This window comes from Myodes glareolus, chromosome 20 (assembly GCF_982192425.1).
Source record: "Myodes glareolus chromosome 20, mMyoGla1.1, whole genome shotgun sequence".
NCBI lineage: Eukaryota > Metazoa > Chordata > Mammalia > Rodentia > Cricetidae > Myodes > Myodes glareolus.
Window position 1 is genome coordinate 13,955,213 of NC_142045.1, and position 288,358 is coordinate 14,243,570.

Here is a 288,358-nt window from a genome sequence, read left to right on the forward strand (position 1 = left end):
AAAATGACCAGAAGGAGAATTATAAAATAATAGCAATGTTTTATGTAAAGTAAGTCCAAAAATAAGAATTCTAGAAAATCTTATTACAAGAACATTAATCTATGACTATCATAATTTTAAATTAGAATGAGACTGCAAATTCATTTTGGCATGCTTTGGAAATCATCATCTCCCCGAAAATCTAAAATATACAGTTTACTTTTTACCAGTTTAATTTCTTGGTTTATTTGTTTTAAGTTTAGCTAAGCCACTTTTGCTGTGTGCAATTATTTATAATTGATGTAGCTTTAGGGAAAAGCTAATTTTAAGAAGGGAAAGGCTGGTATTTCAGTGGAAAAGTCATTCATTTCTGGTCCTTGCCAAGTTTTAATAAGTGTATCATCCTGTCTTCTGGAGATTTATGCACTGCTAGCTATACTTCATTTGAAAAATTTGCATTTTTTTCTTATGCATTCAAGCTGGGAGGCAAAAAACAAGAGCTACAAGCCTTCTTTGACATAAGATGTCTGACAGTAATTTTCTTTCATCAGTTTTATTGTTCTAAAGTTCTAGTCCCCAAAGGTACATTTTTCATTAGATTCTTGAGAAACATTTTATAACAATAGCCTTAGCTTCACAGTTTCTCCGCAAAATGTTTCAGAGGAGTTGTCCTGACTCACTCCACTTGAGAATACACTGATATATCAGCTCTTACACTAGCAGGGCGCCCTGCCCAGATATGGGGCCATTTTCATGTTAATTCAGAAAAACCATAAAGCACCTCTCTTAGCTTCTTTTTCTATTACCGTGAAAAAATATCCTGAAAAAATCAACTTCAGTGGAGAAATGGTTTCATTTGCATACAATCCCAGTCCACCATTGTAGGGAAATCAAGGCAAGACACATGAAGTAGTTAGATGTATTCAGAGTCAACAGAGAATGATGTAAATCCATTATTCTACCCACTTTCTCCTTTCCATGCAATTCAGAACACAAACTCCATTCCTATGCAATCCGGGACACAAACAACAAGTTTATCATCCCAAACCAAACTAATGAAATCAATACAATTCACCAAAGAAAGGCACACAGGTCATCTTGATCTAGACAAGTCTTCATCTGAGACTCTCTTTTCAGGAGATTCTAGATTATGCCAAGGAAATTATTAGAGTTAACCATCATAGCATTCAACTTAGATGATTTGGGTAGATGAGAGTTTTATTCAGACATTCCTCAAACGCTCATTGAAATCCAACTCTGTTCCCAGTATTCTGTCAGATAATGTTTTTGATAATTATATTCGGTACAGGAAGAACACATGGTCTTGCTAAGTGATCCAAATAAGTGTTCAGAATAATTATTACTAAAAACTGTGAGAACATAGAGTGAGAAAGAATACTGATTCCAGTGTTGGGGGTTAAGAAATAGTCTTAGTTTCAAAGAAATCCTACCTATCTTTGACCCAGATGGTTAAGAAGAAGAATCAGAATGGCTTAATGTTGTGTGAATAGTGAATATTCTGTGTGTAGAAAATATGCAAACAATTCTACAATAAATTAGAAAATAATACATTTAGATTCCAGCGTAATTAAGTGTATATATATATATATATATATATATATATATATATATGGAGAGAGAGAGAGTCTTTCTATGTGATTGGCACTTAATTCAATGTCACATCCAACATGCCTAAAACTTAGAAGAAGCAGACAAGAAAAAAAAACTTAAAGAATTTGTTATCCAGACCAGCAGGTTCCAGAGAAGTGACAGGTTCCACAGAAAAAGATGACCAGGGGGAAAAGGCAGAGAGAGAGAGAGAGAGAGAGAGAGAGAGAGAGAGAGAGAGAGAGAGAGAACAGAAAAGCTTGGGATCAGGGGATCCTTTCTGTGTTATGTCTTATGTCAAACAAGTTTACTAACAAGTATAGCATCACATACAGACAGCATCAGTAGAAATGAAACAAGTAGGCAGCTCATCAAGCACTGTTGCACAAAGGGAACACAGGATATTTCAAGGGTGTTACAGACAGAACATGCAGTGCCTTGGGGCTGATAAAGATAGCCACTTAGGTGACAAAAGTTGGGTTCTCAATATCTGCTGCTGTAACTCCCCCAAGGCCATGGTGGCAGGTGGAGCTACTGTCTCTGTCAAGTATATTTCTGGGGATAGAAAAGGAATTGTATTCCTTTTCCATATATAAGAACCTCAGGGGAAACCTACGAAGGCCCTGAAGTCAGACATTTACTGGATGCTCCTGGTTTAGAGAAAGAGCCATGTTCTTTCTCTATACATCACGTTATCAGGAAACACCTTGGATTAGCCGAGCAATCAACAAATCCTCCCCTTGAAAAAAGCAAAAGAAGTCACTGTTGAAAAATATCAACTACTCCCCCCCCCAGGTCCAAATGAGGAGCAGAAGGAGGGAGAACATGAAAAAGGAAATCAGGACCGCGAGGGGTGCGATCACCCACTGATACAAGGGAACTGATATAATGAGAGCTCACCAAGGCCAGTTGGACTGGGACTGAACGAGCACGTGATCCAATCAGATTTTCTGAATGTGGCCGGATTCTCTGAATGTGGCTGGCACGGGGTCTTTCTGAAAAGTCATTGACAATGACACTGGGACTTGTTTCCTCTGCATATACTGGATTTTTGGGATCCAGTCTGTTTGGATGCTCACCTTCCTGGACCTGGAGGGAAGGGGGAGGACCTTGAACTTCCCACAGGACAGGAAACCCTGACTGCTCTTAGGGATGGAGAGGGAGGAGGAGAGGGAGTGGGGGGAGTGGGAGGGTGTTGGGAGGAGGGGCAGAAATGGAAACTTTTATAAATTAATAAAATTTGAAAAAAAAGAATTAAAAGAAATAGGGGAAATGTAAAAAAAAATACCAACTACCTGGCCTAGGGTGAAGACAGCAAGGCTGACAGAAAGTAAATCATGTTACTAGTTATATACTAAAATTATTCACTAAGCATAGAATTAATTAGGTGAGAGAGTATTGAAGAATGATCCTCAAAAATTATAAGACTAACGATAGCACAAAATTATGCAAATGGCATGGACCTCCAGGGAACATCTGTTTATTTAACACGGAGTGTCTACTCCAGCACAGGTATTTTTGTAGGAGAGAGAACATTCACAAATCAGCTGACTTTCTGCTTTCATTGACTTCTTTTCCTTAATTTGAAAGAAAGTCATGAAACACCGATGTCAATATGAGAACCTCTCTTAGGAAATTGTGGTTCCAGTGAACCCATGGCAAACTGGGAAGGAGCATCACTCCCCTTAGTTGGAAAGAATGAGTGTGAGTGTGGCAGATAAAGAAAAGTGAGTGAGCTATGATAACACTACAGATGGAGGGTAAGCAGATCTAGATGTCTGATCCCTTCAAACACGGGCATAGGTAAGGATGTACGTAAAAAACTGGACAGCATAGGAAAGAACCTGGAAAATTGGCCAATAGTACCACATAAAATGAAAAAGCTTCTGCCAAACAAAGGAAACCACAATCTTGTTGAATAGACAAGAGAGGCAAAATCTTTGTAAGAGACACACCTATACTGGATAGTCTTAACGATCAATTTGACCGGATTTAAGATCATCTAGAAAACCCATCTCTAGGAAGACCTGTGGGTATTTCCACATAGTTTGAACTATTTTTCTATCAACAAGTGGATGGATAAAGAAAATGGGTACATTTATACCTTGTAATCTTATTCAACTACAAAGAATGAAATTATGCTATTTTCAAAAAATGAAGGAATGCAATATTATTATATTAAGTCATATAAACCAGATTGAGTCCAATATTACATGTTTTCTTTTATGGTTTTGAGTCTACATTTATTTTATTTTGCTTTTTATTTTTCAGTGATAAGAGCCTCACACATGCTAAGCAAACACTCTACCATTGAGCTATATCCCCAGCTAGATTTATAATGAAACACACAAAGTTCAAGACGATGAGAAAGGGGAGAAAGAGAATGTAAAGTGTCGACAAAGGGATGTGAGGCAGAGACACAAGAGAAAATTATGGGCGATATGTGGCCTGACAGTAAAAGGAGACAGCTTGTGAGTTTAGAGAAATGGACACAGTAGGATGGAGAACAAGGCAAGAATGAATAAAAGAGTGTACAGTAATGTAAGTGTATAAAACTCATTTCTTAGAATGATAACTTATAGTTTATTAAAAAATTAAAAAGAAATATATACTTGTACAGTATATTGGTTAATCATGAAGGTCATAAACAAGTTTTAAAAAGGGAAGTAATAAATAATTTATATATTCATGAGTACAATAATGACCAGCGGATATAGGAAATCAAGGGTCAACAGGAGTACAGCCAAACCTGAGAGAGAGCTAATGCAATCATGCAGCAAGATAATCACAAACTGATTACATTAAGGACTTAATCATGGTATTAAGATACAGGATGGCTATATAACAAGATCCAAAGTAGCAGTAGATGAACAAGATTATCATTGACTTCTCTCTTAAGTGTAAGCAATCCAAACTAAATTGTGTTCAGAATACCAGGAGCCGAAAATTTTTGTATGGTGTTGTCTACTGGAGAATACTTGACTTTCATTTGATGGTCTAAGCAAATTTACCCAACTCTTCTCATGAAGTTACCCTTCAAGGGCAACTAATTCAAAAAAGTATAGAATAAAAAATGAATATGTGTCTATTTTGGTTTTGTTTGTTTTTAATTAATTAATTAATTTTTTTAAAAAATGATCTTTTCTCATTTTACATACTAATCCCAGTTCCCACTCTCTCCCTTCCTCACACCCCTTCTACCTCCCCTCCTCAATCTATTCCTCAGACAGGGTAAGGCTTCCTATGAGAAGTCAAAAAAGTCTAACACATTGCTTTGAGGCAGGACCAACACCTTTCCCCCTCTCCACTATATCTAGGCTGAGCAAGGTATCGCTCCAAAAAGAATGGGCTCCAAATTTCCAGTTTAAGCACTATGAATAAATCCTAGTCCCACTACCAGTGGTCCTACCGTCTGTCCAAGTCTTGCAACTGTCACCCACATTCAGTGGGCCTAGTTTGATTCTATGCTGGTTCCCCTGTTCTGAGTCAGTGAGCTCCCATAAACTTGGGGGGGGTGGTTAAGATGGGGGGAGGGCAGAGATGGAGAGGAAGGAGATATCTTGATTGAGGCAACCATTATGGAACTAGTAAGAAACCTGGCACTCGGAAAATTCCCTGGAATCCACAAGGATGACCCCAACTAGACTCCTAGCAATAGTGGAGAAGGTACCCAAACTGACTTTCCCCTATAATCAGACTGATGGCTACCTTAATTGTCATCATAGAACCTTCATCCAACAACTGATGGAAGCAGATGCAGAGATTCACAGTAAAGCACTAGGTTGAGCTCCCAAAGTCCAGTTAAAAAGAGAGAAGAGCGACAATATGTGCAAAGGGATCAAGAACGTGATGGGAATACCCACTGAAACAACTTACCTGTTTGGGTTGTGTGTGTGTGTGTGTGTGTGTGTGTGTGTGTGTGTGTGTGTGTGTGTGAAAGAGAAAGAGAGAGAGAGAGAGAGAGAGAGAGAGAGAGAGAGAGAGAGAGAGAGAAATGCATGTGTGTCTGTTCAACTGGGTGTCTGCAAAATGTATACGGAGGTCAGATTTTTTTTGAATTGTATTTCACTTTTTTTAAAGACAGTCTCTAGCAGAGCCTGGAACTAGCTCACCAACTGGGCTGGCTGACTAGTGAACTCTTGGAAGTCACCTGCATCTTACATACATACAACCAGTAGGAACTTTTTGCATGAATGCCTAGGACTTGAACTAAGACTCTCATGTTTTGTTTATTTGACAAGCATGTTTATTTGCTGACTGAGCCATGTCCCCAGACTCCTTGTTTTATTTTTAAACTGATTTCATGTGAAAATTATGTCCTAAAATTTGCATTTCTGACAATGAACTAGATTTTTCCTAATAGGCATCCTCTCCATTTCTATCTCACTCCCCAAAGAAAAAGAGGAAGAGCAAGAAGGAGGTGAAGGAGAGCAGGTAGTAGAGGAGGAGGAAGAAGAAGAAGAGAAAGAGGAGGAGGGTATAGACCAGTTTCAGTCCATCATGGAAGGAAAGAAGTGATACAATAGAGCAGTCAAAGTCATAACAACCAGGAAAAAGAGCCGAGCAGTTTTAGCAAATGGCCCAAGTAACATAAATTTCTCAGGAACATACTTTTGTAAACCAATGCTATTGAGTAGACACTACTTTACACAGTTCACTGACTAACAAAATTATATTCAAATTTAGAATATATATATATATATATTAAACTATTTATTGTATCTGATCTTTTTATGATCCAATCATTTTTGGAATAACTGTCAGAAATAGGGGAGTGAAGTGTGATTGTTTTAATCCCTAGACATTCTTTCCAATCCAATTAAATTAATAAAATTAATCACCAAGAATCTACTCCGTGTCAATTTAACACTCTAATGCGTTTTCTTAAACCGTAGCATTCCAATCCTGCTCTTTAAAGGACTCATGTACATTTTACAATCTAAAATGAATACAGGCAGTCTCAAAAATTCCTCATAATATTAATATTTTCAACATTATGAAACCTCAAATTCAAAGTGAAAAGTATAAGGGAACCTCTTCTTATGTAAACCCCCTTATATAAAAGAGAGATTGCCACACTTCTAAGGCATAATGGCACAGTTTAAGATTTCCATTTCAATAAGAAGTAAGAAAATATCAAGGAGCAATATGGCAAAATGCATAACTGTTTCCTCCAAACTGCAACATTAACTCCTGGTGGGCTCATTAGATTACAGAGTAAGAAGCTCAATACAAAATCTTAAATTCACAGATGTGTAGATATGTGCCTAGGTCAGGGCTTTCTAGAAAGGACACTCACAGCATAGACAAACAAATAAATAAGACAAATAAAAATGGGATTTTGTGTAGTTGTGTTCTTGGCCATAACACAGGAAACTGTCAACTAAGTAAAGAAGTAGCTAAACAGTATTGGATAAAGTATTGACTATTTATACTATACATGTAGCAGGGAATTAATAGCCAGAATACACAAAAAACTTGAAAAACAAAGCATGAAATTTTTTAAAAATAAGAGATAGTTATATTAGTGTCATATTAAAGAAATTTTTTTCAAATGACTTAAAGTTCTATCCTTTGTGCCTATGATAGATGAAGTCAGACAAATTCTTAGACCACTGCCAGATGCAAGCATGCAAACACGAAAACCTAAATTCTGATCATTAATATTCACATAAAAATCCAGGGATGGCGCATGCAGGCTTCTCCGTGCCCAGGACCCAGCAGGCATCACCTTTCAGAGAAAGAAAGAGGGATGTGACTCAGGAGGACATTAAGGTGTGGGTGAGTGGGATCACCCCTTTCCATCTTCCCAACTGAAGAGTCACAGTCACTACCCTTGAGGAAGGTTAGAGAAGAGTGGGTTACCTTGTAACCATCAACAGCCTAACATGTTCATCTAAATCCAGTCTTCCTGGTTCGTTTTAGAAGCCACTGACCTGTAAAATTCCTCCTGACAACCTCTAAAGCACACACTTATTAAGATGGTCTGATTCTAGGCCTGACTGCTGGTCACTCATACATTTCTTCTAGTCAATCTCTTTCCTCTGAATGTGTGAAAACGACAGGTTCCCCAGGATGTATGAGGCTTTAGGGTCACGGCATCTACCTGCTCTGCTTATCACAGGACATGGCCAGAGTGCTTGGAATTCTATGCCAACAGTTATCAGCCTGGTCAGTGTGCAGGACATGTACATATTCTAAGTAATGCACACTGTTTATCTATATGGGGATATAACAGAATACATGCTCTTGGTACTATTTTAAATTTTTTCTATTAAATGTACTTTTTGTGTGTTTTTGACTGTGCTCTAGCACACATATGGAGGTGAGAAGACACCCTGCAGGAGTTGATTCTTTCCTACCACCATGTGGGTCCCAAGGATCAACCTCAGGTCATTAGATGTTGGCAGCAAGCACCCTTGATGTGGGATTCTCCTCTCTATGCTATGAATGTGATATATATATATATATATATATATATATATATATATATATATATATATATATTAGATTTTAAAAAATACCAATCCAAATTCCCACTCCCTCCCCTTCTCCCATTCCCTCCACACACCCTCCAAGTATGAAGTACAACAGAATCTCAATCTTTTTCTCATCTCTAGAGAGGAAGAGATCCTCAAAGAAATAGCAGCATATCAGTCAACATGCTGACAGGCAGCAGTAATTGGATCCAGTGAGTAATTAAGAACAACGGTAAAAATGACAGGAGATGAAAGGGGAGGAGACATGTTAAGAATGTCTAGGAGGGAGGAGGGAAGAGGAGTTGAGCTTTGTACAATCAAGATACATGATTTACACACATGAGAGTGTTCAAAATAAATAAAAGATATTCGTTTTTTTGTTTTTTAAATCCAGGGATGGCAGCATGTGCCTGTAATCCCATTATTGGGGAGGCAGAAACAGGTGGAGCCATGGAGCTCACTGGTCAGTCAGCCTAGTCAAATCAATGCGCTCCTGGTTTACTAAAAATCTGTCTTGAAAAATAAAGTGGAGAAAAAAACGAAGAAGACACACAAGACACAATATTGACCCCTGACTTTTAAGGCAGTTACACGTATGACCCTCATGCACACCTACATGCATAAAAAGCATCGTGCAGCAAAACCAAAATTTGGATTATTGCTGCTGGTTATGCCAGAGGAGCAGCAGGAAGTTCCAGGTGTCAGCCCACCAGAAGGGAATCTTCTGATGGGCCAAGAGCGGTTAGGCAAGCCTCGGGGACTGCAGACCTCAGAGTGTCTTTTGCTTCTGCTGTGCCTTTACATGTTTGCTGTGGCTCTTTTTCTCTGGTGTCTGGCATGGTGTGAATGGATGTAGAAAGATCACCACTGCCTGTAATATAGTGTGTTGCTTTCTTAGAAACATCTACTGAACATTTTTATCTGCAGATTGCATTGATGACCCCTTCCTAAGCCTTACTGTCTAATTTGATAATAAAACTGATAGCTTATACAGAGTTTTAATGAATAAAACTAAATGCAAGGATATGTTTCACAGTTAGCATCTGCGAGTCTCATCTAAGGAGCTGCTGTATGGATTGTAACTCAAGTTAATGACTAACAGTTGAGTCCCAATAGGCCAGATAGTATAAATTCTTTTAACTTAATGTTGGGAGATGTGTTCACAGATCTTGGAGTGCATCTGAGGTGAAACAAAGCTTTGAAAATAACAAAATTAGACTAATATGCTTTTGTTAAATAACTTGGTGGTGAAAAATCCAAAAAGATGAACTAAAGTTTCAGAAAGGCATATAGTTGAATGTGGATGTCTTTTCCTATCTACTAACAAATTTAGCTATATTGTTGGTCTTATTTCTGAGTGACTTATCTTTAGGATAAGAACCAATGACTGGTTTGAAACTAAAGTGTTGAGGTACATGTCTTTATTAATGACATAACCATTCTAGCAATTTGAAAGTTTTTATGCGAGTTTCAAATCTTCATCAGTTTCAGCACCTGTATGCTGAGGACACTTTTGTGCACATTGCAAACACTCATCATTTTCTTACTAACTAGACCTATGTTTTATTTCTATTACTCCCCATTCATATCACAAAATTTAGTTGCTTCAAGTTGAATTCATTCCCCTTCCTCAACGGGCTGGCCCACTGTAGTGTCCTTGTCCATTCTACCGTGGTCCTTGGATTGGTTGTCAGTGCTGTCTCCTCAGTTAAGCCAGATATTAAATCTGGACACCATCAGTTTCGCTTGCAGTTCCTGGCCAGTCACATTTCTTTGATCTTCAAAATTTGTTGAGAGTTTACAGTCTAATCATGTGACCTCTGCTTTCTGCATTGCTTTACTTTGGACTTAGACCATTTTTTCTGGGACTAATATAACTATTGTTTAAGTCTGCGTGTCACTCTATACTTTTGTTTCTATGTATCATGGCCAAACTCATCTTATATGCTTCCACAAGGATGCTTAGACTGTTATCTTCCTGATTTTAATGACTGGAAATTTCCATTATGGAAAATGTGCTTTTGAATTTGATCTCATCACAGATTGTTATTCCTATCTATCTGACATATAAACTAATTTTGACTCTGCAAAAATTCCACTGAATGATACTAATCCTTTCACATAATCATATAATGCTTCTGTGTCTCACAATCATGCACGGCAGAGTAGATGTTTGTAAATTCTCATTTGAGTTCCTTCATGGTATAAACGATGTCCTTTTCTCTCTCTCATTTTTTAATTAATTTATAAAAATTTCCACTTCCTCCCCTCCTCCCAATATCCTTTCACTCCCCCCACTCCCCACCTACCTCTCCAGTCCTAAGAGCAGTCATAGTTTCCTGCCCTGTGGGAAGTTCAAGTTCCTCCCCTCTCCCTCCAAGTCTAGGAAGGTGAGCATACAAACAGACTAGGAACACAAAAAGCCAGTACATGCAGACTAAACAAGTCTCAGTGCCATTATCAATGGCTTCTCAGACAACCCCCATGTCAGCCACATTCAGAGACTCCGGTTTGATCACATGCTTGTTCAGTCCCAGTCCAGCTGGCCTTGGTGAACTCTCATTAGATCAGTCCCCTTGTATCAGTGGGTGAACGTGCCCCTTGCGGTCCTGACTTCCTTGTTCATGTTCTCCCTCCTTCTGCTCCTCATTTGGACCTTGGGGGCTCAGTCCACCGTCGGATGAAGGTTCCCTCTGATCCTGACTTCCTTGCTCACGTTCTCCCTCCTTCTGCTTCTCATTTGGACCTAGGGAGTTAAGTCCAGTGTTCCAATGTGTGTCTCTGTCTCTATCTCCATCCATCGCCAAATGAAGGTTCTATGGTGATATGCAAAATATTCATCAGTATGGTTATGGGACAAGGCCAGTTCAGGCACCCTCTCCTCTGCTGCCCAGGGAACAATCTGGGGACCTCTCCTTGACCTGGGAACCCCTCTAGAATCAAGACTCTTGCAAACCCTAAAATGGCTCCCTTAGTTGAGATATATACTTCCCTGCTCCAATATCCATCCTTCCTCCCTCCCCCACATTCCATTCCCCCAAGCTATCCCCCATCCTCCCCTTCTCCCTTCTCTCTAACCAACTTCCCTTACTTCCACCCCCCACCCCCCCCGCACCCAAGTTTGCCTGGCAATCTAGTCTACTTCCAATATCCAGGGGGATAACTATATGATTTTCTTCAGGTTCACCTTCTTATTTAGATTCTCTAGGATCACGAATTATAGGCTCAAAGACCTTTAATTATGGCTAGAATCTACTTATGAGTGAGTACATACAATATTCCTCTTTTTGGACTGGCTTACCTCACTCAGTAAAGCGTTTTCTATTTCCATCCATTTGCATGCAAAATTCAAAATGTCAATGTTTTTTTACCGCTGAGTAAAACTCTTATGTGTATATGTTCCACACCTTTTTTAACCATTCTTCTATTGAGGGGCACCTAGGTTGTTTCCAGGTTCTGGCTATTACAAATAGTGCTGCTATGAACATAGTTGACCAAATGCTTTTGTAGTATGATTGGGCATCTCTTGGGTATATTCCCAAGAGTGGTATTGCTGGGTCCTGAGGTGGTTACTAATATTTTTTTGTATCTGTGGAAGTTTGCTTTGTTACCAAGTATGTGGTCAATTTTTGAGAAGATTCCATGAGCTGCAGAGAAGAAGGTATATTCTTTCCTATTTGGGTGGAATGTTCTATAGATATCTGTTAAGTCCATTTGATTAATTAATTCTCTTATTTCTCTGTTAGGTTTCTGTCTGATTGACCTGTCCATTGGTGAGAGAGGTGTGTTGAAGTCTCCTACTATTAGTATGTGTGGTTTGATGACTGCCTTGAGTTCTAGACGTGTTTCTTTTACATAAGTGGGTGTTTTTATATTAGGGGCATAGATATTCAGGATTGAGACTTTCTCCTGATGAATTGTTCCTGTTATGTGTATAAAATGTCCTTCTTCATATTGTCTGATTGATTTTAGTTTGAAGTCAATTTTGTTGGAAATTAGAATGGCCACACCCGCTTGTTTCTTAGGTCCATTTGCTTGAAAAACCTTTTCCCAGTCCTTTACTCTGAGTAGATGTCTGTCTTTGTGGTTGAGATGTGTTTCTTGTAAACAGTAGAATGTTGGATCCTGTTTTCATATCCAATCTCTAAGTCTGTGCCTCTTTATAGGTGAGTTGAGTCCATTGATATTAAGTGATATTAATGACCAGTGGTTGTTGACTCCGGTTATTTTTTTTATTTTTTTGTGTGTAGTAGAGTTTGTGTGTTTTCCTTCTTTGAGTTGTGCTTGTGAAGGGTCGCTAGATGTTTGAGTTATTGTAGGCAGTGTTGGCAATGTTAGATTCCTTGGGTTGCGATTTTCCTTCTATTACTTTCTGTAAGCCTGGATTTGTGGCTACGTATTGTTTAAATTTGTTTTTATCCTGGAATATTTTGTTTTCTCCATTGATAGTGAACAATAGCTTGACTGCGTATAGTTGTCTGGGCTTGCATCCATGGTCTCTTAGTTTCTGCAGTACCTCTATCCAGGACCTTCTGGCTTTCATGGTTTTCATAGAGAAGTCTGGTGTATGTCTGATAAGTTTACCTTTATAAGTTACTTGACCTTTTTCCTTTGCAGCTCTTAATATTCTTTCTTTATTATGTACATTTTGTATTTGATTATTATATGGTGAGGGGATTTTCTTTTTGATCCAGTCTATTCGGTGTTCTGTATGCTTCTTGAACCTTCATAGGAATATCGTTCTTTAGGTTGGGAAAGTTTTCTTCTATGATTTTGTTGAATATATTTTCTGGGCCTTTCATCCACAATTCTTCTCCTTCTTCTACTCCTATTATTCTTAGGTTTGGTCTTTTTTATTATATCCCAGATTTCTTGAATGTTTTGTGATGAGAATTTGTTGGATTTGCTGTTTTCTTGGATCAGAGCATTATTTTGTCTATGGCGTCTTCAGAATCTGGGATTCGTTCTTCTATCTTTTGTATTGTCTCTGTTCGTTTACCTAGATTTTCCATATCCAGCTGGCCCTCGGTTTGTGTTTTCTTCATTTCAGTTTTCAATTCTTGAACTGTTTCCATTACCTGTTTGATTGTTTTTTCTTGGTTTCCCAGGGTGTCATTTACAGATTTTTCTCATTTCTTCAAACTTTTTGTTTGTTCATACTTCTCTTCCATTTCTTTACTCATTTTTTTCAAACTTTTTGTTATACTTCTCATCCGTTTCTTTAAGGGAGTTATTCATATCCTGTTTAAGGGACTCTATTGCTTTCGTAATGGCACTTTTTCCCACTTCTTCTGGATTAGGGTGTTCAAGTCCTTCTGTTGTAGGGTAACTGGTATCTGGTGTTTTCATGTTGTTTTTCAGATTGTTGGAGGAATTCCTGCCTTGGCGTCTGCCCATCTTTTCCTTCAAATGTTTTCTAATGGATCTTCTGGTACCAGGTCAGGTTCCCCCCTCCCTCACCCCATGAATCTTCTGCTAGAGGATCAGTACCCCTTGCTGGCCAGGAATCTCGCTGAGCTGACACAGGGCATACCTTTCTACAGGCAGGCTATTGAAACACAGGAACTCCCTCCTGCAGGGTTGCCCTTACAGCCCAGTCCCAGTGTGCAAGCTGGGCCCCGAGGAGGAAGGGAGGAATAAAGGAAGGGGTTCCTGGGTGAAAGCTGGGATGGGATAGGAGGTGAGAGGGCTTAGCCCCTGCAGAGTGACCAGGGAATCAAGGGGGTCGGGGAATGTTTGAGCTCCTCCTTGCTGGGCTTCTGCCACGAGTCAGGAGCAAACTCACTTCTCTGATCCCTTTTCTCTCTTTTCATCCATCTTATCAAATACGTGGAATAGAACAAGTATTGACTATTACTGATTTAAAAAGCAGTAATGTTCAAAAGATCCTGTATTTATTATTCAATTTGTGTGCACTTCAGAATATGAACATATGGTCTAATGTTCCTCCTCCACTTGTAGAACATCAGTAATAATTTCTTTGTATTACAAAAATTTATTTGATGAAGAATTCTATGCCATGGGTGACAGTTAAAATTTATAATTTTGAGAACAATTTTTAACTAAAATCAATCATAAATTTTCTTTTTATGTTTTTATCTATTTTGAAATTGTAATGTAATTAAATAAATTCTCCCTTCCCTTTCTTCCCTCCAAACCCTTTCATATACCATTCCTTGCTCTCCTTCAAGATTTTGTTTTCTTTCCTTTTATCAAAGATAGATTTATTAAAATAAAATATATTATAATTGTAGTTTCCCATGCCCAAACTTCTTCTAGGTGATCTCTAAATCTATATCCTCTCTTCCTTTCTTTTCTTTATCTTTCCTCCTTTCCTTTCTTCCCTTCTTTCTTTTCTTTCTTTCTTTCTTTCTTTCTTTCTTTCTTTCTTTCTTTCTTTCTTTCTTCCATTCTTCTGTTCCTCATCTTCTTAGGAAAAAGACAGAACTCCAAGCCCTAAGTGGTATGTCTCCATTAAATCCATCCCTTTAGGGCTAGGAAAACCAGGAAAGAAGATGTAGTAAGAGTATAAATTCAAGAAGGGATGGAGGGCACTACGAAAATATCATTGAATCTGCAATGGCAGCTACCAATGCCATACCACCATTTTTGCCATTTACAAGTATTTTCTATGGGTCTATTAAGGGTTAGAGACTTAATAGGTTTTGTGCTGCTTGTATTATTTAATACACTACAGGATGTATGGCATAGGTGTACTGGTATATTATCTGACCAGTCACATCAGTTAGCCTTTACTTTATATTATGGTGACATAACAAATTTTATAGTATTATACCACAATTTGAAGTATGTCTGACTCCAAAACCCAGACTAACACCTTCTCTTAGTCAGAATAATTGTACTTTTACCCAATTTGCAAAGGGAAAACAGTGACCTCTTTCTCAAGTGGAGGTTGGTGGGCACAAGAGACCAACGGTGCAGAGGTTACCATAGTAACTTTAATGGGTAAGAATACCTATTGAGTACTATGATGGATGCATTGTGACTAAGCGTTCAAGGTTATAGGGGAACCAACTACAGAATCAATCACATTTTCTACCTGTAGTCTATAAATGCAGAAATTTAATGATAAAAAACCACTATTTAGAAGCCAAAAATAGAATGAAATCACTACAGCAACCTCTCTGCTGAGAACAAAAATGTTTGAGTAGTATGGAGACTTTGGAAAGTAGCCCAGAATTTCTCTAAAACAAACAAAACCAGAAATAGAATCATCATATGACTGAGTCCATCACTCCAGGGGAATTCCCAAAGTCCCTGAAGTCCTACTGCAGAGATGCTTGTACATTTGTGTTTACTGCTGCTCCAGTCACAATAGTTGGACAAGAGAAGCAGCCTAGATTTAACTCAGCTAATGGATGGAGAATCAAATTGTAGCCCATTCTCATAGCAGGATTTTACTCAATTATAAAAATATGATGGATGGGACTTGAGAAACATTATACTCCGTTAGTTAACCCAGGTCCAGACAGACAAAGGCCATATTCTCTCTCATATCTGACTGCTAGCTTCAATCTTTAGTTTCAAGTTTTTAACTTGGAGTGCCTCTGGGAGCCAGGAAAAATGGAAATTGAAAAGTTTAAGTAGGAAGAGGGTAGAGACAGGCTGATGGAGACAAGAAAACTTGGGAAAGGGTTAATCAAAAATAAAAGATATATGAAAATCAATATGGAAACCTATTACCTTATAATCTGAAAAATACAGTTTAAGTGATTATAAAAGACCATGCTTGTCTGGATAATACTGCTTCAATCCATGAGTTACTAAACATAAACCCTAGTGCCAGGTGCAGGCTCTGTTCTTAGGAGTATTGACAATCAGGGAAGCCCCAGTTGCCCTCACATCCACATACTCTTTTGTTTTTCTTCTTGGATGATAAGATCCTTGTATTCATTTGGGTTTCTATTGTGAAAAGACACCGTGACCCCAGAAACCCTTATAAAGGATAACATTTAATTGGGGCTGTCTTACAGTTCAGAGGTTTAATGCAGTATCCTCATTGGGGGAAGCATGGTGGCATGCAGGCAGACATGGTGCTGGAGAAGGAGCTGAGAGCTCTGCATCTGGATCGGCAGGCATCAGGGAGAGGGGAGAGACACTGGATCATGTCTGAGCATCTGAAACCTCAAAGTCCACCCCTAGTACCACACTTCTTTCGTAAGGCCATATGCACTCCACCAAGCTCATATCTCTTAACAGTGCCCCTCCCTAGAAGCCTATGGGAAATATTTTCATTCAGTTCAACACAATCTCATGGCTACAGACATGACACATTTTGGTTGCATCATATAGATATATAGGGAAGTGAAACTAAGTCGAAAACTTCCTACCTGTTGACTAGATTCCAGAGTCCTGTAAAGTACAATGACGTTTTGTGGGAAGAAAAAGCAAGGCCCATCATACTCAGCTCTGCAATCGACATTACCATCCTGCTCATCAAGGTACACCCAGCTGTGTGACAGTGGTGTGCCTGTTACAGGGATAACCAACAACCTCAGATTAAATTTGAGGCCAGTGTAAAAGGAGACAAACCCTGCCTGGTACTGTAACCCCAATAAAACACATGACTTGGTACCTCTACCTCACAGGCATTAGGGAGAACTTAATGATGTTTAGTTAAATTGATGTAGTGCCAAGCTACCAGAAAAATACCTGTTTATACCCACAGATAAATGCTACTCTCAGCCTTAATCTCTTTCCATTGAACAACAGTGGATTCCAAGACTCACAGCTTCTCAGCATGCTACAGTAAGTGACGAATGAGTGCTCAGATCTAAACAAGAAATTTGTATGGCCTCCTATAAGGCTCAGATAATGTGGAGGAAGAAAGGACTAGAAGGGTGGAAGACCACCTTCTGGGCCTAACGCAGCCCTCCCCTGTAATCATGTATGTACAACAACTGTCATTATCTGACTACAGGGTTGTACAAAACTGGCCCTGTCAACAGTCAGTCATGGCAAGAGAAGAGTTCAAGGGTCTTACCTCTCCTGTCTCATTTATAGTCTACGGAGACTGCAAAAAGGGCAGTCCTTGTCTTTAGTTTTTGTGCTCACTGATGACCCCACCAACCACCGGGGGGCGGTATATCAACCCCACAGATACACAGATACTCCTGTTAAACTCATTTAGTCAAAAACCAAAAAGACCTGAATGTGGGTTAAAAGGGGTTTTGTAGGGGGTATTGGTTTTGGGAAAAAGGGAGAAAATTAGAATGTGTTATACATAATATATGAAATTGTCAAAGAACAACTTCATGTAAGAACATTTAAATGCATGATTTATCTGTATTTTATGTGTATGCATGTGTTATCTTTATAGATATGTCTAAAATACACATCCTTCTGGATAAATTATCTGTTATCAGGTGAGTTCTAAACTTGACATTAGAACTAGATTCTTGTCCTAATTTCTTGGCAGTCTTTGGAAAGCAGTACAACATTATAGATGAGTGAAGGGCTTACTGAAGTTAAACAGCTAGAGTTAATTTGTGGGCTTGTCATGTGCTAGCTTTGTAATTTGGTGTAAATTATTTGGATTCTCTGCGCCTTAATTTTCGCACATAAATTGGGTTGTTAGGAGGGTGAACTGAGCGGTACATGTAGGAATCTTTGATCCGTACTTGCAATGCTGTAGCGGATCAGTAAATGTAGATCAATCCAGGCCAACCAAATGATCTCCCCAACACATCAACCTGTTGAATTTCATTGCAGTTTCCTTCCCAGGATCAGACTCTCTTCCTCCCTCTGGAGGCGGACAACCGCACTACTGAGCCCAGCATTCTGGTTGCTATGGGTACCGATGTAACGCGGTAACCAAGGGGACGAAGGCGGAAGCTTCAGGCGGCGGTGGCAGCAGCTACTGCAACAAGGGTCGCAGGTGAGTAAAGGATTCAGGAGGTACACAGCCAGTGAAGGATTTTGGCGTTGAGAGCTGGGCGAGAAGCTGCATCTGGGTGGGACAGACCGTGCAGCAAAACGGGGGTGGGAGAAGGGCATCAGTCAGTCTAGGAAGTCTTTGCTGGACCCTTGCCGTAGCAGACTCCTGGGCGTCCAGACATACATAGCTCTGGCTCAGGAGTTAAACGTTTCTAAATAAAAGTCTTTGATCAACGATGTCATTACATACAAGAACTAAGCATGGCGCTCAGAGAAAACCCAGCCTCCCTCAGTTACAGCATCCCCAAATCCGTTCTTTTCAAATGTTAGTCTCTTTCGTCCTTTGAAGCCATTGGTGCCCCGTGAAACAGGTAGCTACTGCGGAAACCACCTCACAGAATCCCTTTGCATCTTTCTTTCTGCCTGTCTGTTCTCATGTAGCCACTCCTCTCTTGAAGTTCACTTCTCTCAAGTAAAGGCTGGTAGGGCAGGAGTGCCTGGTTCCAGAAATACCCGAGGCAGTGGATGTTTAAGTCTCTTTATCTTTTTCATTCCTTTTTGATTGTTTTGTTTTGAAACCAAAATGGACATGAACAGAGACTTTGGCAAGCCGTGTCAAAAAAATACTTTGTGGAAGTAAATCTGGATTAAACTGGGAATTGTTTGCCCTTGGTAATCTCACCTCTTCCCCTGATCCAGTTGTTTAACCTGGCAGGCTGCACAGAAGCTGGCCCTGATTTCCATAACAATGCCAGGTGTCTTATAAAGGAATTTCCTAAAATTAGTTCCCGCTTTCCTTCTTCCAGGATGCTTAACATTTCCTGCAGTTATTTTGTTTGCTGTTTTCGTGTTTTTATTTCCTTCATCAGAACAAACATTCAGAGACGATTGGTGTAACACTCACCTTGTTCTTTTGTACTTCATACTACATCTAGAGATATTTGATATACATTTGTTGATTGCTAATTCATATCTTGTAGCAGATATGTAAAAACACAAACATTTGGTGTGGGCAAAAGAGTTAATATTTTTTCCTAGATATGATTGTGCAATAAGTTAGAAGTAGTGGAGAAATAAACTTTTTACAACTTAGTATGTGATTTTCCACACTGTCAGACATGCAGAAAGTGTGACAGCTCATGGAGATTCGAAGATCAATGAAAAGCTGCATCACAAATACCGGGTCTACCTAGAAAACAGCATCTATTCAAGCAATTACGCAAAAATAGAGTCAAATATAGTAAATGAACACATACACAGTTTCTAAGGGAAGATTTCCCCTTTTCTTTTGATAGAGGAAACAGTAAGAAAGCCAATCTTCCAACAACTTAATGAATAGAATAAAGGAAAAATAGAACAAGAGACTAGGAGGAAGGTTTCCTCATTCCACCATGTGGATTCCTTGGCTTGGATTCAGCCTTTTAGTCCAATTGTCAAGAGCTTCTAACTGGCGAGTCATCTTGCTGGTCCTAGAAAACTAGAGAAGCAATTGGACACCAGAAAGGTATTAAATATGTCACTTTAAAATTTTAAAGTACATAATCTTCTAACGTATAAAAGGTGATGGGAAAGAGGAATTAATATTTACCAATAAATCCTTGAGTGCGTTTAGATGTTTAGATTGTTATGAATTTGACTTAATGATGTTGAGAGTATCGAACTGTAACTAGGTTGAAAGTCTTAAGAGCAGCTGCCAGGACCAGAACAAGTAATGGAGAGTAGTTCTCATTCTTTTACTATCTTCACAGACTTGATGGTTGAATACCTAAAACATCCATGGGAAAACAGAGTAACTGCAGGTCATATGAGAACAGATGTTGCTGATAAAATATTAAAAAGTCTGGTTTCCAAAAATTGTAATAATTTTCATCTTATATTACATCTGCAAAAATGTAATAATTTCATTGTGGTTTGAAATCATCTAACTTTTTAATTGATCTTAAATTAATAATTGCTTCTTTCCCATTGTGTTTTCCATAGATTTTAAAGGCAGCTAGAGAAGTGTTGTGTCTACAGAGTCCTCATTACGTAAAGGGGTCTTTTGACTTGAATCAGGTCTAACATAAGATGTAAGTGTCTTAAATTCAGTATTCTGTCTCATAATATTTAGCATTTGAAAGTGTCCTAAAAGACTATCTTACTTTGATCTCTAAATACAAACCTTCCCAGTTGTTTAGGAAAGCATTGATTGGTGTAGAGCATAAAATATTGGGCTGTGTGTGTACCGTTCAGTACCACTAGGCTGTGCCCTCCGGAGATCCTGAGTGGATAAAAAAGGCTTGAAATCAGACTGCCTGACTGATGTCAGGGCCTGTCACGGGCAAACACGACATGTGCCGCTCACACCCAGCATCTTAGGCTGAAGATCATGTATGATTTCTTCATCCCTTACACTTTTTAAAGATTTGACACACAGATATTAAGTAAGTGTTAATATCAGATATATTGAAATTTAGAGTTAACATTACTTTAGTACTTTGAAGCATGTGTTTTCTAATAAGCTTAATTTTTATTTAACATTTCTTTCATAAATCTCAGATTTCCTTGAACTATATTCCCAATGAGGTAAAAGCGTTTAACTCTCCCCTCAAAGAATCTAATCATTAGAATGTTTAAAAATATGTTTTACAGTAAAAGAAAAATAAACATTTTAGTGGTAAGCTCTTAAATTTTAGTATATAAGGTAATTGGAGGCACTAGAAGATTCAAGTAACCCACAAAGGAGTCTCGATTCTGGCAGGGTACGTTCATTCACGATCTACTTACCATATACAGCCAAGGATGACTAGGAGCTCAATCCCGAGTCGTAAGGTCACTTACACCATCATGAGGTTTTGAATTTCTGATGTAGCTTAACAACACAATTCTAGAGTGTTAACCTTGTGGATTATATTATCATTTCTCAAGTTCAAAAGCCTGCACAATTCTGCAGAGATAATGTTCCTCAAAGTTTTCATTCTGCCAGTGGAAGAGGGCTAAGTTCTTTAGAAACTTGGGGCACATCTTAGCATCGTTTTTTCCTGTTTCATAGGTCATTGTACATTCTTTTCTTCCATTGTAGTTACAAATACTCTCCATTCTGCTGGTCCCCTGGACTGGTTTCTCTCTACTCTCTAAGTCCTGTAGGCCACTTAAGAAATAAACACTTTAAGACTTAATATTAATTATATACTCTTTGGCCTATTACCTCAAGCTTCTTTTTAACTAACTCTTACATCTTAAATGAACACATTTCTATTATTTTATATTTTACCACGAGGCTCGTGGTTTGTTACCTCTTGCTTTTTGGGTGGTTACATGGCATCTGCCTGACTCTGCCTCTTGTCTCCCTGAATTCAGTTTAATTTTTCTCTTAGCTATATTCTGCCCTGCCATAGGCCAAAGCAGCTTCTTTATTAACCAATGGTAATAAAACATACTCACAGCATACAGATCGGTATCCCATATCATTCCATTCTGAAGCAATATAGAGAATGGATTTCTTTCCTAAAATGAGAACATGTGTAGAAACATTATCAAACTGTAATAGTAAATCTGGTATCCAGTTAGATGTATATATGTTAGTGAACATTAATCTAGATGACAATAAATTATGCAGGCAATCTAACCAGGTAAAGGAAATACATGTGAGGTGACTTCCTGTCACCTGTAACTTCAGTTCTGGGATATCTGATGACCTCTTCTGACTTTTGTGAGTACTTCACACATGCTGTGCACATACCATACATACATACACTCAGACATACACGTGTAAAATAAATACATAAATAAACAAATTTTTAGAGAAAAAAGTAATTTGCATTCTGTAATTTTATGTTGTGCCTCCAGCTTTATGTTTTGCTATTTATGATTCAGACATTGTTATAGCTTTGCCATCTTGAGGAAGATGACTAATCATTTGTTGACTTTACCCAAAGAAACAGAGGGAATAGCATGACTCACCATAATAATCTTTCATTTTTATGCATGCCATAAATTGGCTTCTGTGCACGACTTGATAAACATTTAATTGAAAAGAAGCCTCACTAACTGCATTCAGTGAAGTGAAGTGCCCTCTGAATAAGACTGTTTATTAGTTAAATCACATTATCATCAGAGCTGTAAATCTGAATCATCTCATTCTAATGAGATTTACAGGCCTTTCTTTCATCCTTTGTATGGCTAGAATCGATGCTTGTGTAGAAGTTAAACTTCCTGCATATGCACATGCCTAGAGAGCCACATCGCACAAAGGTCCTAATGTGCAAAGGAAATTAGGACAACAGATTATTTTGATGAATCAGAAGCATTAACTCCAGGCATCTTCTCCTGTTCTCCTTTGGATGGTACTTACGTAAGTTTAGGCTTTTATGAAGTCATCCAGTTAGGAAAGAAGGCTAGCAGTTTGATTTCCTGATTAATATCAGGAGGTGAGATGGACTGGGTGGACGCTATCTTACTGTCTGGTAGTATTTCTGAAAGAACTGCTTGTTTTATTCCTCTCTCTCTCTCTCTCTCTCTCTCTCTCTCTCTCTCTCTCTCTCTCCCTCCCTCCCTCCCTCCCTCCCTCCCTCCCCCCCCCCCCTCTCTCTCTCTCTTTCTCTCGTGTGTGTGTGTATATGTGTCTGTGTGTGTGTGTGTGTGATATGAATGTGTATGTACACTCATTCATGTTGTGTATCTTCCTCCATCACTCCCCATCCTATTCTGAAGAAACATCTCTCAGTGAACTTGTAGCTTAGCCAGCTGGCCAGGCATACTCCAGCATTCTCCTGCCTCAGCTCCACCCTGAGCCCCAGCATTGGCATTTCAGACACACACCTGTTCCTGTCTTTTATGTAAGTACTTGAGAGATGAAAGAAGATTCTCATACTTACTCAGAGAATACATTATGGATGGAGTCATCTCCCCAGTACTCCTGTAGATGTTTAAAAGATACTTTTTGTAGCCCCTGCTTGATATAAATACACAAAGCTACTTCCTACAGGGATAATTCTTAAAGGTGGGAGAGTAGATGAGCATTCCTTTTGCAAATATTGCATTCCCCCCACCCCCAAAAAAAGCAAACCAGGTATTTGTTTTTTATTCCCTAGATGCCTTTAGATATCATGACAGTTGCTTTAGCCTTGAGAGACAAGACTTGGTGCCTGAATAGGGAGTCAGATGCCCTTCCTAGAAGTTTTCTTAGATCAGAACATGCATCAGTCCCTCCCACAACATTGTAACTATTCTGTGGACTTTCCCTGGACAGAGTCTCTAGGGGGTAGACAAAATACTTTTTTTGTTGTTGTTGTTTTGTCCAGTATAAGGGACATTCAGAATAGCAAAATTTCATGTGATGGGACCTTGAAAAACAGCTAGAATTATTTTTGTGCATTGAAATTATAAATATATTTCATGGCACAACCAGTATATTGCATGACATGCAGCAATTCTATGATTTTGCTTTTGTACTGAAGCATTCAAATTATTTCCTTTGTCGCATTTAGTGACTTTTTCTTATATTATTGTTGGTTATTTGTATGTCTTATTTTCAGAATGTCTATTCAGACTTTTTTTTCATTTTTAAACTGGATATAAATATTAGCTTTTGTGTGGTTGGATTTCCTTGTGTTTCTTGAACATTGATTCTTAATCAGATAGTTTACAAATGCTCTCTTCCATTATTTTTATTAATTAAATTTATTCATTCATTTTACACCCTTACCACAGTTTTACCTCCCTCCTCTTCTCCCCTTCCCTTTCCCTACCTCCCTCTTGTTCCTCCTAATCCACTTCTCCTCTTTTTTGTTCAGAATGTGGTTTGTTTCTTGTGGGTGTCAACAAAGCATGGCCTATCACAGTGAGGTAGGACTAAGCTTTTCCCTTTGTATTAAGACTCCTAGCAATAGTAGATAGGTAGCCTGAACTGACCATCTCTTACAATCAGATTGGTAACTACTCCACCTGTCTTCAGGGAGCCTTCATCCAACGACTGATGGAAATAGATGCAGAGATCCACAGCCAAACCCTGGGCTGAGCTCAGAGAATAACGTTGAAGAGAGGTAGGAAGGATGGTCTAAGCCTGGGGTGATGGTGGTGGTCATGGTCATCACCAGGGAAGCCACAGAAACCATTAACATGGGCTGGTAGGAGTTCACTGACTCAGGAACATATTTTATTTTTAAGAGATAGAATCAATTAGACCTATGAACTTGTTGTGTATGTGACTGGCTCGGTAGACAGTTTTAAGAGAGGCATTCCCAAATCATTGTGAAGAATGCTCATATTATTGAGATCCCATGGCAATTCTGTAGAGGAAGAACCTGATTTGATTATGTGGATTTCCATGTCTTCTGTGTTTTTCTAAAAAAATTTCATCAATTCTCCCTTGCTGAGGATTAAATTTTCCATGCTTGAACTGTGCATTGTATAGTACTGACTGGGCTGAGGCTCAGGTTCAGTGTTAAGCCTGGTTGTCTCACACTCCCAAGACCTTGCTTTTGGTTTCTGACACTGAAAAAACACAAACCAGTCCCTCATCTGCTTCATCCTCTCTCTGTTCCCAGGATACTATTCTCTAGACATGCTCTGCTCATCATCCAAACTGAATCTGTCATTACTCCTGTTCTGAACTACTTTTCTCTCCCTATAGTATGGAATCATTATCCAACTGATGTTCTGATCTACAAGCCCTTTGTTTCAAAACTTTATTTCAATGCTAGTCAGCCTGTATTCTTTCCTTTCACGTCTGTAAGTTTTATGTCCCTTATTATTTCTCCTTTGTTATATGGCTTTTATATGCAAGTTTATATGCTCTCTTTGACTTTAAGCCATTTGAGCTCAGAAACAAATTTTCTTAGGCCTTGACTCTTCTTACCTCCCAGTACAGTGCCATGAATATATCAGAGTCTTAGTATATATTTACTGAGGTCCTGGACACATAGCATTAAATAGTTTGGACAGTCAGGATATGGCCGCTTCAATATTTTTACAAGAGCTTTTGAGATTTTTTTTTGAAATAGGGTTTTATAACACAGCCCATCTTTAAACTCTAAACAACTGTATAGTTGTTGATGACTTTGAACTGCTGACTTTCATGCTTCTGCTTTCTGAGTGTGTGCACAGACACATCTGTTAACTGTCCTGTTTGGGCTCAAATCCAGAGCTTTGTGCATGACAGGCAAGCACCTTTTCAAAGAAATACATCTCCAATCCTGGTCATTAATAATTTTTATTGATATGAAATCCAGTAGTTATGCATATGAATCTGCAGTTCAGCATTGCAGAGAAAGTTGTTTTAAAATCCTGAGTATTTGAGACACTCAGAAACCGTGTGCTCCTAATAGTTTACTTTTATGGTTAACTCAGAGTTAACAAAAATATCTTTGTATTTATCTCACATAGGGAATGTTTTTTGAAATATTCTTATATCTTGTCTTAGACAAGAGTGTCATTAAAATTTCTTATATATATGAGAATATAAGAATTCCTTTAGGTAATTATTACACACCTTAATTTTTGAGCTACGTAATTCTTCTTGTAAAAAAGGGTTTTGAGTTGTATCTCAAAGGTTCTTTTCATTCTTCAGTATCTTAAACATGTTTATTATTTTAAAATAGGACTAAATAGCTGGTAAATAGTTATGCATTGTGAAAAATGCATTTCAAGAGATGCATATTTAAGTGACTGGTCATTGTGAAAACATCATTTACAAACTAATATAGTTTTGGCATTACTAAGTCATAGAATTTTAAGGGTCAAATATGGCTTCTGTTCTTGAACAAATGTTGTTATGGGATACATCACTCTGTCAATTTTTGTAGCCATTTAACCATGTAAAGAACCTGAATAATGCTTTATTTATTGAAAGTACAAGATTCTTTACTTTTAATGAAATATTTTCCAATTTTCTTTTTTTCAGATGCAGAGAATTTGTAGGTTGCCTAGACCTACTTTGAATTCTGCCATCTTGTTTGTCTTATTTAGTTGTGTCAAATTTATATTTATTTAACTTGAAGGATATATAAGCATACATTCTGCATATTTAATGTACATAATATTTGTGTTATTTATTCAGGCTTTGAAGCTTTCTCATCCTAAAGATTTTGATTTTGAAAAATTTTCCTGAAGATTGGCCTCGTGACTCAGTCAGCACATGCTTAACGCTTCTGAAGCCCTAGCATCCATCTCCAGCACTGCAGAAAGAAAGCAAAATAACAAAGACGTCCCTGAATTATGTGTTCGGTTTAGAATTTATAACTTCTTTTACTCTATGGTTTCTCTCGTTTGCTATTTTTCAGAGTTTTCTGAAGCTATGATAATATTAAGACAACATTAAGAAACAAATAATCATGAACACCAAAGATTTTGTAGTTATTCCCTGGGGAAAACCTGGAAATTCTGTAAAACTAAAATATAAGTAAGTACAGACATATTTTTAAATTAAAATAGTTGCTAAAGTTTCTACCTGCTGTAAATTAAACTATTATTTTTTAAACAGGAGAAAAAGTCAAATTTCATAAATTCTTACTTCCATTTTCCTTCATTGCTGTGTTTTGTAGTACAGACTTCAAATTTATAAACTATGTTCATATTATTGGCCATAAATGTATAAACTATTATATTACCAAAGTGAAAAAGTCATTTTTATCACTTTAATGATAGCATCAGTTTAGCAATATAGCTTGTAAATTTAAGGTTTATAATTGTTTTCAAAATTAAGACTAAAATTATTTTATTATTAATAATGGAAGTGTAAAGTTATATATAAAAGTTGGATTCATTTACTATTGAAGCAGTATAAGAGAAGGATATATTTTGTGACCTATACTCAGGGTTAAGAGTTCAAAAACAAGCTAAAATTAAGGGGTCAATTAGGGTCAGAAATCTTTGAGCATGGACACTGCTGGAGACAACATCCCAGGCACGGAATGGAATAGACTTAGAAATTTACTCTCCAGGTAAAGCCAAGTATTTCCAGTGTCATAGCCACTGAGAATTGAGCATCCCCAGTATTTCGTAACTTTTCCTGGGTACTAAAGGGATGCATTCACAGTTTTCCTTGGAGATCGCCTACTGTCATTGGAAGTTTTCTCAAATACTACTAAGAGCCCTCCAGGAAGGGTTGGGAACATGCTGCCCACTTAAAATTTTTGGTTTTGACTTTCCTAGATCAGCTCAATGGTCTTATAATTATTGAATGTCCTCAGAGCATTTCATAAACTACACTTTCTTCACCTGTAAGTCATCGAGTGTAAAAATATTATAGAAACTGGAAAATGTTAGGCAAACACATGATCTCACCATAATTAGATTTACAGTTGTTTGGCTGGTTATGGAAGCTGTCAAATTTTGAGTGTCACTCTTTTGACATGTAGAAACAAAGAAAGGGCTGTGATTATTCTATTGCATGTTTTGTGTCTGCGTCTACACCTGCAAACCATTCACTAACAAATGTCTGTCAGTGGTATATAGGAGCAAGTGATGGCTACAGAAAAAGAAACAAGAATCTTATTCTTTAAGTAGCCTGAAGTGGATGTGTTGTATAATTACACTGACAGTATAGTCTGGTATGTGGTAGAGCATGTAAGCCCAGGGGCTTGGGAGAACATCGTCTATGTGGGCTGAAGTGAGCAGAGGAGTCAAGTTCCATGAGAAGGATACAGATTCTTTGGTAGTTGTTGGATGAAAATGTTGTAGTGGCAAATACAGCATAAACTTTGTTTTCAAGACATTATCAACTTGCTGAAGTTTATAATAAAACATAGTCAGAGAGAAGGGATAAATTTATATAATAACTAATGGGAATGCAATGGTAAGATTGGGATCTATCTTTAAAGTGATGAGTAAAGACACTGCTTTCTGCTCCTATATCTCATACAACTACAACTCACAAGAGTGTTAAAGAAGGGACACACTATGCTTATGGCCCTGTAGTTCTCTATTAATTCTTTCCTTGTTCCAAGCTTCCTTTGTGTGGCACTCTTCATGGTGGTCCTTGTGTTTCCTGACCCTCTGCTTTCCCCCAACATTCCCCAGCATCCTCTTTTATCTTTGCTGTGTTCATATGGTCTTTTCATGGTATGCCATAGTGCCCCTTAGTGGGCACCTTCTAGCCTACCCTTCTAGCTCGGTGTTTAAGGTTTTTTCCTGAAAGGCCCCTTTCTTTTTCTTTTTATTTCTTTCTTCTTTCCTTCCTTACCTTCTCTCTATCTTCTTTCTTTCTTTTCATTCCTCTTTCTTTTTCTTTTTTCCTTTTTTTTGTAAGTCAAATAAAACCAAGCTCAACATATGTCCATCTCTCAAAAGCACTCTTTCCATTTTCAGTTTTTCTTCTTTATCTGCTACAGTGGGGTCTTTAGAAGCAGTGTGTCTTCTAGGAAAATTAAATGACAATAATGTTTGTCCCTTTCAATACTTCTTTTGGAAGCTGCAATTGAAGTACTGTAAGCTCTTGGATCATCAAGAATGTGGATCATGATGAGAATGTTTTGAATCTCAGCTCTGTTCTCCTGCTCAGAGTGTTCTAGTCAGGAAACGAGCAGCGTAATCCTGGGTGTTCAAGTCCCTGGTCTAGGGTTACTTTAAATTTGCCCTTTGTGCCCTCTTTGGTTGGTCATCTGCTTCTATCAGCCTATGAGTTTAGCTCATTCTATTTTCTTTCTTTTTATTTTTTATCAAATGGATATAATTTAAGTAACAAGCCACTCCCTCTATATTTAAGTTACTCTGGTAGTAACTTTTGCTAGTCACTTTGAGGTGTCACCATGGACTATATCCACCTGTGAATAAAAGCTTGGTACATTTGCTTTCCAGTGAAGGTTTGTCACCTCTGTACCTTAAGTCTCTTTTCTGTCTCCATTATTTCTTAGTTTGAGCCAGGCCATCATATTCACAATGATGTTAGGAAAGTTTTAAGTTCACATTAGATACTGAAATCTAGTCTCTTGGGTTGACTTCTAGCTGTAGAATAGTTAGGATCTAAGTCTAGTAGGAGGGTGGCGCTTCAGATACTAATACGAAAATCTCTTAGGGATATGGAGACGATTCAGCGCAAACATGAAGATTTGAGTTCAGTACCAAGAAGCCACCTAATAGAAACTAGATAAGGTTTTAACATGCTTAGAATCCCAGTGCTGGACAAAGCAGAGGTGGCAGATCTGTTTTTCTGGTTGGTTGGTTAAGCCTACTTAGTGAGTGCCAGCTCAGTGAGGGATACTGTTTCAAAAAAGGAAGAAAGACAATAAGTAAGTAAATAAATAAATAGGAACAAAGAAAGATGTGGGTGATATCTGAGGAGTGTAGCCAGTTTATCCTCTGGTCTCCATAGGCAGTCACATAAATGTACACGTACATACTTTTGCCTTCTCCTACAAACAAATATGCACATACACCCGTGCACATACATAAGCATACACACCCCACATGCACACACACACACACACACACACATACAATCTTTTGTAGATGATCTCCTACAACAAAGTATTAATAGGAGCTTTCTTCCAAAGAGACACAAATTGTTCTGATGCTCAGCTTTTTATATCCAGTTTAGACATTTACTGAAGGTTTCAAACTGCTGTTTCAACAGAATGAGCTGATGTAGAAGGAAAACAGTTGTTTTAGGTTGAGGGTATGACTAGATGATAAAATGCTCACCTAGCAAGTATGCAGCTCCAGGTTAAATCTCTATCCCTCATTAAATGGATAAGTAATGGCGGTTTATGTACTATGTTATGAACTATGTGATATAGTAAAGTCAATGGGAAAAATTATAATTTTCTTCTATTTGTCACAGATGCATGTCTGTATATAAAACATGGCTCCTGTACAAAAGCAAATAATGTTTTTTATGCTTTTAGATTTGAAAAGACACATGACTTAAAGAGAATATTAATAACAGGCAAATACTTTTTAAAAAGGGCATAGGAACAGATGAACTAAGTCATTCTGTAAGCCTTACTAATAGCTACAATTTAAGAGCAGAAGTCTCTATGAAATTTGCTTGCCTCCAGGCTTGTTTGTTTGCTCTAAATGGCTATTCGGATCATCTGTCTTTAGAAATGTTCGGGAACTGCAGATGGAGAAAATTCAGCTAGAACTCGAGAACCAAAAAATGGAAAAGAAATTCCAAGAATTTCAATCCACATGGAACAAAGGAAAGGAAGAAATGAAGTGAGTGAATGTTCAGAGAAGTTTTAGAAAAAACACAATACTCCCTAATGTTATACTGATTTAAACATGCTATTCATTTGATTGAATTATATAAAGCTGTTTTGTATAACTTTTGTTATGCTAGTAAAAACATTTGGTGGACTGATGACTTTTAACTGTTCCTGAGGAAGAAGGGGTATTAAATTCCCTTTACTTTTGATTTTTGTGTCGCTCACCTGAAGCATACTATTTTTTAAAATTACTAGGACTTTGATGTCCTTAAGATTATTAGCTTTTTTCTGTTCCTAATTGCCTAATATGTTAAGGTCTACAAGAACTTAAGGCCTGGAATGCACACGAAAGCAAGGAAAACTTGATTCTTCACTAGATTCTTCACTATGAAACAATTGCTCTCGAGACACCAGAAAACCAAGCTGATGTTAAGGGCATTGTTGTGTGGTGTAATTTTTCAGTGAGCAAATGTGTTTTTGCATGACATCAGAATTATGGAAAGCTGTAGGTATACTTAAAATATTTTAATATGTGATAATCTTATTTTGTTGATAAAATCTTCCTAACATTGTGCTTATATGTTGTACTGTGTTAATTTTCTTATTATAACACTAACAATTAAATCTGATGTGTTTCAAGATGAACTGATAGTTGCATGATAAAAATGTATTTTTAAGTCTAAGCTCACAGCCAGGCCATTTCCTTGCACCATTTAATGAATAAAATTCTTTTTCCTGCAAATGTCTCATCTTTGTATAAGTCTTTGTGGGAATACGTGGGTGTGTTTGGTGTCTTTATAAATGGACTAATCTATAAGTTATAAAAATAATTCACATCATAATATTTTGGTCTGTGCTCTAGCCATACACTGAATTATCCCATTTGTTAGTGGCTTACCTTAGCAATATTTTAAGAATATAAATGCCACCATTTACTTGTACGTTTCAACACGTACTTTTACTTTTATACAATGGCATCTTTGGATAAATTCCTCTCTCTGTCATGTTAGGTTCAGAAGCATGTTTATTGTATATTGTGCTTAACATGGGTAAAATGGGCTGCAGAAGTTTACAGTCTCCTATAAAGCAGAAGACTACACATTTTATATGTATTTGGTTATTTTAGGTATCACTATATTTGTAAATTGGAGCTCACGGAATCAGCTCCCAGAAGTGACTTTTATTTGGCTGTGGAGCCTTTAGTGGATGGTCTTTTTGAGCGTTCCTCAACTTGAATGGGTTTTAAAAGTAGTAGAACTATTTTCTCCTAAGGTGTCACAGACAAAATGAAGACTTTCCATCTGTTGCCTCCCAGGAAAAGGGAGACCCACAATTCCAATTTGGGGTTTATTATTTAATGTCTATGTGACATTGGGCAGTTTTCCAATGAAATAAGATTCTTTAGTCTTGGCATCCTCAAAAATGCCTTGTTTTTATCCCAGTGGGGCTCAATGAACTCCATTTTGAAATCTATGACATTAAAACTTGCTTTCTTTGTAATCTGTGTTTCTTCCAATGTAGAAGCTCATTTGTAATCTTTAGGAACCCATCACCTGGCAGACCTGCTGTATTTTAGGGGTAATCAATTTGTTCTTCTTTTCGTTTTCATTTGTAGATACCTGGTTTTATAAACTTTATGGTCATCTGTAAATTTTTCTCTAAGTTAGTAAAAGTCAGTCACTGTAAATGCCAAGAAGTAAAATGCATCTATGTTTAGATATCTCTCTTTCAGCCATTGCTACACAGATATCGCAAGTATAGAGGAGTGACCCTTAAAGTGATATGCTGGTGATAAACTAGGACATTACTGACATCCTATTCCCAATTTATAGCGGTTTATCAGGCTAACACCCAGATTTCTATTTCCTGAAGAAAGGGAAATGTATTTGTTTTCACTAAAAAGACAAATGTTTTCAATAATTACACCTTGTTTTATGTCCGTTGAAGGTCAAGTGGATCTTACTGGAATTCTGGAAGAGTGTGCAAATTAGGTAACAAGTCACATCTAATGTCACAAAGTAAAGTGAAAGCCAGTAAGGTAAGAAAGCAGCCATTTTCTGAGCAAGAAGACATGCAATATGTTTTCAGGTTTTCATTCTCTCTTATACTCAAGGATCATGCATTCTTGCTTTAGTAACTTCTGTTTAGATCCACCATCTTCAGGTTAATATTAACTTCGATTATTCAGATATGCTTAGTTTTCCTTGTAGAAGGGTTTTTTTTTCTTTAAATGAAACATTTCAGAAGGTTCTTGAAAATTACTTACAGGGGAAATTTTACATTCTGTCATCCTCTGAATTCCAAACACACATTCTCCATTCGTTTCATATTTAGACGATATAAAATACAATAACATAGTTCTATATTAAGGTGAACACTAATATTATATGATACAACAGATTATGAGCTTCAGTTCTGACTTGATATTACTTTTTATTTTCTTAAGATTGTTGCACTCTGCTTGCATAATAATTACTCATAATTACTCTTAGTCACATGAATAGAGATATCCAAGAAAAGATTTGCATGGCAATTCCCAAGCTACATATTTACTTTATCATTACTGTGTCTCCTGAGTGCAATTGTAAATTATATCATGGCATCACATTTATGACTGCAAGTAGGTAGGTGCTTTTATATAAGGAAAACTTTTCCTCTGGATTTCTTTAGTACGACATTCATGACTTCGTGAATTTTAACTTGCACAGCATTTTGTTTTTATATACCTATCATTAAACTTTCATTGGGTCATTTGGCACCAACAAATATCTTACTCGGCACTTCTGTACTTTTTGGCTTCAAAGAAAGCATTTCATTGCAAAGTGCCATCCCCTTGGTGAGTCAGGTTTCTTTTACTTTTGGGTTAAAAATTTATAAGCCATATATAACTTGTCATTATCTTTCCACGATGCTGTCCTGTGTTGTCTTTCCGATGTTACTGTAAATATGTTAAACATTTTGACTGTGAGCAATCTTGGTAGCATCCTCTTGTATTCCCAGAACTCACGAAGTTGAAGCAGCGGGATTGCCAGAAGGTTGAGGCTAGTCTGAGTGATGGTCTAGGATCTAGAGTCAAAAAGAAAAAATCAAAACAACACAAAAAATGTTGGTTGGCATTGATCACCAAATTTGTGATCACGAACTTGTATGTAAGGGCATTTGTACAGTGCCATTTTGGTTTTCTAGCGATTTATTCTTTGTTTTCAAGGAAGCTCTTGTCTAAAATAGAAAAAAAATGAGTCACATCAAATATTTTTAGTAAGAGTCAATATAAAACATTTGCAGTCAACATTTTGCATATGAATAATGTGTACTTGAGAAATAACAGTTTGGTTAATGAGTTTATGTAAGGAAATATTTGAAGAATAAGTCAAAATCTTCACTTCCACAAACATCATAGTTATAAAAGAGGGTAGAAGTAGAAAGTGTGGAAGGGACCTACTATACGAGAGACTGGAAAGGAGACTTTACAGAGACTGACCAGTAGAATTACAATGTTAGAAGAATGATTTGTGATAGTTTTTCTTTTCCAACTGACCATTTGTTTGCTACTAACAGTATCAAGCAGGTAGGGTGTACACAGAGTTGCTATGAAATAAAGCAGTATTGAATAGACTTTGAACATGAATTTCCTCTGTATATACTTCAGTTTATTCATGTGACTAACAACTTATCACCTGAACATTAGCATGGAAATTAAAGGGACAATAAACAAAAATACAAATAAACGTTTCTTTTCTACTTCCCGGTCACTTTGTGAGATGTTTTCACTATGTGTGCTTGCTTCTCTGGGGATCAGTGGGTACAGAGGTATAGACAGTTATAAGGTATAGAGACAGTAGATGGCTAGAGAAACACCATAGAAGTCACACGAAGTGAGTTTAAATTAAAATGGAAACAGGAGAAATGTAAAGAACAGCACTGCCCCAAAATACAGTGAGGAAAGAAAGAGGAAGTCAGATACACAGCAGATGATATAGGCTTCATAGAATAAGAGAGCTTAAATGAAGAAGGAAGAAAAGTTTGTGGTACAAGTTTAGGATTTTTTTTTTTTTAATTCTAATGTGGTAGATAAAGCCAAGTAAATTTATTCCTAAGAATTTACATAAATAAGAGATGTGAAGAATGAAATGCTAGGAAGGCCAGGGTGTGGTATATGGTAGCCCTCAAAATATAATATTTACTCAGTATATTTTATGCCAGCCAGGAGCCTTTCTTAGTTGACTTTTTATTTTACCAAGCACTTATATCTCTCCCAAGAGTCAGTTTCTAATTGTGGTTTCCCAGATGAAGTAATTTCCCATCAGAGAAGCAAACCGATTTGCTCAATGCCAAGCCCGACGACCCACAATTCTGAATGCACTCCGTTAGTCTTGCTGTAAAATAATATTCCCGTTTTCCAGTGAAGATTGACTGAAAGTAAAAGAAGGGCAGGCATGGGGCCAAAGTCTTAGGATTTCTTAGAAGATTAAAGCAAGGAAAAGCCTTTTTAGAACACATGGAGATGCTAATGCCGTCCAATATGTTGTATCATAAAGAAATTTTATAGTAGAGCAACAACTCTCAGCGAGGTAATTTTGTTTCCCTGGATATCTTTGGCAATGTCTGAAGACTTTTGCACTTGTTACTGTCAAGAGAAGTGTTCTGTTTGATTTTTGGCAAAGATGCATAATGGGCCAGGACCAAGGTTGCTGCTGAACTTCCTACAGTACACTGCAGGTACTCCTGGTGTTAGCAGTGCTGAGGCCTTATAAATTAAAATTCTCGTTCATTTAACTATCCCCACAGTCATAGGTAAGTGAACCACTTTGATCCTCTGATATGCATTCATAAGACGACAGTCATAACTTAGAGTTCTGAGCAAGACGAGAAATGTTATATGCAAACCTATTATTGAATTGTTACAATGTCTGTATATGCAAATGAGGATAGTAAAAGGCTGGAGCTTAGTTATTGAGCCACCACTAGATCACTGCAACCATATATTTCAAGTATTTTAAAAAATGAAAGAACTGGACACAATGCAGATAAATTACTGTAGTGAACATAAGAGCAGAACACATAAAGATTCAGTGGGGTCAAGGAAGAGTTAAGTAGTTGGGGGTTTGGTGGACTCAAATCAGTCCGTTAAAGGCTGAGCAATGGAAATACAAGTAGGGGAGAAATTAAAGATGCCAGTGACAGAAATACCAGTGGCTGGGGCTGTGGTCTGTGAGAAGGTGGTTCATTAAAGACACCTTCATTGGGGAAAGGAGAACACATTTCCTCTGGCAAGCAAAACAGAAAAAAATATGTGTAAATAAACACAAATGGTAAGGATTGGTTTGACAGATGATACAGTAATGTGCTATAGAAATCTGTAATAGACACCAGCATTCTCATGGAGGTGAATGTGATGGCATCTGCTCGAGTGACAGACAGGGAACAGGACAGCTATATGTACTTGAGAGTGGAGGTGTGGAGTCACCTCTGTGGGAATCATGACTCGGGTTCAGCAGTAAATGATTGAACTTACTGCTAAAAAGTCCTATGTGACCCCGGGGGTGAATTCAACATGGGCTTGCAGGAAAACAAATAGCATTATTTCATCACAATAGTAGGTAGAATGGGAGAGCTGAGAGTAGAAGGAAAGGGGATCTTACTTACCAATGAGAACCTCTGTGTTTGGAATTTTGTAGGTGTGGCCAGTTAGAATGATGTCTTGCTGCAGGTTTGGTCACAATGGCGGGAAACTAGAGGCATTGAGATGTTCCCAGCTGGCAGACTGCTGTAGGATCTTCAGTGCTGGATGTCAGATAAATGGGCATTGACGGGTTTAGCGTGACCAACGGGCAATGGGGTAAAGAGAAATATGGAGTAGATTTCTGAGGTGTAGGTGGAAGAAGAACCTGGACGTTGGTAAAGACAGTAAGTAGGAAGCGGAGATTTTCAGTGGATGGGAATTTGCTGAGTGATGATGGTGGAACAGCACCCTGGGTAAAAGATGCAGGTTTTTCCCTCTATGCCAATGAGTAACAGGGAGTGAAACAGTATCTAGCTGGTCTGGGTAAGTGGCTCATTTGGAGAATATGCAGTAAGTATTGGTAAATGGAGCAAGTAGATCAGAGTTCAGGGTCATCTTCAGCTACATAGTGAGCTGAAGATCAGTCTATCCAAACAAAACAAGAGCCGTAACAAGCCCAAACCCTCTGAAAGGAACTAGCTTCTATAGAAGTGAGTTTAGAGAAGTTTTGGCCCCCCAAATGGGCTTCAGTTAATATGAACTTTTGGGCTGAAATGCTTTTAGGAGAGCTTAGTTAAGTGGATTTTTATCCAACATTTTATGGAACCCTAAAAAACTTGTGTTATATAGATAGTAAGCAGAGATGAGATATTTCAGGAGATGGAAATTATTGAAAAAGTGTTCCTGGGGGCACTTTGGGCACAGAAAGGCATTAATGGAAGGTTGTAGGCATTTGTGCTGTTTGAGAGACCACTGACCATAGCTTGGTCCACACCAGTTGCTAAGATGTTAATGATTACAGAGCCAATTTAACCACATTGAGAAGCTCTTGTTCAAAACCTCAGGCACAGCAATAAGAGAGTGACTTTAGCATAATAAATTATTGTTTCAGATCCTTAGAATCATGTAAACATGAGTGTGTGTATTTGTATCCATCGGCTAACCCTACTTTATCACTCATTTATTTTTCAAACAGAAAAATCATATTTAATGACAAAATTCAATTAGCTCGAAGCTAGACGCTAGCAGTTTGTTCACTCAAATATTTTTATGCAATTTATATAATTTTAAGTAAATATGAGTACATTTATAGGACAGAAACATATTACTCAAAGCAATAAAAAGAAATTATGAGATTTCCCTAATAACTACTTTATTTTTCTGACATACCTATTCATAAGGAGCTTATAGCCAGGCTGATAACATTGTGATTCAGAATTCAGTTGTATCATTAAGGTAATCATACTGGATAATTCAGTGAGGTTAAATTAGCTATAACTGGTATAACATTGCCACCTTAAAAAAAAATAAAAGTGTGATTCATATAAAGTTTGATTATTTCAATTCTATTTTCTTTTCTGCTGTGTTTGGTACAGAAAACATCTGAACAGCTACTTCAAAGAATGTGAACAATAAGTGTATCTTTGGAGCAAAACCACAGAGAATAATTAGGCCGAAAATTTCAAAGATGACTGCAGTTGGTACAGCCATAGATATAGAGAGGGCCATTGTTCTCATATCTTCATGTACAAATTGGGCAATTGAGCATGCAAATTGCAAATTGAAAGCTGGGCATGAATTGACAGTGTCTATGTAAATGCATACCATCCTCTGGGCTCACTGTGTACTTTAAAATGCTGGTTTTAATAAGACCCAGGCGAATGTGTTCAATTGGCAGGTCTCTTTCTCTGCCTACAATGCTAAGATCCAAAGGCTTCAAAGGATTGTTTATATTGAAATTTTCACTATTGGCTCTTATGTTCTCAAGCATTTTTTAGCAGTCATGTAGGAAAGTAAGGAATCATAAATAATACATAGGATTGGTTAAGACCACAATGTTGAAATGTGGTTCTCTAAATTGTACAAATAAGATAACGCCACTGGCTTCTGTGGTTATGTGAACAGAGTGGTTCAGTTAGAATTCAGTGAGGATTCAGTATCTATACATGTCTTTAGAAGGAAGAAGAGGCTTCTAAATCTTCATAATATGTGAATTAGTGTTTTCTTAAAATAGATTCATGATGACATATAGAAGTTTTTGTTATGCTCCAATTACATTACATACTTGCATAGAAATGGGTTTTTTAAACTTTGTATAATAAAAAAGATTCCTGGTATGTTGTGTAAAAATTGGTCTATGACCTGTGTATGATGGTTCATGCTTTGAATATCAGTGTTTAGGAGGAATACCAGGATCATGAATTAGAGGTTAGTCTGATATACCTAGTGAGATCCTGTATCAACAACAGAACACAACTAAAAATGATTTATATACCCAATATTTACTAAATTTTTCTTTTAAGTGAAATTTAAAGTTTACATACTCAGTTAATTATTTTTTAGCTTCATAGTATTCTCAAATAATATGTTTTTATGCAAAATGTACCCAGAGGGTAAAGTTATTTAACATTTTGTTAATATTATGCTTTTTTTGGGTAAGAGAATGTGTACCTGAAAAATAACAACTATTTCTTTCATGCAGCTCTCTGCTGGAAATGTGAAATTAAAGTTACTGAAAGAACAGATTCAAGGTAATCGTGTATTATAGCCTAAAAGCAAAGCTCTTCATATATACATATACATGTATAAGTATATATTATAGACTGCAGGGTCTTCACATATATTGGGTGTAAATTTCAGTATTGTCTACTGATGAATGCTCAGGTCAAGGGTGTCTAGGCAAAGCAGGTAAAAGTGGATGCATGGTGTTGCCCTTACTTACGGAAGCTAGCAGACCTTGCTAGAGGTTCTACCATGAACTGACAGATCAGACCTTCCTCATCCAGTTAAGGAGCTAATGCATCAGTGCCGTGTGAACATGTAGAAACATTCATATTACATTGTTAATCTAAAATAACAACAACAACATCAACAAAACAGCGAAAAAATCCACTATACTTTAAACTGATTATTTTAATTCTTTGTTTCCCTTCTAGCACCAGCGAAACAGCAAATGAATTACAAAATGGCTCATTCTGTTGGAAATGAAAAGCCCAAGACGAAAAGGAAATTTTGTGGACAGTGTGAGAACAAAGCTGCTCTCCTTGTAAGTACACTACAACGCCAGCAGGACAGACCTATGAGGACCCTTAGACACCCTCTTCCCCGGGTCTGCTTCCACAGTCCTATTTCTATAACAGCTCCGACATCACAATCAGGAGACTCAGTATTAGCTGTGAGTGCTAGGCCTTATCGTATGCTCATTTCTTACTAGATCTTATAACTTATTTCTCTTCATCTATATTTTGCCTCTCTGACTTTTTAACTTTTCTTTTCTTCTGTTTTTTACTTTCATGATTTCTCACATCTGGATGGCTTGACTTCTTGCCAGGATGCGTCCCTCTCTTTCTCCCCGTTTTTCTTCTCCTTCTTCTCAAGCCTAGATTTCTCCTCCCACTTATTCACTCCACCCACCAACCCCATCTATTCCTTTTCCGCCTAAGTATTGACTACTCAGCTGTTTTAAACCAATCAGATGCCTTAGTCAGGCAAGGTGAAACAAATACAATGCATATTTACATGATTAAACAAATGCAGCATAACCAAATGTATCATATCTTTACATACTTAGCTATCCCACAACATGTGATACTCCTTTTCATTCCTGTTACTTTGTGTTCTGGCAGATATGTTTAACATCTCTACATAGTCACTGGACATTATTCCCTCACTCTTTCTTGATGGCCTCATTTAAATCAAGTCCGCCCTCTTTTCAATTATGCCTAGCAACACACACAAGCAATAATAGTTTCATAGCAAATGCAGCGTCCTCTCAGAATTTTAAAAGGATGGACACCTCTGACACCATTCCCCGTATGGTTCCTTTGAATAGTTTCGTACCCTACCTGCTGTATCAAGATAGGTGTAAGCGGTTTGCAATTTGGACATTTGCACATCAAGTTTCCCTGTGAAGGACATGACCTTAAGTAAATTACTGAGTGCTTCTGAAGATTATTTGTCACCTGTAGCCCGTGCCACAAAGCTAGCGATGGTTATAATTTGATGAAGTGCTTGATGTTAGATCTAACACATATAAGGAGAACAATACCTAAAAAGATTTTGTTGTTAGCTTGTCAACTTATGACTTTATGCATTTAAAAATATTAATAAAATCCAACATTTCCAATATTTTAAATGACATTTTAGAGGCTTCAGACAGTTTCTCTATGCTAAAAGTAGAAAAGTTACCTATTAATTTGGCACATGTGGATGATTTAATTAGAATGAAATGAATTCTAAAAACTAATACAGCTGATCTGGAATTTGCCAAATCAACCAGATAGTTCTTAAAATTGCACCCGGGAATTTTATCATTGAGGAAACTATGCAGCAAAATGGAATCCTTATCTATGGCTTAGTATGTTGCTGCCAGTTGCACAAACTGCCTAAAAAGATTTTCCAGTTGGCAGTCATTTTAACCCAATTTAAATCCAAATATGCTTGTATAACAAAATATGCGAGCTTACTTGGCAACTCTAGCTTTGATCTTCCAGTCTAGAAATATCTGTTTAGCCGCTTTCATTAAACATCTGTTAATAAATACATGTTTTTAAATTCCATGCTGAACCTGGTTTTTCAGCTCCCTGACTCATATTACATGGTAGAAACTGCCAAAGGTTTATGAAAAATTCAGAGAAATGTTAACAGGTATGATAAAGAAAATTGGGATTTTGAAATATTCATTACTGTAATAATACTATCAGATAGCTGTGTGAAATTATAACTTTAACATTTATTTGGCACTTAAAATTGTATAATTAAGGACTTTTTGTTATGACTTCTTTGAAAGACTTTATAGAGCTGTTGCTTTTTCTGCTTACATCAAAATTCCAGCTTTAAGTTTTCAATCATCTTTGAAAATGTATAGAATTGATAATGGGCCATGCAATCATCTGACATATTTGATTCATTAAGGATTTTGCTAGCTTTTAAAGAAAGATTGGTTTGTTACACCACACTTGAGGATCTGCCCGGATGTACAAGTTAGTGGAGAAGCCACAGTGACATCCACATGGTTCAACTTAGAGCTCAAGATTTTTACCGTGATAAACAATGATCACTGACCACTGAAAGCAGTACTGATCATTTCTTGACACAGCCCTTCTGACACACCCTCTCTTCTTCTGTATACTTCCTTGTTCATGTTTCCTGTCGTTTTCTCATCCTGGGCCAATCTGAAACACATCACACTGGGAAGGTGTTGAAGCAATGTTACAGCAACTTCGTAATAGCGATTTCAATCCTAGTAAAAGCTTTATTTCCAATTCTCCTTGCTTGCGCTGGTTCCTAACAGCATCATGGAACATGTATGTTGCATACCCAAACTTTCCACAGTTTAGTCAGTACATTTTCCTATTACCGGGAAGCCAGAAGATAAACTGACCCGTGACCATCTCAGTTGCCAGAAACACCACATCTTGTTTTTCTCTTTCCTTTGCACACACATCTGACAACATTCTCAAAACTGTATTTTAAGAATCACCAGGAAAGGAATGCATTCATGTACACATGTGGAAAGTGTTGGAAGGGACACTATGTATTGTTTTCAACTAGTGTTGATGTGCATAAAAATAAAGCATGTCATGAAATGAGAGTTTTAATGTATAACATTTTCACATTATTTCCACCAGGTCAAGGAGTTTGACTGGATGCTATTAGCTTTTCATCACTATTATAAAATGGCACAGGAATATATGTATATAATGTGTATCGAGAGCACAACCGCAGCTATTATTTGTTCTCAGAGTAAATAGTTTCTCAGTGTTGAATTTTAGCATTTCAGCACTTTTTCATTCCAATGACATCTGTGTAGTTGGAGGAATAAATTCAAAACATATTAACATCTTTGTGCAAACCTTTTCTGAGAGTTGTGCAGTCTTTGTGTCCTATCATATACACACACGTGCCTGCCTATTTTTAAAGGTGTGCCTGGAATGTGGCGAGGATTATTGCTCAGGATGCTTTGCTAAAATGCACCAGAAGGGGGCACTAAAGTTCCACAGAACGACTCTTCTACAGGTAGGCCTCTTCCGAAAACGTTCCATCACAAATGAATTTAAACATATTTTATTATCTACAATTCAGGAAATTTCATACTAACTTCTGCAAATCCTGTTATGTATAGTCATCCTTGACTTGTATCTTAAAATTATTTCACTGAATGATAATCCAGATTCTATTTTACTGTGTAAACTTTTTAAACATAGTCAGTCCCTCAAACACTTAGCTTGATTACAATCTTCAGATTACGCCTCTCTTGGTAAACATAAACTACTAAGATTAAACAATATTTTTATCTGTCAAAGTTTTAAATTAATGATTTTTTTAAAGTATCATGTCTAGCTAGTGTGTGAGCAGGAATTTGTTTTCTTGCTTGTTGTGTAAACGGTCATTAATCTTCATGAACTATCATTTAGATAAGCTCATCTCCCACTTAAGAACATCCCTACAATACTAAAATCAAACTTTTTGTTACCATTTTCTTGCTGACTAACACAATTTTAAACAACTTCTATTTTCTTTATGATTGGTTGATGTTTGGCAGTGACTGAAACATCTCAGGTTTCCATGCCCCTTCAAGCCCTGTTACACAATCATGTGCGGAGTAAAGTGTAAAGGAACAGGAACAACTGCAGACTATAAAAGTTATATGTTTTTAATTAGAAAAATTGTCAAGACTGAGACTGGAGGGTTTTCTTTCCATAAGAAAAATAAGGTCTTAATATATCAAGCATTCGTATTTTTTTTTAACAAAATACACTCAGACAGAGGAGAACGCTAATCAGAAGAATAGAAGGCTGTAGAAAACGCAGAAAAGGCATTCTACTGTGAAGTAAGGCATGCACAGGAGAGGTTGTATTAACTAAATCATTAATAGATAGATTATAGTAAGTATCTTTTCTTAATTGGAATGGAGATTCTCTTAACTGCAAAGTTGAAACCTCGGAAGTGGGAAGGTTATGGACAGAAAAAGAGGCCATCCAGGCAGGATTTCATACTGTCTTGTATGAGGCTGTTTATCTCCATGGGAAGGTGTGTTATGTAAGCATGGATGTAATTAGGAATATATGTTTCTATGAATAAACTTCCAGGGAATTAATTGCTGAGCAAATGAATCTCAGTAATAGAATACAATTTGTACTTGCTAACTTTATTATATTTTTTATATATTATATATATTATTTATATATTATATAATATATATTTTTATTATATATAATATAAATATTATATTTAAATTGACAATGCCCATAACCGTGTTTTAGACTCACATTATTACTGTCCGATTAATGTTTAAGATGATGTATTTTGACATCACAATTTAGTCATTTTGGAGAATGTTCTTACAAAGGCCATTTGCCATTCACATGTGTTATACGTATGCTGGACATGGCCCCCAGATTCTCTTATTTGTAGCTTAGGTGCTCTGTTTTCTGACTGCTGGAACGCAGCTGCAGATGGGGCGGGCATCACCGAGACCGCCTCCGGAGTTTTTTTCTTGTCTATAGCATCTACCACTTCTAACACTGCTTCTAAGGGATGGCCTGTTTGTGTGTACTCCGCTGACATCACAAGACCCCACAGACTGGATTAAACATTTGTTCAGATCACAGTTTTGGAGACTGGAAGGCCCAGACTGGGGGTGAGGCTGCATTTGAAAAGGAGGGCCTTGTGACATGCAAGCCATTGCAGTGGTTTCAGGTTGTCCAGACCATTGCATGGGTACAGGGACAGAAGCAGACTTCCAAGAGAAACTTGGATGCATGATTTAATTAGATATAATCACATGTAAAGATCTCATACCTCAATATCTCACAAATGGGGTTTATATTTCAATGAGTTCTGGAAAGAGACCTACAGATCATTGCATAACCCCCATCTGTAAAATGTTCAAACATCCTCCTTGTTTCAATTTAGTCCCACTCTGGAGGCCATCACACCTCCCTTCTGCCATTTATTTTTCTTGTACCAAATGCTCTTCCTAAGAATTAAGTGGGAGGTAAATTAGCACAGATTTATACAAGCGTGAAGGAGAGGCTCAGAGCCAGAAGAGGTTACAGCTCTCTTCATCCTTTCCCCAGTCTGTGTTATGTATTTTATTATATTATAATATATTATATTAGTAAATGTACTATTTTCTATGACACATTTTGTTCTCCCAGGCCGCTCCCGTTTTATAGCTGGCACTTAGTTTTTTCTTGCCCTGCTTTTCTTGCTTCTCTTGCTTAGAGCTGGTGTTTTCTGAGCAATCTAGTAAAACACTGGAAGACACATCTTACAATTATTTTTGAGGGGAACTTGATTTTCTGACAGTGTAGAATTCAGAGTAAACTCATAGCTCGTTATTGGCTTTGTTTTAGGGAATGAGAGAATTGTTAAAGGTCACTGCATAGAAAGAAGTTGGTATTCAAGTGTGAAGGTAGGAATAGGAGATGCAGCTATATTACAGACACAGTAAAATCTGCCATTATGTCAAGGATGTTAAGGCAAATTAACTTCTTGCTGTTTCCTGGAATTGCTGAGATTTCCCTTGGAGGGGAGAATTTGCTCAGAGGACTGATGGCTATCTAAATGGCAATGCAAACCCTGTACCTGAATTGGAACAGTTGGTTTGCTCAGAGTCTTATCCCTAAAGCAGTGGCTCTCAACCTTCATAATGCTGTGACCCTTTACTACAGCTCCTCACGGTGTGGTGACCCCAGCCTTACAATTCTTCCATTGCTGCTTCATAACTGTAATTTTGCTACTGATCTGAATTGTAATGTAAAGATCTGATATGTAGGATATCTGATAAGTGCCCCTAAAGTCTTTAGTAAGGTAGAACGATGCAGACACCAAGACATTACCCTTCAGAGGGGATTATCACATGTTCACTAGATCTTACAGTCAAACTGCAAAATTATCCTAGAAATAGTATAAATTGACTGCTTATAAATATTCATACTGTACTTCAGGGGAAAGTAAAGTACTTAAAATATATATAGCAACTGTATACTGCTTTTTTTTTCCTACTTCATGAGTGTGATTAATGTTTATCCCTAAACTACAGGGCCGAGTTCATTGCTCTTTAACCAAACAATTATCAGTCTTGCCAACTCAGTTAAGGGACTTCTCAAAATTACCTTACTACTAACTGCTCACTCTTCCGGGTCTTCCGATAAAATTCCAACTTCTGTTAGGAATGCGTCAGATTTGTTCAGAACTGTATCTGGTTCCAATAAATCAACTTTTAGGAGTATAAAAATGTGAACGAATCTGTAATGATATGATTAAATTCCAAAAATAACAAAACCAGACATTTTAGGTAGCAAAAGTTAATTTTTCTCCATATTTTGAAAGCCAAAGTATTCATTAACTAAAATTGAATGAAGAATATAACTTATCTTATTACGTATGGGTGAAAAATTAACGAAAGCGTTTCCTCTTAAGTTTTAAATTTGGCCTTTAGTTAAGTTTGTAGTCCTTTCTTGGAGAAGTAGAAAAATGTATCTGAAACATGTTTACTCTAAGGAAGACTTCTAATGGTCAAGCTGTAGTTTATCAGAAGTAACTGCAGACAGCAGGTAAACTTGAGCTCCCTACCTGCAGAGAGGTTTGTAACCAAATACATCCCCTGTGGGGTTTCAGAAGCCCTGGATTGCACATTGCCTCCATGGAAAATCAGAAGTGTAAGCCAGGCATATTATTCACATCCCAGAGTTGTGCTTCTGTCTGAACCCCTGCACAGGGCCCCCTCCCAGAACAAACACTGACGTTTTCCCGCTAGCAAACCAATATGCCTGTTCCTGAGCTGCCTGTTGGCCGGGGCAGCTTGCTGAAAGCATTGGAAGTCTGAGAGTTTAACTCAGGAAGAATGCTTGCTCAACATTTCATTTAAGTGTTTGATCACATACTCAGAATTTCAAAAATAGACTCAAGACCAAATTTTTTTTTTTCTGGGGACAATTGATAGGATTGTTTTACACAGAGAAGTTACAATTCATATGCCATAGATGTGTTCATGTAAGATGTATAGTGCAGTGAATTTCAACCCTCTTGCTAATATGTGTAGTTATTGGTCCAATTAATTTTGAACATGTTATCAGTTCAAAGTGAAACTGCTTATTTCTTCATTGCTACAGTCATACTCCTGGTAACCATACACATTCCCCACAATCTTCTACTTCTTACCTCTTATAGATTAGCCAGTTTTGCCACAATGTATAATTAGGGATCTGTTTACCTTATTTATGTGATGTTTAAAGCATTAATTGCTGTTGTGATTTAGTATTTCATTTATTTTTATGGATAAGTAGCAGCAGTCTGTAATATGACTGTAGACAATTTTATTTATCCATCCAACATTTGATGGGGCATATGTGTCATCTTCACATTAGGGCTGTTAGGAATAATAGTATGAAATTTTATATTTAAGGTTTTTTAAATTTTTTTGTTCTGCTTTACTTTTGTGTATATATATATCAGGGATGAAGAGTATCTCTACGTCACTAAGGGTGGCCTTGAGCTTACAATTCTCCTGCCTCAGTCTCCTGTTTACCAGAATCCATTTCCCCTTCCCAGAGGATCCATGTATGTGTGTCTTAGGGTTTTCCTTGTTTCATAGCTTCGCTGGGATCACAGACTATAACTTAGCTATCCTTTGCTTTGTGTCTAGTATCCACTTATGACTGAGTATATACTGTGTTTACTTTTCTAGGTCTCATTTACCTCACTCAGGATTATCTTTTCTTGTTCTATCCATTTGCCTGAAAATTTCATGATGTCACTGTTATTTATAACTTAGTAATACTTCATTGTGTAAATTTACCACAATTTCTTCATCCATTCTTCAGCTGAGGTGGATCTAGGTTGTTTCCAGTTTCTGGCTGTTATGAATAATGTTGCTATGAATATAATTTAGCAAATGTCCTTGTGGTATGAGTGTGCATCTCTGGTGTATACCAAAGAGTGGTATTTCTGGATCTTGAGGTAGATTGGTTCCCAATTTCCTGAGAAATGTCGATATAGATGTCCAAAGTGGCTGTACAAGTTTGCACTCTATAATGTCTGACTGTTTCATGAGGCAGAAATCACAAAGGTCCATCCTATCTTTTGGAAAGTTCAGCATTCACTTTTCTGTGTGTCCTGCATATCCAGTTCATATAGTACATCATTGAGCCATCCAGGGAAGAGCAGTTTCTTTCCAAAATGGCTAGCCTTGTCACATTGGAGACAGATTCCATGAGTTTCTACAATGTTCTCTCTGAAGTAATTGGTGCTGCCAGAATCAGACATGTCTCACTGCTGAGAAAAATCTAAATTCTTAAAACATTTTAAATGACATATTCCATAAGTCTTTGAAAGGTGTGAAGGATACCTATCCATCTGAAATATATCTCTGTTCATCCTGAAAGCTTAACTAATATGACTACAGTTTGACTATTACAGATGACTACCTACTAATCTGTATTTTTAAGGTATACATTACATTTTTAAATAAGCTATATAAACATAATACCTTAAATAATTCACCATTAAGCAACCAGTAGCACTCGGCTCACAAATCTCATTTAAATGCAAAACTTCCCAAAAGTGCCGGAGCTGTTGTCTCTTAATGAAGCCGTGCAGTTTTCTGCTGTTAATGGTGAGTCTGGAAGCCTCCTTTCAAAGGAGCTGTGGCTCTGCTCGCTACCAGCAAACAGATCCTATCTGGGAAAAAAAATGTGGCTACCAAAAAGCTGTGCTTTGTTCCCATTTTAGTGGATGTAGAATCTCACTCTCTTTCTCTTTACCTTATTTATTTCTTATGTAGATTCATGCCCCAAATGGTGGATGCCACTTTTGTAAATAGAGAATGCATGTTTGTTTCTCAGCCGCTGAAACTCTAATAATCAGATAGAAACTATATTATTTACAACACTGCTTGGTCAATGACTCAGGCAAATGTTAGATAGTTTTTATATCTTAAATTAACCCATTTATATTAATCTGTGTATCACCATGGAGCTGTGGCTTACCTGTGGTTCCAGTGTTGTTCTCCTTTGGCAGCTACATCGCATCTCTTTTACTCTGCCTACTCTTTTTCCATATCTCTGTTTAGATTTTCTTCCTGGCTTTACTCTGCTAAGTCATTGGTTAAAACAACTTTATTCATCAACTAATAAAAGCAACACATACTATACAGAAGGACATCCCGCACCATAAGGGTTCATCTATCTTGTTGATTTCCTCAAAGAATCAGTTGGTTGCTTCACTAATTCTTTGTATTGTTGTCTTTGTTTCTATCTTATTGATTTCAATCCTCAATTTGATTATTTCCTATTACTTACACCTTTTTGTTGAGTCTATTTCTTTTTCTGCTAAAACTTTCAGGTGTGCTGTGAGGTTGATAGTACAAGATTTCTCCATTTTCTTTATGTAAGCACTAGTCCTATGAACTTTCCTCTTAGCAATGCTTTCATAGTGTACCATAGGTTTCGGTATGCTGTGTATTAATTTTCATTGAGTTCAGCGAAGTTTTTATTTTCTTTCTTTATTTTTTCCTTGACCCAGAGGTGATTCACTTGAACATTGTTCAATTTCTATGAGTTGGGAAGCTTTCTGAAATTGATGTTGCTGTTGAATTCTTACTTTATTGCATGGTGATAAGATAAGATAAAGGGGGCTATTTCTTTTTTTTTCTCTTGAAGTTAGCTTTGTTACCTAGTATGTGGTCAATTTTTGAGAAGGTCCATGAAGTGCTGAGAAGATATATTATTTTATGGTTGGATGGAATGTTCTATAGATGTCAGTTAAGTCCATTTGAGTCATAATATGTTAGTATCCTTATTTCTCTATTTTCTGTCTGACAGACCTGTCCAGTGGTGAATGTGGAATCTCCTACTATTAGTATGTGGGATTTGATGGGAGATTTATGCTTTGGTAATGTTTTTTTTTCTTCATATGTGATTGCTCTTGTGTTTGGAGTATATTTATTCAAAATTAATACTTCATCTTGATAGATTTTTCCTGTGATGAGTATGAAGTGTTGTTCTCCATCTCTTTTGGTTGATTTTAGTTTGAAGTCTATTTTGTTAGATATTAGAATAGCTATACCCGCTTGTTTCTAAGGTCCATTTGATTGAAAAATCTTTTTCCAACACGTTGCTCTGAGACAGTGTTTATCTTTTTTTTTTTTTTGCCTCAGAACAGAGGACCTAGAGACTAGGCTGTCCAACTGGGTCGTTGGTCACTCACTTCTTGTTCTACTTTGTGCAGTAGCAGTCTGTGTCCTAGAGATTCACTCGTGGTCTGTTCTTTCCAGAAGAAATAGGCTTCAATGCCAATGAAGGTTTGGATACCCTAACAAGCTGAGGTCAAACAGGAAAAGAACAAAAGTTTCTTTCTTTTATTTCCTTATATAGGAAGGTATGGGATAGATTAAAGGTATATCTTGCTCCCTCAAAATTTGGATTAAAGGCATGTGTCTTCCTCAAGATCCTAGTGCAATGGAAACTCTCAGAAATCTACAAGTAGGACACTAGTGAAGACTAATAGTAATGAGGTACATGGAACCTTAACTTGCCAACTTAAGTTGGCAAGACTTGCAGTGGTGGGACTGGGACATCAACCCAGACGCAAAACCTTTGATGTACAATTTTTCTTTTCTGTAAGATGTGATAGGGTAATAGTGGCACAGAACTTGTGGGAGTGGCTAACCAATGACTGGTCCAACTGGAGGCCCATGCAGTGAGAAGGAGGTCACATGTAATACTTCCTGGATGGCCAGGAAGCAGAGGCTAGGTAGCCCAGAGTGTACGGATAGGACAAACCATGACTAATCTCACATAAATACACCAAAAATGTCAATAAACCAATTTCTACTGATATTCTGCTTTATTTATAGATTAGAGTCTAGCCCAGTTTTCATCAGAGAGGCTTTATCCTGCCACTTATGGGAGCAAATGCAGACTCACAGCCAAACATTAGGCAGAGCTCAGGGAACCCATGGAAGAGGAGAGGGAAGGTTTGTAGGAGTAGAAAGGCAGAAGACACCACAATAATATGGCCAGTAGAATCAAGTAACTCAGCGATATAGGGCTCATAGAGACTGGAGAGACAATTAGGGAGACTGTATGAGTTTGAGCTAGGTCCTCTGCATATGGTATAGTTGTGTAGCATCGTTTTCTTGCGGGACTCCTCTTAGTCAAAGCAGGTTGTCTCTGACTCCTTTGCCTGTTTCTGGGATCCCTTTCCTCCTAGGAGATTGTCATGCTTAGCCTTGATATGAAGGCATGTGTCTAGTCTTAATTGCAATTAGTTAGACCACATTCAGTTGATATTACTGGGAGATCTCTTTTTCTAAATTGGGGCCTGGGAGGAGTGGAGGGAGATGAAAATTACACACACACACACACACACACACACACACATATATGAATAAAAGATATGTACCCTCCAAAACTGAGTCTGAAATAAAGTCCTGTGTCATCCAGCTTTTTAAAATGTGGATCAAAGGTTTGTGTCCTCTTGCCTCAAAATCTAGATGGAAGTTGTGTGTCTTTCTACCTCAAAGGTCCAGATTATGAGTGGATCCACCCACTTCAAACAAAGCTGAAAATCTTTTTACAAGTATGCCCTCTATTTCTGGATTGTAGTTCATTTCAGATATAATCCAAGCTGATAACCAAGAGTTGCCGTCACAGAAGGCAAAATATATAATACAAAATATACAATTCTACTAATGGGTGATAAGCAAAGTAGCCAAACATACACAATAATGTTGCTAATGAGTAGAAGGAGAAGGAAATCAGAGATGGAGTTCAATGGAGTCCATAGATGACAGAGTCTTGACACTGGAGAGATGGCTCAGCCGTTAGGAATATTGACTACTCTTCCAGAGGACCAGTGTTTGATTCTCAGAACCTACATGACAGATTATAACTGATTGCAACTTCAGCTGCACATGCTATGACACCTCTCTGGCCCCTGATGGCAACAGAAACTCAAGTTGTTGCACAGATATATACACAGATAAAACACCCAAACACACAAAAGTATAATTAAAAATATTTTAAAAGCTGAGAAAGTCCTATGGTTTTGATGTTCACAAAAGAGCCCAGAGTAACAGTTGAATATTGTGTACTGAGGACTATTTTCATGAGTACATAAACATATTTTAGAAGACTTTTATAAAATAGTGAATGAAAGTTTCACATTTTGATTTATTATATATTTAACAATATACACTCCTCCTTATTCAAAATTTTGGATAATAAAATGTTATTTGGAGAATTTTCAATGATCAACCAAATATCTATGCATTTATTTGGTGACACGGTGCTGGATATTTCAGGATCCTTTATAAAATACATATACCAACTACATTGTCTCCTGATTTTTTTGCAAAGTTTGACAAACTTTATAGTTGTTTTGGTGGAATTAGTTTAGGTTCATCGCTTTTTATAGAATAAATTTTTTCATTGGTGATTCAAGAGTGATACTATATTTAAAACCCAAATGTGACAGATTTCTTGATCACTGTTTGCTGGTGAATTTATTCTGCTATGTCTGAAAATGTGTTATTCAAATAATTGAATATGAAATCATTTGTTCTTCATGTAGTTCAAATATGAGTAATTACTGAAAGCAGCTAACTCAGCTGAGTGCATTCATTATACATGTAATATTAGCGGAAAACAACAGTAAGTACTTGCTAAGATAATTATTATAGTGCATAATTATATGGCATCAAAACTGCAAATAGGTAACAAGAGTGCAGGTGTGAAGTTCCTGTGTTGCTTTCTTTGGTTATCCTGGCTCCCTTTAAAAATTGCTCCTTAAGAAAAATCTTGACGCAATAAAAATTGAAAAGTACAGTTATTTAGACACAAATCATGCCTTTTGCTTTCCTGAGACAGGATGCCTACAGGTTTTTTTGGAAATACATTATATCTGGAGCAATAACATTCACATGTCATCTTGTCTTTTGAAAAATATTTTGATTGAATGAGATATGTTTTATTTCATATGCACTGTTACTTTATGATAGTATCATTTATAAAATCTAGATTAAGTTTATTTGGCATCATTTGTCTGTTGTGCAGTGGATTACCAGACTCTTTATCATTTTGATTATTTCCTTAGGATACAGGAAAACTAATAATACCTAAATCAATAATTAATAAAAACTGATAGAAACCAGTCACTCCTTTATGGAAAAGGAACATCTAAAGGAACATGTTGCTGGAACTTGAGGCACGTACTTTTATACTTCCAGGATTTGATTCCTGTCGGGTTCACAGTTAGTTCAATAGGTTTTTCCATATTGGAATGCTGCACGCTTATGAAGTTATCATATGTTTTTAGGGATATAATGAGTAGAGAGCTTCCAAATGCATTCTTTTTCTGCTTTTCATTTGCTGAATTTCCAATGTGTGTGTGCGTGCACACGTGTGTGTGTGTGTGTGTGTGTGTGTGTGTTGCATGCACACAAGTGTATGTGCGATACTGATATCCAATCTCATATGCAGAGAACAGAGAAGGATGCTAATGATTCTGCTCTGTCATTATTTTGAGTCATTTTCAGGATATCTCACTGAACCCAGAATCAGGTCAGAGGGCAGTAACCTTCACCACTCTACCTGTTACTCTGTTCTTGAAGTGCAAGGTTTATAGCCATGCCAGTGAGGACACCTGCCTTTTCCCAGGGATGCTGGGGACTTGAATTTAAGGTTTTTATGCTTACACAACAAGCCTTCTTTCTCCAACGAGCTCTCCTTTTATCCCCCCAAAATGCTGTGGGTCCCTGCATTGCATTTTGTTTGAGTCTACACATTTGGCTTTCTCTGCATCAGTCAGTAAACATGTAGGGACTTTGATACAAATTCTGATTTTTTGTTTCTAATTTCCTGCTGCTTACAAAGTTTAACCGTTTCTTTCTAGCTTTAACTTGGCATTTTCTTTTAGTAAAAAGAGTAGAAGAGTAGATGAAACTTTTGACCAATCATTTATTGAACTCCTTCCTAAATTCATAAATAGAATTCAGTTAAGATAAAGCCTACATTTCAGGGAAATTTTTTTATAAATACATTAATTTGTAAAACCAAATTATTAAGAAAACAAATTAGTTTACTCTAAGAACAGAGGTATATTTTACTAATGGAAAATGGGAGATGACACTTATATTTTTCATACTTACTTAACTGTTTAGGATGTATAAAAGCTTGTATTTTTTTAAGAAACAATTTTAATTTTTAAAATATTTTAAGGTAAATTTTTAAATTTTTTTCAAGATATTGCTTTTAATCAATAGGCACACAGACTATTACAAGTTGTAGTATGCATTGATAGGTAATTTAGTATGCAACTTGTTCTTCTAAATATTATATAGTGAATGGTAATTCCAAATGATCAATACATATTATCTGTTGAAATGAATTCATAATATCCTTTGGGTCTATTTTTGTAAGACATTTTTTCTCTCTGTGTGTATTGCTTTGTCCCTTTATCTCTATGTACAGCAGAACGCTTCTGCCAAGTTTAGAGCGATCAATTTATAGTGAAGCCTGAGTTTACAAAAAATAATTTATAAAATTTCGCAAGTGGAAAACTAGAGAAAGCTAACACTGTAGAGGGAGAGTTGGTGTGGATGTGGTGATGTGTAACAATCAAGAGACTGGGGCACCAGAGTCACAAGTTCAAGACCAGTATCACATTGATTACTTAATGTCACTCTCACCACTAAATCAAACTGTACCGAAAATATAATGAATGGAGGAGAGGAATTCCCATTTCTGTTTTCAAAAAACGTGCAAATAAGATGGTGTGAGCAGTGTGCTAATTTTTTTGACGCTGGACTTAAAGAAAATATGGCCGTGTCAGTGTGACCACTGGTATTTATTACTGAACACTGGGAGATTTAGCTGACAGCGGGAGGTACAGTCCTGTAGCACCGAGGCTGCCATCAAGCATGCCATGTTTTTAAACTAAGACTTTTCCTCTTAGACCTTAACTTTCACAGGACGCCTGTCATCCACTCCAAAATGCTTCAAATTATCAGCTCTCTTCACGTTGATTAATGCTGGATTGTAAGAGTGATGAATTCTTCTTGAGTGTAATTCAAAAGATAATATCACTCTAAAGGAAGAAAAGTTGAGGTGAGAGTTTAGAACAGTTACAGGATGAAATCTGACCATCACACTGTGGGGTGAAAGACATGAGGGAACATAGAAATGCTGGCAGTAAATCATATTTTTTGGCTCCAGTGAAATATACAATTTACTATGTTCTTTCAAGGCTGTGTTTATTTGAATTTAAACATTCTTAACATAGAGTATATTTGCACAGGAAAATTTATGCAAACATAGTCTCCATATTTTCTTCATACCTTTTAGCACTGCTGTACTTAATTCTCATATTTAGAAGCTATAAAGAAAATTTTCTTTGAGTTGTTTCTCAGTTTGAAAACAATTCCTTAACATATGGTATTATGGTAAATAGACATACTAATCCATTATAAAACCAATCATCTTTATATTATTATTCATTGACAATTTAGTGTCTAAGATGATTGTTGTTGTATCACTAAATGAATGATGTATGTGACTTGTGTAACAAGTTTAAATGTGTACTTCTAAATAGACACAAAATTTTTCAGGGATGTGTTCACATACGTTAACTGTAGTTTTTTCTAGGAAGAATTTAAGTATTTTAAGACTTTAATATGATGGGATGTTAATTTTTATTTGCATGGTTTGTCAAATACAAAAGCAAAAAATAGATTAATATAAACTAAAAACAAAAAATGCTTTTTAGTTTTTTTTTCTGAGGTTAGATGACTTTCACTGAGAGGGATCTGCACAGAGGTCTGCGGTGAGAGGTCACCTTTGCCTCTCAGCATCCTTACCACCTTCTCAGACTAGATTACTTTTTAAATTTATTTATTTATTGTATTTTATATTCTAGCCTCTGTTCTTCCTCCCTTCTGTCCTCACATTCCCTCTCTTCTTCCCTATGCTCCATCCCCACCCCCAATCTGCTCCTCTGTTTCTGTTCAGAAGCAAGTAGGCCTCTCAGTGAATATAAACAAAAAACATGACATCAAGTTGTGATAAGAATAAGCCCCTCCTCTTGTATTAAGACTGGCCAAGGCCATTAAGTATGAGAAATAGGGTTCCAAGAGGCAGTCAAAACCTTAGAACAGCCTCTGCATCCCTTTTTAGGAGTCCTACATATAGACCAATTTACACAACTGTCACATATATGTTGAGGGCCCAGGTTAGTTCCAGGCAGGATCCTTGGTATTTGATTCAAACTCATTTAAGTTCTTATGAGCCCAGTTCGTTGTACTGGTGGGATTTCTTGGGATGTTTTCTGGAACTCCCTTGATTGTACAATCCTTCCTCTTCTCTTCACTAGGAAATCACTCATTCTAATGTTTGGCTATGGGTCTATGCATCTGTTTCTAACAGTTTCTGGATGAAGATTTTCTGATGGCAATTGGAATAGTCACAAATCTGATCACAGGAGATGATCAGATCAGGATACATATCCATTATCTCTAGGAATCTTAGCTGGGTTATCCTTGTAGGTTCATGGGCATTTCCCTTGCATCAGGGAAATCCCTGAAATCCCACCCCGTTGACTGTCAATCTGTAGATTGCTTTTGGTGAGATGGTCATTTGTACTATGTTGTTCCTACTGATTCATGAGCATGGGAGATTTTTCTACCTTCTGATATCTTCTCCATTTTTTTCCAAAAACTTGAAGTTTTTGTCATACATGTCTTCCATTTGGTTGGTTAGAGTCACCACAACTTATTTTTATATTGTTTATGTCTTTGGTGAAGGGTGTTGTTTAATTAATTTCTTTCTCAGCCATTTTATCATTTGTATATAAGAGGGATACTGATTTCTTTTTTAGTTAATCTTGTATCCAGCTACTTCTCTAAAGGTATTTATGAGCATTAGGAGTTCACTGGTAGAATTTTTGAGGCTACTATGTATACTATCATGTCATCTCTAAATAGCAACTTCTTGTTTTCATACTTGTATTCCCTTGATCTCCTTTTGTGCTTTCATATTCTCAAACTAGCACTTTGAGTATTATATTGAATAGCTATAGAGAGAGTTGGCAGTCTTATTTCCTATTTGATTTTAGTGGGATTGTTTTGAGTTTCTCTACATTTAATTTGATGTTGACTGTTTGCTTGCTGTATGTATACTGCTTTTTACTATATTTACATATATTCTTTGTATCCCTGGTCTCACTTCTTTCAGTTTGTTTATATGGTGGATTTCATTGACAGATTTTTGTTTGTTGAACCTTGCCTGCATGTCTTGAATGAAGCCCACCTGGTGGGGTTTATGATCTTTTTGACGTTTTTGGATTCAGTTTGTCAGTGTCTTATTGAGTATCTTTTCATCAATGTTCATAAATGAAATTTGTTTGATTCTCTGTTTTTATTGAGTCTTTGTGTGGTTTGCGAATCAGGGAAACTGTGACCTCATAAAATTATTTGGCAATGTTCTTTCTGTTTCTATTTTGTACAATAATTTGAAGAGTTCTGGTGTTATCTCTAATTTGGAATCTAAGAAGATTCTTGTTTGGAATTCTAAAAAGAATTCTGTGCTGAAACTATCTGGCCCTGAGTTTTGTTTTTTTGTTTTGTTTTGTTTTGTTTTGGTTGTCAGACTGCTTCTATTGATTTAATTATTGTAGATCTGTTTAAATTGTTGATCTAATCTTGTTTTAATTTTGGTATGTGGTGTCTATCAAAAATTTGTCCATTTCTTCTAGATTTTCCAATTTTGTGGAATATTCCAATATTTTTTCCGTCAGCTAAGACTCCTTTTATGACAGAATATATGGACAATTTTGGAGAAGGTTCTATGAGGTCCTGAAAATAAAGTATATTCTTTGGAGTTTGGGTGAAACATTCCGTAGATATCTGTTAAGTTCATTTGAATTATACCATCTGTTTAGTTATTTCTCTATTTAATTCCCCTCTGGACACCAGTCTATTGGTAAGAATGGGGATGTTGATGTCTCCCACTATTAATGTGTGTGGTGTGATATGTGATTTAAGCTTTAGTAATGTTTCTTTTCCAAATGTGGGAGCCCTTGTATTTGGGGTATAGATGTTCCAAATTGAGAGAAACTGCTGGTGAATTTGTCCTTTGACGAGTATGAAACATTCTTAGCCACAAAACAATTTTGACCATATTCCATTTACTTCCATTTCATTCCTCAATTTTTTTCCTCCTTCTCCTTTCTGTTAGAGCTTTCCTCTCCCTGTTTTTTCCCCCACCATTCGATGCTTATACATTCATATATCCAGAATTCTACATTTCACCCATGGTAGAATACATGATGCTTGTCTTTCTACATTAAATATGTTTCAACTAATATGCACCTGTGTCTATTTTCCATAAGATAACAATTTCATTTATGGACAAGAATTCATTTTGTATACATATACCTCATAATATTTATATGTTCGATTGTCATTGAAAATGTGACTGATTTTATAACTTGGCTATTGCGCATGGTATTGCATAAACATGGATGTGATGGTATCTCTGTTATATGCTGACTTAAAGTTCCTAGTGTATATACACCCAGAAGTGGTACCATTGGGTCATTGGTAATTTTTCTTTTTGATTTTTGTGTTGCCCCCATATTGATTTCAAAGATATTCAGACTGGTTAGTATTTCACAAGCTGGATACAACTGTTCCCTTTTTCTTTCACGCTTGATAGGATTTCTTAGGGAGTTTTAATTTTGAATGATCATTATTTTAACTGGGGTGAAGAATCTAAAGGTAGTTTTAAATATCATTCAAACTAAAGGATAAAAATACCAATCATATTTTTAAATGTTTATCAGTCAATTGTACTTCTGCTTCTGAGAGCAGTCTCACCATTTCATTAGACCAGTCATTGACTGGGTTTTATATTTTAGATGTCAGTCTTCTGTCATATATATATATATACACTATATAATATATGTAATATATTATATATATAATCTGTATATATAATCTGACAAAGATTCTTTCCCCATTATGTAGTGTGCTTTTAAACTCAAATAATTTTTCTTCAGTTGTGAAAAACCTTTGCCATTCTATGTATTTCATTTGTTATTCTAGTAACAATTTTCTGAGCTACTGCATTGTGTCTAGAAAAACTTGAAGTATTTTTCCCAATATATTTCTGGTACTAAATTAAGGTCTTTGATCCATTTTCATTTTTTTTGGTTTGCTTTGTTTATTTGTACACAAATAGCTGCATCTTCACCCCCTAAACCTTACCTGTGGAGTTATAGGTAACTGAGGGCTTTTGGAGGGGTCAGGTTTATTGAAGGGTGTGGCCCTTTCAGGGTGATCACACTCCAGTGGATGACTCCACATCCATTAGCATATGGACAACACAAAGTAGCCTAAAAAGGTTATTTTAAAGTACAAGAAAAGGCATAAAATAAGAGTGAGTAGAGAAGTGTTTGTGAATCTTGGAAAACTTACGGAAGAAATGGAAGGTAACTGAAAAAATCCATTATGCAAACTTCTCAAAAATTAGTTAAAACATAATTTTTTTTAGAAATGGAGTTGTCTAGCTTCATTCTTCTGGATGTGAATATCTAGCTTTTGTTTTTTACCTTTTTGTTTTAAAGAAGCATTTGCTTAACATGCTGTCTTTCTGCAAATATATGTTTCTGCCAAAATGTATGTTTGTCCAAGATCAGTTGACTGAAGCTGAATGAGTTTGCTCCTGACTCCTCTATATTCCTCTCATGGTCTATCTTTTCCCATATCAGAGTCATGATGTTTTTGGTACAATGACTTTCAAAAAAAAAAAAAGACATCATTAAACGTTGTATTGATTAACATTGTTTTGACTTCCCAGGTGTTTTGAGCTTTTGTATGGATAGTAAGTTTTTTTTTTTCTGTGAAGACTATCATTTAAATTTTTATAGGAATTTCTCAAACCTTTAGAGTTTTTCTGGTTTGATACCATTACCACACTATTCATTCTGCCAATTCATGGGGGAATATGGGAGGTCTTTCCATTTTCTAGAAATGAGAACCTTCATCAGTTTCATTCTTCAGTATTTTAAAATTTCCATTACACAGCCATTTCATGCCTTGGCTAGGTTTATTTCTCAGTACTCTTCTCCAACTTTCACTGGTTCATTTCTCAAAGACCCTAGTAGACATCTCTGTATGCAATCTTCTATCTTCTAAAAAAGAAGACTACCATTTAGCAGTAATTAACTTCAATATATATTTTTGTCATAACTTGATATCTAATATGCTATTTAAGGATGTTATAAAAGATATCGGAATATTGGTATCAAGATTTATATTAGAACAAGAATACGGTTTGTTGACATTATGTATTTATACGCTTAATGATTCTCTATAAAATTTACTATACTTTTGATATTTATAAGTATTATATAAAAGTCAAACAATGTGAGTGCCTTTAAAATTTACAGGCATTTTTCCTGGCAATTTTCAATAAGACTTCTGCTCAATTATTCTCTGGAATAAAAATAATCACTGAAACACAGTTGTTTCTTTAAGGCTGATCTTTATCACTGGCTTGAATATCTTTTAAAACAGAAGTTGCACAGATTTGTGTGGGTATTCACTGGGGAAATGTGGAGAAGCTGTTACAAGTCAGTGTATGGTTCATGTAGCAATACATGTGTGTCAGGCACATAGTCATATTGTCATGGGTTATCTATAAATTCAGTGTGATATTCACTGATTGATTTGATAATCATTGATTTATGACTAGTTCATATTGCAATGGATCCTAATAGATTTGTAGAAGGTCATAACTGAAGAGTTTCAACATAATCTTAGCTAATTATTTTTATAACTAAGTGAATATTTTAAAATAGGAATATTGCCATGGCGTAGGAGAAAAGAGTAACTTCTGAATCTTATTGTACTCTTATTCTTTTTTTTATGCTTTCTGATAAGTGAGATCCATATTTCTTTGTTCTGGATGCTCAGTATCTTAGAGAGTCTTTGGAGACTCTGTGTTTCACTCTTGGAAATTAGTTGAAATTTAGATCCAGTTAGTTCAAATTTTACAGAGTCATGGGACAGAGCAGCCTACCTGCTGGTAGGAGACTCCTCAGAAAATAAACCTTTTCAAGTTTCCCCTGTCCAGAGTCATGCCCTGAGGAGACATAAGAATAGTTATTTTTAACATCATTTTAAAATTAATTTTAAAATTTCTGCAGCTCTTTTACCTCTTTTTATACTTTACTTTTTTTTTAACCAATCACCACTTAGTGGACACACTGACAGCTGTGCAAGGTTTAGCAAAGCATGCTTTTTCCTTTCCACGAGCTTCTTAAAATGATAAGATGGACACATGCGAAATGGTGATGTGAAATCCATAGAATAAGTGATGGTAAAGATCTCCAGGTGTCATAAAATAGAAGAGGAGGGGCCAAGGCAGTGTAGAGAAGCAGGGGGTGGTTTCAGAGGGAGACGTAGGATATTTGGAGGCCAAGAGGATGAAGATACAGAAACAGTAGCAGAGCATTTCCTGTCGGTCACCCAAGGAGTGAAGACATAAAACGTGGAATGACTTGGAGTTTTAGGAAAGTACACAGAGAAAATTTTCTGCTATCTACCTCTGGACAGTATATGCTTTGTGAAGACATTTTGTTACAAAGGAAAACTCACTGCAACGCAACTAGGATCTTAATAGATGTGATCTATTTAGCGTTTTCATTTTCGCCACAGCACACGTAATGTAACACAGCTTTCTGTGTGAGAGTAGCATAGTGGAAGGGATAAATCGTTGGACTCGCACACATCCCTGCTCTGCTTCCCACTGACTCTGTGACCAAAGGGCAGTTATTTAAACGTTCTGAGCTTGAGTTGCTTTATCCCTAAAACAGGAAAATAAAAAGGCTGGTTACATTTCAGGTTTTCCTTGAGGACAAAATAACAAAAAATTTAAAGATACTTAGAATATTGTGCATCTCAAATATTGCCCTCAGTAGATGGCTGCCGCTGTTTAGGATGGTTGATATCAGATAAAACAGGGCAAGCTTCCAAAGGAGGGAAGCAGCCAACAGTTCTTCTAAGCCATGGTGTCCACAAATGACAATAACTACCAACATGGCACAATAACACTGAGGGTACAGTAGTGGCTCCCATAGAGTGGCAGTAGCAACACTCTAGCTGGACATAAGAGCTTCCAATCAAAGGGAAATCATGCCTGGTATTGGCATCCTACCCAACCACTCAGAGTTAGTGAAATTATGGATCTTGGAGGAGAACCTACAATTGCCGTGTTACTAAGCCAACATTTTACCTAATTACATTTTAAATTTTTGTTTACTACTCACTACCCACAGGTCAGAGTAGTCTTCACATTTCTTTAAGAAAACATCTCTTTGCAATCGACAGAAAACCACAAGCAATCAAAATGTAGAAGCGTGAAGCCTAGTCCCAATAAATACACTAAAAAAAAATAGCTTCAATACTTGAGGAAAAGGAGCCATAAAAAATGAAAGAGCCATAGGTTCCAGGAGTTTGCTGTGGGATTGTTTCTCCTAGTAATTTTAAAAGCTGCAGTCTTAATATCTCACAAATATGAATGCATAAAAAAGAGCTGAACAAAGAAAATAATGATAGACATGTAAAAATGCATGGGGGGATGGCCCATGAGGCCTGAATAATGCACACACACACACAAAATACAGGGAGTCAAGAAAGAAATCAACTTCCTTAGGGAAGAGCACATCAATTATTTATCTAATACCAAATTGTCAGCCCTGAAAACATATAACCAAGTAACATTATACATACTGAGCTTGGTATATATAGGAAAATAAATGTATGTACAAGTATATATGCTTGTATTCATGTGACAATATTAAATAAAAAATAGTATGTATTTGAATGAGAGAAAGGGGGTGTATGGGAAAGTTTGAAAGGAAAAATACAAAGGTTTAAATTATATAATTTTATTATGATCTCAAATAAAAAACAAATGGTATTTTTTATTTTAAGTAACAATTAAATTTTATTAAATTTACTGAGTTGTACAACTCTGTAAACTTGATTTTTTGTTTGTTAAATAATTAGGTTCCTATATTTATGTTGACAACACTCTTCCTTTTTTAATAGGCAAAATCTCAAATCTTATCCAACGTGTTAGATGTTGCACATCAATTTATAAAGGAAGCAAATCCATCTAATGAAGGGAATACGTCTCCAGAAGCATCCAGTAAAAGTCAAGAGAAACCTAAAGCCCTACTTCTTCAGGAGAACAGCACTGAGGTAAACTAAGGACAAAGCAGGCTATTTCCTGATCAACATCCATTCATGTCCATTACTAGAAGTACATATTTGGGGATGATACTTTACAATATTGTAAGTTACTATTTACTTGTTTTAGTAATTGGATATACTAGACTATAAAAATAATTTTAAGATCACCTTGATTCTATTGAAAATTGTGTTTTGAAATGAAAATTTACTGAAAATGTGAAATTCTGGGCATTTTGACCATGTAAGGAATTATATGAATATTGGAGAAAATCATTAAAATAAAATGTAGGATATAATATAACAATTTTGTCTCAGAATTTTCACATGCTCAAAATACAAAGACTTAGGTGATAGGCAATTTAATCAGTGTATAAAGGTAGATGAATGCCAAAATTTGGCAGTTTGTCAGATTAACTATTGATCACAAAATGTGCTACATATATTTTAATCTTCACATGTATAATACATGTATATATATGTGTGTGTGTATATATATATATATGAGAATATAGATTCATAACAATATTTTTTAAAAATGGATTGTATTTATTGAGGAAAAGTTAAATAAAAAAATTCCCAAAAGTAGGAAGTTTCCAGGGAAAGATTCCTTTTCAATTACACCTTTAGCAAGAAACACTGTCTACTCTGACTGACATTCTAATCCCCCTTCCCTTATATAATATTCTGTTTGGGGAGGCCGCCATCTTCCCAGACTCTTAATAGTCACACTTAAAACTATAATAATTTCAATACCATTTGACCAATAGTGTAAGCATATTTCTAGCTAGCTCTTTCATCTTAAATTAACCCATTTCTATTATTTTATATTTTACCAAGAGGCTCATGACCTACTTGCAAGGTTCTGGCTGGCAGCTCCTGTCTTTCTCCTCTGGAGGCTACATGGCTTCCCATTGTCTCTGCCTTCTTTCTCTCAGCATTTAGTTTAGTTTTCCCGCCTAACTCTACTCTGCCCTATCACAGGCCAAACAGCTTCTTTAACCAATAAAAGCAACACATATACAGAAGGACCACCTACATCAGTATTCATTGTTTTTCAGTAGCTCACAGACTATGGCTTACTTAGTCAGAAAGCATTGCTACTTTACTAAGTTTGGGTTGAAATGAAGTCTCTTGAGTTTCAAGCTCATGTACATAAGTGTTCTATTTCAGCATGATTATCTTTCCTGCAAAGGAGCTATGTGTGAACTTCTCGAGCATGTGGGCACATTTTCATGTATTTCTTTTTCCCATAGACCTGCCAAAGATGTACTGTGAACCAACACTGGATGAGTTACAGTTCCATAATTGTAATATGATACATAGAAAACAAGCATACGATTTTATCTAGATAATAGACTTTTGTCTTTCCTTCTTATACTGTATATTCCGATCATAGTTTCCTCTCTGTCGTCACCTCTCAGCTCCTCTACACCTCCTACCACATGCAATTTCATGTCTTGTTCTCCCTCTTCTTAGAAAATATACAGGCTAATAAAACAAGTAAACCAGAAGAAAACTGCAAACATATAAGAAAAAAAAAGGTTAAGAATTGGGAGACAAAACAATGTGCATTTAGAAATGGAAACCCGACAGACATGATTATCTAATAGAAATTTGTGTAGAACTACTAATCAGCTTGGCAATAACCTGAACTGATTGGGAATTTCTATGAGCCTCTTTGGCAGACATCTCAATGAAATGTAACCAATTCCTTTTCCTGGAGGTTTCACTTAGTGTCAAGAGGGATCCAGTAGGGTTTTGTTCTTGAAAGTATTTTGCCAGTATTTTATTGAGAATTTTTGCATCGATGATCATGAGGGAGACTGGTCTGTATTTCTCTTTTTTGTGGCATTTTTTGTGTGGTTTGGTATTAGGGTAACTGTAGCCTCATTAAAGGAGTTTGGCAATGTTTCTATTTCTATTGTGTGGAAAAATTTAAAGAGTGTTGAAATTTGCTCTTTGAAATTCGTATAGAATTCTGTGCTGAAGCCATTTAGTCCTGGGCATTTTTTTTTTTTTTGATGGGGAGACTTTTAATGACTGCTTTATTTCCTTAGAGGATATAGGTCTATTTAAATTGTGTATGTGGCTTTGACTTAATTGTGGTATATGGAAACTATCAAGAAAGGTTTCCATTTCTTTTAAATTTTCCAATTCTTAGAGTACAGGTTCTTGAAGTACAATCTGATGATTCCCTGGATTTCCCTCAGTGTCTGTTGCTATGCTCCCGTTTTATTTCTGATTTTGTTAATTTGGACATCACACTTCTGCCTTTGGTTAGCTTAGATAAGGGCTTGTCTATATGGTTGATTTTCTCAAAGAACTGACTCAGTTTCATTGATTCTTTGTATTGTTCTCTTTGTTTCTATTTTATTGATTTCAACTCTCAACTTGATTATTTCCTGGCATTTACTTCTCTTGTGTGAGTTTGCTTCTTTTGGTTCTAGAGTTTTCTGGTGTTCTGTTAATTCACTAGTGTGTAATTTCTCTAACTTCTTTATGTAGGCATTTAGTAGTTCATTGCATCTGTAGTTCATGGTCATTTACCCAGATTTTCCATTTTCAGGATTCCATCAGTTTGTGTTTTCTATATTGCCTCTATTTCAATTTTCATGTCTTGTGCTTTTTCCTTTAAATGTTGGGTTTTTTCTTGACTTTAAGAGATATATTGATTTCTTCCATTTTTTGTTTGTCTTTTCATTAATTTCTTTAAGGGAATTATAGATTTTAGTGTCCTGGTCATTGAGGACTCTTATCTGCCTTTATGTTGAGGTCCTTGATCCATATGGAGTTAAATTTTCTGCATAGTAATAAAATACATCTATTTGGTTTCTTATAATATAGACATCCAGTTTGACCAGCACCATTTGTGAAGCTGATGCCTCTCCTTCAGTGTGTGTTTCTAGCTTCTTTATTAAAATATAAGTGTTCCATGAGCACATAGTTATTTGTTATGTTTAATTCTATTAATCAATTTGTCTGTTTTTATGACATTACAATGTTGTTTTTATTACCATAGGTCAGTAGTATAGTTTGAGATCTTAGATGGTAATACCTGTATCAGTTCTATTACTATTTGGGGTTGCTTTTGGTATCTTATTTTTTTTCTTTTTGGTGTATATATGTGTGCGTATGTATCTATATGGAGTTGGAAACTTTGTTTCAAGTACTGAAACAAACAATTGTGCTATAGTTTTCATGGGGATCACATTCAATCTGTAGATTGCTTTTCTTAGGGTGGCCATTTTTTTACCCTATATTTTATTGGGATTTATGAGAATGGGAGATATTTCCATCTTCTGATATCTTATCTAGTGCCTTAAAGTTTTTATCATACAACTCTTGCAGTTGCTTGTTTAGAATCACCCTAGGATGTTTGGATTTTTCTTTTCTCTCTCTCTTTCTTTCTCTCTTTCTCTCTTTCTTTCTTTCTTTCTTTCTTTCTTTCTTTCTTTCTTTCTTTCTTTCTCCTTTCTCTCTCTCTCTCTCTCTCTTTCTCTCTCTTTCTTTCTGTCTTCTATCTGTCTGTCAGTCTGTCTGTTTTCCTTTCATTTTGAAGCTATTGTTTCTCTGATTTCTTTCTCAGCTTGTTTGTGATGTGTATATTGGACACTACAATTTTCATTTGTCAGTATATTTTTTTACCTGTGCCACTTTGCTAAAAGTGCTTGTGTTTGTAGAATTTTCATGGAACAATTTTTATGATCATTAATCTCCAAAAAATTTACACTTGGCAGGGATGGTACAGATGTTTAATTCCAGCACTTCAGAGGTAGAGGCAGGAAATTTCTGAATTTGAGGCCAGCCTGGTCTACAGAGTGACCTCCAAGACTTTAAGCACTTTATTGAACAAGTATGGAGAAAGTGGACAACCATTCCTTTGTTCTGATTTTCGTGGAGGTGCTTCCATTTTTCTCTGTTTAGGCTGATGTTGGGTTTTGTCTGCTGTAATTTGCCTTTATAATGCTGAGTTATGTCTCTTGTTTCCTAATCTCTTCAGGTTTATTATCATGAAGGATTGTTGGATTTTGACAGATTTTTTTTTCTGAATCTAATGAGATAATCAGGGTTTTGTCTTTCAGTCTGCTATTGTAGTGGATTTCATTGATCAGTTTGCATATGTTGAACCATCCCTGCATCTCTGGGAAAAAGTCCATTTAATCATGGTAGATGATAGTTTTCATGGGTTCTTGCACTCAGTTTGCAAGTATTTTATGGAGAATTTTCGCATCTATGTTCATAAGTGAAATTGGTCTTCAATTCTCTTTCTTTGTTGGGTCTTTATGTGGTTTAGGTATCAGAGTAGTTGATACCTCATCAAAAAAATTGGGCAGTTTCCCCTTTGTTTCTATATTATGAAATAATTTGAGGAGTATTAACAATAATTTGTTTTTGAATGTCTAATAGAATTCTATTCTGAATCCATTTCACTCTGTGTTTCTTGTGGTTGGAAACTTTAATTACTTCTCCTATTTTACTGGGGGATTGGAACATGTTTAAATCACTTCTATTCTTGATTTGATTTTTAAAGGTTGTATATATCAAGACAATTATCTATTAATTTTAGATGTTCTGGTTTAGAAAAGTACACATTTTTAAAGTATATCGTTATCTCTGAATTTCCCCAGAGATGTCTATGTTATGTCTCCATTTCCATCACTAATTTTATTAATTGAATCTTCTCTCTACCCTTTAGTAAATTTTTCTAAGAGTTCACCAATGCTATTGATTTTTTCAAAGAACCAGCAATTTGGGTTGCATTGCTTACATTGGTGAATTTGATCATTCCATTTACTTGGTAGGAGAGCTTACTAGGTTTTAACCATGTACTGTATTTTTATTTAATAAAAAGACAACAATACAATCACCTATTTAATTCTAATGGGATCTGTAGAATAAATTGCCTCAGAAATAAGCTATAGGGAAGAAAAACAAATGGATAAAGGAGGGTGCAGAGGAGTTAGGAATCTTCATTATAACCAGTGGAGAACTCTCTAAGTAGGTGATATTTGAGAAATTGAATAGCATGAGGAAAATTGATGTGTAAAGAAGGCCGTGAAAAGGAAATTGACCTGATGGTTCACACTTCTCCAAGACTGCAAGCATAGCTGGAATAGGTGATTGATAAGGGACAGAGGAGCAGACGGTATAGGACAGAGAGAGAAAGTTCTTTAGGCACTTTGTAGACCCTGAGGGAAACCTTGAATTTTAGAGAATCAAAAGGTTTTGAGCACATTGACAGCAAGGGATAAACACACACACACACACACACACACACACACACACACACACACACACACACATTTATAATCATATTAACTAGTATAATTGTATGCCTATAATCCCATAACTCAGGAGACCAAAGTAGAGATATCTCAAATCTTGGCTACATAGAGAATTAGACCCTATCTCCTAAACACAAAACTGCTCTACTATGAGAAGGTAAGGGGCATAAGGTTGGGGAAGGAGGAAGGATGGATAATGTGTACATAGAAGGAACAGCTGTAGAGGAGGAAGAACAAAGATAAAGGTCATCAGCTTTATAGTTTCTTATGTTATCATCTTTTGAGAAGACCATTTATAACTACCCATTGAGTTTTAAAGAAAACAATAAAGTATTTAGATGAATGTTATATAAAAACATACTCTTCTAAATTCAATATTTCTTCTTTTAAGTTTTTCTTATAAAATTCAGGAAGTTTAATAAAAACTCTTTGCTCCATTTTTAACTTGCTAGGTAGAAACTACAGCAGCAGAAGGAGGAGAAGGTACAAATTCAAGGTACAAGCCTTTGTGTGAATTGCCTTTTGATGAAGAAGCATCTGCCCAGTCCTTTCGGGAAGCCTTAACTCAGTGGAGAGCTGAACATGAGGGGGAAAACAAACAGCAGAACGTACACGCAGCAAAACCAGGTATGGGCATTGTTCAAATATTCATATAACAAAATAAAGGAATCTTCATTCCTTTCCACTCCTGGCAAAACACAGATTCTCAAAAACAATAAAGAGCAATTTGCTACAGCTTCTCAAGGGAGTTTTGTGTACACACTAGGTGGTCAATGGCGAGTTGTTTCATATTTAAAAGGCATGCAATGATCGTGGAACATGTTTGCCTTGCTTTTCTATGTAAATTCAGATCATCAAAAGAATAGAGCATTGAAGCAACAGTCTTTTTTTTTCTGCAAGGAAGCAGTCATTAGAAAACAATTCCGTTTTAGATCTACTGTTGCAATCTATCAGGTGAGGCAGTCTGTGGGCCAGGAAAGCAAACAACCCTGTATATGCAGTAGGTCTATAATATTTCTTTTCAGTATGACCAAATCTTTGACAGAGCAACCTAAAGGATGAACAATTTATTTTAGCTCACAGTTGGAGATGATACAGCCCATCAAAATAAGGCAATAAGCAGGTGACTTCAAGGCCACAGGAACAGATGACTGGACTCCTTGTTTCTTAACCACAGTAGAGCAGGCAGCAGAGACAAGACAGGGAGGAGAATGCTGCTGCACACCTCGCAGCATTCCTCCAAGGGCTTTACTTCTTCGAGTGAAGCCTCAACCTCCACAAACTGCACAGCCTCCAAAACAATACTGTGAACTGAACGGAGGGGAGAGTAAATGTTTCCATGGAAACTGTAAACCATAATTTGCAAGTTGAATATATGACCACAGTGAACCTCATAGATTTTTGGTTTTAATATTTTTTCTTTTATTTAAAAAAATTTCTTTGCAATGTTTTAGTTTCAATATTTGGTCTACATATAAAATAATGGGTTTCTTCATGACATTCACATGAACTATACTGACTAGTTTTGGGGTCAATTTGATTCAAACTGGAATCACTTGAGAGGATCAAATCTCAGTTGAGCAAATACTTCCATTACATTGGGCTGTCAGGCAAGTCTATATGACATTTTCTAAATTAGTTCTTGATGTAGGAATGCCTTGCCTATTGTGACTGGGGCTGTCTCTAAGGTGGTTCTATAAGACAGAAGGCTGAACAAATGAGAAGGAGCAAACTGCTAAGCAGCATTTATCCATGGCTTCTACATCTGCTTCTGCCTCCAGGTTCCTCCCCTGTTTAAGTTCTTGACCTGACTTCCTTCAGTGGTGAACAGTAGGTTGTACATGCAATAAAACCTTTCCTCTGCCACTTGTTTTTGATTCCTCACAGCAATAGTAACCCTAAGACAGCCTCTATATTAGTAGAATGTAACCAGGAAATGCACTGAAGAAAAGACAATGCCCAGAACCCCAGAAACACCTTTAAATTCCAACTTTTTTGAGTTTATAATAATTTATTGCACATGAGGTGAAAGATAGAGCCTTGTTTTGAATCTTTTTTATATTTGGTGCATTGGAAGTATTTTTTTAGACATAAATATTGAAAGAATCTTGCATTACAAATCCTAGAGGTATTATAAAAGTTGATACACTAGTACAGAAGCTCTTGACCTGCTACAGAACGTAGGCATTTGCTGGAAGCTAGGTCAGCTAGTCAACGTTCTGAATGAAGTAGGACAAAGGTCATAGACAGCACATGAATGAATGAGTGTACTGTGTTGCAATAAAGCCTCATATTTATGAATACAGAAATCAGTTATAGGAAAGCGATAGGTCAGATTTGGACAACAAGCTCTAGTGCGGTGATCCTTGACTCAATACATACATTTTTTCTATTTCTATCACTAATTATAATCAGAAATAATTATACAATTCATATGGCAGGGTAAGGATGTTACTTCACTGTCTAATTCGAGACTTACGTTATCTCTCTTAGGCTTTGTAGCATTTTGTAGTCTGCAGCACCTTTGTTTACTTGAATCTACTCATAGACATTGGTTGGCCATTAGGTGGATGTCACAAGGCCCCTTAGATGAACGGGGAACAATGGCCTATCACTAAGCATGGTTATACCTTTTTCTCATGAAAGCTGCAGTGGTCTATCTTCATGGGGTAAATACACATTTCAGATACAGATTTGTTTATCGTACTTGCAGTAAGCTAGGTAAGCTATCTCAGCCATCTCAGCCTTATTTATCCCTGTGGCACCCCCAGGAAACTGCCTTAATATCAAGGAAGTCATTTTACTATGTGAAAAGTGCAGCGACATCACTGATATTCAGTGTTCTTACCATGTGCCACATTTCATGCACAAAAATGTGAACGGTTGCCATTTCACCTATTTTCAATATTTTCTCTTATGTGCCACCATTTCTCAGTTTAAATGTTGATTGTTGTTTAGGACATTTCTCATTTTGACCATATAGAACTACTGTACATTTTCGTGTACAGATCTTGACATATAACCTGGATATATTTCCAGGGAGGTCAGTACTTGAGACGAGAACAGCTGTGTTCTCAGAAATGTTTGTCCTCCACTAAACTAGATAAACATGAGCTACTCCGAAAAGTCCTTTCCTAAATTGGCACTCCATCTGAAGAGTGTAAGAGTATTTTGGTGTTCTCTTTATCATGAACACTTAATAGTTTCAGATACTTAGAATTTGGTTCGAATAACGGGGATAAATACAATGCTTAAATTGTATAGCTGTTATTGCAACTCACTTTAAGAATCCTTGAATTTAATACCACTTAGCATATCAGCCTGCTTTAAACACCTAGGTTGTCCAGTTATTTCAGTCACTAATTTTTACCTTAATTAATTTTAGTCATCCACAGACTCCTTGAGGTGCTTTCTCTGACCTGGGCTTTTCTGTGAGCTAAGGTTGTTTTCTCTCTGACCATTCTTGCAGAGATGTTCCCTCGTTGGCTTAGTTGGACTCCTCTACTCTGGATCTTTGTGCTGTGTATTAAGGAAACTGCCCCAGTCACCATGAGATGAGTGTTAGACAAGTTCCTAGAAAAAAAAAGGCTGCAGAGCCAAAAATAAGACAAGGAGGCCCCAGCGACAACTCATGAGCCTTTCCCTGAGGAAAACACACATCATGAATCTGTGTGTCCTTGAATTGACTAACATACATGGTTTCAAACAAAGTATCTTGCTGAATATATTTTTAGCTAAAGAGTGTTCTCCTAGCAATTTGTGATTGTCATTAACCACCGATATCAAAACACCGATAAGCACACGAAGCTGGGCCAGGCCTCGTCTTCATTTACTGAGATTGTGCCACTGGTGAATGGAGAAAAGGGAACCACGGGCTCTTTGCTTTGACCCCTACTTCCTTCTACTGTTTCCAGATTTGGGAGTCATTTCTCAAGCACAGTGATTCTTTCCTCTGAAAAATGCTCTCTCCCTTCTTCCTACCTTCAACTTTTCTACCTCAGTTCTTTTAACTTCAGTAAATTGTGTGCACACATATGCACACACATACCCCTGCTCCCCCTGTTATAATGTTCATATTCACAATTCACATTCTTAATTATTTATCTTCTTCCATTTACTAGATTCTAGTTGTTGCTCTCAAGATTTCTTCTCTCTCTTCTCATCAAAGAAAATGACTAACTCCATTATTTTGCTTATTTAACTGCTTTCATTTGGCTGTTCCTCAATGCTAACCGCTAAAGTCTTTGCTATGAGGTTAGGACCAGCTTAGCATTAGAATTCCTAAAAATTTTGTTTTGAAACTTCACCAATTCCTTTTCCTATTTTCTTCCAGCATTTTATTCTGGGGGATGTTGCAGGCTTGAGAGTGGGGCGGTATCTGGAGGTCAGAAAAGCTCCAGTCCTGGATTTATCAGCTTCCTTATAGAGATAGGTACCAAAGAACTGACCTCAACAAACAATTGACTATCTAAAGAAGGAATATGATAATTCACAGGCATGACTACATTAATTATGTGCAGTGTTTATTTTTATAGACTCAGTGGAGGAATGTGAAGTACAAACTAATTTGAAAATTTGGACAGAACCAATTAATATTGAATTTACAGAAGACAGTCTGACATATATGGAAAAATTATGGCTTAAAAAACACAGAAGGTATGTAGTAGTATTTTGCTGTTTGTTAGGAAATAGAAGTTATTTATGTTTCTTATTTGTGGGGCATGGCTTTATGAAGCAATTTTGTATGTATATTACTTATTTTTATATCTAATTTTAAAGCAATTTTAAATTCTCTGGAAACTTTGACTATTAGCAACAATTTTAATTACTTAATCTATACACAAACACATGTATGGTATAGTCTTTTCTTGAGAAATATAAAAAAATGTAGCTGCAGAAAGGGATATAAGAATATTAACAAAAGCATACAATAAATAAAGATTTACTTCAAAGAGATTTTGATGGCCAGGCATTGGTGGTGCATGCCTTTAATCCCAGCATCTGCAAGGCAGAAGCAGCAGGTATCTGTGAATTCATGGCTAACCTGGGCTACAGAGTGAATTCCAGGACAGCTAGGGCTACACAAAAAAAATTATGTTTTGAAAAACCGAACAAACACAAAAATATAGACTTTGCTGTGTTTTTCATAGTTATTTGAGATTTTATTTTACAAAGCTACTAAACTAAAACTGATCTTTTGAATTAACTTAACATTAATTATATATTTAATTTTATACTTTAACTCTAGTTCATTTTATTCAAGGACCTATGGCCAGATACATGGTATTGTAATTTGTTTAAAAATGAAGGTTGCAACATGAAACCAACATGACAGATGAGCAGATATTATCATCCTTGGTAATTTTAACAAAGGTTCTGACTTGGCTCATCATAAGCTCAATTTATTACACAGCAGAGATGCGTACACTCAGTTCCTTCCAGCTTTCTAGAGGATGGGGAAAGCATGTCCTTTGGTAGGTCTGATGCTAAGTACCGAGTTGCTACTGTTCTGATGCTTCCTGAGAGACAGGGGGCTAGGACAGTGGCCTCTGATTTGCATTTTGGAGGATCAAATGCAGGGGACACTCTCTCGAGTGAGGCTGGAGAGTGATCTCAAGGCCTGTGCATCATCATAGGGAAAACAACCTCTATTTTGAGGTAGCCGATGTCATCTTTGGCACGTTCTCAAACATATTTCCTGTGAGTGGTATTTTGTCTTCAAGTTTTTTCTAAGCCTAGTCCTAATTCTGCTTTGCTGTCCCACTGATGATTTCCCAGCTCTTTTGCATTTAAAAATTTGAGTTCTTCAAGGCAAGATGTTATTTTCCTTCTTTTCTCTTTAATTAGTGCTCACCCACTGACTGTGTGTGTTGTGTGGGGACATCTGTTAGAGCATCATCAGAGTTCTGGGGACTACACCCCTAAAGAGAACTGACTCACCCTCCCCTATCAGCTATCAACTTTCAATAGATCCTCAGCTAGGGTGGAACTCCTGAGCTCCCTTCCCCTGCCATCTCCTTCCCCAATTGGCATGTTGACTGGTTTGATCATATATAAGTCTTCTGTAAGCAGCTTCAGTTACTGTGTGTTAATATGTGCAATATCCCTGTTATCCTCAGAATAGATCTTTTCTTCCCACTCTTCCTTAAATTCTGTTTACTCTTCCATGTTGTTCTCTTAGCCCTGGGAAGAGGTGGCATGTGGTAGATATCTTTCTTTTGGTCGAGCACACCACTGACACTTCTCTACATTTCAGCCACTGCTGAGACTTTTTAAACTGTTGCTGCACTGTACAAAGCAACTTTTCTGATGAGGATTGAGGGTTGCATTAATCTATGGGTAGAGAGACCTGTGTTCAGAAAGCAGCTAAATACCATGTCTTTTGGCAGAATGATAGCAGTTGGCACTCTCCTAGGTCTAGAAACTCTCAGTCACAAGCTCTGGGACAGATTTACTTTATATTTACATGGATTTCTGTCAATAATGCTGAGTACGACGGATAGATTAATAAGTCTGTGAAGTATCTGTGATATAAACACAAGAACCTAACTTAATCCCCAGAACCCACATAAAAATGCTGTGCATAATAAAAATATTAACAATCCCAGTGCCATGGAGGCAGAGATAAGCAGACATTTGGAACACATTGACCACACAGGCAAAATCAAGACCAGGCAAAATCACGATCACAACAAAATGGAGAATAGTTGAAAAATTACATGTATGAGTGGCCAGCCTTCTCACACTGCCACACACATGAGCATACAGATTCATATACTTGTTTATACAATATACACATACAGAAACACAAACATACAGTCATGATGAAAACTATTTCAATAAAAATTTGCTGAATTTTAAAGAGCAGATGAAGAGGGGACTACCGTAAAAAAAAAAAAAAGGTGTTTTTGCCTTTATTTATGTGGCATGGTTCTGTGGGAGGTGCCAGAGTTGGCTTTTCTCTAACTCCACCTTCCTCCTCCCATGCGATAGTTCAAGCCAGTTTCTTTACTCATTAACCAATAAAAGTAACACATAGACAGAAAGACCTCCCACACCATGCATTTTGCTAACTGCCAAGAATTTTGAAAATTTCTTTAAGGATCTTTCAATAATTTGAGATTTTTCAATTTGGGATTCTCTGTTTAAATCTGTATCACATGTTTTAATTTGATTATTTTGTTTTTTGATGTCTGCTTTCTTATATTCTCCATATATTTTGGAGATCAGCCCTCTGTTAGATGTGGGGCTGGTAAAGCTCTTTTCTCATTCCGTAGGTGACTCTTCCGTCCTATTTACAAAGTCCTTTGCCTTATTGAAGTTTTTGAGTTTCTTGAGGTTTCATTTAGTAATCGTTGATCTTAGTGTCTGTGTTACAGTGTTCTATTCATTAAGTTGTCTCCAGTGTCAATGCATTCAAGGATATTTCCCACTTTCTCTTCTAGCAGGTTCAGTGTAACTGGATTTATGTTGAGGTCTTTGATCTCCTTGGACTTGAGGTTTATAGCATGATAGATAAGGATGTATTTGCCTTCTACATGCTGACAACCAGTTATGCTAGCACCATTTGTTGAAAATGCTTTCTTTTAACCATTTGTATAACTTTGGCTTCTTTATCAAAAATCAATTGTATATAGGTTTGTGGATTTATGTCTGGGTCTTCAATTTGTTTCTATTGATTTATCCATTTGTTGTGCCAATAGTGTGCTGTTTTTCTTAATTTAATTCTATAGAAGAGTTTGAAATCAGGGTTAGCAATACCTCTGGAAGTTCCTTTTCTTACAGGATTGTTTTAGCTATTCTAGGTTTTTTTGTTTTCCCATATGAAGTTGAATATTGTTTTTTCAATGTCTATAAAAATTATGTTGGAATTTTGATGGAAATTGTGTTAGAAATATAGAATGCTTTTAGTAAGATGCCCATTTTTCTATGTTGTTCCTACTGACCCATGAGCATAGGAGATCTTTCCATCTTCTGATATCTTTTCTAATTTTTTTCTTCAAATATTTGAAGTTCTTTTAGTACAGCCCTTCACTTTTTTGGATAGAGTTACTCAATATAATTTATATTATTTTTAGCCAATGTGAAGGGTGTTATTTTCCTGATTTCTTTCTCAGCCCATTTATCATTTTTACATAAGAAGTCTACTGAAATTTTGAATTAATCTTGTATCTAGCCACTTCACTGAAAGTGTTTATCAGTTTTAAGAGTTCCACGTAGAATTTTTGGGGTGGCTTATATATACTCTCATACCATTTCAAATATAAATAACTTAGTCAAACTCTGAGTGGAAGGAATCTCTCAAAGAATTTTTTAAAAGATAAAGATTAGAAATACAATAGATTTTGTATTTATGTGATTTGTACAATATTTAGAAAATGCAGCTGTGGTATTTAGAAGTAGGAAACTATGTACTGCAAAATGAGGCTATAGCTAGAAATGTGTGCTTGATTAGGCAAGGTCCTCAGATTCCTGCTCTTGTTGTTTTCTCTGCCTAAGTAATTTAAATAACAAGGTTCCCACTTTCCCCCTCCATTTCATCTTTAAAAATAAGGATCATAGTAGAGATTACTTAATCTAATGTCTATTAACATTGAAAATGCCAAAAGGAGTTTGAACAAGAATGGGAAATTTTTAACTTTCTTTTGGCATTAACAATATCAATAAAACAGCCTTGTCTTTTACATGGCAAGCACGTGTGCTTGCATGATCTATGAGGGTGGTGCAGCTGTCTTTAATTACCTCCAACATGAACTTCCTCCTCACAATTCTCTGAACATACTCCAGAATATACCTCTGAACTCTGAAAATTTTCAAGCTCTATGTTTTCCTCTTGAAGCAGGCTACATCCATCCTAGACGTTAATTAGGAAATAGATGCCACAGACGTTACAGCACACATTCTTATCATGTGACCCCATTTTCCCACTCTTACAGTGTGCTGAAAATTTAGCTAAATGTCCGCAGGATGCCTCAGAACTCATTACCATAGTGCAATGTGTGTGAGATAAAACATACACTTGCAAATTAGCTTTGTCAACAACATGGCATGGTTTTTGGACTCCATATGGCTTTTGAGAGAATACTGACTGGTGTGATGACTTTGGTCTTCATTTTAAACAAAACACAGTATGCAGTTGAAAAACTCTTTAAGTGATGTGGAACTGATTTAAAAACTTTCATTAAATTAAAATTTTACTAAGCACAATAATCTGTGAATTAATATTATGGTGAATTTTCAATTCTCATTCACTTGACAAGTACACATCTCGTCCGGTCAAAGTTCTATTTATATTTTTCCTCTTCTGATTATATTTTTTATTGTTTTGTAGAACTCCACAGGAACAACTTCGGAACATACTATCAAATATGTCCCCACATCCCTCTGAAACTACAATGGAGGCACAAAGTTCTCAGAGTGAAAATGATGTTGATAGCGATGGTCAGTTAAGCTTTAACTACATCGTTTAACATTAATGCTTAAAATTATATAAGTAAGCAATTATTAATACATGCTCTTTAACTTTTGTCCATGTATCATTCTCATCTAGACTAATTAAACTCCATCTCCTTTTATTTGGTATAGTACCTGACTTTAAACTCAATAGCTTCATGTAAAAGATAAAGCAAGAAAATGAGTGTTTTGTCTGAGCTGAAGGAATTGATAGTGTTTCCATGTTTGTGTTGATTCAGGAAAGATGGTTCTTTTATTGTAGACAGTAATATTTCGAAAAAACAAATTATCAATCATGTCATTTGCTAATATTGTTTTCCAATTTTTCTTCCTAGTTGAGGAGATCAAAGTCCAATATCCACCTCTCTTTATGCCAGTAGAAAAACCGAATATAGAGAGACTTCCACCATCTCTAACCATAGTGGAACTGGATGGTGTAAGTAGATAATGTTCAAAGTCTTCAACATGGAAAGCATGTAATAGCCATGTCTTATTATTATCAGTAAGATTTTGCTAAAAAAATTCATTAGAGCTTAAGAAGAATTTCACGTTTGGATTCCAGATTGTTGATGAATATAAAACTATAATTTTTATTATAGCAAATAGATCTGCATGCAAAAGTAACATTTCTACTTTTATGGAGGCATGAATAATAGGATGTGAACTCATGTTTTCTGTGTTAGTGCATAAAGTAGAGTTTTGGTGTCTCTTTATTTCTTTGTTTTTCTAAGGCTTTCACAAAAAGATCAGTTTCATTATATAGATTGTTATTTAAATATAATTAAGTGTAAATGTGGTTTCTATGGTATTATTAATAAATATTTCTCTTTAAAGGAAAAGACAGTATTTATAGTTTGAGAGGTTTTACAATAATGTCAGCACATCTTTGGAAGTTACAATGGAACCAGAGATAGCCAAGCAGAGCTCAAACAATATGACTCAGATGTAATCCAGTCCCTGCGTTTTGACTTCCTACTTATCTAATCATTGAATAATCACTTTCTCCAAATCCTTGCGACTTTGGAGTTGGCTGTTTCAGAAAACAGGAATCTAGAGTCTACACCTTGCTTTTTCTGTGGCCTCTATATTGACAGCTGCTACAGGTTTTCTTTCTTATATCAGTGTTTTATTTATTCTCTAAATAAGTGTGAGATATTAGTCAAATACACACACACTTTCACACATACATTTATACATACACATGCATATATATACCCATACATATACCCATACATATATACACACCTTTTATTAAAATTTTGGTTCTTTAAATAAATTGTAGACAGACAGTAAGAAACCTGGAAAAGCACGAGTCAGTACTCTATTGGGATTGACAGTTGTTGCTTAAGTTTCTATTATTGGTCGCAAATGTGACAATTGTGAAAATTGAATGAAACATTTAGTGCCCTTAAGGAAGAAGAGTTGAATCTGGTCTCCCTGGAACATGTGAGATTTAGTCAGAGAGTTATTTGTAGGGAAAAATATAAATATTACCTACACTTAACTGGCTAAGTTCATAATAACTTAATGAGCATACTAATATTATGTAACATGTATTTAATAAGACTCATGAAGCAGACTTTGAAGAATCAGGGAATGCTGTACCTTACAGAGTTGAATTAGCTGATGCAGAGAGTCAATTAAGGTAAGATTATTTTCATTCATTTTGGTTACTCCTTTGGGATTTCTTTTTAGTGTCCCTCGTCAAACACCAGTCACAAAGGGCAAAGCCATGGTAGAGTAGTAGTGATTGTCTAATATGGATGAGGCCGTAGTGTGGATTTGATCTGCAGCTCAGCAAAAAATAAAACCAACTAATACAGCTATGAAATTCTCATCTACCTCTCTAAGTGGGAAATCTTTGTGATTAAATATATATTAATGTTAAATTTACATAAGCCATGTAGAAGTTTCTGCATATTACTTATTACATATAAAATGATGATTTCTTTGTCTAATATTTGTATTATTTATACATTTTTTAAATTAGTGATTATCAACCTTCTTTTCTCTAACGATCCTATTTGCCTGTGATTTCTTTCAAACTGCTATTGTGTTTCCTAAACGAAATGAAGGACACTTCTGCATGCTTATTTTTTTAAAAAATCTAGCAATTAATTAATAATTTATTAAGTGTCCTGTGTATCTAAGTGTCTGTGTGCTGTGTGTGCTGGCATATACTGGCGTGTGACGATCAGAGGACAGCTTGTAAGGAGTTCTCTCCTTCTACCATATAGGTTCTTGGATTGAACTCAGGTCATAAGACCTGGTAACAAGTTTCCTCACACACTGAATCATCTTCCTGACCCCTACTTTCTTCTTTCACCTATATTATCCTATGTCTTTGACTCCTGTGTAATCTGCTAAAAGTGGTGAAGGAAACTTTCCATTATAGTTTGGTGTTAGTCTTACAGCATTGGTTTGTAGGTACCTACCTCTTTTTCTTTGAATTATGAGTGACCTAAGATGACATTTTGGTTAACTAGAATCTGTGAGTTTTATGATTATAGAGTTTCCATAAAAATCTGGGGTTGCTCAGTCTGTTATGAATCTTTCAGTACAGTTGCGTATATAGATAGTGGACATTGTTGGCAGCCACAATGTACTATATACTGCTTTTAACTTTCACTACCAAATGGGGGTGCAGATATGTTTATGACATGCTGTGATTGTAATTTTACCAAATTTTAATGTTACTGAAAGATGTCAGAATGCAAACATATCAATACATTTTTACGTAGGAAATTTCTATTAGAATTTTGTAATTTAGTTGCAGTTAATTATGTCATGTATTTCTTGTAAATAATATAATCTAGCTTATATTGTATAGAATATGTTTACTGAAAATTTAAAGCCACTAATATATTATAATCTTATGCAACTAATAAGCAGAACTTTCAGAGACTATTCCTTCCAACTTGTTATTTGTGCTTGTTCCAAAACATGAAAGTTCTACATTTCCTGATTATCAGAATTGCTTTCCACGTGAAACTGGCATCCATCAGCATCTTGTTTTCAACAAAGGAAAAACAGACCTCTTAAGTCTCTGTTTGAGAACAAATCCTACATATCATAAGGATGACATAAAAGGTAATGTTTTCCTTTTTGCTTAATATATCTTAATAATCAATGTGGATAATTTAATAAGGTCAAAGATGTAGTAGCCCAGGAACATTTTTCATATTATTTCATTCATTATAAAACCAGAAGAAGTGATACGTGTAAGAAAAGTGATTGAGAACATGTAAATTCTCTTGTAACTAATCTTTTAATCAATAGATAACAGTGTTGTATTTATAATAAAATACAGTCTATATAGGGCTCTATAAAATTTATTATGGTGTACAATAGCATTTTAAAACTTACATAGAAGAAATCTTCATGATGAAAGTCTGAGCAGGGTCTCATTGCCTTCAAAGATAATTAAATAGTTCTTCATGGTCCCCATGACCTTGGGAGAGTGTTGACGGGGAGGAGAGAAGCAGGAAAGGGAGCAGAGAAAACTGTAGAGCTCAATAAAAATCAATTAAAAAAAAAGAAAGCAGGTTGAGGAAGCCATGTGAAGCAAGCCAATACACAGCACCCCTCCAAGGTCTCTGCATCAACTCCTGCCTCCAGGATTCTGCTGTTTGAATTCTTGTCCTGACTTCCTTCAGTGATGAATAGTATTGCAGAAGTGTAAGCCAAATAAACCCTCCCCCCACAAAAAATAGCTCTCTGTAATTACATATGACATGAAGTTTATGTGAGATAAATCCTGTGCCTAAAAAATCATTCCATTTTTAGTTCTGTGGTGTCATTCCTTCTAGCTCTCTTGAACTTTGTAGATCTGAACGTTGTATAGATATTTTTCTGACTTTCCTGGTCTAAGTTTTAAGATCACTATCTGCAGAGGCACACTGATGTGCCCTGACTTGGTCATCAGATTTAATTTTCATATTTATCCCTCAATCTGTGTCACCTTGAAATGCCATCATCTTTCCCTGACTTCCTTTTATTAATCTATAAATTAGTTACTGGATGACTTTTAAGCTTCTTTTCAGAATCTATATTTTATAAACCCAAGATTTTCAGGAAACCAGGAGGTATATCTCTGAAGAACTTGAGGGATACCCGAGGGCATTCTTTAAAATAACTGATTTAAATTTGCTAATAAGCTGACTGACCAGCAGAAGAGGAAGAAGATTGATGGCTTCCTGCCAGTCATAATTCCCCCAACATTTTCCAACTGGCCTTACCTGTATGAACTACATATACATTTTGCAACTTAGTGCTGTGAACCCATATCTGGTTGTTACTGTCTCTAAGATAGAGTCACTTCCCAGGTGGGTTTGTGAAAATTGTGAATATAAGTATCTGTGTATTACTTCGTAGACATTGAAACATGTCTTTTGTCTAGAAATGCTTTCGGTTTACATTAATGTTGAATAGAAAATGTTGAATAGAAGTACAGCACCTCCGTACTTCTTTTGCACGCGCATCTACACAGCTTCCCCCACTAGCAACATTCCACATCATTTCTCTCATTTCCTGACTTCTGTTATTTATTTACAGTCTTTATTACAGTATTAGTTACAGAACATTGTGAGGTTTTCACCAGTAGTATTTTTCAGTCTTGCAATACATTATTAAAATTATCTGCATACTTTCCAAGACAGAAGGCCATCATTTATTCTAATGAATCTGATATTTTATAGTTTGATCCAAAAAATAAGCATTATTTATTATTATTGCCAATCTTTCACTGTTTTCCAGCCTTCCTGACTTTCTTTTAGAAGTATATATCTGATCTATAAATTTATCTCATTTCTCATAATTCTAATGATTTTATTAATTACACCAGTTTGAAGTGGAGTTTTCATTTACTATGTATAATTGCAAAGTTATATACATATTTGGTAATAACAGGCAACATTTTGGGATACAATCTAGCTTTTAAACCATAGAAGTCTTAGTCAAAGTCTCTCATATTTTACATAATCTAGCACCTTTTTCAGTTATTTTCCACCTTGGATTTTCTTTAGTCATGCATAGGGTTCGGTGGAAGGACGTGACTAACGCTGTCCGCTAAGTTTTACTTCAGGGTCTAATTGGTTGAGGTTTGTCTATACACTGACAGTTTTACAGGATAGTAGTGATAATACTTCCACTCTTCCTCCCAGTGAAAACCAATGATCTAACAGATATAACACAGTTGATGTTATAACAGATATAACACAGTTGATGATTGACATTGTCTTCTTCATTTTGTGTCTTGGTAGAGCAGATGTCACTGCTTTACCCCTCACTGTTTTATATCTACTTGACTTCCTTTTCCACAGATTTGTACAATATGGATTAAATAGGTAAAAATATGGAAATGTGGATATAAATTTTGGTAAAATAGGATTTATAGATTAAAAAAGTTAACTCTGGACTTTTGTGAACAATTTAGTTAATTTATGTTTTTAATATATTAGGATGTTAAATATGTGCTTTTAATAACAGGCTCTTCAAATACAGATTTTGGCAATAGTATGGAATCTTGTCTTTATTCTCATGAGCTCAAAAAAGTAGGAGAAACTGGCTCTTTTGAACAAAATGTGACAGAAAAAAATACAGACCCAGAAAACAACCAAAATTCTGGTGATTTTTACATGTCATTTTGGAGCAAGGATTGTAAGCCAACTGTAGATTTACATACATCCTTCATAGAGGGGAAATCATCTCAAGAAACCAGCACATCCTTGGAAGGCAGTCTGAAGAAGAAGCCAAACTTTGAAGATTTAAAAACTACAAAGATACCACCGGTAAATACATACATAATAGGTATATTAATTTACAGTTTATAAGGATGATGTTGAGAAAATGATACATAGTACATACCAAAGTGTTATTTTCTACTGAAGTTAAAATGTGCTGTCTTATACCATGATATTTAAAGTATGACTTGTATGGAAACAGACCTTAGGGGCTTGCATATGACAAAATCTTATAAGATGAATGTCTTTTTTTTTTTTTGAGACAGGGTTTCTCTGTAGCTTCAGAGCCTGCCCTAGAACTAGATCTTGTAGGTCAGGTTGGCCTCAAACTTACAGAAGTTCACCTGCTCTGCCTCTCAAGTGCTGGGTTTAAAGACATGCACCACCACCGTCTGGCTAGATGAATGTCACTTTAACCAGCATTTTTCTGTAACAAATGGTACAGAAATGGACCCACTACTTACACATAACAAGAAAAATGATTCTTTTTCAAACAGAATTCACTTTTAGAGTGTAATGGAGTCTATAATATGACATTACCCATATATATATATATACATATATATGTGTGTGTGTGTAAACACACATTTGCATTATATATGTATATACACACATATGTGCATCAATCCATTTATTGTTGGAAGCACTATCAGTTAAGGTGCATAAAAAGGACCACTGGCTATGATGCAGGTAAAGAATCCTGATTTCAGGAATATGGCTAAGGAAGAAGTAGTGGAGCAAACAAAGTAGCTCTTCTTTGCACTCATGCCTCTTTTTAAACTGTTTTGGAATCTCCATTGTAATTAGTAGAGATCTATTGTAGCTGTAATTATTAGTACTAAATGACTTGTAAATCAACCCGTTCCTAAGCCTTAAAATTGAAAGTCCATTTGTGCAGCCTAAACAGAAACCATAACCAAAACATATGGGGGAATGAAACTTGAGTACATGCTAATTCTGTTTGGGATAGACAGGATTTGTGTGTGTGTGTGTGTGTGTGTGTGTGTGTGTGTGTGTGTGCGTGCACCGTCCTATCATAAAGGTAGTGCTTTTGAAATATAAAATTGGAACTGAGACTTCTTCAAAATCCCAGATATTTGTACATTTTCTCAGATACTGTGGGAGGTATCTCGAACTGAGAGAAATAACCACAGGAGCAACAGGATGAAAGGAAACTGACCTGTACAGACCTGGGCCAGGTCTATCAAATATCTGACACAGGAATGGAACCTTAAAGCTGTAGTTTTTGCATAGGTCTGTGTACCTATCGAGTTGGATGTACCTTCTTGCTGCAATTTCCAAACCAGGATATATGTACTAGTGTTGCTCATTCCCAGTAATGCCCTGATGTATGTGAGGGGTGTAAACCCAAATTCCTTCCCGAAAGACATTTCCACAAGTTACCCAGCAGTGGTTTGACCACAGAAGGTCTCACTTCAAATGAACTTGTCTTCCTATTGCCCCAGCAAAGAAAGCAGTAGATAATGGTGTGGATTTCAGCAAAGAGAGAAAAAAAAAACCAACAAGAATTCATCTTCCCAATTTCCACAGGCCACTGTGAAGACGGTTTGACACATCTATTCATATAGGCAAGGAGTCTTGCACTCAGGGAAAGCTAGCTGTGTGGGGGAGAATCTGACCTTATCTGTGATTCAGAAAGCTCAGTTGAAAGTGGCTCAGGGAGCTGATATGGACTTTGCACTCTGACATCTAATGCATTTGAGAATATAAAATCCAGTTCTCAGAGCAAAATATCTGGAGCCTTCTGACAGCATCCCTGAGACCATAAAAGGTTCACAGATGGCTGAAATCTTGGATCACTCCACTTTTCTTTCTTTTAGTCTGTTTTTCGGTCTTCTCTTTTTTCTCAGAAAGGATCTCATATGTAAAGTTGAAAAACTAATTACTACAAAATGTGTACAGATGGTCTCTTACCATGGTTTTGTTTACAAATTATGCCTTTATTATTCCGTTAAAAGCATTACACATTTATTAGAGCCATATTTCAATTGTGAAGTTTAATTTTCATTGTCTTGGAATATTTAGTAAGATCCACAGAGGCTTCTAGTTACTGTTGACATCTAGATAAAGTATAATTTTGAGAGCTCAGATGTATTAAGCCCATTTTCAGTGTAAAATACTTTTAAGCTCAAGTATAAGTTTTTGGTGGGAGTATAAAGCCACTGTGAGTAAAAAAAAATACATATTCTAAAAAAGAAATCAATGAAAGAAAGAAAGCAAAAAATAAATCAATGAATCATGAACCTGGCACTAAAAGTAATTAAACTCAATAATAAACTAAATTCAATGTATTTAGAAAGAAACAGTGATGATAAGAAGGAAATATTGCAACAAAACTAGAAACTGTTATTAGTATACAAAGATTAGTAAGACACAATTCTGGATGTGCAGGCTGGAACAAGAAGTACAAAAATGTATACAGTTAATTGAAATCAGATATCATTTTAAACTGTTATTAGGTTGATATATTTTCAAATAATTCAAAACTTTGAAAAGAGACATAGATTATCAATCGATGCAACTTATGAAAATTTAGCGTGAATACATTTAATAATCTAAAGAGACAGACGCCATATGGTGTGGTTTACTTCTTTCTTCCAAAGTTCCTATGTTGGAAACTTTATCTCCAGTGCAAGAAGTATTAAAGTCAAGAGGTAGAATGTACAAGCATTGATCACATCTTGTGCGCTTTTCCTTAGGATTGCCAGGTGGCTGTTACTGGGGAAGTCGTTCTGTTGCTAGGCAGGGTTGTTATAACAGTAAGTTTGGTCTTCTCTCATTAATTCCTTCCATCTTTCTCCATGGAATGGTTGACCAAGAAAAGTCTTAATATACATAGACCCTAGTCGTTTCACTTCTCAATATTTAAAATGAAAATAAAGACCTGTGTGCTTTTGATAGAGAAATTTGAAAATCACCATTTTTCATAGTATAAACTCAGGAATCAGAAAAAAACAGTGAACCAATTATAGTAACTTATTTACGAAAAGCCAATAAGTCAGTCAAATGGCTTTGAAGAACTCAGATACTCAGTTGATATAGTAAACATAAATATACAGATATTTTCATTAAATAATAAAGTGCATTTTCCATTATCCTATTAAGGGGTATTTTGAAAGAAATACATAGTTTGTGGTAACTGTCATGATAAAAATAATATAGTAGTTAAAATGAAATAGAACTGTCCTTGTACAAATTAACTACTTAGGAATTCATAGAGGAAAAACATGACATTTTTGCAAACATGTATTAAATTTATGTAGATGTACTATAAATAATAATAAAAGCATGCATTTTATGGACTTTACTAATACCAAAATGGTGTGGGAAGTCCTACTGTATATGTGTTGCTTTTATTGGTTAATGAATTAAGAAGCTGCTTTCGGCCAATAGCTTAACAGAATATAACCAGTTTGGAAAAGATATATACAGAGAGTAGGCAGATTCAGGGAGCTGCCATGGAGCCGCCAGGGGGGAAAGATGTGAGCTACGAGACAGAACCTTGCCAGTAGGCCACGAGCCTCATGATAAAATATAAAGTAATGGAAATGGGTTAATTCTTGATGTAAGAGCTAGCTAGCAATACGCTTAAGCGATTGGCCAAACAGCATTTCAAATAATATAATTTCTGTGTGATTATTTTGGGAGTCTGGCTGGCTGGGAAATGAACATGCCACCTCCACCAAAATACACATGATTATCTCACCTATAAAGGATCAAAGAAGGTTTATTTAACCCCTTTGCTGGTCTTCAGTGTTTTTAACTAAATTACGGATACTAGCTTGTGTGACCAAGTAAGGTATTATATATATTCAAGTTTGAGTTCAAATTTTTAAATGAAATCTTTAAGTGTTACTAATTACATTTTTGAATTCTTCTTAATACTACCCTACATAATATGTGCTTTTCTTAAGTAGTAACATTTATTATCACTTAGCAAAACTGTTTTATTCCTAGATGCTCAGTATATTTTATAAAAATATGCTGATTACAGATTTACAGAGGGTCTCCCAAAGTATTTTTTAGTGTTTTCCATGTGGTTGTTTCAAGGAATCTGCTATGCCAACAATTTTGGTTTGGTCACAATATAGACTAATCATCCCTTCGTTATTCTAAAGTAGCCAGAGGCTATCCTTAATCTTCTAGGGCATAGTCTAAGCCATTGTTGGCAACATTGAAGTATAAATTTGTGGAGCCCTGTGCTTTTGACCTTGTCTTTCCAGGTGAGAGAAGTAACTTTTCTCATAGGTGTTTGTCAATAAAATACACAACACAGAATGAACTTCAGTGCAATCACTAAGGAACAAAACAGCGTAAATTGTGTCACAGAAAACGTCTTCTGATAGTAATAACTTCAACCTGAGAGATTGGAGGAGCACCTTCATTCAGTAGCTGACGAGGCTAGTCTCTGGGGTAAACTGGATGATAAGGAGAAAGGATTGGAGAAACAGAAAGACATAATCAGAAATCTGTTCAATAAAGAGAACATTCATGAGTAGACATCAGAAAAGTTGGTGCTTTGGAGATGAAGTATGAATTGTTGCTTTCAGACACTGAGAAAACTCCATTCACTTTTCATCCCTAATGCAAATACCTGAACTTGCAAGCTCCCCTTTGGCACAGTGGAAATCATTCTCTTACCAGAAATCATGTAGAAGTCTACTATGTTAAAGAATACAATCCAAGTTCAAGAAATATGGGTTATTTTGGTTGTTTCCTGATAGTCAAATTGAATGTAAGGTATTTATATTTGGACTTCAGTCTTTGTAAAGTAGAACAGTCTATTGAATTATGGTCTAGAATTTTATGGCGGAATTGAAGATGAACATGGGCTAGTTGGAGGTCCAGGGTTTTTCTGGTTCTGAAGCTGTCACTAATAAGCTCCGTGAGTTTGAGAAAAAATAGAAAACAGAATATCACCTTTACAAATTTCTGAACTCCAAACTCAGAGTTTAAAAACACATTTTAGATTGATGATAGCATAATTGATGTGTGCACATCAGTACAGCTGATTGATATTTGGGACAGCTGCAAACAATAGCCTAGGAACTAAACTAGGATTTCTGAATGACATACATTACTGGTTGCCAGCCTTATCTGAGGAGGTTCAAAAGTGATCTTTAAGTTATTATTTTTTGGGTTATAGGAATCGTGGTGTGGACTTGATCACTTAGTTACAAAGTATGTTTAAATATTAATTACACTGAACCAGGAGTTGTTGAGTACTGATAATTATTCACACTTTATCATAAACCTATCTAGGCATCTTACTTATGGATTACTTGTTCCTTCTTAGGATTCATATTTTCTAAATTAATGATCTTGCTATGTATGCTGGTTAGTCTTATGTCAACTAGATACAAGTTAGAGTTATCTGAAAGGAGGAAACCTCGATTGAGAAAATGTCTCCTTAATATCTCACTGTAAGGCATTTTATTAGTGTCTGATGGGGGAGGGGTTGGGGTCATCCCTAGGCTGGAGGTACTGTGCTTTATAAGAGAACTGTCTAAGTAAGCCATGAGGAGCAAGTCAGGAAGGAGCACCCCTTCATGGCTTCTGCATCAGATTCTGTTCTTGTGTGTCTAGTGAAGGACATCCCACATCAATTATACTTCATCTTCGAAACTGGTTTTATAAACAGAGACACTAGTTCTGAGGCATATGTAAGAGTTTCCTCATTCCAGCAGAGTTTATGTGAAAATGTACCAAGACAGTGGTTTTCAAACTGTGTGTTCAGACTCCCAGGGGGTCAAATGACTTTTTCACAGGGATAGAATATCAGATATTTACATTACCAGTCATTGCAAACAAAATTACAGTTATGAAGTAGCAACATAATTCATTTTATGTGTGAGAGTCACCCTAACATGAGGAACTGTCTTAAAGGGTTGCAATAATAGGAATATAGAAAATCTTTGGACTAAGGGAAGAAAATAAAAGAATGAGGACAGAAAGAATAAATATGTTTTATTTTGTAAACTTTCATCCTTTTTGGATTAATGACAACTTTTACTTTATAATTCCAGCTTTACCTGTCTTACCAATTGGATCTAAATATTGTATAGTTTTGTTTCTCTATTACATTGTAAAAGTTACTACAGCTGAACTGGGGTCAAGGTCATAGTAAGTTGCTCAATGAATGAATGCATGACTTTGTTTTAATGAGCTAGAAAGTAAACAGTCTGTTAACTGTTGTTCTCTAGCTGTTACAAGAGATAGCCCTCAGAAAAAAACCTGTAAATGAACGGTATCAAGGACTTGAGAAGTTCTTTACAGCTGGTAAGAATGAAAGACTCGGCTCCCTCCCTTCACCCAGCATACGAGGCAGCAATTCCTGTTCCAAGATCACACTCACAGGTAAATTCTGATCAGGAATCAGATGAGCTTTGGGCCACTCTAATCAAAAAGGAAGGAAGGGACAACAATAATGTAGGAGGAAGATCATGTTAAGAATTTAAAAGCATTGTTCATTTCAATGTCACAAAATAGTAAATCTCCATAGCACTTCATCACCTAAGCAATATATAATGGCACTTTAAATTTTGTCTTAAAACAACTCATAAAAATATCAAAATCTCCTTAATTTCTAAGATTTACTTGTAATTTGTTTCTTCTGAAATATTTGTATTGTCATTTATTGTTCTAAACCACAAATAACTTAAACTTGCTTTTTGACTGTTGTTAAGTGTACAACTCAGTGATACTGTTTACATTCATAATGATTTATAACATCAGTACCATTTGTCTTTAGAACACGTCTTATCTTATTAAATCAAAACTCTATTCTCATTAAACATAACTCATTAGCCTCTCATTAACCCCCAGCTAATACCATTCTTTGGTCTTCTTGTATTATTTTTCTTATTCTGCTTAACTAATACATATAAGTGGACCAGTATATTTCATTTAGCACAGTGTTCCAAGTTCTATCATGTGGAAGAATGTGGAAAATTTTTATTTTATAAAATAAAGTGTAAAAAATAAGATGAGACTATGTAAGTCACTATATATTTATCTTTTCTTTTATGTATGTGCCATACTTCTCAATCTCTAGGGAAAATAGTTAGAAAATTACTGTTAATATATTGTGTTTATAAAGGAAAGCAACCCTTTCTTGTTAAGGCTATTAATATGGCTTTTTATGGACATTTTATGTGGCTTATTTTTAAGGAGTCAACCTTAATATGAGTGGCTACCCACAAAAGCTGAATCCCAGGAATTCTCTTATGATTCAGGCAGATCAACAGTCTGGGAATACCCTCTTGACTTCTTACCTGTCTGTCTTCTCCAGAAGAAGTCTACTGTTATGGGATTAATTTAAGATGGGTTACATTCCTATATGTTGTGGAATATTTAATAATGTAAATGATATTTGTTTAATGTGTTGCATTCTTTTATGTTGCATATGTTTAATTCTCGAAACTGTGTTACTTTACCTGTCTAAAATACCCTATTGGGCTAATAAAAAACTGAAGAGCCAATAGCTAAGCACGAGAAAGAATAGGTGGGGCTGGGAGGCAAGGAGGATAAATAGGAGGAGAAATCTGGGAAGCGAAGATGAGGGAGCCAAAGGAGGAGGAGAGGATGACATCAGGGGCCAGCCACCCAGTGACACGGCAGGTTATGGAGTTAGAAGTAAAGAAAGGTATATAGAATAGAGAAAGATAAAATCAGTTCTTGTCAGGTCCTGAGTGCAATGTTTGCATCAGATGAAGAAGAGCATTTTACGCTCCTTCTCCCCATCTTCTGGCTTTAACATTCCGTCCATGTCTCTTCTACTACGTTCCCTGAACATTAAAGGTTGTGGACTTTACCTTATTTTATACTTTATTTTACATTATCATCTTTCTGTTTCAGAAGACAAAGTGTGGATCCCAGACAGCAGCTTAAGTGAGCATGCTGGTAGTGCAGCTGCCTTGTATGATCTGCCGAGTGCTGAAAATCCACATCCAAATCCACAACAGCAAAAGACAGGTACAGTCTTTTTGGGAAAGCAGTAGTATCATGTCGCTGGCCTCCTTTGTTTGCTTGTTTGATTCTTGCCAAATTATTAGTCATCCGGAATTTCTTTTCTTTCCCATTATAGTCCACTCCAAAATCTAAAGGCAGAAAATCTAGCCAACAAATGAACTCATTATTTCTCTCAAAGATAGATTATATTGTCTAGCTATTTTCCACAGTAACATATTATGAATTATATTACAGATATAGCTCAGAATATGGCATGCTTTGAGCAACCCTCAAAGAATATCCATAAAGTTCTTTACAGTTTTGCTGCTTCTATGCTTTATTTCATATGCTTTACTTGATTTATTCTGTTAATTGAAAATATATTTTTCTCATACAATTCGTCTTGACCACATTTTCCCCTCCCTTTACTCCTACAAAATCCCTCTTCCCCAGCTCTTTTAGATTCAGTCCCCTCTGTCCCCCTTCAGAAAAGAATAAGCCTCCAAGAGCCAACAATCAAATAGTCAAAATAGCACAATTAGACAAGGCAAAAGCCCTCACACCAAAGCTGGCAGGACTAGGATAAAGCAACCCAACAGGAAGAAAGGAATCCGAGGAGCAGACAAAAAAGTGAAAATCTCACCTGCTCCCACAGTTAGGAGTCCTATAAACCACCAAGCTAACAGCCATAATGCATATGCAGAGGACCTGGCAGAGACCCTTGCAGGCCAGATGCTTGCCACTTCAGGGTTTGTAAGCCCATATGTGCCCTGCTTAGCTCATTCAGTGGGACATGTTCTCCTGGTGTCCTCCAGACCCTCTGATTCCCACTCTTTCTGCTTCCTATTCCTTAGGATTTTTCAAGTCCTGAGGAGAGAGACTTGAAAGAGACCTACAGATCTTGTGATTATCTATACTCATTTGTGAAATCACTGAACTTTTATTGAGGCTGCATCTTAGGACCAGGATTGTTATCGTTTGGACTTAAATTTAGCATTCTATATTTTTACACTGGGTTCTTTTATTTGTAAAGATTATAATTACACTTATTTACTTAGTGTGTTATGTGTACACAGTTATATGTAGGTTGGCTCTCTCTTATAGTTATTTTCCTGCTGCATTTACCTCCAGTAGGGTTGGCATATTACTCTTATTCCATCTTACATGCTAAAGTACATCTGCTTTATTCTGCATTTCGTATGTACTTGTAATATATAGCTAAAAGAAAAAATTAAATCAGTTCAGCACAGTTATGTGTAGCATGTTAGCACCATGTGAGGGTCTGGGGACAGGGGATGCATGGGTATTGTTCCTGGTCTCAGCAAGATTGCAATTTAGGAGGAACACTTGACAAGAATGCTATTTGCTTTGGTTTAAAAACTCTTTTCAAGATGGGTGGTGGTGGCACGTGCCTTTAATCCCAGCACTAGGGAGGTAGAGGCAGGTGAATCTCTGTGAGTTCGAGGCCAGGCTGGTCTATAGACTGAGTTCTAGGACAGTCAGGACTGTACCACAGAGAAACCCTGTCTCAAAAAAACAAAAGAAAAAGAAAAGAAAAAATATTTTTCAAGAAAAAAATTAATTACATATGAGTTGTTCATATGTGTAAGATTTATATATCTTCTTTTGCCCTAAGTCCTCCAGCTAGTGTAGATCCTTTCCATTTGAATTTGTGGTGATTTTCTGTCAGACTTAAAATTTTCCGTATCAAACTATCGATTTGTGATTAAAATTTTTAGAGCTCTATAATTAGATGCCTATTGTCACATCAAATTGAAAAGCAGCCTCAAGTATTCTGCTTCCTGCCTCCTGAACAGGGAGAAGGAACTGTGTATTAAGTCCCTGTGTATTGTTGAAAATACATTTAGACACATGCTGTGAGAACTCTGTTACAAAGACACATCTTCCTAAGTAAACAGCCAAATGCTTTTAGGTATCTGGGGGCAGATCCTTCAGTGAGTAACTCACATGAAACACCTTGAATGCAGCACCTGTCCTAGGCCAGCCACTGCCATTTTACCTCCAGTGGCAGCGGCTAGAAACTAAGCTTAGAGGCCATCTAGAGGTTCCCAGATGTCAGTGTCAACATCAACTAGAAAACATGTGGCAATGCAAATTTACTGATCTCATCATTAAAGGTGTTGAGTTATACAGAATTAAGACACCTGATGATCTGCATCTGTCAGTCACTCTCTGTCGTGTTACTGTAGAATCTTCAAAAGTTCTGTTTTGAGAAAACTGCTTGATATAAGGACATACAAATTAAATTATAGTATACTAGTTATAATAGGGTGTGTGGGCATGCACACACAGTAGTTTTTGGAAGAGATGATAAAATGGGTATGTCAGATATTAGAGATCATATGACATTTTAGTTGAGTCTTTAAGTAATAACAGTAACCAGTTAGGGAGTTGGGAAATGGGTTCTGAACAGATGTAGTGCCCTGAAATAAAATTAAATGCTCTTGGCAGTGAAGCAAGCAACAGAGATTTTATACTCTGAACTAATGCCAGGGTAGGTAGGAATTTTAATTGCCAAAATGTCTTGAATATCTGCGAAGGTAAAACGTATAGAACACATACATGTTTAGAGACAAGTCTCTTCCTCATTCAGCCTTTCTCAAAACTTCCTGTGACTGTATGCAACACTGTGGGACATCCTCAGCACGACACTTAACTCAAGTTGGTTTGCACTAGCTTCATCTATTCATTTGTAAATGCTACCTACCCTCCCCCAAATGCAGCCCAAATTTAGCCACTTAAACTTTCATTTCTCCTAATGAGTGCTCTGTAGGTGTCTGTTTCTATTGCTTTCACCAAACACCATGACCTAAAAGCAAGTTGGATTGGAAAAGGTTTATTTGGTTTACACTTCCATTTTGTTGCTCTCCACTGAAGGAAGTCAGGACAAGACTCAAACAGGGTAGGATCCAAGAGGTAGGAGCTGATGCAGAGGCCAGGGAGGGCAGCTGCTTACTGGCTTGCTTACACAGGCTTTCTCTGCCAGCTTTCTTGGAGAGCCCACAACCACCCACCCAGGATGGCACCACCCACAATGGACTGGGCCCTTCCACACTGATCGCTAATTAAGAAAATGCCATACAGCTGGATCTCAAGGAGGCATTTTCTCAACTGCGGCTTCTTCCTTTCTGATGACATTTGCTTGTGTCAAGCTGGCACACAGAACCAGCCAGTACTGTGTTAAATTTTGGCTTGTGCTCCAACTTCCCTTTTTACTTTTTGGAAAACTCTTTCAATATGATTAATTTTCTAACAAAATCTGTTTATAATAAGTGAATGGATTGTTTATGCTTTCAGCCAGGAGATTAGTGGATATATTGTATAACTTATGGGGCTTATATTTTAACATGAACAAAGGTCGTGACATTTAGTTGACTAAAAGCATACTACAGCTACCTGTGGAAGGTAACACACACACACACAAAGCATACTACAGCTACCTGTGGAAGGTAACACGCACACACAAAGCACACTACGGCTACCTGTGGAAGATAACACACACACACACACACAAAGCATACTACAGCTACCTGTAGAAGGTAACACACACACAAAAGCATACTGTGGCTACCTCTGGGAGGTAACACACACACACATACACACACACACACACACACACACACACACACACACACACACAAAACCTTCTTCCTGAGGAATAGCTCTGACCTGATGGGCTCCCTCTACTCTCCCCACTGCATCTCCTCCCAGCCTGGTCTCTCCCCGGCTCCTCTATGTTCTAAGGCAGATCACACGATTATTTTTAGCTTAGGAATGTGTTTCTTTCTTTCATACAGGATGCTTTGCAAACTCCCACTCCATCCTTAGATCCTCCTGGGGATGCTTTCAATCTCAGATCAGATGCCTCAAAGAGGTCTTTGAGGCCACCCTACATATTGCTGCTCCCCAAGTCCTCCACCCACTCTCTTCTTTCTCCTAGAAGCCATGGTCTAACACAACTTATATTTCTCACGTATTCTTACTTGGTCAGAAAGCAAGTAGTCGCCTGTTTACTCTTTGGTGACTCCTCAGTGGTGAAGGCTGGTTCTGGTTCTGGTGTTTTGGTGCAAATTGACATCAGGGACAATATTTGATTTGTTTTAGCATATCTTGATTTGGATAGATGATTTGGCAGATTTAGGAATTAATAAATTATTTTTATCATTGAATTAAATATTAATTCACTTGTTCTCAGAGTTGGATGAAATTTAAGACCTTACACTAATTCTGTATTTTGTGGGTGAGATTTAGGTTATGTGTTAAATCACAAGGTGATTTCTGACTCAGTGAGTAGTATAATAAGTTTCTTAGCAACCTAGCTAAGTATTTCCCCAATAACCCATGCTTACATGTTCCTAGAAATCTTAGAAAATATTTCTATTTTTAATAGTAATGCTTTGAAATATGCAGAGTAACAAGTATTACAATTTTGAAAATGTAGTTCACGGTTAAAGTATTGGGTTCTTTGATAAAAATAAGGTTACTAAGATGCTACCCAAAGGAGGCTGGAGAATAGTTCAGTTGATAAATTTCTTTCCATGCTTGCAAGGAGACATGAGTATAATGCTAGAATTCATATAAAAGTCAGGGACAACAGAATATTCCTATAACCCAGACACTAGAGAAGGAGAGACAAGACGATCCCTGGAGCTAGTGTGGCCAGCCAGTCTAAGTTGAATCGGTGTGAGAAATACTGTCTCAAAAATATGAGTGGCTGAAGAAAATATTCTATATTGACCCATTTCCCCTGTATGCGGAAAGAAAAATGCTACTCCAAAGCATATGCTATAATTGTGTCATCAAATTCTATGTTACACACAGAATAGCAGTAACATTAGTTAAACATTATTTGGTGATTGATTTATGTGTTAATAGTTTTCTGTCCAGTACTATCATTGCATTTTGCCTTTTCAATAGTTAGCCTAGTTTCAATACTAAGCATAGAGAATATAATTAAACCATCACCATAGAGAATGTATTGTATCTAGAATCTGACTGGAATCAATCAATATTAATCATGTTCTGATCCTCCATTGCTGATGATGGCACCAGTTGCTCTAAAGGACAGGTAGGTGTGTGTGTGTGTGTGTGTGTGTGTGTGTGTGTGTGTGCTTTGTAGGGGATGATGCCTTCAACTGTCACTTTTCATCAGTGGTATCTTTCATGTCGTGTTGAGTATTAACTTTAACAATGATATTAATATGTACATGAACAAAATTCTAAAGTGAATGATAAGTCTACCTCAAAGAAAATAAAGAAATAAATAAAATCTCTGTGTTTTGGTGACTCCAAACTACAGTGGAGCATATTTCCAGCAGGAAAGATGGTATGTCCTTTTGCTCTGTGGTGAGCATATCTGATCTATCCCCTGGGTACATTTTCTTTCAACTGGGATCAATTAGCTTCAAATTCAGTGGTAACCAGCTGCTGTTGGCAATGCCAGTCAATGCAGTCCTGAGTTATCTGAAGGGCATCCATGTAATTCGGTACTTTTCTCACTTCCCTTTGCTGTTGTTGCTGCTGTTGTCAAAATATCAGACCTTACTAATAACTTTCTCCTTTTATTTGCTATATTTCAATAAGCAATATAAATTCTTTTAAAATTTGCATTTGATGCAGCATCATAACACAGAAAAAAGAACAATACTTCTTGACAATCCAGGACATTTGATTTCTGTAAAAAATTACTACCATTGCTGCTGTTCTGTTGGGGCATGGCACAGTGCTGGGCAAGGGGACAGAATGCTCCTTTCTGACTATGAATGACTTATTAAATCGTTCCACATTCAATAAAGGGGAGACCACTTTTCAGTTCTGATCATCTAACTATTCCTTGAGGGCATTTTAACAAGAATCAATACATAGGCATATGCCTGTTGATTGAATTTGTCTAAAACTTACTTTTTTGCACAGTCACAAAAGGGTCAGAGAGTTAATTTATTCATAATTTCATTAAGCAAAACCATTTCTAAAACTGATTTCTGCAATGTTCTTTAAAGTCAGTACCCTCTGTGAGTTATGGTGAGTTGTTATGAACTATTTACATGCTACAACCAGATGCTCATGAGAGTGTTCACATACTCACTATAGAATAAGAACGGGAAGAAGAAACACATAAGGGAATCCGGCTGTCAGATGGACTGGAATGGAGAATGTATGCTAGGCTGCCTGAAGCTGCCTTATCGGATGGGCATTTTGCCTAAACTGCTGTAGATTAGATTACCTTTTCCTCAGTATTGAAAAATGACTCAGCGGAGTTCTTTATGTCACTGTGAATGTAATTTGGAATTAATTAACTGCAGGTAGCTCAAATAAGTGACAGCCAAAAACCACCAGAATTATTGGATGCTTTGTGTCCAGGACTGTAGTCATTTGTATTATAAACATACAATGGGACTGGTGCATGGTGGATGGTCAGTCAATAAAGGGTGTGTCTTCTACTGGGTCCTGAGTTTGACCCTAGAACCTATGTAAAACTGTCAGGCATACTGGTGTATGCTTTTTTCTCCAGGGATGGGAGCTAGGATGGTTGCTATAAAGAACAACAGTAGTACTCACTGTCCAAACACTGAACCCTAGTTGGTAAACCTAAGCCAATGAGAGGATTTCACTCAAAATGAGTTGGATGGTGTTCCTAATGATGAGAACTCCAGTCTCCATTCAGAAGTACACACATTTGTGTGTGTTCACACATACATATGCATGAACACACTAAATTAAACAAACGATACAAACCTGGACTCTTAAGGCAGTTGTCTGCTTCCTTTTCTCGTCGCAGGTCGGAAATCACAGAGACCTTCTACAGTGAACTTCCCTGTTTCCGGTTCCGCTCGGAAAGACTCCGGCTCTCGTTTGTCCTCTTATCCTCGACCAAGAAGTGTAGCGGCTCAATCCCTATCCAGAGCAGCTTCTGAAATTTCAGAAATTGAATACATAGACGTCACTGACCAGAATGAGCCTTTCCTAGATAGCGCGGCAGATCAGCAAGCCTTAGATAGTTTGGAGAAAGAATTAAACACACTGAAAAACCTTGCAGGTAAATGATAGCCTTGACTTCAGAAATGCTATAAAAAACTGTTTTCTGCTTCAGTCTTTACATCTTGCCCTACAACAAGCAAATGAAAAAAAGACATTTCCTTCCCATGTGTCTGTTTCCTTAGATATCCCCAATACCACACAAAAGTAGTTATAAAATGTATGGTTTCTGAACACACAGAAAAGCTGGTCCTTTTCAACCCATGTAATACTCAAAAAATATTTGACATAAGAACCCACATATTTAGGGCCAGCATTTTTGTCTCCATGTATAAAGTCACTTGACTAAAACTGATAACTAGAATTTCATCCCAGGTAGAATTCCCCAAGTTTCACTCTGACTTACTTTTGCGTGCAGTGGTATAGACACATGTGTATTAATCCACACAAATGAAATGTAATGAAAAATTATTTGAAGAAGCAAAATCTTTTTGATATTTCCTTCAAGGGTAATGAAGGGTTTTTGTCTTTATCTTTGTGAAATTGTCTGTACAGCGATCTTGTGGGAAAATTGAGCTGTTAGGATTCTTGAGGCAATCCTTTCCAACCTTACACTGTTTTCACCAGAATATGGCCTAGTTAACTATAAAAAACTACCCCTTTTAGACCAGAAACAGTAGAAAATTGAAAGTTTATTCTAATTTTTGTGCATTTTTTTAACATATAAGAAAACTGGTAAAGGAAAAACTAAGAAATTGAGTCTTTCTGTTTTAGTTTTTTCTATTTTAATTCACCTCTAAAATAAAGATGAAGAATCATTTATTTGTACACGTTAAAACATCCTGTGCTATTCTATAGTATAGTAAATACATCTCAGTGAGTTATCATTTCTTATCTTGTCGAGATTTCCTTCCAGTTTCTTTCTTGGTCAAGATTCTGTGGATTAAGTTCTCTGTCCTCACCCAAAGGCCTATTATAATGATATTCTTGAAAATACCTGTCTTTGAAATGTCTTTTAAAATATTTCTTTATATATTGTGTGTGCTTGGGTATATGTATGATGAGGAGAGGAGGAGGAGGGGGAGTGTGTCGTGACAAGGGTGGAGGTCAGGAGGTCAGAGGACAACCTTGCAAAGCCACTTCTCTGGCTGCAGCTTAACATGGGTGCTCCTGCTCAGCCTCGGAGTCAGGCTGGCTCAGCAAGTGCTGTACCTGGAGAGGCAGCATGCTGGGCCACACACTGTGTCTGTTATGACTAATCAATGTATGTAGCTAAAATATCTGAACTTTCTTTCCTTTGCACAATAGCAGATACTCACCGTCTTCAGTCCCTGTATTCCCATCTAAGTTTTGGTTGTCTGAGCCTAGTCTTGCTGTTTTTCCCCAAAGGGAGGGCTATGGGACTCTGTTTTCTGATGTGGGTCCAGTTTAGAAACCCCTGAGAACTTTATACTGGAAACACAGATAGATCAGCTTAGAATAGTAGCATGTTGTCTCTTCTTTTAACCTTTCCACAGGGACTTCCTAGGCTCTGGATTCCCACATCCTATCTGTGATGTGATCTGATGCTGTCTTACTTTACAACCTTATCATTTCTCACACTTCATTCCTGGAAGAATATGTTAAACATCCCTTGTTTAACCGTTTTATTCATTTTTCTTTCCTTTTTTCATATACTGTATTGTAATCATTTTTCCCCTAAGTCCATGGCCCATCTCACCTCATATCCTTGGCCACTCAGTGACAGGACCAGGGTGATTCTATTTCACTACTCTTAAAGTGGCAGCCTTTCTTTCTGACGACAGAATAAATTCCTTATTTTCAGAAAGAAAAAATTCTGCTTTTGTATCTTAGAATTGGTTTCTGTTACAGTCTGCTTTCTCCTGCTGGGAACCTATTTCCTTTAGCTGAATCCTCTTTTAACAATGTATTTCCAATATGTCCTTTGGTTTCTTTATTATCTGGGCTTCTCCCAGTTGCTCTCTTCCAACACAAAGTCCAAAAGTCTGATCATTGTTCAGTTCATAAGACTGAATGTTTCTTCTGGTCTTCAGAATATGCCAGCAGTCGGAAGAAGGAGGCTCTAATGCCAGTGAAAGAATGGGCTTCCTAGTGAGAATGAGGCCCAGCAGGCACAGAACGAGAGCTTTCTTTTTTATATCCTCTATATAGGCAGCCACCAGAAGGTGTGGCCCAGATTCAATTAAGGTCGATATTCCTATCTCAAATGATCCAATCAAGGAAAATCCCTCACAAGTGCACCCAGCTGCTTGAGTTTTAGCTAAATCCAGACGCAGCCAAGTTGAGAGCCAAGAATAACCAACATGGTTGCTTTGCAAAGTTTTTATTTTCACTTATATTGGGTGTGCTTTTATGTATTGCTTTAAAAATAATACCATTCAAAATTTCCAACTCCTCCCGTCCTCCCATTTCAGTCCTGCTCCCCCACCAGTCCTAAGAGAAGTCAGGGTACCCTGCCCTGTGGGAAGTCCAAGGCCCTCCCCGCTCCATCCAGGCCTAGGAAGGCGTGCATTCAAACAGACTAGGATCCCCAAAAGCCAGTACATGCAGTAGAATCAAATCCCAGTGCCATTATCATTGGCTTCTCAGTCAAACATTGTCAGCCACATTCACAGAGTCCAGTTTGATCACATGCTCGTTCAGTCCCAGTCCAGCTGGCCTTGGTGAGCTCTCATTAGATCAGTCACACTGTCTCAGTGGGTGGACCAACCCTTGGCAGTTCTGACCTCCTTGCTCATCTTCTACCTCCTTCTGCTCTTCAACTGGACCTTGGGAGCTCAGTCCAGTGCTCTGATGTGGGTCTCTGTCTCTATCTCCATCCTTCACCATATTAAAGATATTCATCAGCGTAGCTATGGGATAAGACCAGTTTGGTGTGTTTTTTTGAAGTTTAAATTCTATCTGGATTTTAAAAACCAGTTTACTAATGATATAGCCTTCACTTTTTCTTTGATATATTTGATAGAATTTCTGAAGTAAAAAAGTAAGTAAAACTTTTCGAAAAATTGTAAAAGAATAGAAGAAAAATGGAGCAAAGTCATTTATATGTGTATGTTCTGAGAAAGAGAGTTAGAAGAGAGGATGAAAGGGAGACAAAGGGAAGGAAGAAAGATGGGGAAAGGAGAGAATACAGTGAGAGAATGCGTTTTGTGTTTCTTTATGTTTAAGATCCATTTGAAAGTTAGTTACAAACATTCAAACATTGTGGCTTTATCAAAAATCATGCCAGTATTATCTCCATGAACAAGAAAACCTCTTAAACATATGTGCTGCTGTGCTCAGAGTCAGTCAGTTAACATGATGAAGATGCTTCTCTATTCCACAGGACATGTTTAACAGTACTTACTATCCTGACACTTTTGTTAGAACTCACTATTATTCTGGAGAAAGGTCCAAGTGAGCAATAAGTGACCTTTTAATTTGCTTTGTTATGTTGATCTTTGACATTAGTTTTGTTGTTGTAAAAGTAGCTTGTTTTGTTATTTCTTTTGTAGGGAAAAGATTTGTGTGGTATATTTTCAAGAGCTTAAAGTATGTTTTCTGCCAAATTAATTTTTTTTTAGTTACTAGTTCTACTATTGACAGGTCCTGTCTCGTCCTCCAATTCTTTAGTGTCAGGAGTTAGGCATGTAGTGCAATGTGTGGCTTAGGGTTAATGTTTCATTTGACATTTCAGCTCAAAAGCTTAATGGGGGAGAAGATAATAGCTCAAACCTAAGAGTTAGACATTGTAGCAAAGCCACTTGAACTAAAGGAACTTGGGTATAGCATCATTGCGTAGTGAAAAACTATTTTTTTTCGAGCAAAACAAAATCAAATTTAATGGTCTTAAATGCAAAAGTAAAAACAAACAAAAAACACAAAAAAGCAAAAGAAAATTAACAGAACAGAACCCCAAGCGTCAAGGCAGTTATGAAGAGAACTTTGAGGGCTAATCTTAAAACTACAAATCAAAGGTTTTTGTTAATAGATAACTGGCAAGAAGTACTTTTCTGCTGAGTGTCCATACAGAAGCAAAATTTCAAAACAAAATCTAAGATTGGAAAAAGTCTAGTGCTCACAGGAGGGATGCGAGAAATACAATGCTCAAATGTTTCTGTGTCATTAAAAACAGCTATCATTGTGCATTCAAGATAGGTTAAACGGTCTTGGAAACTCGAGAGGCTGCATGAACAACAGTATTTGATGTGTGGGCACCATGCATGCAATGTGTGGACAGACACTCAGGATGTCAGAGGAGTGGGACATCTTCAGGCATGCCTGGAGCTCAGATCTGACTCTGGAATATACTGGAGCTGCCCTGAAACTCTTTGGTCCGTTCTCATTGGTGCCTGGGCTTATAAAACACCTTTGTGTCCTCTGGAGGGCCTGGCCAAGCCCAACATGTGGAACCCATCATCCTTCCTGGGGAGGGTCCACAGAGTATGGGCCCTGCTGCTGCTGCTCCCAACACCATGGAGCCAGGATTGAGTGGGCAAGAGGCAGCAGTGGGACCTGCTGGGGAGGGCAAATTTTCTGTCAACTAAAGCAGAAACTGCTTAAAATGGTGAGGCAGTTGAGAAAACACACTCTCCATCTGTCTAACATCTTTAGGTTAAGAACTAAAACTAAGAAGAAGAAAAAAAAAAGATTTTTGTTTCGTTTTAAATCTGGTCTGTGGAGACAACAAATGAAACAGGTGTTAGACAGTCTTAGAAGTTAAAGCATGCTTCAGTTCCACCACCATCCAGAGGGAATGGTTAGTCAATGCAGTCTATTTAGGTTTCGGTTTAATATATACTTTAAAGGAAATAACTTAAGGAACTTAATAACTTAAGTTATTAAGGAAATTTTAAGGAACTTAAAATTGGTCTAACATTTGTGGGATTTCAAGCATTTGAACATGTTGATTGCATCCCAGAGTATAAAAACCTTTTGCACTTCTCATTTAGACTAAGACAAACACTTGTGAAAATTGGCGCAAAATGAGTTGTACACTAACAAAAAAGTTTCAACTTCTTCACTCTTAATTATCTATTCCGTACAAAAAAAGAAAAAAAGAAAAGAAAAAAGAAAAGCATGAGCGAGTTATTTGTGGGACTTGTTGGTTTTGAAGGAAACCTGTAAAATTTTGTCCCCCAGGTGGTAGCCATTCAGACTTGCTATGGCCATTGCAGCTTCTTCATAGTTTGTCATGATCACAAAACCAAACCCTTTGCACTTGTTGGTGTTGAAATCACGAATCACTTTCACATTGGTGAATGCACCAAAGGGGCCAAACATCTGCCCTCATCAGCGTCTTGCCCAAGGTTATAGATGAAGATGCACCAGCCCGAGGAAGCATTGCCGGGGACATTGACACCAGAAATCCCACTCATGTGATCTACACCCATAGGGGAGAACCTAGCAAACAGAGAGCACACGTTCAGGTCAAGGTTAAGGCCAGTAGTGTATCTGCACAGGAGGGGTAAGAGGGAGGAAGGATAGGCAGGCTGGGATGATGGTGCATTGATGTAAGGATACTAGGTCTCACTGCTCTGTACAGCCAGCTCTTCCTCTAAGTTACAGATGCTCAAGGCTGGGGTACCATGAGAGTCAAAATGACTTGAAAAATGTATTAGCTGTATAAGGCAACAATGTTCACTGTGATATTTTCTCCTTTATTATCTTCTTGTCCCATCTTCTCTCAGACCCTGCCTTCTTCCCAGATAGCTCCTTTTACGTTCATATATTTCATCTGAATTTGTGCACATAAGATAAAACATACACTGTCTGCACCTTTGGGTAACTCTTGAAAGGAATCTAGCAAAAAAAAAATCTAGTGGTGGGGCAGGACCCATTCTGTTAGGGTCTGATTCTGAGGTACCCAGCTCCTGCCATCTGATAGCAGCAGCGCCACCACCTCTGCTATATGTGTGCAGCATATGTGGGGCACCTTTAGTTGTTTCTGAGACTTTCCCCCATTTTACTTTAGTTTTTGTGTGCTGGGGAAGGAACTGAAGGTGGGCACTGACCACAAGTGCAATCCTATATCCCACATTGAAATTCTGGAAGTTTCTTCCACATGCTCCAGTGCAGGGGACAGAGGACACTCCCTGCCTCCCCCAAGTTTAGCCCCTTTTCATTGCTTTCTTGTCCTTTGTTTTTTCTGTTTTTTTTTTTCTCCCCTCCCCAAGACAGGGTTTCTCTGTGTAATTCCTGGTTGTCTTGGAACTTACTCTGTAGACCAGGTTGGTCTTGAACTCAGATCTGCTTTTGCTTCCTGGGTGCTGGGATTAAAGGTATATGTCACCACCTCCAGTTTTAGTTCCTTCTCATAGTGATACTTCTGCCTGAGGGGTCAAAGTCCTGTACAGGACACAATAGTTCCTTTCCCCTAGCTCTGAACTGGCTCAAACCACCCCACAAGGGCCAGGTCAAGCTCCCGAGGCCTATAAACTCAGTAGACAGGAATAAAGCTAGAGGAGTATCAGTAACTTGACAAACACAGTGAGTTTTTTCCCATAGTTCAACACCCACCACCACACCCATTCACGCACCCACCTCCTCCCTTATCTCCCCACCATGCCCTCTATTTTTCTATTTCTTTCTTTTATTTTTTTTTTTGGTTTTTTTTTTTTAAATCAAGATAGGGTTTCTCTGTAGTTTTGGAGCCTGTCCTGGAACTCTGCTCTGTAGACCAGGATGGCCTCAAACTCACAGAGATCCACTTGCCTGTAAGTGAAAAATATGGAACGCTTCACGAATTTGCATGTCATCCTTGCGCAGGGGCCATGCTACTCTTCTCTGTAGCGTTCCAATTTTAGTATATGTGCTGCCGAAGTGAGCACTAAAAGACTATTTTTGCGTGGGTCTCATTTCTCATTTTTACAAGTGAGGGTGGTGGTATTTCTTTTTAATATAACCCAAACTTTTAGGAGTTTTGTTTCATAGTAAATCTTATCAAGAGTCCTCAAATATAAATGAGATTAGGTGACTCTGTCTGATTGCTTTGGGATTATGAGGGAAGAACATAATCTCAAACTTAATTTATCTAAGTGTATCATAATTTGAAAATCACTGAGCTAAATAATTTTATGGAAGTTTCATTCTGTAAATATATTGAGGTCTGTCTTTCAGTGGGAACAATGTAATTTAGTTTTGGTGGGGGAAATCTCCTTGCTCAAAAACTGAAAGTTACTATTAACTCTCAAAAGCTAAATATTTTTAAGTCTAGCGCAAGAATATTGTTTGTTTAGTGCTTATTCCTTCCAAGTAGGAAGTTAATTATCTGACACTTTTATAAAAGGGAAGAGAATAGCACCCAGTGAGGGTGATGATCTAAAGTCATCATAATATGTTATAGTAACTTAGATGGCTTAATGGACTGGAATATAGTTCAGTTGGTAGTGTGCTAACATATACAAAACTCTGGATTCTAACTCTACTACCTCATATATAGTACATATTGGCTCACATCTTTAACCACAGCATGCAGCTGGTAAAGATAAGGGATGTGAAGTCAGGGTGATCCTGTGCTGCATAATGAGTCAACCTAGCCTACCTAGACACTAAGTTATTTCAATGTATAAAAGAATGAATTGAGATCTCTCATAGAAATCTTTATTTCCAGGTTGCATTTCAAGTAACAGTTTGTATAAAGATGAATTTGTCTAAACATTTTTTTCACGAACTATTTGTCTATACTTAAGCCATCAAACAATATGTCAGCAGGATGCAAAGGTAGAAGACTTAAGATTTATCTGCCCCTCTCCCTCCTTCAAATACAAAAGATCACCTAACACTAAGATGCCAGAAAAAAAGAAGAGCATTGCAGAACAAACAAGTACAGAAATAATAAAGACTAAGGTGCAGGCAATTTACAAACTGCACAATGATCTAGTGTTACAAGGGATTACTTCATTTCATTTTGAATTTTGTGAATGGTCAGGATATTTGGCATATTTCACAAGCAGCACGTATTTCAAAAATCATTATCATTATGGTAACCTGACACCACACTTTTGTTTATTTCTCTTTCTCTTTTTCTCTTCTTCCCTTTTCTTTTCTTTCCTTTTGAGGTTAGTTATTGGTCCCAGGGTTTTCCACATGTTAACCAACCACTGTACACCTTACCCTGTACTCTCTGGAATCAAACCACCTCACAAGCATTAAGAAACTGATGGGTGGCAGCAAGTCTGTGCTGACCATCTTTGTGTGCTGCTTGTCATTCATCCTTGGTAAATTCCAGCACCATACGATGTTCACATGTTTCTTGAATGTACGTGCTAGTGACATATGGAAACACATGTTTCATATCCTTCAGACAAGCCTCAGAGTCTACCCTCAGAAGAGCTACCAGCCTTCACCCGCTCCTCTCTGAATTTCAATCAGATGTCCGCAGACCTCCTGGAGACGCCTGGTGATGATGACAACTGTGAAATTGAGAGCAGGTAAGTAATCCTAGATCGTCCCACAGCAAGATGGCACATAATAGGTCAGATGAGCTCCAATCAGTTTTCTTTACTATATAAGAATATTTGCTCAAATGTGTGAAGTTTATAACCGTTTTCATTTTGTTTGTTTGGATCTTGTGCTGACCTAGTATTGTGATTTAGTAAAAAAATTATAAAATTGTTAATTTAATTGGAAGACATTTCTCTGCTATGTAGTGTGGGTCATTAAAAGGGGACAAAGGCAGTAACTCCCTCCCCCCAGGATTATATTAAAAGGAAGTTGTCTTGCTTGAATTAATTAGTATAATACATTTTCATAGTTCACATTAATAGAATCTTACCCAATGTAAAGATTAAAGACAAGAATATTGATTGAGAAGTTTTCTTTTTAAAATTGACTCTGGAATTTCAATTTGCATAACTTTACTCTTCGTTGCAAATGGGAATCACTTTAAAAAGATATAGAGGTCAACTTGACACATGTTCAACAAAGCAATGAGTTTGGCACTGGCAGTTTTGAAGGAGGAACTTTCTTTTGAAATAATTCAAAATTTTCTTTTGAAAATATATTCAAAATAAAGATGTCTGTAAATATAAATATAAAGGATTGACTTGTAGTCTACTGCTCTACTCTAAGGGAATTAAGAGTGTGTAACTCTGGCTTTCTGAAGGAGAAAAGCGTTGCCTGAGCTCTTGAACTTTTTGCATGTCAATATAAATAAACCCTTTAAAAGTGAATAGCATAGAAGTAAATTTTCCCATAAAATGTTACTAAAACCCAACTAAATCTATATGTGTTCTCATAATCATTTCACAAAAAAAATTTAATACTAAAAATACAGAGGGATGCATGATATAAAGCAGGATGTACAACTAAAAGGACCACACAATAGCCACCCGGTGGCCCTTGTAGTCTCTTCCCAGCTGGCTCACAGGTGAGTAAGGAGTTGTTGATTGAGCCTGCTTTGGATTTAATAAAATTGTTTTAAAGATGCCATTTTCACACTTGCTGGCATGCATGGGCTGGAAATCCTGTTAACTTTGGACCCAATTACTTGAGTAATACAGAGGATTTTGTTCTCACAAGCTATGTTTATTTCTAAACCACAGACACACACGTGTTAGAACTTTGGGCAGTCCACATCCCTCTACAGATAAAATGCACAACAAAACAAATCAAACAAGAACAAAAAACAGGCAAGTAATTAGTGTCATTGAATTTTAGCTTTGGTTGCTCTTGAGTGACTTATAGTTCTAATGTACTGGACACAAGGGAGTGATTTATCTGTATGTCTATTCATTGGGATTCTTTTAAGCAGCCAATATCATGATGAATGTTCTTAATGATGACCCTGAGGCTCTGCAGGTTTTAGAAGTTTCTTCTAAATCATGAGGGAAGGGCACTACTGGAGCCCATAAATACCCTCTCCCTTTGTTACAGTTGTAGCTTTGTTTCCTGGAAGTGAGGAAATAATGAAAATTTCTCATTATGGGGAGACTTAGTATATATCCTAGGTGCATGAAAACTTACTCCCCCATTCAGCCTGCTTCCAATCGCTTCAGCATAGGTAGTATTCATCATAAGACACATGAAAGCTGAAACTTGGTGCCATATGCTGTGTTCTGATCTTCCCATGCATTTTCAGTGCTTCTGGAAGAAATACCGAAATGCAATCTTTGCTGTCACTTGGTGATTACAGTACAGATGAGGACGAGGAAGATTTTCTTGACAAGCAACGTGTCACTACACTTCCATGGGCGAAGGATGTATAACAGACCATTTCTTCTCCACTTTGTACCCAGAATAAACTAAACAACTGAGTGATTAACATGTCCAGGTGTTGGAGATTATTAGTGTCTCAAATATTTTCCAGCTTGGAAACTAATAAGGATTAGCGATGATAAAAATGGCCGATTCTTTTCTTCCAGATGCCATATTGTTTGTCATATACACATCTATATTGCAGACCACACTGGTAATGCGTAAATTTATGTCAATGAAACCTACCTTAGAACAGAAAACTATTGTGTTTAAGCTAATGAATATTTCTTATTCAATTGCATTTAATAATTACACCAAAAATATATATTCTGTTATTGTTAGGACAATCTTAAGATCAAATCTAATCATGTCCACAATTTCACAACATCATTAAAAATGTCTATTCAAGATGTTCATATTCCCGAAAGATGAATAAGTAGAGCTGAGGTTCGAAACACAGGTCCATAATCTTACCTGTCCTTGGTTTTCCTAGGTTTGGCTCTTTCTGTGACACAGAGTACTTCCTAAGCTAGGTCGTACGAATGCTACCTGATTTCTTTACCTATGTTGCTTGTTCTGAGCAGGATGTTTTCCTCCTGTCATTATGTGACTTATCCTTTAAACTTCAGCTTTGACGTCATCCTTTAATGTGAACTTCTATTCATTCATAGTATTTATCCCATGTAAGGATCAAGGTAGAACTATAGTTCTAGGTCTTCTTGTTCCCCAGGTGGGCTATCACTGAACCAAGATGGCTACAACGCCACCCACAGTAAGAAAACAAAACAATTTCAATTACTGGGTTGCATTTTGTGCCTTTGCTTGTGAGGGAAGGGTAACTCTAGACTTATTCCAGCAAGGAAAAGAGAAAGCATTAGATATCAGGAATGGAGGCTGTGATGAGTAGAGTCTATGGCAAAACTTGAAAGATTCACAGACTTAAGGAGGGTAGGTATGCAATAGCAACATGTATAAGTTCATGCATGCAAATAAAAGGATATATAGAATCACAGATGATTGGCATCAGGGAGTTGCAGCTACAGTAGCATGACTTAGTAACCAGGACTGAAGCTGCTTATTTCATCCCCACATTTAGGGAGAATGAAGGAAGGTAGTGTAGTGGGGACACAGACTGTCTCTTTCTTTGTGAGTTTGGAATGTACCTGGCGCCCAGGATGGCAGACCTTTTTGGAAGCTATTGTCAGTATGCATATGGAACCAACGATGGGCATTTGTGCTTTAAATAGTATGTATTGTGACAAGGCTTCACTAGGCATGGAAATGCATCTACAAGTTAACAATGATCATACATAGCAGCCAAGGCTTCTCTAATCTACATGAGACGTAGAAAAAGACAATATGTCCTGAGTAAATTGGAAGCATATGGATCATGGGAGAGGGAAGAAAAGGAAGGGGGAGGAAGGGAGGGGAGCAGAGAAAAATACATAGTTCAATAAAAGCAATTAAAATATATTTTATTAATATAAAGATACTTAGAAAAAAGAAAGAAAGGTATTATTGATGTTTGGTTGTGTCTACAAATATATCTATTCATTAGTGTTTGATAATCTTTTTGATGTGTTATTTTATTCAACTTGCTTTTGTGAAGATATTTTATTGAGCAATTTTAAGTTCTATGTTTATCAGAAAAATTGGTCTGTAATTCATTATTTTATTGGGACTTTATGAGATTTAGTGGTCATGGTAACTGTGGCCTCAAAAAAAAAAACCAAATTAGGCAAAATTTCTTCTGTTGATATTTTGAAATAATTTGAGAAATGTTGGCATTGATTAGTCTCTGAAAGTCTGGTAGAATTCTGCCCTGAAATCATTTAGCCCTGAAATTTTTTTCATTGTTGGACTTCCATTATTGTAAGAGCTTATAGGTCTGCTTAAATTGCTTATTTGATCTTGATTTAATTTTGGTTGGTTATATGCATCAAGAAAAATTTCTGTTTCTTATAGATTTTCAGTTTGGTGGAATACAGGTTTTTAGAGGATGTCCTTGTGACACAGTGGATTTCCTTGATGTTTGTAGTTATGTCCCTATTTTATTGATTTTATCGAATAAGGAACTTATTTTATTGATTCATTTTATTGCATTATTTTATTTTATTCATTTCAGTCCCGAGTTTAATTCTTGCCACCAGCTCCTCATTTTTGGTATGATTTCTTCTTTATTTTCTAGAGCTTGGAGTTCTCCAAAAAATAAATTGTTATGTTAAGTTGCTAGCATAAGATCTCTCCAAATATTATTATTTAGGCACTTAGAACTATGAACATGCTCTTTGAACTACCCTCATTGTGTCCCTTGAGTTTGAGTATGTTGTTTTCATTTTTATTCAGTTAGAGAAAGTCTTTAATTTCTGTTTTGACCACCTTTTCATTCAGGAATGAGTTGTTCAATTTCCATGAGTTTGTAACCTTTCTCCTGTTCATGTTGTTGCCATCCAGCATCAAATCATAGTGGTCAGAGAGAATACACAGTATTAGCTCCGATATTTCTCTCTTCAGTTTTTGTACGGATGATCTGATCATCAGTGGAAGTGATTTATTAAGGTAATATCAGTGTAAGATGCTTAATATGTGCTTGATATTTCAGCTATAGTAGTACTTATTCTATAACCTCGGGTGACCTTGTGTTAGAGGTACAGAGATGTTAAGTATTACAATATTGTCTTGAATAAATTTTCTTTGATTCGTATGTAGTCTTCTTTCCGCTCTCTTATTAGTTTTGGTTTAAAGTCTACTTTGTCAGACATCAAGTTACTACACTGCCTCGCTTTTTAGGTTTGTTTGCTTGGCTTACTTTTTCCCATCATTTTACCTTTAGGTGATGTCTATCCTCTATGTTAAGATGTAAAGTTTAAATGCAGCAGAAGGATAGATCCTGTTCTCACATCCTTTCTGTTAGTTTATGTCTTTTTATTTAGAAATTGACATTATTTATACAGAGACTCATCCATTAAAAGTGTGCATTGATTTCTGTTAATTTTGTTGTTGTGGTGTGGGGTTTTTCTTTCCATATGCAGCTCTAAGAGTATTGACTCCTTGTGTTTTCTTGCATATGGTTATCCTCTTCTGATTGAAGCTTTTCCTTTAGTGCCTTCTGTAGCGCTGGATTTGTAGATATACTTCTTCAGTTTGATTTTATCTTAGAATGTATTTATTTTTCCATTTACCATGACTACTATATACAGTAATCTGGGCTAACATCTGTGGTTTCTTAAAGTCTATAGAGCATCCATCTAGATCTTCTGGTTTTTAGAATCTCCCTTGAAAGCAAGGTGTTATTCTAACTAAATTCCTTTTACATGTTTGTCTTTTTCCTTTGCAGGTTTTAATATTCCTCTTTGTTCTGTAAGTTTAGAGTTTAGAGCATTATGTGCTGAGGGAATATTTTTCCTGATCTAGTATATTAGGTATTAATTATGCTTCTTGTACCTTGATAAATATCTCATTCTTTAGGTTAGGAACATTTTCTATTTTTGTTGTTGAAAATATTGTCAGTGCCTTTGATCTGGGTTTCTTCCTCTTCCTTTATTCCTATTATTCATAGATTTTTATCTTTTGTAGTGTTACAGATTTCTTCTATGTTTTGTGCATGGAAGTTTTTATACTTAACATTTTGTTTGAGAGAGTTATATATACTTCTATCTTGTCTTCAATGCCTGAGATTTTCTCTTCCATCTCTTGTATTCTCTTGGTGACACATGCATCTGAGCCTCTTATTTATAATCCTAAAACTTTCATTTTCATATTTCCTTAAGTTTGGGTTTTCTTACTTGATTTTATTTCTACTTCAATGTCTTGGATTATTCTATTTATTTCCTTCAACTGCTTATTTGTCTTTTCATAGATTTCTTCAAGGGGCTTATTCATTCGTCTTTGAGGATCTCTATTATATTCATAAAGACATCATCATGAATGTCCTTGTCCTGTGCTTCAAAGATGTTGGATTTCTCAGGGTCTACAGTAATAAGATTGATAGGCCCTTTTGAAGACATGTTTTTCTGTCTGTTATTGATTATGTTTTTAATGCTGGAGTCCTGGCATCTGGGTTTGGGATTATTGTCAATCTTTGTGCTAATATGTTTTCTTATCTTTGTTGGATTTATGTTTTATTCATTTCTGTTGCCTTCTCTCATTCTTAGGAGAGTGTGTTTGCTGTGTATAGCCCGACTGGGCATTCTTCTGGGTTCATGCAGGAATAGCTACTGAAGTTTTCTGGTTAGAATGTGTATTGAGAACAAATGGCTTTTTTGTTTGTTTGTTTTGGTTTTTCGAGACAGGGTTTCTTTGTGGCTTTGGAGCTGGTTCTAGCTCTTGTAGACCAGGCTGGCCTTGAATTCACCGAGATTTGCCCTCTTCTTCCTCCCAAATGCTGGGATTAAAGTCTGCCATTGGTTTTCTGAGTTTTAGTATCTGTAGTCAAATATGTTTTGCCCCTTCATATTTTAAGAAAAATACTTCCTATTAGCATGTTAGCTAAGGCTTAAAGATATTTGACTGTCATTTCCATCCCTTGCCCAAAAATATAGTTTTTGATATAGAAAAAAGTTGTTCTTTCAGATATGATTTCTAAAACTTGGTGGTTTTCTCAGGAAGTGTAAAAGTGGTTTCTTATTTAAGTTGGAGAGTTGTATCACCCATGTTCCTTTCATGTTGCCAACCACGGTGTTAATCTTTTATGTACTGCTTTTGAAGATGCCACATTTTCTTTTTCTGGACCTGCCTGAACAGAAGTTTGTATTGCTCACATGGGGTCCCAATGTCAGACAATAACAGTTTCAACTAATCCCTGCCTGGTGAGTGAATAAGTTCAATGGGATAGCAGATCAAAGTTGAGGGTTTCCTTATACAATCATTGGTGATCTGAAAGCTTCTTCATCACAGCACAGTCCCATGGTATTGTAGATGAAGACCTCATGGAAACTGCATCGTGGAGTTCTTCATTTCAGTCTTATTTCCCATGTCCTGTTATTGCAGAATTCAACACCACTGGAAAGACCACAGAGACTATCAGAATTTAACAGTTAAATTTTATTTAAACTCCATTTGATCACAAACCCTTGGTCAGCACCAGAACTGCAGGGACCACGGCCCTGAGAGAACCCAGGAAGGGGTTTTTAAAGGCAAAACCTGCAAAGACACAATTACTTCATTCCTGAAGTCATGAACTTCTGCAGACATAAGACAGCATCACAAGTCCTTTGCAATCAGTTGTTAAGGAACTATACTGAAACCAGAACCAGCAGTTAGCTAACCATTTTATGACAGTTACACATACCTGGGAAAGGGAAAAAGGGTTTTAGTGGTCAGCATTTCCTGGAAATGTTGAACAGATTTCACTTTCAGGAATTGTCTTAACAGCTTCACATCACTGACAGTTGATCTCAAGCCTCTAAGATGGCTTTGAGACTGGATCAATCTCATGTGACTCAAGGTGGCTTTGAGGTCATAGGGACGCCTCTGTCTATGCCTCCCCAGTGCTGGAATTAAAGGTGTGTGCCACCACTGGCTGACTTCTATGCCTAACTAGTCATCCACTCGGCACTCTGATCCTTAGGCAAGCTTTATTTGTTATAGCACTAACAAAATATCACCACACCAGATTTATGTTTATAGAAAAAATATGAACCATTGTTCTAAATATTATCATATTTTTTCAGTCTATAAGTTAATATTTTTAAACACTGAAGTTATTCCCATTTATAAACAGAAAAGAAAAATTTGAAAGCACCCCTTTCACGCTTCTCCATCCCTGCTTTTATATAATCTTCTATTTCTTCCTAATTTTCATCCCTAGTTATTTATTACCAGCAACATTTGCATGAAAACAGCGTTTATTTCCGCAGAGTTCATCTGTGCCTGCGGTTTATCCTTTACCTAAAGTCATAATTCTGTGTTAGTGACACACTGATTGTTCACTAGGTAAATGATTATGATGTTGCAAACAAGATTATGACTTTAGCTGGGGAATAACCAGCAGGCATAAATGAATCCTGAGGAAATAAAGAACCTCCTCATTTAATGCAAATGTCTTACATAGTTATGGAAAAGCAGAAAATATTCTTAACAGTCTCCATTAGGTGACAGTTATCTATAAAATGAAAAGAATTAATTGACTGACAAATATTCTTTCTCAAATGCGTATAATATACAATCACAGTGATGCAAACAGTTCTTAATGGTGTTTATGCTCTTGTTTGTGGTGGAAGGAAGAGATAAGTGCATATCTTCTATCCATAACACATACATGTATGTATATATTATACATGTGTATAAGCTATATATATATATATTATTCTATGTATAAATTCTTTTAAAAATTTTATTTCAAGAATGATATTTCACCCTTGCTTCATTTAATAGGCACATACATTCAGATAAATGTGAAAGAGATGTTTAAGGTTAATTTTACACATTCACACTTAACTCACTCTCTCTCTCTCTCTCTCTCTCTCTCTCTCTCTCTCTGTGTGTGTGTGTGTGTGTGTGTGCCCATGCATGAATGTTCATCAGACTGAGGCCAGATTGTAACATGAAGGGGGCCTGCTTGTTGGGGTATCTGTCCTGCCCGGTACCCCACATCCGGCAATTCCAAAAGAAAATAACACAGAGTCTACATTAGGTTATAAACTGATTGGCCCATTAGGTCAGGCTACTTATTAGCTCTTATAACTTATGTTACCCCAATATCCTTATCTACATTAGCCACACGGTTCAGTACCTTTCTCAGCTGGGCAGTTAACAACCTGCCTCTTCGGTGGTCTGCGCAGGAGTGGCAGAGGGAGCTTCCTGCTTCCCAGAATATTCCCAGTCTCTTGGCTTCACTTCTACTTCCTGTCTGGCTTTCCCGCCTATACTGCCTTCCTGGCTAATCAGCGTTTATTAAAATATGATTGACAGAATACAGACAATTCTCCCGCATCATTTCCCTGAGCATCCTGATTATTACTCTCCATCATCTTCTCTTGAGACAGTCTTACTGAATTTGGATCTTACCATTTCAAGTGGGCTGGATGCCCAATGGGCCCTAGTGACCAACCTGTCTCTATCTCACATAGTGCTGGGTGGAGAGATCCAATGGAAACCCAACCTCGCTGTTTCTTGGGACCTGGGGATTGAAATTCAAATTTTAATGCTTGCGCAGCAACTGTTCTTATCCACCGAGCCACCTGTTCAGTCTTCTGTTGTTTATTCTCAATGGTCCTGGAGTTAAAATGTGAGCATTAGATGCACAGACAATAGGTGAGCTTCCCATATATCTTTTCAGAAACATTTATCTTATGTACTCCTTTATTAAGTATACAACATTCCTTCCATGTATGCGTGTTAGGCCAGAAGAGGGCACCAGATCTCATTATAGATGGCTGTGAGCTACCATGTGGTTGCTGGGAATTGAACTCAGGACCTCTGGAAGAGCAGTCAGTGCTCTTAACCTCTGAGCCATCTCTCCAGCCCTGTCTACTTCCTTCTTTAACCGGTGCCACAACCCTGGAAGAATACCTTGCAGCTGGATAAACTACAATGCAGAATAACCTCATAAGAAATAGCAAATTACAAAGTAATAATCCAGCATATTATTTCTTTAGATAGAAATTAAGTCTGGTCACAGGTAGTCAGGCACTGCTATAGCAACAACATCTTATGTGACGTTTTCATCCTGAAGGTCATTTTTATCATCCAAGGCATTGTAGATTTCCATCCATCACCATCCTAGTCTCAAGCTTCAGAAAAATTTCAATAAAAAGACCCAATTAGGAACTACTTGGCTGTCATTGCTCTCTGCTTACAAGACTTATGCTTACATCTTATTAACACGAGTGTGACTACGTTTAGATGCAAAGAAAAGACACGTGAGACAGAGCTAAGGTTGTGTTGATGGGGAAGACAAGAAGAGAGGATAGTAAGGGCATGTGTCATCCTTACTGCTTGTGACACTGTCCTTACTACTACTCTACAGCTGGTTGTTTTCAGAACCTATGGTCATTGCAGCTATGGAAGATTGAAATATGTGATAAAAGCCAGTATTTGCACAAGACATATTTAGAGGCACTACTATGCTTCAATCACCCTGCTTATTATATAAGCCATCCCTCCACTATTTTGTTGCCTATACAAAGGCACACCGAACACAAGAAAACACAATCATTATTTAGATTAAATTTATCACTTTCATTCTTCTTGAAATACATTCCATATCTTTTAAAAGTTTAGACTTTGGGCTTATGCCAAAATCTAAGCTGCCTTGCCAAAGACTTTCAATGCACAGTGTTAAAGAAACATTGTGATATGAAATATTGGTTTTAAATGAATATTATGATACTAGGGTATCTTGAAACTCATGATATTGGAATGTTCACAAGTACATACAGACAGCAAATGTAAAATAATATCTTACAGAAATGTTGTATATTAGTATAGTACAATAGTGAAGTAGAGCCAAGATTTCCAAATGGCTGTAGCCAATTTCTCACTGATGTCCCCATAAGCAAAGCTTACGTCCTTTCCATAACAGGTATAAAGTGGAAGACTGTGTTTAACCTGACTTCTCGGAAACTTAGGACTTCTCGATTTGGTGAGATGCCTGAAAGAAAACCGATTTCTCAAGAAACACATACGTGCCTGGATTTGATTTATATAAAAGATGCCTATGAAGGATTGAAGAAAAAAATTCTATCTTTAGATCTGAGGTGCCTTCTTAGAACCTCCAGACCCTGAATCTCATTCCCATGCTAGTGTTCTGACATTCACACTGCCTGGAATTGTTCAGATGAGCAGCCGGGCTTATATTTTTTACTGTAACCTCAGATTCCACAGGACAGATAGAAGACAATTCGTCCAGAATTCACTGAAATCTCTCCAAGTTTTGCTCAGTTTCAGGCTTGTGCCTGTATGACTAATTTTTAGATTATATATAGTTTCTTCAAGCACAGATATTCACTGAGGATACTAAAGATGATAGGAATATATAATGACAATAGAATTGTGAACCTGAGAATAAGAGCAACAGAAAAACGTAGTTTTCTGGTTTCAAGGGGGCACTGGATATTCCTGGGATCTGAGACATCTCTGTCATAGGACAGTTAAGGCCGTGGATACATGGACATCCAGGGGTGCGTTGTGGCTCAGCAGCACTGTTTAGCAGTGGTCACTCCTCATTTCTGTTTACGACCAAGGGCTTAATTTATTTAGGTTCGTTTCTAATCCTATCTCATAGACTTCTTTTCATCCAAATATGACAGTTTTGTTGTTCAAAATTAGGCTTCAACTCTAAATCAAAAGGGAGTCATTGGAACTCTAACCCAGATAAAAATAATCTTGGCATAGCTGTAACAAAGAGCCCTCAGGAAAAGGGAAGAACTATTTGCTATAAATCATAGCCTGTATCTACCAACAGTCCCAGACCTACAGTTTAAGACAGGTTTTAAATAGTGACGCCCAGTATATTATAGACTTCTCTGATAGACTCAGGGAAAGGTCTCAGTAACAAAGGAGAAATTATATAAGACAGCATTATGAGTGCTATGGTAGGTGTGAAGAATGAAACAGTAAAAACGGGTTATTAAGTTAGGTGGTAAGTCAGGATCAATCTGACTGTAGGGTACAGAGCAGTCAATGCTGTTTGTATTAAACCAGCACCAACCCAGGAGTGGAGTGTTTGTAGGGCTCTCCTCATGGTCACTCTCTCACATGCGATTTGTATGTTTTTTATTCTATTCTTGTGAATTGTGTCTGGAAATACATAATCAGTAGTATCAGTTTTAATTTCTCTATCAAGTATTTATCCAGATACATCTCAATTTCTAGGGATGATTTTCTTTGTAGGTCATGCATTTAAATTTAACACAGAATTCTCTGGGCAAAGAATTCTCTGGATGTTCCAACAGATTTGTCAAAGACTATGTGGCCAAAATAGCAAGTGCGGCCCCTATGCTTGCTTGGTTTCAGGGTCAGATGATTCTTTAGGAAGCTCAATCCAATCTCATAGAGATACCCTTTTATCGATTCTTCAAATGGCCCCATTTTCTTCTGAATGCAGGAGTGGATAATCCTTGGGTAGATGTTCCTGATTAAAACGAGAGCTAGTGCTAACAACTTTTTAGCAAGTCTGTGTCTCCTCTGCTTTCACATTAATGCTAATATGAACACGAGCCATTTGTCAGTCAATAAGTATTGCATTTTTGATAAACCATTCATTTCCTAAGTTTGAAACATTTATATTTTAACAGCATCGTTCTTCCCTCAAGATTTTAGGTTTACTATAAGGTTATTGAAAATAACCTTATATTGGTTGGCATTAGTAATACACAATTCATTGCACTGTCATGGAAGAGGCAGTTTCATTACACAGCTGGTAAAAAAAGGCAGTCTCTGTTTAATTGTGAATAGTCTCAAGAAACCCATTCTGTATCTCTTTGAGAGCTAACACTCAAAGATTTTCTGAACCAGACATGTATGAAATTTTTCTTTTTCTATTAAAGAAAATCAATGGCTACAGTTATGCTTTTGGAAAAGTCTTCAACAGGTGGTACTTGTTGCACTGAAATGTAGAAATAAAACTCAGTCTCTAAAATAATGACTAGGAAACATTACCTTTAGTTTGTTTTTCTATACTTCCAGTCAGCCAAATGCTGTTTGTGCCATTGCTTTTTGTCTCAACTGTATCAGATTAAAACTCAGGTTTGACAAATCACATATTTAAGAGGAACTATGCTTTGGGCTGTCCTCCACAGAAGTAGAGTAATTGTGCATGAGTGAGGCTTACTGTATGTTGTCAAATGCCCTTCCGAGGAAAGGGAGAGAGAAACCTTCTGCCAGGCATTGCAAGTATTTTTCAGTCCAGATCATATTTATAACTTTTCCAACATAACTGTTTGGCTGCTTTCATTAATTAGTAAAATTCTTCTATAGCATATTTAGTCAGAGTCCTATTTTCTCAATTTATGGATGTTTTTTGACCTACATGAATTAGGCTCTTGCTCTCACCACTTGAGTATAGCCTTCCATTCAATGGTCTATGGGGCCTTTACCTCACCTCAGAAGGTATCAAGTAATCTTTCAAATATGGAAATTGCATCCCATAATTCCCAGTACAAACTCCACCATAGAATTTGTACTGCACTGACCACTTAAGCTGATGTTTCCCAATTTGGTTCAGTCAAGCTTTCCCCAAACTTCGGGATCACATACTTTGCACGTCTTTTGTGAACACATCCGAATTTGGAAATGATGGCCTGCTGCTATGTTTTCGCTTGAAATGATTCAGATTTGAGAACTTTATTTTCATGCCTCTGTCTCGTACATTCTTCCCTGTTCGGTAGAATAATTTATCTGCGCTCATGTTTCAGGGATCTTCACTGACTGCCCCTTATGGGGTAATGTACCTCTAATCTATACTCTTATGTGTTGATGTATTTTATAGTTTTGCTTCAGTAATTATCCACCTTTCTGCAGCATTCTTTATTAGACTATGAGCCTCGTGATGTCTCAGGCTGTCTTGTTCATAATCATCTTTTGAGTGCACTTCTAGCACAAAGGAAAGTATTCAGTGAATATTGATTGAAATAATTTTACGAAGACCTATGGGGACCGAGGTTGACAGAAAGCCTTTCCTTTGTAATTTTCTAACATATTAAGCATCTATAATGTATTTAAGTATTTTTCATTAACCTTAGAAATGTCTGGCTCAGATGTTTGGTATTCTTAGTTCCCATAAGCTATTTGAGGAAATTCAGGTATTAAATGGTAAAATAATATAATCAGTGTTACTAAGCCAGCAAGTACAAATAATATGTCCAAAATATAGACTTCAATTGAACAATCCAGACTTTAAGCTTGAACGATCTTTTCTTCACACATCAATGAAAATTATAATGGTAGTTTACTACTTATTAATAAAATTGATCTCAACTTTAGGTTCTGTGTCTGAATATAGAGGTTTCGTATTAAATTGTCCAAAAGAAACTTTACTACCCATGGCTGATATCATAATTTTTGAAACTGTGCTTCCTTGGAAAAGAATTAAAATGTAATATTTCCATATCTTGAGTCTCAAATGTAATCAACAAATTTTGGTTAAACAAGATATCCGAGCCAAATGTCAGGTACATTTTTTTTTTTTAGATTTGATTTTTTTCTCTTTTTTTTTAAAATTAATTTATAAAATTTTCCACTTCCGCCCCTCCTCTCAATACCCTCCCACTCCCCCCACTCCCTCTCCTCCTCCCTCTTCAGCCCTAAGAGCAGTCAGGGTTTCCTGCCCTGTGGGAAGTTCAAGTTCCTCCCCCCGTCCCTCCAGGTCTAGGAAGGTGAGCATCCAAACAGACTGGATCCCAAAAAGCCAGTACATGCAGAGGAAACAAGTCCCAGTGCCATTATCAATGGCTTCTCAGACAGTCCCCATACCAGTCACATTCAGAGAATCTGGTTTGATCACGTGCTTGTTCAGTCCCAGTCCAGCTGGCCTTAGTGAACTCTAATTAGATCAGTCCCCTTGTATCAGTGGGTGAACGCACTCCTCACGGTCCTGCCTTTCTTGTTCATGTTCTCCCTCCTTCTGTTCCTCATTTGGACCTTGGGGGCTCAGTCCAGTGCTCCAATGTGGGTCTCCGTCTCTATCTCCATCCATCATCGGATGAAGGTTCCCTCTGCTCCTGCCTTCCTTGCTCACGTTCTCCCTTTTTCTGCTTCTCATTTGGACCTAGGGAGTTAAGTCCAGTGTTCCAATGTGGGTCTCTGTCTCTATCTCCATCTATCGCCAGATGAAGGTTCTAAGGTGACATGCAAAATATTCATCAGTATGGTTATGGGCTAAGGCCGGTTCAGGCACCCTCTCCTCTGTTGTCCAGGGAACAATCTGGGGATCTCTCCTTGGACCTGGGAACCCCTCTAGAATCAAGTCTCTTGCAAACCCTAAAATGGCTCCCTTAGTTGTTTTGTATAAGATGTCTTCCTGATAAAGATTTATCAACTAGTAATAGCACTACTTTAAGTACAGGTTAATGTGAAAAGGGTCCTTTTTTGTGGCTGTTATTTTGCTTGAATGGAATTTTACTATGCACATGCTTAGTGTAGCATAAAGCACAGATGCCCCCAAACAGACTGGAGAGCTCTTTGTGTGGAACGGAATGTAGCTTGAGTCACAACTGACTCATTGTTCTGATGAAGCACTTCCATCAGTTGAAGAAGCACTTTAACTCTTCGGCTTCTGCTGGGAAAGAATTAGAGGAAACACTTAAATGTCTGGAGCTACTCTAGTTTCATTCTAGTTACAATCTAGTTTCATTCACTCACAAGAAACTGAACAAATCAGAGAGATTTTAAAATATTCTTGTGTTGGAAGGTAATTCGGGGTGAAACTGCAGAGGAAAAGATGATCCAGGGCCGAGACTGCAGTTCTCCTGCAGCTTAGGGGAGAGGGTGCTCTAGCCTCGGAAGTGTCACACTGACACTGGGGGAGGGACACAGTGAGTGGAGTCACTTCTCTCAGAATAAGCTTCTCCATTTACTTGTAAACGTCACAATTTCATTTTTTTTCTTTACAGGTAAATAAAATTTCATTGTGTATAGGTATCCCATTTTTACTATCCATTCATCAACTCAGACATCTAAGCAGCCTCCATTTTTTAACTATTATGAATATAAAAGCAATAAGCATAGATGTGCTTGTTGTTCTATAATAGGAAATAAAGTCTTCTGGATATAGATCCAGGAGTGGGCCAGCTGGGACAGCTGTGGTTGTCAGCAAAAGACATTCCCCAGATAAAGTAAATCAATATTCTATGATTATGGGGGATAGTTGTAAATCTCCATCCTTAACTGAGGAGTTATCGACAACTGGGAACTGCTATGGTGGGAAGGGTCTGTTTTGCTTATGCTTGTAGGTCCTAGAAGGTTGACTATGCTTCAGAGAATGATTTCACACCCATGCTGTTATAGGGCGACAGTACTGGACTTAATGAGTTCAGTGGATGGTTTCACATCCGTGCAGTTACAGGGCAACACTACTTGGACGGAGTGAGTTATTTAGAAAAGGATTTGAAATTGAGAATTTTTATTGCAGGAAAAATATATCTGACTTTCTTTCTTATTCACAACCAAAATGATATTTATGGAGATCTACTGTATTGTAGTATATGCTTATAATTTTACACTTAAGTGAACAATTGAATATCAACTATGGAATCAGAGTGAAGGTTTCTCAGAAGCACCTAAATACTGAGCTGCACAGATATGGCTACTCCTAAACTAATAGAGCCAAGGATTCTGCTTCCTACCACAGAGACACTTTCACATCCTTTTCCATTTCTGCTCTATTCACAACAGATAGGAAATGGACCTGGTTTAGATGTGTATAACAGATGAAAGAATACAAGCAAATTTGATACAGGCACACAGTAACTAACTTTATACAGCCATGCCCACAATAGAAACCATGATAGTTGCAACAAAAAAGTAAGAGTGGAAATCACTTATTTAATGAAGCAACTCACACTTAAAATGACAAGAAAAAAATGCTTTCTTTACCCATGGATCTTCAGTTATATTTTTATACATGTTTATTGTTTATCAGTAAGAGGATGAGGTCAGTTCATGAAACTAGGGAGGCTATTAGTAGAAGGTCATTAGGGCAGAGGGGTCAAGGTAGGCAGTAACATCCTTGTGCTGCTAAAGCAGACAAGATGGCACTAAAAAAAGAAGAAAGAGAAAAATCTGGGCAGTTAGAAGTGGCAGACCAATAAGAACAAGGCATGGGAAAATGCTGCTATGAAATCCATCTTAAGTATGCCTATTTAAAAACAAAGAACAATTAAAAGACAGAACAATAGAGCGCTAGCCTTTAAGGGATTCCCCAAAGACAAGGCTTGTGGGCTGTATAAAGGGTAGCTCAAGCAGGATAAAGCATCTGGGGAGGGTGAGGAACTTGAGGGCTAGAGAAGGTACCTGGTGGGTGGAGAGTCTCAACATAAGGAAGGCAATAGAACAAAACTTGGGAGACAGATCAAAATTTTCAGAAGTGTAAGACTTCAATAGGCCTGCCCTTTGAATAGTTATAGTCACATGAGTTGGTGTCAAGAACAAAGGAGAGTGATGGGATTTCTGTTGGAACCATTCCTGGTTGTGATTCTTTTTATCAGAGACAGACTAGCTAAGGAAACTCATTTGAAAAAGAAGGCAACCTTCTATCCCATCTCAGAGGTCAGTAGTTACATGTGTCATTTTCCCATTTTAATTGAGCCATATATTATCTCCTTAATTTGTTTGAAGTAACAGATGAGATATATTTCCCAGTATTTTCTCCCTGCCCACAGTGAGAAACATTTCTTTCTTTACTTGGTGGCACAAGACTGTTATCACAGCACTCAGAAATCAGGGACAGTGTGATCATCAGCTCAAGAATGACCTCTATGGCATAGTGAGACTTGTATTGAAAAAAGAAAAGAAAAACTTTAATGTAGCTATAGTAAGTTGATTTTCTACTAGTTGCCTTACAAGCCACTGCCAAAGACACGAGCACATAGATTCTCTTGTGCTTTGTTTTAGGAGTTTTGTGAGACTGTCTTACATTTATGTCATTAGCCCATTTGATTTTTTTAATTTAATATAATATCAAGTTCAATGGTATTACTTTGCATGAGAACTTTCAGTTTTATGGAAATCATTTAAAAGCATCTCACATTTTAGTATTTACTTCTCGTTCTTACCAAAAATAAGCTTAGTACCTATAGTAGGGTATGTTTGTAGTCTGTGTAGTGAGCTTCATTAGTCTGTGTTAATCTCACTCCTTATGCCATGCTATTTTGATAACTGAAACATTGTAATGCAGTTTGAAATTGGGCAGCACAATGCCTCTAACTTTGTTTCTCCTTCTCAAGATCATTCAGGTTACTTTATGGAACCATTGATTTTCAAGCATCTTTTCCTATATTTGTGAGAGAATGTCATAGAAAAATTGATAAAAATTATAATTAATGCATCACATTGTTTTGGATAGTGGGGCATTTTTAAAACACTGATTCTTGAAATCCCCAAATTTAAAATTCTTCCCTATTTGTTTGTGTCTCCTTCTTAAAAAAAAACTGAAATAAGTAAATCATTAGTTTGAAGAGATATCTCTGCTCTCAGAGTCATTGCAGAATTATTTATAATTGTCTGTGGATAAATTTTCAAATATATATTATATAATTATGTATGTTTGTTTAAATGACAATATCTCCTGCTTTTGCAAGGCTATTTGAAATATTATAAATATGTAAATAAAATATAATTATGAGTGAGGTGAGTTTTCTAACTCTCTTATCATCATAAATTTTCCCAAAGTTAAATCTCTTCCTGGACCTGGAACAACTATAAAGAAATTTGATTCTTTCCCACCTTATAATCATTATAAATACATGATTAAATCCAATGCAGAGAACTTATCACTAAAAGAGCTACCTGGACTCAAACCAAGTATACTTTTTGATGTCTTCTTGCTGTGGAAGGGTTTTGAGCTATTTTAGTATTTTGTCTTTTGACACAGTTTTTGATCCTGTGTTCTGTAAAGGCAATATGCCAGAGATTACATTTCAAAGATGACTAAGACAAAACCTCCTCTTAGTTGGAAATTTACTTCTGGGGTTTCTGAAATTTTTCAAGTTACAAGGCAAAAAATATTGTATCTGAATAATCAATTTTCATTTTCTTTTTTGAAAACATACTTTCACTTCTGGACTTTCCTTATGATCTGGCTTGAGCTTCATTAAAGTGATAATTAAGGGGATCTCTAACAGGTGCTTTCTAGCTTCTAATTTTGACTTTGGATTCTTTAATTCTGACATAATTTCATAAAATTGAATGTCATAGATCATGACTTAATCCTGCCAGTTACTGCAGCCTTCAACGTTATTTGAAAAATAAAACTAGAGAGATATTAGATCTAATAGTGGTTTCCTACTTTTGTACTTGTACTTTCTTGTCTGGCCTGCAAGCCTACAAGTAATGATACCACAACGTCTTACTAACTAGAGAAGCTTGGCCATTAACTTAGACTTGTCCCACTAGCTCTTACAACTTGAATCAATCCGTATTTTATTAATGTACATTCTACCACTTGGCTTTTATCCTTCTCCAATCATATGTGTCCAACTTTTCCACAACTCGATGGCATGCCTGAGCCTAGATACATCTCCTCTTTCCTTTCTCTCTGCCCCAGAATTTCCCCCATACCTCCTGTTTAGCTATCGACTGCTAAGTTCTTTATTAAACCAACCACAGCAATGTATTCACACAGTATTCAAATATCCCAGAACATATTTTCAATGCTATTTTTCAATTCATTAAACCCATGTCTTGAGAACACCTCATAAATCTTAGAAGATTTAGCAAAAATTTGGTCTAATGTAACATTTTGTGAGAAGACATTTTTTACTGAAACTAAAGAACTTCATGATGTGTTAGGATCAGGGATTTCCTTTCCGGGATTTGCCTCAAGCCCTGTCTGAAGCTTTGATTCAGGGAACACTGGACATTTCCAGTAACAAAATTAATCTTGATCATCAGAATTGTAAGATAATACTGATTCCAGTCCACATCACTCCCACATGGATGCGCCACCATCTAGGAAGAGCAGTAAGAGTTATTTTAACCTTATCAACAGAAAAATACACATGTCACTATGCCTCTGTCTAGATAAAGATAAAACAAGCATATGCTGGCAAAATAGTTGTGAGTCACCTCCCCTGAGGTACAGAGGACGGGAATGCTTCCAGTTAAAAGGCACTTTCACGTGCCATAGAGCATCTCTCAAAAAGTTCACTTGGCTGTTTCGTCTATTTTGTGAATTTTTTTCCCTTTCATTATTTGAAATGCAGAGACACAACACGCAGCAATCTAAATCAACATTTCCTGGAGCTTGACTCACACTGTTATTTTTAGTCATTCAAAGTGTTATTTTTAGACACCGTTTTGAGGCAATTTACATAAAAAGTGAGGCAATTTCTCTAGGTTAGTGCAATTTACCTCATGTGCTCCTGACTTACTTATATTAGTAACCTAAAATAAGTAGAAATTTGTGTAGATTTGGTCATCTTCTAGAATGTGGGCTAATCTATCTTCCCTTCGCTTTACGAATTGGAAAGACACTATTCAGTAATAGAGCATGTTCAAATTAGTTTGGACAAGGGAATTACTCTCTAACTTTTAACAACTTAATAAGAAACGATTAACAAGCAAGGCATCTTTGTATTTGGAGAATAGAGACTGAAAGAGGCTTGTATTAATGAAAACTGTATTTGATACACAATTCTCAGATAGGAATAGAAGTAAAGATTACTTGTGATATGTGATCACAAGGTCAGTTTCCTCTCTGCTCACTTCTACTCCAATCCCAGTCTTACACATCGACTTTGGTCTCTTACATGAAGAACCCACGAAAATAAACTGTATTTGAACCACTGGACATTTGAGTCTATGTATTGATTGACCATCCATGGTAGAGCCTTTACAAATAAACAAACAAACAACAAACAACAGACAAAACCCAGCCTATTGAACTGACATCCTTTGGAATGAACCCTGAGAATTAAACATGTAGAGGGATACTGAGAGAGAGTGAAGTTTGAGATCTATTAGTTAAGGTTACTCATTCATCTTTACACAGGCATATATCTTCTACATTGGGTCAAAGCATTCTCTCTTCTCCAGAACAACTTCCAATTTCCATTCTCACTTCCAGAACTGCTTCATGAAATCTGACCTGAATCTTTCAAATTGTGGATATTAGTTGTTTCCTTCTACTTTTATGGTGTTGCTTGGTGGTCCAAACTCCTTCTCAAATGTTACATTGTTATTAGAACTAAGTTATGACATAATTTTTATTCTATTCTTCTACCATTTTACTGTGAACTCATTGTTTATGTTCTCACATACTTTGAGGAATTCAATGAATATTTGCCAGGTAGAATTCAAATGATGATTTAGTTCTCAAGAATAAATGAGGCAAAAGAGGAAGGAAGCTTTCCTAGATACTCAGGCTGTTACTTAGAGAAGGTGTTTATGAGTTTAAGTACTTGGGAAATCCCAAAAGGTTTCAGACTTTTTCTTAATTTCAGGATCTGGGCTGTTTTGGTCTTCAACAGGCTTGTATAAATTAATGAGATTATGATGAAATTTGATTTTTTCATTAGGGGTACACTTTCTCAGGACACTTAATTTAATTTCAAGTAAAATATGTAGTAGGATTATGGCAAATGAAGTATCTGAGGCAACTTGAAAACGTTAAATGACATTCAAATTGAACTGGTAGTCTACATTAAAGTATGTCCCCATCCTTCATGTGTCTTTTTAAATTCATACTATCTAGAATATGTGAATATGATTCTTATTTGAAAATAAGGCTTTCTTAAATGCAAGTAAGTAGATACAATCAACTTCAAATGAGGTTAGTATGTATAAGTAGAAGCATAAATTCAATGGATGATGCTATTAAAAAAGACAGACTGCTATATGGAGAGAGAAAGAGAGACAGAAAAGACATGTACATAAGCCGAGGAACAGAGAGCATGCCCAAAGTCCTAGAAATTGGATGGAACTTTTTCCAGACCTCTCAGAGAATGGTTGCTCTCTCTCTCTCTCTCTCTCTCTCTCTCTCTCTCTCTCTCTCTCTCTCTCACACACACACACACACACACACACACACACACACACGCATACACACACACAACCAGAGCAAGGAGAAAACTTTTCTTTTTTTATTGAAATAATTTTTTTCAGACAATATATTCTAATTACGGTTTCCTCTTCTTCTATATCTTCTAGTTCCTACAAACCTCTCCTATTGTCTGAGTCACCATTTTCTGTCTCTCTTTAGAAAACAAAGCAAACAGACAAATAACAATAATAATAATAATAGAAAACAAAGCAAACAAATAGAATAGAACAAAACAAACAAAGGTAAATAACCCAAGAAAAGGCACAAGGAACTGTTATACAAGCAGAGACCCACTCATTCATACATTCAGAAACCCCATAGACGTATAAGTGAGAATCTATAATATATCTGTAAGACAAGCAAAGTAGAAAATAAAATAAAAATCCAAATAATGAGTAAATAAATACATAAAATAAAAATTAAAATAAAAATAAAGAAAGTCCCTGAAGTGAAATTTTGACGCAAGGAACTTTCAAAGATGCTGTTTAAATTTTCTGTTGGCTGTTTACTGCTGAACATGGAGTCTATATTTCAAGGTAGTTTGTTAAGCCAGGGAGACTCTCTTAGAGAAAATTAATTTGTATTTGTAAATGTGTATCAATTATGAATCAGATGTAGCTTCTAGATGTAGCTTCTAGATGGGGGCATGTGTTCATGTATTCTTTCATCTCTAGGACTCCAACAGAGACAGACTGGGGCATTTCTTTTTTTTTAAAATATTTATTTATTATGTATACATAATTCTGTCTGTGTGTATGCCTGAAGGCCAGAAGAGGACAGCAGACCTCATTACAGATGGTTTGAGCCACCATTTGGTTGCTGGGAATTGAACTCAAGACCTCTGGAAGAGCAGGCAATGCTCTTAACCACTGAGGCATTTCTTTGTCATGATGCATAACTCTCTGAAGTTTGTATGTGCTTTGCTTCTGCTGTGTTTTGAAGGCCTTGTTTCCTTGTTTTCCTTTATTTCCCATGACTCTTACAGTGTTTCCAACTGCTTTCCATAAGAATTTTTAGCCCAGTCTGGAGGGATATGATGGAGACATGCCACTTATGGTTGAGTATTCTAAGTTCTCTCACTGTCCGCATATTATCTGACTGTGTGGCTCTATATCTGTTCTCATCTGCTACAGAAGGAAGCTTCTCTGATGATGGCTGAGCAAGTCTTTGGTCTATGAGTATAGCAGAATATTAATAATAGTAGTCATTTTATAACTTGTTGTGTTCCTTTAGTAGAAGAGTAGTGTTTGGTATTCCTAGGTGTGACTGGACTAGCTAGTCTAAAGTTCTTGGTCAACCACGTGGTGTTTTAATATGGATTCTATCTCGTGTAGTGGTCCTTAAATCAAGTCATATACAGGTTTGTTACTCCCACAAGCTTTGTGCTAGCATTTCACAAGCATACCTTGCATGCAGGGTACCATTGTAAATCAAAGGGTTTGGAGATGGGTTAGTGTTTACTTTTCTCCTCTGGTTGCCTGCACACTACCTTCCACTCTCTCTACAAGATGCAACATCATACAGTAATTGCTCAGCCATCTTCTCATAAGCGACTTATCAGAACCTAGGTTTCTGGTAAAGGTAAATCAAAGGGCAAGGCTTTTGGGCGTTATTGCTTTGTGAATAAAGTGGCTGTCTTTTGCTGTAGATCTTTTGCTGTAGCTGACTTCCCTTCTGTTACGTATTTGGGAATTAATTCCCACAGTTCAGAACTGTTTCATGAAAACCGTTTCCCTGCCAGGCCTCTCTTCCTCTCCCCTCGGTAAGATCAGAGATCTGCTTTCTTGCAATTTTCTTTATCAGCAGGCTTTTGGTCAGTGCTTAGGGTACAGGCATTGAATATCGCATCTAAGATATTTACAGATCTGCAAGTGGTGTGGAAAGTCCTTCTGCACATGTGTTGCTTTGATTGGTTAATGAATAAAGCTGTTGCGGTCAGTGGCTTAGTAGAGTAGGGCAAGGTGGGAATTCCAAGTAGATAGAGGAGGAAAGAAGGTAGGGTCAGGGAGAAGCCGTATAGTCGCCACAGGAGACAGATGCCTCCATCATAGCCTGCTAAAATTTTGCTGGTAGGCCACAACCTCGTGGTGATGCCGAGATTAATTGAGATGGGTTAGTTTAGGATATAAGAGCTAGCTAGAAACATGTATAAGCTAATAGGCCAAGCAGTGTTTTTACTAACACAGTTTCTGTGTGGTTATTTCCAGTCTGAGCAGTCAGGAACAAATGAGCGGCCTCTGACACCATCCAAGGCCATGGAATGACTACTTGTCCAAAGCTACTTAAATGATTCTTACCTCCTTTCACCTCGGTTTACGAACGATTTTAATCCAGGAAATTTACAGCTTCTGTTTCAATCTGAAGGACAACAGAAGAGATAATGAACTGCTACCAGAGAAAGACTTCCTTCCCACTGGCTCTAGAGACACACAACCACCCACTGACCAGAACTGCTGATAATAACAGCATACCCTGGAACTGATCATTTTAGAGGCCTGGCTCTCCCCCTTATCTTTACTGCTTAGGTGTGTACTCCAGACCTAGAGACCCATAGCTATTGCAGTGTCTGGTGTAAATGTTATCTGATCAGGAGCCATGGCTTTTAACTGACTGTTTTTATCGGTTGCTCGGTTACACCTGTTTCTGTGTATTAAGGATTTATTTCGTTTCTTAATTAACTTTCTCCATTAAGGAGTTAAGCAGACGAGTACCAGCTACTTCCTCAGATCTATGTGTGTGTGAAAACCTTTATGTGATTTTCTATGGAGCAAAACAATTCCAGCTCTGGGATCTGCTAGGACTGGGGAATTGCTGGTTTTAAGGGTATATATTACTGGGAACATGTGTAACAGATATAGAAAAGAATAAAGAAACATGGGCAGATGATTCCATTGTGAGTAGACTTCTTTACCCTCAGATTTTTAGTCCCTTTTTAGTTGTTCATGGTGTCTTTAATTGAACCCATAAGCCACCTAGAACACTAACCAGTAGTAGTGAAGGCTCTGTGTGGGCACTGTCTTTACTTCTCCATGTTCAGGGAGTTGTATGGGTGTTGTGTTCAGCAACTGCTCTCAATTTGTGGAGAACAAACCATAACCTTTATAACAGCCTATGTTGTTTGGGGTTTCCCATGGTAAATCTTTGGCCAACAACCCAGTTAGATATATGTAGGCAAAGCTTCTCTGTGTCCTGCAAGTCTCTTTCAAATAACCACTCAGAGACTTATTTTTAATTATGAATGCCTGGTAGATAGTTCAGGCTTGTTACTAGTTAACTCTTAACATTTTAAATTAACTCTAGCATGATTTCTAAATTGTCTTAATAATTAAAACCCTGAGTCAAATATTAGGAATGAAAGTTGAAAGATCAGAAAAGCAGAGCATCCAGTTACTAGTTCTTTTACCTTTACAAAATCCTCAATCAAAATGGGGTATCCTTTCTCTCTAGTCCTTAGACTGAATTGCAGTGAACTCCTGTCTCCATTTGCCTTAAGCTCCTCTCTCTGCCCAGCCATATCCTTTCCTGTCTCCACCTCCCTAGGGATAAAAGGTGTGTGACTCCCAAGTACTGTGATTAAAGGCATGAGTCACCACTCTCAGGCTCTGTTTCTCTTTTAGACTGGATCTATTTAGCATAACCCAGAGTGACCTGAAAGTCCCGGAGACTTATTTTTCTCTGTCTCTGTAGTTTTGTGATTAAAGGTCTGTGCCATCACTGCCTGGCTTCGGTGACTAACTAGTATGGCTAGCTCTACATTCAGAGTTTCTGGAAAGTTTTATTTGTTAGATCACAAAGAAAACATCATAGTAATTAACCCATATATCTTATGGACCCTCTGCAACATGGTGGTACCTTCTTTCAACATGGCACGTTCGTCTTTCTGGGTAGGGTTAACTAATTCAACATCCTCAGCAAATGGCGCTGTCAAGGTCAACAGCTTCATGCACAACAATTCAAATAGAGCCATATCACCTCACATTAAACTCAACCTCAAAAAGAACAAAGACCACACTATATGACCAGATAGAAGGGCAAGTAGGGAAGAGTCTTGAACTCATAGGCACACAAAAAAAGACTTTCTTAAAGAGCGCCATTAAATGTATAGGCACTAAAATCAACAATTAATACATGGGACCTAATGAAAGTGAAAAGGTTCTGTATGCAAACGACACTATCATTAGGAAAATGAGGCAGGTGAATGAATGAAATTTTTTTAAAAATCTGAATTAGTTAACCCTACCCAGAAAGACAAATATAGGTTTTATTCACATATATGTGGATGTTTCTTGTTAATTCAAGATATAAATTCAAAAAACTACAGAGGTTAAGTATAGAGTAAGGAAGTAGTGGGAAGGAAAAGATCTTCATAGGAAGAGAAGCAAGATACATAGCAGGTGTTTATAGGTAGGTAGATTTATATCTGGATCTTCAATTGGATTCCATTGATCAATGTGTCTTTTTATTTCAGTACTATTCTGTTTTTATTATTAAAGGTCTATAGTAAAATTGAAGGTTGGGGATGGTGTTTCCTCCAACAGTTTTTTGATTATTCAAGAATATTATAGCTATTCTGGATTTTTATGTTTCCTAATGAAGTTGAAAATTATTCTTTCAAGACTGGTGAAAAGCTGTGTTGTAATTTGGGAGGGGATTGCATTAATCATGTAGATTTCTTTTGGTAGGATGGCCATTTTTACTATGCTAATCCTATTGATTCATGAGCATGGGAGATCTTTCCACATTCTGTTTTCTTCCTCAATTTCTTTCTTTATTGTCTTAAGGGATTTTTTAAAATTAATTTATTTATTTATTAAAAATTTCCACCTCCTCCCCGCTTCCCTTTTCCCTCCCCCTTCTCCTCTCTCCTCCCTCTCTAGCCTTTAGAGCAATCAGGGTTCCCTGCCTCGTGGGAAGTCCAAGGTCCTCCCCCCTCCTTCCAGGTCTATAAAGGTGAGCATCCAAACAAACCAGGCTCCCACAAAGTCAATCCATGCAGAAGAATAAAAACCCAGTACCATTGTCCTTGGCCTCTCAGTCAACCTTCATTGCCAGCCACATTCAGAGTGATCGTTTTGATCACATGCTCCATCACTCTCAGTCCAGCTGGCCTTGGTGAGCTCCCATTAGATCAGTCCCACCGTCTGTCTCAGTGGGTGAACGCACCCCTCGTGATCCTGACTTCCTTGCTCATGTTCTCCCTACTTCTGCTCCTCATTTGGACCTTAGGAGCTAAGTCCAGTGCTCCAATGTGGGTCTCTGAATCTATCTCCATCCATCGCCAGATGAAGGTTCTATCGTGATATGCAAGATATTCATCAGTGTGGCTATGGGACAAGGCCAGTTCAGGCACCCTCTCCTCTACTGCCCAAGGAACAATCTGGGGACCTCTCCTTAGACCTGGGAAACCCTCTAGAGACAAGTCTCTTGCAAACCCTAAAATGGCTCCCTTAATTAAGATATTTACTTCCCTGCTCCCATATCCACCCTTCCTCCATTCCACCCATCCCATTCCCCCAAGCTCTCCCGAATCCTCCCCTTCTCCCTTCTCTCTACCCATCTCCCCTTATATCCACCCCCGCACCCCTGTGCACCCAACTTTTGCCTGGCAATCTTGTCTACTTCCAATATCCAGGAGGATAACTACATGATTTTCTTCAGGTTCACCTTCTTATTTAGCTTCTCTAGGATCACGAATTATAGGCTCAATATCCTTTAATTATGGCTAGAATCCACTTATGAGTGAGTACATACCATATTCCTCTTTTTGGGTCTGGGTTACCTCACTCAGTAAAGCGTTTTCTAGTTCCATCCATTTGCATGCAAAATTCAAGATGTCATTGTTTTTTACCACTGAGTAAAACTCTAATGTGTATATGTTCCACACCTTCTTTAACCACTCTTCTATTGAGGAGCACCTAGGTTGTTTCCAGGTTCTGGCTATTACAAATAGTGCTGCTATGAACATAGTTGAACAAATGCTTTTGTAGTATGATAGGGCATCTCTTGGGCATATTCCCAAGAGTGGAATTGCTTGGTCCTGAGGTAGGTTGACTCCCAGTTTCCTGAGAAACCCCGCATTGATTTCCAAAGTGGATGCACAAGTTTGCAGGTTTTTTTTCATACAACTCTTTTTTTTTTTTTTTTTTTGGTTTGGTTGGTGTTTTCCCAAGAAATTTTATATGATTTTAGGCTATTTTAAAAAAATGTTGTTTCCTAATTTTTTTCAGTATGTGATTTTGGAGAGTTAATTTTCTCGTTTCTTTTATGAAAGGGTTTGTAGGAGTTTCCCAGCTCTAGGAGTTTCCAAGTATAATTTTAGGGTCGCCTATGTGTACTATTATTTCATCTTTAAATACAGATACTTCGACTCTGTCCTTTCAAATTTATATCCCTTTTTTTCTGCTTTAGTTGTCTTATTGCTCTAGCTAAGATATTAAGTTTTATATTGAATGGGTATGAGGAGAGTGTATAACCTTATAATGTTCCTGATTTTAGTGGAATCGCTTTACGGTTTTCTACATTTAAGCTGATGCTGGGTATGAGCTCGCTGTAAGCTGTCTTTATTCTGTTCAGGTATGTTCCTTGCATCCCTAATCTCTCCAGGACTTTTATTATAAATGGGTGTTTTATTTTGTCAAAGGAATTTTCCATTTCTATTGAGATAATCATGAGTTTTGTCTTTCAGATTATTCATATGTTGTACTACATTTATCAATATATGTATGTTAAGCCATCCCATGAAGTCTGATTGAGTAGGTTGGATGGATGATCTTGATTATTTATTGAAATCTGTTTACAAAATTTAATTGAGAATTTTTGCATATATGTTTGTAAGTGAAGCTAGTCTGTGATTCTCTTTCTTTATTAGATCTTTATGTGGTTAAACATCAGGGTAACTGTGGTCTCATAAACAAAATAAAAATGTTCTTCTATTTCTATTTTTTTTGTAATGATTGGAGGATTATTGGCATAAACTCTTCTTTGAAACTGGTAGAATTCTGTGCTAAATCCATCTGACTCTGTTTTCTCTGCTTGGTAGATTTCTCATCAATGCTATTATTTCACTAGGGGTTCTCACTCTGTTTAAATTGTTTATCTGATGATCATTTAATTTGGTAAATGGTTTATGTTGAGAAAATTTTCTGTTTCTTTTCAATTTTCAACTTGGTAGATTTCAGGTTTTTAGAATATATCCTTATGATTCAATTGATTTCCTGGTTTCTGTTGTTATTTCCCCATTTCCATCACAAGTTCTGTTAATTTGGACCTTTTCTCACTGCCTTTTAGCTAATTTGTTTAAGTGTTTGTCAATCTTTGTGATTTTTCTAAAAGAATCAAATATTTGCTTCATTGATTCTTTTTATTGTGTTTTTGTTTGGTTGTTTCCATTTTATTTACTTCAGACCCGAGTTTGTATATTTATTTCCATATACCCTTTTTGGGTGTTATTTTCCTTTTCTTTTTGCTCTAGATTATTTTATGTGTGATGATACGTTACTAGTACAAGTTTTTTCCACATTCTTTATGGAGACACTGTGTGCTATGAATTTCCCACTTTGAACTTTCTTTTTATATCTCATAAGGAAAGGTATGTTGTGTTTTTGCTTTCATTTAATTTTATAAAGTTTTAATTTTGTCTTTGACTTATTTTAATTCAATACCGAGTTGTTCATTTTCCCTAAATTTGTAAACTTTCTGTTGCTGCTGTTTAATATAGCTCTAATCAATGGTGATCAGATAGGATAGGATGCAGTGTGTCATTTCATTGTCTTGTATCTGTTGAGACAGGTTTTGGGTTTATGTATGTTGTTGACATTAGAGAAAGTTACATGAGATGCTTTTGGTTTTTCAAAACATGGTTTCTCTGTAGCTTTGGAGCCTTTCTTGGAACTAGCCCTTTTAGTCTGGGCTGGCCTCCAACTCACAAGAGATCCACCTGCCTCTGTCTTCCAAGTCCTGGGACTAAAGGTTTGCACCACCCACAGCCCAGTGAAAAACTATGTTCTTTGTTTTGGGTGAAATGTTCTGTAATTATGTATTAGGGTCAATTTATTTTATGATGTAAGTTAGCTGACAATGATTTCTATTGGTGAGAGTGGGGTTTTGAAGTCACCTGTTATTCTGTGAGTGTCAATAGGTGATTTAAGTTGAGTTTCTTTTGTGAATTTTGGTGTCCTTGTGTTTGATGCATGGATGATAAGAATCACAATGTGTTTTGGGTAGATTTTTCTATAGATAAATAAGTTGTGCCCTTCCTAATATCTTTTATTTGTTTTCATTTGAAATCTATTTTGTCAGATATTAAAATGGATACCCCAGGTGCTTCTTATGTACATATGTTCAGAATATTCTTTTCCTTTTTTTAAATCCCGATCTTATGTCGATCCTTGATGCTAAGGTGCATTTCATGTATGCAGCAGAAATAATGCATCTGGTTTTTTCCTCCATTCCTTCAGCCTGTGTCTTTTTATTGGGAAATTGAGACAAATGATGTTAAGAGTTGTCAATGGAGTGGTGTTTATTGTTTCCTTGCAACTTATTATTATGGTGTGTGTGTGTGTGTGTGTGTGTGTGTGTGTGTGTGTGTGTGTGTGATTAACCTCTTTAGGTTAAAATTTTTCTACTAGTACATTCTATAGTACACCTGGATTTGCAGACAGATACTGCTTAAATTTGTTTTTATATTGGAATATCTTTATTTCTCCGTTTCAGGTGATTCAAAGTTCTATTAGAAATAGTAGTCTGTGCTCTTGGCTATAGTCTCCTAGCTTTTGTAGAACATCTGTCCAGACCCTTCTGAAGTACTGAGTCTCAGTTGAGAAATTAGGTGTTTTTCTAAAAGATTTGCCTTTATATGCTTCTTTTTTTTTCCTTGAAGTTTTAATATTCTTTCTTTCTTCTGTACATTTAGTGCTTTGATTATTATTTGCTGACGAAATTTCTTTTCTGGTCCAGACTAGTTGGTGTTGTGTATGCTTCTTGTACCTGGATAGATACTGTGTTCTTTAGGTTAGGGGATTTTTTTCTATGATTTTGTTGTAAATATTTTCTCTGCTTTTTTTCCTGGGTTAGTTCTCCTCACTCTATTCCTATTTTATGTACAGATTTGTTCTTTTTATAATCTCCCAAATTTACTATATGTTTTTTGTTTGAAGGTTTTTAGATTTTATATTTCTTTGACTTGGGTACTTATTTCTTCTACCTCATCCTTAATGCCTAAGAATTTCTCCTATATATCTCTTTCTTTGTCAGAGAGGTCTACCTCTCAGTTTTCTGTTCAACTTCCTGAAATTTTCATTTCTAAATTTCCCTATGTTTGGGTTTTCTTTACTGATCCTTTTGAGACTTCAAAGACTTAAACTGTTTTATGCATTCTCTTCCACTCTGTAATTTTTAAGACTTCTTTAATTAATTTATTAATTTCCTCTATAAACCCTCTACCATATTAATAATGTCTATGTTAAGGTCTTTGACTTGTGATTCAGCTATTTATATTCATCAGTAGTAGGGTTATTGCATTCTGGTAGGGACATATTGCCCTGGCTTTTATTGACTGTATTTTTGTACTGGTGTCTAGGCATCAGGATCTGGGATAATTATAATTATGGGTGCTGCCTTCTTGTCTTGACTTTGTTGGTTGGACGTTTTTGTTGATTTCTTTTGTCCAATCTAGTTCTTAGAGAGTATTTTGGCTTTGTGTTGTCTGGTTGAAAATGCTTCTATTTTTTTATCATTAAATTTTATTTAATGATAAAATGCAGCCTATCAAAGTTTGTGTATCATTTTATATAGGTATATCAGTGCATAATTGTGGGGTGCATATTATATGTGCATTTGTGTGCATATTCCGTGTGTGTGAAGGACAACAATAAACTTAAGTGACTTTTCTCATAAGCTGTTATGACTTATTGAGATGCCTTGGTCGGTTGGCTATCTAGCCCTAGTGGTCTGTCTCCACCTCACCTGCATTGCGCTTAGAACCATAAACCAGACACATCTGCCCCTGGCTTCTTACTTGGGTGCTTGGGATTTCATACTTGCATCAAAAGCAATTTACCAACTGAATTATATTCCTTGTTTTTATAACTACACAGTTTAGAAACAAATAATTTAGAGAATCATGAATTCTCTGTATATTTTCCATCTTCACGTGACTTTATTTTAACCTCTATTTCTTTTATTTTTCTTTTAACTTTTGGCTTTTTTGAGACAGGTTCTCTGCATATCTTTGTCCTGGAACTCCCTCTGTGGACCAGGCTTTCTTTGAACTCCCAAAGATCCGTCTATCTCTGCCTCCCCAGTGCTGGGATTAAAGATGTGTTCCACCACACCCAACTACTCTCTTTCTTTCTTTTTTTATTTTAAGGCTTTAAACCTTTTTTTTCTTTCAAGCCTGCATATATTTTTAACACACTGTAAACCATTTAGAGGTTTTCTTACTCTTTGAATCTCTCTTTACTGTATATCTCTCTTTGTCTGACCATGTGGGTCTTTAATTTGCTAAGGAATATGGAGAAGACAACATTCAAAAGCTCCTATGGCATTTCAAGGTCCTTGCCAGGAAGCAAGCTGCAACAGTGTTTCCATAGTCTGGACCACCTGCTTGAAAGAGTCAGAGTTTTCCCTGGCCTGACGGCCCAGAAAGCCGGCATTTTAAAACAGCGCAGCTTTTTTCCTGCTATGACTGAAAACTGAAATGCTTTACTCTAGTCTTTCCCAAGCTTTTTCAGGCTTTTTGTGGATGCAGTTATCCACGTGGGTGCCATTTGTAACACGAGGGGAGGCAGCTTGTTTGTGTTTCTGCCCTGCCCGGTTCCCCCCAGCCTGTTTAGCCCCAAAGAAAATAACACAGAGGACTCCGTAAGTTATAATGCTGATTGGCCCTTTAGGTCAGGCTACTTATTAGCTAACTCTCACATCTTGATTAACCCATTTTTCTGATCTATTTTAGCTATGTGGCTCAGTACCTTTTTCAGTGGGGCAGCTAACACCCTGCTGCTTCAGTGATCTGGGCAGGAGTGGAAGGAATCAACTTCCTCCTCCCCAGAATTCTCCTGCTCTCCTTGCATCATTTCCACTTCCTGTCTGGTTTTCCCGCCTACACCTCCTGCCTGACCAATCAACGTTTATTTAAGACATGATTGACAGAATACAGACAATTCTCCCGCACCATATACATATTTCTATTATTTGTAGTAAAATATGGCTACTGATAGCAACTCAGTAATATTTCATACATCCATATTGGTGAAAATCTTATTCTAGAGTTTCTACTATAAGCACTGTACTCTGAGAACCATTATTACAGAACCCACACATGGGATTTCGTATGTCATATGCTTGCAATGACATCATGTGTTTCCACTCGTGCACACTTGTCCATAAAATTCCAGGAGTGAGTTTGCCTACATACAATATAATATAGTCGCCTTCATCCATGCCTGAGAGTCCTACTCTTTGACTGCCTTCCCTTTGCTCCATAGGTGCCGGGTTTGACATCACTATGGCAGAAAATTCACAAGCTCACATCCTTGCTTCTCAGTACAGAATGGATGAAAAAAATTGAATCATTCAAACAGACCCAATTAATTGTTTCTCTTTCTTTCTAAGTGTTCTATATTCATAGACAGCCTCACACATTCCGAGCAAGGACTTCTGCCATTGGGCATCTAAATGGTGCAGTTGAGAAAAACTTTGCTTCTTCCCTTGAATGTCGACCAGAGGATTGAGCTGTCACATCTCACAAACGTGACCTGCGCACAGATGTCGACTCTCCTGCTTCCTCCCCTGTCATCCACGCTGGCCCATGCTCTTCAAGAAACTGCTTACTGAAAGGGCAAATACTTATGTGTCAATTTTCACTTTAGTGTTTGTTTTTTCCCCCTTTTCATTCATTTCTTCCATCCTTTTCTCTATCTCCCTCTCATTCTGTTTCTGCTTTGTTTGGGGGAGAATCTAAGTAAAAACCAAAGAGAACACCCAATTTCAACTGTTCTGTACAAGTAAATATTATTAAATTACTTTTGAGAAAGTTGAAATTTATATGCATTCTCACCACAGGACTTTGATTTTTACTTTTAAAAATTCAATTAAAGCCTAGCCAAAGCTCTGAGTCCTGCAGGACAAAGATAACTCTTGGAGGTCTAATAGGAACAGAGTACTTTTTGAAGGTACCATACCATGAACAAAATCTAGTGGCTGAAATTGTAATCAAATGCTTAGAATATTTTCACTCCAAACTTGGCTTTTACTCAGTGGTTTTTAATGCTCTGTATCTGATAAGATAAGATCTGATAACTATTTTCATCTCTTTCATCTGCTGGATATCTGGCATAATTTTAAGCAGACCATTTAGAGAAGACTTTGCATTTAATCTTTTAATTCTTAAAAGACAGCCACTCTTAAACTGTGGCTTCAGTTTGTTTAATGTTCCTTTATTTGAAATCACCACAGGATCTAAGCTAATAATAAGCAACTTTCCAAACAGGCATACTACTTGAGTACAAAAATACTGTTCGCTCTTCTGTCTGTATTCCACTAGGTATGTTTCAGGAATGCTACAAAAGGTTATGCATTAGTGTACTAGATCACCTTCATGTCCATGAAAATTAGAATAGGTTAAAAAGAGGCCTCTTTCAGTTACACAGTCCTTATACAAACACCACTCAAACTCAACCATCGAAAAGCACAGCAATTCATAGGGGGAAAGAAAGCATAAGTTTGATTCTGAGAAGCTGTTTTTGGCATATAGGCTGGAATACAAGTGAACGCCCTCTTTCAGTTCCTTAGAGGATTGAAGAAGTGTTTGTTGTTTCCTTTATTTTTGATTTTTAGCTAACTCTGAGATCACATAAATTTAGAAATATGAACATGACTCTTCTAAATGATCCTTCAAATAACTGCTATGATTAAGGACTGAGTCCTTGTTCTAGCAAGCAACATTCTCTGTGATCTCATTTGTAAGTGAGATATATAAGTTCATACTGAAGTGGGGTGTAAAATCAGGATTACCGCAAGGCAGAGTGGTGTGGACACAGGTTAGGAATGTACCTGTCTTCAGAATTCTAAAATTGTAGTTAAAAATGACAAATACATTTCAGCTTCGTTGTCAATAGGTTATTAATTCTAGCTAACAATTAGCATTTCTGAGAAAACACTGCATGGGTGTAAAATGTTCTTTCTGTTAGAAACATAACTACATAGGGTGGCGGATGTATTTATTGACTATTTTTGTCATGAGCTATTCTTTAAAATATAATATCGTTCACAGTAAATGAACACAATTTCATATGTCAAAAACATAACTAAAAAAGGGAAGCATCTGAAAACTACTTGATTCATAGAAAATCAACAGGATTTTTCTTAAGTAGTGTGCAAGAACACTGAAATGTATGTATCATATAGTATTTATAGTATAGTATGTATAGTATAGTACAGTATAGCATAGCATAGTATAGTATGTATAGGCTGGATAGCAAGTCTATCAAGGACAGAGATGTGTTCCTGGACCCAATTCTCTCACTGGAAAAAACTTACTCTGTGGTGAAAAGTGATGATGAACAGGCAGTAAGGACAGAGGCGTGCGTGCATGCATATTTGTCTGTCTGTCTGTCTCCAAAATCCAGTTATCCAAGGCAAGGATCACTGAGGTAAATTCTGAATATTGATCCCGTTAACAGACGTTAAACATAATTTTTGTATTTAGAGGATATTTATTTTAATTGTGGACAAAGTAGGGTTTTTTTTTTTAGAAACAATAGTGTTTAAATCTACAGAATATAATACTCAAAAATATTTTTTTTGAAATGGGCTTCTGAAATCACTGTGAATATTTGCCTGTGTTTTCACACTTACCTCAATCATACAGAGACAGGAAGAACATAATTTCGACACCAAACAGTTCTTTCCTGGCCATGTTATTTTATATTACCTTAGTGAAAACCATACCGGAATGTGATGTGCTTTGTATATAGTATAATCACTGTACCAAAATTTGACGACTTTTGTTAACAGCTTATTTATTACATTTTTAATTGAGATTATAATATAAATATATCATCATTTCTCCTTTAATTTTCTTTCTCCAAGCCATCCCATATATTCCATTTGGTTTTCTTTAAAATTTATAGCCTCTTTATCTACAATTGTTATTATATATATATTCTTAAGTCTATAAAAACTACCTATGTAACCTGTATAATGTTACTTATATGGTATGTGTTTTTTGTCTTAATATTTGGTATTTGATGATGCTGGTATAACTTGTTGTCAGCATGTAGAAGAATGAAAATAGATCCATATCTACCACCGTGTGCAAAACTCAAGTACAAGTGGATCAAAGACCTTAACAAAGCCAACCACTCTGAACCTCATAGAAAAGAAAGTGGGAAGTACACTTGAATGCAGTGGCACAGGAGTTCACTTCCTAAATATAATCCCAGTAGCACAGACACTGAGAGAAACAATTAGTAAATGGGACCTCCTGAAACTGAAAAGCTTCTGTAAAGCAAAGGAAATGGTCAACAAGACAAAACGGCAGCCTACAGAATGAGAAAATACCTTCACCAACCCACATCATACAGAGGCCTGATCTCCAAAATATATAAAGAACTCAAAAAATTGGTCATCAAAAGAACAAGTAATCTAATAAAAAAAATGGGGTACAGACCTAAACAGAGAACTCTCAACAAAGGAATCTAAAATGCCTAAAACGACACTTAGGGAAATGCTCAACTTCCTTAGCCATCAGAGAAATGCAAATCAAAACAACTCTGAGATTCCATCTTACACCTGTAAGAATGGTAAAAATCAAAACCACTGATGACAACTTATGCTGGAGAGGATGTGGGGTAAAGGGAACACTCCTGCATTGCTGGTAGGAGTACTAACTGGTACAGCCACTTTGGATATCAGTATGACGATTTCTCAGAAAATTAGAAAACAAACCTACCTCAAAACTCAGCAAGACCACTTTTGGGTATATAGTCAAAGGATGCTCAATGATACGACAAGGACATATGCTCAACTATGTTCATAGCAGCATTGTCTGTCATAGCCAGAACCTGGACACAACCTAAATGCCCCTTGAATGAACAATGGATAACGAAAATGTGTTACATTTACAGAGCTGAGTACTACACAGCAGAAAAAATAACACCTTGAAATTTGGGAGCAAATGAATGGATCTAGAAAACATCATATCGAGTGAGGTAACCTAGACTCAGAAAGACAATTATAACATTTACTCACTCACGAGTGGTTTTTAGACATACAGCAAAGAAAAACCAGCCTACAATTCACAATCCCAGAGAACATAAACAACAATGATGACCCCAAGACAGACATACATGGATCTAATCTATATGGGAAATAGAAAATGACAAGATCTCCTGAGTAAACTGGGAGCATGGGGACCATGGGAGGAGGTAGATAGAGAACGAAGAGGAAGGGAGGGAAGCAGAGAAAAATAGATAGCTTAATTAAAACAACAAAAATAAAAAAAAACAATTAGGAAATGTATTTACAAACTGTTAAAGTCCATCTGTTCTATTTTCCTATGGATTTCTCCTTTTGTCTGTTATCATGACAATTCCAAGTTTTGTCCATTGCTGTAAATGTAATAAACTGTGAGATCACCTCTAAGTTTTATCTGCTTAGTGTTTTCCAGCTTTTTGCTCATTGATACTTTCAGGATGACTTTCTGTAAAATATGCAAAAAGGATTGTGATTGGAATTGCTTGGAGTCTTAGAGAAGACATATTCACATGTTTTGTGTATTCTCTTTTCTGTCGGCTGTGAATGTCTGCATTTTTGCTTTTATAATATGTACCTATGTTGGTTCATTTTATTATTTGCTGACACTGCTTATTTTGTATTTTGATGCTTTTGTCTTGATTCTCTGTCACTTTTATAATTATGATCCTCTGTCTACTTCTGTTCATATTTTGGTATTTTTTTAAAAAAATTCTTTGTTTCTCAGTATGTTGTATGGTTAGATATAAATATATTTTTGGTAGAAAACAGTTTGATATTTGATAACCAATTGGTGTGTTCTTCCCTAGAGAAGACTCTTGTTCTTGCTCTCAGTATTCTTTAGTTGCCTTATTGTTTTGTTTTTGTTTGTTTTATAAGTTTGTGATCTCATGGACTTTCTCCCCTCTATATTACTATAGGTATTTGTGTCATATCCATAGTCAGTGAATCTTTGCACTGGTTGTCTTCAAAGAAAGACAGTCTTGATAGGAATTGTGTGAGTTTAAGGAATTTTGTAATTTTCACTCTCATTTTAGAGTTCTTCATGCAATATTATTTTCATAAAATATAATATTTTCATTAAATATTATTTCGATTCACTCTGATTGTATCTGTGACTTAACTTCCAGTGGGATTCTGAATGAGAAATTAACAATGACCAGAAAAGTTAGACAGCCAAGTATAGTTTTTTTCAGTGTTGAGATTTTCAGTAATTTTTCCTTTATAAGGCAAATAATAAAAAATTAGCATATTCCTGGACTCTTGATTATTCAACATCTTCAACTGTCAATAACATTATCAAATTGGTGAGGCAGAATGAATGAGGGTGATTTCACCATCTACAGTGTTTTTATCCTCCCCCCGACCACTGGAGATTACCTTGGTCTCAGACATGGGTCCATTTGAGTTGCTTGTTTATTTTGAAATTTCTATCTAAATCAAAAAAAGTTATATAATATTTTGAAAAAAAAAACAAATGGACAGGGGCCACATAGACCTCTGACATAAAGCAACCTGTTTTAACTGCTCTTGTTTCCAGCAGAACTAGATGGTAAGTCCTGATAGCTTAATAGAGCACACATTTTGGGTCACAAACCTAGAAACTTTAAGGTGGAATTGACCAGAAAGCTTTCATTTATTGACTCACAGTATCAGAAAAGGCTGTACAGGCGGCTAAAGAACAAAAGTCATCAAAAGGAACACATGGATCGCCCTAGGAAGGGAAATGCAAAGGAGCTCCTGGGTAAACTGGGGTCAGGTGTGGTAGAGGAGTAGAGATGGGGATCAGAACATGAATGAACTGGATGGTGAAGTTGGGTCAGAGATGGAGAAGGAGAGCAATGAAAGAGATATCTTGATAAAGGGAGCCAGTATAGGGTTAGGGAGAAACCCAGTCCTGTAGAAATTCCCAGCTAAGAGTCTTAGAAATACTCGTGAGGGTACCAGAACTAGTCTTCTGTAACCAGATTTGTGAATAACCTAATTCTCATTAGAGAACCTTTGTCCAGTAGAACATGGAAGCAGATGTAGAGATCCACAGCCTAGCACTGGGCCGAGCTCCAGGTGTCCTGTCAAGGAGAGGGAGGAGGGATTATATGAGCAGTAGGGGTCAAGATCATGACAGGGAGACCCACCTAGACAACTGACCAGAGTTAGTGAAAGCTCAAGAACTCTAAACCATTCGCGTAGACTTCTGACATAAAGCAGCCTATTTTCACTGCTCTTGTTTCTCAGTAGAATCCTGCATGGACCTGAACTAGGCCCTATGCATGTGAATGATAGCTGTGTGGATTTTTGGTCTGTTTGAGGAGCCCCTGGCAATGGACTAGGATCTATTCTTAGTACATGAGCTGGAATTTTAGGGTGCATTCACTATGGTGGGATGCCTTGCTCAGTCTTGATGCAGAAGGGAGGGGTTTGGCCATGACTCAACCTGATGTGCCAGACTTTGTTGACTCACTAAGGGAGTAAGAACTCCCTAAGGGAGGCCTTACCCTTTCTGAGGAATGGATGGGAGGGTAGTGGGGAAGATGAGGAAGATTGGGATGAGAGGAGGGAAGGGGAACTGTGATGGTTATTTCAAATGAATAAAGAAATTAAAAATAAATAAAATAAATGAAAAGTCATCAAGAGTCTTATGCAATTCTTAATGCAGCTATAGGCTCTGAGCAATAATAATGACAGCCTAGCTAGATATGACCATCAGTGCTATAGTAAGATAAAATATGAAGGAAAATAACTACTTTCTAATTGTAAGTAAGGCTCACTCTACAAGATGGAACTCATACCTGATACTGAAAGTCTAATCAAGGACTGTTGGCTGAGAAGTTCATAGACATTGGGGAAAATAAATTACTGTCATTTTCATGAGGGTGTGTAGTACTAAGCTTTCTTCTAACTACTTATACATAGAGAACTGGAGCTTAATACAGGCTTCAACTGTTATGAAAGAAGCTTCCTTTTACAACAGTCATTGCTTAACACAGAGAATAAGAATTGGTCAGTGTTTAGAGAATGAGACTTCGTAGACTGTTGAGACCTAAATGAGACAACTGACACTATACGGCTTCCCCATGTATGCCAGGAAACATGTCAGAAGAAGGGAGTTAAAGATTGTGAGTGCTCAGGAAAAATACTATGAAATAGCATATTCTGGACAGGAAAATGCCTTTGAATTCATAAACTCTCGATTCCCACTGCCTGCATGAGAACTAAGATATGAAACCGGTCAAAAATCCAGCATGAATGAGGGAAAGGCATATAAAGTTTTATCTCCTAGCTTAAGAGACCTGTCAGGATGCTGGGATAGGCAGAGTCAGTTGTCTTTAGGAAAATGCAACTACTGGTGGTTTGCTTATGATTCAGTAGCTAAGCCTAAATGGATCCATGGACATATAGATACATCTGTACGTCACTTATTGAAGTCTTTGGGATATAAAAAGAGCATATAAAGTTGGGGGGAGTGGCAGAATGTTTGGGGAGAGATGAAGAGTGGGACTTGATAGGTATAAAATACATTGTAGATATGTATGAAATGATCAAATAATTTTTTAAAAGACTATTGACCAATAAATTAGATTAGCTAATAGTCAAAATACACAAAACAAGAATTAAAACATAGTACTGGCTCAGTCTCACATTTAAGCACTGTCTCTAATTCCAGTAAATTGGCATGCCAACTTTTTATAGGGTAAAAAAGAAATTTGCAAGGTAATCATTAGATTCATTTGTTTAAAGTCTTCTCTATTTTGATCCAGAAATTTATTTTATTAGTTACAAAATCATTGGGATATCTGAAGCTTGTTGGAATAGAAATGAATTCTTAAGGAAGTTTGCCAATCCTCCAGAATTTTGATAAACTATGCCTGTGTTTATTCTAATGATTTTCTTAATCACATCACAGACACTAAGGAAATAGTTCAATGGGTACTTTGTGATAAGGACACTTTGTAGTTATATTGTAAGAATACACTTGTCCTTCACTCTGGAGGAAGGGATCTGCATGTTCAGTACTCGGAGGCCTTGGTGTTTTTGAAGCCCCTCCTTCACAACCTGTTAGCAGAGATGAGGGGGAGAAACTCACAAATACGATAATCAAGACAGACTATCTTACCAGTGGTGCAAGATTAGGCTTTGGAATGACTGACTGCCTTTGTTTCTCCTTCCAATGCTGGCTACCAGATGACAGGTAGCCAGATCTTCAGAATGATAAGTCACTGTCTTCTCAGACTGTTGACTCTTTAAGTAAAACACAGCTAAACGATTCAATTCTTGTTTGTTATTTACGTGCTAGTGCCATGGACTTCATTGTTCATAACTAATCAAGTCAGTTGTGGAAAGTCAATGGCGATGGTTAGTATTAATTGCCAACTTCCCAAGAGTTACAGTTGCCTAAGCGATAGGCCACTGGATATATTTGTAGGGGATTAATATGATTACATGGAGAAGGGAAGATTTGTTCATTGCAGGTGGCACTCTTTCTTAAGCAGCAGAACCTGCAGTGTATATGAGTGGAGAGATCAAACTGAACACTTGCACGAATGCATTACCTCATTCCTCTTTGCTTGTGTTTATGTATGTAATGTGACCAGTTACTTTCACTGAGACACCTTGGCATAATGTACTGAAATTTGGAACTTTGTGATATATCAACTTTTTCACACTTAAATGATTTTCCAGATTATTATATTTGCCACAATAACAGAAAGGTAATTTACGACAGCAATCCTCATTATTAGAATCATCAGTGACACAGCTAAATGGTTGGTATTATGCAAGAAAATCATGGGCAGTCATAGAAACTTTAATAATTAATAGTAACCTCACTGATTTCACACATACCTTATGGGTTGCAATGTAGTTCGTTTGTTTCTTGGTTTCAGAAAAAACATGGACTCCAAAGATGAGTTCATGCAAGTTCATGAAATCTCTGAGTTTCAATGTTAAGTGGAGAGTTGGGTAGGGGAAAGACAGATGGCTCAGCTACTGTGACAGTTTTTGAGTAGTTTATATTAGGAACTAGTGCTTTAGATTTTGATGCATGTGAACATGGCTTGGGGCTTTCCCTGGGCCATTATACACAGCATAATTGATGCATTTGATGGCTATCATTGGTTTCAATCTTACAGCAGATACAGCTATTTTATAAATATGTTCTCTAAGAAACTCTGAAAATGTTAATGTCACAACAGATGGTGTGATTTTGTAATATCAGAATAATTCCATTTTCAAGGGAGAGAAAATTGTTTTATTGATATACCATTGAATAAGGACTAATGCTGACTAAATGTACGGTATCGATAGAGTTGCACATCTTTAATTTCTTTTTAAAATATTCTTTTGAAAGTGCTTGCTTGGCATATTTTATGTTCTAGTTATTAAAAATCTTTCTACTGCTTTCTGGGCTTTTTGTTTTATTCTACATGAAAAGAAATATCCCAAATATCCCAGCTCATACTTGCAAAAAAATTAGATCAATTTCTTATAGCTGGAGTTCAAGGAAGACTTTGTAATGAATGTGTAGACAATAGTATTGATGAGCTATTTTTTAAATATGACACTAAATTGTTTAGAAGAGACTAAGAAGAAAAGGAGTTAGCAAGTTTTTTTTTCATTTTCATTTTTTTTAACTCAAGGAAGTGTCTTCTATCAACACAAAAATTTCTGGCATAGTTCTAATAAAAAGTCATGAAAGCAAAAAGTCAGTACCTAAGAAGTCTTTGACTCCATAATAAGGTGTTAATGGTATGTTAGTCTGGGTTCTATAAAGGAACACAGTTAATAGAACAAATATATGGGTGTGTATTTATGTATGTATATGAATTAGATTGACTAAAAAGATGTAGTATGGGTAGGTCAACTATGACTACCTCGTACTAGAGGGGCTGAAGGACCCAGTAGTTGTTCAGTCCATAAGACTGGATGTCCCAGAAGTTCCATCATGGGCTGAAGGCCTAGAAGTTTCCTGAAGAATTCCAGGAGGTCTTCAGTCTACATTGCAGTCCCAAAAGATGGTGGTTTTAAAATTGGTGAAGGAATGGCACAGTGAAAGGATAGATGAACTTGTCAATCAAAGTAAAGGCAAGCATGGCAAAAGCAATGATTCCTGCTTCTATGTCATTTTATCTGGGCATATAGCAAAAATAAATAAATAAAGAAACAAACAAAAAATCACTCCACAATAGATAAATAATGTTTACTACAATGCAATTCCTGGCATCTATTTGAGACCATTAACATACAACTCACAGAAAATGGGTACTCCTGTATTATATTGCAAAGCTATGATTCTTAAATTAGGATAGTAGTGAAAGTACATCTTCAACCTAAGATGCGTTTACTGAGATGTGTTCCTATTGTGAATTAGCTTTGATAGTTGTTGAGTTTCGATGTGGAATTCAGGGATAGTTGGAGTGTGTGAGGACTTTTACTCTAACATATGTCAATTCTGTTGTTGTAATGTATGAAGTAATGGATGATGTATTGATGATGGATGGTGGATCTTGTCTAACCTCAGTATTATTGATATTATTCTCAGTACAGTTAGTGAATTTTCACATCAACCACCCTAGTACTGTTTACCTGGGAATTCTATTATAGATCAGGTCAACAATCAAACTTGCCTCTGCAGAGTTCTAACAAAAGGCTGAACAAACAATCAAGGGCGGAGAAAACCAACATATAGCAAAGTTGTCTATCAACCTTAGGAGGTATTCAAAGGCAAGCACAGGAAGAGAAATTAAACGTGATATATTCTAATATGATCATCACATTAAATATGAGCCTGCATCTTGGTGTTATGATAATAAAAATTTACACTATTCTGTGGAAAATGTTTTACACAGATGGTAGAAAATCATAATTATAACATTCACTGATGTTTGAGAATTTTGTTAGGCACCACAGCAAACCAAGGGTGTATACTAACTTTCTTAAAGTGTGGCAACTGTTTCCCTTTCACATATTTCCACCAAAGGATTTACCTTTTTTTTTATACTTATTGCTTGTATCTACTCCCCATCGGTTTATAAAATCACTTTTAAAGCATACTTTTAAAACGGATATATTTACAAATTAAACATAAGGTATTAACTAAGGGGTCCATTGTAGACACTGAATAGTGCTTTGGGAATTGAGTTTGAATGAAGAAATAAGCTGCATCTTCCAAAAATTCCTTCAACTTCGCTTGACAACATTTTGCTTTTTCCCCTTCTCCTGCCCACTCTCTGCCCCTCCCCATATCTGCCCCTCCAATACCTCTGCTCCCAATCGTAGACAACACTGGCCATAAGCCTTGGTCTCTGAGTATTTGAACTACAACTCTGCACCACAATGTCTGATTTAACATTTTTTTCTCATTGTATTAGTTATCACTGAGATATCACTAAAGAACTGACAGAACATCTTAGAAGGAGGAAGGATTTATTTTGTGTTACAGATATCGATTCAGTCTATTGCCTTGAATAAAGGTCAGGTCAGTGGGAGTGTGGTGGGGGGCAACGATGCACATCACAAGGATCAGGAAGCAGAGACAGTGACAGGAATCTGACAAGGATAGCACTCTTTCAAGAATCTGTATCCATGGGCATACTTCCTAGAGTTGACCACATTTTACAAAATTTCTAGACCATTCTCAAATAAGATTACCAACTAGGGACAGAGCATCAAATGAACACACTGGAAACAATGCAGACTCTGTCTCTGGTAAATTATTTTCTTATCTTACCTTCATTGTTTAGTCTCCAAGTAATTGTTTAATGATAATCCCATCGAATAGAGTTTTACTACATTGCTTTTAGTTTTAAAACAGATAGTGTTTCTCTTTTGATTTCTTCCTTGTAATTCTGAATGCTTTCTTTTTCTTTCCCTTTGGAAAATATGTTACTACTTAGATACTTAAGTTTGACCTTTACCTTTCTAGCTCTTGTATCCACATTTTTAATGAGAAAATTTGTTAACAATATTAATGAGTTTTCCCAGTATGCTTCTGTTCCACTTCAGAGAACAGAAGTAATAAGGCATTTATAAGTTTCCATATATAGTAATGACAAATATTGGGCAGTTTCATGCTTTCTTCTAACATTTTATATTAATTTAACATATATTTGTATCACCTGCCAAGCTTGCATAGCAACAGACTTAAGTATTGATGTTCCCTTGTTAGCAGTCTTCAGACTTGCTGTTCATGGGGCTCCTTTCAATGAATTATTCAGATACTAATTGGAATTGCCAAATTTTGCGTGACTTACAGATAATGTTCTGAATAATGTTTGCTTTCAATTTACAAAGTCGCTGCCCAGAGAAACAGCGTGAGGGCAGGATGTAGAACTCTGCCCTTCACAGCGAGCAGGAAGCTGTTACTGCTGCTGGCCTCCCTAACAACCTTCATAGTGGTATCACTTATAACTTCTTACCTTATGAGGATTATTCCAACTTTGCTCTGATGCACAGCCTATTATCTGGCATTAATGGAATAGGCTCTGAACCCTCCAGATGAGGCACTACTATCCCACAGGCTATTCTGTCAGGGACAAGGTGGTGAAGAGGACTTTGCTTAGTAGAATTCTCACATGAAATCACAGATTTAGGGTTTAGTTCCTTCTTGTCAGAAAGGGATTTCTCACTGTTCACATCTGAGTAAAGAAATGTACATGGTACTTCCGCCTTTTGCCATGCAAATACATTTGAGTAATGTTAGTGTCTCCCACAGTATAATGACCAGGCAAGGGGTGGGGGTGGGGGCAAACATCAGAAAGAAACCAAACTGAGCAGTTTGGGTTTTTGCAGCAAACTTTTTCTACCTCAGCACTGTTGTGTACAAAACTCTCAAACGGCAGAAATCCTAATGCCTTCAGACCTGAGATGCTTAAATATAATATTTCTTCCCTCACTGATCTTCTCCCTCCTCCTCTTTCTGTTCCTTCTCTCCCTTCATTCCCTTATCCCTCTCTCCTTTCCTCTCTCCCTCCCTTCCATTGTTTTAATAAACTCTGTTTCCTGAGTTTTCAAATAACTGTGGAGTGACCAACATGATGGTTGCTAATGAACAGTTTGAGTCAATAGCCTCATTTTAGTGGGAAGGATTTTTTAAAAGGCAGATTTTCATAAATCTGGAAAAGAACACTTAGGAAGACAATGTTGATGCAAGAGAGACCTGACATGCTTGCCATCTAAAATTCTCTATGGCCAAAGGACAGAATGTCATATCTCAAGCATACATGAAATTAGACATAAACTGTTGAAATAAACTAATCAATAATATAGATGAAAAACTAAAATTAAGGCAGCATTATTGACTTCACGGAAAATTAAGTAAAATTACCCCATATTGTATATCATTTATATTCCAGTGTTTAAGTGAAATTGTTAAAATTTCAGTTGGGTGCATAAAGATAAGTAAAAATGTTTCAGGGGACTTAAGCAATAAATATAGAGAAAATAGTTCATCCAGATTCATGTATTAAAACATACTCATTATATTTTAACTTATATAAGCATACATTTATATTCTGCTTTTTATATCTGAATAATGCTTTCAAAAGAAATGTACTCATGGTCATTGCTTTCTGTCTGCATATTGTCCCCTCAAGTTAAGAGCAAACAGAGTGAGACATAGACAGATAAACACACATCCATATGTTTATATTTATAAATATTTAGGCTATATTTATCACATTATACTTTATTCTTATATTTTATTATTTTTATTGAGATTAAAACATAATTCTATTATTTTCCCAATCATTCCTCCATACCCTCTCATAGCCACTCCTTGCTCTCTTTAAAATTCATGACTGTTTTAGTACTCATTGTTATATGCATATATATGTTATGTGCATATAAGTATATATTCATATATATATATAACCTGGTCATATTTCATGTAGTGAAATATCATTAAAATCCTATCTAGACTTTTCTTGAGAGAGAAAAATATGTAGACAGAAAGCAATGGCCCTGAATACATTTCTATTAAAAATGCTCTTAGCATATACAAAAAGAACAACACACACACACACACACGGCATTTATGGAGGGTTAAATAAGCAGAACAAGGGAAAATGAAAGAACGAGAATCTTGGGATGATAGGAATAGTTAGATAGTAAATAATGTGATAACCAAAGTTTTACTGCTTTTTTGATCCATAAGAAAGAGAATATAATCTATGTTTTATTTTAACAATGGCTCCTAAATATTTAGGAAGCAAAGTAATATAACTTCTTTATTTTTATTCAACTATCTTTAATGATGACACATATAATATGTAGCAATATTCACCCTTTTTATTTTATAGTCATAACATTTTGCGGGGAAAGGTGTAAAGTTGAATAACCACCACTCAATCCAACTATTAAATGAAAATAGAAAGATCTCTACTCTTCTAAAACTTCTTTTAGGTTTACCACAGCCAAACATTGCCATATCCCAGTAAAATATTTTATTCATTTATAGTTTTGACCTGGAAAAGATAAAATACATACAATATTTAGCCTTGGGTGCCTACTTTCTTTCATCCAAAATACTCCTTGAAAATTAAATTTTGTTGCATATATTAATGTTAGAAACCATGTGGCCTAGTGTTGGATCAGTATATGAACACTTGTTCAATGGTTTGACTCCATGAGTCAAGACCCATGAAGACAGTCTCTCACTCAGCCAGGATCAGTGAACCTCAGGACAGCACAGAATACTGTTGAGACCTCGTGACTTGCATACTCTCTTCTCTCTCATATTTCAGTATGAGAATGCTCCTGATTCTCTTGATGGTTTGTAGTTTCTCTTTGTTAGTCATGAATGAGACAGATGTGACCATTCTCAGAAATCCCACCCCCCAATTTTTACTATAAAATTCTTGGGGTACTCGTGCATCTCAGGTTTCCTTTCTGGAAATATAAGCTGGCACCCCAGACCCTGGGAACATTTTGGTTCAGTCAGGGCAGGATAGGAGTCAATAAAAGATTAATGATCACATGTAAGAAAGCAACACAGGGGACATTAACTAAATCTCCAAATAATTCTGAGGAAGAAAAAACATTAAGATGGAAAAAGAGTGCCTATTGAATTTTAACCTTTATTGAGAGACTTAGGCTTGTAGAACCATTTTGTAGGATAAGAGAATAGATGGAGAAATGCAAGCTAACTGTATGCAAGCAGCTTCTTGGAAATCACACCTATTTATGTAAATATGCTTTATAAAATGTGTATGACGTTGTTCTCAAGAATTATCTGCCAATGTTTATCACGTTTTAGCTTGGTAGAAACAGGATTTGTCTGGCTTGATATATAGTCAGGTTACTAAAATGCTGGGCATTGTTTTTGGTTTAAAGTTGTTTTGATGTAAAAGTTGGGAAAAAAACCATATTTGTTTTTCCTGGAGGTTAATGCTGATAGGTGGGGAAACATGCTTGCTTTTGAAGTAGAAATAAAGATGGACTGAGCTATTCCTGACAGCCACTTGTTTGAAACTCCTCTGGTCATTGGATACTTCTTTATGCTGCACCCCTTCCCATCTCAAGACCTGAACCCAGCTACAGGGGGATGGTGGCATATTAATGCTTATACTTTCCCCTTTTATATTGCTTATTGTTTTTATTATATAAAGACATTTAAATTTATTTAAGTATGTGGCAGTATATTTCCTGGATGGCAGGGAACCAAATACTGGATGGCCCAGAGACCTTGATTAGGACCAAATATTACTGGGCAAAGCGGGTAGGTCAACTAAATGATGTCAAATGATGTTCTGCTAAACTCATAGATCCGTGGGTGCGGATGCAGAGTCCCAAAGTCAGACATTATATGGAGAAAGAGTCAAAACTGGTGGTTAAATCTCCATTGAATTTCTGCCCTTGAAGCTTGAGTAACCCCATAAATAAGCTGAAGGAAGGACTGTAAGAGTCAAAGTGGACAGAGGACACCAGAAGAACATGGCCCACTGAATCAAATAAGCATGGCTCAGATGGGCTCATGGAGAAAAAGCAGCAAGCGTGAAGCCAGCGTGGTTCTGGACCAGGTCCTAGCATAAATGTAATGGCTGATAGCTTGGTGTGTTTGTGGGATTCCTAACTGTGGGGGCTGGTGTTTCTTTGACTCTTTTGTCAGCTATTGGGGCTCTTTTTCTCCTATGACTTTCCTGGTCTAGCCTCAACATGAGGCCTTTTGCTTTGTTTTATTGTATCTTGTTTTGGAGTGTTTGACTGTTGTCTCTTAGAGGCCCTTCTTCTGAAGGGAAATGTAATTGGGGGAGAGAGAGTGGAGAGAAGAAAAGGGATGAGAAACTATGGTTGGGATTATTGTATGAGAGGAGAAGAATCTATTTTCAATTAAAAAAAAGAAAAAGAGCAGAGCATTTTGGTTGGTCCTAATTTGTTCAGCCAAAATAAATTTCATATAAGCATTTATGTAGAGAGTTGAATTACTTCTTTCTCATTTTAGTTAGCATATTAATAGAGATCATTCAAAATACACATGCATGCATAAGAAACAATAAAGACATGTATCATATATATTACCTAGCTTCCCCTAACAGTATGATTTAAAGAAACTGTGGTATTATATCACTGCATGTATATATATACATATATACACATATATATGTATATATGTATATATATACATGCTGTGGTAAATATGCACACACATCCATATATATGCATATGTGTGTTTATATAAATACTCTCTCATATACATATGGTCTTACACAAAAGTTTCATTGCAGCAGACAGATCCTATTTTATTTATAAGAATGTGTGTTCTGGTTGATTTTTGCTTGCCCCTTTGACACACTAGTTTAATTTTTAGAGTCTTTACAATATTATCATAACGGTTGTTCTTGGTTGTCAAGTTGACTACATCTAGAGTTACTCAAAACTCACGTGGTTGGTCACATCTTTGGTGAATTTTTCTTAATTACATTCTTTGCAGTGAGAAGACCCACACTAAATATTTTGAGGTGGGAAGATTTACCTTAAATCAGGGGTATAGCCTCTGGTAGCAGCCTTTGTAAAGGACACACTCACACACACACACACACACACACACACACACACACACACACACACAAAGGGAACATTTGTTTCTCTGTTCACGCTTACTCTCACAGTCAAGGGCATTCCTTCATTGTTATTAAAGCCTACTTCTTCAGGATTCCAAGAAATGCTGAAGACCCATGGGACAGACAGCCTTGTAGACTGAATAACTACTGTATTTTTGGTCTTTCCATTGGACAATAATCATTGCTGGAATAGTTGGACCACAGCCTGTCAGCCACTCTTATAAACAGCATTATTCATCTATACATTGTCTATTGGTTCTGTCTTTCTAAAGAACCCTGACGAACATAGCTATTTTGATCCGATTTATCTGTACTTAGTGAAGCTCTCACTGGCTCCTAACACTGTTGCTCACAGAAATGGAACCGGTCTGCCTATGTCAGTCATTTGGTGTCTCAGGGTTATAGACAGGAACTTCAGACCCCTGTAGGATTTTGAGGCCTGCCCCTGCTGGTCTATTGACTATTTTTCTTTATATATTGTGGTATAGCCTTTTTTAAGTATAGAGTTATTAAAAAGAATGAAAGACTATATCAATGGTGAGCACACATTTCATTGTATGATTTTAACTTTCAATATATTTTCAAAAGTCATTTGGTATTGGTAAGCTTCCCTTTACTGAAGCAAGACACCAGGGGAAATACACCTCATACGAGGAAAGGTTTATTTTTGTTTATGACTTTAGAGCTTTGATTTAGGGAAAGTCAGTTTGTTTTGGTGCATGTGGTTAGATATTATATCACAGTCCCAGCACATGGGAGAACAAGACACTTACATTAAAGGAACTGAGTAGAGACAGAAAGAGGAGTTACCAGAGCTCCAGTATTCATATTATTAGCATTGTTTTATATGCTTTGATGGCTTCCAATGATGCCTTCCGCCTTGAAATTTCTGCTGCTTCCCAGTTACACTACAGACTCAGGATCAAGCCTTTAACATATAGTACTTTGTGGGCACCGAGCCACTGTGGCGTATGGCTTAGCATTCCTAACAACAGCCTCTGTGTCCTGGTGACTTTTCTTTGTAAAATTCTTTTCACTTTTATTGATTCTTTGTGGATTTCACATCTTGCATCCTGATGCCACGTATCTCCCTGTGCTATCCTTTGGCATCTGGTCTCTGCCCTTCCGAGCTCCCTCACCTCCCTCCACTAAACAGAACACAATTTAAAAGAAAAACAAAAAACCACACCAACCAAACAAAAAGAAAACAGGGGGAGGAGAAGAAGAATCTCATCATGGAAGCTGTACTGTGACCTAATGAATCACACAGTTCACCCTTTAGTCCATTCATCTTTACTTGGAAGAGTTGTTTGCTATGAGTCATTGGTCTGGCTGGAGGGCTCGGGTTTCTGTTATACCACTGAATAGAGCTCTCTCTGAGTCTCTTCTTGGATGCCCTGTGTCATGGAGATCCTGATGTCTTAAATCTGTAGGTTCATCCCTTCTCATGTTCCAACAGTTCATAGATGAGGTAGAAGTTGAGAAAGGCTAATTCGTAGCCTTGGTTCCGGGCCTGGCTGGTAGCAGGGCTGTTCAGGTGGCCAGTTTTCCTTCATGGTCACTACCAAGGTTAGCTCTCCAGCACTGCCTCAGCTGGCTTACCCAATGCAGTCTGTGAAAGGAGGGGGATCAATTCTCCCATTCTTAGGCCCTAAGATCTGGCTCACCTCCACTCACACCATCAGGACCAGCTCTACTGTTTCACTCAGGCAAGGTGCAGGGTCTCCCAATTGTTGTAGGGAGTAAAGGAGAGAGGCAGGGTCAGTTCTTCTGTTCTCAGAACCTCAAGCCAGCTCACCTGGATTACTGCCAACAGGTCAGCTCTCCTTTGCTTCCCACACTGTGTACAAGGTTGTCTCTCTTGTGTCCTGCATCTGGTGAGAATCAGGACTAGCTCCCCTACTGTCCCAGACCCTGGGCCTAAATCCCTTAACCGTTGCAGGTGGTAAGGGGTAGGGTGGAAGGGTGGAGGGCTTTCTCTCACCCATGCCACCACATAGCAGATGGGGGTGGGTGGGAGTAGGGTCATCTCTCATGACCTTAGGGCTGGCTCACCTGCCCCTTTCAACAGGGTCAATTCTAATGTGCTGCCCAGGTGGGGTGCAAGCCCGTGGTGAGGGGAATGGGGCCATCTTTTCTGAGTACAGAGAACATCTTTCTCCTGAGGGTCAGGCCAGCACTCCTGTTGGTTGTGTACCCAGTAAGGGACAGGGTCACTTATCCAAAGGCCAGTGAAAGGCCAGGCCATCTCAGCATGGCCCTAGGACTTGAAAACGCATGGTTCCTGTGACCCTTTGTTGTAACACAGTACACGGACATTATTAATACAGTCCCCTGCAGGAAGACCACAGACCCAGACATGGCCCTTGGCAACAGCTCAGTCCTGACGGTTGCCATGGCTTCAGGGGCAGCACAGAACACTAAGATCAGTATGACCATCTGGTATCAACATGGTCTCAGGGGACTGACAAGGCCCTGGGATTCCACAGAGCTCTTGGTGGTAACAGGAGCCATGAACATCACCCCAGTTTCTGTCCTTTGTATGGTCACGGACCCAGACATAGCCTTAGGGAGAAGGCTCGGCTTGGACCTGTCTATGGTTCCTTGTGGTAGTGCAGGACACTCACTTCAGCATGACCCTGCTGGTGACATGGCCCTCAGATACCCACATGGATGTAGGTTGCAGCCTAGACTTCAGACATCTCTGTGGTTTTTGGTAACAACCTGTCTCGTGGACATCTATACAGACCCAGGCTGTGGGAGGACCATGGAACCAGACATGGTCTTAGGCAGCAACCCGGGCTCAGGTGTGGTGACTCTTAACTTAACCAATACTATGCATCCATTTAAATTGAACTGCTATAGCATAAAATGTACCATTGTTTGGGTTTAATTTGTATTTTCTACTTAATAATTTTTATCAAGTGTATTATAATGAATTTATTTTGTATCCCCAGTTCTTTTCTGGTAGAATTTTCTGGTAGAGTTCTTTTTTTTCTCTTTTGTTTTCTTATTCTCAATGCTTTAGTTCTGAATATTCTCATCTACAATCCCTTTATTACATTTATAATGTTTAAATTTTTTTGCTAATCTGTAACTTGTCATTGTATTTTATGTACAAAGAATCCTTATCTTTCAAAGAATGATGTTAAGTTTGATCATCTGCTTTTTTTTTTTCTTTTTGGTCTGGTTTTTAATGGTTCAAAATCATGATTTCTAAATTATTTTCCTAAGTAAGGTAAACAAGATGATATAAAGTTCTTCATCGCTATTCACAGAGCTATTGACTTTTTAATGGCTACCATAAGCATATATCCTTTGAAAGTATAGACTCCTTACATGTAACCAACTGGAAAAGTATTTCCAGACTCAAAATTCAGTTCTATTGGTCTATAAATACATCCTTTTCTAGTGCAGAAATATTTTGATAGTTATGAATAGTGGGAAATCTAGGAAAGATATAGTGTGGCTTCCCAAACTCTATTATTTTTCTATTTAAAAAGTTTTTGGTTAATTTGGATTGTCTTTGTAATAAACTTTAAAAAATCATCTTGTCAGGTTTATTTAAAAATAAGAGCTTACTGAGAAACTTAATGGCATGACCAAGGGCACTGTATCATTAATACCGAATTATTCTTCTGTTCTTTTCACCTAACAACAGTGATTACTCACCAGTTCCTCGAGGGTAAGCCTATTTTGCTGTCCTAAAGCAGATGCTTAATTTTATCTTGCCTCCAGTCTTTCATCAAAGAAACAGGAGAGAAAAGGCTGGGAAGGTGTGTACTTTTCTACCCTATACTCTTTTTCTTCTCTTCATCTCTACGTGGTAGTGGAATTTGTCCAATCTCGTGACCTTGTCCCATTCTTAATAGTAAACAACACATGAGGGCTTAGGAGAGTCCCTCAACATATATTAACTGACCTAGTATCTGTGGTTTCAGAGGCACCGTGTTGTCAGCATTGCCTACATCTTGCCTTTAGAACTGAGCTAATTATTTTTTATATTCTGAGATTTTTTATTTATTTATTTTGGTGTTTAGAGACAGGATTTTTCCGTGTAGCCTTGGTCCTAAACTCACTCTGTTGAAAAAGCTGGCCTCAAACTCAGAGATCTTGCCTGTTTCTGCTGAGTGCTGGGATTAAAGGTTTAAGCCACTACCTCCTGGTTTATTTTTTTAACCTTAATTCTTTAATATTCTTAGGCTGAAATTAGATATTACTCAAGATAGCTAAGTGTACATCTCTTTTTTTTCTTGGAGGTGACTTTTTAGATGCTTCAGTTCTTAGGTAATGCTGAGACAAACAAAATAATATTCTTTCAAACATTTTGCATCTCAAGAAGTCACAGGTTGATGAGACTTCCTCTATAATAGGGCAAAATGTAAAGATAATCCAATTTTCTCATGAATTAGACTTTCAGATTATTTTATATATTCATATTGCCTTTAACCACAGCTAAAATCAAACACACACACACACACACACACACACACACACACACACATTTATACATATGTCCTATCATGTACAGTATAACAGTGAGTCATGTCTAATGTACTCTAGTCAACTGTACATAATCACATAGTTGAGAACAAATTATCTAGAGATGATTGTTAGTATTAAAGGTAATAGCACACAATAAACTGCTTTTAACCCCCCAAATGCCAAATAACTTGCACATAACTTCTCAAACTTTTCAGCTGTGAATCACAATTAATCCTTGAAAGATTAAGCATATTCCCAGGTAATAAATACAATAAAGAAAAAGTATAATTTGACTTTTTAACTATTTCTAAAACAAGCCTGATTTGTTTTTACAAAAGTTTAAAATTTACTATAGAGTCACAGATTTATTGACGCATGGGAGGGTAAGTATAATTTTAAATTCCTCATCTGTGCTTAAAACAGAAGTTACAAAATAATAAAAATTGGGAGTTGGTCTTCCCTTATCTTAAGGATGCCAAAAGAGGAGAGGTTGATGAAGGTTCAATGCTGATCTGTTTTATTTTAATACTCTAAAATACTTCAGCTCAGATAAATCTGATTTTCATCACAATCTCTGACACTTGCTCAAATGCCAGTTTGAAAACATTTATTGTAGTTACGATGATGATATGTGATCTGTGTGGATGGGGGTACATGTACCCAGCACATGCACGTAGTGGACTTTTTTTTTTTCTTACCCTTATATGGATTCGGGGAATCAAACTTAGATCTTCAGGCTTACACTCTGAGTACTTTGCCAGTTGAATCATTTCATCAGTCCTGATTCTTAATTTTTACTCTGTTGAAATATGATGGAAAAGTTTATGCAGATATAATTTTGTTTTACCTTTTTCAAAAAAACACAGATATGATTTTAATGGAAAGAATGAATTTACCATAAAAGTAAAATCTTAAAATTGAGGATCTATCATTAATCTCTTCTTTGGCCTTTTGTTTCTTAGTATGGTAGTTTTTCACAAAGTTGAATAAAGTTTATGCCACACAAAATTGGCTCATTTGTCCTGATTGTAACTCACGTTTATAAACACTTCCTCATTACTTTTTTTTTTTTTAACAGTTTTACCTCAAAACTATTTCAGGAGTGTTCCTTCCTTATTTCTACTTATCGTATATTCTGACAGAAACTATATTACTTTTTAATCAAATGAAAGCTATGTATATATATATATACATATATATATACACACATATATATACATATATGCACAGAATGACAATTAGTGAATAAAGAGGTCATAAATTTGAATATGAGCAGGAAGAGGTATAAGGAGATTAGGGGAGGGAGAAACCTTGTAATTATTTTATAATCTCAAAGGATAAAAAAAGAGAAAAAATGAAGGCAATATTATATCAGACATACTTGCAACAACAAAGTACATTGCAAGTGACTTGACAAACTGTTGAAACATTATCTGTTAGATAATTGCCAGCTTTATGTGCTTTTGAAAGTTTAATGTTGGAAAATTTAAGTTAATTGCCAAGAAATTCTCAAATATAATGCTATAGAGAAAATACAGAAATGAAATCATGAACATCATCTCAAACAGGTGTACAGAAATATATAAATAAACTAAATGTGAATGCAGTGGACTGTATTTAGGTTTAATCTTTGTCCAAGCCTGTTTTGATGACTGACAATTAGGACAAAACATCATTGTTGCACATCACGCTACTTAGTTTGTGAGAAGTACATTTCTTATGTTTTAAGTGACATTATGATTTGAAAGACTTGAATAGACAAGCTAATTTTGATACAGGATTTAATAAAAAACTAAAATGAATATTAATAAAAATTATTCTAAATGCAGGAGATAAGCAACACCAACTTAAATTTTATATGCTGAATGGCATGTCCCTCTCAAATGTCTGAACAACTTTATTATGATTGATGAGCTTTTTCTATCTGAGATAATAATATAAATTTATTGAGATTGACAATAGTTAGATGATTTTCTTCTGTTTTTAGCAGATGTTTAGGAGAATAAACACTACAATTCACTAAGCAATCTCAACATCTTATACACAGATTTGTAACACATTCATCATCTTTTTGGGTAAAAATTAAATTAAAAAATGTGAGAATAGAAATCATTCTCTGTGCTTAAAAATACATCAGTACTTTTTTTCTATTTTTATTAAGATTTCTTTTTTAAAAAACAACCTTTTCTCATTTTACAAAGCACCAGTACTCTTAAGTATCTACCAATGGTCTGTTTGGTATAGACAAGTATAATTGCACTGAAAGGAGAGTGCAAAGGATTATGGGAGTTTCAAATTTATACAGACACATGATTTTATTTGCAATTAACTTTACTTAAGGAATTGTATAGATAAGTGAAGAGCGCTCTTACTTACAGTAGTGTTTGAAATGACTGCTGTACATAAGACCCTGAAACACAGCTTAGAGAATCATCTTAACCCATTTCCACCTGCCAACTGAAGAGAGACCTCTTCATCAGTAGAGCTGATCTTGCTCACTTTAAATATCCAGTTTTAGTGTGCAAGAAAAAAATAAATGCTGATTTGTTACCCGAGAGCTTTTTTTTAACTGAATTTTAGGAGAACTCAAGTTTAAAAACGTTTATTTCACTCAATTTTTTATAGGTGACACAACATATTAGCATGGTATAAGTTTTATGTTCTTCTTCCGCTGATTTCAAAACATTTGTATCACATTGTAAAGGTATATTAATTACTTCTTGATTCTTTGTCTTTTTCACACTTGGAATTAGAGGGAATAACCTGTTTGTTTGCTCACCCAGCTTAGCTATGGGAACATTTGTTGAAATAAGCTGACTCTGGGGTTTTCAATGTCTGGGTCATCACATACAAAAGCTGTCTTTAAGACATGGGGTGCCCTTTTATGGAGCAGTGCAGCATGCGTACAGCAGAGATTCATACTCTTTCTGAAAAGGGTGAGCTTATTTAAGTGGGTTTTGTAAAATTGTCTTTATTTCTGAATAGAATCTTTCTTCTCCCTATTTTTGATAACATCATTTTATTTATGCTGTTTCTTCAGCACTATTCTCTAGGATAAAGGGGCTATTATATTTAAGATAGACATGTCAAATATTTGGAAAAACACAAAAAATGCCTTAAAATAATAACCCACACTAAGAAGTATTCCACTGCACTAATACAAACCTCCTGTTTACCCATACACATGTAGAAAAGTATTAAAACTGACTATCAGTAGAAGAAAATGTGCCAGGTATATATATGACACCTCACCTAATGAATGAGACTGTAAAACAGGATCCTTCATTTTTTTCACTCTGATTTAATGCATTCCTAGTCAGGCCTGGGTGATAAAGGAAAATGAGTCATCAAGCCTGTTTTAATACTTCCCTAAATTCTTCTGATATTTTCTTCCATGGGCTCAAGATTTCTTAAATGTAATATGAATCAGAGAAATATTTACATAACAAAAATCAGTTATTTTTTTATTTAACAGTTTTTTTTCCCAAGGATAATCAATACTGTATAATTTACTGGCTGTTTTCTCTCATTCTCAAAAAAACAAATAACCAAGCAACCAAACAACCACACACACCAACAAAATAAACACCTCTATTAGATACGTCTAACCCTTGCAACCTAATGGTGTCACCTGGGACTGCTGGCCTACAGGTATCTTATCCCCGGATGTAATTAAAGATAGGGTAGGGCGAAAACTCAGTTAGGTCAGGTATATCTACATCGGTACAGGGTCTCAAACAATGTAAGACGCTCAGGTGAAAGAGCATCTTAGACTAATGTCTATACATTTTTTCCTGTTCGGGGCTTTGGTTTCTATACTTTTAAGTAATTCAAATGAAGCATGGAGCATAGAGCTCTGCTGAATTCTGTGAGCGATTGTTTTCGGGTGCTGTGAAAACACAGCAGGCAGTAGGAACCACTGAATATGCAATCACCGTGGAAAAAGTAAAGACGACTTGGAGAACTCCAAACTTGTATTTAAAATCTGAAGTAAGACCAATCTGGTATAGAAATTTGTCCCTATCATCTGACATATTTTTGGGTTGTTGATATAAAAACAAACACACAAGCAACAATAACAACAAAATCCCTATATAAACCAAGATGGCTGAATGGATTAAGGTGCTTGCTTCCAATTCTGGTGACCCAAGTTTGATACCCAGAGCCCACATGGTGGAAAGAGCAAACTAACTCTTGAATGTTTTCCTCTTCCTGCCTCAAAGGCTACTAACAGTCTTCTGCCCAACCAAAATTCCACCTGATCTTTATCCCCCCACACATCAACAAAAGTAATAAATGTTTTTAATTCATTGCATGTCTCATACCAATCTTAAAAGAGAAAATACAAAAGCAACAGTAGTTTTCAACATAGGAGTTTTCATTAAAATAATGCATAAAACTGAGCAAAATTACTTTGGAATTTATTAAAACCATAAACAATGTCACTTTGATTGAAAGACTTTACTTAGTTACAAGTGGAATATTTCTTTTTAAAGACAAAGTTTTCATCATGATTTTTCCATGTGCCATTCAAATGTCTCATTCATTTAAACCTAATTATCCCATTCAGTTGTGAGTTACTATCTGAAGGACAGATGCCTTTTTTGTATTGAAGTCATAACTAATGTGTTGGAAGTCTCCTAAAGGTTTATAACTGGAGAATAATGCATACATCAATAAAGAGGATAAAAAAAATAAGTTTGGGACTTTAGCTCTAAGGGATAATGACAACAGCAGAAACCAATTGACTGCATTTAACTTAGTAAGCAAGCAGTGAAGAAACTCAATTGCCAGTTTAGTAAATGAAAGAGTAGTGAGTAAATGTGATGGCCAGTACTTAGTACTGAAAAATAAACTGGATACCCCACCTTTGTAAATAGATCTTTGCATTCCCTCTCCCTTATCATTAAGAAGAGGGTGATGTTAACAGTGGGCTGGCCATTAGCGCAGGCAAAATGGTCCAGTTCTAAAATGATCTTTATAATCACTATGACATAATCACCAGTCCCTAAATCCATCCTTCCTGTGGATGTAAATAATGAGCCCATGTTCTGAGGAGACTTAGTAGATAATTGTGGTGGGAAAAAATGGGCTGAGCGCAGAGAAGGGAAGCAGAATTAGGGACTGAACTGTAAAGATGAGAATCTGATTGGAAGTAGACAAGAGTGCCAGGCAACCTTGGGTGCATGGGGGCGGGAGTGGATGGAAGGGGAGAGGGTTAGAGAGAAGGGAGTAGGGGAGGACTGGGGAAAGCTTGGGGGAATGGGATGGGGGAGGGAGAACGGATGGTTATGGGAGCAGAGAAGTATATATCTCAACTAAGGGAGCCATTTTAGGGTTTACAAGAGACTTGATTCTAGAGGGGTTCCCAGGTCCGAGGAGAGGTCCCCAGATTTTTCCCTGGGCAGCAGGGGAGAGGGTGCCTGAACTGGCCTTGGCCCATAACCATACTGATTAATATTTTGCATATCACCATAGAACCTTCATCTGGCGATGGATGGAAATAGAGACAGAGACCCACATTGGATCACTGGACTTAACTCCCTAGGTCCAAATGAGAAGCAGAAGGAGGGAGAACATGAGCAAGGAAGGCAGGAGCAGAGAGAACCTTCATCCGACGATGGATGGAGATAGAGGCGGAGACCCACATTGGAACACTGGACTGAGTCCCCAAGGTCCAAATGAGGAGCAGAAGGAGGGAGAACATGAACAAGAAAGGCAGGACCGTGAGGAGTGTGTTCACCCACTGATACAAGGGGACTGATCTAATGAGAGTTCACCAAGGCCAGCTGGACTGGGACTGAATGAGCACGTGATCAAACCGGATTCTCTGATTGTGGCCAGATTCTCTGAATGTGGCTGACATGGGGGCTGTCTGAGAAGCCATTGATAATGGCACTGGGACTTGTTTCGTCTGCATGGACTGGTTTGTTGGGATCCTACTCTGTTTGGATACTCACCTTCCTAGACCTGGAGGAAGGGGGGAGGAACTTGAACTTCCCACAGAGCAGGAAACCCTGACTGCTCTTAGGGCTGGAGAGGGAGGAGGAGAGGGAGTGAATCTGAAATAATAGGAAGAAAAATACATTCAAGGAATGTGAGGTACAATGCTCTACTCCTAACCATATAGCACTGAACACTTACGAATTGGTAGAGGCATAGAATTCATGCTTTGTTCATTCTCTAACTTTTTTCTACAAGGATATGCTGTGCATCTCAGAGTATTAAGGAAGCACATTTGGATAAGTGTCTTACAATTTATATGGGAAACACTATCTGGGAAAGGTTTAGTCATTCTATGAATTCCAAATTACATTTTTAACTATATACAGTTACTTATCAGCCATATTTCTTCCACTTTATTCACAATAATTGGAAAATGAAAAAAAGTTTTTATTTGTCTTGAATATATTATTGTAGGTATGTGGTTAAATTTTTATTCTATGATTCTATATAATTAGTTTTTTCCTAGCTAGAGACAAATGTACTTTGCACAAATTCTTTAAACAAAGCTGTATTTTATTTGGAATAGTACTGGGAGGTTACTTCCCTGTGTGAATGAGTATCATTTGTGTAGATCCATGGTTAGCATCGAACCTAGGGTTGGGATAGATTTTACACGTTTCTTGTTTTGTAGGTTGTCATTTTGCCTTCCAGGTGGTTGACAGATAGGTGGAAGTTATGCTTTTGAAGAAATTTAACTCTCGATTTGTGAGTCTTGACTCCCTTCTTCCCTTTAGTAGTTCCATGAATGGACGTGATGCAAATGTAAAGGGAAATTATAAAACAATCATAAAAAGCTGATCCTTGTCACATTAACCAATCCTAAGTCCTAAAAGTGCCTTGGTGATCTCATGATATCAGTTTGCTTGAGAAGTGAATCCTTTTCTTATCCTGTATGTTCTTAATGTCTACTAACATATAGACTTTAAATTCCAATTCTTCTACTCCTAACTTACACTGACTACTATAGATAGATTTATCATGGAATATAACGTTTGAGGGACTCATACAGGTACTGCCTGGAACAGGTCTAATTATGCCATGAGTATAAAATATATCAGCCTCCTAGGGGGATTCTCAAAATATTTCAACTGATATGCTTGTAAAAAAAAGTAAATAAATCCAAATAACAGAACATCAGATCTGCATTACATAACCCAAAGTGTGACTACTTTTGTTTATAATAAGCAAATAAAATGTGAATAAAATTATAAATTATTTCTCAAAAAGATTTAAAAAATTCTTTGTTGCTAGAGTACATCTTCCTAAGAAATTTCAGGTATATCAAGTTTTCTTTTTTTTTCTTTCTTTCTTCCTTCCTTCTTCCTTCCTTCCTTCCTTCCTTCCTTCCTTCCTTCCTTTCTTTCTTTTTTTTTTCTGGTTCGTTTGTTTTTGAGACAGGTTTTCTCTGTGTAACCATCTTGACTGTCCTGGAAATTTGCCTATCTTCTCTGGGATGAAAGGTGTGCACCACTACTGCCTGAACTTCCAGACTTTTTGATGAATTTATTTTTGTTAAGTGTAATGTGTATTTTCTAATTACTAATTTTTGATTTTATTTACTGACAATGTTTTATATAAGAGCCACTGATGAACATATGTATTTTTGAAGGATATGTTGAATCCAGTGGTATAAGAATATTTTTAAATTTACTTACTATCATATTAATGATGGATACCTAAATGATTCTGAATTTTTTAATACAATAGAGCATTAATCAATGATAACCATTCTATTTGCTTGGGAAGTTTTTTGTGTAATAGATACATAATAGGGAAATAATTAGACTGATAGATATGTGCTTTTAGATTTTGAATAGTATTCCAAAAATATCTAACAGGAAAACTAAACTCCCACAAATACTATGGAAACAGAATATTAGTTCCATTGTGTTGTGTGATATTTTATTCTCTTGACTTTTGGGGGGACTCACCGCACAGCTCCCAAATAAATCACACTTGGAGGCTTTTTCTTAGTTATGATTACCTGACATTAACTTTGTTTATTTCTTGCCAGATTTTCTTAAATTATCTACCTCTTGATTGTGGACTTTCTTACTTATGTATAGTTTACTTTCCTTTTTTACTCCCTGGCTGGCTGGGTGGTTGGGTGGCTGGCCCCTCCTGTCTTCCTCTCCTTGTTCTCTTTCTCCTTCTCCTTCCTCTCAGATTTCTCGTATTATTTATACTTTCTGCCTGCTAGCCTTGCCTTGCCTGCTAGCTCCTGCCTCTCTATTGGTCATTCTTCTCTATATTAGGACCATCGGGTGTTTATAGTTTTACATAGTTAAGCAAATGATTTGTAAACAAAAGTCACACACCTGAAAATAATACACCCCAAAACAGAGGCTAAAGCTCACGAGAATGTAGGCTGGGTCTGGATTGTAGTTTGTCGGTAGTTTTCCTTCAGATGACATTTTAAACACCACAAACATAGTATCATTGTTTAAAGCACACAGGTCTCCAATTTACAAAATAATTTTGCCTCAGTCTCTAGAGTTCTATTGTACAGCAATTTGCCATCACTCTCAATATAAGGATGAATTTTGTTAGCAAATTACAGTTGGTTTGACAAAAAATACATAGGAAATAAGTACTGCTATATCAAAATTGGTGAAATTGTGTAGATAATCTATATATCAGAGTAACTAAGAGTTTTTAAAATACTGATTTTGAATAGTTGACTACAGATAATTATAGAAGGTTAGTAGTGGATCAAAAATCAAGGCATAGAACCTGGAATTCACTGAGAGGAGCCAAGAAGTAAACATTTATTTTGGAAGAGACTTTGAATATGTAAAAGGAAATTACAGAAACTGAAACTGAAGACAAAATCAGATTCAGAAAAATGAGGCAAAATGCTTCTGCTTTCAGGCCTGAATAATACAGGATGAGATTCAGGTGTGAAAAAGCAAAGCAAAGATTGTGGAGATAGACTCTAAAGAGGTGATCATGAGATCAGAGAGACAAGGGAGTTGCATGAGGGCAGTTCCTGCTTCCTGTTTATTATAAGTGGTTGGTCCTTAAACGAACATCTCAAAACCCTATAAACCAGGGTCTAATGCTTATAAGTTTGCAAGGCACTTTTAAAATAGGTCAGCAGAAACCAAAGAGAAATAACCGGTAAGTAGTTTATCTGCTGTCCAGACATCTGTCCCCACAGTAAGCTGTCAAAAGAAATACCGCTTTGGAAGCCAAAGTCACCCAAGGGGCTAATCAGCTTAAACACACGACAAAAGTCATAGGCGATTGCAAGCACTAACAGTGTTAACTCGCTGCCTTGCCTGCCAAAAGGTCATGCAGTTCTGCCAAAATAGGAAGGATGCTTCCCTCCATTGAGCTACAGAAATCTTTAGAAGCTGCCTCCCTTAGTTCTCAACTAGATAGGGCGACAGAGGAACTTGAAAGCCCTCCCCTGGAAGCCACATTCATGAAGGTTGGTTGGTCTGGGTGCCAAGGAATGGTAGCTAAAAGCAAGCATGTGAGTATTTGGGGACAAAAATCCTCTTCAATCACCTTCCGTCAACCGCATTTCACTTTTGTGCTTGCCTTCCTTTCTATTTTGGGCAAGGTGAGAAATCCATGCCTGCTCGAATTATTTAAGGATCACTTTTCTTTCTGACTCTTGATTTCTCTGATGCTCATGTTAAAAATCTCATAAAGGCCTTATGTGACTTCATTTCGCTGTCTTATCTCTCTCCCTCATATTTCAATGTGAAGCTGCTCAAGAGTGAGCGTGAATTCAAATATGAATGACTCATTACTGTGAGCTATTATTCCCCTGTCTCCTTGTCACTCTGTTCATCAGTGTCACTGGTTAAATTTTACTTCATTTCCTCTACTTCACAGCAGACAGGAACAATGAAGCCAGGAGTCTTTAGCTCTGATTGTTCTGAACATGACATTTTGTGTTGGTAACTTTATTAGTTACTCTATTTGCGGCACTTTACATTTGAGATAATCTTGGTGCTTGTTCTTGTATCTTTGTTCTGTAACTTTCAGCATATTCTGTGAATAATTTTAGAATGTACATATATGAAAGCTTCCTGTTCTTTTTATTTGTTTAACATTACCTTGCATTTGCTATGATATTTGAATATGTTACTATTCAAAAGAATATTTTCTCAATTTGCTGATAGAAGAGAATAAATCATAGTATGATCATCATGTATATTCTGATCTTAGCAGCATTTTATTTAAGCATTAATTTAGCACCTAATGCATATAATACAATGTTCTAGACACTAGAAATTTGGTAGCAAAAGGAATAGGGTTTGCTATGTACAGAAAGAGATGTGTAATAAATGAAATATATGTCAGAGGGCTGCAAGGGATGCAGGTGTCAGGAAAAATTAGGGGTGGTTTATAATTTTAAAACAGCTTAGAAACAGTCTCATTGAGAAAATGACATTTAAATAAAATCTTCAAGGAGTTGAAAGATCACACCAAGAGATCATAAAGATGAAATAGCAATCTGAAATTTCCTGAGCCAAGTGCTCACGGGATAGCAAGGTGTCCAGGGATGTCCTGCACCGTGAGGACATGAAGAGAAAGAGGGTGCAGAGTGTGGGTAGAGGTGTGTGCAGTCAGAACTGACCAATACAGACAGGGTAATCATAAGGACATTCTGAATTTTATTCTAAGGAAGACATAGGAAGTAATTGAGAGATAATAGGTACCCACTGATTCAATTATGGCAAGACTTTTAGGAGTAACTAACCACTTTTTGTTTAGAATTTGAGGCCTATTTCAAAGAGGAAAATTTAGGTATGGTACTGTCATGGCCCAAATCCCATGACTGGAGCAGTCATAGCCCTAATATAGAGCTTGCAATGATATTGTCTGACAAGTGAGTTGTTATTTTTGCTTATGTCAAATTGATACAAACTAGGGTCGTTTGAAACGAGGAAATCTTAACTAGGAAGATGTCTCAAGCAAATTGCCCTGTAGGCAAACCGTAGGATATTTTCTTGTTTGAGGATTGCTGTGGGAGGGTCCTGCCCTGTGGGGTGGTGCCAACTCTGGGAATACAGTTCTGAGTTGTGTAAAGGAGAGAGCCGAGAGGGTCAGGATGAACAAGCCAGGAAGCAGAATTCTTCTACAGTCGCTGCTTCTGTCCTAACAGCAAGGTCCTGCTCTGAGTTGGTGCCCCACCTTCATTTAATGATGGACCATAAACTGGGAGGTGAAATAAACTCTTTCTTCCCAGGTTGCATTTGGTCATGGTGCTTTATTTTAGCAATAGAAAGCATGCTAGGACTGCAATTTTGCTAAATAGTCATGTTTTCAAACTGTCATTTCAATATTTACATTTAGATCTATGCACCTAGGAATCTTTCAGCTTCAGTCGGGGGAGTTTCGTTTATTCAGCATGCAATAGTCAGGGGAGAACATAGTTGGGTGATATAGCAATTCTATTTCTAGTTCAGGCTGGCTTTGACCTCCAGATGCCCCTACCTTCAGATCCTTCAACAAATCTTACCTGCGTGTGCCACCACAACTGGCCAGTCTGGAGTACCACTAACTGTTGAACCAGTTATTGTCCCTAGTGTATGAACTGACTCGTGGCAGCCCACTCCCTTTTGAGGGACACCTTGCTCAGCCTACATACTGGCAGGCAGAGAGAAGGAGGGCATTGGTCCTGCCTCAAGTGATGTGATAGAATTTATTGACTCCCCATGGGAGATTTCACCCTCTCTGAGACGTGGATGGAGGTGGGGTGGAGAGAAGATGGGGGGAGAGGGAGGATGGGAAGGAGAGGGAATTGGAATTAGTGTGTAAGATTGCTTTAAAAATAAAATAAAGTAAGAATTTGATTTGTACTATTTTAAGAAACATACACACACACATATATATGCATGTATGTATGTATGTATACACACACATATATATATATGTATGTATGTATACACACACATGAATTTGTTTGTTTTATCTATGTGTATGGGTGTATGTTTTACAGAAAGTGAGTGTATGTGAGAGAACAAGCTATAGAATCAATTTTCTTCTTTACCATGTATGGCCTGGGGATTGAATTCACAGAGTCAGTCTTGCTTATGTGACAAATGATGTGATCTGTTATGCCATTTTGCTGTTCCAAGGACATTTTTATACACACATATTATGTTCTTTGACCACATCCTTCCTCTATTCCCTCTAGCCTTCTGTATCCCTTTCTTCACCCTTGTAATTAGTCCTCTCTGTTACTGTCCAAACGTTGACTTCTACTTTCCCATGAGCTATGGAAACATAAATTCATGCATCTAAACATGACCTAGGATACACAAAAAAGAGAAAACATGCAGTAAATTCCACCTCAGTCTGACATAATTTGCTTTCTATAATGGTCTCTATTGCATCCATTTTTTTTTTCTGTAAATGATATCAAATTGTTCTTCTTTATTTAAGGCAAAATCAAATTTATCACTTATCTATAATATATTTTCTATCATGTCCTCTGTTGACAGATACTTATGTTGACCTTGTAATCTAACTGTTTTATCAGTGCTGCCATAAATATCAGTGTGCAAAAATTTCTGTGATATGTTAAATTAATATCTTTTAGATAAATGCTCAGACGTCGAGTGGTATATAGAGTTGTGTGGACAATCTTGTTTCTTCTTTTCATTTTTTGCTTTTGGAGGAACCTCCAAACTGATTTCTTTAAAAACTGAACTAGTTACAGTCCCACCAGCTGTGAAAAAAATGTTTCCTTCCCCTTCATTTATTTTCTTAATGATTTCATTATGGTGTAGTTTTTGTTTTGCCTCATAGATAATGATATTAAAAATTCTTCATATTTGTTAGCAAGTAAGGAGACAATCTATACAACAGGAGAAAATATTGATTACTGACTTATTTATCAGATAAATGGTTGATATTTAAATATATGAAGAATAAAGAAACTAAATCTAAAAAAATCAAACAGTCTAGTGAAATGAACAGAGTTCTTAAATCATGAACAAGTAGCTATTTAATGTTTTCAATGATCTGATTCGTCTTAAAATCAGGCTGATTAAACTTTCCACGCATATATCTTCTCACTGATAGATGGATCTTAGCCTTAATAAAATACCACTGAATGTCAGTTGTCTTGATTACCACAAAAGAAATAGAACTAGGGATTTATTTTAAGTTGGGTGTGATTTTCTTGGGATAGCTGAGTTATTTGAGAGTTGTGACCTCTGGGATCTTCATGTGAGGAAATATATTAATATCTTTTGGAACTGATTTTGTCTAGTATGTAAAGAACATAAAACAATACTTATAATCCATTTTTCTTTATTTTCTTCTTTTTTAAGAATGTGGCTTTCTTAATGTATTTTCTGTAATTCATCCTTGGATATTTGATTCTCAGTTAGGGCTTACCGGCTGATTGGAGATGGTTGAGTCATGGGAGTTATTTTCTAGCTCACTTATAAAATGACTTCATAGAGGAAAATTGGTCCCTTTGGATCTCATACATTCTCTTGTAGGAGAACATTACAGTCCTTTCTTCGGGAACATGAGGTGTTCAAGATGGCATTTTGAGATCTGAGGATCTCTTCAGATATTGACTATCTCAGACTTCCCAGCCTATGTAGGGTTAGAAATAAATTTCTCTTCTTTAGCAATTACCTCCATGGTACCACTCTAATCACAGCATCCGTAAACAAAGCTTACCTAAGTTAGGGGCTTATTAGATAATGGATAAGGAACAAAATTTGTGGTTTAGATTACTCTGGAGGGCAAATCATATCCCACTATATGAGTCTTGAAGTTGGGCTGTAGTCAGCCTAAGTAGCAGTGCTGATTCAATGCAGGGACTGGGTCAGAAGTAAAGGTCATGAAAGGCTTGGGGAGGTATTGAATATCTGTGTCAAACATGTCATATGGCATAATGTAAAGGATTTGGGTGCTACTGATCTTAGAGGTGATCTGGTACAAGAAAATTTTCTGATCTTGAGTAATCTCCTTCATTTCTCCAAATCTCAATAAAAAGTACAACAAATAATAGCGCTTTATATTTTGGTATAGATTACATGAGATAACATATTTTAAATATGTAGAACAATGTCCATTACATGGTAGGTGATGAATAAATGTTGGCTTGTGATATCATTATAATAAGCAGTGAGGAAAGATATCTAAATCCCTTAGGATTAATTTATCATTAGATGAAATAATCTTAGAAGAAATATATGACCTCCTTAACAATGTATAATATGTTAGATATTTGGGTGTAGTATGTTAGGTATCCTGAACATTATTAATTTTTCAAGTATTTTGTATTTTCTCCCTAAATTAAACTAATGATATTTGTTGCAATTTTCAATTTCAATAAAGGAGGGTGGCCTCTATTTAAGAACCATAGAAAAACTGAGACTTTAAGTTACAACTTCTAAGTCACAGAGGCCAGCTGATAGATTTGTAAGTGGAATTAGACATTAATCTATGGTCAAATGAGCTTTCAGATGAAATTCCAAGCTCTAATGACAATTTTACTACAACATTAGTTCAAATCCCGAAGAAGAACACACTGCCTCATGGGAATTCATGTCTTCAGAAGTTCAGGGACAAATATGTAATGTATTAAACTGTTAAATGTGCGGTGATTTACTATATAAAATTGATAACTAATAGCATAAAGAAAAAAAATTAATGTGGAATATTGAGTTTCAGCCATCAAATCTTTCTATCTGGAAATACCTGATATCATGTTTGCCCTTTTCAAAAGACCCTTTTCCCTGAACCACACAACAAGGTCTATATTATTGAAAGGAGGCTAGGGCATGTAAAAGATACTACATATTATCTGGAATTAAAAGTTTCCTCTGCAAGATATAAACAAGAAAACATGATACCCATGGAGTCATGTATGAGTACTTTGCTAAATCCCTATTAGCTGTTTATATAGGACTTGGTCTTTAGTTGGTGATTTATTTTCCACTGTTTTCAGCAAGTTCATGAAGTTAATGTTGACGAAAGACCCTTAAGGTCTGCAAATGGCCAAGTATTTTCATGTCATTTAATATACTATCATGTATATGTTATTCTTATATAAAAATTTTGGAGTTCAGTAATTTTAAAATTCATTCTTCAAGCAAGGTTTCAGGGGTTCAAGATCCATGTCAAATTACAGAGCTATGTAGTGACAGTACTGGGTTTTCTCTAAGTCTTCTTCCTCAAAATCCTGTGCTGTCTGCTTTGTGAAAGGAGCATATTGCTAGAGGATTATTTTGAGTGGTAGATTATGTAGCTACCTCTTCTAAATGGGAAGCATGCCTATTAAAGACTGCCATACTGCTGAATATTAAAGTCTGTTACTTGGACATGTGTTGTGGCAGATGCTCTAAAATGATGGCTATTATGACCACAATCTTGTGTAAAATGCAGAATTTAAACAATGACAGTGATGAAATAATCCACACCTCAAATCTAGAACTAAAAATTAATATCTCTTTATAAAAATATAAAGTACATTGCTTATAAAAAAGCTCTTGGACTTTATTCTTGGAACAGACACTGCCTTGCTGTGAGACCTTTGGTTCTGCACTTGATTGACTTAAGCCTCAATCAATACAGATGGAAAATGGGGGTGGGAACCAAATCTCACTGAAAAACCAGATACTGTATCTGAATTGTGGTTTCCTGAGTAAATGAATTACAAAACATTGTTCAACAGTTGTGCATTTGGAGTATCCTAAAAAAACATATTCTTGCCCCATGTTAAAGAAAATAACAGGTTGCCAGTTCTCTATCAAACAGATTTGTATTTGCTGTTCTGGAACATATAGAAATTTAGACGTTTATTTACTGAATTCTCTAGTGACACAGGTAACTTTTAATGTCCCCTTTTGGAGCATAACAACTCTGTCTTATGAGAAAATGCCTCTTCTAGAGATATTTGACATGAGTTCATTTATTTAGACATCTATTTAAGATGAATCATGTGATAGAATCAATCAAGAAATAAATTTTTAACAAGGGACTAAAGTGAAAATCAAAGAAAAAAAGAAAACTATTATTTTTAGCAATACCTAAGGAAATTTTTAGATATTTATTGAGCAAAATACAAGGGAAAACATGATTCCAACGTGAAGTAGTTTCAGCATGTGTCCTACTTTGTTTTCTGTTGCTGAGATAAATATTATGATCAATAAAAATTTGGAGAGTAAAGTGTTTGCTTCAGCCTATCAGTTATAGTCTATCATCTAGGGAAGGGAAGGTAGGAACTCAAGGTAGAAATTAAAGCAGAAATCATAAAGTAATGTTGCTTACTTAAGTGATACTTCATTCAAGTTCAGCTACTATTCTTATAGAGCCCAGGCCTAGCTATCTAGCAATGGTACTACCCACTGTGGGCTGGGCCCTCCTACATCAATTAGCACTCAAGAGAATGTCCCAAAGACATCCCTATGGGTAAATCTTTTTTTTTTTCAAAGTTTATTAAATTATGAAAGTTTCCATTTCCGCCCCTCCTCCCAACACCCTCCCACTCCCCCCTCCCCCTCCTCCTCCCTCTCCATCCCTAAGAGCAGTCAGGGTTTCCAGCCCTGTGGGAAGTTCAAGTTCCTCCCCCCTCCCTCCAGGTCCAGGAAGGTGAGTATCCAAACAGACTGGATCCCAAAAATCCAGTATATGCAGAGGAAACAAGTCCCAGTGTCATTGTTAATGGCTTTTCAGAAAGGCTCCGGGCCAGCCACATTCAGAGAATCCGGCCACATTCAGAAAATCTGGTTGGATCACATGCTCGTTCAGTCCCAGTCCAACTGACCTTGGTGAACTCTCATTAGATCAGTCCCCTTGTATCAGTGGGTGATCGCACCCCTCGCGGTTCTGAGTTTTTTTTCATGTTCTTCCTCCTTCTGCCCCTCATTTGGACCATGGGGGGCTCAGTCCGGTGCTCCAATGTGGGTCTCCGTCTGTATCGCCATCCATCGTCGGATGAAGGATCTAAGGTGATAAGCAAAATCTTCATCAGTATGGTTATAGGCCAAGGCCGGTTCAGGCACCCTCTCCTCTGTCTAGAGAACAATCTGGAGATCTCTCCTTGGACCTGGGATCCCATTTATAATAAAAGCTATTTACAGCAAGCCGACAGCTAACATCAAACTGAACGGAGAGAAACTCAAAGCCATTCCATTGAAATCAGGAACAAGACAAGGCTGTCCACTCTCCCCATACCTCTTCAATATAGTGCTAGAAGTTCTAGCAATAGCAATACGACAACATAAGGGGATCAAGGGGATTCGAATTGGAAAGGAAGAAGTTAAACTCTCATTATTTGCAGACGATATGATAGTATACATGAGCGACCCCCAAAACTCTACCAAAGAACTCCTACGGCTGATAAACACCTTTAGTAATGTGGCAGGATACAAGATCAACTCCAAAAAATCAGTTGCCCTCCTATACACAAAGGATAAAGAAGCAGGGAGGGAAATCAGAGAAACTTCACCTTTCACGATAGCCACAAATAGCATAAAATATCTTGGGATAACTCTGACCAAGGAAGTGAAAGACCTATTTGACAAGAACTTTAAGTCTTTGAAGAAAGAAATTGAGGAGGATACCAGAAAATGGAAAGATCTCCCTTGCTCTTGGATTGGGAGGATCAACATAGTAAAAATGGCAATTCTACCAAGAGTAATCTATAGATTCAATGCAATCCCCATCAAAATCCCATCAAACTTCTTCACAGACCTTGAGAGAATAATAATTAATTTTATATGGAAAAACAAAAAACCCAGGATAGCCAAAACAATCTTATATAATAACGGAACGTCTGGAGGTATAACCATCCCTTACTTCAAACTCTATTACAGAGCTACAGTATTGAAAACAGCTTGGTACTGGCATAAGAACAGAGAAGTCGACCTATGGAATCGAATAGAAGACCCAGATATTAACCCACAAACCTATGAACACTTGATTTTCGACAAGGGGGCTAAAGGTATGCAATGGAAGAAGGAAAGCATCTTTAACAATTGGTGCCGTCATAACTGGATGTCAACCTGTAGAAGAATGAAAGTAGATCCATATCTATCACCATGCACAAAACTCAAGTCCAAATGGATTAAAGACCTCAACATTAATCTGACCACTTTGAACCAGATAGAAGAGAAAGTGGGAAGTAGTCTACAAGACATAGGCACAGGAGACCACTTCCTAGGTAGAACCCCAGTAGCACAGACAATAAGAGAATCAATGAATAAATGGGACCTCCTGAAACTGAGAAGCTTCTGTAAAGCAAAGGACACGGTCAGTAAGACAAAAAGACTACCTTCTGACTGGGAGAAGATCTTACCAACCCCTCATCAGATAAAGGTCTGATCTCCAAAATATACAAAGAACTCAAGAAACTAGACAATAAAACTCTAATTAACCCAATTAACAAATGGGGTGCTGATCTGAACAGAGAATTCTCAACAGAAGAAACCCGAATGGCCAAAAGACACTTAAGGTCATGCTCAACATCCTTAGCGATCAGGGAAATGCAAATCAAAACAACTATGAGATACCATTTTACACCGGTCAGATTAGCTAAAGTCAAAAACACCAATGATAGCCTATGCTGGAGAGGATGTGGAGAGAGGGGAACTCTCATCCATTGTTGGTGGGAATGCAAACTTGTACAGCCACTGTGGAAATCAGTGTGGTGGTTTCTCAGGAAACTGGGAGTCAACCTCCCTCAGGACCCAGCAATTCCACTCTTGGGAATATACCCAAGAGATGCCCTATCATACTACAAAAGCATTTGTTCAACTATGTTCATAGCAGCGCTATTTGTAATAGCCAGAACCTGGAAACAACCTAGGTGCCCCTCAATAGAAGAATGGTTAAAGAAGGTGTGGAACATATATACACTAGAGTTTTACTCAGCGGTAAAAAACAATGACATCTTGAATTTTGATTGCAAATGGATGGACATAGAAAACGCTTTACTGAGTGAGGTAAGCCAGACCCAAAAAGAGGAATATGGTATGTATTCACTCATAAGTGGATTCTAGCCACAATTAAAGGTCTTTGAGTCTATTATTTGAGATCCTAGAGAAGCTAAATAAGAAGGTGAACCTGAAGAAAATCATGTACTTATCCTCCTGGAAATTGGAAATAGACAAGAGTCCCAGATAACCTCGGGTGAATGGGGGGGTGGGTGGGTGGGAGGGTTGTTGGAAGGGGAGAGTGTTAGAGAAAAGGGAGTAGGTGAGGAATGGGGAAAACTCGGGGGACTGAGATGGGGGGAGGGAGGAAGGATGGATATGGGATCAGGGAAGAATATATCTCAACTAAGGGAGTCATTTTAGGGTTTACAAGAGACTTGATTATAAATGGGATCCCGTGGGTAAATCTTATAGACACAATGCTTCAATGGGAATTCTCTCTTCTCAGGTATGCTAAGTGGACAACTAAGAATAACAATCACTAATGAATAGTGTACTGGAATGTAGAAGGCCGCAACCACACTCTCTACCATAGATGGCGCTGCACTGCCAGGTGAGCTAGAAAGCTCACACGTGTTGGTATCTTTCCACTACTCCCAAGGTATCACCTGGGACTGGGAGCAGTTGACCAATCCAAGAATGACACGTCCGAAGCAGGGTCTGTTTCCTATATAAGGGATGGGTTCCATCTTATCTGGGTCTCCTCCATGTGGCTTATGCTCTAGCTCTCAAGAGACATAAAGTTTTTCTGCAGAAGGATCCTATGTGTACCGCGTGGTTCTTGCTGGCGAGACGGTAGCGCGGGACACTGGAATCTCACTAATTACACTGAAACATCCATCCAGTAGATTAAATTAGAAAAACAAAAACAAAAAACAGGTTGCACTGATATTCACTTGAATTTCAAGACTTCTTTTGCTTGAGTCAACCAATATGATCATGTCCCACATGGTCAAAAGGGAGACACTATTCTGAGTAATTCTCCTATCCAAAACAGTGAGCAGGATTCCTATGGTGATACAATTGACCTCTGTTTCCTCCAAGACACATAATCAGAAAGAGACAGAGTCTTCACTGTTGTAGGAGGCCACTTGTTGGTTCCAGGCTGCTTAGCCACAAAATAATCACACAGAAAGCTATATTATTTAAATCACTTCTTGGTCTATTAGCTCTAGATTCTTATGAGCTAGAGCTTACATATTAATTTCATCCATTTCTATTAATCTGTGTATTGCCACGTGACTGTGGCTTACCGGCTAAAGTTCCAGCATCTGTCTCAGGTGGGACTACATGACTTCTCTTGATTCTGCCTTCTTTCTCCCAGGATTCAGTTTAGTTTTTCCTGCCTACCTAAGTTCTGCCCTACTATAGGTCCAAAGCGGTTTCTTTATTAACCAGTGGTATTCACAGCATACAGAGGGGAATCTTACATTACCTTACTAGGTCCACAAATCTATGTATAGAATGTGTAAGTGGTTTGGGCAGATAAATTCTTCTTTCTGTTTTTTTTTCCAACCCCAGTAACTGCCAGAAAAGAAAATTTTCATTTTTAAATATTATTGATGCTTCAATATATTATTAGGAACCACTTGATTTAGTAGCCAAATAACCAGGCAAAAATAGCAATTCTTAGGCAGTTCTAAAGTGGAGAGAAAAGTACATCCAAATAACACTGTTGGTCAAAAATTAATTACATTTTATTTTGAAATATGAAAAAATAATTTAAAGTATCTAACAAGCAAAGTACGAATTTTGCCATCCTACTTCTATGACGAGATTCTTTTTAATTTTTTCATTTTTTTTGAGTCTGCTATAAATTTTCATGTATTGGATTCAGTAAACACAGCAGTATTTCAGAGTTTCTAGTAAGTCGATTTTTGTCTTTAAAGTATATTCTCGTATTTTTATATGTGGAAAGTAATTAATTTCAGTTTGCTTGCAGAACTGTGACTACTTAGTGATCAAAGGCTAAGAATAGCTTGATAGTAAAACCACAGACTGAAATACTGCTCATAACCCACAGTTTGAAGCACACAGTTTCCGCTGAGCTCTGAGGGAAATCTGTCCTCAGAGCAACACCCTCTTTGGGGTAAGAGTGCCAGTGTAGAAGCCATGCCATTCTGAGAAAGCCTCTCCAAACTCCCTAAGGAGGCACTTGTTGGTTGTTTGTTGAAAATAACAACATATACAGATTCTTAAATTACCACAACAGTTTTGGTGATCATTGATTCAATAACAACTCCAGTCTTCCTTTTAACTGCTTTCCTGCATCTGTTCTATTCTTTATATACCCTTCATGCAGATAGGGTCTTTTTAATGGAGCCAGATTTTGTTGCCCTGCTTCCTATGGGTACATTAAATCCTGTTGTCATGGGATGCAAGTCCTACATTGATCTCCATCCACAGCTGTCACTCAATTCTCCCAGATTCTCTATTTTCTTTCCAAACCCTTTGATATATTGTTTTGATAATTACCTTTAGTTTTCTCTCCTCAGGGTATTCAGGTTGGGTCTTTCATTCATAGAATATTGTAATCTGTGACCAATTAGGAGGAAGTTTTTGTTTTTTTTTTTCAACACTTTTTTAAAAAAAAATCTGGAAATGTTTATAATTGGTATGACTTGATTATATTTTATTTTATATCTATCTGTGCATGCTTAAGTATGTTTGTGTACCACATGTAAGTATACACAGAGGCCTGAAGAGGGTGCCAGATTCCTTGAGGCTGAAATTACATGTGGTTCTGCGACACCTGACTTGAATAGTGAAAATGAACACAGGTCTTTGGAAATAGCAGCAAGTATTCTTAATCACTAAGTCATCTCTCCAGCTCCTGACTTAATTTGCTTGCATGATTATTTAATTAATTGAATTCGTATCCCCAATCCTTTAAATTCTAGAATTTTAGAAAGTCATATATATAATGTACCACAGTATGAACAGAGATATTTAATTACATTATTATTATTATTATATCACTTTGTATCTCTATAACGAAAATCTCTCAAACGAATGATTTGCTTATTGTCAATACATCAAATAATTTATGAGTAAGCAGTGGAGAGTTGTGAGTCATAACGACTACAGGAATATCACTTGTTATCAACCAGTCAAACAGGATGAAGCATTCTAAAGTCACTATAATGTGACTGGAAAAATCAATAAAGTGGAAAAAAGTTATTTTACTCAGAGACAAATGAAATTAGATGATATAATTTGATCTGAAAAATAGATGAATTTTAGAATAGGATTGATATATAAACACATTTAATAACTATATGTAGGTACAATGGCATGCAAAGTGTGCCTTCCATTTGAGTCAGTTTTGTACATTACTGGGAGTCAACAGAGATACTTGCCTTGTTTCTGGGGTCCCATGTATAGCAGTATTATGGCATGGTAATATATGATGGGAATGGCAAGAGTCATAAAGCCATCACAGCTGCTTGAGAAATATCTAGCAAAGTTGAGCCTCATGATGGCTGCCGTGCCATTTTGGTTTTGAACTCCACATGTTGAATGCTTGGAGAGCCTTTTAACATTGTGCAACTTGGGGATATTGAATCAGTGGAAGATTCCCTATGAATCATTTATGCCTTCTCCCAGAAGCACTACTTTTAGGCTTCCCTAGGAAAATCCTGAGCATACTACCCCTCTTGCTTATAGAGAGATATCCTTATCTACTTGAAGGTCTTTCTTCTTGGAGGCTGTAATGCACATAGAGAAGTCAGAGATCTCTTCACGGAGCTCTTTGATACGTTTGAAACATCTGCCCCTGTACTTACTCAGGAGCAAGATATTCAAAACAAAGTAAACTTTAAAAGGTCAACAAGATTTGATGAGAATTACTCTTATGTTACCTAAGCATAGCTTTAAAAAAATATGTGTCTAAGGTTTTACTAAGCCTGCCCAGTATGTGCCTATGTGGATTTTGTGAAGTCTAAAGGGGGTGGCAATCCTCTGTAGCTACAACTGTAGAAAGTTGTTGCCTTTGTTGTAACTAGCATGCAAAGCCCTTAGCATGGGGGACTAAACCACTTTGGAGACAGTTTCAGGGAGCAGTATTTGCGTTATGGCACTTTATTGATAGTAGAAGCCTACCAACTGTGATTGCTCAGTACATTACCTTGGATTTTATAGTGAGCACTCACACTATCAGAGTCTCTATGCAGAAGAAGTAATCTAAAGGAGACATAGAAAGTGAAGACCAGTTCCTCATGCTACTTCAAAGTACAGTGTGCTAGGTATGCTGATTTCCAGGTCATGCCCGCGTTTTCTCCCACAGTTATGCCTGTATATTATTTTGCTTTCCTGAGATCAGAACTTCCTGAAGAGCAAACTATGCCCACCAATATATTACATTTCAGGAGATAATAACTTATGTAAATAGATTATAAGGGTTATGAAGGCAAAGAGAGCATCTGGGCACAGGATAGGTGTCATTCCGTATTTTAGAATTTTCTTTTATAGGTCCCATAATAAGAGATAGGTTTGAGTCACAAACGAACAGCTTAATACAAGGTCCTCTGATCCCCATCCCTGATAACAAGTGAGAGTTGTGTACCAATGCCCAATAATTTTCAGTCTTAGCATTATTTACATTATATTAGTAAGCAAACATATGAACAGGATAGTTGGTTGCTGCCATCTGTTGTATCAGCTCCATTTTATCTGCTTCATTGCTAGTCTCAGCTGTCCAGTATCTGGAGAGCTTGGCCAGGATCCAGATGGGCTATGGTCGATTTTCTGGAAAGGCACAAACAGAAGCTCTCCCAATGGTGATAGAGCTAGTGATTGTCACTTTACCTGTTATTGCATGTTTCCAGGTCATCAGAGATAACCTTGCAGGCTCTGACAGAGATGCCCGGTGCTTATGAGCTGCAGTATTTACTTTGTCATCTTTTCTCAAAACATTATAAATAATTATAATATATATATAGCCATAATTTATTATAGTTATTAATAAGATGTTGAGGATGAGCCTTATTCAGACCCATATTACCCTCTCTATATTTATCAATCTGTTCTTTGAGGTGTTTATGTAATCTTGCCCCTGCAGCTTGACCTTGGAGATTATCAGAAATCCCAGTAACATGTTCAATTTTCCATTGGACACAAAATTATTTCAAGGCAGTTCACAATTTTCTTTATAGAAATGTTTTGGGCTCTTGATCATTTATCACCTTGCGACAAATTATGAAAATTAAGCGTAAATAAGAAAGTGAAGAATGTCCCGTGGTGTTTCTCATTTTTTACTTTTTAATAAATGCTTTGATTTTCAATATAGGGCCACTAGACTTTAGGGCTGCTACAAGAGCCTCTACAAAGACAGCGGAAGTGTATGTCTGAAGCCTTATTTCTTGACATATCAAGATCCAATCATACATAGGAGCATTCTTTATTAGACTTAGTATCTTCTGTATCTATGCCATGGCCCCATCATAAACAAGCTGTGCACAGTATACCAGCTGCCTCAGTGTGGTACACTTTCTGCTCCAAGAAACTTTTTACTCGATCCAGAAATTTAGTAAATGTTGGAACACATAGGCAGATGACCCTCCTCCATCAGTCCTCTGAAAAGGATACAGCCTTTCAAGCTCTTAGGCCACACAGACAAAGTTGGGCAAAACATGGAGGAAGTCCAGGAGCCTGTTCTAGGGTTGATGAGAATGCTTTTTCCCCTGTAACTCCTCCACTTTCAATGCTACACTTAAGTTTCTATTTCTCTTAGCTTCACATCACATTTATCAAAATAATGTGCCTTAAATTTCACAAAATCTTGAGAGCTCATACATGCTTGGGCCAGCTGCTTATAATACTCTGAAGTGTGTACATTCATAATTATGGATTTTGATAACTGCTTTACATATGGAGACTGACACCCGTCATCTTGACCCAGTGTACAATTTTTAGATGGTTTATGATCATGCAAATACCATGCTAAATGTCTCTGCAGGGTAAGATTTAACTTCACTGGAAAAGCTAAGACTTTGGATTGCTCATTCGGCCAGCAATCATGACTAACCTAAAGCAGTGGAAAAGGATCTAAGTATAATGGTGGCTGAGATTCTTCAGTTTCTAAGCTACAGTGTTCAAGCAATGCATTGCAAGGAAGGCTATAAAGACTAGTAAGAGACCCTAACCTGGACCTCCTTTCCTGTGCCTTACTATGACTTCTTCCTCCTTGCCAGATGCAAGAATTTCTATCAGCACCATCTTGATTTTCTCCCAGTTCCTTTTCACTGTCCTTCTCCATCTGCTACTATAAAAAAACATGTGGTGTTTCAACTACACCCCCATCCCATAGACACCTGATTATAGTCATAATGATGGGATAGAAGATTCAGACTGGGAACGTCCGGTCCTAACTTTCCCCCCTCCTTGTATTATTCAAAGCTCACAGCCATAGCTCTAGATCAAAGAATCTTTTTATAGAAAACCAAGAATTTATCTGTAGGAACTCCCATTCTAACTCAAGCCTTTGTACTATTTCCTCTCTCTTTTAGCAGGAACCTGTGCTCGTTGACCCGACAGACACTGTTTTTCTTTTCTTTTTTCTTTTTATTCTTTTAACATGGTGTCTTGTTACCCGGTATCCTCATGAGCCCCACATTTGGCTGCCCTCCCAAGACAGCAATGCCTGTAGGTCAGTAAAGGGCACAAACCACCCCAGAGATGGTTTCAGGAACCAAACAGCATCTGCTTAATTATAATTGAGCAGCCACTTATATAGTGGAATTCTATTGACTGCGATTGGTTAGCACATTATTACCCTGCACTGACAGTGAGTTCTCTAGAACCACCAGGGTCTCTATGTGGAAGAAGCATGCCAAAGAAGACATGTAACATGCAGACTCATCTGCAGACCAACTATTGGCAACTCATGCTACTTTATAATTCACTGTTCTGAATTCTGGGGCATGGTGTGTCATGCTTCTTATTTTTAAGTGCAGTGTGCAAGGTAGGCTACTGCTAGGTCATGCTTAAGTTTTCTTCTTCAAGTTGAAAATTTGCGTGTGGATACAGGAAATTAAACCTTGATTCTCTGGAAGAGAGCGCGTAACTATTGTTCCATCTCTATAGCCCCTGCACATAACTTTTTGTATCATTTACATAGTATAAGATTGTTCACTCCTGCTTTGCTGTCATATTTAGTTCTATATACAACTTCATGTACCATATGTTTCAGCATCTTAAATATCCAACCAAAGGAACACATTTTAGGATAAATCATGCATCACTTTGAACTATCTGGATTGCCTCTATGATGGGGCCAGTGGCCTCTTCTGATTTTAATAAATTTTGTCAAAAACATGGGGAGGTAGGAAATGAATTTCCAGCTTTCCTTTTATGCCAACTTATTTTCTTTATAAACTAATTTTGTAAGGCTCCTTGGGCCTGACTCTTTCACCATTCTCCTCTGTCACTCTGAGGTTGGATTGAAGCACCCACTATGTGGGTCTTTATATCAAAGAAATAAGAAGAGGCCCCAGAAAAACTCAGGGAAGTGCAAGCCTTGGAGGAGGCAGGGATGCAGACTCAAATTCAGAGCTAGAAAGGAAATAGAAGATTGCAGAGACAAATAAACTTATCCATTGGGATTCTAGATTGAGATCTGAATAAAATGATCGAGATACAGTCAAGAGGAAAAACGTAGGCAAGGGAAAGTTTGGAATATTTTAATTTTATAAAATACTTTATTATTACTAAGTATTTCATTTTTGATATTATAATATAATTACAGCTCTCCACTTCACTTTCCTCCCTCTAAGACAACTCAAATACCTGTCCTTGTTGTTTCTCCAATTCACACCCTCTTTTTTCATTAATTATTGTTATGAGCATATTTGCCATTGTCTTTTAATTTGTGGATTTTGATCTCTTTGGGAGCTGAATGACATTTTCACAGAAGTTACCTAAGACCATTAGAAAACACAGATATTTATTTATAATTCATTAGAGTAGAAAAATTATAGTCATGAAGTAACAATGAAAATAATATTATGGTTGGGGGGTCATCACAACAACATGAGGATGTATATTTAAGGGTAGCAGAGTTAGAAAAGTTGAAAACCACTGATATATGCATATATAGAAATGTACATATTCCTAAATAGAACCTGCTAAGTCTCTACCACATTATTTGGATGTTGGTTTTCGAAGCTGACTGTTTAGTTCTGAATAACCAATTGATTTTTACTTTCCTTAGTTGACTGTAATTCTTCATGTAGGGTTGAGGCTTCATGGACTTACTTGCTCACTTGAGCATGTCTAATGTTGTTTTCTTGGTTCATCTCATGTTTGGTCATTCATATTGGTGAAACTTAATGGATGTAGCTTCTGATATTACTAATAGACGCAGTCTCATAGGAAACTCCATGATCCTCTGGCTGTTGCAATCTCTCTGCCTTGTTCTCTTAATCTTAGATGTGGAGGTTGTTTAGTAGATGTATCCAATGGAACTATGCTTCAGAACTCCACATTTGATTGGTTGTCATTCTCTGTAATGATTTCTGTCTGTCGCCAAGAGAAGTTTAATAATAGGGACTATATTTATCTGTGGGAAGTGGGTATAAGAAAAAAATATCTAGCTCATTGTTAGGGAGTATGCCATTTTAGTAAAATTGTAGTTGTAAATTCTCCTCCAAGATCCATGAGTTTATCAGCCCTGAGTAGTTGGCCAGATTTTCAGTACCGTCTAGTAATGGGTCTTAGTTGAACTAGAGAGCTACTGGTTACCACTGTCACAAGCTGTTGTGAGCATGATGCAAATATAGAAGATGACAACTGATAATTCAGATGTTAACTCATCATGTCATGAGCTGTTGCAGGCCATAACGCAAATACAGTAGATGAGATACCACCAAGCGCTGCATGTCACCACTGCATCCTTAGGGTTAAGGTGCTATGACGATTGTTAAATAGGCACCATATATTGCAAAGGCTGTTGGTAGTAGAAAGCTCACATGGCTGTTTGTGGTACCATAAAAGCTAGTCTTCAGAGAGGTGGCATTCAGGTCACTTCCAGCTCAGAGACCTCTCCCTGTGTCTGAAGTGCATGGTGTCTTCAGCAATAGGCACTTAACTTCCAGCTCTAGGGAGCATCAAGGGCAACAAAAAACATACAAGTTTTGGAAACCTCTTGTCTAACTCAGGCCAAAAATTCAAAATAGGGTTTCTCATGCCTGGCATTGACATTTTTGTGGGATAATTTTGGTTTCTTGGAGGGATCACTGCTTAGCGAAGATTAGGAAATTTAATTTCAACTATGTATATATACATGTGTGGCTCACAATCGTTAGTAATGAGATCTCATGTCCTCTTGAGGAAAAGACCTGGTCAGTCATCCTCATCAACATAGACTATGGAACCTAATATTGGCTAGTTCAACAGAATTGCCATATGTGGGCTGCCCATGTAAGCTTCAGCATTTCCAGGGCAGAAATTTCTAAGTTTCCTAAGTTCTATTATGTACACATATATGTATATGATGTGTATATGCACCTATATATGTGTGTATTAAGAGTATTTTAGGTTACTAGTTAATAGTATGATGTAATATTATTCTTTATGACATTTTTAGTCATCCTTACCCTCCTACTGGCTTATATTTCTCTTACCTCCCAAATTATATCACCCCTCTTTTTCCATTTTCTCAATCAGAACACCTATATCTTGCTTTTACTCCACCTTCCTACTCCTTTTTCAGTTTCCTGGTTTCTCCAGGACATATACCTTGGTCTGAAGATTTTGATCCAGGAGTCTCCAATAATGAAGAAGAAGCAACATTTGCCCTTCTAGGTTTGGGTTACTTTACTCAATATTATCATTTCTAGTTCTGTTCATTTACTTTCAAAGTTTGTGATTTTAATTTTTCTTTACAGTTGAAAAGAAATATTCATATTCTAAAATGTATATATGCCAGAATTTATTATCCATTTGTCAGCTGATGAAGAATTAGATTGTTTACACCCCCTAATTATTGTGAATGAAACAGTGATGGATTGTATATCTGTGTTATTTGCACAACTGGTTCCCAGGGAAGCCAGCAGAGAGTATTCGATTCCCAAGAACCAGAGTTGCTGATATTTGTGAGTTGCCATGTGCATGCTTCAAATGATACCTAGGCCTTCTCAAAAGTAACCAATACTCTTAACTGATGAGCCATTTCTCCTGCCCTTGTGCTTTTGGGAAAGATTTTAATAAATAAATAAATAAATTTGCTATCATATTCATTGAATTACTCTAAGTCTTAATAGATCTTATATCTTTGAGAAGCATATATTCTGATGAAGTTAGCTATGTAAAAGGATGCATTTTCATAGTTATATATGATAGTGATTGATAAAAAATTCCAATAATGTCAGCAATTTCTGAATGGTTTTCCTGTTTCCATTTTACACTTTAAGATCTGCTCTAGAATGGCAATGTGAGTTTACTATTTTGTCTTTTTTGTGGTCTTAGAGTAAGAATTAGTGAGCATGTGTGCACGTGTATGTGCGTGTTCGTGTGCATGTGTGTGCCATGCATATATATGCCAGACGTATCTACTATTTTATTTTGTGACCTAGAACTTATAGAGTAGGTTAGGATGCCAACTAGGGAGCCACAGAAATGATTCTATGACTAACTCCCCAGCAGTGAAGTTAGAAGTGTTCACTACCATACATAGCTTAAAGGAAAATATATGTAAGTAAGTATTATCTTCAGCAATTGCGTCTTACTATTATATTGTACAGGGCAACCAAGAGCCTTGGACATAGTCTGATTTTTTTTTTTTTTTTTTTTTTTTTTTTTGCCTCCATAGGGCTTCTTTTGCCAATGAGTCAGCAAGATCTAACCCATTCGTGGTGGTGGAGGTTTTACTTGCTGACAAAAGATGTCTGATTAGGGTAGTGTCTCTCCTATTATTTAGTGAGTCTATTCCTTTGGCTGCTTCATTGGTGAGCCTAACCTATCCATAAGTTGTAGGCCAGTGAAAGACCTCCTCTCTCTCTCTCTCTCTCTCTCTCTCTCTCTCTCTTTCTTTCTCTCTCTCTCTCTCTCTTTCACACACACACACACACACACACACACACACACACACACACAAGGTAAATAAATCTGGCTTCTAAATGCGTGGCATACACATACACACATATATGTGCTACTAGAGGGTAGCTATAGACTTTACAATATACATAAGTAACCTACCTGCATTACAGCAGTAGCACAAATGTTTTATACCAACCAACCACTGTTTGGATGAATTTAAGAACCACTGTATGATCATGAACTCATAATTGATACTGAAACAATAGACAAGTATAGGAGCCGTACTATACAGGCTCATATTTCTACATTGCGTGATGGTCAGAATTTCAGCTCACTGTTTGCACCTGCCACACAGGAGGTGGTCACCTAGCCTTCTGAGACACACTGGCACCATCCTAAACAAAGAGACAGGATATGCTAATGTTGCTCTGCTCCTTTCTTTGTAATTAGGGAGGTCACCTGGGAAAGAGGTGTTAATTCAGTCTCTGTGGCAGAGCAGGGAGATAGATAGGAAGATGTGACAAAATTGGGCATAGAAAGTTGTGGACATGACCACAGTCATTTTGCCGGTTACCTAGGAAACAGAATGCTAATGATTTCCCCCCTCAGTTTACATTTTGGTTTAATAGCTGTTTGGAGAATAAATGTGGGTGATTCTCAGGATGTGAACCCAGGATTTCATGAGGGATCCCTAAAACCCTGCTCTGGATAAAGTCATGTTAGTTGTGTCTTTATCCCCACACCTCCCCTCTGGTCCAAGAAATAATTTATGATCTGGGCTGGTCCTGGACCATGACAGACAAGAACCTGAGAATAGGTTAATCATGGACCTAGGGGGAAACATAATATTACTTTTTAGCTAAAGAAACATAGAAATAGAGTAATTCCTAATGATTTTCTGCTGTTACAACCATGATTCAGTGCCTCATTCAACTCTCATCAGTGTTTCTTGGTGTCGACGGTAATTAATTAACACGTGTGAACACAAAGACTGCGGGAGCATTCACAGAACCTATCCAGGGTTAAGTCAGGCCAGCCCCAGCACTGAGACAGGGGAGTGGACAATAGGGTCCACTCAAGAAGGAGCATCCTGTGACCGATACCTTCTGGAAAACGGACAATCAGTTTTCTCCCATGTGGTGTCACTGGGTATACCAACCACTCTCCAGGGCCTGTTCCATGCCCAGGAATAATTTCCCAATACAAAATAAATTCTTATTATCACTATTTCTGTGGACCTTTTGTTTCCCTTGGCTTTGTTTCAGTGTTTTTGTCTTACTTATATTTTGTCTGTTCTGATTTTTGTTTTGTGGGTTATACTGTGTTTCTTGTTTCTTTAAGAAGAACATTGTTTGTTTGTTTATTATGTATATAGTGTTCTGCATGTGTCCCTGCAGTCCAGAAGATAGTTGTGATGCTTATTAGATGTAGTTGTAATCCACCATATGGTTGTTGGGAATTGAACTTACCTCTAGAAGAACAGTCAGTGTTCTTACCTGCTGAGTCATCTCTTTAGCCCATGAAAAGAACATGTAGTTGATGTCGGATGTTCTTCTGTATATGTGTTGCTTTTATTGGTTGATGAATAAAGCTGTTTTGGTCAATGACTTAACAGAGTAAAGCCAGGCAGGAAATCCAAACATAAGTAAGACATGTAGAAAATGAGGTAACACCATAATCATGTGAAAATACATAGACTAATAGAAATGGGTTGGTTTAAGGTTTAAGAACTAGCTAGAAATATGCCTTAGCCATTTTCCAAACAGTATTGTTATTGATATAGTTTCTGTGTGATTATTCGAGTCTTGGTAGCCCGGAAATGAAAGTGCACTCTCCAATTACATGTAGTTTTTTTTTTTTTAAAGAAATATATAGTTGAGTAGGTATGGAGGTGGGGAGACGCTATGTGCTGGGTGAGGGAAAATGATCAAAATGTATTTTATGAAAATAATTTTTCAATAAAAACAATGATGGGAAAAAACACACATGTATATTCATATGCATATTGTGATTCTGGGGACCAAACTCAGCTCTTCTAGCATAAAAGGAAAATACAAAGGCATTGTCCCAGCTTGCAGAAAAAGAAGTTCATTTTAAGTAGGTTTTAAATGTTATAGTAAGCAATAAAAGACATCAGCAGTTAGTACTGGATCCAGTCATTTCCTGAACTCAGTATTCCTCTAAATTATTACCACAATATAATGTGTGTTTTAATACAATGATCTCCTTACATGTTCACTTAACTACCCAATGCTTAGCGACATTTGTCACTGTTGCCTCACTTAGTATTTTACATCAAGCCCTTTGGTACTAAATTGTAACCAGTGCTGTACTCTTCAGGGGAGAAACACTGTGAATGTGAGGCTGACTCTGGATGCTCTGGAAGGGTTTACTGGAATGAGCTCATCCCCTCCTCAATGAAGGCGGGATTAAGGGATTTTCTTCAACAGAAAGGCTCTGATATATTAAATCATGTTCTTTTGAAATGTGTGGTGTCGTGGGTCAAAAGAGCAAGGACATCACTTTGGGGAAGTAATAGCCTCTCTAAGAAATACCAATTCTACTTATTTAAAATAATAAAACCATGTAAAGTGTACCTTGTCATTCCCAGAAACTAAATCCAGTTCTGAAATAGAATATACAAAACAAAAATAAGGCTGCTTGGGTGGAAGAAGTCTGTTTGTCTTTCTGTCTGCCTATCATCTGTCTGTCCGTTATCTCTGTATCTATCATGTATCTTTCTTGAAGACTGTCTTCTGGTACATCAATTTCTCTTAGAATTTTTTTTTATGCTTTTTGGAACTCATAGTTTCATTTTATTTTGTACTTAGCAATGAACACAATGTTTGGAAAATTCCAGTTATCTCATAAGTATTTGTGAATTAGTTTAATTCATTATTTGCCTTAAAATTATTCCCTCTCTATATGATTCTCCCATACCTTGTAAAGTTCTTCTCAATCCCATTTTATTTGGATCAAAATAAATCACTGCCATACAGTAGATATTCCATCCAATACATAATAATAATAGATATTAATGATAAAGGCATTATCTGCCCCTTCTTTGATCTGATATGTAAAAGACATATATTTGACGGAATCTATCCATGCGGTTCCTTTTCACGAATACATTGTCTTGTTATAGTTCTTGGTGTGTCTAGCTAGACTATGTTTTTAGAAGGTTTTTTATTTTTTATTTTTTGGTTTTTCGAGAAAGGGTTTCTCTGTAGCTTTAGGGCCTGTCCTGGAACTAGCTCTAGTAGACCAGGATGGCCTTGAACTCACAGAGATCCACCTGTCTCTATCTCCTGAGTGCTGGGAATAAAGGCATGCGCCACCACTGCCCAGCTTAGCAGTTTTGATCAGATCTATCATTGTGGATCTTACTTAAGCATTGTGGGAAAGAAAGTCTTATTCAGTTAACACTATTTCCTGTGGCTGACTCTGACCCTGCCAAAATGGGATTTTGTGGATCTTGGTTTTTAAGAAGGGCAGGGAGAAAATTATGGACAGTAGAACATCAGACTAAGATCCTTTTTCCTTTCTGTCTCTATAGTCAGAAACCAAATTGATATTTGGTGATATAAAATGAAGTTTCATTAATAATTAATGATATAGAAAGCCCACAGAGTGCTTAGTTAAAAACCTGAGTTCATTTTTTTTCTTCCAGAATCAAAGGTAAAGTGCATAGGAACATATTTAAAAATTGATAGTCATATGTAGGGATTGAGCGCAAAATGTGTGATGAAACATTTTAAGTAACTAAAGTAGCTATGTAAGCAGTGATTGCTTGTAATTAATGATGGTCATTGATCTTTTAAATAATACAGGTTAAGGAAAATATTTCTTCTTTTGGGAATTATGATTAACTGTGCTAGGAAAATTGCTCTCAAGTTAAATTATTCATGAAAGAATTTATAGATGTTTCTATAATTAGGCTCTCTGAGAGATTAAGGGTATGTATAAATGGTTCTGTGTTGGCAAAAGTATTTCCAACCTTTTTTGAAAGCTAGGGTTTTGAATACACTTTATGTTACGCATATTTTTACCAAATAAAGGAAGAAAGTTTTTTCATTCAATTTTTCTTCCTTCTATTCTGTAGATGTCACTGCAGCATAAGGAAAAGAAAAGAAGCTCTGTTTTATGTGGGAAATATATGACTTCTCCATGCAAATGAAAGAAAGTGGTGATTGCATTTATTATGCCAGCGTTGTCATATCAACAATAAGGTTTCTAAGCAACTAGCAGAATAAATTATTTTATAGATTTATTTGCTTAGCCTCACAAAATGGACCAAATGGAAGATACTTTTTTTTACCCATGATTATGTGGTAATTAAAAAAAGTCATTATGCAGAAATTATGCATTAAATTCACATTACTAAGAAGAGTTCGAAATGAATCATGTGAATATAATCAATGCCAAGGACTTAATGAAGATTTGCTACTTACAAGGAAGCATTGTTGTTTTATGTTTATATGTTTGCAATAATTGGTTTCCAGGGTCTATACTGATAATTTGCATCTAGTTGTTCCAATTTTACTCTTCAAAGCAGCTAACATATGCAGCTCTCACTGCTGTGCCCTTTAAACACTACTCAGAATGACCTCCTTGCAGAGCCGTGGCACTCATTCTATTAGACATAGTGGTTAGAATCCACTACTTATGCAAATGACTTGTGCCTGTTCTTAAAAAGACTTCCCTGAAGTTACTGAACATATTAGAAAATGAAGCATTGATTTTTTTCATGAAATTGCCCCTGGGATGTATGAAACTTGTTAGACATTCACAGTTCATAGTCCCCAAACACCCTTGTGTAGCTTAAACATTTTCATTGCTATTTTTGAAGCGCTGCCTCTGTCTCTACTTGGGAAAAGGCTGACCCGAATGCAGCAGAGACTTCAGTCCCCCAGCCCTTTCTATTTGTCAGAACTTTCTCTACACTTTTGATTTGCAAAGATTTCTGGTAATATATTATATGACAATTTTTTTTTTCATTTTAGGCCAAAGAAGCAAAACTCTGCTATATCCTATATCGTCCTGGAAAATGAGATTTTGTATCCATCTACAGCAGACACATATGCCAGTGAAAGAAATTATCACTGCTCACAGACAGCACCTATGTCCCTTTACTCTGTAAAACATGCCTTTCTTCTCACATTGCTATTTTTCTTCTGAGAATATTTCTTTCTGCGATTTATAGTTTGCACATAGACAAAGAATAAGGAAGATGTAGTTATTTAAAGTAATTACCACAAAACTATAGCATTTACTGCATTTTCCTATGTCAAATATTTCATAAGCTTTTGTCTCTGATTTTCCTATATGTCTTGATGGGTCCTTTTCTCTAACTAATGTGAACATATCTTACTAATTATTAGCAGCATCTTGCATAATTTCATAAGCATTTCAAACTTATCAAGCAAAATGAAAATGATTGTTTGTCAAGTGACATTGTCTAGAAAGATTGTTCATAGTCACTTATCAAACATCAGTGATTTTATATCTTACTGCCATTTGGGCTGTAGGTGTAATCACTGCCTTTTTTATTTTCACTTATTTTCTTCAAGTCATTATCTTATCAGAGTAAAGGAAACTCTGTTTAGGAACTCATGACCGAATTGAATACTCCAAGGTTACCAAAAAATTCCTCCTTTATGATGTTTGTTTTCTATTTTGGTCTTCTTCTGTCATAGTAAACTATGTGGGCAAGTTTTCAAATAATACTACTAATGTAAAACTAATGTTTTACTCTTCTCTTTATCATTTGTTTGTATATATATCTATGATATATATATATATATATATATATATATATATATATATATATATATAAATTTGTGTATGTGTGTGCAGATAAGTGTAGAGGCTTGAGGACAGCCTTGGGTATAGTTCCTCAGGTATTGTTCAGATTTGGGAAAATAGCACTGATTGTGTGTGCTTAAGTGCAGAGTTTGCCACTGTCTGGGGCTCACTGATTAAGGTAGACTCACTACCAGAGAGCCCCATGTATTTCTTACCAGTTCTGGTCTTTTACTGTCTCCTGCCTGAGTGATGAATTTCAAAGTTTACACCTCTGCAAATAGGTGGCTACATTCTTCATTTAAAATAAATGTAAGCTTTTGGAAATTTCATGTGTACCTACTGTACTTAGAAAATTTCTGCTCTTCTTTTCTCAGTTCAAAGCATGCCCTGGTCAAGTTCCTGATCTTTTCTTTCTATATTTATTATTGCAAAATATGCATGCTTATTGAACTTATTAGGGTGAATCTTATGTTCATATCTTTAGGAATGCCCATTTCAGGTTGGATGATCAGTCAGGAGGTTCATCTCTAGAGAAGACGGATTCTTCCTCTCTCAGCATGCATCCATTGCCTGTAGCTCTTTAACTAAGAACAGGACCTTGTAAAATAGTCACTACCTGAGATGGTATATTGATTGTTGTCATTAGTGGGTAAATTTAGGCAACCATACTGTTGATATTTCATGGATGTAACTTTTCTGTCGTGTCTGGAAGACACTGTCCAGCACTATGTGTCTTGGTCCCCTGTCTCTTCCAACCTTTCTATATACTTTTCAACAATTTTCAACATAGTGATTATTTGTTCTCTACATTTCTTTCAGTTATGGATCTATATAGAGCCCGTATGTATAACTTTTTTCTGACCACATGAGTCTTTAATTTGATAAGCAGTATGGCTAGGATTAAAACCATGGCTTTGAGGGCTAGAGCTACCCCATTTCTTAGCTATCTGAGAGTCTAGCCTCATGGCAAAAGTACTGGCCAGAACCATGTTAGTTGCCACAACCCTATGGTGCTTCATGGTTCCTGGCACCACCAAGAAGCCTGCTGGCAGCTAATCATAAATATCATTTAAGTGTTTTGTGGCAGATTTTCTTCAAAGGTCTGCGAGGTTTCTGCAGCTAAAGCTGAGTCTGGAAGCCTCTCTTAAATGAGACGCACTTGCCTCTATCAAACAGAGTCCACCTGAGAAAATGCTACCAAGAAGCTGGGTTTAACTCTGTTCATTTTGTGTCTAGGATTCCTTCTCAAACTCTCTCAGGTTTTATATGGATGTAGTTGTCCACGTCGGCACCATTTGTTGACAGAGGTTTCTGGCCCACGCAGTCCCATAGCTGTTCAGCCCCAAAGAAACACACGGAGGTCTACCTTAATTATAAGCTGGTTGTCCTATTAGCTCAGACTTTTCATGAACCTATTCTTAGATCTTAATTTAGCCCTCTAGTCTTGTCTACGTTAGTCATGCTGCTTGGACCCTTTTTCAGTGAGGCATTCTCATCTTGCTTTCTCTGCAGCTGGGTCATGACTGCAGACTGACCGCCAGAGGCTCTTCAGGACTTGCAGTATTGGGATGTGTGGCTTTCTAGAGCAGATGTGGCTTTGTTGGAGGAAGTGTGTCACTAGGGGTGTGCTTTGAGGTTTCAGATGCTCAAGCCAGGCCTATTGTTACTCTCTTTTAAAATGTGGGTTCTGGGCTTTAAACTCAGGTCATCGTTCTTAGAAGAAAAACACAGTTCTAAAAGTTAGTTCTCTGACTGTTTACACTTTACATGCTCATTTTTAAAAGATGATAATAAGGCAACAAATTTAAAGTTTTTTTCTTTCCCCCCTAATATCATGTATTTTTTTGGCTGCCCAGAGATGATGACATGTACTTTTTTGAAAAGACTATGAAGTCTGAAATTTCTTTGGAAAAACAAGTAGGAAAGTTGCAAATTAAGAGGATATTTTTCTTCCTTTCTTCCTTCATTTTTATTCAGAAATAAAGCATGCATTGCACTTATGTTATTTGGAACAGTCCTAAACAGGCTTCTGAAATATAAATTTATGTACAAATCTTGTGTTCTGTGTATATAGTGTTTTTTGACCCTAGATTTGGTGTTTGCTTACTACAGAAAACATTCTGACCATTTTTGCCGACTCTCACATGTTTTGGAGAGCACATCCCTAGAATATTTGTCATCTAAGATAAAGAAGCTGAATACTTGTGTATTAAGTAGGTACCCAAATGTTGTTTGATAGTTTATTGCTTTGCTTAGAATTTCCATGTTTCAAAACAAAAAGAGACATGCATTTTTCTTTTTAGGCGTTAAAAGGATGGATAGTGTAATTTTTTTCCTTCAGTTATAAACAGTTTTTTTTCCTTCACTATATAAGTGGATTAAGATTTTCCTCACTAGGAAAAATTCTAAATTTATTCACCAACAAAATTGGTATAGAGGAGATTAAAAACTTTAAGCATATTAATTTCCTTGAACTTTAGAGGCAGAAATTTAGGAAAAATAAGCAAATTAATCTTGGAGTGATTAAATATTCAAGAATAGTGGTAGGCATATGTTAACAACAATCAACTTTTGTATGAAAACTTCCCTTTGAAAATGCTGCAAGTCTGTTTTCTAGATTTGAAGTTGATGGTCTATTAGCATTATCAAGTTCTGTAAACATGAGATATTTTGTTTCAGACAAGAAGTTATTAATTTTGTAGTACTGATATAGAATCATTAAAACATAAAATAAGGACCCAAGTTTAAGTAGACTTAGTTTTTTTTGCTTCATTATACTTAATTTTCTTATATACATGAAAATTTTAATATGAAGAATATTTTTTGTTCTTTAATATAAAATCTTTTGTTCAATCTAAAGTACAGCTTATACATCTTTTGACCCGAACTAATTCATATAATAACATTTATTTATTAATTGTTTGTTCAGTATTTCTTGTAACGAAAAATTTTGCCAGTGTTTTTAAGATTAATGGATCGAGACAGTAACATTTCTATGAGCAAAGTTCACTGCTTTTTCCCTGATGCAGCTGTAGTTTGTTGGTGGGAAACAGTAATTAACACCGTGTCCCAGAAAGCACAGTATTTTACTTTGGTACAAAAGAAAGGAAGCATAACAGGATTTTGTCTATTATGTGCATTTGATGAAGAGGGTAGTCAGTCAGGAATTATACTATTGTTTGGAGAATGAATAGCATTTGATCACACAATGAAACAGTCTGTGCTGTTTTCTCTGTTACTTATTGTTTTTATTTCCCTCACAAATGACTAAACCTTTATTTTCTGAACCTTTAAAGAGAGAATTCAGTTAAACTCTTTTTCAAAGTTATAAGTGATAGATATCTGCCTATGGTGTTTGGTGGAAACCGTACCCAGAAACTGGTACCCTTCATAACACAGAAGTCAATTATGCCTGAGAGACTTTCATGTTAATTTCCTCATGTACATTGAAGGTGAAATTTGTTGTGGGAGGTCCTTCTGTTTTTGTGTTAATTTTATTGGTTAATGAATAAAAAAAAACTGTTTTGAATCTATAGTAGGGCAGGACTTATATAGGTAAGGAAAACTAAACAGAATGCTGGGAGAAAGAAGGGCAGAGTCAGGGAGAAGCCTTGGAGCCACCGGAGAGAGACTCTGGGAACTTTAGGAGGTAAGCCAAGCCATGTGACAATATACAGATTAATAGAAATGGGTTAAATTTATATGTAAGAGTTAGCCAATAAGAAGCTAGAGTTAATGGGCCCATCAGTGTTTTAAATAATATAGTTTCTGTGTGGTTATTTTGGTTCTGAGTGGCTGGGATGAACAAGCAGCCCCCTGCAACAGAAATTTATAATTAGATATACAAATATCTAGTTATAATAAATGCTTATTACTAATGTTCATATAAAAAGAGACTATAAGTGGTTCATTGTCCTCATGTTGATTTATTCATTGTTTGACTCAGTATCTGACACTGATGTAACTATCATGTTGGAAGCTAGAGGAACAAGTGATTTTTTTCTACAGATATTTCTAGTCTTACTGATTTTAAATTTTGATCAAAGTAATATGTAAAGGAAAGGGCACAATACTAAGTTAAGGCCTTAGATTAGTGTTATATTTGGGTAACTGGCTTAAATAATTTTTTTCAATTGAACCATTGGGGATACTCAATAATATTTTCTTTTGTGAGGGTCTCTGTGGTTGGAGGACATAGACTTTATAAGGTTAAGATACATAAAATGATTTGAAAAATTTTGTCAAAGTATCAGGATGTTGAGCATTTTTCTATTAAACTTTAAGTTTGCAGGGATGAAATCTAGAACTCTGAATGACAAAAATATATTAAAATAAAAATAAGGAATGAATACTTTGCCAGTGGTTTATGGACTGCGCTTTAATCACTTGCTTGCAAATGTCATAATATATATCTCTTGCTATAGTTTTTGATTATTTTTAACACTAATAAGTCTTATACTCTTTGAGCAATCGAGGCAAGTGATAGATAAATGAATTAGTGCCTCTTCCCAAATAACTTTTGCATAATTCATGAGGAAAAATATATTTATGTTAATTTTTATTTATGTTTAGTTTATAAATATGCACAGAGACTTCAGACAATATGCATTCATTGCTAATATCAACCAATAGCGCTTGTGTATTTGGAAAAAATAAAACAAAAATAAATGAATTTAATCATGATTAAGTGCATAAGATGAACATTGATGAAAATTGAAAGTTCATAAGCATGTAAATGCTTAAATGGAATGCATTACATAAGAAACCCAGTGAAGTTCTAGTCCATTAGAGAAAGGGTGGATATTCATAATCTTAGCTAAGCAGCTAGTGATAGCTATTATGTCTACAATATGTTTCTTTTTCCTTTCCTTTCATCACCACACATTGTCCTAGTGATCTTATAATATTTCCTTAGTAACATCTAAGGTTTTCTAACAGTAGTTAACTTCAGTCAGAGAGAATGGGTACGCATCCTTGTCATGAGGAGGGACGTGTATTAGTGGGAAGTTCAGCAGAGTGCCTATAATGTAAGGTTGTAGCTGAAATATGAGCAAGAATTCTTTAGATATTTTCCTCCTTTGTCCCAGGCAACTGTTTTGCCTTTAAAACTGGTGTGTCTTTGAGGACAGGGCTATCCTCCTTTTTCTAGACCATCTTTTTTTCACTCCTCAGTTGTGGCTAAAGCATTAACAGATACAAAAAAAAAACTTTCTAAGTTGATTGTTTACATGAAAATGGGTCAGCAACAGAGATTTATGAAGTGATCAAAGACCTTGGAAGGCTAATCTAACAAAAATAAAAGGAAAACCAATTTAAACAGTGAAAATTCCAGACTCTTTGGGGATTACAGTATATTCATTTTTTCACTTGTGAATAATCAATCTCTATTTGAATAGCTAAATTAGTTATTTAGTTAGATAGATCTGTTATCTTTCACTAACTATGCAATGTATACTCATATATTCTCTTTCATGCATACACATATGTAAGTATATATATATATACACATATATACATATGTGTGTGATATGAAGTCGAAATAAAATGGTGAGAAAGGAAGAAGACACATGTGTGGAGTAAAGAGATAAGAAAGTTAAATGAAGGAATTGGAGGAGGGTGAACATAATGAAAGTACATAATATAATTGAAATAAATTGCTCATATGAACCAACACACTATGATTAAATAATGTACATCAATAAAAACATTTATCTTGATGTGGTACAGAGCCATTAGACAGTATTCTACAGCAAGATCAAAATGTAATTTGTGGCTAAATTTATGTTAGTTCAAACTGGGCTAGCAGTTTCCAAAAAGCATAGTAGAATTAAATATCTGTTCAGAAGGAAAATATGTGGCTTATAAAATTCCAATATTATTTATATAATAGTTAAACTATGTCAACATACGATGTACTAATTCTTAAAACGTCAATGCAGAGGCCAGGGAGGTGACTCAGTGGACACAGTCATAAAACTGAAGATTCGAGTTGAGATCTCCAGGGTACATGTAAAACTTGGGTATTGTGGTGTCTGTAACTCTAGTGCTGAAGATGTAGACGGGCAGATAAACCCCGGGGCTGACTGGCCTGTCTACCTCCAACAGTGGGTTCCATGTTCAGGACGAGACGTTCTATCAGAAAATGAGTTGGAGAGCAATAGAACAAAATGACTGACAACCACCTCTCTCCTCTAAATGAACATATATGAGCAAGAGTACCAATCCACATTACCCCACATCAATATAGATTGCAAGTTAACTGCCTTAAATTTGAGTGTACTTTGGCATGATGTTTTCTTTAGGCTTATATTACAGTCATGTGACTTGCTTGCCTGCAGATGCACAAAGGTTATTGCCGTTGTGCATTATTTTGCTGTTATCATTATCCATTGGAAATGGACCACATTGGGCCTTTAAGTCAAATGTGATTTAGGATGCTTCTTGGTAGATAACTATTTTTTTTCTTGCTCTCTCAGAAGTTTTCCTGTAAGATAATGAGTGAATAAAAATTAGGCAGGTTTCTGCATTGTAGGCCCATAGATTTCTGAGACATTCATGTTTTCATGCAGAACACTTAAAATATATACGTCTGCTAGATTACCTAACAGTTTTTCTTTTTTGTGTGTGTTTGTGATTCATTTCCTCATGTGTCCACATGAGTGTGGAAGCCAGTGGTTGGGTCTTATTTCCCAATCACTAAGTACCTTAGTTTTCAAGATCTGACAGAACCTGACGTTTGAATTTTGTTTAGACTGGCTGGCCAGAAAGCCTCAGCCAGCATTCCATTTCTGTCTCTCTAGTTGCTAGGACTACAGATGCTTGGTTTTTATGTAAGTCAAGGCTGAGCATCAAATTTTGTTCCTCTTCTTTGTGCTACAAGCACAAAGTCATTTCTCCATCCAGGGTTTTCTAATATTTTATAGTCAATAACACACTTGAATAATTGGGAAATACACAACATTGGAATGTTCTTTCATTACATACTGGATTGGTGTTGGACTTTTGATGGAATAAGTTTATGATAATCTACAGTTCAGCTGCCACACAGTTTCTACTTGAAATCAACAAAACAATTCATGGTTCTACATGGTGACTTTGCCTCTTTTCATCTCACTGAGAATTGTATACTAGTCAGATTAGAATCACGAATCACAAATACACTCATATTCTTGGAAAAATCAAACTTGCTCTCTGTCATATTAAATTCCTGAGCATTTGCAAATTTAGTGCTTTTATTAAATGCTTCCCTAGGGTAACAGGATAAAAATATTCTAATTATTAATGGCTCCTAGGAAACATACAGGACATTACTGCATATAGAAGAAGTAAGACGTCAGTTTAAAGGAGTTTTGGCTTATATAGAAACAATGTGGGCCATTTCATTCTCATTCACAAAATAACTGTAGGAAGTCCTTAATCGTTTGCAAGGAAATGGTGAAAAGATACCATTGTAAATAACTGTTCTGTCCTGTTAGAATTCCCAGTTTCACTTGTCTTTATTGAGTGGGTGATATAGTCAAAAAATTATAAGCTCATTCAAATCATTGCGTCCAGACAAACCTTATCAGGATGGTGACTACAGAATATCTTTATCTGACATTTCCTCTGGAAGGAGCATTTTCATACTCTACAAATTAGCTGTGGATTAGACCAGCAGAGACACCAAATTGTGCTTGTAGCAGAGTGCCACTAATTTGTCTTCTAAGCTCTCTGGGATTCAGTTCCTTTCTCTTCTTTAAAGTGAGACAGTTAAACCATAATGATTTAAAAGTTCTTTTTGGTCCAAACAATGCATATTCCACAGATGTTAATAGAAATTTTTTTTCAAATATGTTTGAGTACACACATACTTTCTGGATGTTGCCAAAGACAATTTCTCAATCTTACAAAAAAAAAAAAAAACAAAGTGTGGCAAAAATGTAAAACTCAGTTAAAAAAAATAATGAACAATAACCTAATATATTCCTGTATAACTTATATTTTTAAAATGCAAAATTAATAGTAACTTAAGTTGTAGTCTTTTAGTATTTTAAGAAATAGCATTTACAATATATTCTTAATAATTATGCTGCTAATCATATGTTATTAAAATAGTTGTTTATAAATTGTGATTTGATTGGGCAATATGATTTTTTTATTTGTAAGATCTTGGCTTATTAAGAATAATTTATATATTTAGGTGATGCAGGTAAAGTTGAAGTTGTTTGAATTGAAATTAATTCCTTAAGCATCACCTAAATATAAAAGTACTATTAATTTTGCATTTATTTCAATTTAGGCATGTATTACAGTCTCCTTCTGGGATGACTTATTTTAATCAGCATTCTGTGGCAGTTGTAAGATTAATTTCACTTTGAATCCAGTATTTGGAAATCATTGTCCTTGAAAGCCTAGTATTCAGTGTCTTTAACATTGTGATTTCACTTTATGTGTCTATATTTTGTTCATTTAAGTTGGAAAGTAAATATCATCTTTCTGCTCTCATTTGATCAAAGACAAAAGTCAAGGTTTAGTTTTATTTGAAAAAAGAGAAAGCTTAGAATACAAAAAGCATTCCGAACACTGTAAAATATTGTCTGTGCAGAATAAAGAGCTATACATATATACCACAATCAGGGTCAGAATAAAGTGCATTGCTATTGCCTACCTCTGCCACCCCCTTTCTCCTTCTGTAAAACACAGTAGCACCAAACAAAAGAAATAAAAAATTCTCATACTTTAATTTAGTGTATGTGAACATACACACATATATTGTTTGTCTACTGGTTCTCTTCATGACCTCCAGACATCTGATTTTATATATGTAATATATATAAGTCATACACACACACACACACACACACACACACACACACACACACACACACACACACATATGTTGGCAAAATCTGTTCATTCATTTCCCGGGCACACAGATCCACAATAATTACACTGAAACTATGTTAGTAACAACACTGCTTAGCCAATGACTTAAGCAAATAGATAACAAGCCCTTACATCTTAAATTAACCCATTTCTATTAATCTGTGTAGCACTTCAAAGTTGTGGCTTACTAGGTAAAATTCCAGCGTCTGTTTCCTTTGGTAGGTACATGGTGTTTCCTGACTGTTTCTTCTTTTCTCTTCTGTCTCTGCTTGGAATTTCGGCCTTGCTCTATTCTGTGCTGCCATAGGCCCAAAGCAACTCCTTTATTAACCAATGGTAATAAAACATATTCACAACAAACAGAGGGGAATTCCACATCATCTCCATTTTTTGTCTAAATAAAAAGGAAGTTTAGAACTTTAACATAGTAAAATTGCATATGTAAAACTGTTATCAAGCAAGAATTATAGTTACAACATTTATATCTACTTTATCTTTTATCATAACTATGGAAAACTATAATTATGACCATCTATTCTTCAACTCCATCAAAGACCCTAGAAGGATATAATATTACCGCAGTTAACAGGAAGTGCATTGTAAGCAACTTCCAAAGCTCTAAAATTGACAGGGACATTTCACTGCCTGGACTTTGCTGTCACCCAAAGTTGTTCTGTATCATTGCAAAATCTGTCTTCAATATATAGGTCCATAGTATCTGGCAGACTTTTCCATGAAGCAGGAAATTTGAAAGACTGTTTCGGCACTATTGGCAGTTTGTCAGTCACTTTCTTCTGTGTCCTGCAGAATGTCTGGCAGGCTCTTTCATGAAGCAGGAACCCTGAAGGACTGTCTCACCTTCGTTGAGCAACTTCAGCAGTCATCTCTCTGTGGGTCCTCCATCTCCAGTTCACACAGCATAGCATCAGCAGTCCATCAAGCAGTCCAGTCAAGAGCAATTTCTTGCCCAAATGGCTATCAAACTCCATAAGGAGCCTCTTTGTTGCCCATTATCCCCTTGAAGTAGATTGGTGCTGCCAGGAGCAGATGTGTCTCATTGTCTTGAAAAGTCCTAAGTTCTTAAAACATTTTAAATGCCATATTATTGAGGTCTCTGAAAGATGGGAAGAATACTTTCTAACTGAAATGTACCTCTATATAGCTTGAAAATCTAACATGACTATAATCTTGACTATTAAAGATAGTTATCTATTAGCCTATATTTCTTAATTATTCATTACATGTTTAAATGAGTTGTACAAACACAATAACTTAATCAAGAGCAGAAATATACATCTAGCAAAATTGATCTTAAATTTGTATCAATAAACCAATATCCATACCAATGCAAAGTATTCATATCTATGCATATAAACCTTTAAATGTAAACAAATATTTATAAACAATCATTTAGGAAATTTGGGCATTGTTATTTCAATTACTTCCTGCTGATTGGGGGCCCTGTTAATCAGGTATTTCATGGGGTATCGTCTGTGCTTGGTCCTTATCAACCAACCAGCAGTGCTAAAACCACCGTGGATGGTGGACCATCTTGGCCATTGTTTCAGGGGTCTTGTTGATCAAACCACATTAGTCTGGAAGGAATCCACAGGTTCTCATCCTCTGTGAAAATGATAGTAGAATCTCTTTTCTAAAGGAACACATCCGTAGATCCAAATTTTGAAGTCAAGATACCTTTAAAATATATATGTTGTTTTAGATTAGCAGCTTGTCCAATGAAATGTCTCTCTGTACCTAGCTCATTTACAGTCAAAAAATTCAAAGAAAACAAATAATACACACAATCCAGACTCTATGTGTATATTCCATTTTTACTTGGTTTATTTTTTCTTTACGCTTTAATCTATGTCTGTACTGTGTCTCTTTAAAGACTTTACTTTTTTAAAGAAAACCATTTACTTCCTTTATAACTGTCTATACTCTTTTGCTTCTCTCTCTCAAGCCTACATACATTTCTCCACCACTGTGACCCACTTAGTGGTCTTTTCCATCAAAATTTGACTTTATTGAGTGTATTTAATCCTTTTTGGACCAGGACTGCATTTTAATATGCTAAGCAATTTGACTAGAACTAAGGCTGTTTTGTCTTTTGGCTCCGCCCAGTCCAACTTGGCTGAGGCATGCTCATTGCCTCTATGAGCCGTGCACACTGCCCCAGTTCCAGGTATGCTGTGGGCCTATGTCGTGCCATTAAACAATTTGTAACACAAATTCCATTTAAGTGTTCGGCCTCCTGAAAGAGACAGAGTCCAGGCTGGCAGCATGAACCAGGAAGCCGCAGTTTCTTATGCTGAGTCAATAAGCCTTTTATTAAAGGAGCTGTGAGACTCCTGCTCATTGCCAGCAAACAGAGCCCATCTGAAAGGGGAAGAATAGGGCTACCAAGAAGCTGCGCTTGGCTCCCATTTCTGTGGGTCTAGAAGTCCTCTTGGTATCTTTTTAACTTTTTAAGGCTTAATGTGGATCCATGTCCCACGTTGGGATTACGCACATATGTGTGTGTTTGTGTGTTCGTGTTTTTGGTTTGTTTTTTCCTTTATTATATGTTATGAATATTGTATAATTTATTAGCATTTTCATTGAAGGGTAGTTAGCTAATTCCTCAGGTTTGAATATTTTAATTCAGAATCTTATTTCAAATGAACACATACTCACATGGCATTTTCAACACATGGGGATAGAATCATTGGTCTCTCTATTTGCATGTTTCTGCTTTGTCTAAGCAGTTTTATAGAGGGATCTTAAGATATGACAAAATATATGATGAGATTAAATATATTAGGTAGTTTTATTAGTTATTCTGCGTACTACAACAACACATAAATATGGCTTTTACATTTTGTATCTCTAGCAGTTGATCATAAAAACAGTTTTATATGCTTAACAAGCCATTTAATGATGCCTATTATAAAATGGCCATCCAAGATGGGGATCATTCCAGGATTGGAGATTTACCAGGAAAGTTGTGATGTGCAGTAACATGTTAAAAAAATGTCTGTGCCAGCATATGCATAACCCGAAAGAGAAGTCACACTAGATAAATATGTGTCCTAGTGAGTTATCACTCATTGAATTCTCAGGTACGTATAAATTATAAATTTTTGAAAATTATTTATATATTTTTACTGGAAATTTAATGCTTTTCTATTATGTTTAGAAGTACAATTCATTCAGAATTAATTTTGTATACACAAGACATGGTCAATTGTATTATTACTTTTATACAGAGATAAGAAATAAATATGTAAAATTTAGCTAATACCTTTCTTTGAAAATACCATTTTTGCCAGGCAGTGGTGGTGTACACTTTTAATTCCAGCACTCGGGAGGCAGACACAGGCTGATCTCTTGTGAGTTCGAGGCCAGTCTGGTCTACAAGAGCTAGTTCCAGGATAGGTCCAAAGTTACAGAGAAACCCTGTCTCATACAACAACAACAGCAACAACAACAACAACAACAAAATATCATTTTTGTCACTGTCTTTTTAATTAACTATTGTCATTGTCATCAATAGTCTCTCTCTATATATGTATATGTATACATATATATATATATTTGTCTGTATGTGTAAACTCCTTTTCTGTCTTTTGTATATTTATCTATTTGCAGCAACACCATACAAGCTATTCTTAGTGCAGGCTAAATATTGATAAATTACAGAGAAAGCCTTATCTTTCTTTCTTATATAATGGCTTCTAATCCAATCATTATTTTCTAAAGAACATCTCATAGATCATGTAATGCTTGTAAAAGATCAACAATAACTTTTATATACATATTGAAATATCTCTAATTGGTTCTTGAAATAACATTCCCTATATCAGAAGGTTGATTCTTTGCTATCTCATCTAGACTGTATCAGTAAAAGAGTCAAGTAATAAAATTTGAAGACTCATCTATTTCTGGCTCATATTGCTCATGGCATATTATAATTAATTAATTCTCAACCATTTTTAGCTCTAGCAATTTCTATTAGCATAATTTCTTATTAGAATATTCATAAGAAATATATATTCAAATACCTTTTGTTTAAAGATCCATTATTTTACAAATAAATGGACCTTAAATTCTTGACAATATGATTTGTATTAGAGAGAAAATTAAATCTTTTTGTTGACTTTGCCTCTGCAGTGTGAATAATGTTGACCATGATTTCTACAGCTGCACAAACAAGTCCATATTGGATGGATGTGTGTACATTACTATTTGGAAATAGCTAAGTCCTACTTCATTCAATATATTCCTTGTTGTTTCTGTTTCCAAGGTAGGTCATACGAACTATTAGTTGTTACATGGAATGACTGTCAGGTAACGGCGAAGGACAAGAAAAATGATTATTTGAATTTTTTTGTCTTTGATAATAAGCTTTTGGTTATCTCCTAGGAAAGAGAAGTTGGGACATTCCAATGAAAGGTCATTTGGCAAGCGTTGAAGCACAACTACCAAAATCTGTGAAAAACTGAGATTTGTACAACCTAATGAGTCAGGAACTTGAACTACTATATTCTACTTCCATTTCCTTGGAATATAAAAAGTCAAGGAAGATGTGGTATTTATTTATTTATTTATTTATTTATTTATTCATTCATTCATTAAAAATTTCCACCTCCTCCCCACCTCCCATTTCCCTCCCACTCCCCCACTTCCCCTTCCCCTCCCTCTCCAGTCCTAAGAGCAGTCAGGGTTCCCTGCCCCGAGGAAAGTCCAAGGTCCTCCCCCCTCCATCCCGGTCTAGGAAGGTGAACATCCAAACAAACCAGGCTCCCACAAAGCCATCCATGCAGTAGAATCAAAACCCAGTGCCATTGTCCTTGGCTTCTCAGTCAGCCCTCATTGACAGCCACATTCAGAGAGTCCAGTTTGATCACATGCTCCATCAGTCCCAGTCCAGCTGGCCTTGGTGAGCTCCCATTAGATCAGTCACACCATCTCAGTGGGTGGACGCACCCCTCACAGTCTTGACTTCCTTGCTCATGTTCTCCCTCCTTCTGCTCCTCATTTGGACCTTGGGAGCTCAGTCCAGTGTTCCAGTGTGGATCTTTGTCTCTATCTCCACCCATTGCCAGATGAAGATTCTATGGTGATATGCAAGATATTTGTCAGTGTGGCTATGGGACAAGGCCAGTTCAGGCACCCTCTCCTCTGCTGCCCAAGGAACAAGCTGGGGCCATCTCCTTGGACCTGGGATCCCCTTTAGAGTCAAGTGATGTGGTCTTGAAGCACTCACGGACACTGGTTATCTACTAATACATAAACTGAGACTGTCCTAATCTTGCCTGTATCAATCTTTTATATAGGATCATGCAGCCAAGATGATTTCCCAGTAAAGAATATATGTCTTATTATATATATCATCACCTGAATCAAAACATATGTATTATAGGTAAATTAAAAGAGTCTATTCCATGGTATGGAAATAAAATTAGTCATAGAGGAAATAGGACTTATATAAGAAGATTCTTATAGTTTTTTCTAAAATGTAATTGGAAACTAAAGGGAACATACATGCATTGAGAGGTGAGGGAGAGAATGTCATTATTGCATATTATAACATTGCTAAAATCTAAAATTCAAAATACAGGACAAATTAATTTCCAACCACAGACCTTTAATCCAACATTTATATATGTCACATGTGTAAAAAGTAATATTTTTATTTCTTTACTATGAACTTGAACAAAAGGATTTTTACATTATTCTCTAAAGATTCACTTTGAAACCGTTATATGTAAAATGTTTTCATGTGCTTGCAGTATTGCACAAAATGGTTCTATCTTTTTTAATATATAGGGCTACGTGCTTAGTTCACTGTGTGTCCAGCATGCAGTTACCCCGTTAGGATGTATTTATTTAATGCCATACCTATGCTACATAGTAGAAACAAAAAGTTAAATATTAAATGTACTCATAGTAATGTTATGATACCATTCTGCTTTAGAGTCAATGATTCATGTTAGATCAGGATCAATCAAGGTGACATGGAAATCAAAGAAAAATTGATGGACACCAGTCCCTAATGGGAGTGAAGACTGTATGCACATAAATGGGGGTCGTGAGAGCAGTTATAGGTAGAAAAGGGGACCTTGGAAATTGAAGATTCCATATGCAGGCTGGTTCTCTAAAAGGCTCAAACTGGTAGATGCCAGTAGAGTTTGGCATGTTGGTTTTTTCAGTGACTGAAGGTCAAGTCAATCTTCCAGTCCATAGAGTCCCAGTTCAACTGAGGATTTTAGGTCACTAACACTTAACTACAAATGTCCTATGAATATGATTGGAGACAGGACATGAATTACAATGCTTGAGAGACCAGAGACATTGAAGACTGCCATCCCCCCCTCCATTGGCTTTTTCTCCCTTTTATTTAGTGATTTTTATTGAGCTCTATAATTTTCTCTGTTTCTTCCCTGCCTCTCCACCTCACAGGGAATTTTATATTTGTAGGAAAAATGCATTTACTAAACACTAAATATTAGGTTAAAAAATTATATGATGTGAATGGAAATAGAGGAGAGAAAAAATGATTCTATTATTTTTCTGTTGTAAGACTTTTTAATACAATTTATGCTTTTGTGAATAGATTGTGGATGTTTTTTAGACAGGTTATATATCCCACACTAGGTTTAAACTTTTAGTCATCCTAATCATGACTCTGTCACTTAAGTGCTAGAATTATAGATATGCAATATAATATCTGGCTCTGAATAGAAAATTACCTTTAATATCTTTAAGATTATTCAGTTAGTGACTTAAAATATCTTTATTTTCCTATTTTAAAAGTAGCATGTGCTTTATGCTTTTTAAGATAGCTTTTGTTCAGTGTCATGAACTGTATTACTTTGAGTTTTTAATCACATGATGTTGCTTTTATTTAAATGTCCAGAGATCCTTGCTTGATATAATGGTTGTAGTAATAGGTATTGCATGCGAATGGATTGCCCATTGAAGTTTTGTACTGAAAGTGAAGGCCACTGTGGATTTGTATTAAGTAAGGGAAAACTTCCATAGTTAGGTTTCCTTTGGATGGTTAAGGAGTAGGCTGGAAGATAGCATCACAGCTTTCAGTTGTGGACAGATCATTTTTTCTTACCTCATTGCTTTTTAGCTGCTAGAATTTTTTTTAATTTTTATTTTTCCATTCAATTATTTGCACTTCCTTCCCTCCTCCCAACCCCCTCCCGCTCCCCTACACTCCCTCCTCCCTCTCCTGCCCTGCTTGAGAGAGGTGGGGAATCCTGCCCTGTGGGAAGTTCAAGGCCCTCCCCTCTACATCCAGGTCTAGGGAGCTGTGCATCCAAATAGACTCGGGTCCCAAAAAGTCAGAACATGCAGTAGAAACAAGTCCCAGTGCCTTTATCAATGGCTTCTCAGGCAGCCCCCATTGTCAGCCACAGTCAGAGTCCGGTTTGATCACATGCTCATTCAGACCTGATCCAGCTGTGGGAGTGGGAGGATGAAGATGGATGAAAGGCAGATATAGGAGCAGGGAAGAAGATACCTACAGTAAGGGATCCATTTTAGGGTTGGCAAGAGACTTGGCTCTAGAGGGGATCCTAGGTGTCCATGGGATGTCCCTAGCTCGGTCCTTGGGCAGCAGAGGAGAGGGTGCCTGAACTGTTCTTGCCCCACTATCACGCTGATAAATATCTTGCATATTACTATAGAATCTTCGTCCGGTGTCGGATGGAGATAGAGACAGAGATCCTAACAGAGCAACGGACTGAGCTCCCAAGGTCCAGTTGAAAGGCAGAAGGAGGGCGAAGATGAGTAAGGAAGTCAGGACCACGAGGGATTGGTCCACCAACTGAGGCAGTGTGCCTGTTCTAATGGGAGCTCACCAAATCCAGCTGGACCAGGGCTGCTAGAATTTTATATGTGAAGATATTTCAGTACTTTACTTGCCAGCAAGATTAAGTCTTGGAGTGACACTTAGGCTGCCTCCGCTCTCAAAGTAAATGATAGCAAAGCTGAGCCTAAAAATTAAAAATCTCCTAGCCCCAATGTTTCTAATTAATTCTAATATTTTTAATAACTTTAAGTCCCTAGTTCAATTTCAAAAGCGTACCATGCCTTCATCTATGTCAACGTCTCCTGGCTAGCTCGGCTACGGCAGAACTTTTGCTTAGGTGACATTGATTACTATGCAAAGCCTCTCTCTGTTCAAGACAGCGAAAAACTAAATCATGTGCTTAGGGACCCAAGAGGTTGAATGCCAAACTTACTTGTGATCACTTATTTTTCAGCTTAAAAATCTCTTTCTGAATCAGATAGTCAGTGGGTAAACAGCTATCTGAAAGCAAAATATGTATTAGAATAACAATTTCTGAAAAGTACATGTTTAAAAACAGAGAAAATTTTCTGACAAAAATTTCCGAGAAGCAGCATCTGATATCAACTCTAAGTTGGGACTTTTTATATCCTATTGTTAAGTGCATTTTCAACCTTATGCCAAATCATTCCATTTACAGACAGCCTTATATTTAATCCTTTCCATAAAGATCTTCACAAAGAACAATTGAATGAACTTTTAACCCCTCACTCTGTCTTTTTCCTTACAAATGATACTAATTTTCTATTTGGCGTGCTGAGGTTGAAATGAGTTTTGGGAATACGAAAACTTCTTCTGTTTGCTTTTGAAAATGAAACTAGTTCAGCAAAGTCTTGAAAACTGTAAAGAGTTGCTCTTGCTAGACATTGTGGAAAATCTTTAACACCTTAAGTGAATAAAATCAGTGCTATACCAGAAGATCTAACACAGTTCTTGTCAAGTCCGTTATTGGTCAAGTTTAAGATAAAATTAATTTAATGATGCTTTCACCCTAACTTCAAAGGTAAGTATAGTTTTTCTGCAGTTTCTGTCAGTGATAAAAGGACAGGGAATTTAAAAGATTCACTGTATGTCCAGAAAATGGCTGCTATTTTTACAACAATGTATAGTCTATTGTACTTAGATGAGTTGATTATACAACAAAATTAGTTTTTAATATACTTATATTATAAATTAGATTGACACATTTATATTACAATAATGCATATATCCCACCAATATCTGATGTTTACTAAACAAATATCCTTTCTCTAGGAATAGTATTTAATGGATCCCGTGAGTTCAGAATACAGAATGAAAAACAAATAGAAATTGTAAAAGAAACAAACAAATAACAAATCAACAAAACAGCAGACATTTCTGTCAAATTTAAGTTGCTGGAAAATCATTGTCCATGTCATTTTTTTTTTTTGAGAATCAGTTGCCATTTTCAGAAAGAGAAATTTTACCCTCTAGGAGTAGTACAAGAAATTGCAAATATCATCCAATAAAGAAACATTATTATTTAAGAGTGAAGAGTACTGGGGAGAAATACAAAAGGCTTATTCTTCAAAAATGATACCTCGGGCTTGCCTGAGCTAGTACTGTGGATTTGAAGGGAGAATGAACAAGCAGACTAATGGACGAATAGAGCCAAGGCTTTTTGGCCTAAGTAATGCCACATGAAAGGATGAAACACAAATAGGGTGCACTGAGTCCCTCTCAGGAAATTTGAAAGTAGACAGCATAAGATCCTCATTTATATTTCATGGAATGACCTAGTCCAGTAGATTAATGTGAAAATTAATTCAAAGAGTTGTCCTTTTTGTGATGAGAACATTTTACCCATACTCTCATCATTCTTCAAGAATATAATATACATTTACAATATTCTTAATCCTAGCTGCCAATCTTCAATAGATTTCTCGGCATTATTCTTTCTGTACAAGTGGAAAACTTTATACTCTAATTCGTATCTCTGAACCTTCATCCTCCCACCCCTAGTCTATAGTAAGTACCAGCCGATTTTCTTTTCCTATGAGACCAACTTCTGTAGATCCAGCATATAAGTGAGATCCTGTGCTATTTGTTTTTGGGTACACGATGTTTTTCATTCATTAAACATCTAAAAGATTTGCTCACAGTACTGTAAATGGCATTTTTTCCACCAATGGCTAAATATCATGATGTGTACCTGTACCACTTTTTCTTTATCCATTCGTCAGTTAATGAACACTAAATCTAATTTTATTTCTTGTTAAATGTTGCAATAAACACAGGTATATAGACATCTTTTCAACCACTCATGTCATGTTTTTGTATATATTACCAATACAATGATAAGAGGATTTTATGGTAGCTTTACTTAAACAACAAAAGGAAAACAGAACTATCTTACAGTGATGTGCAAGACTTCCCTTTCTGTGCATTCTCTCAAATAAATATCCATTATCATTTGCCTTGTCATTTAATAAAAGCTGTTGAAATTGATTCATGTTTAGAACTGCAGAGATGCTTAAAGTTTCTATTTCAAGCTTTGCTTTATTTAGAGAGATTGTGGAAGAAACACCAGATCTGAAGTGTGAGCTGTCAATTATTTCTTGGAGAATGAAATTTGAAAACAATATTATATAAAGATTCACAATATCAACTTGAGGGGTAAATGAATTTTAACTGTAAAAAGCTATGACCAGTGACAGACACACAACAAAATTCTATGAGCCTCAGTAATTGTGTTATTAGTATAATTATTGCTTGAATTTACTTATTTATATTTATTTAATAGATTTTAATAATACTACCAGAAGCTTGTTTCATGATCTTTTGAGTGATGTATAGAACTGAATTTATAAGATGAAATGTTTGGGGGGGGGGGCAAAGTGCACATGGATGGTCTTCAATGTGAACTGGTAATAAGAATATTGATGTAATTGTTGTTATTTTGGGTCATAAAAATTTGACATAGAAAAATAGGTTATAAATGTAACATATCAGACTTTAGTTTTTACTTTCCACAATATCAATGTTTCTAAAACATAAGGTATCATTAAACATAAGGTATCATTATGTTTCTAAAACGTAAGGCTGTCCACGTCAGGAGACCATAGACCTGGGATGACCTACAAGAGCTAGAGATGGTAGAAGGGATATACAATGAACATTAAGCTTTAGAGAGAGACTGCGTTTAAATAAATTGTGCTTTTGAAGATGGTGTGCATATTTTTTCTCTAAAATGTTACTGGGCTATGCTAAATGTCAGCGGACGGCAAAGCTCTTATTTGTGCTTAAAGAAAATGTCCCCACATTTCTAGAATGCTTTTCTAATATTAAAGGGGTAAAATGTTGTGAACACAATTCCACGTTAGTACTCTTCTATGTCAAAAGTGGAGGGGCCATGAAAATATAATCAAACTTATTTTTATTTTCTCTTTTCTTTGACAATAAATATGTTACTTTATATCTGGATAATAAAACTGTTCTTGATTTACATACTTGTCTTTCACAAAATGCCATGAGCTATAAATTTTACGTGAAGGTCTTCCAAAAGAAGCCAAAGTATATTAGAAACTGGAGCCATAAATTTAAATCTAGTAGGAATCATAAATTAGATAAAAATTGAAAATGAATTAGGAAGACAAAATAAAAGAGCAAAATAACAAAGTGGGAATTTTTTATTTGAATAAAAAAAGAACAAAGTCCTTCCTGTTTAATCTAGATTGTTACTAGTTTTGGGAGAAAGTAAAATAAAATACTTAATCTTTTATACACCTATAGATATTGGACCAGTTTCTTGCTTTTTTTAAATTTATATTTTAAATTCTTTATTTATTTTGCATACCAACCTCAGTTTCCTCTCCCTCCCCTACTCCTACTCTTTCCCCTCCCCTCCCCCACCCATCCTGTTGCATATGACAGCATAAGGCCTCCATGGTGGGGTCAACAAAGCATGGTTCATTAAGCTGATGTAGCACAAAGCCCTTACCCCCTGCATCAAGGCTGAGCAAGGCATCTACCATAGGGAATGAGCTCCCAAAAGCCAGCTCATGCACAAGAGATAAAACCTGGTCCCACTATCGGGGGCCTCTCAAACAGATCAAGCTACACAATTGTTGCCCACATGCAGAGGGCTAGTTAGGTCACATGCAGGCTCCCAAGCTGTCTGTCTGGAGTCCTCGAACTTCTGTGAACTTGGGACAGTTTTCTTCTGTGAATTTCCTCATCATGATCTGAAATCACTTGTTCATATAATCCCTCCTCCCTCTCTTCGACTGGACCCCCAGTACTTGGGCTGATACATGGCTGTGGATTTCTGCATCTTTTCCCTTCAGCTATTGCATGAAGGTTCTGTGATGACAGGCTATTCATCAACCTGATTATAAGGGAAGACCAGTTCTGACACCCTGTCCACTATCGCTAGGCGTCTTAGCTGGGGTCATTCTTGTGAATTTCTGAAAATTTCTCTAACTTCAGGATTCTTCTATCTGATACTTTAGAACCAGTAATCCAGCATAAATTTATGTGTGATGCTTCCAATGGGAAGGAAGGGAAAGTTCAGAGTCTTCCCCAATGTGTGCACAATGTAAATTAACACATGGGAGGCAGAGCAGTGTTATCTCCCTGACCTTATTATTACTTGGAGAGATGGAGGAAGAGCACTTAGGCACTTTTCTCAAGAAATTTAATTTGGTGAATACTGGCATCTACCTATCTAGGGAAGTCATGATAATATTCAGAAAAGGGAAAGTTATAAGACACACTGAAAATCAGCCAATATGTTTCCGATAGCTCTCTTGTTCTCATTTTATTTGCTAAAATTCCAGGATTCTTAACTAGATTGTTTTCAGTCTTCTGCTGTTTCAGTCACCATTCTATACTGTGAAGAGATATTGAAACCATGATAATTCTTATATAAGAAAGTATTTAACTAGGGGTTTCCTAACAGCTTCAGGGGACAGATCTAATATCCTCATAGCAGGGAGCATGTTGGAAAGCACTGTGCTGGAACAGCAGCTGAGAGCTACATCCTGATCTGTAAACAGAGAGAGAGAGAGAGAGAGAGAGAGAGAGAGAGGATTTGGTATGAGATTTTTGAAACCTCTAGTAACATTGGTCCTCCATTTCTCTTTAAACTGTATGTTTTGCATTTCTTTTTGTCTAGTTTTTTTATGTTTCTTTAAAGATCTGCAGAAAAGTGATTACTAATAACCATATATATATATATATATATATATATATATATATATATATATATATATATATATATATGGATGGAAGTGAGGATGTGCTGTAGAAGTTGAAAATCAGGGTAATGTGTATGGGATGACTGTGGGAAGAAAAGGAGTGGAAACAGAACACGCCCGATTTCTTATTGTCCCATCATCTAACTATCAGTTTTTTTGATGAAAAGGACTAGTTCACTTATGGTTCTGGTAGCTGTAATAATACATCCTCGTTCTTCTATAATCATTCTTAGCCATGATTCCATGCACTACTGTAGATAAATCTCTCAAATCCATGTCAAAATCTTACTTTCACTTTTGATGCTATAAGAAAAGCTGAAAGTGGGGGTGCACAAGATTCATGGAGAGACAAGGAGAAAGACTAAACAGTAATTCACACGGCTGACCCTGTAATTAGTAGAATCCACTGCAAAATGAAAACACAGGGCATAACTACTGCCCATTTAAACAAGCAAGAGGCATTTCAGTGAATGAAAGGAGTTCAGTGCAGTTAAACAGGTCTTGCCTCTGTAGCACTAGCTCTGATGAAGGGAAAGAGAGCAAATGAGAATTCTGTTTAATGTAAGTGCCTAAATTATGGTATGCATGCTTAGTAGAAAGAAAAATGAAAGCGACGTATTAGGTAAAATTATAAATGTGGGAATGCAGTTTCACATGGAATGCTGTTGAGGAAGTGTTGAGTAAATAGTCAGCTCTGCCTGTCAAAGAAACCTTGTTTTCATCATTATCCATCTGTTCCTTCTTAGGCTTTGCATTTGGAATTCTTAGTAACTTTTAGAATTTGGAGAGAACAAAGTTTGAGACTTGTAGAATAACTGAATCTGTTTAAATGTAAATGAGAGAAGGCCTTTTCTCCATTTAGATTACAAGGTGTGCTATCCTGACTACTGGGAAAGAAAAAGCAAGTTTCTTACTTTAGCGCCTTGGACATAGAACCTGATCACCTAACTTGTATCCTCCACTCTCAAAACACAGCAAATCTTCCCAGTCTTTTTCTTGACCTGTTGGCTATTCCATCTTTGTGATTGTAATTTTTGCTCACACTACTTATTGCAGTCTCCCTTTTAGTGAAGCAGGTATTTACATAATAGCCCTCATGGTATTTACATCAGAAACACATCAAATTCCACTGTGGATCCTCCAGTATAAAACCATCCTACACATCTCATCTCCCTCCTGATTCCTGACATGGGCCTTTGTGAGAAAAAAGTGCCCAGGGTTTCGCTATTGTGCTGTCTATGGAAGGATGATGCGGATGCTACTGCAGAGTGCTCTCTCATGACTCGCAGACAGAGTTGCCTAGTAACTATCCCAAAATAACATTGCTGAGGCACATCAAACCAGATCTGCCTGGGCTTCTCTTTTTCTGGATGAAGGGTCCCCAGTCAGTGGCTTGTTTTTCTCCTCATTCACGGCTGCAGCTTGGAGATTTTGTGGCCGTTGGTAACTGATCCATACAGGAAATGAGAATTTGTGGTATATAACATTAAACCTGTCAGCTTTCCCTATTTTCCAGCACCGTGTGTGGTATATGTTTTTGTAAAAGTTTAATCATGAAAGGCACGAGGATCGTTGAACTATCACAGACTTTTGTAGGATAACATGCATTCATAACATTTTCCAGGCTTTGGATATGAACTGCGTCTATTTAAGTAGTGACAGAAATAAAACATGTCCGTGGTCCTAGAATAAAATTTCAAAGTTCCATTGTTATATGTTCTTCCAAATGCTATGTATGTGTGTGAGATGGATGGTATTTAAAACACATCCATGGTTCTGAATTCAGTAGAGAAGAAATATTAAACTTGTCTGAGGGACGATTTATCTAATTCTCAATTTACCCTGTTAGTGTAAGTTTGGCAGGAGTCTGATAGTAATTACACACACACACACACACACAAATGTTTGAGGAAATGAACCAAGCCCATCAATTATAGACGATTCTTATCTGAACTTGGTTAAGAAAGGAAGATGAGAGGCAATCTCTAGGACCACCCAGCTAATTCAGCAGGAAAATTTGATATGCAGTCTTCATTTTTCCTCCTCAACTCCAATTCTAACCCCCCAGTATTACTCTCAGATTTGTGGCATACCACTTGATGTGGCTATACCTTGCTCTTTATGCAGATTTACAGGTGTTTCTATAGGTTCTGTTGGTAGCATACCCACTGTCCTCTCTCCTTCTTTACAATCCAGTCCCTGTTATCCCATCCCCATTCCTTAGCCTCAGCACCTGATACTTATAAATACTTCTGCCTGACACACCCTATTTACTAAACCTGAAAGGTACTCAGAAGCACCACCTACCAAGCAACTCACAATGACCATGGTGCACTAAGTCAGCAAGGACAAAAGAAAGTAAGGAACATAAGACAAACCCAACAAACATCAGAACAAAAAGCAGCACCTAAATCCCTATCATCCTAAATTCAGATGACTGATGAATTCAGATGACTCTGACTCAATTCAAATGAATTTGTCAGAGAGAACATAATCAGTGTAATTTAGACTATAGGTCTCCATTACAACTCAACAATTGTACCATAGGAGGCCTGAAAAAATGTCGTATAACTAAAACACAAGACACAGGTTTAAAAATAGCTATTGTGATTTTGCTCAAGTACCTTAAAATATGAATAAGTTCATTAATAAAATCTATTAAAACAGAAGGAGAGAAACAAAATGAAGAAAACAGTTCAATGCCTGAAAGTAGAAAAGCAATCGCCAAAAAAACCTAAATTGAGAAATTGGGAATGAAAAATTAAGAACCTGAAAACATAACTTATTAGCAGAATACAAGAGATGGAAGAGAGAATCTCTGGCATTGAAGACAAGATGAAGAAAATGGATACCTCAGTCAAAAAAATGTTAAATTAAAAAAAAAATCCCGCCACAAAACATAAAGGAAGTCTTGGACATCGTGAAAAGACCAAATCTAAGAATAATGGGAATAGAGATCAGAAAAGTCAATATGGAAATTCCCTAATCTAAGGAAAGAGTTGCTTATCAAAGTGGAAGAAGTATACAGGATACCAAGAAGACAAGAACTGAAAAAACACATAAAACATAATAATATCATCACTAAATGTATAAAGTAGGGAAATAATAAAAAACTAGGAATGTAAAAGCTAAATAACATACAAAGGTTATATATATATATATATATATATATATATATTATCTTTCTATCTATCTATCTATGAATAAAACTTAATTTTTCAATGTGGACACTAAAATGTAGAGGGGTTTGAGTGATGTTCCACAAACCCTAAGGGATTACAGGTGTCAGTCCAGACTCCTATACCCAGCAAAAGGTATTAATCATCATTGATCGAAAAAGAAAGACGTTCCATAATAAAAGCCAAATAATAGCATCTATCTAAAAATCTAGCTCTATGGAAGAGTCAACAAAGAAAACATCTACCTAAACATGTTAAGCACCACACAATTAATTCATCACCCTCAACATGATTCTCTCATTTTCCCAGTAAAAAGATACAGAAAAACAGATTAGATTCAAGAACAGGATCCATCCTTCTGCTGTATCCAAAACAAAACACACAATTTACCGTCAAGGATGGGTATCTCCTCAGGCAAAATGAATAGAAAAAAATATTGCAATCAAATAGATCCAAGAAAAAAGCTGATGTAGCCATCTGATAAAACAGACTTCAAGACAAAATTAAACAAAAGATACAGAAGGTATAGGGAAAGACAACACACACACACACACACATACACACACACACACACACACATATATATATATCAATGGAAAAACTCACCAAGTGGATGTTACAATTCTTAATAACTATGGACTAAAAACAAGGGCACACAAGTTTATAAAAGAAACTACACTGGAGCTTAAGTCACATATTGACATTCTCACATTGATAGTGGGTGACTTTAATACCTGACTTCCGCCAATAGATAACCCATCTAGACACAACTAAACAGAAAAGTGCTGGAGCTAAACCTTTTCAATAAAAAATATATCCAACAGATATTTACTAATCATCTCTCAAAATGCATAAGAAAAAACCTAGTTCTCAGTACCTCATGGATTTTTTTCCCAAAATGACCATATAGAACACAAAGCAAATTTCTATATATGCAAGAAAAATTGAAGTAACATAGTGCATCATATAACAAATAAAGTTAGATTTTTTAACAACAGAATAAACAGAAAGCTTACACACTCATGCAAATTGAACTATTCACTAATTAATAAAAAATGGGTCTAGACAAAAATTAAGAAATTTAAAACTTTCCAAAACTAAATGAAAATGAAAACACTCCTACACAAACAAATGAGACAAAAGAAAGACAGTTCTAAGAGAAAAGTTCATTGCATTTAATGCCTACATAAAGAAATAGGGATCTCTCTCTCTCTCTCTCTCTCTCTCTCTCTCTCTCTCTCTCACACACACACACACACACACACAGAGATATCTCATAATAGTACCTTATAGGAAAAGTGAAAGCTGTAGAACAAAAATTAAATCTTATCCAAAAAGATGGTATAGCAAGAAACAATTAAACTCAGGTCTAAAATTAATATAGAAAAAAGAATAGAAACAATCAATGAAACAAATAGTTGTGTCTTTGAAAAAATCAATAAGATTTACAAACTTTTATTCAAATTGACTACATGGCAGAAAGAGAAGATTCAGCCTGACAAAGTTAGAGACAAAAACTGGAACCTGACAACAAACACCAAAGAAATCAAGAGAATCATAAGCACATACTTTACAAACCTGTACTCTACCATGATGGTGATAGGGGAGTTCAGCCAATCATATTCTGTTTTTGGGGCGTGCTGCCCTCAGGCTAAAGCCTGCCTATAAACCTAGCAAGTGCTAGCTCTCTCTTTCGCCTGGTTCCTGCTCCTGGACGGATCGTTTGAATTCTGGTGTAAGCTGTTGTAAGTCTTTCTTTTGTTTATTAAAGCTGTATATTTTGTATTAAGAGAGTCTGGGGATTTTTCATTACCAATTGCCCTGTGGCATCATCTGCGCCCGAACGTGGACCTTTTTCCCCCTTGTGGTGCAGGCCTAACGGCCTGAGCGCACACCTCACCTGGGGTCTAGCCAGCTCCTAGCCGCATTTGCAGGGCCGTGCAACTAACTTCCTTGGCTTTTGCTACCCCCATTGGGCACTGTCTTCCCAAGCACTCAATCTGTGAATTTAACCTCTGGATTTGAGAGTATATATTTTAGAATTTGCTTTCTGGGTCGGTGCCATTGCCATGTGGATTCAGGTGTGCCCCCGCTGCTTACTGGCAGGCAAGGGTCATTACAGGTAAGATTTTTCTTTTCAGTTGAAAACAAATAAACACAATTTCTTTTGATTGAACATGTCAGAAAATATTACTATCCAAAAGTTCAATGGCCTTTTTAATTGCGCCATGGAGGATATCCTCCAGGAGGTTTCTGATATTCCTCTTACTTGGTTATTTCTGGAACTTGTCTCTTTTCTGATGTTTGGATATATTTTAAGGATGATTCAGTCCTTACAGATTGAATATACAATGCTGAGGGCAGAGATTAAAACCTTAAGGACAATTCAGACTGACACCAACCTCCTCAAAAAAGAGTTTTGAGTTTTCAAAGAGGGGACAACCAAAATGACTCATAACCTCCAGTCCATGACTGTAAGTGCTGAAACATTAGCTGAGAGGATTAAAACCATTGAATGTGAAAATTGAACTTTATCAAAAGGGTATGATAGATTAATTGACAGGATTTCCATACAAGAAGGCATAGTACATGCCATGAGGATTATGACCAAGGAGGAAATGGTGTCTCTGACGGACAAGCTCCATGCCTTAGAATCTTTAATGAAGGCTTTGGAGCATAATACTAGACAAGAGATTCAGGACTTACAGAAGGAAATGGTGAGCAGATTTAATAAAATTGAGGAAATCATAGACTCTGATGAACAGGAGCAAAAGGTAGAAAGGCAACATTTACCTCTGAAAACCCCGAGTTTACACAGAGTTATACCTGCCTTTCCAGTAATAACATCAGAAAAGATAACTGGCTCCAAAAACCAAAGGGAGATTCTGTTAATTATTTAGGTTATAAAATAGGTTTACAAAGAATTAAGACTCAAAAGGCACAAATCAGGAGAGACCGGTTATGAACTCTTAATGACTTTCAAAGATTATTAGGACACATCTCCAGCCTATGACTGGCTGTTGGGATAACACCTGTAGGTACCCAGGTCTTTTTCCCTTTTCCTCCTGGCTATTCGCAGGGCTGTTTGACCTCTGGCTCCCTGGAGATTCTGCACTAGCACTGGCTTTAGGGTATAGTTTAGAAAGAACTTGGCTCTCTTTTGTTATGGTAATTCCACCTGTAAACAAGGTTCCAGCTGTGGGCCCTATACGCCTGCCATGCCTGGCTCCCCCAGCTGCTTCTGGCCTGAGGCGCAGGGCACCTGTAATCTTCTTCTACTGCTCCTGATGGGAGGGGGCCATGCCCTTTTGCCCCTGTTGCCCACTGGTATAAATACCCTACTTGAGTTTAATAAAGGGGCCATTTACTATTTGGTGAATCTGCAGGTCTCTTTGTGTCGTGCGTTTAAACCCTTAGGACAATCGTCCATTCTCGTGGACTCGGTTCGGGAAAGCGCGCGCCTGGATTGGGTGTGGGTATTCACAGAAAAGTGCAGAGGCTAACAAACACCTGATCTAATAATTCATTTCAACAAAACCTTGGATGGTGATAAAGACTTAAACAGTCCCAGAGAATTAACAGCTGAAGCAGAAAAAGAACTGACAATGGTTAAAGAACAATTACAAGAGGCTCATGTGGACAGGGTAAATCCAAAGCTTAGTTGTATTCTCGTTATATTACCTTCCAGAATTTCTCCTACATGAAATTTGATGCAAAGAGATGATATTATCTTGGAATGGATCTTTTTGCCACACAAACCAAGTAAAAAATTAAAAACTTATGTGGAAAAAGTTTCTGAGTTGATTATAAAAGGAAAATTGAGACTTCGTCAATTAACAGGTATAGACCCAGCAGAAATTATAGTGCCTTTCACTGCTGATGAGGTAAAAAAGTTGTGGAAAGACAATGAACCATGGAAAAGAGCTTGTGCTAATTTTTTGGGAGAAATCAATAACAATTACCCAAAAATCAAGAGACTTAATTTTATAAAGAGAACTTCTTGGATCCTTCCTCGAATTGTCCGTGATGCTCCAATAACCAGAGCCCATACATTTTATACTGATGCTAATAAATCAGGGAAAGCAGGTTACAAATCAGAAGAATTGAGTAAAGTAGAACAAAGTCCTTATGATTCTGTCCAGAAGGCAGAATTATATGCCATCCTTATGGTGCTTAGGGATTTTAAAGAACCTCTTAATATAATTACTGACTCACAATATGCAGAAAGAGTTATCTTGCATATTTAAACTGCTGAATTTATACCTGATGATACAGAATTGACCTCATTTTTTATCCAGGTACAAGACATGATTAGGAATAGGCTTTGTCCTATGTATATAACACACATCCGATCCCATACGGGTCTGTCAGGTCCTCTAGCACAAGGTAATGCAGATATTGATCAATTATTAATTGGTAGTGTACTGCAGGCATCTGAATTTCATAAAAAACATCATGTCAATAGCAAAGACTTGAAAAAAGAGTTTTCTATTACATGGCAACAAGCTAAGGAGATTGTAAAGAAATGCCCTACTTGCTCTTTTTATAACCAAACACCATTGCCTGCAGGGACTAATCCAAAGGGTATTAAAAGGAATGAAATTTGGCAGATGGATGTGTTCCCCTTTCAGAATTTGGCAAATTAAAATATGTACATCACACCATTGACAGGTACTCAGGCTTCTAATGGGCAACTGCTTTAAGCTCAGAAGAAGCTGATTCAGTAATCACTCATTTATTAGAAGTTATGGCCATCATGGGTATACCTACACAGATAAAGACGGATAATGCTCCAGCTTATGTTTCTAGGAAAATGAAATGGTTTTTTTGCTTATTATAATATTAAGCATGTTACAGGTATACCATACAATCCTACAGGTCAAGCAGTTATAGAAAGATCGAATCGAACTATAAAAGATATGTTGAACAAACAGAAAGGGGTGGAAAATACCCCCAGGAATAGGTTACATAATGCTTTATTAACCTTGAATTTTCTCATTGCTAATGAAAAGGGGACAACGGTTGCAGAAAGACATTGGATATTGGAAAAGTCTGCTGAATTAAATCAATTTATTTCAAGGATGTGCTGACCTCACAATGAAAGCCAGGAGGTGTGCTGCGTTGGGGAAGGGGTTTTGCTCTTGTTTCCACAGGAGAGGAAAAATTGTGGATACCATCAAAATTAATAAATGTTCGGTTTGAAGAGGAGAAGCCTCTTGGAAGAGAAATGATAACTCACAAAGATAATAATCACACCAAAGGTAAGAGAAATATAAAGGTTGAGGGCAGGGTTCTCTTCTTGACTCCACAAGAGAAAACTCATTTTCAAAGGATCCAAGGGACCCTGGATAATTGAATATAGAAACTGCCTACGATCAAAAGAGGATCAACAATGAATCCAAATAGTTTAGGTAAATATTACTATTTTTTTAATATGTACTAATGTGCATTTATTTATAAATATGCAGAGCTGGTTTTGGAGTTGGACAATGGCTCAGTCCCTCTTCATTTCCAAACCTGTTGATAAGCGATATCCCAGAGTTTCTGTCTCATGTCAAGAGCCAAGATATGGGACAGAATAGCTATAATTGATAATTTTTTTTGCCTTTTCCCACATCTGTTTCTATATATCTATATCTATATCTATATGTCTATATATATCTTTGTTGATAATGTTTAACTTTCCCATGACAAACAATAAATTTTCCTGTAGTAATCTTTAAAGCTTCTAGGATGAAGATGGGACCCCACAACATCAACTCCACCCAGTTACTATGACGTCATAATGTTGATAGTGCTATTTTTTTAGACCTGTTTTTTGGTACCAGCTACACAAAACAGTTCCAGATGATGTACAATATTTGACAACACTCTGGCCAGACCTCCTTAACTTATTCAGAGACTATTTACAACTCTCTCACACCAAATGTTTATATGGGAATTTTACCATCAATTATTTTCACAGGACCCCCTAAGAGAAACGTCACCCACGTGACAGCTGGAAGCAATTTTAGAGAACGACGTCCCCTCTCCCAGTAGAATTTGCCCTCAGGTTTAGGGACACCATTTAGGGGTTGTTTATAGTTGATATAGGGATGAGGGAATGGGGCAGGTATTTTGTAAGCTCAGGGGTGTTTATCAAAAAAAGGGGGATTGATTGGTGATGGGATAATAATATGTTGGTATTTGTGAGTTATTGTTTTTAGAAAATTGTATTGGTGTTGATTTTTGTACATTGATATATTGAATATTGTATGTGAGTATGCTTCTACCTCTATTTGTATTAATATATATATATATACATATATTTACATTCCTACCTCTAATTAAGATATTTATGTACATTGTTTACATTTGGAGGTCATTGTCCTTACTCATTGCATTGTTGTTCATTCTCTTAGTCTTCAAGTTAGATAGATAGAAATCCATAGTCATATATGTTTATTATATTTATATTTAGGCTAATCAGGTTATTTAGATACATAGAGATCATACTTAGTATAGATAGTATAATCTTCAACCTCTTCGAAGAGCTGTGGAAAATGGCCTTTAATCTAACTCATAGTTCTATAGTAGTGAGACACAATCTCTCCTGGCATCACTGCTCTACTCCCAAGAGAACTTTGAGCACCAAAGACACTCCACATGGAGCTTGTCTTCTTCCTGGAAGAACTGGCCTTTGGGCAAAGAAAAAGCCCATACCTGGACCACTGACAGAATTACAAAATATCCAAAAATGGATAAAAGCAGGATTGCCTTATCTTGCCAAGACAGGGTGAGAGAGTCCTAAAAGGCTTCTTGCCTTTGAAAAATGGCATGTCAGTTACATCAGGCCTTAGCCAAAGTTGGTTAACTCAACATCGCATACGAGACTTTGGGTGATTGCCCAGGTATTCAGTTGTCTCTTCCATTTGTTGCACATTTCGGAAGTTTCCCGCTTGTACTTCCGGGCTGCTTGAGTAAAATTATTTTCCTTCTCAGATCTTTGATGGAGTTAAAGATTAGATGGTTGTAGTTACCATCTTCATTATTTAGACTCCCTGAGATAGAATGTTTAGCAGAACTTTTGCTATATGTTTCTTGCTTAACATTGTTTGTTGTTTGTAACTTTATATTTATTATTTGCCTCTATTGTATATAGTTGTATTTGGTTTGGTTCTGTCTTATTTTAGAAAAAAGGGGGAGATGATAGGGAAGTTCAGCCAATCACATTCTGTTTTTGGGGCGTGCTGCCCTCAGGCTAAAGCCTGTCTATAAATCTAGCAAGCATGCTCAGCTAGCTCTCTCTTTTGCCTGGCTCCTACGCCTGGACGGATCTTTTGAATTCTGGTGTAAGGTGTTTATTACTTTTTATATATTAATAAATATATAATATAATAAATATATAATATTAATTTTTATTACTTCTGTTTATTAAAGCTGTATATTTTGTATTAAGATAGTCTGGGGATTTTTCATTACCAATCGCCCTGTGGCAACATGATGGTAAATAAATCTAAAAGAAACAGAAAAAATTCTTGATATATATCACCTATTAAAGCTAAATAAAAATCAGATAAACAATTAATACCAATGAATATAGCTTCACAAATGTCTGATAAAATTCTTGTGAAAAGATTCCAAGAATGTATTAGAAGGATCATCTTTTAGATATATTGGGTATCCTTCACAATAAAAGAGACAATTTGGAGCCAATATCAATGTAAATAGAGACAAACTCAAAACATTTCCACTAACATCAGGAAATAGACCAGGATATCTACTCTTCATATACACCTTCACATACATATTCAATATACTATTAGAAGTGTAAGCTAAAGCCATAAGCCAACTAAAGGAGATTAAAAAACACACAAAAAGAAAGGGAAGAGGTCAAAATACCTTTATTTGCAGATGATATGATTGTATACCTGTGACCTGAAAAATTTTACCAGGAAACTCCTATGACAGATAAAATTTTTCATTAAAGGAGCAACATACAAAATTAAAGCAAAAATCAGAATTATTTCTGTATATAACTGACAAATGAACCATTGAAGAAATCAGAGTAATGACATCTTTAACGATAGCCTCTTAATCATCTTGAGATAACTTTAACCAAGCAAATGAAAGAGTTGTTTCACATAAACTTTAATACATTGAAGAACTGAAAAAGATATTGGATAATAGAAAGATGGCCGGCCCATGTTCATGAACTGGTAGGATTAATATAGTGGCGATGACCATCTTAACAAAAACATCTACAAGTTCATTGTTATGCTCATCAAAAATATCACACACTTTTTCATAAAACATGGAAGGACAATTTTCCTTTTCATCTGGAAACACAATAATATCCAGGATAACTTAAACAGTTATAAATTATAAAAGAATTACTGGAGATATCATCATCTCCTATCTTAAATTTTACAACAGAGCTATAATAAAATAAACCAACACACTGTTGATCAAAATTGTAGCCTATATAATAGGAAAAGATATTCACCAATCTTACATCAAGCAGAGGGCTCATCTTCAAAATATACAAATAATTCAAAAATTGGTCATCAAAAGAACAAATAGACCAATAAAAATGGGGTATAGAACTAAACAGAGAAATCTCAACAGGGAACTCAAAAGTGGTTGAAAGACACCTAAGGAAATGCTCAACATCCTTAGGCATCAGAGAAATACAAATCACAACAACTCTGAGATTCTATCTTACATCTGTAAGAATGGTCAAGAACAAAAACACTGATAACAACATATGTTGAAGAGGCTGTGATGTAAAGGGAACACTCCTGCATTGCTGATGGGAGTACAAACAGGTACAGCTGCTTTGGATTTGAGTATGGTGATTTCTCAGAAAATTAGGAAACAGCCTACATCAAGACCCAGCAATATCACTTTTGGGTATATTACCAAAGGATGCTCAATTGTACCGTAAGGACATGTGTTCAACTATGTTCATAGCAACATTGTTTGCCATAGCCAGAACCTGGAAAGAACCTAAAAGTTCTTCGACAGAAGAATGGATAAAAAAAATATATTACATTTACACAATGGAGTACTACACAGAAGAAATTCACAGGCACATGGATGGATCTAGAAAACATCATATTGAGTGAAATAACCCAGACCCAGAAAGACAAATATCATTTGTAATCACTCATAAGTGTCTTTTAGATATAAATCAAAGAAAAACCAGCCTATAATTCACAATTCCAGAGAGCTTAAACAACAAAGAGGCTCCTAACTGAGACATACTTGGATCTAATCTATACGGGAAGTAGAAAAGACAAGATCTCCTGAGTAAATTGGGAGCATGGGGACCATGAGAGAGGGTAGAAAAAAGAGAGAACAGAAGAAAAATATGTAGCTCAATAAAAAAATAAAAAAAGAAAATCAATGGACAAAAAAATAAAAAAAAACCTGACACGTTTATCACGAAGTCATGTTGAAAGCCAAATATAAATTTACACACATACAGACACCTGATTTTTGATGAAGAATCCAGAAGTACACACTTGAAAAAAGACACTATATTCAACAAATGGTCCTGGTCAACTGGATGATTGTTTGTAAATGAATGGAAAATAGATCCATAACTATCATCCTGCACAAAGTCAACTCCACATGGATCAACCTCAACATAAGAACAGATACATTCAATATGAAAGAAAAGAAAAAAAATGGAATACTCAGTCCTGAATGAGATGTATTCATCAAATCTCTTCCCTCAGGGCTCAAAGAAAATTGTGGAAGAAGAGTCAGAAATATGTTATAGCCATAGTGGATGGAGAATACCAAGGAAACAGGACATTTAATCACAGCATGCCTACTGTACATATGAGCTCACAGAAACTGTGGCTTAATTCATGCCTGTCAAAAAATTTTGCCAGACTTTTTCTTGCATTCCATTCATTGAACCATAATAATAACAAATTAATAATTGCAATAATTATTAGTATATTTATAAATTGCAGCTGTTGCTTTATTTGGTACAAAAAAATAAATTGAAAATTAAATTTCAATGATTGATGCTTTTGAAATTCAAATGAAATATCCAGAGTCTCAGGAAATTTCCTCTGGAGACCTATAAAGGAGAATACAGCAGTAATGAAACTGAGCAAAGAGCAATTTGTTTTCGCTTTTCTATTTATTCCTAAAAGCACAGTTCCCCTTGTGATATGGTTATCAACTTCCTTATCAATCTATATTCTGAAGTCAACATAACTGGACATTAATGGATTTCTCTTTGATTATATTCATGTTATTTTCTTATTTTTCATTAATTAAATGTATTTATTTATTGTACATCCTGACAGCAGTTTTCCCTTCCACCTCTCTTCCCATTCCTTCCACCATTTCCCTCTGCTCTCTCCAGTCCACTCATTTTCTCTTTCTGTTCAGAAAGCGGTAGGCATCCCATGGGTGTCAACAAAGCATGGAATATCAAGTAAAGGTGATGTGGGATTCACCTCTGTATGCTGAGAATACCATTGGTTAATAAAGGAGCTGTCTTGGGCCTGCACAGGGCAGAATAGAGGTAGGCGGGGCAAACTAAACTAAATGCTGGGTGAAAGAAGGTGGAGTCAAAGGGATGCCATATAGCTGCAAGAGGGGAAAGAGGCAAGCTGCCAGCTGGAACTTTGCCAGTAGGTCATGAGCCTCGTGGTAGAATATAAATAACAAAAATGGGTGAATTTAAGAGATAACAGTGAGCTATAAATATGTATAAGCTAATAGGCCAAACAGTTTTGTAATTAATACAGTTTCTGTGTGAAAATTTCAGTTCTGGGACTCCTGGAACAAGGAAGTGGCCTCCTACAACATTAAAGTAGAATAAGCTCCTCCCCTTGTATTAAGGCTGGGCTAGACAACACAGTATAGGGAATAGGTTCCAAAAATCCAGACAAAGCATAAGGGACAGGACCTTCACCCACAGCTAGGAGTCCCACAAAATGCTCAAGCTAGACAACTGTCATACATATGTAACGAGCCTAGGTTGGTCAAGTACAGGATCCCTAGCTATCCGTCCAGATTATGTTAGCTCCTATGAGCTCAAGTTAGTTGTTTGTGTGAGTTCCCTGTGATGGTCATAAGTCCCGTGGTTCATACACTTCTTTCTTCCTTACTCCTTACAACAGGATTACCCCATCTTGATCCAATGCTTGACTGCGGTTTTCTGCCCCTGTTTCCATCAGTTACTGGATGTAGGCTCTCTGATGACAATGGGTAGTTACCAATCTGATTACAGGAGACAGACAGTTCAGGGTCTACCCATTTGACTTAATAATGTCTAGTTTCTTGAGTTCCTTATTTTTTTTGGAGATCAACATTCTGTCAGATGAGGGGTTGATGAATATTTTCCCATTCTTTAGGCTTCTGTTTTGTCTTACTGACATTGTCCTTTGCCTTGCATAATCTTTTTGGTTTTATGAGGTCCTATTCATTCATTGTCATATATTCACATTCTGAATATTTGTGTTAGATTCCATAATAAAGATATATGATTCAGGATGATCATCTTTAGCAGTTATCTCATCTCATTTTTAAACTCAGAATTTGTCTCTTATTAATATCAGATTAGGAACAAGTAGTATCATAGTAAGTACCAGATGTTGGGAGCTTAAGAGGTCAGATTGAAAGGAGTAACCACTTCAATGTTTTACCCAGTTGTCCTTGTGAGATCTGGGAGTTCATCCTTCCAGTTGCTGGGAGTTTTGACAAGTAAGGACTTAATGATAACCTTTCTTTTTCTTTAAGAAATAAGAAATAACTTTTCGAAAGGGAATAATTCTACTCAGGCTGTATTTCCCCTCCAGGGAACTACAATATCTTGTGCATGGTTAATGTGAGAGTAGCTAACCTTGTTATTCATATCCTGTATGTAAAATTACAAAAGACAATTACAGTTTGAAAACACTGTATAACTTAATTAGTATTCATGGGAATCATATTCAGGCTTTCTATCATCCTCATTAACTGTGTTTTCCTAAACCTTGTACAACTTCATGAGATTCTAGTTGTCTCAAAATCTGGTGTATGCAACAGATAGTAGACATTTGACATGGTCATATATATCATTTTTATTGTGAAACATAAGTTTGATAGAAACAAAGCTGATTACAGGTTTTTTTTCTCACCTAAGTGAATGAACTTATAAATGAAGACAGAACCCAGAAGACCATAAATACCTAATAAACATCTTCATAGTAGGGCAGAATACTCCAGTACAGTAAGAATAATTTTATTGTTTAATGGTAGATTCTAGTCACTTCTTATCGAAATTTCATTTCCCTTTCTCTCTCACATTGGAACCCTTAAAAGAAACAATGTACAGAAAGAGCAATTAATGTTAGGCTAACTTCAGTTAAAAATTATTCAGGGAGAAACGAGTCATTTCAAAAGAAAACAAAGGGCCTCTTTGGGCATTATAGTTGACCCAGGACATTATTGCCTATTGACTGTCTTTCACAGACGTCTGTTATTCATCCTTACACTTTCTCATCAGTTTCGTTCTTTGCCCCTTCCTGTCTTTAACAGGCATTTTATTTGAAATTATTTGCCATTTTTTTCTTCAAGAGACATTTGTAAAATAGGTATCCTTAAAAGCACCCAGTAGGCCTGATTATTTGCCTATAGTTAAAAGCGGCTGTGCTACTTATTTGATTTACAGGTTGGAATTGAGGCAACAGGAGAGTTAGGAAAATAGCCTGTTGGAATGATGTTGATAGCACTACTTCAAGGAAAAAACTATTTGTAAACAAATTTAAAATCTTTGGTTTATTGAATGACTCATAGGTTGTCAGTCTCTATGTTTTTCTGTCTCATTGTCTGTTTGTCATTCACTCTCTCTGCTTCTTAATTTGGAATAATAGCCTTAAATTTGAGTCATAGGACTAGCATTTTGATATAAATCTAATATTTGAAAGTTATGTCTGTATCAATTTCCTATATATGATATGAGTATGAATATCTGTTAATACACGAGAGAGAGAGAGAGAGAGAGAGAGAGAAAGAGAGCACTTCTTCCTTAATTCTCTGTCATTTGTAAAATACTGAATTTAAATTTCTCTGTGTGCTCTATGAAACAAAAGTCAGCTGATAGCATTGATTCTTTCTTGAATAAGTTAGAAATTCAACAGTGTTATAAAAGCATAGTTAAAATGACCTGTGCGGATTAATGACACAGACTTAGATTATGTAGCATGATTTCCATGTGCCCATGAACCTCAGTAGAACACAACACAATGGATAACAACATAACTTATCCTTCGTCTCAGCTACGTTTCTACTCCATATAATATTTATTTATTCAGAATTAGAAGTAGATGGAAATAACATCAAAAGAATTCTATTACTTCTGATTATTCATCATCTTAGGATCCTCTCTAGATTTCATTATCCTGGAGTAATGTTATAAGTCCCCCTGGATCATGTGTCAAAAAAAGGGAGAGCTATTTCTCCCCGTGGAGCACAGAAAGTAACACTTTATTTTTAGATGAAAACCAGGAGTAATTTCCTCCAAGGTTTTTCAAAGTCTTTATGGACGACTTCTTTCAATTTTGACTTACTACCAGGCCAAACCCATATCAATTTCATTAAAAGTTATGGGGTTTATTTTCTGTATTTCTTTGGTGCAAAGTAAAATAAATGTCAGAGTGTAATTAAAAGTGACTTTTCAAGAGTGGGTGCTGAGTGACATGAAAGGAAATTTATTAGAGAAGAATCATTTCATCTCACAGACGCTGAGATGTCCCTAAAGTCAAGGGAGTTATTTTTTGAACGTATGTAGCTTAGAAGGATATATGTGTAGCCATACAAAACCAATAAAACACTCCTTTCTATTACACTGGGATTTCATATAGATTCTTAAGTGGAGAACCATTTTTTTGAATTCAGCTCATAGCAAGGGAAAGTAAAATCACGGCAAATGTCTAAAAGCAGTAAAAGCTGAACAAGGCATGGGCATAGGCCTGTGTGTTAGAGTAGCTGGGTGAAATTTCACACTATAATGTCCTTTATGTCATTAACAATAAGGGACTCTCAGAGCAATTGTACTTATATTTTATGGTATATAAAACACGGAAAGATTAAGATATTATGACTAGTATCAAAAGAGTATTCACCCCTATATCAGTTTGAAAGAATGCCTATCATTTAGAGAGACTGGTTGAAGAGTATGTAGTTTGAATTATGGCTGCATTTTCTTTACTTTCCAAAAAAAAAAAAATTCAACAAGGGCACACATTTGCAAATTGGTCTCCTATGAATCAAATATCTTTAATCTTCTTAATTTTAGAGGCTCAAAGGAACAGAGATCACTCTAAAACATCATGGTTTGTATTTTTATCTTCTATCCTGCATGGACTATGTGCTTTCTGCCCAAGGGGAGATATAATCTCCAAATAAAATCTTATTTTCCAACACAGCTAGAGAAGAATCTTGGTTATTACTGTTGTCTTCTATAGTTTATATAGTATTATTTACACAGACAAGTTTCATAAATCTGTAATTCTAGATTCATTTACAATAAATAATCATAATCTAGGGGATCCTGTAAAAAGTATTTCACTGGAAATGTTCTTTTCTAGTAAATAACATTATTCCATTTACCAAGAAGTCAGAGAAATTTCTGATAAGGACTTGAGGTTAGATTCCTAGCCATGTTTGTTTCCCCATAGATATACATATTACAAATATATCTTATGGACTGCAGGTGTGTTAAGTTCCTTCTCTTACAGTTTCTCTACTTAATGGCACATTGCCTTAACAAGTGGTCCACAGACATGTGCATTCACTAGTATGCTTTCCACTATCTCTTCATGGAAACTGGGAATATACTGTGAAACACTGCAGTTTTTAAACACAAGAATTCAGGAACAGGAGTCTCTGTCCTTGCTGAAAACTTATGCTTGTAAATAAAATGCCATGAGGGTTTGATTATTGAATAAGATAAAAATAATGTAATCTAAATACTGCTGAGTAATTTCTAGCTGTTAAAATATTATAATTCTTGTCTTATGCTACTGCATATGATTATGATTATGAAAAATAGCATAAAGTGTAAAGGTTTCGAATTCAGTCTTGTATGGTTTTCTGTTCACATCTTATATGGTTTTGTAATATACATAAAATAATTTATTTTAACATTAAATTTTTTTCTACATATAAACCATGGTTTCTGAAATATACTGAAATAAAGAAAATTTAAATGTTTATTTTTTTATCATTATACAATACTTGCTATTAACATTGTATCTTGTATACTACTTTCAATTTGCATTTGTTGATATATGCAATGTATTTATTACTCTGTATCTCTCTTATATTTATATAAAAATCATTTTCTTATTGCAAAGATTTTTTTGGTTTTATCATCCTAATCATCACTTCATAGGGATCTTTACATGTTTTTTAGTAACATTTCTTCTCTTTTTTAGCTACATAGTAGATTTATTTTTAAAGGGTAAAACACTCGGACAATTAAAATACAAGTCCAACAGAACTGCAGTCAGTAAGCCATAATGCATCAGGTGTTCTCGGAGGCCTACTGGTGAAGAAACATCCTCTGATATTTTATTCACATACATACTTCTTAACTGTAATGTAATCTACAATTTCTTGTGGACATATTAAATTCTCTGCATCTATATGAACAATTTCAAACCCAAATTTGTCTTTCATGGCCATAATAATCCCTACTTGGTCCAAACTGTCTAAGCCCAGCTCCTTACTCAAAATGAGCAGTTACTGAGAGCTTTTCTGGGTCAGTCTTGTCATAGAGTTTCAAGGCATGCCACACTTAATTCCCTCTAATGCCAAAGGGGGTGCGCCACTGTACTGGCAGCACAAGTGTGCCAATCTTCCAGGCACATGCATGAGGACCCAGGCAGATAGCACAGTCCCGGGCCTCCTCCTTTGGAAGGCGACCCTGCAGAGGTAGACTTCCAGGTAACATCCAAAGGAGGTTAAATTCACATAGGCACCACCCATGGAATAAACCACCTTTTGATTAGTTGTATGTCTCTAATCCCAAACTCTCTTGTGTGATAACATTCTCGACAAAGGAGCTAAATTAGTATTTATTGAGGTCTGTAATCCATTTGGACTTGAGTTTTGTGCATGATGATAGATATGGATCTATTTTCATTCTTCTACAGGTTGACATCCAGTTATGCCAGCACCATTTGTTAAAGATGCTTTCCTTCTTCCATTGTATACCTTTAGCTCCTTTGTCGAAAATCAGGTGTTCATAGGTTTGTGGGTTAATAAAAAAAAATAAAATAAAATAAAATTGGCCCTTTGCACTAAGGACCACAGATTGTTGATGACAGCAGATTTGCCTATTTATTTATTTATTAGCTCTTTTGGGTGTCACTTTTTATACCGAGTGAACCTCCCTGACTTTACTTCCACGGGAAAAGTGATGTCTGTTTCTCAAAGTCAATCACTTTCAAAATTTAAATGAAAACATGGAAAAATAGTTCTGAACCGTGTTTCTCAGAGGTTCAGCACATGAGACTCTTCTCTGTGGCAATGCAAAGAAGGGAAGAAAAGTTGAAATAATGCCTTCTAAATGATTCAGCTGAACAGTTTCCTCAAGAAAAACTTTTCAAATTGCCTTCTTTACCTGGAAGTCAAACAAATCAGAGGATCCATTTACTGGAATATTGATTTTGGTTTAGTAAGATTTAAAATTTTGTCAGTTAGATTTTCTTTCTCTTTTTATTTCAGAACTATAAAATAGTGCTGAGATGGGTGGGTTGGAAGCCAGAGCTTGCTAATGCTAAGCAAATTCTCTAATACTGAGTTAACTCCAAATCTTTAACCTAGTAGAATGGGTTTGGGACTGTGGAGTCTCTTAAAGAATTTTTGAAACGCTGTTGCTGCTTAGCAGAGAACACATCATGTAGAATGGCCATCAGATCCTCTTCATTCCTGATGTGTCAGCCTCATTAGCCATGAGCCACCGTTGTGTTCCAGTGTTAATTAGCTAACCAAGTATAATTTCACTGCTGAAGTCATCCCGTTAAATATAGAAATCTAAAGTCACTCTTATAAGAGAAATTTTACACATCAAGCTTTTTAGAACTCTTTCCTCATTGTTCAATTACTCGTGTTACCCATTTACATTCAGTCATGAATTCCTGCCATCTTTTTATTAATGTAGAATAATCTCTTCATGAGTCAGACATTGTACTTGTGTATCCCAGCTATTTAGTGAACTGATTGTATTACAAGTTTAGAAGCTTTCAGTTAATTATTGTCACCAAAAAATATTGAATATTTTTAAAATAAATTGTTAGTTCCATTACAAAGTGAAAATTTTCATTTAAACCATTAAAGTTTAGTATTTCCTGCAGTATGGACCTTTTTTTTTAGTATTTCATTCATTTCCTACTAGTGTCCTTAGATGGCTTGAATTGAGCTCTCATTATCTCTGTTATATTTAGGTGTTTGCCTTGGTCCACTGCCAATTCAGTTTCCCAGCTGCAGGTGATTAAAATTTCGAGGGAAATTTTCTAGTGCATGCTGGCATTTCTGATTCACAGTCACACATCTCAGCTTCCTCTGTATCTCTTATATATTCTCCAGAACTTCAAAAGTTCTATTATTCATCATTTCAAAGACTCTTCTAGCTCTTCTATGGTAATCAGAAGTTAGGGTAATAGCTACTTGAAATCCTGTCTCTTTTCCATTACCCCACACTTTATTCTAAGGGTAACAGACAGAACATTGCATCTCATCCGTTCTTCAAATTCATCTGTTGACGTTTGCTATGAAAGTGTTATGATCTGAAGGTGTGGAGAGCATAGATTATAGTTCAATTCCCACTATGTTGCATTAAAAACGATAAAGTTTATCAGACTGTTTGCATTTAGAAGTGTATGTTTGGGAGTTGGTGGCATGGTTTAAGCTTATAAGGGTATGGATCTATGAGTGAGTAGTGGGGGTTAGATATAAGGACAGAAATAAGAATTATGATATGGGGCTTTCCAGTCTCTTTCCACAAGATGACCTGTACACTAACCCAGGACTCTCCCAACAAGTAATCTATTACCAGAAAAGGCCATGAACTTTCATAATTATTAACTAAATTATCCCCTTTCTTTATAAATTTATGTAGCTTCAGATATTTCTTTGTATAAATTGAACTAATACAAAACCCTCAAAGTTGTTACAGTAAGCTTATTCAGAAGTAAAATTAAATAAGAGCATATTCTAGGTTGCTGACTGATTTCTTTGATAAGATCCTGACCAAAATTGACCTAAGGAACAGGACAATTATTTTGTTGACAGTTTATAGTTCATAATCCAGAGACACTGAGGCAGTCATCTGGAGTCGGGCCCCTGGAAGGAGGAAGTGAGGTCGAGCCCACAGAGAACTAGAGGGTAAGGCCCACAGAGAACTAGTGCTCACTGACTTGCCCCAGGATCAGGTCAACAACCTTATTTTGTAAGTTCCAGATCAGCTTCCTGGTGTGGCCTTGCCCACAGTGGGATGTGCCCTACTGTATGAACTAACAATTAATAAAATGCCTCGCAAACAAAGGTACAGTAAACCTGATTACGCACCCTCTCCCAGCTGACTCTAGTTTGTGTCAAAGCAGCCCAAAAGGTAAGGCCCTAAATACAATAGGTCTGATGCCCTTATAAGACAGTATAATAAATAACATATTCCCTTTCGTCCTGTAAGCAACAGCAAGTAAAGGCTATGTGAGATACATAAAAAAAGTGGCTACAGTGGAGAAAAGAGCCAACCATGCTAGAACCAGGATTCCTTATCTAGACCTCTGAGAGACAATTTTTGTTCCTTTAATCATCCAGTCTGCAGTATGCTGTCATAGAAAGACAGAGGGAATGACACCAAGCCGCCACCGGTGACAGACTTGTCTTACCACCAACTGCTGAAGATTGCTCACTATACATTTTTCTTCCTCCAAAAGGATCAGTTTTCCACTCTACAAATATATAAGACATCCAATCAGAGAGCTGAATTTTAATAATCTTTGTCTTGTGGTCAGTTTTGTTTGCGATCATTGTCAAGAAAAACAGAAAAAGCAAACATGCTAAATTCAACATTTTTCAATTTGATAGACATTTGGTAAAATAATACTCTTTTGATTTTTTGAATTTATTAGATTTCACACCCTCCCACCCATCTCCTCCAATCCTTAGAGAGGGTAAGGCATATTGCTTTGTGGAAGGTCCAAGACCCTGCTACAATATCTAGGCAGAGCAAGGTCTACATCTAAAGAGAATAGGTTCCCCCAAAGCCAGTACATGCTGTAGGGACAAATCCTGGTGCCACTGCCAGTGGTCCCTAAGTCTGCCCCAGCCATTCAACTGTCCAGCACATTCAAAGGGACTAGTTTGGTCCTGTTTGTTCCTTCCAAGTCTGACTGGAGGTGGTGATCTTCCACTAGGCTATATTCATAGCAGCGTTATTTGTAATAGTCAGAACCTGGAAACAATCTAGATGCCCCTCAACCAGAGAATGGATAAAGAAAATGTGGCACATTTACACATTGGAGTACTACTCAGCGATTAAAAAAAACAAAAACAATGACATCTTGAATTTTGTATGCAAGTGGATGAAATTAGAAAACACTATCCTGAGTGAGTTAACCCAGACCCAAAAAGGATGAATATGGTATGTACTCACTCATAGGTGGATACTAGGTATAAACAAAGAATATTACTTACTTTTATCTGAACATTGTTTAGAAATCCACAGAAATAGTGCCTTCCATTTCTGGAAATGAGCAGAAAAGAAGAGAAATGATTCCTGGCTGTAGAAATCAAGATTATGATGTGGGACGAATTCTTGGCAAAACCTTATGCCAGAACATTCCCCAAGCCATGGCAGGCCAGGAGGGAGAGGGAAAATGTCATCTAGCCCTGTGTCTCAGGTATCTTTTAACTTGTTATTTAGGCATTCTTCTTTTTTAGAATTGGTGTGTGGGAGGCGGGGGGTATCCAGAACCTTTCTTTATGCCAGAAACAAACATGTGTTTCAGGAATGAAATTGCTTTTTCTGATCATAAACTTTTGTTAGTATAACAATTTATGAAAACTCATGGATACCTTCACTTGGATATCAATGGTTGTAACCTCGTGCAGGGCTTCTATGTCCCATTTGCCAAGAGGATTAGAACAGATGCAAACCTTCCATGTGGATAGTTTCCACAGAAAACGCTCTTCCACTACTGTTTTTCTGGGTGGAAAAAAAAAATGAAGTGATAATTGTTAGAGTATGTCAGTCTGATTTGCTTTTGTTTCTGAAAAGTAATTGCTAATCTTGAAAAGGCGATGTTGAGGTAGAGAGAACTTTCTCTCACTGCCCTCTTTCCTTCAGCAAATTGTAACTTGCTTCTCATGTGATGGGAGGAAATCTTATCCCTGTTTTCATTACTCCTTTACTACACAACTTTTACAAATTTCTTTATACCCTGACGCACTTTGGTAAATAATTCCTTTATTAGATTATCTCTGGTTACTCCATGTGAGTGCCATGTGTTTCCTCTCGGGATCCTGACGATGCATCTGTGAGGCTCTACCATCCCTCAGGTTGACTTGAATCTTTCAGAACATTAGTAAAATGATAACTATGGTCCCTTAAAGGTACAGATTTTGTCGACATAGGTAATTGATACATTTCTTAATTTTTTTAGAGAATTGCACTTTAAATAAGTCAAAATTATCTTAAATTTTATGGATTAGAGTCTCACTTATTTCCTTAACATTTTTTTTGCTTATATCATGGGATTTTCTTTACATATAGATTTTAGGCTACATGTAACGGTAGATTTGGTGGGTAAGAGATGGCTTAACAAACTGATTGTGCTATGCTAAAAATTTTATTTCATTGTATTTCAATAGTTTGCATAAAACTGTTGTAAACCTATTTTACATAATACAACCAATGTCATTTCACAATCTACTTGTCTAAATTTGTATTAAATTTAAGTGAAATACAAAGGGTATGTTCAGATTCTAGCTTTTATTTATTTATTTTTAGCCACAAGTTTCATCTATTCAATCTTGATAAAAATACATGGGAAACAATACACTTCTCAGACAATAAGTTTTCTTCTAGAATAAGTTCCTAGATATAACTTCTGGGTATTTATTTGGTGCAGATTTGTAATAATGCTACTGAAAGATATTGTGTTTAAGTGGTGCTATATGGTGTTACAAGTAAAGTCTCATATGTCTATTTAAGTTTCCTTTTGTGCTAGGCTGGTTCTTATAACCTCCAAAACATTCAAAATACCTACATACACCACTAGTGAATTTAGAGTTCCAGCTTACAAGTTAATGTAAGTTCAACTTCTGCATTTTACCAATAAGAAAATTGAGATTTTTAGAGTTTAAAGAAGCCATAGTTACAGAATTCACTTGGCAATTAGATTTCCCATGTTTTAACCTAGGCTTGTGGTCCTTTCTGTATATCAGGCTAATGATACATTATTATTTTCAATGGATGTACATATTTTGGTGTTCATCAAGTATTCAGAAAATAAAAAAATTACCAATACCATGTTCAATAACAATTATTTACATCCAAGAGATACATTTAGCAAAAAATACTTACTCAGAGCAGACACTACAAAAGCTCAGTCAGGAATACTGATGGACTCCTAATTAGCAGGTTCGGACAGGCCTGGGAGTCTCCAGGGTTTATAAAAGATTACAACTAATTGGAAATATCAGACCGTGAGGTCCACTGTAGAAGGAGAGTTCAAACACAATGGCTGTCCTTTTCATGCTTCTTTATCTAAAACTACCCATGTACCATCAAAGCTGCAAACAGTTTGCGTTGAAGTTTAAATTCTTTATTCAGGTATTTGTTCTACAGCCTCATTTTCAGAGATGTGGGATAACAACCAAGTTGTAGGAAATTTACAAAAAGTTTCAGACAAGTTATTTCAAGAGATCGGGTGAATAGTAAATTAAACTCCTCTTTCCTCGGGAACCCCATTTTTACTTACTGTAAATAAAAAAGGCCCAGGTAAAAGAAATTATCATGGCACTGTTTGTAAACCAAAAATTAGAACAAGTGATGCTCAGTAAAACTACAGGTACTATTTTATTTCACACAACAAGGTCTTCATTTCTCTCTTTCTCTTTCTCTCTCTCTCTCTCTCTCTCTCGCTCTCTCTCGTTTTTCTCTCAGTTACACATATAGCTTTGTTAATTCTCTGTAATGAAAGTTCCCAGAATGGGTTCGCTCCACCTTGACTGAAGGTCAGGGAACTTAAGCCTGCTCTTGTTCTTTCATAGTTATTAACAAGGTATTCGACTTAAGGAGTGGCTATAAACAGGATATCTTGATTTAGGGTGTGGTTACGTGGTGTTTTGGCTTTTGAGATGGCCCCCAGAGGTGGATCATTCCACCCTGAACAAAGGTCAGAAAATTCAAGCCTATTCCTGCTCCTTCAAGGATATTACAGAAGGTTTGACCCAAGGAGTGGCTGCCCACATAATGTTTTGTCCCTAAAACTACAAAGGTGAATACTGAGCCCATTTATGTTAGTAAAACGTATCAGCAACTGTGTTCCCAATGGCACATGGAACATAAAGCAGGAATCCCTTCTAATCCTCCAGGACTAGGAATTGCAGAGCATGGCTGTGGCTCCTTGAAAGCACAGCTTCCAAAGATAAACGTGGGAAATTATACCCTCAGTCGTGATATAATGCCTTAAATCATGACCTTTTTACTCTAAACTTTTTAAGTGTTGATGCCCCTGAGCAATCTTCCATGGATAGATTCTGGTATGACACCAGAATGACTTTACTAAAGTAAAATGGAAACACACTTGCACTCAGTTATGGAAAGGACCCGACCCTGCTTTAATATACGGTCGAGGGCATGTCTGTGTCTTTTCACAGGAAGAGAAAGAGGCGTGATGCTCCACAGAATGTCTGGTCTGTTGTGTGCAGCCGAAGGATCCCAGCCTTGAAGATATTATCACTACTGGTGCCACCAGAGAAAAACTGGAGATTGCTGATCCTGCATTCCCGACCCTCTTAGGTAATCACGCTGCCGTCTGAGAAGATCACAGTGATGGTTGATGATTCCCAGTTTCTTTGTGGACCTACTGCACAAGCTTCCAGACCTTTGGAACCAGGCCGAGAATGCTGACTGAATATATGGCTCTTTATCCATACTACATCTCGGGATGTATAACTCATTTTTCTTCCATCTGTTTCAATCTGTTGTTGAAACGAAGGATCTGAGAAGTGAGACCTCAGAAAATGTCCCCTCTGGGTAAAGAGACTTGTTAAAACAAAGGGACACTATTATGTAGGCAATGAGTGACTAAAGTTCCTCCTTAGAGATGAAAAGGAATGGCATGAAAGTTTTTGCTGCTACTCAGTGACTGGGACAGTTCGACCCTATCTTTGAAAGTTAAAGTAGCAATGCAATTAGGCTGTAGGAGAGAAAAATAAAACTCAGCTCATCCACCAAAGAAATCTCATTTTGTCTTTTGATTAAAACAGGTTTAAGAAAATTGTGATTTGACAAATTGTTTGTTTGTTGTTAATTTCCATACTAGAATGATGGTATTGACCTGTTAATGTTTGCCACTGCCTTAGTTCACTATGATGAACAATATGCTGATTAGAAAAAGGATAGAGCTTGTCTGAGAAAAATTTGAGATGGTGCCAGTAAGTCTTTAGATCTGATATTTTTAATAAGACAAATTTGGATTTTGATGCATCCCAAAACTGTGAAAGATATCCTGGGCCAATTTAAAAGGGCTTGGTCATCCCCCACTACTTTATTAGAAGATATTTTGACCATAGGAGCATGTATATCACAAAGGATTATCTGCTTGCACATATGATTACCTAGTTGTTGGTGAGCTTTCTTAACAGGTAGTTGGGTCAGAGGTGCAGATCACCTACAGATACAGTCTTCCTTAACCCTTTACTAACAGTAGCTGGTAGCCAATGATGGGGCAGATTCCCCCCACAGGGATTGTAAGACTGCATCATGGAATATATGTACTGATGAGAGATAAGTTTGGAAAGTAAAAGAAGACACTTATTTGAGGCACAATCGTCTGTCCTCAGAAACACAGGCTTTATTAAATAAATTAAAAAGGGAGGAATATGTGGGGGCCCACAGAAGTGGCTCTTTTCCATCTTGGTAAAATATGTGGGGGCCCACAGAAGTTGACTGAAGATCAGAGTACTTAAACCTACTCTTGCTATTCAAAGTTATTGGCAAGAGGTCTGAGTTTAGGAGTGGTTACACACAGAAAATATTGGCCAAGGGTGTATTTACTTACATCTGTTACAGCCTGACCAAATGCCAGAGAATTCAAGCCTATTCTGCATCCTTCAATAATATGCCAGGAGGTTTGACTGTTTACAGGATGCTATATTAGTCTATATTACAGAATGTTTTGTTATATTACCCTTCCTGGAGAGAGGAAGACACATTGTCCTTTGCAAAATGTATTAAAAATACTATGTGTTATAATAACTATTGAGATTACCTTACGTTTGGATATAAGTGTGTCTTAGTGTTTCTATTGCTGTGATGAAACACCATGACCAAAGAGTCAGTAGTGAAGGAAAAAGTTTATTTAGGCTAACACTTGAGCAATGCTGTTTATCATTGAAGGAAGTCAGAACAGGAGCTCAGAACAGGGCAGGATCCCAGAAGCAGGCGCTGATATGGAGGTTATAGTGGGGAGCTGCTCATTGGTGTTCCCCCTGGCCCATTCAACCCACCTTCTTATATAATGCAGGAACATCTGCTCAAGGATGGCACCATCTAATGTGGGCTGAATCCACCCTCAGAGATCACTAAATGAGATCCCATAGAGGCATTTTCTCAACTGATACTCCTTCCTCTCTGATGAGTCCAGCTTATGTCAATTGACACACAAACTAGTCAATACAAAGTGCAATAATACAAAAAGGAACAAAGGGATGGCAGATCAAGAAAAGGGTGTAGTAAATTAAAGATTTACAAAAAAGCAAAGAAAATGCAATGAGTACAAAAGAAGTAAAAGAAAATTAGGCTCTACCAGATGAGAATGGAAAACTTTCCCAATGTCAGACAAGAAAAAGTTTTGTCAAGTTCTATATTAACTACATAAATTTACATAGAAGTTACACCATAATGTCAATATTAAAATATTATTGACTACAAAGAAACAATTAAATTAATTAACATATTAGGGTGATATCTTAGTTACTTAGTTACAATTGAATGAATAATATTGTAAATATTCAGGCTTATATTAATATCTAAAGAGGAAAAATGCATTCTAGGTGCTGTTTTACACAGTCTTATTTATTTTTCAATTTTTTTTTGTGAAGTAGCAAATGGAATTTGGAGTTGATCCAGTGGAAGATAGAAAACCAATGATGAGTTTGAGGGTATGAATGTTATCGACAGATTTTCATTTTAGAAATAGAACAAGTTTAGTGTTTTGTGTTATTGAAAGAAACGCTTGGAAGCTATTTTAGGAATGAAGAATATTGGGAATGGATAGATTTATTTTAAATCTTTACATTATCTTTCCTATTGGCATACATTCATAGCACATGGTAGAGTGTCGTGAGAACATTTTTACATACAGTGTGAAACCATATTTGGTGTGTTGATCACACTCTTCCCACATACTACAATCTCTCCCTCTGCTAGATTTCATTTTTCCTTTTCCTAGAGAGTTGTCCTTCTATTTTCACATTATTTAGATACAGAAATTATGTTGTGGCTATATACAGAATTTAGCATTTATAAATCAGAAATATCTTATAACATTTGTCCTAATCTCATTAGGTTTATTAATAGGAATATTATATAATATATGTATGTTTTTAAACAATATAGCATTTTTCTTTTCTGAATAAAATTCCATTGTATATCCATTCACATTGTCTGCATCTATTTCTGAGTTGATTGATATCTATGTACTTAGGCTCACCCCACAACTTAGTCATTGTGAATTTACTGTATCATAAGAGTACAATCTTAGTTTTTTAAGTCCTAGTAGAAATTTTCTGGTGTTCTCTTATAATCCTAATCTTTAACATTAGCATCTTATTTATTCATCCAGCAAACAGAATCAATAATATGATCATTCTTTACACTAATTGAGAGAGACATTGTGGGTTTTTTGTATTAGTCTCTATTGCAAAGAGAAATTTTCTTGTTGATGGATGAGGACTATACTCATTTGTATGTGGAATAATAATTATTTAGAGTACAGTTAGGAACTGTGCTTGTTTGGTGCCATCGTGAATGTAGGTTCTTTTCCATGATCCATCATGTCACTAGTCCTACATTGTTGTAGAACATTCTAGTACCAGACATGATTTCCTTCTTCTTGATAGGATCTTAAGTCCAATTAAACAGTTAAACATTACCAATTAAGATATGCATGCCAGTACTGCACCCTTAGGATTATCATGCCATGCTGGTGATTGCTGTGCATCATAGGGATCATGACTGGGTAGTACTGTCAACTGCTTTCTTCTTTTGGAAGCTTATAAAACACCTTCTGGTAACATGGAAGGCAGAGCAGTATCTCCCCGTCCCAAAAGGTCAATTGCAATGTAACTCCCTCACCTGAGGCTCAGAAATCACTCTAGAAAATGGGTCAAAACTTAGTAAGAATTAGAGGAAAAGGTAGCTTGCTGTGAGATTATGCCTTCTAGAAATATCAGAAATTAAGCCTATAAAGTCTCACTAACAATAGACATGCTAATGCAGCCAATGGGCTAAGGAGGAGCAAAGGAGGTCTGTCTCCCACACAGAGTGTCTTCTCTCAGAAGTAGGAAGCTGGGTAGAAAAAAAAATGGATGTGTGAATCACAGGTGTACTGTCAAGTCCATATCAGTTTCTGTCTTTGTTATGGTTTATATTGTTTCAGTGAAAACACCAAAAACAAAGTTGGGTAGGACAGGGTTTATTTCACTTATAGTTTTAAATTTGTAAAGGCCGTGGAGGTGTGCTGCTTAAGGCTTGCTCTCCCTGGTTTGCTCAGCCTGTTCTCTTGAAGAACCAAAGATTACTGTCTCTAGGTGGCAAAAATCACAATGGGCAGGGTCATTCCTCTCATAAGTCACTAATTAAGAAAATGCTCCACAGGCTTGCAGACAGCCTGGTCTTATGGAGACATTTTCTCAAGTGAGGCTATCTCTTCTCTGGTGATTTTAGATTGAGCCAAGTTGACATAAAACTAGCCAGTACAGTTTCTGGGCATATTTGTTATTCCTTTGATAGTTTGCTGGAAAACATACTCCAGAAAATAGATGAGTGTACACCATCCCAATTTTTGTAACTGAAGTTTTCAAGAAGAACCCCTGTGTAGAGCCATCAAACTGAGTTTACTTAGTTCTCAAACAGTACTATTATATAATGACAGCTCAGAGACATGCAAACAAAAGACCAATAGAATTAGATATTGCCGAGGAAATACAGCTTTCAGGATGATGTAAAGATGACCTGGAGAATCCTTTCTCCAGCATTTGCATATGCTCTCACTCCAGTGATTCACAAATAATGTATGGCAGCAGAGTAGCAATATTAATAACTTACATTTCCCATGAGATTGGAGGGTAAAATGCTTTGATACAATTGACCATATTTGCATCTCATATTTTTCCTGTGATGCAGGTAAAATTCTTTTTTCAAAGAAAACCAGTATCACTAAATTTTGAAAGATTGCTTGAGGTTGTACAGCTGGCAGATGGCATAGTTCGTATTTGAATCAAAGGGTTCAGTTCTTCATCTACTGCTTTTTATATTAGTTGCCTCAATGGACAAACCTGACCAATTTGTTTATCAGATTTTGAAAGATACAAAATACTCAGATGTAGTAAATTACTACAAGAAAAAAGCCTTAAATATATAAATTAATACATATATAGAGAGATAATTTATTAATCATGCTCCCTTTTTAAAATTTATTAAAAAGTTATATTGCCATGTATATTTTACATATTTGTCATGAAGCTGTTTCCTGCTGCATGAACAGGCTAGGGGGATATAAGTGATTATAACATGAATTTACCCAGGAAAACATACTTTAAGTATAAAACAATGTATTCCATATCTTTAATTATATAGATGATTCAAAATATCAAGTAATGAATATGACTTATTTCCTTATAGGACAAAGATCTCAATTATGTTTGTGACTGAGAAGTTTGTCTAATGATTGGCAGCTGTTACAATTACAATTCTTTTTTAACCAGGGATGACCTTCAGAAAGTGTGATTATCTTGGGATTCAGTCAATGGGTATGTTATATCAGCCTTAAACTGTTGTGTGTATTCTGGCTATTTAACCACACAGTGGTCAACTTGGTAGTACACTCTGATAAATTTATATGATTGACCTTGTGGCTTGTGACTCCTATGTGAATTAAGCAACTCAGGTAGTTACAAAAAAGTTTACTTAAAGTATCCCAAAGCAACTGGCATGTAAACCTTTACAATGTTGAAGAGTTCTGGGAACTGATGTTGGTATTTTTATAGAATGTTTAAAGCCAGGCATAAATATTTTAGTGAACTGAGCTGCTCAGTCATCTGAAGTTTATGACTTGCTTCAAAACCATTTATCTAGTTAGGAGGGAGTCCCAAACTATGTTTAGTAATTGTGTTATACAACTGCAGAAAATAAAGATTAGCAATTTTTTGTTTGAATAGATGAAATTTTGTTATAGCTATTAAATGTAATTAATAGATTGAATACAAACTTGGTTGTTTCAGCAATAAAATAATCAATTATAATTTAGCACTATCAGAATTATATGCTTCTTAAATATTTTCTCCATGAAAACAGGGACCATCACTGAAACCACATGAAACAAAGAAAGAAGTTCATACATAAAAACAGAGCTGTTACAGGAGCCATGGCTAAATTTATGCTTTCAATAATAGCAGGTGCACTCTCCCAATTGCTAGCAAGGGGAAGATGAGTTTATTAGTGGCTGCAATGCCGTGGGGCTGCTCCAGATTTTACTAAGGAAATGATAGCTGAAAATCATTGGAATGTGAAGATTTCTTTAGTTTCTAGCTTGTAGTTTACTTCACTTCCTCTTTTATTTTGAAGATTTCAAGGACAAGCAGCTAGCTCTTTCAGAGTATAGCAATAAATAATGAAATTCTATTGAGAAGTGAAGGTTAGCCTAAGATGCTAGTTAATAAGGAGGTATTGGTGCAGTCACTGCGCTACTGTATCAGCGCGGTGTTCTATCAAATGAAGTCATCTTCTTTGTCCTAGAAGAGAGTAAGAGAGTTAAATGTGCTTTTACTGAAAAGAGATTTTCAGAGGACAATGACTTTTTATTTTTCACTACTATGCACCCAGTTTCCAAAGTGAGATAAAAAAAAGTACGTAAGGAAAACTTTTAAGTGAATTAAAGAGTAATTATTATAAATGGACTCTAATATATGCTTACGTCATGTTGTCTTAGTTACTTCTCTACTGCTGTGCTAGGACACATGATTAAGTGACATACAAAGACGTTCATTGTTTTCTAGTTTTAAAGGGTGAATTCATGACAATCATGGAAAGGAACATGACAATAGGCAGACAGGCATGGTGGTAGACTAGTAAATGAGAGCTGACTAACTGAGACATAAGCCACAAGGCTGGATGATGGTGGTGGTGGTGGTGGTGGACGTGGTGGTGGTTGGTGGTGGTGGTGGTGGTGGGGTGGTGGTGAAGTGAAATGTAGTGTTGATTTAGGATTTTGAAAGCTTTAAGCCCCAACAGTGCAACTCCTTCGACAAAATCACACCTACACAAATAGTTCCACCACACATGCAGAAATACAAGACTGTACATTTGCTTCACAATTTAAAAGATGTGACAGCACACCAAGCACAATGCATTGATGACCAAGCTCACCTTTGTTATTAATTTTGGTGAATATTGCTATGACATTTTTGGCCCACTGAGCAGAAACTTGGCAATATTACACATGTTATCATCAGTTTAGATTCTTAATATTCCAATGCTGACTTTACCTCTGCAATATTTTTTATTTAGATAAATAACTTCAATCTCTACTGCTGTTCTGTTTACATTGTGTAAGATTATTTTTATTTTATCAAGTATAATAAGTTCTTATATTGTCACATTGCTTTCAGTTTCTATTTCATTTTGTAATTACCTAGAGATTATGTTTTAAGTTCTATTGATTTAGACTAAATTGTGATAGAGTACACCATAACAAAGAAAAAAGTAAAAAAACAAGTTTCTATTTGTTAAACATATGAGGAACCTGGAACTAGTACACTTAGAGACTGTTGATTTGCCATGCCTCTCAGGAGTCATCTTATGATCCAATCAACTAGAGCAATATTCTGTATCATTATTTCCAAGTCAATAGGAAACAAAAATAAAAGATGAGTTTACATTGTGAAAAAATGTTTTGCATAAATCATAATATGGTTCTTATGATCACATAATTGTCTTGAACATAGCAATGTGGTCAAATGAAACTCCACACAAGGATTTGAAGAAAGCATTCCACAGATAAAGCCACTGTGAAGACATTTTGAATTCTCTGTTAGAACAAATACATTGTAAATGATATCTTCAACCATCACAATGGACACACCTTAAGTACTACAGATTTTCTATTGTTCAGTAGATGATTTTCCTGGATCTTGGAGTGATTAATAATGAGCACATGACTGCAGCCAAAACTTGTTGCTTCTCCCTATGTTTTTGTCTTGTTTTACAATAGCATGCTGCTCCTTTCATGAATAAACCAGATCTTAAATTTTATATGAACTAATCAAAATTTTAATAAAAGGATTAATCAGATCAAGAGTAAACATAAATGATTAATCACATCAGAACCTCTTAGTTATAGTCATGTAGCAAATAAAAAATTGTCAGAGTTGTTATTTTACTCAACTTTATTGTAATAAAAGTAGCACAATTAATAAAGCACATTTGTCAACTCCAAATTAAGAAGCCAAATGACATAAAATACTTCGTGAATGCAAAAAAAATATTTCAGAGGTAAAATCAGCTTTGGATTTTTAAGCATCCAAACTGATGACAACAAGAGTAATACTGTCAAATTTCTATTCAGTGGGCACAAAAAGTCATAGCAGTATTCATCAAAATTTATAACAAAGGTGATTTTTTCTTGGTGTGCTGTCACAATATCTTTTGAGTTGTGAAGCAAATACACAGTCCTTTATATCTACATGTGTGGTGAATTGAGTAAGAATGCTTGGATCCCAAAGAGAGTCTCTTATTTTGTTCTCTAATTCACTCACGCTACTTGTTCAGAAGGAGAGATGCATAACCAATACACAGCTACATTTTCATTTTCATATGGAGCAGGTATGTAATCATTAACACTCAGGGGCACAGATAATTAAATAACATGGTTTAATAGCAATAGTTGAACACCATAGTTAAAATTGTTCTATTTATTAATTTCAACAAAGATGTTACTTATCAAACCCATTGATGAGTGAATAACTGCATAGTTTATGTTTTTAAGAAAGGAGAAAGTGTGGAGAGAGATGATATGCAAATATGACTACAGCCCCAAAGTTGAAGACAGATTAGCTGGGAAAACATCACTGAACAGATGTCCTAGTTTAGATATGCCACTTACCTGAAATAATCAGAGCTGTGACCTTCTTGTCTTACCACTGTTGATAGAAAACTTGGAAGAAAGGTTTTTCACTTTTGGAAAAAGTCATACAAGCACATGTACGCTTTTAAGTATTTTCTAGTTTGTAGCAATGCTTCTTGTTTTAATAAGCTATAACTGTCAAATTCCCACAGTCTAGAGCAGTAGTTCCCAACCTGTAAATCACAATCCCTTTAGGGGTAAACAACTCTACTAAGACCATCAGAAGCACATATTTTTACACTATGATTCATAATAGTAGCAAATTACAGTTATGATGGTACAACAAATATAATTTTGCAATTGTGTGACATCACCACATGAGGAACAGTATTAAATGTTTGGAGTGTCAGGAAAGTTGAGAACAGCTGGTCTAGAGTAACCTGAGAACAATGCCTAAGTGAGAGATTTCTCAGATCAGATTGGCTTATGGGTATACCTGTGCATGACTTGATGCTTGTTAGTTTATGTAGGAGGGCCCAGACCTTGTTGTGTGGTATCATTCACAGGGAAGCAGATCCTAAATTATATAAGAAAACTACCAGAGTGTGAGCCAGGGAGCAAGGCAGCAACTGTATTCCTCAATGATTTATGTTCCAAGTTTCTGCCCCAGTCTCTAATGATGGACTGTGACCTGAATAGGTAAGCCAAATAAATATTTCCTCATTGAGGTGCAGAAGTGTTCTTTTGTAGTCACAGAATGACACAATATATGCTGGTCCACTTACCTCTGAATTTGCAGATCTTTGTCAGAGCGATTTTTGCATAAAATCACTTCCCAGTCATGCCTTAGGTGCTGCTAAGTGCACCTCGCTCATCCAAAGGAAGTTTGTTATCTCCATCTGTAATTGACTCACACTACTCTTTTAAAAAGGGAGGTGCATAACCAATACATAACTACATTTTTATCTTCATATCTTCATTCTTATCCTTCATATATAATTGTTAACACTTAGCAGCACAGATAGTTAAAAAACATGATTGAATACTCAAGATGCTTAATTTACTATAAATCATTAATGTTTAATAAGTATATTTTAAAACAATAAACTTTTTTGGTGATAGTGTTTCTGTGTTTTCCTTCTTTGGAGTTTGCTGTTGTCAGGTTATTTGTTGCCCATGTTTTTTGTGGGTGCAGTTACCTTCCTTGGGTTGGAGATTTCTTTCTAGTACTTTCTGTAGGGCTGGATTTGTGGATAGGCATTTTTTTAAATCTGGTTTTGTCATGGAATGTCTTGTTTTATCCATTGATGGTGATTGAAAGCTTTGCTGGGTATAGTAGTCTGGGCTTGCATTCAGAGTCTCTTAACTGTCTGTAGCACATTTGTCAGGACCTTCTGGCTTTCATGGTTTCCATTGAAAACTTGGGTGTAATTCTGATAGATCTGCCTTTGTATGTCACTTGACCTTTTTCCTTTGCAGCTCTTAATTTCTTTCTTTATTCTTTATTTTTGTGTTTTGATTCTTATATGGTGAGGGAACTTTTTATTTGATCCAGTCTAGTTGGTGTTCTGTAAGCTTCTTGTTTCTTCTTATTAATGTCCTTCTTTAAGTTGGGAAAGCTTTCTTCTATAATTTTGTTGAATATATATTTTGTGACTTTGAGATGGAGCTCTTCTCCTTCTTCTACTTTTATTGCTCTTAGGTTTAATCTTTCATGGTGTCCAGGATGTTTTGTGTTAAGAATTTGTTGGATTTAATGTTTTCTTTTACTGACAGATCTATTTCTATAGTGTCGTCAACACCTTAGATTCTCTCTTCTATCTCTTGTGTTCTGTTGGTTACTTTTACCTCTGTAGCTCCCATTCATTTACCCAGATTTTCCATTTCCAAAATTCTCTAGGTTTGTGTTTTCTTTATTGGCTCTATTTCAGTCTTCAAGCCTTGAACTGTTTGCTTCACCTGTTGGATTGTTTTTTCTTGAATTTCTTGGTTTTATTGATTTCTTTCCATTTATTCCATCTATTTCTTCAAGAGAACTTTTCATTTCCTCTTTTAAAATCTCCATCATCCTCATAAAGTTACATTTAAAATCGTGTTCTTTGGCTTTTTCTTGGTTAGGATGATCAAGTCTTTCCATTGAATGACCAAAGGGTTCTGGTGTTACCATGTTGCTTTTTAGGTTTTTGAATGAATTCTTGCATTGGCAAATACACATCTCCTGCTCTAATTGGTTTCAGTAGTGTCTTTGCCTCTTGGTACAATCCTGGCAGTTGCAAATGCATTTGATTCTGGCAAATGCATTTAATCTGCTCTGTACTGTCACTACGTCTCGGGGAGGTGCTGATGTCTCTCTTGGTCTGTCTCGATTCACTCTCTTGGACTGCTCTCTTGGTTTGCTCTTTGGGTCCACTCTGTGCAGTCACAGTCTGTGCCTTGGAGTTCTTGTGAGGTTGTGGGGTACAGCAGGATTTGAGAGCAGAATAGACAATATTGCTTACAGGGTTCCATCAATGAGGTCGGGGTATTGGAGCAGCCTACCTGCAGGAAGCTTGCCTGCTGGCAAGAAGCTGAGGCAGCTGGGGTAAGGGCCCAGGGATTTGGCCCATACAGAGGGCCCGGCTGGGTGGGTGATCATTCACCTCTTGGTCTTCTCTGTGTAGTAGCAGCTTGTGTGTTAGAGTTCTGAGGTTGTAGGGCATAGGAGAGTTTGGAGGCAGAGTGGAATTTGTAGTTTACATGATCTCATTGATGGGCCTGAACTGGCCTTGCCCTGTAATCAGATTGATGACTATCTTAAATGTCACCATAAAGCCTTCATCCAGCAACTGATGGAAATAGAGGCAGAGACCCATAGCCGAGCACTAGACTGAGCTCACAAATTCAAGTTGAAGAGTGGGAGGAGTGAGAATATAGGCAATAGGTCCAGACTATGATGGGGACACCCATTGAAACAACTTACCTGAGCTAATGGGAGTGCACTAACTCAAGCCAGACAGGGAAGAAAACACGATAGGTCAAAACTAGACCCTCTGAAATTGGGTGCCAGTTGCATGGCTGGGGCACACTGCAGAACCACTGACAGTGGCACCAGGATTTATCCCTACTGCTTGTACTGGCTTTTTGGAAACCATTCTTTTTGGATGGATACCTTGCTCAGACTAGATATAATAGGGAGGACCTTAGTCCTTCTTCAAAGCAATGTATGAGTCTTACCTTCTCTGAGAATTGGGTGGTGGGTGGGGTGGGGGAGTAAGGTTTAGGGAATGGGAGGGATAATGGGTACTGGGATTGGTATGTTAGATAAAAAAGGTAGTTTTTTCTTTTTTAAAAAATATAAAATAATAAAATCATCGCATTTAGAGTAATTGTTTTCTGTGTTTTTTTTACTATCCATTCCCCTGTGTATTTGTCTTCATATTTAATTAGCAGTAGAATTTATCCTCTTTGTTTTCTAATAGTTGATAATATTTATGTATTTCATTAATTAAAATTTCTCTTAATTTCATCACAAATATTTGTCATTGGAGAAAACATTCTATGTTAGCTTGCAATTCATTGTACCATTTTAGACAAATTTGAAAAAAAGATTATGATAAATCTGGCTAAATTCTTGGATATGTGGAGATATTCATGGAATAACTATGCTTATGCAAGGACTTTTGATAAAGTGCCAGTGGGCACCGAGTGATTAGCAAATTTGCTTGATAGTTCTTAAACAAATTCATCAATGAGACAAAATTTGAATTGTTGTGAAAGATGAATGGTTTTGTTCTTTAGACCTGGGATTTCATATTAGTTATCTACTCAGAGTGCCTCAGGAGAGTTCACAATTCTTTATAGCTTAGAAAGAGGTCAAATATAGTCACACTGGTAATTATGTATAAGAAGAATAGACTTGTCGGTACTTTTTAGAAAGCTCACTATAGGGAACATAAATCAAACCAACCAAACATAAATTCATTGCCTTATATGAATCTGTGAACAAATAGTGAGAGGAATAAGCAAATTTCTAAATGTCACAAATAGCTGTCACTCAATGTCATCCTCTGATGACACACTTTTCCAATAATATTATTATGTATATTATATAGTCATTATTTTTTATGTCTTGTCCCTGGAAGTTTCCTATTGTTACTGTGACTATTATCAAATTTACCCTCATTCATTGAATTCAGTTTACAAATTAGGTCCCTCCTTTCCTTTCTTGAGTTCTTCTAATCAAACATTAAAAAAAAAAAAAAAAAAGAAAGAAAGGCCGATAGCTGAATGTGGAGTTCATTATGGTCAGGGAATGAGAACAAAGGAGCACAATTACCTCTAACTGACATACCTTATTTGTCAGGATTGGTTGATGACCAAAGGTGGTAATTAATCCCTCAAACCCATTTCTGCCCTCAAGCTTCAGTTTAAAAAACTATTAATGAGTGTGTATGTATGGTAAAGATTTAAAGTCAAGAGTACTGATTCTTCTTCATATGTAAAAGTTAAGTTGGTGTTTACCTTAAAATTCCTTATATGATTACGTTTCAAGATAAGTAATAAAGTAATTGGTCCTTTCTTTGCAACTGCAAAATTAAGGTATTGTGTTTGTGGAGCTCATTTAAAAATATAATGCATAATTAAGAAGTACAGGTTAGCTGGGCGGTGGTGGCGCACTCCTTTAATCCCAGCACTCGGGAGGCAGAGGCAGGCAGATCTCTGTGAGTTCGAGGCCAGCCTGGTCTACAAGAGCTAGTTCCAGGACAAGCTCCAAAGCTACAGAGAAACCCTGTCTCAAAACAAACAAAACCAAAAAAAAAGAAGTACAGGTTAATAATCATCTATAATATTCAAGCTTGTAGTGATGTTAGGTTTCTAGATATATAGAGCTATATTTAAGTTAGATAGGTAATCTTCAAATCTTTCAGTACTTCAGAATATGAGTACTTCAGAATATGGCATTTAAAAATGTTTTAAAAACTTAGGATATTTCATGATAGTTAGACACATCTGCTCCTGGCAGCACCAAACTACTTCAAGAAGAAGATGGGCATCCAAGAGTTTCCTTATGGATCCCGTTAGCCATTTGGGCAAGAAACAGCTCTTGCCTTGACTGCTTGATGAACTGTACATGCAGGACGGACAGAAAAAATGACTGCTAAACTTTCCCAAAGCTGAGATGGTCCTTTGGGGTTCCTGCTACGTAAAGGAGTCTGCCAAACATTCTGCAGGACACAGAAAAATGTGACGAACAAACTACTAATATAGGTGGAACTGTCTTTGAAATTTCCTGCTTTCTGGAAAAGTCTGCTGGATTCCATGGGCCTGTTGGCTGAGAATGGATATTCCAGTGATACAGAAAAAATTTGGGAGACTGTCCAGGCAACGAAATGTCTCTGTCATTTCTAGAGTTTTGGAAGTTGCTTACAATGTACTTCCTGTTTATTTAGGTAATATTATATCCTTCTGGAGTCTTTGATAGAGTTGAAGAATAGATAGAAAGTAGGTATAATTTTTATTAATTTCAATAAAAGATAAAGTAGATATTTTGACTATATTTCTTGTTTAATACCTATTACATGTAATTTTACTCTATTAAAGTTAAAACCTTTCTTCTTATTCAAACAGAAAAGGTGAAATGATGTGGAATTCCCCTCTGTGTGCTATGAATATCATTGGTTAATAAAGAAACTGGTTTAGCCTGACAGGGTAGAACAGAGCTAGGTTGTTAAAACTAAGCTAAATGCTGGAGAAAGAATGGCAGAGTCAGAGAGAAGTCATGGCGTCACCAGAGACAGATATGCTGCTATGTTACCAGTAGGCCACGAGCCTCGTGGTAAAATATAAAATAATGGAGATGGTTTTTTCTATATGTAAGTGCTACTTAGCATTATGCTTAAGTAATTTTCCAAGCAGTGATTTAACTAATATAGTTTCTGTGTGGTTATTTAGGGAGTCTGGGCAGCTCGGAAATGAAAAAGCAGCTTCTCACAGCAGAACTTTTGAAACTGTGCATTCCATCATCTAACTTATTTGAACCAATAGAAAACAACAACAACAAATCAAACAGAAAATCAAACAAAAATTTGCTTCTTTTCTGACAGAGAAGACAATACAAGCTTGGTGAATGAGTTACACAGAGTTATGAGCTATCGAAAGAAATGTGAGCTCAAACTGTTGACAGAAATGCAGAAACCTCTTAAGGGTTATCTTCTGAAGTTAGTCTTCCAGTCTAAGAATCAATAAAATGCCTGAAATAAAATAAATTATCTCAAGGACATGTTTCTGACTGCAACACTGTTTTAATTTACTTATATACATGCGGGTATGGAAGTGAAAATTTTGGTAATTTTTTTTATAATTTAAATGTAAAATGGTCTCTTTCCTTGGGAATACTTAAGCGAAGAGTTTTTATTTTATGCAAGAATGAAATACTCTAAAATTTGTTAAAAATTTAAATATATTCAATACAAATTATAGTCAATAAATAAGTTATATTGGCCAGTTATTAATCAGTGTCAGAAGTAAGACTCATACTGTGTAAAACAATGAGTAACAAACCACATCCTCTCTCCTCATACCCATAACAATAGAATCTGGCCATCAAAATGCTCAGTCCTGGAGAGATAAACATTTTTTTTAACTCCTCTTTTAATAGCTGTATGTTCATTAACAACTTCTTCAGTCTTATTAATTCAATGGCATAAACTGCATTTGGAGAAGTCGGGGAGGCAAAGGGAAGTATTGGTTGATAAATCGCTCCTTTTGTTAATGTTTATTAATATTAAATAAAATAATTTGAATGAAATTATCTTAAAATGTTATATAAATATTAATAAATATTCATTGAATATGTTAATAAATTTATATCAAATATGTTTCCAAAGAGAAAAAAGTTGGTCTAGTTAAATTTGTAAATTTTAAAAAATTAAAAATATGCAGTAGACACAATTACATTATTTTCATATTAAATAATAGCAAAGTTATTTTTCTTTATATGTGGTAGGTCAAAGAATTTTTATGAAGAGCTTTCTCAAGCAAGGTAGTGGTACGATACACCTTTAATCCCAGCACTCAGGAGACAAAGGCAGGTGGATCTCTGTGTGTTTGAGGCCAGCCTTGTCTACAAGAGCTAATTCCAGGACAGGCTCCAAAGCTACAGAGAAACCCTGTCTCGAAAAACCAAAATAAATAAATAAATAAACAAACAAACAAATAAATAAATAATAATAAAAACAGAAAGAAAACCAAAAAAACAAAGACCTTTCTCATTTTAAAGCCAATAAAATGGTAGTAATTTAAATGAATGAGATTCCAAGTAATTATAATTATGTAATTATGTTTGAAAGCTATTAATAATGATCAAGATACTACCATTTCACATGAAATAATTTGACATTTCAGATAACAAAATAATCAGAAACAACCTGAGCATAGTGATTAGCGTTACCACGGTATAACGTTATAGCATTATGTGTGACCATCTGCTATGCTCTTAATGCATTTGTGCCCATGTCATTGTTGAATTCTTATACCTTAATATAAGAGAAAATATGATGTAATACCTGTGGAAGGAAAAGGTCTTTTGTTTGAGTTTAAAGACTTTACATGTTAGAGACACAGAAAACTGGGTTTTTCTTTTTGTGCACAATATGCAAGAATATTCTATTGACTACCAAACAAATCTTTAGCAGAAATCAAACGTCAGTTCCAGGCATACTTTGTTTATTAGAGTTTGAATTTTCAGTACTTTCTTATAGAACCTGAAACAAGTAAGAATTCATGAAGGTGTATTTATGAATTATAATAATAGTCATATAACTTGGTTTAGCTCAATAAAGTAGATTTACTATTTTCACAAAAGTCACAGTTTTGAAACAGGGAACAAAGAAATCACATTAGATTAATGCTTTTATTAGAAAAAATAACAATTTATATCTTGTGAGCTGTTCCTCAATTGATAATATCTGAGATAAACAATACAGAGATGGAAAGGGTTATTTTTTGTTATTGTTGTTGTTCATCATTTCAGTCTGTGGCTGGCTAGCTCAATTGTTTGTAGATTAGTGGCAAGGCAAAAATATCTCAGTGTAAGGAATAGTTGGTACAGCTTACCTGTGGCAGTCAGGAAACTGAAGCACAGAGATGGACATGACAAAAAACATTTCTCCAGTGTCATACTTCTTAAACAAGACCCCGATTTTATATTTCCTGTCTCTTTCCAAATTTACCACCATAGTTTCAATTCATGAAAAAAATGACCCCACTGATGAATTTGAGATGTCACTCTCAAAACACTTTTTCCAAGCTTTTGAACTCTACAGTACTAGTAAACAAGGTTTACATAGAGTAGCATTTGGGGAACACTTGATATTCATGACTTATCATTGGCTGAGAGCATGCTTTACATTATCTTTGATATAGGCTTTGCTTTTAAAACACATTATAAAGAAACAATAGATTTCTACACAATTGGGAAAATTAATATGAGAAAAGAATTCAGTAGCTTCATGGTTATTACTATTATTGTCTATGGAGTTTATTGAACAAAAGTTTAAAGCTAGAAAAATGCTTTGGTTAGAGTCAGGCACGATCAGGCATCTCTTGTGTTCTGAACACTTAAGAGGAAAAGACAGGAGAATTAATTGCTGTAAGTTTGAGGCAACCCTGGAGTACATATCAAAACCTCCAAAAACTGGATTTTTAGAGCATGCTGAGACAGTGAGGAGAATGAAAGAAACTGCGAGTGAAGAGAAACATAAAGGAATAAAATAATGGGCTTACTGACATGGAGTGTCAAAAGCAAAAGAGGAATCAGTAGGGATTTTTTTAAATCATGTAACTATATGCACAATTTTATTTATTGAGGATGTTTGGGTTACTGTAAGAAGTTATTTACCCAGATCCTTTTATCATTTCAGGACACTGTAGTGCCATTGAAAAGTAAGTTTTGAATGAGGCTAATAAAGTCTTCTTACTTTGAAAACAAAGGGTGACACGTTTGGGGTTGAGGATATTGATAAAGCAAATGTAGCTTGCAAATATTGTGACATTTCTTCATTTATAAAGATGAACGATGTTGCATCATTTGCAGGAAAATGGATGTAGTAGGAGACAGTCAGGTAAATGAAATCAAATGCAAAAAGATTGGTGCTTCAGGTTTTTCTCCCATTTGTTCATCCTAGATTTTACTCAAGTACATAAAATCATGCATGTATAAACATCATGGAAATAGAAGAGCGAATACTATCAAGGGGACTGTGGTAATTTGAATGTTAATTGGTCCGCATAATCCAATAATCTCACGGGAGTGGCACAGTTAGGAGATGTGGCGTTGTTGGGGTTGATATGGTTCTGTTAGAGGAAGGGTGTCACTGTGGAGGTGGGATGTGGGGTTTACCATACACATGTACTACCCAGTATGCTAGCTGATAACCTGTTGCCTGCAAAATGTAGCAGTCTCATCTCCTGCATCACTTTGGCTGCTTGCTGCCATGCTTCCTGCCGTGGTGAAAACTTACAGAACCTATGGAACTGTGAGATAGCCATCCCAGTTAAATGCGTTCCTTCTAAGAGTTGCAGTGGTCATGGTATCTCTTCACAGCAATTAAAACAAAATTAAGGTAGGAAACATTGTGAGAAAAGAGCATGTTGTTGTATAGGGGAAATAAGCAGAACATACACTGTATATTTACATGAAAATAGCTTTAGCATGTATCTCAGAATAATGAAATAAAATAAAAACACCAAAACAATTTTGTCAAAAATTTATCCTAACATCTTTGAAATCTAGTATATCTTTAACTTTTATTTGGTGATAGAATATATATATACACTTTTCCAGTTTTGAATGATCCATTTAATCAGATGTAAAAATTTTTAGAGAAACTGGATTTTGATTTTCAATCACAGATTTGTGTATATCATGAAAGAAATGATTCAGCCACATCTGTTTCCATAAGACACTAAAATTCTTTTCTAGATATGAAGAGTAAATCTATATGTATTTCTTGTGATTGGACTCTCCTTTTACTCATTACAATAACTGTGATCATATAACATATTTCCATGTGGTGTTGAAGATCATCACTTGACGGCTAGTTTTCTAGACAAAACTTGAGAAGATGACGTGTGCAGACTTTCCATAATAGGTAGAGCATTATGAGCAGGGGATAGATTTTTCCACGAACCCAGAGAGGGTCTTTAGCAACAGATCACTCACTAGGAAAATAGTGCTGTGTGAAATTCTTCCTCATTGAAGTAAAAAAGTCAGATGTGTTCAGAGGAGCTTTTGGTTCACAGAGTTCTCAAAATTTCCTTCCTGCCAAGTTTGGCTGTTAAACATTTACAATTTTAAAGAGGTTCACAGTCTTTGATATCGAAAAGGTAGCTCTTTAAATGAATGAGCTTCAGAGATGTTGCGAGCAGTACGTGATTTGGAAAATCCAAGAAATAACAGGATTGATAATGAGAGAAATCAGTAGTTAGCCATTATTGTTGATTGCAGGAAAATGGAACATTGACTGAATTCCTTAATAACATGCTTTAAAGTTATCACAGAAACTGCAGTAATATTCAGATACTTAACATTATTTTGCAGAGACAAAGCTGTGCCTTCCCTCTTGGTCAAAGTTGCAGTCATTTTACGTTTTCCAAGAGTAAACACATTATTAACTATGTGCTCTTTCCTTTGTTTCATAATAGAACAATCTTTAAGAGGACCCTGTATGAACTCTTGATTTTGAACAAGTAAAGGGAAAAGTATATATTTTCAAGTATTGTTCATTCAGTTTTTAAAAATCTTTTAGCCAGTCATAATATTTATGCATAAATCATTCCTTTCTTTTATTTTATTTCTTTATCAATCCCAAGAAAAGTGACAACCAAGAAGTTTCAAAAGCAGAAAAAACAGATAAAGAGTAAACCTAAATGTCTACAAAATTTTACTGTGTTAAACAAAATCATTTCTATAGTTTAGAAGCACTACATATTACTAATAATAATTGTAATGTTTAAACAGTAAAACCTTGCAGGAAACATTAGTCATTGAAAGGAATCCTAAAAAACAATACATAATATTTTTATCTTCATATAGTGTGTTCTTTTGTTAACATCTTAATATATCTCTAGAATACAACACAAAAGTTTAACATTGACAGAAATGTAAACTGTAGTGGAGAATCTTTTTCATGCATAGTTATTTTTTTTCCCACTAGCACCATGTTTCTTTTCTTCCATTGGGGTCGACAAGGCATAGCCAGTGATGTTGGAGGATGTTTTGCAATCTACGAGTTTCTCAGGTTGCTCCTCTCTCTTTCAACCTTGACATTTTGAAATACATTGTTCAGTTATTTTATAGAATGTTTTCTCTGTTGGGTATGATATGTGCTCTTTAGGTTGGATATCTTTAGGTTGAAATGTTTCACTCAAAAGAATACACAGAGGTGAGATCCCTTACTCAGAAGGGAGATTGCATTCTAACAATTGATTTGAATGCACAATTTGCTTCAGCCAATAAGGTTTATTGTTTGAGAGCATTTTTTTTCTTTCCTATAAACATCTGAGGAAAACACTGCATATATGTGGGCACTAGTAAGGCACCATCATAATAAAATACAATAATGAAAAAAGAAAATCAGAGAAAAATTGAAATCAATGAAGGGAGGTGAAAGGCATGTCAATGCTCTCCAAGTCTAGTGACTTTCTATGTCTATTTCAGCAAAATTTCTTTATTGCATAGGATTCCAGCAAATATCAACACCATCGTCGGTAAGGGAATTTCCAGTAGTGTGACTGACAGTTCTGTGCAGTGTGTCTCCAGGTGAAAATTATTGAAAACTTGAAAAAAAAGTACTTTTTGGAAAAGTATATTTAGAGTGTTGAGAAGAAATGCAGGCAACGCACACAATTTAGCTTTGAAATTGACAGGTATGAAAATGCATATAATTTAATTTCTGTTCTTATATTTTATTCCTTGCTGAGATGATAGATGTCATAATGTGTGTAAGGAGACTATCAGTGTTCCGGGTGTTAGGGAAGTGGGATATTCACCTAGGAATACGGATTCAATGATTTAGTGAGGTTGCCCGTAATTGCTTTCCCATCTTAGATTCCTGATTTTCATAGGCAATGCAGTCTCACTAAAAAGACAATTAATTGACTACTTGTTTTCTAGAATGGTTTCACTTAACCAATGAGTAACAATTGTCTTTAATTTCTTTTCTGATATATTTTATTTAAAAATTTCTAATATGTCATTATTTACATGGCAAATTTTGATCATCAATTGATGATCAAATCAAGCACTGTGGCCTCTTTGTCCTGTGTGTAAATAATCTTCAGCAACAGGAAGAATTATATATATATATATGTATATATAAAAACAATATATATATAATTATATATTTACATAATATATACACAAATTTGATATGAAACATACTGACAAAGATACACCATTTTCCTTCCATTAATAATAAAGAATAAAATAAATTATCATATGAAATATAAAAGCACACACAGAAAAGAATAAAACTGAATGAACTAATTCCTTGCCTAGAGGAGGGAAGCTCTCCCTATGGGAGTAAGGAAAAGCTTCTTCAAGTTGTTTGTTTGAAGAAACCTCCTTAAATCTTTCTGCAGTGACAGGAGAGTTAATATTAACAGAATTGTGGGTTAATTGTTCAAAAGTGTTTACAGTGTATTTTAAGATAGTCTTGATATCTGATAGAGTTAAAATCCCGTAGGGATTGCAGAAATGTTTATAAAACCAGAGGACAATAGACATGACAAACGTAAAGATGATGCTTTAATTTTATCAGCTTTTGATCAATATTGTAACAATGTAAACACAAACTGTTCATAATGTAGAAGACATTATTTTCTATGTTTGGATCTTTGACATAGAGACTTGCTGGCCACTCTGGCAGCTGAATCTGTGTAGAGGAAAATTTTAGGTCAGAAAGCAGTAAACTTTGGGAGACAATTAAATTTGCTGAAAAAAACACAGAAATTAAAGTTCATTCAGGTAAGGTTGGACATAATGAATGTTCCCATAAAAACTGCATGATACTCATATAACAAGCAACTATTTGTATCCACTTACAATTTTTTATATTCTATGAATTCATAACACTTCAATTAGTACATATAAGAATTTTGACTTAAGAAATTAACCAAAAATGGTGAAAAATAAATGAGGAACTCCATGGGTAATAAAAATTAGATACTTCTGAAGCTTGAAAGACATCAGAGGTTCATGGATTTTTCTTTCCTTTTAATTTATAAATAACTGCTGAATTTAATCCCAAAAGAAGAACATTTAATCATTTCCCTTCTATAAATCTATTATGAACTATAATATTTTAAACTGTTTAACTTTGTTTCAAGATGGCACTCTGACTTAATTTTCAATTTTTATTTAATCTTTTCTAGCATATAATGTGTCTTACTTTTAAAAAGTGTAGCATAGACAATAATTTCTGTAAATTCTATGATTTATGTTTTGGTTTTATCTTATAATGATTTAGATGTGGCACTTTGCAGAAGTAACACATAATTTACTTTCAAGTAGTGTGAAGCTATTGAAATTAATGAACCTGGTGTAATCATGTGTTGACGGTTATCTCTAGCTTTCTCACTATTGAAAGCAGGGGTGGAGAATTGGGGTTTGAGACGTTGAGAGGGAGGGTCAGCTTGGCAGCTGGTGGTCACTAGATGACTGCCTTTCAAGGTTACCATCCTTTTTTTTTCCTACCCCTTAGTGTTGTCTTGTGATATTGTCAGCTTTGCTCTATGCATGCTTTCCACCAAGACTTTAGACACACCTTAAAGCCAGGAGGTGGGGCAAAGTAACAAGAGATAAAACATTTAAAACTGTGAGTCAAAACCAGATCTTTCCTTCTCTTGGTTCGCTTAGCTATTTTGTCTTTGTGGCAGAAAGCTGACTGATACACTGGGCTTCCCTGAGAGCTATGTGTGAGCACATGCTTGTCACCCAATTGTGTTCCACAGTTTCTTTTCTAATTCTCAATAATTAGATTAGGCATCAGTGAAAATATTCCTAAATGACAGTTATCAGAGAATGTTGGTAAAAGATATATAGGTTTTCCCTGAGTACACTTGATCTATATTTAACCCCCAAACACCTAAATCTTTGGATATATGCCTAAATATATGCAATTCTACTGAACATATTCCAGAATAAGTATCTACTAGTTAATGCCATAAACATATAGAAAATATTTAAAATAACTAATTGTTGTTTCAATTTTAAACATAAACCAGTAAAATTGAGAAAGACCAGGTCACCATGTCCCTTTCAGGAAGAGTTTCAAGATGTCAATAAAAATGTCTCCTGTCGCAGACAGCATAGGTACAATCCTGGGTGGTTGCTTCTTGAAAGCATTTTTCTTCAGCTGGTCATAAATTTTCCATATGAAATATAAGGCCCATGGCGCCTTGTAGTAGCTATATAAAGCAATTTGCCCTAACTTGAGGAGTTGTACGGAAAGAAAAACATGTGCACATAGGTTCAAGGGAATTACAAATGGGATGCCCGAGGATGTGCTTTTACTCCGTTTGATGATTACCTAGCAGTTCCACATGCTTTTCTTCCCTGTGTGCATGCATTTTGATAATACAGTGTGGTTTTGGAAAGCACCATTGATACCCTGAGGAAGTGCAAGCAGCCTGCAGTCCTACTTAGTGAGCTATTATTTTCTTTTCAGAAAGGTGAGTCAAATGAAACCTGAAGCCAGGCTCAGTCTTCTGTTTCACTTCACGGTTTCATAAGTTTAGCGTCTCATTAATGATTAACAGGTACAGAACCTCTCAGAACAGGCTGAGTAAGCTTTCTTTTATAATCTGATGTCATCTTGCTTTAGAATTTTTTAAGTGCACACATTTTTTTGTATTTTCTGTGCCAATAAAGTTGTCTCTATGAATTAATAGTTGTATAATTTAACTGTAATCACATAAGAGGTTTTTATGTCTTAATTTTATCTATCATTTGTCATCTAGCTATCCGTTTATTTATTTTTGTGATAGTGGTGAAGTCTGTGGAGAAGGGTTTGGTTTCATGCCAGGTTTATTATTTCAAGGGCAATAGCTGGCCCAGAGCACCTGGCTTGACAGGTGTCTAAAACTTTCTTTAGAGCCTCTAAGGAGCTTACATTATCCAGCAGCTGTGAAAGCTGATATAAACCATTGTGCAGTGAAAATCCAGCATCCTCATAGGCAGGCTGCATCTTTCCCCTGGTAGCTGGCATGAACGCCCTGATGCCTCCCACTAAGCCAGAAGGGAAAGATTGAGAGGTGCATTCACAATCAAAATTGGTGCTTGCAGAGTAGTGTCTGACCATTACTTTAATTATTATAATGTGCAAGTGTAGAATTTGAAATCCCAAAGATCAACCAAAATGTCATTTTTTTTATAGAAGAAAAGAAATGCTAGGAGACTCAGATTTATTCAATGGTACATGAATTGGTTTACTGAATAGTTATTTTTTCAATTGGAGCCCTGTGGAACTGAAACCTTATAAAGTTTTTCATCACAGCATTTTTTAAGTAACCAATTTGATATAAAAAAGTACAAAGAATATTAAATCACATAATTGTCATCCTTAGTGACATACAAGAGGAATGCTGTCTAATAGAAGTACACAATAAGAAATGAAATTTGACAAAACTTAAACATTTTAAATATCAGCTTAGAATCAATCGCTAGAGCTTTCTGGTTTTGTGGGGGAAATGTTGAGTTACCCGTTTGCATAGAAATATTCATATCACTTTGATTTAAATATAGCAGAGTAAGTCAGTTTTAAATATTATCTACTAATTGTTCACAATATATTAAACTCCTGAAAGTTTTCATATTAATTTTAAAAACAAGATGTATGTTTATATTCAGCAACATAGTTGATTGATAGGTCTGCTTATCACTTTGATTTCAGAGTCCTCAAAATTACAGTTACTACCTAAAATATGAGTGAATGAAAGTGAAGTTTTAAATGGACATGAAAATATTGTCATATCTTGATAACATGTATTAAAAACCTTATTTCTTTAAAAATCCCTCATTTCACTAAAATAACCAAAAATATATAAAAAGGTATCTCCTCATGGACTATTCTTATCAAGTGGAAAAATCGTACAACTTTATATGAATCTGTGCTCAAAGACATCTTTGGAGACATTTCTGTGTGTCCATCTGGACATTTTTGTTTGAAAACCATAAAGGTAATAGCCAACATTATTTCTCTCAGTCAATTCAAGTTCCATTTGAAAATTAGGAAGCAAGCATGTAAATCATTAGAAGAGAGATCATATCTACAAAACAACTCTCACACCTAAGGGTCACTGAGATTGCTGTGAGATTGTGTCTCCTAGTAAAAGTAGAAACTACAGCCGTGAAATCTCACCAGTATGGTTATTAAGCATGAGCTGAACAAGGACAACAACAAGAGACATATTAACGTGGGTGGGGGAAAGACCATGGGGCCTCAGTCCTACACAAAGTACTACAAACCACTAATAAATTCTGAGAGTTGAAGGAAGAGTCTATCCCAGAGAAGAACATACCAAGTTGTTACCAAATATACAATAATCAGTCCTGTAAACATGTAAAGGAGCAACATAAAATATACTGAGCAGACTGTTTTGATATATTTAGGACTATGTATGTTTATGCATATTCATAAGTGCAAGTAAAAGATATTAAGTCAAAATTGGCCATGAATTATACAGAGAACAATAAAGGTTATATGGGGGAGTTTGGACGGAGGAAATGAGAAGATGGAAGGGGGGTAATGATGTAATTATTTTATAATTTCATAAACAGATAAACAGATAAGCTAATAAAAAATTACCTGTGGACACCGGCAGTTGCCTCTCAGAGCCTTTCCTTTGTTCCCTTTGTCCTCAAAACTCCTTCCTTTCTAACACAATTGTAGTTTTAGTTGCTTCTCAAACATTTTTTGGACTTTGTTTATCTTATGAATTGGCTAAAAATAATATCCCCTTTGTTTGAAATTCTTTTCATGGGTCATGGAGAAAACCCTGACTGTCCTTTAAGACTGAGCTCTTTCTGTGTGAAGGAAGTTCTATCAATCACACTGCACAAAGAATGCTCCTCATCATTTAAATATTCATGTAACTTATTACATCAGATGTATCATCGTTATATTACCCATGGAACATACATTACTTATAATCTTGTCACTTCTGTTAATTTGTGATTTTATAAAAATTGATGTATTCTTTGTATTTTAAATCATGCAGAATGCTCAACATAGACATACTTACCTTATGAGCAATTTAGTCACAAAATGACATTGTAAATAACTTCTCCATTGAAAAGTACTGTACATGACACTGCTTTGGTGACCATGACCCTGAAACTAGATTGCCCAGGGATCTAGGATAAAATCAAATACTACTGTTATAATAATAATAATACATTAAAAGCATCAGTAAAATGACTCCTAATGACATTCTGCTATACTCATAGCTCACTGACTTGTTCAACAAACAGCAGAGACGGTTCCTTCTGCCATAGATGGGAAGAGCCAGCTATGTAGAGGGTGAGAGACATTGAAACGCTCAGACCTAAATCAGATGTCTCTATCAAATTCCTCCCCACTGGACTCAGGGAACCCTAAGGAAGAGAAGACAGAAATAGTGTAAAAGTCAGGAAGGACAGAAGACACCAAGCACACAGGATCCTCCAAACATGCTCAAAGCTCATATAAACTCACAGCTTGCGCGGGGACTTCAAAGGTCTGCCCAGGTCCTCCACATATATATTACAGCTTCCAACAGAGTGTTTGTTATCAAATTTCTGAATGAGGGAACAAGTAGGTCTCTATTTCTTGCTCTTTCTCTTGGTCTCTTTTTACTTTGCTTGTTTTTGTCCAACTCTAATGTGTTAGTTTTTATTTTATCTTATTATAGTGTATATATTACATTCATTTATTATATTTTTATTGTTGTCTCTAGAGACCTGTTCATTTTCTGATGGAAGGTAGAAAGGGAATGAATATGGATGAAAGAAAGGAGTGGAGGAGCTGGCAGAGAAGAGGGAAGGGAAACCGTAATCAGGTTATCTTACACGAGAAACAATATTTTCACTAAAAGAAAAAATAAATAAAAATGGTAAAGAAAAGAGTCTATTGATCTGCGGTTACAATGCAAAAGAAGAGGGTTGGTCAGAAGGGAACTGGGAGGGACTTGAAGGAAAAAAGGTAAAGGGGGTAACACTAAAATTATAATTTAATTTAAATAGAGAAGAATCATTTTCTTATTAATTAACTTTCTTAAGTTCAGTTTCATTTTGCAACAAAAAGTATGACATCCATTTATATTATAAAGATACATTTCATTGGTTTATTTTTCCAAATGTCAATTTGGCTTCAGTTGAAATGTTACTTATAAAATATTCCATATATACATTAATAACACACTAATATTAGTTACATTAATAAACATTGCATTGGAGTTTATAATACATATTGAGGTATTTTGCAGTAGCGTATATGTTTTTAACAACAAACTTCATGGGGACATATGCAAAATGACTGGTAAAAATTTTTATGTTTTAGGCAAATATACTATGATGGTTGATATAATGCGAGAAGAAGAAGGCACATAGGTCTTATATGGTCAATAAAGGGCAGGAAGACCATGTTGCTATTGCTTCTATTTTGATTCTATGGAAAAATATAGTATGAAAGACTGCTTTTAGGATTCATCTTTAATTTTTTTTTAAAAAAAGTTGATGGCAAAAGACATTTCAAACTTTGTCATATTTAATTCTAAACATTTGATTTTCTTTGTTGCTAAAATAAATACTAGTCAAATAGCATATCTGATTTGTGATGTTACAGTAAAATATTAAAATATACTCTGTCTATTTTTAAAGCTACTTGTTGACAGTAGGATAAAACAGGCAGAATCCCATTGCATTGCCCAGTTGAAGACCCCAAGAAGCATTGAATACTCAAATCTGAAAGAATTTAAAAAAAAGTACTATTTAGGATTATTGACATGAATGGGAGAATAAAATGGTAAATTTGTTTCTCAAAATGAATGTTTCCTAATGTAACTTCATACATAAAATATGTATTTTTATTTTAAGAAGTGCATCCTTGTCCAATAAATGAATAATCATAGAGCCATTTAAAATATTTGATCCATCTCTAAAATTGCTTTATTGATTTTTGACAAATATTTCCAGTGCTCAGTTGTCCCAGTATTTTTGGTAGTGGGAGGGTAATGATGAGATGGGTAGAACCTTGTTCCTGGAAACGTGTCTGCTTATTTCTTATAGGTAGTACCGAAGAAAAACAAAAGGAGGGGAATTAGATATTATGGAGATATTTGATTACTTCAGGAATGTCATCGGACTATGCTGCCTGTGGAGGTCATAGCCAACAGGAGATAGTAAAGGAGATGATAGGATTCGTTACAATTGATGTGGAGAACTTGCTATACAGGCTGGTATCAAAGATGTAGATTTGAATGCATTTTTTTTTTTATTTCAAGGAGAGTAGACTATAATTCAGTTTCAGAAGGGCAAAATGTAAAGAGAACAGTTGTTGCTGTTTGAGTCACTTGAGTTAAAAACAACAAAAAGCACTGGGATTAAGAAAGTTTCTCTCCCCTGTCCTATTCCTATCTAAAGTAAGATGCAAGTTGTTTTTCTGTAGCACTTTGATTCTGACCTTTCTAGGGCTGGTGCTAGTGCTTCTGAATTCCATCTCAACCCTGTTTGATTCCTCTAAAATCCCAGTTTTGCAATTTCTCAACCATGGAATATAGAAACTTCTCAGTGTGTTCTTTCTCTCAATTTAGTGTTTTGTTGTTATTGTTTTATGGTGATAGGCAAGCTAGAGTTATTTTTCTCTCTGATTTGTCTACTGTGATGTGATATGCACTGCAAACACTAATGTATTTTCTTGCTGCAAAAATTGAAATGACTCAAATCTATCAAAAATCTGTTAACAAGCCTAATGCTGACAACTGTAGCATTCTTCTTTGAATTGAGGTCACATAATATATTTTGCTGACCACTATGGAACTGAGTAAGCAGAGTAGACGGTATCTGAAATTCCAAGAATGAAGCTTCTTCTGTTTCCCAAGTGCATACCTAATTGCTTGAGCCACCCCATCCCATCATCATAAAGATGTAATTGACTTTAAAAATACTGAACACCCATAGGAAATGCACCTCAACTTCTGTATTACAACATTGCTAACTATGGAGAATATTTTTCTTTCATTTATTTATAAAGATATAAGAAGCAGATATTATTTTTCATAGTGACAATCAAACAAACTTGGTATTGTCAGGCTATGATTTAAAGGATTATATATATATATATACAACTACAACTATTGCTTTGTATCATGAATGTTAATTTGATGTAAACTCTTCTAAGGTTTGCTAAAATATATGATTAAATCTAGGAAATCATAATGAGAACAATTAAGATGCTAGAAGACTCTAACTTTGTGATTATAGTTTCTATTTGTATTTCTGTTGCTAAGTTATGAGGCAATGCAATGCCTATATTCATTTGAAATAGAAAGAACTGCTGAAAGATTCTGGCAGCTCCACTTTTTCTTGTGAAATTTTGATGACAGCTAAGTGTTTTGATTTTAATGAGTGACAGTTAATTTCTTTTGAAATGTACTCCAAATGATTTTCAGTGATATTGGCATTTATGAAAACTTTGTATGTTTGGTTTCTTTATATGTGCATTTTGATTTTTTTTTTTACTGTAAATTATGTTGGTTGACTGATCAATAGTTGATCTTCTTGGGTCATATTTTCTTCCCTAATATTTAAGATGGTTTATTGGGGATTTAGGGATCAAGTTTGCATTAATGGGTTGAATTTTAATTTTTTCCCTTGAAATATAAATTAACATCTCAGTATTACTAAGGTGATCGCATTAATACCTGTAAACTTAGATAGCCTATATTGTTTTGTTCACATTGTGAGTTATTGATCAGTTTGATTAAGTGAATCAAATAATAGAAATGGTGAAAGTTGACAATTTTCCATTTCTAAAGAATATTTATTTTGTACATGTGTGTGTATATCTATGTGTATGAACATAAGTATGTGCATGTATGTGACAGTGTCAACATGGAGGTTAAAGGAAACATAAGATGTCTTGGAGCTAGAGTTATATACAGGCCTTTGTGCGATGGAGGCAGAGACTTTGTTTCCCAGCCATTCAGACTCAAATTAATACAGGAACTGTATTAATTGCAGTACTGTTTGACCAATAGCTAAAGCATATTTCTAGCTAGCTCTTAAGCCTAAAATTAATCCATTTCTGTTATTTTATATTTTACCACGAGGCTCATTGTTTTCTGGTTTAGTTCTCGAGCATCTGTCTCCTTTGGTGGCTACATGGCATCTCTTTAACGCCACCTACTCTCTTAATATATATACATATATATGTGTGTGTGTGTGTATGTGTGTGTATATATACATGTGTGTGTGTTTATACACATACACACACACACACACACACACACACACACACACACACACACACATATATATATTCCAGTATTCCCATCTGGTTATATTCTTTTATTAACCAATGGTAGTAAAACATATTCACAGTATACAGAGGGGAATACCACAGCACCTCCATGTCTTGTTTTTTGGATGCTTGTGTATGAACATGGTTCTAATGTTTTAACAAGTGCTCTTAACCGCAGACTCATTTCCTAGCACCATGTTTTAAATAATCACAAGTGATTATAGAGAATACAATGTGATATTTTGTTCCATGTGCACATAATATAATGCTCAAATCAGAATAAACAGTCTATCTAATGCTTAGGATATTTACCATTTCCTTGGTAAGGTCATCAAAAGCATTTCATTTTGGGCGATCAATTATTGTCAATAAATTTCCCAAAGAGGAGCAGTCCCTGGAGTCCAAAATTCCTATGACTATATCTGTTGTTCAGACTGTTGAAGTGTCATAAATTAGTTCTGATATTTTCTGAAATATCTGAAAATGGAGGAGCGGTGGATATGGAGAAGAGGGAAAGTGAACTGGCAACTGGAAACATTGAAGAGTGGAGAGGCTATGTTCAGGATATATTGTACGAAAGAAGAATAAAAAATGAAGAAAAAGGTTTTGTTGGTTCTATTAGTTTCTATCCAATCAGGGTGCAAAGTAGTCCTTTGGAGCATGGTAAGTGTACTTGGTTTTGACTTTTGGAGGTAGAGTGAGTGAGTATGTCTTTAATGTTGTACTTGACGGTGTAATTTTTATTGGGACTGCGGAAAATTCAGTAGTATATGAAAGGGCAAAGTCTGAGAATCAGGAGCACACTTGGAGTGGACCGAACAACTTCTTTTAGGTAAAATTGTTTATTATAAGAGGCTTATCTCTTTACCATGTGTGAATACAACTTATCCAGCATGGTAAACAGGCTTCCTATTATATATGTATCCAAATATGTACATAGTGTTTATAGACATGTGCTGTACAATCTAAGTCTATTTTTCCCTTTATCTTTCTGCCTACTTTTATCAATGCAGTGAAGATTGTTACCCACTGAAGTGGCCTAAAGCTTTTAGCACTGGCGTGGTGAGCTGGAGCATGCGATGCTGTAATCACATACTGAACAAACAGCTGGCAGTGCGGGGGATGTCCTTCCTTATTTCTGGCTATAATTCCTGTCCCGAGGCACTACTAAAGCACCGGGTAATGGCTGCTGAATGTCCATTCATCCAATGGAACGCATAATATGTGAATCTGCCTGGGGACACAACCTGCGAAAATGATACAACCAGCTGAAATTGTTTGGAGTCATGCAATATGCATTGAGCCTGGCCAAGAGAGGAAGCTGGTCATAAGCTCAGGCAGAGTATAATAGGCCCAGGATGGAAGAATTTATGAGACTAGGTCATGGTAAAGGATCTGGATAATATTCCCAACTCAGTTAATGTTTATATTCAATCTAGGCTAGCATACACCATCATGCAGTATTTCATTTGTTTCTACAATATAGAGATTCTGGAGACATACCAAGGTGAAGCTCTCGTAAAAATAACCTAGAAAGAAAAAAAATAAAGCAGTGGTGAGAGTAACAAAGAACTTCAGGTGCCAAGAATTTAATTTTATCAATATGCATTTTAATGTAAGCACCAGGGTGCAGCATGACCCCCCAGTGACAGAGAGCTGAGATGTCTGTGTTAGCTGACAAACTATGAGAGCTTCCAGACACTGTAATTAAAGACAGAAGCAAAACTTGCTGCCAGAAATTTATGAAAATTGGGGAGTCAAAGTCTTTTATTTTTCTTTTTATATGGCTCTCTCTTTAAATCCATTGAGCAAGATCAGAAAGTATTAGCAAAAAGTGTCTAATTTCCATGAATTCATGGTCTATGAAGATGAATAAATTTCCACAGTACATGATGAATTCCTAATAAGTACATGCTCCTAATAGGCAGTGACTGAACCAGGTTAAACTATTAACTTCTGTGAGGAAAGTGTCCAGAAAACACCTTATCATTTGTTAACAAACTTCTGTGTCAACCTCTGTCAAGATAGAGTCTGGTATTTTTTTTTACCTTTTATATAACGTATCTCCTAATTTCTGAGGTTAGATTGTTTAACAGAAGAGACAGATAAAATGTTAATAAATCCAGAGGATTGTTCAAAATTCTAGAGGGTCATGGAACATAGCTGCTTGCATGCTATTAATGGAGACTTATCTTTCTGACATTAGATGACATATTAAAATTTGGGAGAAAAGAAAACATGTAACTTCTACATTGGAAAGAAGCCGTGAAGGACTGTGATCATTCTAATACTTTGCACATGCTTCCCTTGATGTCATTCCCATGACATATTACAGCTGATTGTTTATACAACTGGCTTGTTTGGTCTGTGATCAAATGAATGTCTATTTCATATGATTTTTATGTTTCAGTAGCTCAACTCATAGAAACAAAGATTACCATGGATTTGTTATTAATAATATATAATGAACAATGATGAGAGAAGAAGATTTGGCCTATTAGTCTCCTGCAAGACTAATAGGGAGTATTTCCTTCATGTCCAAAATCATGGGATGAGGTAGCCGGGAGTGCCTCAGCTCAGAGCAGTGTAACTGAGCTGGTGCTAGACGGCTTATCTTGCTCAATAAGCTAGAACACCTGCATAGTTACACTATTGATGTTTTGTCCAAAGATGATGCTCAATTTGGAATGAAACTGAGCCTGGTACTACTTGATCCCCTTGCCATCCAGGACAGGTGTATTGTAACCACTGTCACAGACACTGGCTCCTTTGTTGAACGCATTGCCCTGACAGTATATATGTTGTTATATGGTCTGACACACTTTTCTCATAGGAGAAAAATCCCTCGGGTAAATGGGCTGATTAGATATACAGTCAAAAATACCACTTCCTTCACATTTGCTTAAGGACAAGATCATTTCACTTTCGAAGAGGAACACATTTTGTGCTGAAATAAAATTGGTACCTATGAAATCACGTAAGATGTAATTTAAGGAAAATCAGCTCAGTATTATAACAGGATTTTCTTATCTTACTCTCTCCAGATGCCACAGCTGTTGCTTAGTTCACGCCAATGTCTGGTGTCATGCCAGTTAGGTGCAAGTTGGTTCCACTTGTCACCCTTTCAATTTCTCAGATGGCCTCAATTTTAAAGGGCATATTTAACATTATCATATCAATCTTAAAGATGTGTCTTGGCTTGACTTTAAGCTCATTTTGTTTCTAAGTCACCAAGTATAGTGAAATGCCACTGAGATAAAAAGAATTTTATTGTCTGCATATGACATCAAATGCTCTAATCTCTGCCCAAAGTAATTGAAAGTTCAAAAGAAGGTTGTTCTATGACGCACAGTGTAGTGTAGCATAAAAAGGCTGAGAGGTGCTTTTTTTTTTTTAACACAGTGGACAGAATGACAGAGGGGTTATTTCTTTTGCTCATCTTCAAAGACACATGCCTACTGTGTGTACAGAAACAGCGTAAATGAAAATCTTTGAAAGAATGCAGATCTGTATGACAAAATAGAAATATTTGAAAACAAATTGTTATTTTAATTCGAATAATTAACCAAAAAATAACTTTGTCAGTTATTAATGATCCCAATAGGATCAAGTTTTCCCAAAATACAAGTGTTTACCTCAACAACCTTAGATGACTTCTTATATGTTATACTATTATTAAATATCATATGGTTAGGATTTATAATAATATGTTTGTGTGTAAAGGGTCAAATCCAAAGACCATTCACTTAGAAGAACACTGTATGAAACCTTGAGTCATCTCTAAGGAATCTGTGTGTTTTTAAGATAAAGACTAGAAAGATCTTGGGGGGATGCAATTCAATATAGCATCTCTCTCTCTAGACTAGGAGGGTGTCCAAATAGTGATTTCTTGTTTCAACATCTTAAGTGTTGTGATTACAGATATGCTCCATTTTACCTGGCTACCAACTGGTTTTAATCTTTTGCATATATATTGGCCTTCATTGAGTTGGTGTGGGCTTGTTGTCAGGAGTGTGAGAAGTGTGTCACTGAGGGTGGTCTTTGATGTTGCAAAAACATATGCCAGGTCCAGACTCTCCCTCTCTCTCTCTCTCTCTCTCTCTCTCTCTCTCTCTCTCTCTCTCTCTCTCTCTCATTCACACACACACACACACACACACACACACACACACACACAGAAGGATACACCTCTGAACTATGTCGCCTTCAGAACCATGCCTGTATGCCTCCACTCTCTGCCCCAAAATGATAATGGAGAGCTCAGACTATAACCTAGTCACCAATTGAATAATTTCTGTTATAAGAGTTGTCATGGTGTTTCTTCACAACAATAGAACAGTGAATAAGACACTAAAATTGCTTTGTCCACTTATTCAGAATCCTTTGCTTGGGAAACAGCTCCACTCAAAATTTAGATAGACCTTCACATCAATGAACCTAACTGAAAAAGAGGTTCATCTTCCTGGTTACCCTCGATTCTATCAAACTAATCACTAACATTAAGCATAAATATGTTGTATCCAACAAAATTCAGGGATAGAAGGGGGTGCATATGTGTGTGTGTGTGTGTGTGTGTGTGTGTGTTGTGCCTCTGTGTATCATATCTGTGTAATTTCTGACCTAAAAAATTGTGGTTCCTATAGGTAGCTTATATTGTCAACATTTTGCAAATGGATAATATGAAGTGCTTTGAAGCTTATGTAATATTTATGAAGTCATATTTTGTTAGAAGTAGTTAAGTTTGGTGTAGTTAAAAATGCTCCCAAAATTCTATATGATGATGATTTTAAACATAATACACTCATGATGTTATGGCTAGCAGAGCCCTAGAAATGTCAGGCTCACCAAATATGATTTTGTGTACAGGAAGTGAGTGTTTCTTTGATTCAAATTACAGCCACGATGGTTCTAAAAATATTTTCTACAGTGAATACAGATATTCTATAATAGTGTTTAAAAACCTTCTACATGATTCCAATGACCCAGAAGGATATATTAAGAACACACATTCTAGCCCCTTTGAGCATAAAATATTCTTAGCTATTTTACATGCAAAATAAAGACTAAGGTGAATATATCACTATTTTAATTCCTCACTAGATAGCTAGAATTACCCACTAGAAATATCTTCCAATGTAAACTATAAAATAAAATTGTTTTTTTAAATAAGCATCCTTTGCAATGTAATTTTATTTTACATATACACACACACACACGTGTGTGTGTGTATAGATAGATAGATAGACAGAGAGAGAGATAGAGATTCTTGTTTTGAATGTAAAGAAATAATGAGAATCTACATTGTTTCAGTGACTTCTCCTGAAATGATTTGCCAGACCTAAAGTTTTTCTTGACTTAGCTAACTGAATATAGTGCCTGTATGCACGACTCAAGTTCTGATGAATACTTTTGTTTGTATACACCTTAGTTCTATAATTTAGAAAGGAAAGAAATTGTGTTGAATTTATGCAATCTTTCTTCTTAAAGGCAGTTATTCTTATTTCAGGTGTTTGATCAGTTTAAGAGATAATAAAATTTGTGTTTTCAAGATATTTTCCAGTGAAGGTTTACAATTGTATACAGTTACTCATTTCTCACTTGTGTATTGAACTTTGACTCTGCAAAATACATATACTGAAGTTCTGAAGCCCTGTTGCTCAGCATGTAACCATTCATAGAAGCGGGGTTTTTAAGAGTTGATAAGTGAAATCATTATTAGTGTGATTCCTTATATATACTCTAGTGTCCTGGGGAAGAGAAGACATCAGACCTAGCCATGTGTAACTAAATGACGACATGAAGGTACAATGAGGAGATGGCAAAATCTAGGCAAGAAGGGAAGTCTGGGCCAAAATGATCTTTTTTGTTCATTATTTTAAGGTTCTTTTTGCCACACATATATAAAGATAAAATTCTGTTGCTGATGAAAGTATGTTTTTGACATTTTATTATGAAAGAGTTACCAAATATGCATACTTATTAGATATCCATTTGAATGAAACGTTTATGGAATTGAACTCTGCGAAACTTAAAAAGTGTAATAGTTTCTACGTCCATCTCTTCTGTTACCGTAGCAATACATTTGTCTAGTTTCTACCTGACTAAGGACTGGACTTTTTTTTTTTAATCAGAGAAAGCCATTGCACCTCATTTACCAAAAGAGAACACAACAGTTCTACTATGTAATGCATGGGGTTATATCAGAGAAGAAGGTATGTGGACATTGTGTTGACGATATAGGTTCCAAACTCAATTCATGAAGGCCAACTTACCTCATGATGTCACAGAAAGCAAGGATACTGGTACAGCAGCTAAACTGAAAAGATTCTTTCAAATGGATATTGTACATGAAGAGCTTTTATAGTTTACATTTTGAGGAATTTTAAGTGTTTGCGTAAGTGAAAATTACCACTTAGTCTTTTCTACAGGGTTGGACAGATTCAGCAGGGATGAGAAGAAAAATACAGGCCAGATATACTTAATCATTGCTGCTATAATATGTAAACAGAAATTTGGCAGAAGTTTTTATGTGGGGAGGAAAAATATACTATGCATTACTTTCTTGAAAGGCAACAAGTTGTAATTTATTTGTGGATTTAGGCTAATTATACTTTCAGAATTCAATCATTGTCATTTTATATGATGTAGGATATTTTCAATTCCAATGTGTCAGGTACAGACAGTTCCCTTTGAACTTGATACACGTCAAAAGAACTTTGTAGTTAAATATAGCATCAGAATTTTATGACTAAAGACGAAAAAAATTAGGTTCTCAAAGACTAATAATTCCCCTTATAGGCAGAAAATGCCAACCTTTTACCAGTTTGGACTTACTCTCTGTCTCTTCTTTATTTTATAACATAAGCTATAAGTTTCTGTGCACTGCATACTTTGCCACTACATTAATGAAGTTAGGGAATTAATTGACCCAATACCTCAAAAACCTGCTATATAAGTGGGTTCAGGAACTGATCGCAGTAAGATGAAATTGATATTATTGGAATTTGGTACTCTGATTGGCCTCAGACAGCACATTACAAATTTAGGAATGAGTGCTTACATCTTTCTGTCACTAAATGATGAAAATGTGTCAATAATACTAAGATGCTGTGCAAAGCTGAGAAAAATACCACAGGGAAACATGTAAATTCTACTGCTAGATTATATTCAGAACAAAAAGAAGAAAAGAGAAAACTAGTTTTCCATATAGCGTCAAAGACATTTGTTGAGAACCATTATGACCACATTTTTGAGTTAAAATGACATATGATATCTTTGGTTGGCAATCACTGTTAGGCCACTTGAGAAGTGTAAATTTGTTACCAAACACATAAGATGCCTAAATTTTTGATTAGGAAATATTTATTGTAAATAGTATTGGGCTTCACATGATCTATTTATTTGAAAGCAAAAATGTATATTGATTTATTCTTGCTACACAGTTCAAAAGTGCAAACTTGACCAAAGTCGTCCACCTTTTTAAGACTGCATGTTCGGTTTTTGTGACTGCACCATTACCTCCTTTTTTGTGTAGACATTAATAAGATTTCATAAATCGCGTGTAGAGTAATTAAAGTGATGCCAAAAAAGAATAGGATTGTATAAAAGCCTGGCTAGTTAATATTGTTATGTGTAGAGTGTTTTTATCGTTCTTTACCTACTTTTATGTTAAAAGGTATTTTACAAAGAAAATTGGCATGTTTGCTACTCTCTATGTATGTATGCCTCTGTGTCTGAAGACTCAATATGCTTTTTATGGTACTGATTGTGTAACCTCCTATATATTTACATGTGTACATGTGCATAAAAATAATCGCAGGTGGTGACAAACTCCATAATTTCTTCCCCTGTTTGTTATAGTTAAGCACAAACTACAAGCATGACAATAAAAACATGTAACTGTTACATGAATACAATTTATAAAATTTGTTTGAGGCTCAAGTTTTAGCAGGTCAGAAAGGCAGTGTTGCAAAAGAAGTTAATATTTTAAGGTTCACTCAAAGGTCCTTAAAAACCCATTCCCATTGTCAGAGCAATGGTTTTTTTAGTAAATAATTTAATTTTCTATTAAATGATCACCCAAATCTCTGAACTCAGACTCATTTGCTACTCTGTTACCAGTTTTTGAACAAATTATAGTAAATGATTTAAAATTATTTGTTGAAGGAATTTACGTGCTCATTCTTCCTGTGATGGTTTATTGTGTGTATGATTTGCTTTGAATACTTGAAGCACAATCTAAAGATTGTGGCTATGGTTCTCATAGTATGTGAAGTATGTTGGCTTAAGTTTATAACATGTTCTCTGAAAGGTTCTGTTCAGGAGCTCTCTTTTCATCTCTGTGCCTTCTCTTCTCATTCCATTACTAGTCAATCACAGCTACTTTGTGACGAGTGGCAGCCCAGCCAAATATACTGGCATCTAGTGTACCTCTCTGAAATGCAATTGTAAAAAAGAATCATTTCCTGAAGATTTCTCTGGATGCTTGAATTCTGTACGCTCTGCAAATTGGACAAATATTATCCAAGTAGGCCTAAAAGACACAAACTCAAAGAGAGGTAAAAAACAAATTTTGATTTTTTAACATAAGGGCCTTAAGAAGTAGAAATCTTATTGGGTTACCTCCAGGGCAAAACAGTGGAGCTGGCCTTGGTGGTGAGTGTATTAACCTGATCTAAGGAACTAAGAACAGGGAATTGCCTCCACCTGTGCTGCAGGCTTCACTGGGTGAGCTAGGAAGGCAGTGCAGGAGAGTGAAGGTGAGGAAAAGCAGGCCGGCTGACAGAGCCGTTAACTCCCATGCCCAGTAACGGGCTATGAATTAAACTACCCACAAATCTATCCCATCTGTGAACTGTTGGCACATGAGAAAAGATGAATATACAGATCCCAAACAGGCAGGATCTCCACAACATAGGAAAACAGGATATCCAAGTGGTGCCCCAGTCAGAGCTATTACCAATAAATAGTGTAGCAGAATCCAGAGGACTGGAGCCAGAACAATGACTGATCACAATGTACCCTTACAAGAAAGAATAGACTAAAGGTAAACTGTATGACTCAATGGGCCACACTACAACTTCTACAAAGAGATTATCCTCCTTTTTTCTACTTTTTTTTTGTTTTTTTTTCTTTACAATTTTGCTTCATTCTGGGGATGGGGTTGAATGGGTAGAGGGAAGAAATAAGGACATGGGGAGTTAAGTGAGGTTAGAATGCATGATGTGAAATCCACAAAGAATCAATAAAAATTAAAAGACAAACAATTTTCTAGCACTCTTTTTTATATTCTTCATAGGTCAACAATTATCAGTACTTCAACTTCCTCTATGTCATCAAAGATAAAAACAGAACAGTTTTTAGTTCAATAATAGATATACCTTGGGAAAAAGCACTGGTATGTTATTGTTAGGAGTAATTTTTTTCAGTGCTATATACTTTTCCTCACTCCTATGTTTCTGTAAGCTAATGGAATTTTTGGGCACAATTTATGTATCATCAAAATATTTTTTCTAAAGCAAACTAACAAGGAGTTATTTCCAAGTGCAATTATGTGACTTTCTTTTGTTTCTACTACTTTATACTGATAATAGGTTGATAAAAAAAACAGAGAGAAAGAACTTGAGTTTGGGTGAGTGTGGAGGTAGGAAAGATCTTAGAGGAACTGGGGAAAGGAAAGTAGTATGATTAAAATATATTGTATGTAAAAAACATTTAGATAAATAGAGAAATGTTTGTATAGTCACATGTGAATTTTTCCATTGACAGAACATTATAACTGAAGCTACAGATTTTTGAACTAACTCATATAGCAAAATGTTTACATACTGTATTACTTTAGTTGAAATTATTAAAAGGGTTTTAACAATGATTTCAATTCAAAAGATGCATTAATGAGAAGACTCTAGCATCTTATTATTTAATTATAGCATTTAAACATATTATATTTGCAATCATATACAAGGGTACATCCAAAGAAATCTCAACATATTTTTCAACACTTTATAAATGAAGAAACATTTATAGATGTGTGATTTGAATTTTCCATTACAGAAAAAATGGCCAATCTGAGATAAGAGAGTATTTACAGCATAAATATTAAATGCCAAGAACTATATTTACACAGATTTTTCTCAATTTGCATGGTGTTACATCTCAATTAACTTATGCTTAGGTTAAAAATACCCTAAACTGAAAACATATGTAAGGATTAGAGTAGGGATTTAATTTTTCAAAGTGGAAAAATGCTTACTTAACATGGACAAAGCCCTGAGGTTTTTTTAAAATAAATGTAAAAAAAATCATTTGATACACCTAGCTGACCACAGCTCAGCAACTCAGCCTACTGTGGTATATGGGTCATAGACCCACATAACAAGCTGTGATTCACTGTTAGGGCACAATATTGTAAGAAATATTGTTACCTTGGAAAAGGTCAAACCCTAAAGTTTGGTTTCTCATGAATGCATGTGACTTTGGCAACCTTATAAATCTGAAAACTGTTCACAAGAACTATCATGAATAAAGGGGCACTCAGTGCTTTCACTTTTAGAGTGATACTTGGCAAGAGGCCATTTTATGCCATTTTAAATGTTTAACAAGTTTGCTTAGAGAATTGTTATTGGAAATAACTTCCAAATGTCAATGAAATTGCAGTAATTGAAAAAAATAACTGTCTCCAGTCTGGTGCCAGGCTGGGAGGAAGACAGCCAGGGACCCTAATGGTGCTGAGGGTGTGGTTTTCCCCATTTTGAGGAAATAACAGGCAGGGAATTGTGAGAGTTAGAGAAGTACTAACTCCTAACAAACTGCACGGAAAAACACATAAAGGGAGAAAAATAGATGCTGGGAATTGGGCAGACGTTGGCGGCCAGCTTGCCACCTTGGGTCCATGGTGATGTAGGGATCTGATAATATGTGGTCCTCTCTTCCTACTGTAGCAGGGTCTGCGTTTGTATCCATGGCTCCAATTGTTGTCAAAAGTCATGAGCTGGGCTGCCTCCTAGGGCTGAGATCCAGTCCACGAGATGTGGTGCCTTTGGGACCATACTGATCTGGGTGGCTTTTGCCATTAATTGGGGCCATAGCATCAACCAGGCCTAAGCTGCTGCCAAGGATCATGTCTGTGCCCATGATCCTACAGAAGCTAAAGTCTATATTGATATCCATGTACCCACAGTGCCACCAAAGGACAGATGAATCCTTGGGTTGGGCCGTATCCTAAGACCTTGTCGATGTTCTGGGGCCATGCTGCCACCAGAACCATTTTGAGCTGAGTGTCCAGAGATCATTCAGAACAAAGACGTGGACCAGGGTAAGCAGCTGAGTGAGGCCATGTCTGGGTCCATGTGCCAGCTTCAGCTAGCTCTGTTGTGAACTGTGTGGTCCAGGTTACCATTAGAGCCCATACAGAGGCCAAATATATGGACCAGAGCCTGGAGCTTGGGCCATACCATCTGGGGTCAGGGTATCATCATCCCGTTTCCGGCTGCCACGGGGTGCCTTGTCTGGGTTTGTGGCTCTGTAGCAACTAGGGTCCAGAGTGACAAACTTTCTCATATGAAGTAAGCTATTATGGCAAAGAGTAACAAGTTGGGCAGAAGCAAGAACACTAGTTGTGGCATCTGTAAGGAGTTTTCTACATGTTAGAGCACTACTTGTTTCACTAGAGATTCAATTTATGTGACGAATTCCAGTCTCTTAACTTCTGCCATGTAAGTAGAGCATAACATGGTCAGTATTGTGCGAGGTTAGGTGACTTCCAGTTCATTCAGTCTCCGCCAAGCAAATACAGGTCATGTAAAGGCTGTTCTGTTTTGTTTATTCAATAACTTTAAAATTTCACCTTTTGCAAATTGTTTTTATTGATCTATACATTTTTATTTGCTCCCCTCCCTTCCTATCCTCATCTCTTCTACCCTCTGCCATGATCCCCATGCTCCTAATTTACTCAGATCTTGTCTTTTTCTACTTCCCATGTAGATTAGATCCAGGTATGTCTCTCTTAACATCCTCTTTGCTGTCCAAGTTCTCTGGAATTGTGAATTGTAAGCTGATTTTTCTTTGCTTTATGTCTAAAAGCCACTTATGAGTGAGTACAAATGATATTCATCTTTATTATTTTTCACTCAATATGATGTTTTCTAGATCTATCCATTTGCCCGCAAATTTCAAGATGCCATTATCTTTTTCTGCTGTGTAGTATTCCATTGTGAAATGTATCACATTTTCCTTATACATTCTTTAGTCGAGAGGCATTTAGGTTGTTTCCAGGAAACAACTACTCAACACCCAGCAGTGCCGCTGTTGGGTACACACCCAAAGGATGCTCAATTGTACCACAAGCATAGGTGCTCAACCATGCTCATAGCGGCATTATTTGTCTTAGCCGGAACCTAGAAAAAATGTAAAGGCTCTTTTAATTGTTTCTTGAGTAACAGAAGTTACAAGTCAATAACAGGCATGAGAGCAATGCTGTGGCCATTAGTGCTGGTCAGATGGATTTAGCAATACTTTTTATCTGACATTCCTTAAATATCTGACCTTGGTACTTGGTACTTGCAGTATCTTCACAGAAACTAGTTGTTCTTCTCCCAGTCCGAAGTCAGCCATTTGGTCTTACTGACGGTGTCCTTTGCTTTACAGAAGCTTCTCAGTTTCAGTAGGTCCCATTTATTCATTGATTCTCTTATTGTCTGTGCTACTGGGGTCCTACTTAGGAAGAGGCCTCCTGTGCCTATATCTTGTAGACTACTTCCCACTTTCTCTTCTATCAGGTTCAAAGTGGTCATATTAATGTTGATGTCTTTAATCCATTTGGACTTGAGTTTTGTGCATGGTGATAGATATGGATCTACTTTAATTCTTCTACAGGTTGACATCCAGTTATGCCAGCACCATTTGTTAAAGATGCTTTCCTTCTTCCATTGTATACCTTTAGGTCCCTTGTCAAAAATTAGGTGTTCATAGGTTTGTGGGTTAATATCTGGGTCTTCTATTCGATTCCATAGGTCGACTTCTCCGTTCTTATGTCAATACCAAGCTGTTTTCAATACTGTAGCTCTGGAATAGAGTTTGAAGTCAGGAATGGTAATGCCTCCAGAAGTTCCTTTATTGTATAAGATTGTTTTGGCTATCCTGAGTTTTTTGTTTTTTCATATAAAGTTGATTATTGTTCTCTCAAGGTCTGTGAAGAAGTTTGATGGGATTTTGATGGGGATTGCATTGAATCTATAGATTGCTTTTGGTAGAATTGCCATTTTTACTGTGTTGATTCTCTCAATCCAAGAGCAGGGGAGGTCTTTCCATTTTCTGGTATCCTCCTCAATTTCTTTCTTCAAAGACTTAAAGTTCTTGTCAAATAGGTCTTTCACTTCCTTGGTTACAGTTACCCCAAGATATTTTATGCTATTTGTGGCTATCGTGAAAGGTGATGTTTCTCTGATTTCCCTCTATGTTTCTTTATCCTTTGTGTATAGGGGAAACCAATTTTTTGGAGTTGATCTTGTATCCTGCCACATTACTGAAGGTGTTTATCAGCTGTAGGAGTTCTTTGGTAGAGTTTTTGGGGTCACTTATATACAGTATCATATCGTCAGCAAATAACGAAAGTTTAACTTCATCCATTCCAATTCGAATTCCCTTGATCCCCTTATGTTGTCATATTGCTATTGCTAGAACTTCAAGCACTATATTGAAGAGGTATGGAGAGAGTGGACAGCCTTGTCGTGTTCCTGATTTTAGTGGAATGGCTTTGAGTTTCTCTCCATTCAATTTGATGTTAGCTGTCGGCTTGCTGTATATTGCTTTTATTATATTTAGGTATGATCCTTGTATCCCCAATCTCTCCAACACCTTTATCATAAATGAGTGTTTAATTTTGTCAAATCCTTTTTCAGCATCCAATGAAATGATCATATGTTTTTTTCTATCAGTTTATTTATATGATGGATTACATTGATAGATTTGAATATGTTGAACCATCCCTGCATCTGTGGGATGAAGTCCACTTGATCACAACGGATGATTTTTCTAATGTGTTCTTGGATTCAGTTTGCCAGTATTTTATTGAGAATTTTTGCGTCGATGTTCATGAGTGAGATTGGCCTGTAATTCTCTTTCTTGGTTGTGTCTTTGTGTGATTTTGGTATCAGGGTAACTG

General features: G+C 36.3%; 1 protein-coding gene and 1 non-coding gene across 7 annotated transcripts; one reads left to right on the forward strand and one right to left on the reverse strand.

Annotated features, from left to right (window-relative positions):
- Positions 1–17,865: 17,865 nt before the first annotated feature.
- Zbbx (zinc finger B-box domain containing) lies at positions 17,866–107,783 on the forward strand. Of its 6 annotated transcripts, none has more exons than XM_048424751.3 (21): positions 17,866–17,964; positions 19,944–20,032; positions 26,225–26,343; positions 29,985–30,098; positions 32,036–32,126; positions 38,293–38,341; positions 38,747–38,856; positions 41,733–41,828; positions 61,930–62,082; positions 67,811–67,985; positions 71,879–72,014; positions 76,690–76,799; positions 77,147–77,247; positions 78,377–78,456; positions 79,762–79,901; positions 82,299–82,600; positions 88,777–88,930; positions 90,431–90,547; positions 97,323–97,580; positions 105,825–105,951; positions 107,601–107,783. In XM_048424751.3, exons 3-21 carry the CDS (start codon positions 26,276–26,278, stop codon positions 107,725–107,727), a joined length of 2,508 nt encoding a protein of 835 aa, XP_048280708.3. In that variant the 5' UTR covers positions 17,866–17,964; positions 19,944–20,032; positions 26,225–26,275; the 3' UTR covers positions 107,728–107,783. The 6 variants fall into 6 exon arrangements, with proteins under 6 accessions (XP_048280708.3, XP_048280710.3, XP_048280711.3 ...); XM_048424753.3 differs by having other exon boundaries at positions 71,894–72,014; XM_048424752.3 differs by lacking the exon at positions 17,866–17,964 and adding an exon at positions 19,323–19,467.
- LOC148118777 (U6 spliceosomal RNA) lies at positions 104,243–104,349 on the reverse strand. The gene has a single exon (XR_015735806.1). It is a non-coding gene; the product is annotated as a U6 spliceosomal RNA (small nuclear RNA).
- Positions 107,784–288,358: the final 180,575 nt, after the last annotated feature.

What these genes read in the sequence shown, in the direction of transcription:
- Zbbx (XM_048424751.3), top strand. Translation starts at nt 26,276, where the DNA reads ATGAACACCAAAGATTTTGTAGTTATTCCCTGGGGAAAACCTGGAAAT. An exon ending in AAAGGAAAGGAAGAAATGAA is followed by an intron (nt 30,099 to 32,035) that starts GTGAGTGAATGT and finishes TGTCCGTTGAAG; the next exon opens with GTCAAGTGGATCTTACTGGA. An exon ending in ACTGAAAGAACAGATTCAAG is followed by an intron (nt 38,342 to 38,746) that starts GTAATCGTGTAT and finishes TTTCCCTTCTAG; the next exon opens with CACCAGCGAAACAGCAAATG.